Source organism: Miniopterus natalensis, chromosome 11 (genome assembly GCF_054644295.1).
Source record: "Miniopterus natalensis isolate mMinNat1 chromosome 11, mMinNat1.hap1, whole genome shotgun sequence".
NCBI classification, from domain to species: Eukaryota; Metazoa; Chordata; class Mammalia; order Chiroptera; family Miniopteridae; genus Miniopterus; species Miniopterus natalensis.
Genome location: NC_142091.1, coordinates 75979260 through 76258251, shown reverse-complemented (window position 1 = coordinate 76258251; position 278992 = coordinate 75979260). Strand labels below are relative to the sequence as shown.

Sequence of the window (278992 nt, the reverse complement as noted above, 5' to 3'; positions counted from 1 at the left end):
TGATGCAGTCCCATCGGTTTATTTTTTGCTTTGTTTCTCTTGCCCTGGGAGATGTATCAGTAAACACATGGTTACGAGAGATGTCTGAGATTTTGCTGCCTACGTTTTCTAGGATTTTTATGGTTTCGCATCTTACATTTAAGTCTTGTATCCATATTGAATTTATTCTTGTGTATGGAGTAAGTGGGTGATTTGGTTTCATTTTTTTGCATGTACCTGTCCAATTTCCCAGCACCATTTATTGAAGAGACTGTCTTTACTGCATTGGATGCTCTTGCCTCCTTTGTCAAATATTAACTGACCATAATGGCGTGGGTCTATTTCCGGGGTCTCTGTTCTGTTCCATTGACCTATATGTCCATTCTTGTGCTGGTACCAGGCTGTTTTGGTTACAGTGGCTTTGTAGTGTAACTTGATGTCTGGTATTGTGATCCCTCCAACTTGTTCTTCCTTCTCAAGATTACTGAGGCTATTTGGGGTCTTTTTGGTTCCATTTAAATTTTTGGAGTATTTGTTCTGGATCTATGACATATGCTGCTGTTATTTTAATAGGGATTGTGTTGAATCTGTAGATTGCTTTGGGTAGTATGGACATTTTAATGATGTTAATTCTTCCAATCCATGAACATGGTATATTCTTCCGCTTGTTTATATCTTCCGCTATGTCTTTTTTCAACATTCTGTAGTTTTCCGAGTACAGGTCTTTTACACCCTTGATTAAATTTATTCTTAAGTACCTTATTTTTTGTTGCAATGGTAAATGGGATTGTTTTCTTAGTTTCTCTTTCTGAGAGTTCATTATTGGTGCATAAAAATGCTGTTGATTTCTGGGTGCTGCTGGTGGGAATGCAGACTGGAGCAGCCACTATGGAAAAAGTGTGGAGGTTCCTCAAAAAATTAAAAATGGAGCTGCCTTTTGACCCAGTGATTCCATTCCTAGGAATGCATCCTAAGAATCCTGAAGCACTAATCATAAGAATATATGCTCCCCTGTGTTCATAGTGCAGTTTACAGCAGCTGAGATCTGGAAGCAGCCCAAGTGCCCATCAGGAGATGAGTGGATAAAAAGCTGTGGGACATTCACACCCTGGATACTACACAGCTGTAAAGAAGAAGGATCTCGTACCCTTTGGGACAGTATGGAGGGACCTGGACAGTATTATGCTAAGTGAAATAAGCCAGGCAGAGAAAGACAAGGATCACATGATCTCAATTATATGTGGAATCTAATGAACAAAATAAACTGATGAACAAAACAGATCCAGAGACATGGGAGCATGGATCAGACTCACAGCTGTCAGAGGGAAGGCGGGGGTGTGGGGTGTGGGGGAGATTAACCTAAGAACTTACCTGCATATATGCAGAACCCATGGACAGACAATAGTGAGGTGAAGGCCTGGGGAGGGGGTGGGAGCGGGGAGGAGGGGGGATCAGTGGAGGAAAAAAGGGGGATATCTTTCAACAATAAAGATAAAATTTTTTTAAAAAAGAAACATGTTCAGACTAAGTTTATGTTTTAAAGAGAGAGGAGAACTTGCTGATGTGGAATAAAGGTGGTGAGAGGAGAGGACACGCAGAGAACTCAGGATGCTGGGGTTCTGACCTGAGCGACGGGGTGGACAGTCTCCTGAAGGGCAAAGACTGGAGGCGGGCGGGTGGGTGACCAGGGGTGGGGCCGGGGCTGGGAAAGATGGGTCGCTTTTCTGTGGCCATGGACAGCTGGAGTGGGCCTCGGGCCCGTTCTGAATGTCCCTGGTGCTGCTTGTAGCAGTGGCTGGGTCCATGTTGGAAAGTCCTTTGGGTAACTTTGCAGGAAGCGCAGTGGGGACTCGGTCTTGGAACGACCCCCTGTCTATTTTATGACAGATTCTCAGAAACCAGCGTCACAGAGCCCAGTGGGCAGTCGCAGGGACTAACCGGGATCCCGCTTGAGGACGGCCCCTCGGCGTCCGCACCCCCTGACAGGCTGCTGTGCTCCCTCCCCAGCAGCAGGAGGCACAGGATGCTCCCCCGGGACGAGGAAGGAGACACAGAGTCCTTGCAGGTCCACACGCAGGTGTCTAACGTCACGGGCAGGAACCTTATTTGCGTCCCCGTGGTCTCAGGAGGAAGCACCAGGTGGGGGAGGTGGGGAGTCTGACTCAGCCTGGCCTCGGTTCTCCCTCGGGTCCAGGTTGCCCACGTGGCCGCCCCCGGGCTCTGCCCCTAGGTGCAGGCTGTGTCCTGGCCGTGCACCGGGAAGCGGCGCCCTCTGCTCTCTCGGGGGGTGCGTTGGGTCTAAGGGGAAGCTCCCGTGTCCTCTGGGGGAGACCAGGATGAGAGCCTCCGCAAGCCCGCGCGGCTCCGCTCTGGAAAACCTGCTCCCGGCAGCGGCCTGTGTGGGCAGAGAGCACGCAATGGGCCGGGCTGAGCGGGGCTGCGAGGGCTGGGCCGGGAGGATCAGAGGCACCGAGGGCCGGGCTCTTTGGAAGCGGAAAATGAGCCATAATGACCCAGAAAGGAGCTGCTGCTTCATGTGGACCCCAGTGGCGAGAGCATGAGAGCGCGTGCAATTTTGTCATCAGGACGCCGCGGAGCCCGGCGCTCGGCTGTGCGCCTCTCTGCCGCGAGCGTGGCTGGTCCTAATGAGTGCGGGGCAGAGGCAGCAGGCTTGCGGGGACACAGTGTACAAAAGCCACTCGGCTGTCCCAGGCGCAGGCTATGACTCGGGGGAGGGACCCAGAGGAGGGCGAGGTGCAGGCGGCAGCCAGACCGCAGGACGCCCAGGTCCCCGCGCGCTCGGAGAAACAGCCAGTCCTTCGTGTGAGTGCGTCGTGAACACTGCACGGGACACACGCTTTTAAAAACGGCTTTTAAGCTCTGGCTGGCTTGGCTCCGTGTTTCGACTGTCGGCCGGTGCACAGAAGGGTTGTGGGTTCAATTCCCAGTCAAGGGCCAGCACCTTGGTAGCAGGTCCCCCCACTCGGGACGCATGTGGGAGTCAGCCAGTTGATGTGTCTCTCACATGGATGTTTCTCCCCCTCCCACCCCGAATCAGTGGAAAAAATATCCTTGAGTGAAGATTAACAAAATGAAATAAAATGAAGTGAAATAAAAATGGCTATTTAATGGAGATTCCAGTGTAACCAGTGTTCTGTCTTTCACGTGGCCACCCTACCCGGGGGCACAGCTCTTCCTGGGGACTCTTACATGGGTTCGACATGCTGTCTCTGAAGGTTGGCCTCTTGTTTCTGAAACCTGTAACCTCTTGGCAGAAAGGAGGGGGTTGGTTTTATAAGGAGCCCAACACGCTGCGGCTTAGGCGGTAATTTTGGGTCTCTCTGCGACTGCACCGCTGCGGGCACAGCTCCGCCAGGGCCGCGTGGGCAGGCCACAGGCCACAGGCCACACCTGAAGCACAGTCTTAACCTAACCCGCAGGCTGCCGCTTCCTGTCCCATTGCAAAGGTGACCCCGTGAGGCTCAGGGAAGGGCAAGGCTTCCCCGGCTCGCAGCACGTCAGACAAGCTCCTTTTGCTGTGGGCAAGAGCACAGCGGGCTCTGGCTACTAGAAGCAGGACAGAAATTTACTAGAAAAATGAAGGACAACCCACCGTGTGGGGAACTGCTCCAAACTGGACAGCGGGGCTGCAGACCCGACCAGGTGAGGGGCCCAGACGGGACACCTGCAGGCCCCTTATCAGGACAGTCGCACCTGCTTGGCCAACTAATTCAGGGCCGGCAACCTGGTTGGCTGGGTCAGGCCACAGTCCCACGCCCGGCTCCCACGGAGGCGGGACAGCCAAGGCGCTGGTGCCCCGGCCCCTGCAGGGGAGGGCAGGTTCCTCTCACCAGGACGCAGGGCAGGACTAGAAACAAAAATCGCATCACCCGCCGGCATCTCCTGTGGAGCCAAAGTGAGCCCAGGCTGGCGCAGGACTGAAGCCCCTTCCCTCCCTCCGTGAACCTGGCTCCTGGGTGGGCCTGCGAGCCGTGGCTCTGTGACCCCCCCGCCCCAGGGCCACACGGCCAGAGCTCCAGTTGCACAGCGTGTCTCGAGGACGGTGCCTGTGGGAGGGGGTGTCATCCCCGTGAGGGCACCGTCAGTCTCACAAGGCGGGGGTGCCCAGGCACCGGCACGTTTCCTGTCCTCCCTGCGATCGGTGGTCGCCGGGTACTGGCGGCAGCCTCAAGCGCTGCGTTAGGGCCAGCACCAGCCCCGCTGGACACCCGGTGCCCCGTCCTCATGGGTAGCACCCCCTTGTCCTCAATCCCCCCAGTCTGGACGAGATGCAGACACTGCTTGGGGCCTTTTTCGCGCGTGGCGCTGGGGCGCCGGGCGAACCTGGACGGTCCCTTGCTAATTATTATTTTTGCCCACTGTATATCCAGCACGTTCTCTGTTATTTTCCCCCGAAGCACAAGTTGAGATTAACACGAAGGACGCTTTGGCGTCTGGGTCACATTCTCACATCTTGGGCTCACTTGTCACTTAGCGCGAGCCCGGCTTTCTCCGCGGGTTTCTCCCCGGCGATGCCCTCCTGCCCCCCTGCGTTAGGGGAAGCTCTGGATGCGGCTAAGTCTTTGGAATGGCCGGTGACCGCTTTTCTCTCATGCCGCCCCGACTGCCCGGGGTGGTCCCAGAGCAGGAGGCCCCTGTCCTCTAGCATCTGGGCTCTGTTTTGGGCCTGGAACAGCGGGTTTTGCAACCTCCACCCTTAAAGCCATCGCCTCTCCCTCCCGGGGGCCTCGTAATTCTCGTAGCCACCCGAGAGGCAGGAAGGAAGCAAACGTCAAAACTGCCCATTTTACAGATCAGGGTGCCGAGGCCCCGAGAGGAAAATCAAGCCAGAGTCCCTTGTGGCCCTAAGACCACTCGCCCTGCTCGTAACTCCAGCAAGAGAGGGTGCAGAGCCAAGTAAAGGGGCCGTGCCGGCCTGGGACCCTGCAGCCCCGCATCCCAAGCTGTCTCCTTCCCAAAGGGGCTTTGGCTGCAGCTCCCGGTCTGGTCATCGGCGTGACCCTGTGAGCTGCCAGGTAATGGGATTCACGTCACTTGGAGGAAAATTAAAAATACAGCAAGACAAAAACCCTATTGTTGCGAGTCGATTGTGCAATTTACAAACCATTGTAATGGATGCAAATGATACGCAGATTTATGCACGAGCTTCCGAATGCGAAACCACGCATGGCCCGGCCCTCACCTCCTAAACCTCTTTGGCAAAACGCAGTGTTTGCAGCTGGTATGTTTGGACACCAGACTGAGCTCGGATAAGAAGATTACAGGCAAGGGAACCGCTGGCGCCTCTTTCCCATCTTGTTTCAGCTGCAATTTCGCATCTATCTTCTAGATCAAGCCGCAGTGCTTTTAATGTGCTTAATGCAGGATAAGAGTCCAGAGGAGCTCTGGGTGGCCCCATTTGCTGCTGTGCCACAGCAGGGGCTCGGTGACCCAGGGTCAGGGTGCCCATCAGGCCTGACCTGTGCAGGGCCCCACAGGGCAGTGAGCCCCTGGAAGGGGGAGCCTCTTTTGGCTTCAGCGGGCTCCTGATGGGGGGTGAGGCGCAGGACAGGGATGCCTGGCATTAGGGTGGCAGGGAGCCCTCCAGAATCCAGTGCCTGCCGGGTACGCCAAGGCCATTTGATAAGTGAGATGTGGAAGCAGCCCTGGGGTCCTCCGTGAAGCTCTGGGAGGCCTCACCTGCCTCAGGTGGAAAGGGGGGGTCTCAGGGTCACTGGGAGCTTCCCACCTGCACCTGCTCAGTCTGGCAGCTGAGGCCAACCCAGCTGCCCAGAGGCAGGGGACCGCGGACTCGATGTGCCAAGCTTGGCGGTCAGAGGCCGAAAAACACACCAAACCCATTTGATAGAGGGAACCTCAGCTCTTTTCTGTTTCCCTGTGTGACAGACCAGCAGCAGAAGATCTGGGCCCCCTGCCCTCAGGCCCTGGCCCCCGAAGTAGACCTCCTACCCGGCCCCCGAGTGCCAGAGCTGTGATGGGAGCAGCATGCCCTCCATGGCATGTGTGTGTCCACTCGTCCACACCCACGTCCCCCCGTGGACTCCCAGTGTTGCACGAGTCCGGAGGGGTCACCACACCTGCAACCTTGAGTTTTCCAAGCCGCCATGCTCGCATGCCTCCTGCGCCGGGAAGCTCACTACTTAAAGGGCCTCACTGATGTCACCAGGCTGTAACTAGAAAGGGCCCTGGAGCAGGTCCCCACCCAGGGTGCTCCATGCACCCGCAGGCCCTCCCCTTTCGTAGCCTCTCAGGCCACACATCTGTCAGCAACAGACACAGAGAAAGGCCGGACAAAAGAGCTGCGTGTCTGCTGGGCACCCTGGGAGGACACACACGGGCTTTAACGTCCCAACAAACAAGTCACCAGGAAGTCACAGGCCACCTTCTCCCAGAGATGGCGGTTCGTGGAGGAGTGGGCGGTGCTGCCGACACATCCTTGGCACCCCTCTGGCCAGCAGTCACCTCCACTTTGTAATTTAATGGTGCTGACACTCGGACACCCTCGAGCTCAGCAGGAGACACTCCTCCCTGGCCTTTCCGAGTGTGAACGTTGGCGCAGCTGCCTGGCATCTCCCGGGAGCGGCCGGCGGCCGGCGTGGCTTCCTGGGGGAGCCGGACCTGGCGACAGCCTGTGGGATACGGGACGGATGGCTCCGGAGGATGAGGTCCCGATTCCGGGGGCGCCTGGCTCAGGTGCTTAGGAAAATGGGTGCCTAGGGACACCCAGGCTGTGCCACCAGCCACATGTGGCTCCCAGCACCTGAAATGTGGCTGTGCCACACGTGGGCACAATACTATTTTAAATACACGGGGTTAAATATGCTATTAAAACATGTCGCGCCTGTTTCTTTTTGCCCTTTTTAATGTGGCTGCCAGACATGTTTGAATGTTAGGAGCGGCTGGCGCTGTTTTCGCCGGGCTGGCGGGGCAGAGGGGCGGCAGAGAAGCGGAGGGAGAGCGGCGGTGCCTCTCGCCGCAGCACCTATTGCGGGGGATGTGGGCGGGTCAGAGAAAACCCACGGAGGGACAGCGGCCCTGCTCGGACCCAGCTCCCCACACAGCCTGGGCGTCGGGAAGGGCCACCGTGCCCTGGGCGCCGTCTGACTCCATCCCTGCCTCCGCCGCACGTCAAGGGCGGTGCTGGGCTCCTGGGGGCTCAGAAAGGAGCCTGGTTCTGCCCGGCGCCTGCTGACCGTTTGGCGCATCGGACCCAGGGCCCTAAACCAGCCGCGATGGTGTTTATTGCCCGCTGGAGGTCCGCACCCCCGTGCTCGGCTTGTCTGCACTTGGCTCTGCAAACCTCTCCCTGCAGGGTCATTCAGGGCTCGGGTAGATCGATCCCGCAGGCCGGCTGAGCCCCTCTTCCTCCAGGCTGTTCTTTTTATATTGATCTGTTTCTTTTTTTTTAGAGAGAGAGGAGGGGCGAGGGGAAGAGAGAAACATCAGGGTGAGAGTGAACGTCGATCCGCCGCCTGCACGGCCCCCCACCCCGCCACCGGGGATCGAGCCCACAATCCGGCCTGTGCCCCGGCTGGGAATCGAACCGCCAACCCTCAGTGCAGGGGGACGGCACCCAGCCAGCTGAGCACACCGGCTGGGGCCCCCCATCTTCTCAGACCCCCCCCGCCTCCCGCTCCGCCCGCCTGCAGCCTGGGGCAGCGGCAGCCCTGGCCTTGGCCCTGCAGATGCAGCCTCCCGGGGCGGGGTTACTGCCGGGCAGGCCCAGGCCCAGCCCGTGACCTCCCCGGACTGGCCTCCCTGGCTCCCAGGCCTTGTTCTCGGCTCTGGTGCCCCCGGCACCCACCTCCCTCGGCCTGGCCTCCAGCCACACACGTCTCTCTGGCCTCGGGCACTGGGGCTTCTGCGTGGGGCCAGCTGGTACGTGCCAAGGGGGTGGGGCAGGGACAGGGGCCAGACTCCAAGAACAGCCCCTGGTCAGGCTTCCAGCCCAGCAACCCCTCCAGGAGGCGAGCTGAGCAAAGTAGCTAATTACTCTCAGGAGTGAACACACCGTCCAAATCAATTGTTCCAGAACCCGATTCTACAGCAGTCGCATCGGCAGACGTGTCCAGTACATGTGGCCTGGCTCCGTGACAGCCGATTAACAGCTCGGTGACCTTGAGGTCACTGCGCAGCTTTCAGCCCCGTGGCCCCGACGCGTTTGCACGCGAGACGTGTAATGTCTTGCGGAGCAGCCGCGATGGGCTGCGGCGGCCGGGACACGCACGGGGAGGGAGAGACCGTCTTCTGCAGGACCCCGGGCCCCGGGAAAAGACCACACACGGTGTGATTCCAGCCGCACGACCCTCTGGAAGAGGCAGAGCTGGGGAGCAGCGAACAGCTCCGCGGTGGAGGGGGGACGGGAGGGGATGGGCAGCCCTGAGGGTCTTTAGGGCACGGAAGCTGCTCCGTGAGACCAGAACGATGGATACAGGTCACTCTACGTCTGTCCAGCCTCGCAGAACGTGTGACACCCAGAGTGACCCTCACGGCGACTACGGACTCTGGGAGGTGGTGACGTGTTCGTGCAGCTTCCTCCCTGGCAGAGAAAAAACCGTGTGCCTTCTGGTCCCTCCACTACCCACGAAGCACTGCAGCGCGTTCGGAGGGGACCTTAGGGGCATTTAAAACAAGTGTTATAAACTCTAGGGCAACCCCTGAAAAACTTATGGAAAAGGAATACTCGAAATGCCAGGAAATGCAGAGAGGAGAGGAGAGAACCAGAAACGGTGCCACGAGTGGAAAACATGCAGACAGACAGACATGAACCCCCCACGTCCGCGGCCACTCGGAGGGGATGGTCCGAGCCGCCCGTGGAAGGACAGAGGCGGTCAGAGTGGATGGAAGCAGGCTCGGCGCTGTGTGGTCCGCGGGAGACGCAGTTCGAGCCTGAAGCCTCAGGCGGGAAGATGTAAAGGGGTGAAGACAGAGACCCCCCCCCGAGGCCAGGGAGGGAGCCCGGCCAGCTCCGTGGATTTCTGACGCCGCAGGTTCGGAGCTCGAGCCCTGATCCGGGGTAAAGAGGTGGTGTTGCCGCCCGGCCAGCGTGGCTCAGTGGTCGAGCGTCCACCCGAGCACCAAGAGGTCACCCGTTCCATCCCCGGTCGGGGCCGTGCCCGGGTGGTGGGCTCGCCCCCCAGTAGGAGGCGTGCAGGAGGCAGCCGATCCACGGTCCTCTCATCGATGTCTCTCTCTCCCCCGCTCCCTTCCTCTCTCCCTAAAATCAATAAAAACATAAAAAAAGAGGGGTGTTACCGAATGACAAGGGGATCAGTTCCCAAGGAGGCACAGCAGCCCTCAGTGTGTACCTACCGACAAAAGACCTGAAATAAGGCAAACACAACTCACACCGGGAAGGAAATGGATCTGCCATTGAAGTCGGGACCTTGACGCCCCGGGGAGGCGAGGGGGACCCAGCAGGCAGGGAATCAGCGAGGGGACCGAGGGCCTGAGCAGCCCGCCCGTCAGCTTGACCAGACCGAGGCTTACGGGGTGCGCCTCCCAGCAGCAGCGGGACACACGTGTGCCCCGCGCTCGCAGGGGCCGCTCACCGACACAGGCCGCCTTCTGGGCCCCACGGCGTTTATAACAACAGGAACCACCCCAGGCCGGCTTTCCGACCCCAGTGGCCTGAACCCAGCAGCTGCCAGAGACAAGTGCGGGCGAGGGCGTGGAAAGATTGGCGCCCCGAGCGAGCGCCGCTGGTGGGAATGTGAGACGGGGCAGCCCCTGGGGCGCTTCCTCCAGGAATTAAAACTAAAACTACCCCGCGACTCAGCCCTCCGCCTTCTGGGTGTTTATCCGAAAGAATTACATTTGGCCTCGTGAAGAGACGCGGGCACCTGCGCACCGGGGGCAGCGTTCCTCCCGCGGCGGGGCCGGGCGGGGAAGCCGGGCCGGGCGGGGAAGCCGCTGCGCCCCCGGGAAGGCGAGCCCGTCCGCACGCACACGCAGCGCCGCTCGCCGGGAGCAAGGCCTCGTGAGCTCGTGGCAGGACAAGCGCGGCTTTGTACTTACACGGAGCATCTAAAAATAGCAAACTCGCGGGGACAGCAGGGGGTCACCGGGAGCCGGGAGGGGGGCGGGGGCTGCGGGTCGGGCGGTGTGAAGTTTCACCGTAGGCGCTGGGCAGCAGCCCAGCGTCCTGCCCGCGGTTAAGGACACTGTGTCGTGCACTTAAAATCCCGGCAGGAAGACAGATTTCACGCTCTCTGTTCAAGATAAAAAATAAAAATAATAAAAAACCCACGATCCTGTATCGATGCAGTGGATTTATTATTTTTTTAAGGAATCCTGAAATGCGCTGCAGTTTTCTCTCCCGTCCTGACTCGGCCGCAGAGTGAACAGCTGGGGACACAGGGCTCGGCGTCCCCTGTTCCTGGAGTGGCGAGAGGACATTCAAGACGAGGGTGGCTCCCATCCAGCCGCATCCTGAATGGCCTGGGCGTCTGCCCACCCGGGTGCTGCTGGGCAGAGGCCAGTTCCCAGGACGACTCCGGCGATTTGCGCTGGGAGGGTGGTGCCCAGCCAGCCCCAGACATTCCAGAAGCTTCTTCTCAAAGTGCAAACGGAAGGACAGTTGAGGGAGGCGCCCCAGCCCCCTCGGCCCATCTGAGGCCTGAGCGGCCCCGGGGCAGCGGGAAAGGACTTCGCACGTCCCAGCGCTGGAGGCGGAGCGAGGGACTGGCCTCTAAGGCTGGGACCCTCGAGTCCGGGTCACCTCTCAATGCAAGGACGGTGGGCCCGGGTGACAGGGCCCCGCGAGCCCGGCCCCGTGCCCGGCGCTGTTTGAGGCGTGGGGCACAGGACGCCGGCCCGGGCACGTCCTGCTTTGGGGACACACGCAGTCTCTGTGTAACGCCGTTTGCTGAGAGCCCCCTTCCCGCGTGACGGCCTCTTACACGCAGTGCCCGTGACAGTCACCACAGCCATCGAGCATTCGCATCCCCGTTAGGAAAACCCAGGCGGGGAACGCTCTGGACAGGGGCCCGGGACTCAGGCTGGTTCTGCCAGGTTCTGCCCCTGTCCCGGGACACTGGGCAATATCTGGAGACTTTTTTTTTTTTTTAAATTCTCACCCGAGGACATTTTTTCCATTGCTTTTCAGAGAGAGTGGACGGGACAGAGAGAGAGACACGGACATGAGAGACACATTGATGGGCTGCCTCCCACACGCGCCCCCGCCAGGGCTGGGGAACGAGCCTGCAACCCAGGTACATGCCCTTGGCCAGAGTCGGACCTGGGACCCTTCAGTGCTCAGGCCGACGCTCTCACCCCTGAGCCACACTGGCCAGGGAGGGAGGCAGATGTGATGGTCACGGTGGGTGTGCTCCGGGTGTCGAGTGGGTCAAGGCCAGGGGTGCTGCTGAGCACCCCACAGTGCACAGGACGCCACCCCCGAGAATGACCCCAAATGCCGGTAGTGCCGAGATGGGAACCAGCTGGCAGATTCCCCTCTGCTTGGCGGTCACCCCGAGGGCCTCAGGGCTGCAGCAGCATTTAAAAGGGAAAAAGGGAGAAATTTAGATAAGGGGGTGCAGGGGTCTCAGGAAGCCACGTACCCACAGCGTCTGGTCGGAGAGACCCGCACAGCACTCCCTGACATCGCCGGGAGGCCCCGAGCACCCGGCACGGCTTGGCCGGCACCAGCTGCTGGGCCGCGGCGGGTTCGGGGCGTGGAGCTGAGTCCCCCCGTCAGGCTTCTGTGAGGACAGCCCAGGATGAGCTTCCAGAGACGACTCTAGGCCGCGAGCGGAAGGGCCGGTCGAATGACGTCCCCCCAAAGACCCGTCGGCATCCCAATCCCCAGAACCTGTGAGCGTGGGCGCACGCGGGGACAGGGCGAGCGTGGCCTCACGCGGGGACGGGGCGAGCGTGCCGCACGCGGGGACGGGGCGAGCGTGCCGCACGCGGGGACGGGGCGAGCGTGGGCGCACGCGGGGACGGGGCGAGCGTGGGCGCACGCGGGGACAGGGCCTTTGGAGATGGGCTTCAGGGAAGCGTCTCTGGAGGCGAGATTATCTGCATCACCTGGGTGGCCCGAGTCCACGGCCAGTGTCCTCACAAGAGTCGGAGGGAAACAGACACGGAGGAGGAGCCGCGTGAGGACGGAAGCAGGGGCTGGAGGGGTGTGGCCACGGCCCAGGACGCCCGGAGCCCCGGGAAGCTGCAGAGGAGAGGTCGCCTCCCTGGGGTCCCCGAGGGACCGCGGGCCCAGTCGCCTAGAGCTCAGGCGTCTGGCTCCAGACCGTGGAAGACAAACCCGGTTACGTTAAGTACCCGTCTGTGGCGAGTTGTCACGACAGCCCCAGAAAACGAATAAAATGGGCTCTGCCTTTTGGCTTTGTGTCCTTGAAAGGCTACTGCCCAGGGGAGTGTGAACTCAGCAGGTTAATGAGAGTTTTAACCTCGGCTCAGGTCCCGAATTCCCCGTGCCCGGTGCCCTTCGCGTCGGCAGGAGCCGGAATGAGTGGCAGCGTCTCCCTGTGGGGCTGGAACAGGTGATCTCGGTGTGAGAGGGGCTGTCACCCGGGGCCCAGGTCATTTCGACAGTGGTCGTCGTGATGACCTGTGGAGACCGACCCGGCGTCCCTGCTCCACCGACGGGAGATGAGGCTGGGGACCAGCTCCGGCCTCTGGGACGTGTCAGGCCGTCAGGAGCAGGAGACCCAACTCGATGCGCTTCCGTGGAAGGGGCTGTCGTGGCTGGAAGGTCAGAGCAGAGGGCTCGCCACCATGGGCCGGTGGTGGAGTGGCTCTCAAGGGGGTTGGGGGGCTCCGCTCGGCCCCGCTTTTCTCGTAGGATTCATTTGCGTGCCAGTCCTCCACGGGGGGGGGGGGCATTGGCTTCTGTGGCTCGGCGTGGAGGGCTCGGGCTCTGACCTCCCCTGGCAGGTGCTCGGGCCTCTGACGGCTGACTCATGGCTGAGAGGTACCCTGGAGCTGTTGACCATAACAGACCAATGCATCGGACAAGCACGGAATCATTAAGCCTGAGGACAGCGTTGCTTTAGAAATTAGGCCGTAATGACTGAAAACCACTCACTGGACGGCTAATGGACCAGCACTTGTGGGGCGGGAGCTGGTTCCCGGAACACTACTCATTAACCAGCAGTGGGGGGGGCCCCCTCGGTCCCCGGCACCTTCCTGTCAGCTGCTTATCCCAGGCACAGGGTTAGGGCTCGGACATGTATTTAGGCGGGCACCACTTAACCCAGGGGTGGGGAACATCTAGCCCACGGGCCGTGTACACCCACAAAATCACTGGGTCCGGCCCTGCCAAGGCAACCGCAGGCGGGACTCGAAATTCAATAAATCTAGGAGCTTTTTTCATAGCTGATTTTTAAGGTGATAATTTCGTATGGCCTGCGAATGATGTTATAAATATCCAGATGGCCCCTGGCAGAGAAAAGGTCCCCTGCCGCTGATTTAACACACTACAGTGTGCTTCGTGCCTTCACATGATCCCGCCTTTTCCTTTTTGGCTCCCCTTTTTGGCAGATAATTTATGAATTCATTCGCACCAGGGTATGAATTCACGACCGTTGCTTAACGAAAGGGGTGTTCACATCCCAACTGCTTATCAAGGACATGGAGCAGGGCTGAGAGCCACGTATTCACTGTGGACACGCGGGTTTCTGGGCACACAGGTGTGATCGTGCTCGGATGTGACGGGCCGGACCCTGGGCGACGTACATGCCGCGGTGGTTCTCCAGGTGCATGTGATTCTTGGGGGGGGGGGGCGGACCACGCGCAGCCCCGTCTGTGAGAATCCGCCGCCCCGTCTTTACCGGGCATCCTGCCACGTGAGTCGGGCTCTGGACGAGACCCTGGGGATTCACAAAAGCAGAAGAGAGAACAGGGCACCGTTTCTGGCTTTAAAGGAGGAGGGAGGGCCCAGGCGCCGGGAAGTGGGGCTGCCTCGGAAGCTGGAGAAGGCTGGGAAGTTAATTCCCCCGGAGCCTCCAGAAGGAGCGGGCCTGCCGACCTCAGCCCAGCACGACCTCAGCCAGCACGACCTCAGCCAGCACGACCTCAGCCAGCACGACCTTGGGTGACCTCTGAGCTCCAAATGGCCAGACACAGATCTGTGTTGTTCAAAACCACTGCGTTCGTGGCCGAGTGTTCAGTGGCCACAGGGACCGTGGCTGGATTTGAGAGACATTTGGCGCAGCCCCGAGGCGGAGCACGACCCCCTCCTGGGCGGACGCGTGGCTGTGGGCTCTGCAGCCCCTCGTTTGGGGAGCAGTGGACAAGTCCTCACGTGTGTGAATAGTAATGTATGAAGCTTGTTAGGTAGAAACACAAAGTCGTTTTCGTAGGAAGTTCAGGTCAGAGCACAGGGTGTGTGGATGCCGAGCAGCCGACGGAGAGGGCCGTGCGGTTACGAATGCGGGCTCAGCCCAGACCTCCCACGCTGGGCTACGTGAAGCTGGGCCGGGGCTCCGCAAGCACACGGCTGCTGCCTGCGGGCACCGCGCACGGGGACTCGCGGAGGCTGCAGGTGCTGGCTGGTGGAGGGGGAGAGGCACAGACTTGGACAGACCTTCAGAAAGGCTGAGAAATATTCCTCACGTTCCTGAAGAAAATGCAGTTTCCGCCTGGCCAGGCCTGGCTCAGCGCCTGAGCATCGACCGAGGATCCAGGCGATTGGGGTTCGATTCCCGGTCAGGGCACAGGCCCCTGTGGGCTCGATCCCCAGCAGGGGGCATGCGGGAGGCAGCCGGTCAATGACTCTCATCACTGATGTTTCTCTCTCTCTCCCTCTCCCTTCCTCTCTCTGAAATCAATAAAGATATATTTTTAAAAAGTAAAAGAAAATGCCTGTGTGCAGTGTTTCCTGGTGGCGGCTGTGCCTGCCCCTCCCACCCCTGCCCTCCTGCCCCTCCCACCCCTCCCTCCCCTGCCCTCCTGCCCCCAGGCCAGATGGCTCTGAAGTTTCCCCGATCTCTGGGAAGCTGGGGCCGCTCCCTTTGCTGACCAGGGAGAGCTTTTGACCATGTTTTTCTGCCTTTTCCTGGTCCCTGGAAACCTGAGCTGATGAATCATGGTCTTTTTGGGTGGAAAAAAGAAAAAAAGAGAAAGAAGAAAGAAGAAATCTTCATCGATCCCTGAGTCTGGGGCAGAACAGGCAGGACTGTGAAGCAAAACATCTTTCATGTTCCCGGCTGTGCCTGGGGCCCCCCTCCCCGCTCCCAGGGCTCCCGTGGTGGCACCCTGCCCCCCTAGCCCTCTGCCAGCCCTCCGGGGATGGTTCGGGGTTCTCTGCGTCACGGCCCCGCGGTGCCCACACTTCCCGTGCTCGCCATTCACCTGCCACAGCCGGTCCTGGTTTCCTGCAGCTGCTGTCACAGCTGGACACGGGTGTCAGAGGGTGTCAGTGATGAACAAGACGTGGCCCGTGCACACGATGGACTATTACTCAGCCTCAAAAAGGAGGCATGTCCTGCCCCCTGGCGCCGCGTGGACGGACCTTGAAGACACTACGCTGAGTGAGTGAGCCGGACACAGAAGGACACAGGCTGTGTGGCCCCACTCACAGGAGGCCCCCAGAGGAGTCGGACCCATAGAGACAGAATGTAGGCGGTGGGGCCAGGGCCCGGGGGTTAGTGTTCAATGGGACCGAGCGTCAGTTTGGGAAGATGGAAGCGTCTTCTCACCTGATCGGGTGAGTCCCACCCACTTGGGGAGGACAATCAGCTTGACTGGGTTCATCAGTTCAAATGTCACTCCCACTGGAGACACCCCCACCGACACCCAGCATCACGATGAACCACGTCTGGGCCCCCAGTGGCCCTGTGAAGGTGACACATAAAACCGACCGTCACACACGGTGCCATTGTGACCAGGCGCTGGGAAGAAATGTGCTGAGCTGGCTCTCGAGCCGGTGCCAGGGCGCCCTGTGTCCACACCCGGTGCTGCCCTCTGCTTCCCAGGCTCCACGCATTCCTGAACGGACCTCGCAGTCCAGTGGGGTCTCTCTCACGGGCGCCGAACAAAGCCGCCCTGTTTTATTGTTTGTTGGATAAACAAGCGGATTATGAACAACGTCCTCCCTCCCCGAGTCTGGCCCCACACAACCCACCCGACCAGCCTGGCTTGTTCTGCACCCGACAGCTGGCGCCCTGCAGCTTCCCTGGCTCCTCTCGTCCAAGAGGGGCCTGTGGGGCCAGGAGACAGGCGAGCTGGGCTCTGGGAAGCCGCTGTGTCCCCTCTCTGCACGTGGGGACCGTCCGCCAGCTGCCCCTCTTTCTGCTTCATACTTGAGACCACAGTTTCCCATAAAAAAGCCAGTTTTCCACCCTCACCAAGTGCACGCCTTCAACACAGCGAGTGAGTGCCCTGTGCCCGGCCCCGAGGAGGCAGAGGCCGCCAAGACCTGGCCCCTCGCCATCCAGCTGGAGAGACGGGCCCTGCAGTCAGGGCTGTGCTGGGAGGGACGGGGGCCCGGGGATGTCACCCAGCCCCTCCGCCCGGAGAGGACACTGTCCTCGGAGAGCCCTGAGGACTCCACAGGCCGGTACTGCCCAGGAGAAGCCGGGCGAGCCATCTCCGCAGAGCAACACGGACGGGCTGTGAGCCCCAGAGGCCGGGCCAGGCTGGGGCCTTCTCGCCACCCTGGGGCTCTCGATTCATTCTGCAGACGGCGGAGGCTCCGGGGCAGGCCCTGGACCAGTGGCCTCCGTGTCCCGAGGACCCCTTTCAGCAGGTGGGGGGATCCTGGAGCTCCCTGGAGCCACGCCCGTCCCCCTGCCTCCTCTGGCCTGCGCTCAGATGCTCCCGCCTGGCGTGGGGAAGGCGAGTGCGTCAGGGAGACCAGCCGCCCGTGTCCCGCTCCCAGAGGACGGCGGGCTCTCAGCTCGCTGGAACCCCGGGGCCTGAGGAAGACGCCAGGCTGTCACCGCGGGAGGCGGCCCTGGCCTCACCTGCGGCCGGATTCCGGAAGGTCCCGGCCCTGTGCGGAGACAAAGGTGTTTGTCCCGGCTGCCAAGCCGCCTCGTGCTCCCCAGGCCTTCCTCCCGGGTGAACAAAGAGCCGATTGAGGGCCGCCATCCCCGCTCCCAAGCCCGTCTCCTATTATCTCCCTCAAGGTGCGGGCGTGGGGCATCGCGGGCAGCGCCGTGATTACCTGCTCTCAGCTAAATTGCAAAAATGGGCACGTTTACCCTCCAACAGCCTCTCCGGCGCGGAGCCCGGAGCGGGGCCGGGAGCGCCGGGCTTGGCTCCAGCCTTCGAGCCCCTTCAATTTTCTTGAGTGTTCCTGTGGCTGACGCCCAGCGAATGATAACCTTAGCCAAAGACGAAATGCATGTATTTTTACATAAATCACATCCAAGTCATATTTCCTGTTGGGGTCGGACTGAAAGCCAGGCCTCAAAGTCATCCCAAGGCCCTTGCGTGACCCACAGGGGGCGTGACTTCCGGGACCTTGGGGGGGCTCTCCCTCCCCCGCTCTCCACCTCCGGGCCCCACAGGCCCGGGACCCTCGGTTGAAAATTCAGAGCCCGTGTCGCCGGGTCCATCGGGTTCTCTAAGGCGGGGAGTCCAGCTCGGGCGTCTTCTCCAAGGACGCGTGATCGAGCTCCTTCCCCGGGAGCTGGGGTCAGCACCACGGAGCCGAGACACGGACCCGAGCCCACGTCCCAGGGTCCGGTTTCTTGCTAAACAGCCCTAGGAAATAAACGCAGCTACTCCCATCGTTCAGAGCAAGAACAGGCTGAGCGAGGCGGCGGGAAGCACCCCGCATGGCGCAGCCAGCGAGGGGCTGGGCCGGGCTCCCCTGTCTAACTTCATCGACGCCTAATCCACGGACAGGACGCCGCCCGCGGTTCCAGCGCAGGGCTCGTCGGCTTTGACAGGCCCACGCGCCAAGGCTTTGGCCTCCGCCTTCGGACGTTGTTTGGGCTGCAGAGCCCTTTGCTGCTGGGGCGGGGCCGCCGCCCTGCGAGTTACAGGATGTTTAGCCGCGACCCTGGTGGCCGCTGCCCGCTAGGTACCAGCAGGGACGGCCGGAGGGGCAAAATCGGTCCCAGGCCCAGGACGAGGCTGAGCCGGCGGGTGCGGGCGGCCAGGACCCCAGCCCTCAGGCCGCCTTCCGGGGAGCTGGGGCCTCTCCAGACCCTGCGGGGGCCTCGTCAGCCGATTTCGATGACCTGACTCCTTCGACCGGAGGGACAGACGCTGCACCAGGAAGGGCGCCCGCGTCCTCCGGGGGCCCCCCTCCCAGGTGAGTTTTCACGCGGCCGTTTCTGAGCTGGTTTCCTGCCCGTCTCCTTTTCTTTCCACTCACGTGGTTTCAGATCTTGCCTCAAATTCCACGAAAATGGAAGAATTTTTAATTACGGGGTCGGCCCAGACGTGGCCGGGAGGACTGACCGGATCTGTACGAAATGTTTTTCTTTCTTTAAAACCCTTTAATGAAGGCTCAGGAGTTGATCTCCCGACACAACAGGTAACCCCGAATTCTTGCATGAAATGAGGTTTCTTTTTTTCAAAGCTCAATACAGGCCTTTCGACGAGGTAAGTAAATCACGGCACAAAGGCTTTTTCTTCTTGTTTCTAGAAACGCAGGGATTAAAATGTAATCCGCGATCTTAATGAGAAACAGATTAGCCCGTGTCGGACGTTAGGAACCGGTCCTGGGTATGATATTATTTTAGGTCATGACGACAGCTCGCGCCGGCGCCGGCTGAACTCCCGGCTGTTGGCGAACGGGAGCCATTTGAAAATATGGGCGCCGGGGACACATGTAGACTGACGCCGCCAAGAAACCGCTGCCTCCCGGGCAGGACCGAGGGCCAGAGCGGGAGACAGGCGTTTCTCACAGGACAGACAAATGTTTCATTTCTTTTAACACCCGTGGGGTGATTTTGTCATTTTAAAGGAGCGCAAGCCCGGCCGAGGGCTCGGTGGGTTGGAGGCCTGTCCCCTGCACCACAAGGTCGCAGGTCCGATCCCGGGTCCGGGAACATACCCAGGTTGTGGGTTTAACCCCGGCTGGGGCGTGTGCAGGAGGCAGCCACTCCACGTGTCTCTCCCACATCCATGTTTCTCTCTCTCCTCCTCCCGCCCCCTTTGAAATCAATAAAAAGCGTTTCCTCGGGTGAGATTTATTTATTTATTTAAGTATATCTTTATTGATTTCAGAGAGGAAAGGAGAGGGAGAGAGAGAGAAACATCAATGATGAGAGAGTCATTGATCGAGCCCGCAACCCGGGCATGTGCCCTGACCGGGAATCGAACCCCGTTCGCCTGGATTCTAGGTCGACGCTCAACCGCTGAGCCAGGCCCGGCTGGGCTCGGGTGAGATTTAAAAAAAAAGACAGTCTTTGCCCCTGATCTCAGACCAGCGCAGCCCTGGTGCAGGCTGGGGTCTCCCGGGAAGGGACCCAGCGGGACCCCTCGATAACTCTGCTGTCCCCCGACCGGGCCCAGCAGGCGCTCGGTCCCGCCCTCGGCCACCGTGTCCTGGACTCACGTTTCTGCCGTGTTGGTGTGATGACACCCGGCGTCAGTGGGCCACCCTCGGGCACGTCTGTCAAGACCCGGCTGTCCCCGTGCAGACAATATCTCAGCCCTGACCACAAGTGGCCACATGGGCCCCTCGCCTCCACGGCCACGCGCGGCCCGGCTCCAGCCACGCCGCTGGGCTCCGCTCTTCCCCACGGCGCGGCGGGGAGAGCCTTCGACGGAGGAGGGGCCCACCCTGTCCAGCTGCTTTTGTTTTTTAACGGCGCTGCCTCCTGTTAAATCCGCTATTTTTAACAACACATGTGGCAACAAAAACTAACTCCCTATGAAGGTGCCTGAGCTCTCATGACAGAAGCAAAAATAAAATAAAAATATTCAGGTGCGAAGCAGTCCAGGCTTCGCTGTTATTGACATAATCGGTCTCGCCCTGGCCGGTGTGGCTCCGTGTTTGGAGCCTTGGCCTCAGCCCCGGAGGGTCTTGGGTTCGATTCCAGCCAAGGGCACGTGCCTGGGTTGCAGGTCTGACCCCCGGGCCTAGTTGGGGATCGACGTGTCTCTCACGTCACTGCTCTCTCCCCCTCTCTCTCCCCCTTCCGCCCCCTCTAAACATCAACGGAAAAAATATCCTCGGGGGAGCATTAACAAAACATAAATAAATGAAAAATAACTTAAAGCAATTGGCCGCGTGTTGCATCAGTGTCGTTGCATCTTTGCGGCATCGGCCTCGCGGGGCCAGCCGCCCTTCCCTCCGGCCCCCGGCTCTTGGTGAACGCTCTGGGGCAGCGGCCTGGACCGGCGCTCGGACGCCTGGGGAAGCCGCGGAGGAGCCGTGAGGAGGGACGCTGGTCGTAAGGCTCTGCGACGTGCCTTCCGTAATGAAGTTATTACCGGGCCCATTAGCCTTCGATGCCAAGGCCCGTAGCAAAGACTTTCTTAGTAAGATTGATGGTTGCTCATGCAGAGGGTAGAGAGCCTCTGCGGGGGAAGAAGGGCCGAGTGGGCCCCCTTTCCTGTTCTCAGGCACCCACCCCGTAGGGCCAGGAAGGCCCCCCCATCACCCCTGTAGCCCACGCAGGGTCCCACCGCGGCCTCCACGCCGGCCCGTTGCGCCTCCGCCCGAACACACCCTGCGGCGCGAGCCTGACTCGGGCGCGGAATTACCGGCGCTCTCAGAACCTCGAAGGAGGGGGTCGGCCCGCGGGGAAGGGGCCCAGCGGTTCCTGGACCCTGAAAATGGGGGCGTCCTGAGCGTACAGGACATGGGTCAGGGCAGAGGCAGCGAGAGGCGAAGGGGAAGATTCACTATCATTAAAAAAATCGATTTTAATTGAAAATTTAATTTAAAAAATCAATAGGTTTTACTGTCGTTAAAAAAAAAAAATCTGTCTTCTCAGAATCCCAAGACTTCTGTAAAATCGGCCCTCAGTGTTTTCACGTGCGCCCCCCACACTTTCATGCTTGAAAGTGGGTCCCGGCGAGGACAGGTGACGCCGTGTCATCGAGCCCAGGCCGCCCCCGAGGGTCCTCTTGCGACGGGAGCCCGACCAGGCCTAACCCAGCGTCCCTGTGCCTCCCCTCAGGGGCGTCCCGGCAGCCGGGCGTCTCCAGCTTCCGTTCCGATGAAGCGCCGGATGAAGCGCCCCCAGTTCCCGCCGCGTCGCCACAGCGACCACAGCTGACGTTTCCTCTCACTGTGTGGCCAGCTCCGCGCCCAGCCGCGCTCACTCTCTGTGCGGTTTTATTTACTCGTCAACCCACTGGAATTCGTGCTATCATCGCCCCATTTGACAGACAAGGGACCCGGGGCTCAGATGTTGTTGGGTCAGCCCCCCAACATCATACGGATGGGATGGAACCGGGGCTCCGAGGGCCGGGGCCCAGGGCGTCCCTGCTCGGCCCAGCCCACAGGCGGCTTCACTCTCCCTCAGGCGGCTTCACTCTCCGCGTCCCAGACCTCGGCAGGCGTTCGTCCCTGCCCCACCGGCCCCACCTGCCCCACCGGCCCCACCTGCCCCAATACACAGCACCGCAGCTTCATGCTTGTGTTGTTGAGGGTCATGGGGGGGTTCTGACGTCCAGGAAGCTGCAGGGGCCCAACTGGCGCGAGCCGACGTCGTCCGTCATACTAACGGGAAACTCTGGAACCCAGGGAACTGCTCGGCCTCCCCCCTCCTCCCAAACTCAGCCCCCAGGTGTGCCTGGAATAAAAGGGGGCCCTGGGTGGGGGCGCGCACCCACAAGGGACATGTACTTCTCCCCGAGGGGGTCCTTGTGTGATTTTTTAAGATCTTCACTCGAGGATGTTTTTTCCATTGCTTTTCAGAGAGAGTGGAAGGGAGAGAGGGGGAGAGACATCGATGTGAGAGAGACGCGTCCATCGGTTGCCTCCCGCGCCCGCCCGGCCCTGGCCGGGGACCGAGCCTGCAACCGCAGTGCACGCCCTTGACCGGAATCGACCACTCTAACCACTGAGGGCCCGGCCAGGGTGGGCCGTCCTGCTTTTTATCCTCAGCGTCGGCCTTGACAAAAATTTGTTACCCCGTGAGTATTATTTTGACAATTAACAATGATGATAACAGTAACGCAACAATGTTGACAGCCGTGCAACAATCATGTAACAGTCACAATAAGTAATAATGTAACTGTAACAATAATGTCTCCATCCTTAATGAAAACCAGCCTGAGGCTGTGGCATCGTGTCCGGGGCCCTGTTCCGTTCCCGACGGTCCCGCTCCCCCGCAGTGGGGCCGTGAAGGGGACACCCGGTGACGGGGGGGGGGTCCCGCTCACATCCCCTCCTGTCTAGAAGCTTCTGCTGCGGATGCAACGACTCACGGCGGTTCCCGTCTTGCAGCTCAGCTTGCTGAACACATCTGACCACGAAGAAACGGTCTCGGCAGGAGCAGCCTCCCCACCCCGGACACCCGGACGCCCCAGGGTGGGGCCGGGCCCCCAGGGGCGGCGGCCGTCGGGTGGACACCGCCTCGCAGTCTGCCAGCTGGTGAGTGGGCCTGTCTCCCTGCGCTCGACTCCGGAGTTTATCCAGCACAGCGGGGCCCCCAGCACCGCGAGTGCCCTGCGTGGGGTGGGGGGTTACAGTCCCTGGGACAGGGCGGCAGGAGGGGCTAGACCCCCGGCCGGATCCCAGGGCTCCCCAGCCCCTGCCCCCAGCCCTGGACTGGCCTCCTGTCCTAGGGCCGCACCCCGGGCCCCGGCCGGCCCCAGGGGTGGGACGTGGGGAGGGAGACAGGGGCCCAGCTCAGGGCAGACGCAGCGCGGAGTGAAAGCGCTCAGCCCCCACCCCGGCTGTCAGCAGAAAGGCCTCCAGGGTCTTGCTGGAGAAAGTCCGATAACTTACCATTTGACATTTTTCTTTTGACTTTTAAATTACCTGCTCCCTCTAGAATTCATTTCCTTGACTGCGCCGTGGGAAGAGGCCTTGTTAGAAGCGGGAAGCCTACCGAGGCTCCACTCACCCCTCAGCTGGGCGGCGGCCGGGCCCATCGCGCTGGCCCTCACGGCGCGTCCAACATGAGCAACCCTGCGCTCTCACAGTCGGCCGCGGGCAGAGGCCGGGTGCCCAGCAGCCGCTCCTCCTGACAAACCCAGCTCCCCGCGCCTGCGAGGTGGCTCCCAGACGCCTCCGCTGCCCCTCGGACCCGAGCACACGTGGCCGAGAACAGCCCGATTCGCCGCCGGGCCGGGCGCCCCGTGGCTCAGGCAGCCCCGTCCTCTTCGTCTGGGAGTTTCCCGTTTCCAGCCTGACTGCGCTGTTCAGCCGGAGCCTGAGTGACCCAACCCGCCGCCGTGTCCGCCTTGTGCCCCGCACACAGTAGGCCCCTCTGCAGCTCGACCGCGTTTCTTACGTTAAATTAACTCAGAGACCCGGAGTTGGAGGAGGTCACCCCGCGGACGTCACCATCGACTGACCTTCCAAGTGGCTGGAGAGCCGCTGTCCCCCTGCAGTCAGGGGCCCCTCCCCCACCCCGTCCCTGGACCCTGCGCTCGGCCCACCCGCCCGCGGGGGGCACTGCTCCACGGCCACAGACTAGGGTGGGTGTGCTGAGGGCGCCGGGATGGTGACGTGACGGAGATGGAACCCGGTTTGGGCCTCTGTGTGCGCTTCAAGGTTTGGCGGCCGGGTGGGGGGCAGACGCCTCCTTGTCTCGCCCGGGAGGTTCCCCTGCTTCTTAAACCTGCACCTCTCACTTGGAGCGGCTGCGTCTTTCCTCGCCGCCTCCCGCCATTCAGGCCCCGTCCGCAAAGCCTCACCCGGACGCGGGGGCCGCAGCCTCCCTGACCACACGGCGGCCCGAGGGTGGGGGCTGCGGGGCCCAGCCCGGTGTCGGGGAGCAAGGGTCTCCATGGAGCCGAGGGGACGTCCTGCCTGGGGTGGAGGAGCAGAGGCGGGAACCCGAGCCCCAGGGGCAGGTTGTCTGAAGGGCGGGCACGTGGGAGCCACTCTGGGGAGGGTCTGAGGACAAAGGGGGGGTGAGAAGGCAGGGACCCCCCCCCCAGGACCTCAGGAGAAGCTTAGACCTGACCCGGGAGGGGTGGGAGCCCAGTGACGCGGGAGGAACTCGACCGGGGGCCGGCCCAGCCGTCTGGGAGCCGGGGGACAGGCCTGCAGGACATTCGAAACTGGCACCAGCTGGAAATGGGGGGACACGTGGACCACAAGACACTGGAAGGAAGAAAGGTGGGAGGCCGGGGAGGGGGGCAGGCGTCCTGGACCCCCCGGGTCCCTGGCCGAGGGCACCAAAGCCGCTCAAACGTTCACAGCAGGTTTGACTTGTGAACATAAGCTCTTTGTTTCTTTTGGATAAATGCCTGGGTTCGTAATATTCTTAACTGAACACTAAATTTCGTGAGGGATTAGCTGCCACGCTGTTTTCCAGGGACAGCCACCTGCTAGCTCTTCCGCGTCACCGAGACCTGGGGGCGCCCCGGGGGCTCCCCGGCCTCCCCGGCACTGTCTCCCTCGGTCACTCCCAGAGGCGTGAGGCCCAAGGCGCTTCTCTTCTTCCCGACGGCTGGAGAGCGCCGCCTGGGCCGCCTGCCGTCCGTGGCTCTCGGGGCCGGGCCGCCCCACCTTTGCCAGTGTTTCCACCGGCTGGGTTTTTTTTCACGGCTGCTGGGTTTCGACGGCTCCGGTCACGCTGGACCCGGCTCCGGTCACGCTGGACCCGGCTCCTCCATCAGGAGCGTGATTTGCAGGAAGCTTCTCCCCGCTGGTGTCCATCCAGGGGCTGCTGCCGCCGACCCTGATGAGGGACAATTTGCCCATTTTCTGTGCTTTCAGGGATCCTGCTTTGTTGTCGTAATGAAGAGCTCGGCCTCCGAGACCAAAAAGCCTTTCTGCTGTGTTTTCCTCTAAAAGCTGCGACTGTGTATCTTTTAAATTACTCTCGGCTCCATCGCGAGGAGATTTGTGATGGTCATTCCCCCCCCCCCCCCCCCCAGGATGGTCCGTTAATCACTACCTTTTGTTGAAACGATTTACGGCTTTTTAATATTTTAAAAGAACTTTTCCTCTCCTGTCATTTACCCATTTTTTTTTTCATTCGGGTTTTTGTTACTTTCTAAAGAGATATTTACTTAGACAGGATCCTTTATACACCGAGACCGCGTAAGAACGTTTTCATGTGCAGGTTTAACGCGTCCCCCGGCCCCGCGTCCGTTTTCCCGATTCCCTTTCCGGCCGTTGTCACCTGAGAGGCGCCCAAGGCTCTGAGGGTCATGGTCTCCGACCTTCTATCATTTTTCATTTAGTGGTTAAATCTTTATTCCCCCGCCCTGGCCGGGCGGCTCGGCTGGTCGGAGCCCCGTCCTGGGCACCAGAGGGTGGCGGGTTCGATTCCCGGTTGGGGCGAGTACAGGAGGCAACCTGTCTCCCTCCCTCCCTCCCTCCCCTGTCCATCCGTCCATCCGTCCCTGGAAGCAGCCTGAGCACCTGCCACAGGCCGGGTCTGCGGAGGAGCCCAGGCCTGGCAGAGCCCGGGGAGAGGGGCAGGGGCCTTGGAGGGAGAAGGTGGGGAAGCCCGGCATTGGTGCCCGGATCCCGCCGCAGCTCCGACGTGGGCGATGGACCCCGGGAGTCACCGTGGCGTGTCCGGAGAAGGCCGTGCGGGAGGGAGAGAGCCGGCCGTGCCGGGCGCCCCGAGGACGGTCCTGTGGTTGGCGCAGGGCGCAGGCCGTGGCTGGGGTGGCTCCACGTCCGCGTGGGCCTGCTCCTGTGCCCGTCGCCCTCTCGGTCACCACTGCGGCTCTGCGCTGTATTTAATTTCAGGCCCGTTCCTCGGCCTCGTTGCCGAAGGCTCCCTTTGCTCTTCGAAAGGCCGTTTTTATTGAAGACGAGCCCATCTATGGAAAACGCGTAAGTCACGAGTGCAGAGCTCAGTGACCTTTCCCAAAGTGACCCCGCCCCCGTGAGCAGCACCCCGACCCAGAGACCACGTCCCCAGTGCCCGGAGGTTCCGTGTCCCCTCCAAGCCCCAGCTTCCAGCCCCGCAGACCACGCTGGCCGCGGTTCAGCCGTGTAGTAACGGAACCACACAGCCCGTGGCCGCCACCCAGCGCGGTAACCGCGGCGAGGTGAATTCACACCTTTTTGCGTGGCCGTGTCCATCCATTTTCATTTCCTCGCGGGCACGGGCGTGTTTACTCGCGCCCGCCTCGATGGGCCCTCGGCTGGCCGGCTTCCAGGTCTGGACGGCGCTGTGCTGTGGGCATCCGGGCACCCCCCCCGCGGGGCTCAGACGCCTTAAGAGCCAGAAGCCGAGCGGCCCGCCTGGGGGACGCTGCTGAAGGGTGTCCCCAGGCGGGGTGTCCATTCGCTGAAGGGTTTCCCCAGGCGGGGTGTCCATTCGCTGAAGGGTTTCCCCAGGCGGGGTGTCCATTCGCCCTCCGGGCGGCGAGCGCAGTGGTTGGCTTCCCGTTCCAGCCGGTGGGGTGCGATCTCACCGGGGGTTTGTTTTGCTCGTCTCCACTGACTAATAAAACTGAGCCGCGTCTCATACGCTTACGGGACACTTTGGCCGCCTGTCTGTGAGGCCTGTCCAAGTCCTTTCCCTTTTCTTGTTATTGGTTTGCCTTTTTTTTTTAAAATCGTCACCTGAGGATATTTGTTCCATTGCTTTTCAGAGAGAGTGGCAGGGGGAGAGGGAGAGAAACATGGGTGTGAGGGGGACACAGTGACCGGCTGCCTCCCGCACGCACCCCAGCCGGGGCAGATGGAGCCTGCACCCGCGGTGCCCTCGGTGGGAACTGAACCCGGGACCCTTCTGTCGGCGGGCTGACACCCTGACCACTGAGCAAACCCGCCAGGGCTGGCGTGTCTCTTTCACCGAGTCTTTTCTATGTCCTTAGTGTAAGTCTCTGCGCTGCTGTTCCGCGTGTTTATTCTTCATATAAACGACATGCCCAGTTTAAAAAAAAAAAAAAATCCTGCCCGGGTTTGGTTCAGGATTGCGTGGAACTTAGTGATCTTTCGAGGGGGAACCGCGTCTTAGGGTATCGGGGTCCTGCCAAGGACAGCAGAGGCGACGGTGCCTGTGGAAGGAAGGGCCCGCGCCCGCCGCCTGCCAGGTGTGCGCCCGCACAGGTGACGCAGGTCCGCTCACTCTCCCCTCTCAGCCGCCCCGTGTGGCCTCCACCCCCCGTTTTACAGACGGGACAGCGAGCTCGCCAGGTGAGGACGGGCGGAGCTGGGACTCGAGCCCATCAGGCTGAACCTGACCTTTATTTATCCTGCCTTCTCCTTCTGTCAGTAGCATTTTCAGGGCCATTTTTCTCCCTCTAAGCCTAGCGCGGTTCTCGGTATATTTGCTCGGCCCTTGTTCCCTTTCGCTCTGCCGGCACCGGGAAGGTCTCTGATTTCCTTCAGACGCCCCACCGGCCGTCGCTCACAGATGGACAAGGTGCTGGTTTTACAGAGTCCTGCATGAGCTGCGAGTCTGTTTCCTTCCATTTCTCATCTGGAAAAGCACAGCACCTCCCCCAAATGGTAAGTTAGCTTTCTCTTTTCAATACGTACATTTCTCGTTGCATTTTCTTAGTCGATTGCATTGGCTAGCACTTCCGGGGAAATTTAAGTCGGTCGTGGGAGCGGGGCCTACGAGAGTGACTGAGTGTTTCATATGAAACACAACGCTGGCTTTGGTTTCATGTTTGAAGCGGATGCTATGAAAACAGTCTCAAACGGCCCCTTCTTCATGAAAAAGTTTCATTTGGTGAAGCGCGTCTCCCGATAGATCTGCTAATATCGAAACGTCCCGGTGCTGTTGGGGTAATTCTCGCTTGGTCATGGCGTGCTGTGTTTTCAAAGCCCCGCTGCGTCCCGTCTGCCACAGGTTTTAAAGGTTTTGGTTATCTGTTCGCTTGCTGAGCAAACACCAGGAGTCTCTGAGTTGCTTATGTCCAACGGACTCAGAGAGAGTCTGCGGGCTTCGCTAGTAGTAAGTAAATGGGGTTTAGCCAAGGATCTGGGGGTCTGCAAACCGGAGCATACTAGGCAAAAACTCAGAAGTGTTCCAAAGAAGAAAGGAAAGCTAAGGTCCTCATAGTAAAAGGCGCGTTCTTGAGAAGTATCGGTCCCGCATCATCAGCCTGGGGTGGTCCAGGATGGTGATCCGCCAGATGTCGGGAGGTCAGGATGCTGGTTGACAGGTGGCCAGAAGACGGGTGCCAGGAGGTCTCGTCACCTCCCGGTCACACCTGGATAATGGGTGTCAGGCGGATGTACCTGTGGGTCCCTCAGGGGGTCCCTGGAGGCCCACCTGTATACCCAGGCATTGACCAAGCTCTGGCCTCATGTCCTTGGGCCGGTCCCATCCCTCTTTGCACCTGCGTTTCTCACCTGTAAGCTGATGGGATGGGCTAGGTCATTCCAAGTAGACAGCCTGAGAACTCTTCTCCAAAAAAGTGCTGGCCTGCAAGGTCCCCAACCCCGGAGAGTCTCCTGGGGAGGGACAGACAGGGCTGGCCGCCGAATGGAGCGAGCATCTGGGTTAGTGAAAGCCACACAATATTTATAATGTTTTTCCCAGGACAGGGGAGTCGGTTCTGTTTCACATCCCTTAATGGCACGATGTCCCAGTTTCTAGTTTTCTGTGGAACAGTTCCCCTTTCTGGGAAGTCCCACCCGGGTGCTCTGTGCTCAGTGGGCAGCCCATAAGTGTTGTGACCGACGCCTGAATGCACCGGGTTTCCCAGGGGGAAGGAAAGCTCACCGGAGGGAAACGGTCCACCCTTCTGCAAGCTCACTCAGGCCTCCTCGGGCTCGTCGCGGTCCCCGGACAAGGTGGCGCAGAATCCGACCAGGGGAGTCCTGAAATCGCAAAGCGAAAGGGAGCAGTTCCCTCTTTCTGAGCTGAAACTAACACAGGTGCCTGGGACACGGGCCGCCCTGGGCCCCCAGAAACGGGGCTGCTGAGAGAAGCCCTGGGATGAGCAGTGCCCATCGGAGGCCACACCGCCAGCAGGGTTAGGCCTCGGGGGCGAAGGCGCTCCCGGGAACCCGCGTGCCTTCTCAGGGCTCTAGGAGTGAGCAGGGGCGGGCTGCCTGGTCTCCGGTCCCCTGGCTTGCAGGTTTTTAAAGACTTGCCTCACCGTCCCAGGGCTGAACTGGATCTCTCCACACGGACACAGAGAAACTGGGACGTAAGCGGGGCACGTCCTTAAAATGCCAGGAGATGGGGCCCTCACAGAGCACTGTTGTTGGGCCTCAGCAGATCTGCGGGCTGGAGGGCTGGAGGAGGGGCGGCCACTGGCCGGCCAGGCTGCCAGAGGCCTGGGCCCCCAGGGAAGGAGTCTTTCTAGAAAACAGCAGTGCAGCTTTGGTGTTCGAGCCCCCTGTGGGACAGGAGAAATAGGCTCTGGGCTGGGTTCTGGCCACCTGCCTCACTTGCTGTCCGCAGAGATGTTTCTAGAAACCTGGGAAGGAGTGTTTGTGTGTGGGGGGGTGGTTAGGCATCCGGGTGGAGGCGGGGATACCTGGGGGACTTGTCTTTGAGTTGGGGTTGTAGGACAAACACCCTACTTTGGTTCAGATGACACGATTTACTTGGGGTCACGGGGAGGGACTGATGGGAGTCATGGAAAGTGACCCCCCCCCAAGCAACTGACAAACCCAGAGAACATGAGGTGGGTCTGCTGACCCTGCCCAGGGAATGAAGCCTGCACCATCCTGCCAGGCCTTCCTGTTTCTTGTTTTAAGGATTATTATTACTTGACTGGTTGCCTCCTTTATCCACTCAACAAATATTTTACTAAGCCTCCTGCGTGAGGGCACCGGGGCGAGGGAGAGGCGTTTGCCTCTGGAAGCTGCCCTCGGGAGTTGGGGTGCCTTACGCTCCGTGCGCGTCCTGAAATATTCAGGCCCCAAACACAACTTTTTTTTTTTTTTTTTAAACCTAAGTGCTTTTAAAGACTTTGAAATATGGGACAATTATGCAAGCAGGAAAAAAAAAAGTATCTAGAGCAAATATTTAACTTTGCCTTTGGTATGTCGAAGTCACTGGCCCATGCAGCTCTCCCAGGCATGTCCTGTAAGACTGACTTAAAAATATTGGTAAAATACATATTAAAATTTTGTCTATAATATACACAAAGCACTTTATACCATATGCTGTACATGTATAGCTTCTTCCTGGGGAGACGCCCGGGGTTTGGGGTCAGGGAGGGCTCCCTGCACACGGAGCAGCTGTTGGCCTGGCAGCCTGGACGCTGGCGCCCCTCCCGGCTTTAGGCCCGGGTCTCGGGGCAGGAAACACTGTCCCCTTCAGAACGTGGGAAACTCAGGGCCAGAAACCTCGGGGGCTCACCCGGAGACACACAGCACATGCAGGGGGCAGTTCCCAGCGGATTATATTATTGGGGCCTTGAGGAGAGTTATCAGCATAACTGGGAGGGGTGGATGCACAGAGTCTCAGCCCGGGACTGGGGGCGCTGGGGGGGCTGGGGGAGCTGGGGGTACTGGGGGAGCTGGGGTGCTGGGGGAGCTGGGGTGCTGGGGGAGCTGGGGGTACTGGGGGAGCTGGGGTACTGGGGGAGCTGGGGTGCTGGGGGAGCTGGGGGAGCTGGGGTGCTGGGGTGCTGGGGGGGCTGGGGGAGCTGGGGTACTGGGGGAGCTGGGGGAGCTGGGGTGCTGGGGGAGCTGGGGGAGCTGGGGTGCTGGGGGATCTGGGGGAGCTGGGCGCCGGGGCTCAGGACAAGCCCCTTTGGGAAAACTTGCGATCGCGGAGCCCTGGGTGGGACAGGGCTCCCGGGCGTCCTGGGGGGGGGGGTGCTTTCCCCTCTTGAATTCACTGGAGCGCTTGGCTCAAGCTTATTGCCCCCGCCCGGCCCCGATCCCGCACCCTGCTCGGCCGGGAGGGCGGCGGGCGGAGACCCGGCTCCGCGCGCCTCTGGGTGGGGGGCGCGCGGGGGGCGCAGGCCGGGCACGAAGTTTCCCCGCCGGCGAGCCCCCCGGGCGCGCCCCCGCCTCTGCGTTTCCGAACCCTATTAGCGTAAAACCCTCGGGGGCGCGGGCGGGCCGCCTCCTGGATCGGCGCACAAAGCCGGGAGCCGGGCCGGGCAGAATCTGGGACTTTCTGGTCCGCTGGGCTTCCTGGGCGGGGCGGCGCGGGGGGCGGGGCGGGGCCGGCGTTGCCACAACACACCCGCCGCCTGGCCGCAGCCGCCGGGGCAGGAGCAGGTGGAGCAGGTGGGGCGGGTCCGCGGTCCCGCGGGGGTGGCGGCGGCGGGAGATCCGCGAGGGTCTGGGCCGCGCGCTTCCTGGGCGGCGAGGAGACCCCTCCCCCACGCTCTCCGGGGCCGGGCCGCGCGGGGCGAGCGGAGGCACCGCGGAGCCGGGCACCGGGGGCGGCGCGGGGCGGGGCCGCGGGCTCCCCTCCCCCACCCGACACCTGAGCGGCCGCGGCTCCCGCGCTCCGGCCGGCTGGGCGCGGCGCCGCTGGGGTCCCCGCGGCCGGGCCAGGTGCGCGCGGACACCGCCCCCCGGGCTCCCACCCGCCGACTCCCCGGGAACTGGCAGCGCCGGGCGCCAGGTAAGGCGGCGGCCGGGCACGCGGGGTGGGGCGGCTGGGGCGCCCGGGGACCCGCGCGGGCTGGGGAGGACCGTAGGTGGCCCGCGGGCGCCGGCCCCTGCTCGCCGGCGGCATTTGGGGTGCGCCTGGACTCCGGGAGCGCCAACGACCGGGTAAGCGGAGTCCTGGACCCGCGGAGTCTGGGGCTGGGGGTGGGGGGAGAGGACCCCGCGCGCCGCGTGGAGGTGCCTCTCTGTGGGGACCCCCCCCCCCCGCTTCCTTCTGGATCAGGGGCTGGTTCAAAATGCTTTACAAGTGGCGTGGGCGCCTCGCGCAGGACCGCCCCCTTTGTCTGCCTGGCCCGTGGACCCCGCGCCCCCCCCCCCCGGGGAACGCATCGGGATCTGTCCCCCCCCCCCCCCCCGGGGCCTCTTGGCCTTAGGTCGCCGCGCGCCGACCGGGTGACCTGGGCCCGCGAGCCCCGCCGAGGAGCCGCGCGGGGCCGCCAGGGGGCGCGCGGGGGGCGGGGACCCACGCCAGGGCGCCAGGTCCCCGGGGACCCTGCTGCGCGCCGCCGGCCGGGCACCAGCGCCCTGAGCCCCCGCGGCCCAGGTGCGCGCGGCAGGCGCGGGGGGTCCCGGAAGGCCCGGGCCGGCGGACCTTCTGGGGTCACAGAGGGGTCCCCGGGTCCCCGAGGTCACGCAGAGTCCCCGCCAAGGGCTCGGCTTTGCCCGCCGTGCGCCCCAGCCGGGCTGGCGGGGCGGCCCCGGCCGGTGCAGGCGGACGGCCCCCGCGCCCCGCCGCCGCCCGTGAATTATGCAGGAGGCTGGCACCGGCGCGCCCGAGTCGCTCAAGTTTCCCCGGCAACTTTCGCCGGGATCCCTCCTCCCCGCGCCCGCAGCTCCGCCCGGCGGCCCGGCCCGGGCTCCTCCTCGGGGCGCGCGCCCCGAGGCACCGACGGCGCGCTCGCCACCTGGGCGGGGGGCGCTGGGTCGCGGGAGCGGGGGACCCCCGCGGGTTCGGAGGGTGCGGGGCCCTGTGGACCTCGCCGCCCCGGTTCGGAGGGTGCGGGCTGCCCTGCGGGTGGGTCTGCGGCACCGGACGGGAGGGCGAGGTTCGTGTTTCCGTGGGGCCGGGGCCTGCGGAGGTGGAGGGGAGGCGGGTGCTCGTGGCCGTGGGCTTTCCCGGCACAGCTTTTAAAGCAACGAGGGCGAGGGACCCGAGAAGACGCCTGGGCCCCTCAGGTGGGACCTCAGACGGCAGCCGTGGGCGCGGGCCTGGGGGTCCTCGGAGGCCACCCAGAAATAAAGCGGCTTCCACTGGAAATTCGAGGTGGTAAATTGCATAGTTCCCTGACCTCTTTTTGTTTGAAACTCAAGTTGGAATTAATGAGGTCGCTTGCTAATTAGAGGAAGCTCTAAGAGCAGAGAGGAGATTTCGGGGTTTGAGCACTACCCGGGCCCTGTCCCTGGACCCCTGCAGGAAGAGCCCCCCAGGTTCAGCCTTGATCCTAGTGTGGGTGTCCACATTGAACAGGAATCGGTGAGACCGGCTGCCCCTAGCAGAGCCTGGTGCCCTTCAGCTTGGGGGTGTCACAGCAGACCCTGGGGGCAGCTGTCCTGGGAGACAAGAGTTTTCACACCACTGCCAGTGATAACCCGGCTGCGTTCCCTTGTCTGCCCGGAGCTTCGTGCCCACTGGGGTTCTCCCATGGCCACTGTAGGAGGGTCCCTAAGTGGACCGGAAGTCGGCACCCTCAGGAGGCCCGACGGGAACCCTTGTCTTCCTAGGAACTAGGTGTCTTCAAGGTGGCCGGATGGAGAAGTGCCTGGGAGCTGTGTTCTTAAGGACACCGGTCCCATTACTGTGCCGAGGGATTCCTGGTTTTCCTAGAAGGAATTGGGTGGAAGGGTGGTTCTTTTGGGCCCCTTGGAAGGAGGCTGTAACTCCCCAACTATCCAACGGCCCACTTTATGAACAAGGCGATTTTACCTAAGAAGGCGGGTCCCACGTTGGTGGGAGTGGGGTGGGGGGATCTTTGAGCCTTGGGGCTCCAAGTACAGTTTGCTGCAGAAAGCCCGGTTCATACGCAGGCGAGTTTCCAAGAGGTGTTCATTTGTTCGTTTATTTATTTGGCAAGTGCTTGGGGTTTTGTTCAGCACCCCCACCGGCATCTAGGGGTCACCCTGGGAAGGTGACTTAGTCCAGGCCTGGCGGGGGCCCTACCTGGGAGGAGCCTGGGCCCTGGAGAGAGGGGTCAGGTGTGAGGAGTGCCGACGGGAGGGAGGTAAAGGAGTTCCCAGGCAGCCTTGCGTTTTTAGTGTTTCATCGGCGATGGGGAAACGTGGCCGTGAAGGCTGGAAACTAAGAGAAAGGCCAGGAGTTGACCAATACACAGGAGACACTAAGCAAAACCCAGTTTTTATAGAGAAACCATTTGTTATCTTACTTGCTTTATTTCCAAATATGTCACAGAGTCCGGTGTGCTTTCATACTGAGCAATGGGGACTTTTTCAGAGTGGGGTTCGGTGCGGGAGTTCTGAGGGGCTGAGTGTCTCCTGCCCCCGAGGATCTGGAGGAGGCTCCTGTCTGGGTCCCGGGCCCTGAGCCCTGAACTCTCTCCCCCCAAAGGCCCAGCCTCTGGCTCCGGCTCTGTAACCTGAAGGCCCGGCTTCCCCTGAGGCTGTGGGCCAGGAGCCGGCAGCCCCCAGCCAGAGAAGCTGGCGGGAATGGACCTCGTCCGGAGCCCCAGGGAGGGGACAGTTAGGATCTTGTCGTCCCAGAGACCTTGGGCTAATCTACTGGATCATCTTTTTGACTGAGGGAAGTTTGCAGGGGGTGGGGAGGAGAGCACCCCAAACAAAGGCCAACCTTTCTCATGCTCGGAGCCCCCACCCCTTCGCCTGGGCAGTTGCTGAAAGACCAGGAGTGAGTGGGTGGGGGGCTTGGAGCCTGGAGCCCTAGAAGTGACCTCGGGGGCATCAGGTTTTCTCTTCCTGTTGCATAAAAATGACCTCAGCAGACAGTCACCCAAGGGCCTGCTGCTGGTGCCAGGCCGGGAGGTTGCCGCAGGTGCTGGAAACTCCCAGGCCAGTGGGGAGGAGAGAGGGGACTGGCCAGTTATCGTGCAGGGGACGGGCTGTGTAGATGTGACCGCTGGGTGCCGTAGGGCACAGAGAGGGTCCCCAGGCCAGCCTGGGAGGAGGGGGTGGGGGTATAGAACGCCTGGTAGACGTCAGGCTGTCTGATCGGCCTTCGCTGGCATTCCCCTGGGACCGAGCAGGGATGGTCTGTTTCCTCTTCTGAGGCTGGGCCATCGCAGCCATGACAGGTGACCGGTGACCGAAGCTACCTGGTGGTGGACGGACTCTATTGCCCCCCAGGCACTCTGGCTGTAGGTGACCTGGTTTAGCTCTCACAGCCCCCAGGGAGAGAGGTCGTTAGGATTCCCACCTTACAGGTGAGGAGACTGAGGCTCAGAGGAGTTGAGCCGCTTGCCCCGGGCCACACAGCTAGTGAGAGGGGGGCACTGGGGCAGCCTGGGGGACAGCCCAGCCCTCAGGCCCCCCTACCCCCTGAAAAAGAGCTACCTATAGTCAGGGAATGAAAACCAAAGTTTCTGATAAGACTTCTTGATGGAAACTCCGGGTTTTTTCTTTGAAAGCAAATAAGACCTATGGAAGCAGCTAATGAGTATTAACACCACTGGCTGCCGCGGTATTGAGGTCGGTCTTTGGGGGACAAAGACGTATGTGACATGAGCCTTCCAGCCCCTCCGCGGGGTTCCAGTCCTAACAGAGCCCAGAGCCTGCCCAGGGCTGGGGGACAACTGCCTGCATGGCTCTCGATGGGTGGCCGGGCCGGGCCAGCGCAGGCACTACTCCCCGCGAGACTGGGGCCCTAAACGCCCGCGCTGCTGGATGTGAGCGCGGGGACAGCAGGGCCCGTGCCCTCCGCGGACCAGGGCAGCGTTTGGAAGCTGCCCTTGCGGGGTTGCCCAGGGCGCCAGGGCGGCTCATCGGATTAGCCCCGAGCTCCTAGTGGCAAAGCTGCCTATTTCGAATGACGGGCCTCGGGTGGGGGCTCCTGGCCACCCCCAATTCTGACGGAGGCAAGACAAGCTCCTCAGAGGGACCCCACCGCTGGAGATCTAGGGGCGCCCTGAGAGGTGCTCGGGGTTCGGTGGGAAGGGCGGCCGGCCAGGGCGCCTGCCCACCCAGCCTGTGGCTCGATCCCCCCGGGTGATGTGGGAGGCAGCCAATCGATGTTCCTCACGTCGATGCTTCTCTCTCCCTTCCTCTCTCTTTTTTTTTTTTTTTTTTTAAAAAAAAAAAAAAATCAATACAGCATCCTTGGGTGAGGGTAAAAAAAATCTTTAAAAAAAAAATAGAAGGGTTCCTTTGGAGACCCCCAGAGGCTTCCAGCGGGCGCAGAATCACTGCCACCTCCTGCGGTGGGGGCCTGGCCAGGGCAAGTGTCTTCAAAATAATTATTTTTCTTGCCTCTCAGCTCCCTAAAAGGGTTGTTTCTCAAAAACGATGTGTCCTCACAGGTTTCTTGCACCGTTCCGCAGGAAAATGGAAACATCCGCCGGGTTCTGCAGCCGCCTTCCTGTGCATTTTTAAGTTCAACGTTTAAAATTGTTCTTCATAGGTTTAAATATTTGCAAAGGATGCAGAACCTCATCTGTGAGTAAATATTGACATTTTAAAGCAACTGTTGCCTAAGATGAATGTATCCACCGCGGTACAAACTGGGCGGCGACCGGCACCCCCTCTCCACCCCGACAGACACCCAAGGGCCCTGGCGGCTGCTCACCGCCCCCCCCGCGGGCTATACTCCCGCTGCCCCAGAGAACTGACCCGAACGACAGACCTTCGTGCTCCTACGATGCTTATTGATCCGCCCAACATACTTCTCTGCAAGGAAGCTGCACATATATTAACCTAAAAACATTCCTGTGACCTCAGGGTGCTGAGTGTTTAAAAAACATGACGTGTGCATTGAGAGAGCAGAAAGCTCAAGCCCCATAAATCCGTTAGGGAGTTTTAATTAAAGCCAGAGATGATTTACCCCCGTGTTTGGTATCTGGGAACCAGTCCCGGGGCTCATCCCTCCCCCCAAGGCTCCGGGAGGGCCTTTGGTATGTAAAGCTCAGGAGGGGCTGCCAGGAAAGGGGACACCCCAGGCCTTTCTCACTGAGCTATTGCAGGCAAGGAGGGGCCCTTTGGGAGTCCTTTATTTTATTTATTTATTTTAAAATATGTTTTTATTGATTTCAGAGAGAGGAAGGGAGAAGGAGAGAGAGAAACATCAATGATGAGAGAGTCATTGATCGGCTGCCTCCTGCACGTGCCCTGCTGGGGATCGAGCCCACAACCCGGGCCTGTGCCCTGACCGGGAATCGAACCGTGACCTCCTGGTTCATGGGTCGACACTCAACTGCTGAGCCACACTGGCTGGGCGAGACCGAGTCCCTTTGGACTGTGTCCTTTGGAAAGGGTCAGGCCCAGTTTGAAGCGCTCAGCGATGGAGGAGGGAGAGATAGGCGACTGCGGTGCCCTCAAGGTTCCCTGGGGGCCTGCGGCCCTGTGGACAGGGTGTCCCTTCCCCAACTGTCCTCACTCAGGCTCTGGCCGTCGAGTCCCCACTTCCTCTCCCAGCGTCACAGGACAAATCAGAACCTGGGGGGATTCCTGGGCAGGGCCGGTGGGGCCTGCAGCCTGGACAGTGGGGCCGGCCCGAGGCTCTCCGGGGGCCTTGATGGCCCTGAGGGGCAGCTGCAGCCTCAAGGTGCAGTCGGAGCCCAAGGGAGGGCAGGACGGGGCAGTGGGGACTGTGGGAGGCCTGGGGCCCTGGGAGAGGGTCACACCTGCTGTGAAGGCCGGCCTGGGGGTGGGAAATGAGTCTTTGAACCTTCCTGAAAATTCAGCTTGGGACCCTTTCCCTGAGGAGAGGAACTGTGAGGGGTGCAGGGGCCTTTTGGGTGTCTCAGTTGCTCCCTAAGAGCACAGGGCACAGCCCCTCCTGTCCGAGGTTTTCCCTGCCCCCCCCAGTCTTCCTGACCTCCAGGAATTGTTCTGTGTCCCCATGGGCCTGTGCCAGGGCCTTGCCAACCCCTGGCCAACTGCCGGTGTGGCCCGAGTCCTGGGGGACCCAGACCAACCCATCTCTGCACCAGCAGACGGTTCCCCAGGAAAGGATGGGTCCTGCTTCTCTCTGTATCTCGGGGTCCTCAGGGCACCTGGTCGGAGGTGGCCCCGGGGGATGTTTGGCTGGAGAGCGTCCCAGGGCTGTTGCAGAAGGAGCCAGACTCTGGGTGACTTTCCCTCCCGTGTGCACTCCTGCCCCGAAGTCACAGAACCAGTTGGGCCACCGGCCTCTTCTTTCTGGGCCTCACTGAGGTTTCAGGTGTGGGCCGGCCCAAGGGCTGCACTGGGCCCTGCAGCTCTGTCAGTGGCCTCAGGTGACGTGGGGACTTCCGTCCACCCAGACGGCACAGGGTTGTTTGCTGGAGCCGGGCACCTGGGGACTGGGGGGGACCCGCGGCCGAGGTCAAGCAGTGGTTTTCCTGTGGAACTGGGAGCCCTGAGGACGGCTCCGAGGGCGCTGTCCCTGCTGCACCCCAGCACGTGGTGGGTGGGAGCTCACGGGCCCCGGCTCCCATCGGCCCCCCTAGAGCAGCTCCGAGGTCCAGCGTGGAGATGCCGCCTGCCTTCGGCCAGAGCAGCGGTTTTCGGTCTTTTTCATCTCATGGCACGTAAGCTACTCAAATTCTGTGGCAGGATAAAAAATGTGTTTTTTGCTGATCTGACCAGAAAAAGGCAGGATCATGATTCAGTCACACAGGGCGGCTGTGTGTTGGCCGCTGTGTTCTTATTTGACAGTCGAAGGGGCAGGGGGTCAGTGCCCCGAGTAAACGTTTGGGGCACCCAGGCTGAAAGTTGCTGCCCCAAGGGACCAAAAGGCCCGCCTGTCCCTGGCTGCCTAGTTTTCACAGGTGCCGATTCATTTTTTTTTTTTAAACCCTCACCTGAGGATATTTTTTCCATTGCTTTTCAGAGAGAGTGGAAGGGAGAGAGAGAAACATCGAGAGAGACACACTGATGGGCTGCCTCCTGCCCGCACCCGGTGGGGGCCGGGGATTGATTGAACCTGCAGCCGAGGCAACGTGCCTTCGGCTGGAATCAAACCCGGGACCCTTCAGTCCGCAGCCCGGTGCTCTGACCGCTGGGCAAGACCAGCCAGGGCTGCTCTGATTCTTTGGGCTCCCTCCAGGGGCGTCCCCGGCCAGGTGAGCGGCTCAGGCCTGGGGACTGGCGGGGTGCCTGTCTGAGTCTGGCAGGGTTCCCCCCAACACTGTGCTGGTTCCTGGCCCTGCGGTCGGGTGGATTTTCCAACAGCACGTGTGCCTCGTCACCGAGGAGGCATCGTTGAGGGTTGATGGGGTTTGCAGAGGGTCACCGGGAGGTGCCGGCTCCGAGGGACAGGGCTGCTGCTGGCGGGGATATGGGCTCAGGGATGCTGGCAGCCGGTGGGACCCAGGGCTGGGGTTTGATGGGGGGGGGCACTTCACTATCGAAGGTGTAACTTGTGTATCTGGTGTCACCGGAGGCTAATTTCCACGGCGAGGACAGTTGGGGACGAGCAGCTCCCTTGAAGCATTGGAAAGGCAAGAAGGGTGTTTTCAGATGCCATGAGGGGGTCCATGTGAGGACTGGTGAGGGGGGCGGGGGGACGGCCACCAGGAAGGCAGCAAAGCTACCCAGTGGAGGAGAGAGCCCTCTAGGGCTCCTGACGCGGTGGCCCGGTGGGTGTCCCTGCGGAGACAGGGCTGTGGGTGGGCAGAGGGGCCGTGGACAGGTGTGCGACCTCCGGGCCATGGACGGTGAGCACGCGGCCTGCCTGTCATTAGCCACTTGCCGCCTCAGCCTGCTGGCTTGGCTCTCAGTGTCCCTGCGTGTGGTGCTGGGTCGGGCTGAGCCGGTCCTGACAGTTGTTTGGGGGGGTGAAGGTTGTTCGGGGAGCTGGGGGAGAGGACTGTGGGGAAAGGGCCTGAAGCCCAGAAAGCCCCAGACCAGTCCCTGTCCCCAAGCCACTCGCGTCACCCCCTGCCGTGGGAGGAGCAGCCTGTGCTGGCCGGGCCTCTCCTTCCCCACGCTCCCCCGGGGACCTCGTGGAGGAGGAGCTGGGGTGCTCCGCAGGTGGTCCTCAGAAGTCCCGTGTGCCCCGGGGGGCCACCGGAGGGTTGGGAACCTCAGAAAGAGGTGAAGCGCGTGTAAGTGCTCGAGGTTTGCGGGGAGACCCGGGCCTGGGAGCAGAGCGCACGCCGGTCACTGGCTGATACGGGCGTTTTCTCCGGGGCCCAGGGAAGGGCTCGATGTTGGCCGCCCCCCTGGGCTCGGTCGGTCTCGGCGGCGTGGGGTTGAGCAGCCAGGGTGACTTTAAAAAAATTTTATTTTTATTGATTGTAGAGAGACAGGAAGGGAGAGGGGGAGAGAGAAACACTGATGGGCCGCCTCCTGCTGGGGTGGAGCCCGCAGCCTGGCCTCGGGCCCTGGCCGGGAATCAAACCGGCACCTTTGGGTTCGCGGGACGACCCCCAGCCAGCTGAGCCTCTCTGGCTGGGGCCAGGGTGACTTTTTAAGTTGAGACTGGACACTTTGCAGACAGGCCCTGCTGGTTCCTGCCCCCTGAAGCCCGGCCAGTGTGGGGTGAATGAGCTCGTCACCCAGTGGGCAGCCGCCACCGAGCGCGTGACCGAGCACGTGCCCCGTGCGTTTTGTCCCGTCGCCTCGGGCCGGGCGTCTGGGTGCCCTGCCCTGGTCGCGACCTCGGAGGCGGCAGGACGCGCGGCTCCGTGGGAGGGGGCCTGTTGGGGTTACGTGTGGTTCGGGTTTGGTTTGTTCTGGGTGAGACCCTGGTTGCTGATCGGTCCTTGGCCGAGCCAGGATTTCAGGGCCTCAGAACTTCTTTTCGAACTTCAGCGACGGCTCATCCCATCTCTGAGCGACGGGGAGACCCGCTTGGCGGGACTTGGAACGGCCTGGGGGCGTCTCAGCTGTCCAGGGGGGAGCTGGACCCGCTTCTCGCGGAGGGCCTGGGCTGTGGGCTGTTTCCTGTTGACTTCCCGCCCCCCCGCCCCGCCCCCAGGGAATGCACGGTCCCCAGCCTGGCGCGGGCTCCCCGGGCCCATCCTCACCAGGACAGGGCTGCCGGTTTGTCCCAGCCCCACGGGCGGGCAAAGCTCTCTTGTTTGGACTCGAGTTTTCTCTGATCAGAGGGAGCACCTTCCGGTTCGCCGGCCTCTCAGCTTCCCGCTTCCTGGGTTCCCCGGGCCCCGTTTTCTTTCCGAGGGGCCGTTCGCTTCTTGCTGATCCGTAGGCGCTCTTTATATATGCTGGATCCAGCCTCGACCTGGTCTGTCTCGTCTCTCCGCCTTTGCTGACCGCGCGGAGCTTTCTGTCCGAAGGAAGTTTTACGTTTGGAGGTGGTCACATCACCCGTCCTTGCCCCTGTGGGTGTTTGTTTTCCAGATCACCCCTTCCCCGTCGCCATGGGACGTTCCTGAACTCTCTTCTTATCATTTTAATGTGCTGCTTTTCATTAGTTTTTAAAAATTCATCCTACCCAGGTCTAGTAGGCGGTAGGATCTGTCTCTTGCCCGCACAAGGACCTGCCCCAGCCCCTGATGTTTTGTGTCTCTCCCCCCCCCCCCGCCAACCGTCATGGGCCCAGCTCCCAGTTCACCTGGGGATCGGTTATCGGCTGGGCTGTCCTTCTGCCCCGTTGGCCTCTGGATCCCAGCGCTAAGTCCACACTGTGTTTACTGTCCCTTAAACATAAGCTTTGACCTGGGCCGCGTTGTCTCCGTCAGACTACACACAGCCACGTTGCAAATCCCTCCATCCGTGGCCGAGAACAGGAACCAGTTCAGGGGGGCTGGTTGGCCCAGGGCGCCCACGTGGCACATGGCAGGGCGGATCTGACTCAGACGCGGGCCCCCCTGCTCAGTCCCGGGTGGCACCGAAGGGCTCAGCGGGGGGTCTCATGTGCAGCGTCTGGGATAGATGTCCCCTGATGAGGGACCCCAGGCCAGCGCCGAGCCGTTCATTCTGTCTGTGATTGTGCCGTGTGGCGTGGCAGCCACCAGCCACACGTGGCTATCGAGCCCTGGAAACGTGGCTGCGAACTGCTCGTGTCCTTGCTGGCGATTCGCGCCTGATCTGCTGGGAGCTTGCCTGTGCCTCCTGCAGCTGTTTGAGTTTGTCACCTCCCCCCCTCTGTCCTGTCGGGACCCCAGGGTCAGGTCCAGGCCCCTGTGACTTCCTGCCCCCGCCTGTTCTCTGCAGAGCCTCGGGCTTGGGCTCTGGGAATGCGCCGAGTTCACGTGGGGGCCAAGGTGATGGGACACCTGGCAGCCCCCTCTCAGGTCACCGTTGTGGGGACAGTGCCAGCTTTGGGGGCTACTAGAGCTCCTTCCTCACTCCATGGGCACAGGGAGCAGGGATAGAGGCGCCAGACTGTGCGTCACCCCGGGGGTCCCTTGGGGGCTCCCAGCGGATGGACTCCCTCCCCCAGCTCCATCCCCAGGGGCTCCAGATGGCAGCTGGGGGCAGTGGGGTGTGCGATGCTGTGGGGCCCCTGGGCCCTCAGATGGGTTTTGATGACAGGGGTGCTTTAGTTCATTTGAAATGCTATCCTGCCATCTTTTATTGAAGAGGAGGAGGGGAGGGCCCCGGAGGAGAGGGAATGTTCATTCAGTGATCCGGTTGGGAGCCCTGGGGGGGCCTGCGGCGTAGGACCCGCCGGGGTAAAACCCGATGCACCTGTGTGCCACCTGGCGACCTTGGGCGCCGCTGGATCCTTAGCTGCTCTGACCCCCGCTTCCTGATCTGGGGAGTAGAGATGACACCCACCTCACAGTAACTATTAAATCGAGGGTCGTGTCCCTTAATCTTTTCTGCTAACAACCCACCGGGAGCTGAGGGCCTTTTCAGGGCCAGATAGTGACTATTTCAGGCCCACGTGCCACACAGTCTGCCTTCAGCTTCGCCTCTGCATTGCGAAAGCAGCGTGGGAACAGGTACGTGAGTGGCTGTGGCTGTGTTCCAATAAAACTTTATTGACAAAAACAAGTTGTGGGCCGGACAATAAGTCACCGCCCCCGATTTAGTCATCTCAGGATTCTGCAAGCTGACCGCGTGGGAGGGGCTCCGCCAGATGGTCCCTGTGGTCTTCTGAGTTCACCTGAGGTTGGCCGGTGGGCAGGCCTCACCCGGGTGTCTGCGGTTGGCTCGCTGTTGGCCAGAGCGGTGGGGGAACTGTCCCATCCGTCTCCCGTCACCCGGCAGGCCAGCCCAGCGTGGTCACTCGTTGGTCGCAGGGTTCCCAAGAACAGCAAGAGAGAGGAGGCTCCCGTGTCCAGGCTCTTTTTAAGTCTCCTTAAATTACCAAGTCCGGGAGCACTGGGAGAGGACTTCCCCAGATGGAAGGTCCAGCAGGCATGGACTGATGGGGACATTCCCATGACACGCACCAGGGCTGTACCCAAGAGAGGACACCCGTGGCTTCCCTCCCAGCGGCCCCCTAGAGCTCACCGCCCGTGGGCCACACATGTGTGACCCACCTGGACGTGCCAGCTTGGGTTTCCGTCTTTCACCTGTCACAGGGCTCTGGGTCGGCCGGCAGGCGTCATTAATATTTTAACTTTGTTGCTGAATAATTTTCACGGTAACTGCCACTCGGCCGTCTCCAGCCTGTACTGTGGCCGACTCCCCTGGGCGGTCGCTGAGCCGGGAGCAGGGGCACCAGGCGTTTTGTGGCTGCCGAGGAGCCCACTCACCTTGGGGGAGACAGGTCCACGGTCTCCCCTGCTTTGCGGACAAGCGGTTTCCCACAGAGGGAGCAAGGATGCAGGTGGGAGAGGCGGGAGTGGGCGTCCGGGCCCTCGCTGCGGTCCCAGCCGTGCCGCTCAGCACCTGCGGGACCTCGGGCCTCGCTTATCCCATCGGGAGAATGGACGGGTCAGATAAAGCCACACTGCCCCAGCGCGGACTCCAGCCTGGGAGGTGGTGTCCGCCCCCTGGCCACCCTGCAGGCTGCGTGAACCCGGCATTAGGACGTCACCTGTGAGATGTCCTCCCTCCTCCCCAGCCCTGAAAACGTTGGCATTCTGCCCTGTTTTTAGTGTTTTGTTCTTTCTCTCTCCTCACTCCGTGGAGTGGATGCTGCACCTTCGTCAGCTGTTTAGAATCAGTTCTTTTTATTATTATTAAGGTGACATTCACTTAACATAACTGTTGTAAAGTGGACAATTCAGTGGCATTTAGAGCATGCACTGTGCTGTGCGGCCACCACCTGTATCTAGTTCCAAAAATTCCAGTTGTCATCACCCTGAAAAGAAATCCCACACCCGTTAGGTGCTGCCAGTGTGCCCTCCTTCCAGACCCAGGCAGCCACCAGGCTTCCCGTGGGTTCCCGATGCTGCTCGTTTCATAGAGGTTGTCGGACAACCTGTGGTCACAGTGTCTGGCTCTTTCATTCAGCGGAATGTCTTCATGGTTTATCCACAGAGTGTGTCAGGGCTGCATTCCTTTTTCTTGGCCGAGTAATATTCTAGCGCATGGAAGGACCACATCTGTGCAGCCACCATCTGGGGACGGACCTTCGCTGTCTCCGCGGTTTGACCATTTGGCAGTGCTGCCGGGGACATTCGGGTACAGCCTTCCGTCTGAACACCTGTCTCCGCTCTAGGGAGAAGCAGGTCCCGAGCTTTCGGCAGGGCCCACGGGATCCTGCGATCCCAGCTGCCTCCCTGGGTGAGAGGAGGGTGATGGCGTTTCTTCCTCCGTGTGTGGGGGGCCCACCTGTGCACAGCATTGGGTCCCCAGGACTCCAGGGGCACGAAATCCTTCATTCCCGCTTCACAGAATTAACTGGAAGGCAGACAGCGGAGGGCGGGGCGGGAGCCAGGCAGTGTCTCCAGAGCTGAGCTCTGACCTTGCAGCACCTTCCAGAAAAGGCCCCGGCTGGGTCTGTCCAGGGTCACCCTCCGGGGACGGCCTCCGGGGACCTGGCTCCCAGCCCAGGACTCAAGGCCACTCTGTGCCCAGGGCGTTTCCTGAGGGTGACAGAGCCGCTTCAGAACCTTCACAATTACGATCTCGGTCTCCTGGGAGTGATGAACGCTTCCCAAAATAGAGACAGGCAAGAGGCCAGCCTTCTGAATAGTTCAGTGGTTTCCGTGTTCTCTGTGGGGGACTGTGAGCTTCACTCCAAATAAAAACTGTAACATTTCCTAGAACCCAGGCCCTGCTTTCACTTATTTCCACTTACTCAGATGGATCTCACATTCCTACGATTCACGCATTTAAAGTGTTGAATGTGGTGTTTTTTCTTTTTTTCTTTTTTAGCATATTCACAGGGTTGCTCAGCCATCACCACAATCAGTTTCGGATCATATGCGTCCCCCTAAATCAAACCCCTGCTCATGAGCTGTTGCTCCCCATTTGTGCCCCCCTCCCAGCCCCGGGCCACCAGCTCGTCCACTCTCTGCCCCTGTGGATTTACCTTTTTAAAAAAATAAGCTTTATGGATTTCAGAGAGAGGAAGGGAGAGGGAGAGAGAGAGAAACATCAATGATGAGAGTCATTGATCCGCTGCCTCCTGCTCGCCGCCCACTGGGGATCGAGCCCGCATCCCGGGCATGTGCCCTCACCCGGAATTGAACCGCGACCTCCTGGTTCATGGGACAGGGCTCAACCACTGAGCCACATGGGCTGGGCAGTTACCTTTTTGCTCGTCTCGTGCAAGTGGAACCACTCGGTATGAAGCCCGAGTGAACGGCTTCCTTCACGAGCTGAGTGTTTTATTAAATTTGTTGGGGTCACGTTGCTTAATAAGATTATATAGGTTTCAAATGTGCATTTCTATGATCGATCTTCACACTGCACTGTGTTCCTACCACCCAAACACACGGTCTTGCTCACTGTCTTGAACTGGCAGGCCGATTCCTCTCACTTTATTCTTTTGCAAAATTGTCTGAGTTGTCCTAGCTCTGTTCCATGCACCTTTTAGAATAATCTTATTTATATCTACAAAAAATCCTGCTGGGATTTTGTTTGGAATTGTGTTCGGCTTGTGTATATCAGTTTGAGAAGAGCTGGCGTTTTGACTGCGTTGAGTCATCTAGTCAACAAAACAGGGTTATGTCTCTCCATTTATTTAGATCTTTGATTTCTGTCTCCAGCGTTGCTTGGATGCCAGCATACAAGTTTTGTACACGTTTGGCTAGATTTACTCAGATTTATTTTTTTTTTAGAGCGATCAGAAATGACAGTGTATTTTCAGCTTCGGGGTCTGAGAGTTCACTGCCAGGATGTGGCAATACAGTTAGCTTTTATACGTTGCTCTTGTGACTTTGCTCAACTTATTATTTCTAGGAGGGTTGTGTGTGTGTGTGTGTGTGTGTGTGTTCTTTGAGATTTTTCTAAAATCACATTATTTGCAAATCAAATTATTTCTTCCTTTCTGATCTGTATGCCTTTTATTTCCTTTTCTTGTCTTATTGCATTGGCTAGAATGTCTAGTACTGTGTTGACTGAGAGCGATGAGAGCAGACACCCTTGCCTTGCTCCCAATCCTGGAGGGAAGGCACTTAGTCCTGCCTTATTTGGAATGATGTTGGCTGGTGCTTTTTTGTAGATGTTCTTTATCAAATTGAAGAAACTCTCCGCTTTCTATTTTTGGGAGAGTTTTTGTCCTAGATGGAATGTTGCCAAATGCTTTCCCTGCATTGATTAATATGGTGGTGTGATTTCCTCCTTTTAGCCTGTTGATATAGTGTATAACATTGATTGATTTTTATTATTTTATTAATTTTTTTTTTTTTATTGACCAGGGATCGAATCCACAACGTTGGCATATCAAGACAATGTGCTAACTAACTGAGCTACCTGGCCAGGGCCTACATCGATTGATTTTGTTGGGGGAAAAAAAATATATCGAACCAGCTTTGCATCCTTGGAATATTTCCCACTTGGTCATGGTGTATAATTCTTTCCATATATTGCTTAATTCTATTTACTACTATTTTGTACTCTGTTTATCTGGTTTTAGTATTAGGGTTATACTTGTTGCATAAAATGGATAAGGAAGTATTCCCTCCTGTTCTGTTTTTTGGAAGATATTGTATAGAATTGGCATTCATTCTTCCTTTAAACATTTTATGGAATTCTCCAGTGAAACTGTTTGGGCCTGGAGATCACTTTCTTAGCAAGCTCTGAGTTTCAAAATATGAACTCAGTTTCTTTCATAGTTATAGGGCTGTTCAAATGACCTATTTGTTATTGGATGAGTTGTGATAGTTTGTATTTCTTGAAGAATTGGTTTATTTAATCTATATTGTCAAATCTGTGTGTGTACAGCTGTTTGTAGTACTTCTTTATTACCCCTTTCAGTGCCAGCAGGGTCTGTAATGACCTCCTCAGTTTCATTCCTGCTATTGTTAATTTGACGGCCTCTCATTTTTCTTTGCCAGCTTTGCTAGAGTTTTGTCAATTGTATTTTACAAAGAACCAGCTCATCGTTTCATTGATTTCTCTCTGTAGTTCTTCTGTTTTCAGTGTCATTTCTTTCCACTCTTACGCCTACTATACCCCTCCTTCCACTTGCTCTGGGTTTATTGTCCTCTCCTTCTGCTCGCTGCATCCATAGAAACTTAGAATGTGAGATCATCCCTTTTTCCTAACGTATGCAGTCAGTGCTATACATTTCTATTTTCAGCACTTCTTTAGCTGTGCCCCACAAAGTTTGATGTGTTTTATTTTGGTTTTCACTCAGTACCATGTATTTATTTATTTTAATTTTTAAAATTTATTTTAAATATCTCTTTATTGATTTCAGAGAAAAGAAGGGAGAGGGAGAGAGAGAGTTGAAACATCAATGATGAGAGAGTCATTGATCCGCTGCCTCCTGCACAACCCCAACTGGGGATCGAGCCCGCAACCTGGGCATGTGCCCTGACTGGGAATCAAACCGCGATCTCCTGGATCCTCGGTCGATGCTCAACCACTGAGTCACGCCTGGCCGGACTGTTTTTTTTTTTTTTAAGTGTCCTTTGAAATGTCTTCCTCGACCCATGTATTATTTAGAAGTGTGTTGTTTTAGCTTCAAAATATTTGGAGAGTTCTGTTACCTCTCGGTTATGGATTTCTGTTCTGCTCCCGTTGTGGTAAGAGAACATACTCTGTACGATTTCACTTCTTTTAAATTTGTTGACATTTTAGGGCCCTGGATGTGGTCTGTCTTGGTGTATGTTTCGTGAACCCTTGGAAAGAATGTGTATTCTGCTATTGGGTGGACTGTTCTATAAATATTGCTCCGAGCCGGTTGGTTGAGGGTATGGTTGAGTTCGTCCACATTCTGGCTGGTTTTTCTGTGTAGTTACTCTTTCAGTTGTTGGGATAGGCCTGTTGAAGTCTCCCATGGTAATTTTGGATTTGTCTTTTTTTCCTTTCAGTTCTATCAGGTTTTGCTTCACCGACTTACCTCCTCTGTTGTTTGGTGCATGTATGTTTAGTATTGCAATGTCTTCTTGGTGGATTTTTACTCGATTTTTTTTTTTTTTTTATTTAGGTTTGTATAGCTTTCTTAGTGATTGCTTCTATGCATTATATTGTGTACACACAACTATCACCATCCATTGTGATACCAGTTTGAATAAAATGATACAAACTTTATCTCCTTCTATGTCTCTTTACCCTCCCCATGGATAATATAAATACCTTAAACATTTCCTATAAAAACATTTGGAACCAAATCAGATTGCATTACAATTTTTCCTCCAACTATTAAACATAATTTGGAAAACTTGAGAGGAGAAGGAACATTTGCTGTATTTACCTATATTTTTGCTTACTCTGTCCCCTTTCCTTCTTGATGGTCGAGGATACCTTCTTTTGTGGTTTTCTTTCTGTTTAGAGAGTTTTCCTTAGTTTCCCTTCATTTGAGAATGTCTTGATTTCCCCTCATTCTCATAGGATAGTTTTGCTGGGGATAGAATTGTAGATTGATGACTCTTTTCTTTCATCATTTGAATAATCTTGTGCCACTTCCTTTTGGCCTCCATGGTTCCTCATGGGAAATACACTGTCACTCTAGTTGTTTTCTCCTGAATGTGAGCTATTGTTTTTCTCTGTCTGCTTTTAAGATTTTTCTTTGTTGTTAGTTTTCAGAAGTTTCATTATGATGCATCTTGGTGTAAATTTCCTTCAGTTTATCCTGTTTGGGGGTTTGTCCAGCTTCTTGAATCTGTAGATTATGTTTCTTGCCAAATTTGGGAAGTTTTCAATGATTTTGTTTTTTTGCATACTTTTTCAGACTCCCTGGCCCCCCATGTCACTTTTTTCTTTCTGGGACTCTGATTTCTGGTACTCTGATGAGTCGCTCATTGGAGTTTTTTTGTTATAGTCTCGAAGATCTCTGAGGCTCTTTATTTTTTATTTTTAGTCTATTTTCTTTCTGTTCAGTTTGGGTAATTTCTGTTGTTCTAGGTTCTGATTCAGTGAGTATCTCCTCTATCCCCTCCCTTCTGCCACTGAGTCCATCCACGGAGCCTCTTACCTCAGTCATTGTATTTTTCAGTCCTAACATTATCACTTGGTTCTTCATTGTATCTCCTAATTCTTTGCCAACATTTCTGTTTCTTTGTAAGGTTTTCTGTTTTTTGATGTTCCCAGCGTGTTCATAATTGCTTGTCGACGCATTTTTACCTCGACTGCTTTAAACTTTCACTGAGATACTTCTAAGCTCTCTGTCACCTCGGTGTTGGCACCTGCTGGTTGTCTTTTTTCCATTCGAGACTGTCCTAGTTGGGGGATGATGAATGATTTCCAATGGAAATGTGTACTTTTTCATATTATGTTATGAAACTGTGGGTCCTATTTAAACCTTTCATTTTAGCTGGCTTATTTTGGCACCCTTCTCACAAGGGAAGGGGGGACGCCCGGTGGAGGGAGAGGAACGGAGGGGGTCACCTGGGTGGGCGGTCCTGGCCCCTGTTACTCTCCTTTTCTCTGTGTTCAGTCATGCCTCCTGGGCAAAAGATGCCTGCATTTCCACAAAGCACCGAAAGTACATTAGAAACTCACTCATTTCATCTTTTCTTGGAGAGAACAAGGGAGAAATCAGAGGATGAAATTGTAACCCTCTGACACAGGAAGTTTGAGTGTCTCAGACCGCTGGAAGTAAGTCAGGGCGTGTGCTTGAATCTGAATGTCTCGTTTTCTGTCCTCCCTCCCTCCCTTCCTTCCTTTTTTCCTTTTGATGTTTTCATTATATCACAACTTATTGCCTATGCCCAGGTCGTGAGCTGCTCTTTGGAAGCATAGGGAGAAATGCTCTGTAATTCTGCTGTCTGTGGCTGTGGAGGTGATGATAGTGTCCCTTCCCCATGGGTCAAGTGCAGGCGGGGCTGCTGGCTCCGCTTCTTCACGCATCTTTGCCTGTGTTTCTTTTTCACGCTTTCTCCTTCCACCCGGATGGTGCTAAGGCTCCCCGGATGCTCTCAGAGGAAGCAGCCCAGCTAACAAGAGCCCTTTAACTATCGTGAAATAGACTCCGAGTCGTATTTAATTAGAGGCACACCAGGAATGCCCGCCACCACGAATGCGGATACCGTGAATGATGTTCCCATTGGGTGTTTTCTTGTGAGCAGTGATGTCCTACGAAGATGCCAGCAGCGACGGGGAGGAACATCTAATGAACCCCCCAGGGTGTCGAGGCAAACAGACACATTGCACCTGCAGCCCCTCTGTGTTCAGTACCAGGAACACCTGGCGGTGCAGGTGGTACAAGCTGATCTGCAGAGGATGTGTGTTCATTTCTCCCTCTTGTGTTCACTTCAGGGGACACTGAGGTTCCCGCACAGGCTGGCTCAGGACACACAAACAGAAAACAGACATGGGTCCCCTGGGATGGGGATATGGGGCTGGCGAGACCCTGCTGCAGCCTGGGGGGCACAGCTCTTGCTGGTCTTGTCTCCCCTCACCCAAATCTCAGCAGCCACTTAAAATGCCTCTGGATGTGGCCCCGTGGACACCCCTGCCCCCGTGTGACCTGCAGAGTCTGCCGCTCCCCTGCCTCCCGCAGGCTGGCAGACAGCACATCCCTGGCCCACAATCCCAGGTTTGCTCTAGGTGGCCCGGTGGTGCATGGGACTTACCTCGTGATTGCAGCTCAGTGTGTGCGCAGACGGTGTCTGATGCAGCCGTCGCGACTGTCTCCTGAGATTTAAAGCTCCTTGTGACAGGAGAAGGGACAAGAGTTCAGAGAGGTCTAGGGACTTTCTCAAAGTCACACAGCAAGTGGCAGTGCTGGGACTGGAATGTGGTCCCCATGAGGGGCGTGGGCCCTGTGTTAGTGGTGGGACATCAGGTGGTGGAGCAGTGAGGATGGAGCTGAGGACGGGGCGTGGGCTCACTTGTCAACACTGGGGCTACGCCGAGCCCCACGGGACGAGCCTGTCCCAGGCAACGCATCGAAACCAAGGCCCTGACCGCAGGCTGCAGGTCCCCTCTGCCTCAGGAAAGCCCGGCTCCTCCAGACCTCACTTCAGTGCCACACAAGGTCACCTGCTGGAGGGTCTGGTCTTGGCCTTGGACTCAGGCTCGAAGTGAGCCGTGGTCAGGCCCTGGGTGGGGGTGGACTGAGCCAGTGCCCGCCAGGGTCCTGTTCTTCTCCAAGCTCCCAGGCTGACAGGGACAAATTCCTAAGGAAGCCGAGCCTGTTTTCCACGGCTCTGTGTAACCGACACAGGGACCGCACTTCTAATGTCACAGCGCCGCCCTCTGCCGGTGGCTGGCTGGGAGGATGGGGTGTTTTAGCCGAGAGCTGCAGGCTCCCTGCCGGGGTGGGATCCAGACTGGGGTCCTGTCGGGAAGGGTGCACGGCCGAAGCCCCAGGGTCCATTTTTCTCGGATCATCCACAAAACTCATAACGCAGAAGAGCAGAAATGTGAGCTCAGCGTCCTGGAGGGCTGTGCCGAGGCTGGTGACTCAGTCGACATCACAGGCAGTTACTGTCCCCGTGTGTGAACAGGGGCGGCTCTGACAGTCTGAGCTCACAGCAGGGCTTGGTGGCCAGTCCCTTAGCTTTTCTTAAATCCCCACCAAGGATATTTTTTCCATTGCTTTTAGAGAGAGAGAGGAAGGGGTGAGAGAGAGACAGAGAGAGAAACACCCATGTGAGAGAGACACATTGATTGGCTGCCTCCCACATGCGCCCTAACCAGGGCCGGGGGTGGAGCCTGCAACTGAGATACATGCCCTTGGCCGGAATCGAACCTCAGTCCTTTCAGTCCACAGGCCAACTCTCTGAGCAAAACCGGCCAGGGCCAGTCCCTTCCCTCTAAAGCCCTTCCCTGGGGCTGAGCGTGGGCGGGTGCTGTGGCTGGGAAATCTTCCCGTTAATCAAAGTTATTTATAAAACGTGGACCAGGGTGCCCTTTCGGGGGTGGAGGCCACGTCCAGGACGGACAGGGTCCCTGGCCAGGGGGTTTGCTGTGGGACTGAGCAAGGAGGGTTTCCCCAGATGCAGAGACAGCCAGCAGGTCTGTGACCGCTGGGCACCCGGACCTGCCCACGCAGCCTGATCAGGGCCGGGTCCCGCCCGGGCTGGCGTGGGCGCCCCCGTGGCCCAGGCCTGGGACCGGCCCCGCCTCAGCCAATGCGATGCTCCCAGGGCTCCAGCACGCGGCCCTGGGCCCACGACACTGATCCTGCTACTGGGAAGCTGCTCTCCCTGCCACTGTCATCGTTCCCGTAGGGTGGGCGCCCTCGGCAGGCTGAGCGCCTTGGTTTTGTTCCGCTGGGTCCCCAGGGCGAGAGGCTCCCGCCAGGAGGTTTGGTTGGTCCTTGAGCCCCAAAGGGGGCGGGTGTCCCCTTTGCATCGTGGCTGGAGAGTCGGCAGGGGCGTCGGCCGGCTGCCCGGTGGCCGCGCCACGTTGGGGCTTCAGGCTCCCCTGGGGCACCTCAGCGGCAGCGCACGGAGTCTGCTAAACCGCGTCCCTGCCATCAGGGACCTTGGCAGGCGCGGCGAGACCAAACCCGTCCTGAGCCACTGAGCCGTGCGGCCTGTGTCTGTATAAGGCCCGAGGGTCTCTCTGAGGCGCGTTTGCCCGCAGGCGTTGCCGCCCTTCCCTCCCCGAGCTGGCGCTGCCTCCCGGGAAGCCGGGTTTTCCAGGTTGTACGTTTCGTCCCTCCCGGCTCTGCGCAGCCTGCCCACCCCCGTGACAGTGGGGGGACGGGGGCAGAGAGCCAGCAGCGCCCGTGTCCCCCACGGCGTTGCCCGATGGGCTGCAGGGAAATGTCCCGAGTCAGACGGACTTGCTGCTTATCTGAGGTGCAGGGGTGGCCGGGCGTCCCCGCGGTCCCCGCAGTCCCCGCGGTCCCTGCGGTCCTGCCCGGGAGTTAATAAGCAAAGGTTTTCCCAGGTATTTGCTTTTCCCAGGGACCTGCTGACCCAGGTACTCAGGCGGCTCGGTAAGGTCAGGACCTCTGTTCAGTCTCAGGCCTTGTGGTCCCAGGAAGGTTCTGGAATGAACCGGGGTGTAGGCAGTGGCCTCTCTGCCCCGGACGCAGTCCCGGCACCTCGGCCCCGTCCAACAGGGCCTCTGCACCCCACCTTTGGTAGCAGATGGGCCCTTTTGTGACCGTCGCCCCCAAGCCAATGCGAGTGGCAGGGGCGGGTGTCCTCGTGGTGGGTCCCTTGCCAGAGGAGGCCTGAGGGTCGCAGGAGGGGTGAGGGACCCAGAGCCCTGCCTCCCGTTGTCAGCTTCGTTTCTGGAGTTGAGTCTGATTTTAGCCTAAACGTCCTCCGATCTCCCCGCCTCTTGTGTTTCTCTACAAAGGAGACCCTCAGGGTGGCACACGCCTCACTCTCAGACCGCAGGCCACAGCTGTAGACGTGCTATACGTGGCCCGCAAAGTGAACGTTAAAACAGCCAGTTCCCCGCATTGGTGCCGTCCAGGCGTGTGCCCCGGATCTGACTGGCCTCAGCCCTGCCTGCAGGACCCGTCGGGGGGCCAGGCCTTCGCAGGGCTGGTCATGGGGCCTGTGGTTCGGCCCCTTTGGCCTCAACCCCAAGACGTGACTCAGCCCCAGGTCATGACCCACACCCCAGGTCATGACCCTCGACCCCAGGTCGTGACCCTCGACGCCAGGTCATGACCCTCGACCCCAGGCGAGGCTGGTTGCACTTTTGTGTCCCTCCCTTGCCAAGTTCTTCAAAGTTGCAGCCACACACTCGGCTTGAGTGCGCCCGGTGCTGCGACTCATCGCAGTCGCCCGGGAGCTTTTAACGACGTTATGGGCACGGGGCCTCGCCCGGGCCGCTAGCTCCGCGTCCCGACCCTTGTGTGTGTTTGAAGCTCCCAGTCACTTGCCCGAGCGCCAGGCGGGAACCACGGCCCTTGCTTCCTGGGAGCCGGGACATGGTTGGAAATAATCATACAGATGTAATGGCGTAACATCTGTAATTCACGTGTATGTCCCGTGTTATAATGCACTGTAACTGCTCACACAGACCCACACGCGCCGCACTGTAAAGCCCTAATAGCACACGGTCGCTTCTGCGCTGTAATTACGCCCGCGGGTGCAGCCCGCGCACCGTGTGGTTACGCCCGGCTCCGCCTGGGCCTGTGCTGTCCGAGCGTGTGGCCAGCTGGCTGGGACTCGCTCGGGGGAGCCCGGGACTGGCCGGGCCCAGCCACCCCTCTCTGCTCGCCGGGCGGGTTTCCCACTTTCGTGGCGGGGAGGACATTAAGCCTTTGGCCCGTGGATGCCAGATTCCCCCCTTTGCTCTGACATTTCAGGTCAGACCCACGCTGGGGTGAAGTTTGGAATTTCTATTTCAGAAAGAAAAGCTGCTGTTTGAGGCAGTTAACTGGCCGGTGACCCCCCACCGGTGCTGGTCTGAAGGGGAGTTTGGGGAAGGACAGAAGGACGCAGCCTGAGGGATGGATGAGTCTGTGATCCGGCGCCGGGCGGGAGGGTCCTGCCCGCGACAGTGCCGGGGACACTGGGTCGGGGCGGCCCCAGGGACACCTGCAGAGGGCGGCCAGGCCGGAGGCTGCCGCAGTGGTCTCTCGCCCCCATGTGCCACGTGGCAGTCCCCAGCATCGCCACACCCAGTGGTCAGGATAACCCAGGAATCTGGGTTTCCACGCAGAGCCCCCAGACTAGGAAACATTGAGAACCCCGTGCAGGCCAAACAGAGCAGGGTCTGTGCCGCCATCCCGGCCCCTTCCCCGTGCGCAGCCGGGTCCCCTGGGCAGAAAAAGAGGCGACCCCGTGCCGGTCTCCATGCCCTCGGGGAGGGCGAGGCTCTGGGGTGGCTCCTCTGTGTCTCCCGTGGTGGGTGCGGCTTGTGTCTGTCTGGTGAGTCCCTGGGAAAGTCGGGGGGGTGGGTGGGTCTGAAGCACACCTGGGGGCTGTACACCTGGCGGCTCTGCCCCAGGACCCACCCGGCAGGCTGAGCGGCGGAGCCTCCCTGGGGTGTCTGCTTCCATGCCCCTGGCGGCCGTCGGTTTCCCCAGACTGAGCAGTCCGCGGGGTAAGCTGCCCAGCTGGGCGGCTCCGAGGCTCCCGGACGGGACCAGGGGCAGAGCCTCTTCCCTGCCCCCCATCCCTCCCTCCCTTCCCCTGTGACGCGTTCCCAGCGCGGAGAGAAAAGGCGGGGAGATGACGGACGCGGCTCACCTCCCCCAGCCTCAGCCTCAGCCTCAGCCTCAGCCTCAGCCTCAGGAGCCGGACTTTCCGTGGCCGCTGCCGGACCTGCTTGAAGGAAACGAATGTTGCAGGTGGTGCTGCAGGCCCTGCAGGGAGGCGGCCCTGCCCGAGTGCGGCGTTTGTCTCGCCGGATGCCTCGGCCCTGCTCCCCCACCCACGCCCTCCGGCCTGCGGACTGCGCTGCCCCCCAGCCGGTGCCACGTGCGGCCTCCCCCTGCAGACGCTCTCCTTTCCCTCGGGGGTGTCACCTGGGGGCTGTTCCCTCCCAGGCCTGTGCCATCCGCGGGGGAGACCACACCTACCCAGGCAGGCCCTGGGCGGCAGGGTGGCCCACGTTTGCCCTTTATCAAGGGGACCACCGTGCACATCTTTCCTTGTGCGTGGCCTTGACCCCTCTACAGTCCACGCGGAAGAGGAGTCCCTGGTGTGCCCCCCCTCTCTCCGGCAGCCCCGGCTCTCGCGGGCTGTGATCCTCACCTTCCTGGACCCCTGCCCAGAGCTGGGGTGTCTCCATGTCCTTTGCGTGCTTGCAGACAGGGTGCTGAGGGGAGTTGGTGCCCGACCTGGGCCTTGGCTGGGGAGCGTTTATTGCCCACGATCGGGAGGAGGCTGCTCCCCAGCTCCGCGGACGCTCGGGGACCCCAAGGCCCTGGCTGCAGCCTGCTGAGGACTTGGCTCGGCTCAGCCCTGGGCCCTCAGACGGTCTCACTCCTGAGCCCGGCCCGGCTTTTGGTTCTGCTGTTGCGCGATTCCCTGCCCCTGCTCTGTGCCTGGAGCCGAGCGGGTTATCGTCGCGTGAACTCGGTACCGTCGGGACCTAAAGCTGCGTTTCCTCCCTGCCTCGGCTCCGTCCTCAGACAGACAGAGGGAGCTTTCTCTCTTATCTCGGGAAGTTTCAAACCGCCCCAGCGGCCCTTCCGTCAGCCGCTGCAAGCTGGGGTCATGGCCACGGCTAGTGGGCGCTCCTTCCAAATGCCGGCTCCCAGCAGGGACAGAGCTTGCAGGGCGCCCACCTGGGTCCCGGCTGTGCCTGGCTCGGGCCTGGGCTCGGGAGGCCATGGGCGGGGCGGGGGAAGGGAGCTGCGTTCTCACCGCCTTTAGGGTCTGTGATGGCTCACGGGGCTCTGCCGGCGGCCACACCCGCGGGTGCCCAGGTGAAACCGAGCGCCCTCACTCCAGCCGGCGCCCCCACCCCGGGCTTTCTCCGTTTAACGCTCCCCTCCCCCCCCACGCAGGGCACCATGCCACGCAGCCCCACGTCCAGCGAGGACGAGATGGCCCAGAGCTTCTCCGACTACTCCATGGGCTCGGAGTCGGACAGCTCCAAGGAAGAGACCATCTATGACACCATCCGGGCCACGGCGGCCAAACCTGGCGGCCCCAGGATGGAGGAGAGCCGGGGCAACACGCTGGTCATCCGCATTCTCATCTGGGACCTGCAGCAGACGGTGAGCCTGGCGCTCGTTCCCGCCGTAGCGAGTGCGACGTGAGCCGGGGGTGCCTGTCGCTTCCGCAGGGCACGTCCTTCCCTCCCCACCAGGCTCCCCGCCCGCCCCTCCGTCCTCCCTGCTGGTGCCCGGTCCACGCCGGCCCCCGAGCACCTGCCCTGTGCCCGGATGGAGGCCGGGCCTGCAGCGCGGAGCCCGCCTCCCGGAGCAGACGCCCACGGGGAGCCACGCCCGTGGCCCCGCGTCTTCCCCCGCTCTGCTCGGCTGTGCACGGAGCCCCATGTCCCCTGCTCTGTCCCACGTCCCGGGTGTGGGAGCTTTGTGTGGCCTGTCCCTCCGCACTGCCCACTGGCCGGCTCCCGGGACTCCCGGTTGTCCCTCCAGGCCTGGGCCCGACGCCGTGTCCTGCGTCACCCCCTCTGCACATTCGCCGGGTGCCTGTGAGTCTCGATGTCCAGGTCTCGCTGGGTGAACGGCGGAGCCTGAGGCGCTCGGGAGGCCGGGATGGGCCCAGGGTCCCCACGGAGCCCCGCCAGGCTGGGCGGTCTGCGGTCTCTGATGATGGAAACCTCAGTTCTCCCGGTCCGGGGGACCCGGTCTCAGGGGACAGCACTTTCTCCTGCAGCCTGTGGCCTTTGGGGTGAGCCTCTGGGCCGCTTCCACCTGCGCTTACGTCTCTGTCTGTCGTGGGTGCTGGCGGGCACCCTCGCCCCTTCAGAGTCGAGTCACAGGAAGTGGGGGAGACGGGGCTGGACCTGTGACGGGCTGTGTGTGGGGCGGTGTGCACAGGAGGGTGCGGGTGGGGTGCTGTAGACACCTGGTGGCGCTCTGGCGGGCGGGCTGGGCACCGGGCGCCGCAAAGTCCCTCCCAGAGGCAACCAACAGGGAAGGCGGCCGCCGGCTCCGGCGGAGAAAACGGAGGCGCGTCCCGCTGCGCCACCTACTGGCCGTGCCGTGCTGGTGCCATCAGGTGGCTGCCGCCTGCTGGGGCATCTCCAGGCCTCATGTCCGGCACTGAGGGGGCCTGCTGGGTGGCCCGGTACCTCCAGGGCCGGGTCCCTCCGGGTGTGACAGCTCCGGGAGGGAACTGTGCCAGCTCAGGGCCACCCGATGGATGCCCCAGAACTCAGCCGGCGGCCCTGCAGGCGGCGCAGGTGCGGCCTCTCGGGAGGCGGCGTGGCGTTCCAGGTGTTTCCCCTCCCGTGTCCTGACGCGTCTCTTATGAAAAGTTGTGTGAGCCCAGCCGGTGTGGCTCAGTGGTGAGCGTCCGCCCATGAACCCGGAGATCGAGGTTCAGTTCCAGGTAATGGCACCCGCCCGGGTTGGGGGCTCAGTCCCCAGCAGGAGGCAGCCGATCGATGTCTCCCCCCCCCCCTTCCCCTCTCTCTAAAATGCGGACGTGGGGGCAGCCAGCAGCGCAGGCCCCGTAAACCCACAGCAGGGGACTGCCTCGGAACGTGAACATGGGCATGAGGGGAAACAGGGTGGGGGAGAGGCCGAACGTAGACAGTTTTGCCACGAGACAGACCCTTCCCCATAAACCCGCAAAGTTAAACAATTACGAAACCCTGGCAGGCGGGAGTCCTTGTTTTCGTGTGAGACTCGCTTCCTCCCTCCTGTCTCACGGTGACGATGCAGGAGCTCAGCCCTCTCTCCCTGTATCCCTTGGGGTAAGCTGAGTTCGTTGCTGCAATAAACAGGCCTCCAGACCTCAGGCACTTAGCACAGAGATGTCCTGTGTCTTTTCTTGGCCCCCGGGAAGCGCAGGGATGAGAGTGGAGGTTCTGCTCCACACGGACACCCAGGGACCCAGGCTCTTCCATCCCGGAGCCGGGCCACCCCGGTGTCTGCCCAGCAGGGGAGGGAGGCGGAGAGACCCTCTGGGCCACATCACTGCCCCTACTCCCCAACTTCCCTGGAGGCGACACCTGCTGCTGCAGGGAGGCAGCAAACACCAAAACCACCAACGGAAAGCCCGGGAGGGCCCGGGGCCCCCTTTTTATAGTTTGGGTGGAAACCGAAGGCCGGGAGCCGCCTCATTCGGTCTCAGAGTCATCATGTCTGGCCTGGTTTCTTTTCTTTTAAAAACTGGTGTTGCTCAGTGGTTAGAGCGTCGGCCTGCGGACTGAAGGGTCCCGGGTTCGATTCCAGTCAAAGGCACATACTTCGGTTGCAGGTTCAATTCCCGGCCCTGGTTGGGGCACATGCGGGAGGCAACCAATCAACGTGTCTCTCATATCGATGTTTCTCTCTCTCTCCCCCCGCCTCCACTCTCTAAAAAAAAAAAGGCAATAGAAAAAATATCCTCAGGCCTCAGGTGAGGTAAAAAAACAGCAACATTGAGAGAATCACCTGCCGTGCGTCTTCCCCACTGAAAATGCACAAATCACTGGTTTTCAATAAATTCCCAGGTGTCTGTACCATCACCACAGTCAACCTTAGGACATCTCCATCACCCCCTAAGGAAGCCCCGTACCCCTCAGCAGCCAGTCCCACCCCTCTGCCCCCCTGCCTGCTCTCTGTCCCCTGTCTGCCTGTGCTGGACACTCGTGTCCATGGATTCTGACGACATGCGGACGGGAGGCCGGGCCTCGTATCCTCTGTTATCCGTCTCCCCTGGCGGAGACAAGCCCATGGCCTCAGGTCTGCCCCCAAGACCACTCCCTACCCCATCGACACCTTAAATGTCACCATTAAATGTCACCACGTGTCATTCAGTGACCCAGGCGCCATAGAGATGAAAAAAATACTTGTATCAAAAAGTGTGCTCGTTCTTGGGGCTGCCGCTCTGTTTTAGGGTTTTCCTGCCCCAGGATGTCCTCTCTCTCTCGCCTGCTGGTTTGCTGACCGAAAGGAAACCTGTTTGGGGTTTAAACTTAACTATAAAATGAGTTCTCCTGATCCTGGCTTGAGCACATGATTTGCCTAAAAAAAAAGTCATCAAAGGGGACTCAGTGGGCAGCAGGAGATGACGTCGGTAGTGCTCCTGGCTCAAGAGCCTTGAGTCTGTGAGGCAGGGCCCAGGGCTGACCCCAGTCCATCCAGGGACCCCCCCCCCCCCCAGAGGCCGAGGAATGCGGCAGGTCTCGGTTTGATGATTTTTTTTGTGTTTTTTTAAAACTTTAGACAAAATTTAAAATACAGAAAAATACAAACAATAATTTCTTAACTACCAGTGTATCTATTACACACAATTGATGGTGGTTAACATTTTATCATTTTTCAATCATAAGATTAAAACATTACTGATAAAGTCAGAGCCTTCCTCGTGCCCTGCCCGGTCCCTCTGCTCCCCGCACACACTGTCATGAAGTCACTGTGGCCCCTTGTCTATTGTTCTCTCTGTATATGTCAGTGACCACTACAGTATGTTGTGTTGCTGTGTCCACAGAACGTATGGACCTCATATCATACTGGGCTTGTCATTTATAACTTACTTTTCCCACCTGGCATTAGATTTTTGAGATTTGTCTTTATTGATACTGTCCATCTATCAGTCATCCATTCATCCATTGATCGATCCATTTTTCCACCCTCCTTCCCTCCCTGCATCCATCCATCTACCCTTCTATCCTTCTGTCTATCCATTGATCATCCACCCATCCATCTCTCCATCCATCCACCCATCCATCCACATGTCCATCCATCTCTCCATCTATCCACCCATCCATCCACATGTCTATCCATCCATCCATCCACCCATCCATCCATCCATCCATCCACATGTCCATCCATTCATCCATCCATTATCCATCCATCCATTATCCATCCATTCATCCACCCACCCATCCATCCACCTGTCCATCCATCCATCCATCCATCCATCCATCCATCCATCCATCCATCCACATGTCCATCCATCTCTCCATCCATCCATCCATCCATCCATCATCCACCCATCTTTCCACCTCTCCTTCCATCCATCTCTCCATCCATCCATCTCTCCATCCATCCATCTCTCCATCCATCCATCCATCTCTCCATCCATCCATCCATCCATCCATCCATCCATCCATCCATCCATCCACATGTCCATCTATCATCCACCTATCTCTCCACCTCTCCATCCATCCACCTCTCCATCCATTCACCTCTCCATCCATCCATCCATCCATCCATCCATCCATCCATCCATCCATCCATCCATCCATCTCTCCATCCATCTCTCCAGCCAGCCAGCCAGCCAGCCAGCCAGCACCCTTTTGCATTATAGAACAACATGGTTTGGGTCTTTAATCTCTACTTTAAGTCACTCTGCTATGTTCTTCATAGTATGCATTTGGATCACCTTTTGGGGGTAGGGGAAGAAGGCCTGGAATCTGGTTTTTCTTTGTGGTTTTATTAACTGGTTGCTAAAGCCAAAGAGAGCTACCCTTCCCCCAGCTCCCACCTTCCCTCTGCCTTTATTTTTACCTTTGATGGGGTGATGATAGTCAACGTCACTGTCCTTCAGTGGACATCGGTGAGTCACAAATTGTTTATGACAAAGGGGAAGGCTCAGGGGCCCCCCAGCAGAAGGAACCACAGACAGTTGGGTCTTGACCACGTTGGTTGTCATTCGTCTCACGTGGCAGCTTGCTAAAGGTTGAGAGAGGCTTTATTTTCATATGAATAATTACAAAAAAATTTATCCAGCATCAGTTTTGTGTGTTGTAAGGCTTCTATGCTGGACCGTCCTGGTAGCTGTTAGAATAACTTTTTCTGTGTGAAGGAGAGGGACCCGGCTCACCGGGCTCTTCAGAGCCCACAGGACAGACGCCTGACTCCGTGTGCTCTTTTGCTTCTGCTGAGCTAATACCCACTTAAATCTCTCTGAGAAAATGATGTTTGGGGAGAGTGCTTTGTTCTAGAATTATTGCATTCTGTAGAAAATCTCTGTAAATCCCCCAGGGTGGCTCAGAGGCCATGCTGGCGAGAGCAGACAGCTCCTGTTCCCCTGCTGTCCCAAGCTGATAAGAATTATCCAGAAGGTGCCAGCATCATGCCCCCGAATCATCAATATTTAATTTTCTACCTTAGATCCAAGAGCGAGGCCCTTTCCCAGCACCTCTGCTCTGAAGTGAGGTTTCTGAGAGTTTCAGGGTTGAAAGTGTTATTGCATTTGGACAGTGACATTTGGAAATTACCGAGCTGTGGTGTGGGTTGCCTTTGGTGCTGGCTGTCCCTCAGAGGTGTGCAAGTATGTGCACTACCACCATCCTTGTCATCACTATCATTGTCACGATCACCACCACTGTCACCACCACCGTCATCATCATCACCACTGTCACCATCACCATCATCATCACCACTGTCACCATCACCATCACCATCATCACCACCACTGTCACCACCACCGTCATCATCATCACCACCACTGTCACCATCATCACCACCATCATCACCACTGTCATCATCACCATCACCATCATCACCACCATCATCACCCTCATCACCCTCATCACCAGCATCACCATCATCATCATCACCACCATCATCACCACCATCACCACCATCATCACCATCACCAGCATCATCACCATCATCACCACCATCACCATCATCACCATCATCACCACCATCACCACCATCACCATCACCACCATCACCACCACCACCATCACCATCACCACCACCACCACCACCACCACCACCACCACCACCATCACCACCATCACCACCACCATCATCACCATCATCACCATCATCACCATCACCATCATCACCACCATCACCATCACCATCATCACCACCATCACCACCATCACCATCACCATCACCACCATCACCATCATCACCACCATCACCACCACCATCACCATCATCACCACCATCATCACCATCATCATCACCATCACCATCATCACCACCATCATCACCACCATCACCACCATCACCATCACCACCACCATCACCATATCTCCGCTAGGCTTTGAGCTCCTTAAGGGACAAGATCCCTGATCAGGTATCCCCTGCCCCCTGCCACACCCACTCGGTGCTGGTACCTTGCAGAGGACAGAAGCTCCAGGGGGGAGGTTTCCTCAAGCAGCCTGTTAATGGCCGTGGCCGAGGGCTGGGTTCCTGGCGCCTGGGCTGTCTTTGCAGCACTCCCGTTACTCCCCGTGAGTCTTCCCGGACATCTCTCGCCCTGAAAACGCCTGAAACAAATGATAGATCCCCGTCCCACAGGCCGGAGGGAGACCGGACGCAGACCCAAGCCTACCTGACCTTTGACCTCCTGCTCCTTCTAGAAGTTTCTCCAGGGAGCCCTCCTGGCGTTTTTTTGGAGCATGATGCCTCTTCGTTACCTAGGGCTGGCCTGTGAGCCACCCAGGCTCAGTTTCCCCGGCCCTCCTGGCTTGTGGCGTGGACACCAGCCCCTCCGATCACCTGCAGTGCCCACATTTCCCTGGGCGCTGCCCCAGCCTGTGCCCCGCGCAGCACTCACTGCTGGGAGGAGCCTCAGGCCCCCGGACACTGGTTTCTAAGTGAACTTGGCTTCGGTGTCCGTGTCGTGGACCCGGGGGCCGCCGGGAACTGGGAGTCTCCTGTGGCCCCACGCGGTCACAGCTGACAGGCCTCCCTGTTGCGCTGGTGTTTCCCGGCACTCCCCTTCCTCAGGCGAGGGCAGACGGCGAGGCGGGAAGTCAGCGAATTAAACCGGCCGCCACCCGCCCGAGTGTCACCCTGGAATTCAGGCCTTGACATTGGAGAGGGACCGAGGGAGTGTTCGGGCCAAAGGGGTCACGTTCCTGGGCGGCGGGCCTCCTGGCCGCCTGCTGAACCAAGCTCCTTGTTGAGGGCCTGTGATCGCCTTACCGAGCTGGGGGGGCCCCCCCCGAGCCCCGAGGGCAGCGGCGGGCCTCTGCCCCTGGCGCACGCGGACTCGCCCTGCGGGAAGTTGGCTCCGGCCTCATGGCCAGTCCAACCTCGTTTATTTCTGATGCTTTCCCAGCGATAAAGCACGTTCCTGCGCCCCAGCTTTCATTTCATCCAGGTTTGGAGGCGCAGCGAGCAGCGGGTTTGGCTGGCGCTTGCTCTCCTGGCCTGTGGGGGAGTCTCAGGGGAGGGACCTGGGAGCGCGACCATGTTGAGTGGCCCTTTTTCTCAGTGGCACTGTTGTTTTTGGACAGTGCTCTTGGTTGGCTTGTAGGCACTCGGTCGACACTATTTAACTCCCTGTAAGTCTAGCTTTTGTGGCAGACGATGCGGTTTTGCCGTGACTGTCCCCTTGATGGTCTGGGAACCGTGTGTCCGCGTGTTTGAAGCTGTGTGCGCAGTCAGCGTGGGTGGCACACAGACGCTCGCGCCCCTGACTTGCCCACCGGCGAGGGGACCCCGCGGGATGTCCGTCTGCATCTGAAATAGCAAAGAGCAGCGGATGTGAAAATGAAGTCACACTCCGGTTCACTTGAGCCATGGTCCCCCAGGTGTGTTCCCCGAACAGTGGCCGCAGCCTCACTGAGAGACCTGGAGACGCACAGGTCCTGGGGCCCCACCCGGACCCACCGAGTCGGGCTCTGGGTGGGGAGGGGCGACGGCCTGTCCTGAGGAGCGCTGGGGTCTGAGAGGCCCCAGGACGGTGAGAGAGGCGCCCGGTGCTGGGTGGTCACTGACCACCAGAGATTTGAGTCCCTGGGGAGAGTCAAGGCCTCGGAGACCAGTGTCTCTGTCTCAGCGTTTCCCCCTTTCCGGTGACCTGACATCTCCACCCCGCGACGAGAGGATCTGGTTTCCACCCAGAGCAGCTGTGGGGTCCCGGACGGAAACTCCTTTGCCACCTCCCGCCCCGCGCCGAGGAGGGCCGCCCGGGGGGCACCTGGTCCCTGACCGCACGCCTTTGTCCCCACAGAAGTGCATCCGCTTTGACCCCGATGCCACGGTGTGGGTCGCCAAGCAGCGGATCCTGTGCTCGCTGAACCAGAGCCTGAAGGACGTGCTGAACTACGGGCTGTTCCAGCCGGCGAGCAACGGGCGCGACGGCAAGTTCCTGGACGAGGAGCGGCTGCTGCGGGAGTACCCCCAGCCCGCGGGCAAGGGCGTCCCCTCCCTGGAGGTACGGACTGAGATGCCCCGTGTTAAAGCATCGTGCGGGTCCTGGGGGTGACCTGGTTTTGTGGGAATTCCCAGGGGTCGGGCAGTTCTTAGGCTCCTGTTTTCTGACGGATGTGACCGGTCTGTGGGACAGAAGCCGTGGTGTGAGCACACCGTGGGCTTGTGAGCCCCGGGGTGCAGAACAGGCTGGCCTCTGCCCCCCGGATCCGCCTCCCTGCGCCTGGGTGTGGGGTGGCTGGGGGCCTCCCGTGGCACCCGCAGCATGACTTCCCTTCTGGGATGACTTGGGGCTCTCTGAGCCTCCCTGCGCCTCCGTGGTGACGCGGCAGAGACACAAGTGGGGCAGCCTTATCCATGTCCACATGAAGTGGGACCCAGCCCTGCCTGTGAGCCCTGGCGGCTGCGCCCCAAGGGGACAGGTGGTTCCCACGGGTGTCAGGACAGTCGCTCGCGTCGCCAGCACTGGCGTCATTTATCTTCCTGCGAAGCAGGTCGCCCGTCTTTAGGGGCCGCAGTCATTTCAGCTTAAGTGTGGGTCGCAGCCAGCGTGGCCGTCGCAGGGGTTCTGCAACCTTCCCAGCCACGGGAGACGGCTGTGTCGTCAGAGGTGTCGTGGACACAAGGTCAAAGCCAAGGTCACGCCTCCTCCGCCCGTTTTGGGGTCTGACGGTGACTTTGAAGCTGAGATTTTTGGGGATCCCTGCTTCAGTGGGGCCTGTGTGGGACCAGGGAGAGGGTTCTGTGGGAGAGAGAGACGGGTGCCACTTGGGAGCCGTGCGGTGCAGCCGCTCTGATCTCAGTTTGTTCATCTGTGAAATGGGCGTCCTTCGGAAGGTCCTCGATACAGGACTGCCGAGCGCCAGACACTTTCTTGGCACGTCCGGCGTTCACGAGACAGTCACTGTTCTGGTCAGTGGAGGTTATGCCCCAGTGGGAGGTGTCAATAGAGGAACATCTGTTTTGGGGGCTGACAGTTTCTATAATGACAGTAAAATTGTGAGAAGACCAGGAGGGCCCGGCACCTGCTATTGATCCGAAGCCTGGACCTGACCAAGGCCCCTCACTGCCTGCACCCACTTCCCGGGGCAGCACGTGGAACCTGGGCCGGGCTGTGTGTGGGGTTAGAGGAGCGGCCTCCTGTGACCCCCCTTCAGCGTCCTGCCCCGGTGCTCATGGGAGCCGAGGCTGAGCGGTCGGCATGCGAGAGTCCAGCCCGGGGTGCTCACCCCCCTCGTGGGCACGTGGGCTGCACCGGATGGACGTGGTCCAGGCCTGGCCGCTGTGCCACCTTGGGCGCGCCACCCAGCCTCTCTGAGACTCAGGCCCGGCTGTGAAATTGGGGAGCACGAGCGCTGCCTTCTCGGGAGGCTGTGAGGTGCACAGGAAGTTTTCCATGTGAGGGTTTCCACGGAGCAGTGCCCTCTGCGCTCGGCGAGCACCTGGCTGGGTGTCGTGGCCGGGCTCTGTCATTCGCTCTGGCTGCCACGAAGGGGTCGTTCATCCTTACGTCTCACCTTCATGGGGGGTCGTCACCCCCTGTTCTTGTTTCAGCTCCTGGGACCGTGATGGGGTCCGGGGAAGTGGGGCAGGGATGCACAGCATCTGTCCATCATCAGTTCTGTGCCCGGTGCTCTCGAGCCGCCTCGGCCACCCTGAGGTTCTGTGTTGTCGTCTCCATGACACAGATCAGGAGACGGAGTCTGAGGTGGGGAACGTGTCCAGCCAAAGGCACTCGGCCGACAGGACCGTGTGGGGCTGGACTTGGAGCCGAGGTCTCAGCTCAGGAGCTTAGTCACCCCCAGACTGTCGGTGTCCTCCAAAACCTCCTGGAGCGTCCCCAGCAGGTTTTACTGCAAAAGGGGTCAGGGCGCGGGGAGAGGCAGCCGGGAAGGGTGCTGGGGAATTAGGGAGCCGCCGTGACACGCGCCTCCGCTCTGGGCACTGTTACCACGTCTCCGCAGCACGGGCTCCTCGGCTCCTAGGATGTAGCTTCCAGTTCAGAGGAGACGCAGCTGCTTGAGGGAATGAACTGGGGCTCCGAAGTCCCAGGTGGGGGCTGCAGGTGCGGAGGAAGGGGCTGCAGGGGCGGGAGGAGGGGGCTGCAGGTGCGGGAGGAGGGGGCTGCAGGTGCGGAGGAGGGGCTGCAGGTGTGGAGGAGGGGCCTGCAGGTGCGGGAGGAGGGGGCTGCAGGTGCGGAGGAGGGGGCTGCAGGGGCGGGAGGAGGGGGCTGCAGGTGCGGAGGAGGGGGCTGCAGGTGCGGAGGAGGGGGCTGCAGGGGCGGGAGGAGGGGGCTGCAGGTGCGGGAGGAGGGGCTGCAGGTGCGGGAGGAGGGGCTGCAGGTCTGGGAGGGGGCTGCAGGTGCGGGAGGAGGGGCTGCAGGTGCGGAGGAGGGGCTTCAGGTGCGGGAGGAGGGGCTGCAGGTGCGGGAGGAGGGGCTGCAGGTGCGGGAGGAGGGGCTGCAGGTGCGGGAGGAGGGGCTGCAGGTGCGGGAGGAGGGGCTGCAGGTCTGGGAGGGGCTGCAGGTGCGGGAGGAGGGGCTGCAGGTGCGGAGGAGGGGCTTCAGGTGCGGGAGGAGGGGCTGCAGGTGCGGGAGGAGGGGCTGCAGGTGTGGAGGAGGGGCTGCAGGTGTGGAGGAGGGGCTGCAGGTGCGGGAGGAGGGGCTGCAGGTGCCGAGGAGGGGCTGCAGGTTCAGAGGGGGGGCTTCAGGTGCCGAGGAGGGGCTGCAGGTTCAGAGGGGGGCTGCAGGTGCGGAGGAGCTGGCTCCCCCAGGCCGGGACTTCTCAGGGAGCTTTGGTAAAGGTGGCCTATGTAGAAGCCTCGGTGTGAGAAGCGGCCCCATGATTACTGACAAGGCCACCCCAACGGCAGGCGGACTGCCACCGAGGGTCCGAGAGCCCCGATAATGCTGAGGACAGCCGACGGGGCAGGGGGCCCTGCTCCTCAGTGGAGGATCTTGGCTCCTTTGTTCTTTGGGTTGCTTTCGTGTCTTTCCCTCGCTTTTCAGCCCAGGCTGCAGGATCTCGGCAGCGGTTGCCCATCGCGTGTCCCGGGCCCTGTGGCGCCGACACAGCCATTTCTGTACCTGGGAGGGTCTGCTGCGGAGCCCTCGCCTCGGCGAACTAGCTGAGGAGGTTGGTCTTCCTCCGAGGACCCGTGTGAAATGCTCACTTGTCCTTTTCTCCTGTTTCTGTGCCAGTTCCGATACAAGAAGCGGGTGTACAAACAGGCCCACCCGGACGAGAAGCAGCTGGCCAAGCTTCACACCAAGGTACGGCCCGGTCGCCACCCGCGCTCCCGGCGCCCTGTCCGCGCCGTCGTCTGGGATCGCGGCGGCTCTTCGGGCCGCGGGCTCTTCTTCCAGCCTGACCTCACCACGCACACGGTGCCCGCCGGAGCCCCCTCGATACCCCGGCGTCGCCTCCTGTGTAGACACCTCTCGTAGACACATGCTCGTTTATTTTCCTCTTTAGACCAACCTGAAAAAATGCATGGACTGCATTCAGCATCGCTCGGTGGAGAAAATCGTGAAGATGCTGGACCGAGGCCTGGACCCGAACTTCCATGACCTGGAGACTGGAGGTGAGCGCGGCCCCGGGGCCCTCGGGGGGCTCACCGAGGTGCAGGGACCCTGCGTCCCGAGCGCACGCGGGTGCGGCAGCCGAGCTCGGCGGGGTGAAGGGGCTCTCGCTGCGCCGCGAGTCCCGGGTGAGCCTGTGTTTGCTCCCATGTGGCTCCAGCCGCCTGAGTCGCTCGGCAGCTGCTCTATGCGCCCCCGCTGACTAGAGAACGAACGAACGAGGGGGTCATGACACGCGTGGGGCTGCGGCGCGCCCGCCTGGGGAGACGGGCACGCACATGCCAAGGCCTTGCCCCCCCTGCTGGAAACCGAGTCCCCCCAACCGTGTGGGGTGAAATGGCCTGGGTTTCTCAGTGTCCCCATTAGTGACATTTGGGGCTGGTGTTTCTTTTTCTTTCCTTTCTTTGTTTCTTGTAACAATTCCACATGAGTGCTAACTTTTATTTAATCTCTTCCTCTCAGCTGTATTGAGATACAGTTGCTTTGTAACATTGTATCAGTGTCAGGTATACAATGTAACAATTTGTTATTTTTGTATATTGTGAAGGGACCACCACAGAAAGTCTGCTTGTCACCCCTCCCCCCACGTGGCTACAGTTTCTTTCCCTGGGATGAGGCCTTTTAAGATCTCTCCTAGCAACTTTCCCGTACACGCTGTAGTCACCGTGCTGCCCGTTACGCCCCTGGACTTACTCATCTTATAACTGGAATCGGGCACTTTTGACCACTTGACCTGCCCCCACCCCCACCCCGCCTCTGCCCACCACCAGCCCCTTCTCTGGGTCTGCGAGTCCTGTATTTCCGCCCCCCGTTGGTCTTACCTCACTTAGTGTAATGCCCTCCGGGGCCATCCATGTGCCACACTGGCAGGGTTTTCTGTTGATGTCTGATTGATGCTCCATTGTGGGGAACGCAATACTCCAGGGGTCCCTTGGAGACTCGGCTCAGTGAGCCCCAGACTTGGCCGCTCTCCCCAAGTGTTCGCGCTAAAGCGTGTGCGCTTGGGCCCCTCAGAGACGCCCCTGACCCTGGCGGCCCAGCTGGAGGACCCCGTGGAGGTGATCAAGGCCCTCAGGAACGGCGGGGCGCACCTGGACTTCCGCGCCAAGGACGGGATGACGGCTCTGCACAAGGCCGCCCGGACCAGGAACCAGGTGGCCCTGAAGGTACCCTGAGCCCGCCTCGCACGCAGAACGCCCCCTCCCCGTGTGATCCCCGCGTCTCCCCCGCCCCCTGCCCTTCCCCAAATCACAGCAGCCACCCTGGGCGACCCAAACGGTTCCAGCCGGAGCTCGGGAGCGGACCTGGTGATCTCGCTGTTAGAATCTGCCGCTCCCAGTCCTCCTCCCCGTTCCCGTCACGGGCGGGTGTCCGCGGGGCGGCCGGAGCTGACCCCCCCCCGTGGTGTTTCTTCTAGACCCTCCTGGAGCTGGGCGCCTCCCCCGACTACAAGGACAGCTACGGCCTGACGCCGCTGTACCACACGGCCATCGTGGGGGGCGACCCCCACTGCTGCGAGCTGCTCCTGCACGAGCACGCGGCCGTGTGCTGCCAGGACGAGAACGGCTGGCACGAGATCCACCAGGTGCGCGGCGCTGCGGACACGGCCCCTGGTCCCTCTGCCCCCGGGTGGGCGGGGCCCCACAGGTTGGATCCCGGGGCTTTGTTTTCCTAAAACATTTGAGTCAGTCCCTGGCGTTAGGTATCTGGGGTGTATTTACGCAGAAATGCACATTTCGGACTCCCCTGGAGGGACTAGAAGGTGGGCAAGCCCGTTGCATTTCTGCAGGAGGCCGGCTGCCCTGGAGGAATCAGTGCCCCCTTCGTGGGAGCCGTGAGCCCGAGCGTCTCTCGGCCTGTCCACCCCCCCAGCCCCTTCGGTACATCTCAGACCCGCCTCTAGCTGGCTTTCCTAAGACGGACTCTGTCCTGCCCTCCGTGGCTCCGGAGCCCGTGGCTCACTCGTGCCCAGGCCTCAGCCTCCGAGTCTGTCCTCATGATTTTCGTGGTCAGACAAACTGGACCCCCTCCTGTTTTCTGACGGGCCTGGCTCCCCTGCTGTGGTCTGTGGTCTGAAGCTGTTGCTTCTCCTGGGAATGTCACATCGTTGGCCCCTGGGGCTCTCCCGGCACGGCTGTGCCCTCGAAATGGGTCATGCCGGGGTTTGCAAGGTCCGTCCAGGATGAGGCAGCGCTGCCCGCGGTGGTGCTGGGCCCCGGCCGCCGTGAGCGCTGCTCCCGACGGCAGCTTCCGGGCCAGGGAGGAGCCGCTCCAGGGACCAAGGGGCCGCAGGGCCCAGACCTGGGCAGCGGCCACAGCTCCGGGTCTTCAGGGCTTCCTGAGGACGGTGCTGGAAGGAGTCGCCCTTGTCTCAGAGGGGCTGTCACCTGGCCGCCGGGCTGGGGGCAGGGCGGTGGAAGCCCCGGCAGGCGCTGCCAGCCTGGACGTCGGCCTGGCCACAGGGGCTGGCGCTGGGCTCCCGCGGCCGCGTGAAGGACACGCGAAGGGGCCCGGCTCTGCGCTCGGAGGGCTTCGCCGAGGGTTTCCCGGGCCTGCTCCAGCCTCGCTCGTCGCGATCTGTCCACCGCCCTCTAGCGGTCGGCCCCTTTTCCACACAAGTCCGGGAAAGCCCCCTCTAAGCGACCACAGGAAAGTCACTGCCCCTGAGTCCTGCTGTCCCCATCTGCCGGCTGCGGTGACAGTCAGTGAACAGAGGGAGGCCAGGTGCTTGCAAAGAGCGGTGGGCTGCGCTGTCCTGAATTTGTTTCCTCCGTTAGCCACCCAGACACGGTATTTGCACCGGCTCTTGTGCCCGGGAGCAGCCCTGGCTGCACCGTCTCCTTTACCCGGGAGCAGCCCTGGCAGACACGTGCTTGTCTCCACTTCTCAGACGAGTTAACGGGGCCCAGAGAGGGTGAGTGACCCGCCCAAGGCCACAGGGCCCTCGGCTGCCTGAGCCCGACTCCCCCAGCTCCTCCCACGCTGAAGTCTGGCTCTTCAGCCTCTGGGCTTTCAGACAGAAGCTGCCCCAGGAAGACACAGGCGGGAGCAAAGGGCCTGCGGCCTGGGCCGGGCTGGTCCTGGCTCCGCCCTTTTGGGGCGAAGCACCTCGGAGTTCTGGGGTTTTTTGGTTCTGCAATTAAAGTCTGTCCATCTGTCCAGCACCCTGGGGCGTGGCCAGCCTCCACCCAGCGGTCTGGCTCCCCTTCCTTTCCGGGGATCGCGGGTGCCCGCCCCAGGCCTGCCCGCAGGGATGGGGGGGCTGCTCAACTCTCGGGGCGCTGCAGGCCAGGTGTTTCGTTGCGGAGGAGCCTTTCCCATCTGGCTCCTCCAGGCGACGGCCCTGCAGGCTGACCCCGGGAGGGCGCTGCTATTGAGCTCATGTCTGCAAAGGATCTTAAAAGTTGCTCCAGTCACCCTTGTACTTTCTCCTGATTGCAAAAGAAATACCTGTTCAACATGGAGATCTTTCAAATCAAAGTATAGAGTATAAAATACCCAAATGCTTCCCTACCACCCAAGAACTTTGAGGGGTCACCTGTAGTTTTAATTGCTAAGTAGCCTCAGACCCACCGGCACCTTCCCTGCCCCCAGCTCCCAACTCGGGACTGCAGGGGCCCGGCTGCGAGAGATCAGCTGCTCAGCCAAGGAGCCGGGCCCCCGTTTCCACGCACCCCCGTGTGTGGCCGGCACATGTGCCTGCCCTCGGGAGGAGGCTCGCTCCCCGCCTCCCTCTCTGAGTTTGTTTGACTGTTTTGGGATAAGCGAAGGTGTGTCCCGGCCTGGATGCTGTGCAGCCCGAGTCGAAACTGCCCTTTAGCGTGGCCGGGTCACCTGAGCGGGTGACTTACCCTCTCTGAGGTCGTTGGCTAATCTCTGAAGTTGGTTCAGTTGCGATTCATTGAGCTCTCAACACCCTTCAGTGAAAAAACTCATGTGAAGCCCTTGGCGTCTAGTGGCCACGCCCGTCACTGTCGTAATCGCCCGCAGGCTACGCCCCCATCCCTGTCATCCTTACCCTCCTGGTGGCCTTTCCTAAGGGGCCCAGGAAGTACGGGGGTGGATGGGGCCGGGGGTCGGTTGGATACACCCTGCTCCCCAGGCCCACAAGTTGCGCTGGACTCTCTGCCAAGCCGGACAGCAGCCCTGTCGCCGCTGGGGCCCCCTTGCGCCCTGCAAGCAGGGCTGGGGCGGGCTGGTCCGGCGCTCAAGCCCTTTGGGGCCCCATCCCACGATTCTCGCAAGAACCCTTCGAGGAGCAGGGTTTCCTCTTACACGTGAGAATAGAGGCTCACAGTGAAGGTTCTGGAAAATGGGTCCAGATCCGATTGCCCCAGTTGGTTCATAAATCGCACACGTCTCCCCTAGAAGGGCTCCGAGAGGGCGAGTCACACTGGGGGGTGCCCCTTGCCCAGAGGAGGACAGGTGGGGCTCCCTTTTCCTGGACACCGCAGGGGTGCTCACCCTTCCTGGCTGGTTCACCCCCCCCACCCCGGGGTGCGGGTCAGGGAGGGGGAGCTTGGACAAGCCGGGCCAGGGATGGAGCGTCCTGGTTTGCATTTTGAGGGGCCGGCCGCCGAGACTGGGGAGGGATGGGCCGTACCTCTGGGCTCTGGGTGGACTGGAAGGAACGTGGGGGCCCCTCCACAGGCCCCCGTGCGGTGTCGCGGCCGCAGCCTGGACTGTTGCCGTTTCAGGCCTGCAGATACGGGCACGTGCAGCACCTGGAGCACCTGCTCTTCTACGGGGCCGACATGGGCGCCCAGAACGCCTCGGGGAACACGGCCCTGCACATCTGCGCCCTCTACAACCAGGTCAGTGGGAGCGCCCGCCGGGCACCCGGCCCCACGCCTTCTCCAGCCTCGCGGGCGACAGTTTCCTCGGCGCTCGGGGTCAAGGCCGTTCTTCCTTCCCAGATTCCTGCTCTTCCTCAGATTTCAAGGAACTCGGGTCTGGAGGGTAGTGAGGTGTGGAGGTTACACTGAGCAGAATGGGGGTGGGGGGCTCCACCACCTGGAGGAACAGAGGGCGGGTTAGAGGGCTGCTGGGGCCCCCGAGGTTTGTGCCCGTTGCTTGTCCTCTCTGCCATCAGCATTATCTCCCCCGTCCGAAGCAATGCTTCCATCTTTTTGGGTGACATCTCCACCCTTTGCCTAAACCCAGGCCCTTTCCCCACCCAGTCCCTGGCCACCCCCAGCCCAGGCTCCTCCAGCCACTTTGAAATTCCACTTTGCTTCTACCTATTCAACCCTGGAAAACTCCTACGCACCCTTCAAGACCCAATTCAGATAGCTCACCCTCAGTTAAGCCTTCCCCTGATGAGCCCCTCGCAGAGTTAGTTGTATTTTTCGCTGGACAGTGCTTTGCAAGACCGCCAGGGTGGACTGCCCGGGAGCAGGCCATTATCACTTACCTGTTTCTCCTGCCAGCATCCCCTCTGCCTTGAGCCCCTCTCCTCAGGGGCATAAACAGCCATTGCTCATGTGCCACCTTCTGCTTGGCACAGGAGAGTGGCTCAGCCTGCTGGCGTTGGGGTAGCACTTCAGCTGAGCTGCAGGAAGTGTTTGTAGAGCAGGGGCCTGGCTTCCCTCTTATGGAGGTGGACCCCCCAGTGGGGGGGTGCTCACTGGTGGACCCTGGGCATCTGCATGCAGCTGGGTGCTCACTGGGGGACCCTGGGCATCTGCGTGCAGCTGGGTGCTCACTGGTGGACCCTGGGCATCTGCGTGCAGCTGGGTGCTCACTGGTGGACCCTGGGCATCTGCATGCAGCTGGGTGCTCACTGGTGGACCCTGGGCATCTGTGCCTGAGTAGCTCTGTGAGCCTCCAGATACCGTGCCCAGCTGCACCAGGAAAATGCCCATCCTGAGGCCTGGCCCTGGCTGGTGGAACATCTGTGCCCACACGTGCCTCTTAACTAAAGCCTGAGAGAGGAAACATCTCTTAATCACCCCCAGGAGATTTCAGGCATATTTATCATGAAAAAACCCTGCCCTGAATAAACATGTTTTCTGTCACTTGAAATAATTGTGGACAGGATGGTCTCTGAAAGTGCGGGTGGCTTTTATTAGAAGAGGTGACACATTTTGGTCGTCTGCATTCTGAGTTACTGATGGGACTGAGTTTGGCTGATGTCACTGTACCTGCTCCAGGTCTGTCCCCACCCCTGGCCAATGGCTGCAGGAAGACCCAGAGCTGGCTGGGCTCTCAGGAAAACGCCTGAGCCACGTGCCTTAGGTTAGAAGAGAGGTCGGCGAATTCTTTCTGTAAAGGGTCACGGGGACTCGGTCACGGCCCCTCCTCTCTGCTGTTTAGGATGAGCGTAGCCACAGACAATGCTAGATGAATGTGTGGCTGTGTGCCAATAAAACTTTATTTGCAAAACAGGCCGCAGGCCAATTAGCCTGTGGGCCATAATTCGCTCAGTCTGGGCACAGAGGCTGCATCTACCCCTCCTCCTGGCCTGAGGTCCGGGCCGACTCCCAGCATGTCAGGGAGGCCTCTGCGGGTGCCTGAGAGCTGTTCCCTCTCCAGGGTCCTGGGACCAGGGGACAGCTTGCTGTTGGTGACGATGGTGATGATGGTGATGATGAAGATGATGGGGATGAGGATGGTGATGATGGTAATGATGAAGATGATGGAGATGATGATGGTGATGGTGGTGATGATAGTGATGATGGTGATGATGGTGATGTTGGTGATGATGGTGGTGATGATGGTGATGTTGGTGATGGTGGTGATGGTGGTGATAGTGATGATGGTGATGATAGTGATGATGATGGTGATAGTGATGATGGTGATGTTGGTGATGGTGGTGATGATGGTGATGGTGGTGATGGTGGTGATGATGGTGGTGATGATGATGGTGATGGTGATGATGATGGTGATCATGGTGATGGTGATGATGGTGGTGATGGTGATGATGGTGGTGATGGTGATGATGGTGGTGATGGTGGTGATGGTGGTGATGGTGATGATGGTGATGATGGTGATGATGATGGTGATGATGATGGTGATGGTGATGGTGATGGTGATGGTGATGATGAAGATGATGGAGATGGGGATGTGATGAATGTGATGATGGTGATGATGGTGATGGTGATGATGGTGATGGTGATGGTGATGGTGTAGATGATGGTGGTGATGATGGTTATGATGGTGACGATGATGGTAATGATGGTGATGATGAAGGTGATGGAGATGGGGATAGTGATGAGGATGGTGGTGACGGTGATGAATGTGATGATGCTGTTGCTGATGGTACTGCTGCTGCTGCTAATTTGCCTCATCAGACTTCTCCTTATTAAATCTGAAAGCATCCAGGTTTATGGCTCTGTGAGTTTCATCAATTTTAGGCAGGCCTCATCTGCACACTTCTAATAAAACACTCTGTGATCAGAATATTCTTCATCTTCTCCTATCAAATCAACTAATTAGGGCTCGGATTGTAAGCAGCAAACTGTGTCTAAGATGCCACCTCCCTCAGCTTCCTGCTGGCTTTGCAGGAGCCCCAGCGGGATGCACGGGTGCTGGTGTTTGTTTTCCTGGGCTGGATAATGAAGGGAGGGAGGGAGTTCTGAATATCAGAGCTTCCCAGGCCAGTCTGTCTGGGCAATAAAAAATATGCCCTGCCTTTCTGCAGCCGATAAGAAGAGATGGGCTGCGATCTGTCTCGGTCTCAGTGTCCTCCGAGGTGTCCCACAGAGCCCTGGTCAGCTTGGTGGCTGCCTCCAGGGGGCCATCACGGGGTTATAATCCCTGGAGCACTGAAGGTGTGCACCTCACTGAATAGTAGGTGGCCTCAGGCCTTTCCCCTGACAACCCCCAGCAGGGGTTTTCTTTGGTGGCCGTCATTGGTTGTCATTCCTCACGTAGGTCAGGAGGTCAAGGCTTGTTCCCGAGGGGCCCGGCAGGAAAGTGGGAAGTGGAGCTGGGCTTCCAGCCTCGTGCTCTGTATCTCCTCCCCGTCCGTGGGACACATTCCCGGGACCCCTCATCGGGGTGGGGGTGGCTCCACTGGGCACGTCAGGCAAAGGCACTGTACGACCCTGCACGGGTGGGCCCTGGTCTTCGGGGTGCAGCTCTTCAAGGGAGGGTCGGTCCCTGGGGCCGGGTTCCAACCCCTCACGGGTGACATCAGCTCTGCTCTTGTCCATTTTTTCTAATCCTAAGCATCTTAGCTCTTAGATTTAGATGTACCTGGACAACCTTGCTTCAAAGGATAATTTAAACTGGAGATGAATTCCCGATTTATTATTCAGGGTATTTAGTCATTCATGTCTGTGACATTTAAGCAAAGACGGCCTCGTGCAGCAGAAATGAAAGCACTTGGAAGTCGATTACAGTCCTACTGAGGCACTGACGGGGGGTCGGGGGGCACACAGCAGCCAGCACCTGTCCCCTTCAGCCCCTCAGTGGCATCCTCGCTTGGTGTCCATGGCCCACACTCCTGCTGTCAGACTGTCCCCTAGAAAACATTGGTGGCCCCCAGTCAGCAAGTGACTAATTCACCCCCTGCCCGCCAAGCTCTGGCTGTGATGCCCGAGCCTGGCTCTTCCCCACGGCACAGAGGGACCCTTCTCTCCGTGGCCCCAGCCTGAAACCTGGGTCACCCACCTGTTCCTCGTAACCCCTCTCATCCCAGGCCTTGTCTTCCCCCTTCTGTCCCCTCCACCACTCCCATCCTTGCCCAGGCTCCTGGCACGGCCCCCTCCCACCCGCCCCCGCCCTGGACAGCTGTATTCACTGCCCAGCGGTCTCCCTCCTCCCAGCCTTTGTTCCCTCTAATCTACTCCCCGATACACACATCAGTTTGCGTCTCCTATAGTGAAAACCCTCTTCACACGAGCCCGGAGGCCCTTGTCCCCCATCCAGCTTGTTTTCTGCCCTCCAGCCCAAGCCCAGCTTCCTGCAGCCCAGCCCCAGGGCCTTTGCACTTGCTCCCCCTGCTGGGAAGGCTTCCCTGGATTGTCACGGGGCTCTTTTCTGGTTGCTGGGGGCACCTCCTCGGGGAGGCCTTCCCCGACCACCTCCCCTCACTGTCTCCATGGCATGGCCCTCTTGTACTTGTTTGCCTGTGTCTCCCGGGGCTAGGACGGTACCTGGCGTGGCCGGTGCTCAGTACTGACTTCACGCACGCACTTTCTGGCTCTGTCTTCATGTAGAAGATGAAAACGAGACTTGCGTTTTCTACCTGGAAGTTCTCGGATATGTCTCTTGTCCGTTTTTGTCAATCGGCCTTGTTTTTCCCTACTACCGCCTGGGTGAAGAATGCTCCAGAAGGCATTTCCGTTTCCCTTAGAACATGACTCCATGTCCCGCTTTTCCCTTCCTTTTTGGGGGAGGGGTTACTTGTGGTATTTCACTTGATATATTTTATGCACAAGTGCAAGACGAGCACATAACCTCAACAAGTGCAGCTGTCTGGCCACGGGGAGTGTACCTTTTAAATTTTTGTAGGTTCTGTCAAGTTGTCTCAAGCGTTTAGAGCATTAAACGTCACCGGATAGCATGGCAGGCGGGGGGGGGGGGGGGGGGGGGGGCACCCTGACCCCGGCCACGCGGAGGAAGGAGCGTCGCGCCCCGTTAGCTCTGCGTGGCGTCCCCCTGCCCTCCCGCGGCGCGGACTGCGGGCGGCTCTGCTGGGTCCCCGCCCTGGTGACCAGCGGCTCTCGTTTGTGTCCTGCAGGACAGCTGTGCGCGGGTGCTGCTGTTTCGGGGCGGGAACAAGGAGCTGAAGAACTACAACAGCCAGACCCCGTTCCAGGTAACGCTGCTCCCGAGAGACGGGCGCCGAGCGCGGGCCGGGCGCGACCGCGGGTTTCTGCGCGTCCCCGTGGGCGTCCCACACGAGGTCCGCTCGTGCCGGGGGGCCGTGGTCCGTGTTCGGAGCCCTGCTCACGGGGCTCCTGCTGCCGGAGAAACGGCGCCAGTGACCGCCCGACGCGCGGCGACTCGGCGGACGGGCGGGGCCGCCGGGAGGTGCTGGCCTCCCGCCGGCCTCCCGATGGGGACGGAGTCCTGAGCCTGTCCTGGGGAGGTGGCTGGTCACCCCGCCGCCTCCCGCTGGGGCTGCAGTCCCGCAGCGATCCCGGTGGAGCGCACGAGCCAGGGCCCAACGTATTTTTAATGGTGCTAAAGTGTGTTTAACGTCAAACGTACCATTTTAACCTGTTCAGAGCGCACAGTCCGGCGGCCGTGAGTGCATTCGCGATGTCGCGGCTGCCTCACCGCCGCGTGGTTGAGAACCTCTTCATCTCCCCGGAGAAAGCCCCCCACTCGGCAGCCACTCCGCCCCCCCCGGCAGCCACGGAGCCCCTTCCTGCCGTGGGTTCGCCGTTGCTGGATATTTCGTGCAAACGGAGCCGCGCGCTGTGTGGTCTTCCCCCTATCTCCGGCTTCCCCTGTGGAGCGGAGTGTTCCCGCGGCCCAGCCGTGTCCTAACGTGCCGGCGTGGCCCTCCCTCTGACGGCCGAGGGCTGTCCCCTTGCACTGGCGTGGGGCCCCTCACTGCGCAGCTCACCGGCTGGGTCAGGGTGAAAGCACGTGTCAGCCGAGCGCTCCCGGCCACAGACACGCGGCGGATCCTAAACACGGTCGGGCCCTGCCCTGGAACTGAGCATCGAAGTCGCCGAGGTCCCTGCTCGGAAACCGTTTTACTCCTGTCGGGTCGAAAGGGGCCTTTAGAACCGGCTCCCGTGCCTGCCCCACCCACGCCCGCCTTGGCCGTTACTGATTTATACAGCGTGTTATTTCGTGTTCTGTAGTTTACGTTTACATGTGGGCTTGGTGGCCTGAAAATGAACCAGTTCGATCCACACTCTGGGCTGGGCGTTAATAACCCCCGCGGGGGCGTTTGCTTGGCGGTCACCGCGGGGCCTGGGCTGTGGCCTTGAACCTTGCGGTTTGCAGATGTTTCACGGGGATGTGGGCCCCCGGTTTGCTGCCGGGTCTATAGAGGCGACAGTTAGTTACCCTCCCTCCGGGTGGCGATGGTGAGGGAGCTGTGGCCCCCAGGCTTTATCCATTAATAATGTATTTCAGTAGCCCCTTTTTTTAAAGTTAAAATGTCGCTTAAACTGCTTAGAGCCAGCAGCCGGTGCCCTTTGGTTTAAGGTCAGTTCTCGGATTTAAGAAAGAGCCGTTTCCGGCTCCCTGGGCAGCGGCTCGTCACCGCCACGCTGCTCCCGGGACGGGAGTGTGCCTGGCGGGCGCCCAGGACGCAAGGTCCCGGCGGGTGGCCCCCCTGTGAGCCCCGGCTCCTGTGTCACACCACGGGGACCGGACGCCCCTTCTCTCGGGACACCTGGCGACGTGCTTTGCAGTTCACCCCGCGGCAGCTATAACCCGGGGCGGCCTGTCTCTGTTTCTCTAACGATAGTCGGTCAGGTGCCACCAGTGGTTGTGGACGACAGTTGTGTAAAACACGCTTGAACCGTGGGACGCGGTGTCCTGCAGACGCTGCTCATGGAACCGGTGGGATCGAAGCCGGGATGGGCTCCAGCTGCGCTCCGGGGCTGGTTTCCTCCCCCGGGCTCCCCGCCTCGCCGGGCTTGAGCGACATGAAGAAACTGGACTCGGCCTGTGGCCCTTTGCCTGTCCCCCGCCCCAGGTCCCATCCTCACGCACAGCTCCCCCCCCCCCCCCCCCCGGCTCTGACCAACGAACCACTTGCCCTTGGTTTGTGGGCGGTGCCGGCTCGGCCCCCTGGACGGGATGGGCCGCGGTCACCTGGAAACGCTGTGCGGCTCAGCGGCCGTCGCGAGCGTGGCCTTTCTGAGGAATCTTGGCACATTTAACGCATTTATCTGGCCGTGGTTTTGCTGAGTGACTCAACGTGAAGGCTGAGCCGGCGGCATCAGCAGGAGGCAGGAACCCGGGGGGTGCAGGGTCTCGGCGCCCCCAGTCCCACCGAGCCGGGGGCTCCGGGGACAGGGCGGCTGCTCCGCCTTCTAGCGAGCCGTCTGGATTCCCTGGCTCAGCGGCGAGAGTCTGAAGAGTGACAGAGGTGAGGTTTCCTAAGGAGTTTTTAAAAAATTAAATTATTTGCCAACATTTAAATATCCATGAGTCTCTTACCAGAGTTCAGCTCTCCAGCTCCTGTTGAAAAATTGGGAAAGGTGGCCACCCCGGCAGCCTCTGTGTGTTGGTGTCCGGCCGGGCGAGGAGCTCTGCCCCTTGGGAAAGATGTGCCCTTGCTAGTTTGCCGCAGTCCCCACCGCGCCCTCCTGCCACCCCGCCTGCCGCTTCCACGCTGCAGCCTGGCTGGTCCCCTAAGCAGTTCAGCCTGCGTTCCCCGCCCCAGGCAGGCCCTCGGGGCGCCATTTGTTTTTAAGTAGTTTCTTTTAAAGGTTCTGTAAGTCTCGTTTGGGATTCTGTCTCCGTTCCCATAGAAACGGGAAGTGGAAGGTGAATTTCTGGACCTGGGCATAGGCGCCTGGGGAACCGGCTTGCTGGGGCCCCTACGCCGAGCATCTCCGTGAGGCAGAGTAACGGTTTTGGGTTTGTTTTTCCAACCGGCGCGTAGAGGCCCAGCGAGAGCCTCACTCTCTCCCGGGCGCCGGGGAAATACGTCGGCGAACACACGACACCCCTGCTCTCGTGGAGGGCCCGTTAGTCACACTGGTAATCAATAAGGGAACAGATCTGTGTGAAAGACGCCAGAGTTGGTTCACAGCATGAAGGAAAACACAGCAGGTTCGGGGGGCTGCTGCGGATGGAGGGTCTTTACCGATGGGAGCCCAGCACGACCTCGGACGTGAGAGCGGCCGTGCAGGCATCTGGGGGGAAGCATTCCGGGGAAAGGAACTGGCATGTGCAAAGGGCCTGTGGTCAGCGTGTGCCTGGTGTGTTTGAGGAGCAGTGAGGGGGCAGCCAGCCGGGGGACGGGGTGGGGAAGCCAACACCAGTGGTGGGAAGTGAGGCCGACCAGGGGCCACGTGACACGGTGAGGACCTAGATGTGAAGCACCCACAGGACAGGAGGAAATTCTAAAGTGGAAACTAACCCGTCCCTGCGACCATCAGGCACGGCCCCGTATGAAAAGCCGCGGGTGCCGGGGGGCGGGTAACGCGGCTGGAAACCCGCGGGGGGTATGAACGCGGCTCTGGATTCCGCCCAGTGTTCTCGGGCTGCGGGCGCCCTCACGGTGGCCACAGGACGCGCGGGGCTGTCTAAGCTACTTATCACTAAGTAAAGCTTAAAGTCCAGTTCCCCGGTCACATCACCTGCGCGCAGGGGCTCGGTTCCCACCGTATGGACCTCGCTGCCCGGAAGCAGCCGGGCCGCCCCGTCCCCCGCGCCACGGCTCAGGTGGTGGAGCAGTTTAACGAGTGTAACGTTACTCAGTCTGTCCCCCTAAGCAGACAGTGTCCAGCCACCCTTGAGACTGGCCCCCACCAGGGCACGTGGGCAAGGCCGGGGCTGGTGCCACGGAGGTCTGCTTGCAGGAGCCACGGTCCCTGAGCTCAGGAAAGCAAGCTCCCAGGGGCGCTCGCTCCGCCAGGCTGTGGACAGGCCGCGGACGGGCCCGGGCACCTTCCCGTCGTGTGCAGAGAAAGAAGGAAGAAGGCGAGGGAATTAGGGGGCCGGCCGGCAGGAGGGCGCAGGGTGACTGCCCTGTTGCCCTCCTGGGCAGTGCACGGTGCCAGAGGATGTCGCCCACGAGTTGTATTGCAGGCAAAGGGGAAAGCAGATTTTAAAACGTGGCTCGGTTCTCTCAGAGGATATACAGTCGTAGTTGACGGTGCTCTTGGCGTGGACAGGACACAAAGCTTCACAGGAGAAACGGGGGGCCGATGATGTAACCCGAGCCTGAGACGCGGCTGAATCGGCCGTGTGACAAATGAGCCAACCCTTGTCCTCCCCGGCGGGACGTCAGTAACTAATAAACAAACGGAAAGAGATCAGGACAGACCCCGGGATTGCGCTGTTTAGAAACAGGAGGTAAATCCCTGAGAAGCCGCTAAGCGTGGACCGTGGTCGGGGTGCGGACGGGGGCCGGATGGAGCGGCAGCTACAACCCATGGGGAAGGGTTTGGCTCTTCGACCCGTCTGTCCAGATGCACGGCATTCGGAAAAGTAAAATTTGACTTCATCTTTTTAAAGAAAATCTTTAATAGCACCCCGCCCCCCTTACCATGATCCCACCTTTGCCCGGGGAACTCCTATTCACCCTTCAAAACCCAAGCTCTTCCTCTGCAGGAGGCGTTGCTGCAGCCTTCTGGTTCCCCGTCACTTGATCTGTGCATTTCACGTGTTGTGTCGGAACGAACAGCTTCTGCGTCAGTGTCCCCGGTTCTTTGTGGAGAGGCTGCACCCATCTTTGTGTCCCGGTCACGGACCGCTGCGGACGGAGGAGCTGAAAGGCGCCGAGGCTGGGCAGAGGCCTTGCACACGCAGTTCCCTGTAATTTCTCGCTCCGGCCGCTAAGCGGCGGCGTCAGCGCGGGCCAGCCGGGTGCCGGGGGCTGGCGCCCGGGCGCTGACGTGGGTGTAAGATGCTTACAGACCAGCCGTTTCTGTCCCAGGAAAACATCTGCTCCTGAGTTTAAGCCCCCGAATTGCTCATCAATCAGAAATGAAGGCGAAACGCCCCTGCGCCCGTCGACGGGGTGTCCTGACGGCAGGCACTTGTTATCACAGCGCCAGGGCTGGGGGAGGTGAGGCGCCAGCCAGCTCCGCCTCTCCGAGGACAGTTTTCTCCAGGTGCTGGCACGTGGCTGTCACCTCCCCGGGTCCTCACCTGTGTGTGCTTGGAGGGAGACACAGAGACGGGAGACAGAGACGGGAGACGACAGAGACGGGAGAGAGAGACAGGAGAGAGAGAGAGACGGGAGAGAGAGACGGGAGAGAGAGAGAGACGGGAGAGAGAGACGGGAGACAGAGAGAGACGGGAGACAGAGACGGGAGACAGACAGAGACGGGAGACAGACAGAGACGGGAGACAGAGATGGGAGACAGAGACGGGAGACAGAGAGAGATGGGAGAGAGACGGGAGACAGAGAGAGACGGGAGACAGAGACGGGAGACAGACAGAGACGGGAGACAGACAGAGACGGGAGACAGAGACGGGAGACAGACAGACGGGAGACAGAGACGGGAGACAGACAGAGACGGGAGAGAGAGACGGGAGAGAGACGGGAGACAGAGACGGGAGACAGAGACGGGAGACAGAGACGGGAGACAGACAGAGACGGGAGACAGAGACGGGAGACAGACAGAGATGGGAGACAGACAGAGACGGGAGACAGAGACGGGAGACAGAGACGGGAGAGAGAGACGGGAGACAGACAGAGACGGGAGACAGACACGAGAGACAGACAGAGACGGGAGAGAGAGACGGGAGACATGGGAGACAGACAGAGACGGGAGACAGAGACGGGAGACAGAGACGGGAGACAGAGACGGGAGACAGACAGAGACGGGAGAGAGAGACGGGAGACAGACAGAGACGGGAGAGAGAGACGGGAGACAGACAGAGACGGGAGAGAGAGACGGGAGACAGAAAGAGACGGGAGAGAGAGACGGGAGACAGACAGAGACGGGAGAGAGAGACGGGAGACAGACAGAGACGGGAGACAGACACGGGAGACAGACAGAGACGGGAGACAGACAGAGCCGGCACTGCCACACGGCTTTGGGACTTCCGTAAGGTTTCTGTGCTCTCATCAGTGGTTCTGTTATGGGACATTTCTTCCATCTCATCTCGGTTCTGAAGGGTCCGTTACTTTACTAAAAACCCAGGGTCCCTCCGCGAGCCGTCCTGGCCTGTCCCGGGCTGGCCGGTGTCCTGGGAGGACCAGCAGAGAGCCTGGGCCTGGGCAGGAGAGAAGAGCCCCCAGGGACAGTTCAGAGAAGGTCACGCCAGCCCGGCCGGCGCGGCTCCGTGGTTGAGCGTCAGCCCGTGACCCGGGAGGTCCTGGTTCGATTCCCGGTCGGGGCACATGCCCGGGTGTCAGGCTCCATCCCCAGCAGGGGGCCTGCAGGAGGCAGCCGATCAGTGACTCTCCCTCGTCACTGATGTTTCTCTCTCTCCCTTCCTCTCTCTGAAATCAATAAAAACATATTTTTATTTTTGTTTTTTTAAAAAAGGCCAGTCTGAGTCCCAGGGAAGGGGTGGGACAGTGAAGGGTCAGGCCCAGCGAGGAAGGACGTTTCCATCGGGAGGCTCAGGGCTGACTCCACCACGCTGAGGACCGACCTGTGCGACAGTGTCACTCACCCACCCCTGGGGGTGCTTGCTGTGTCTTCACCTGCCCACAGCTCCGCCCGCGCCTTCGCCCGGGTCCCGGCCGCCCGCAGCTCACCTGGCCAGCACCCCCCTCGCCGAGCCGGCTCCCTCGGTGCCTCTCGGGTGCTAACGTGGTCGTCAGAAACCAGAAAGATTGCCAACCAGCAGAGAAATAAATAGGCGAGCAGGTGGTCTCCCTTCCTCTGCCGTCGCCTTGCAGGTATTTATAGGCTCCCAGGTGGGTCTTAGTCCGCAATTCTCCTGAATCATTTATTTTTTTTAATGTTTGGAGAACAAGCTCCAGAGAGCCGGCATTTAAGGGGGGATATTTATTGAAGACGCAGCTCCCGGCCGGCGGTGCCACCGATGCAGCCAGATCGGTGTGTTTCGTGGGACCCGAGCCTCCGCACCCGGGCTGTCCCCCAGACAACCCCTCTTTCCCCCAAGAATATCACGGTTTCCCCTCGGAAAAACAAACACCGTTTCCGGCGGCAGATCCGGTGTCGCGGAGATGGCGGTCGTGTTGAGAGGCCGCCCGTGGGCTCGCGGAGGGGGGGGGGCAAACGCCGCACGTAGGTCCCTCCAGAGGTTCTAGACACAGCATTTGTGGGGCCAATGCTGAGCTGCCGGGGTTTCCGCAGCCGACCCCGGGTGACGTCCCTCCTCCTGCCCTAACGGCCGTAGGAGGAGGGCGATCGCTCTGGGAAGATGACCAGGGTGGTTGAGAGGGCGGATCTGCGCCAGAGAGGCGCCCGCCCCGCCCGCGGGCGGCTTTCAAAACACAGGCCGTGGCCGCGGGGACAGACCCGCAGCGCCCAGCTCTCGCTGCCCCGGGGGCCGGCCAGCGGCCTGTCGCTCGGAGGCCCGTCTTTTGCCGCAGGACGGCTTCCCCTCCTGCTGTGGCCGGTCCCCGTCCACCCGTCTGTCCTGAGCAGGCAGGAGGGGGACCAGAGGACGAGGGAGCACGTGAGGCCGGAGGTGTCCTTTCCTAGAAGGGGCCCCCCGGGGGACCGTGGGCTCCTCTGTGCCGTCCAGAGGAGCGCAGACTCTGTATTTGCAGATTCGCCTGTTCCCTCAAATTCACGCGTGACCCCAAATAAAGAAACACTTGCCAAGGTTTCCACCTTTCTGTGCTTTTTCCTGGTGATCTTGCTGCTTAGAGGAGCCCCGGCGCGGGGCGTGTTCCTAAGCGAGGGGCCCTGTCCGTGCCTCGCAGAGCTCACCGGGCCCGCGTGGGCGCGCTGTTGGCCGAGGGGTCGATGTTGACAAATCCCCTGCACCGAGTAAGGCCTCTTTATACGGAAACACAGAAAAAGCCGGGCTGTCTTTATCAGCCGACGACGTGTGAGCAGAGGCTCTCGGGGCCCCTGCCCCGTGTCCCCCGAGAGCCCGGTTGGTTCATGTTCGTAGCGGGGTCATCGGGACACAACCGCCGCGAATCGTGAGAATTAGGCGCGTGCGTGCCAGGCCGGTAGGAAGCCAGCCTGCGCCTGTCGCAGGGCAAGCAGGGGGCGGACACCACGTTCATGCTGACGTCACTCCCAGTAGGTCCCCCTGGGACAGTCCAGCCCCCTGCCCGCTCGGCCAGACCCCAGCCACGCGGCGGAGGGGAGGGTTTGCTCCCGTACTGAAACCCGAAAGCAGGCATGTGGCTGTCCGGCAGGGCGCGGGCACCCAGGTGACTTTCCTGCCAGGTCGTAAGTGTCTGGCCGCTCTCCAGGTTTTTCGGCTGTGTTGGTGGCAGGTGCACACGGTGGGCACAGGTGATGGGACAGACTCAAGGACGTGCCCTGGGTCATGCCGTTTGCTTACCATGCGGCTCGGAGGGGGCTGCCAGGCGCCCCAGCTCTCAGGCCCCTCACCTGCGAGCAGGGCAGGGTTTCCTGCCCTCCGGCGGGAGGCCGTCCACAGTCACCCGGAGCCCGGGGACCGGGACGCCTTTGAAGTAGTCACTCCACGGGCCTCAGCCAGGGCCACGTGCCTGACCCTTGCCGTCTTAGACGTACGGAGCAGCTGGAGGCTGCCGATTCGTGGAGACAGAAACAGTGGCCACGGTGGGCTCCACGCACCTGCCTCTGTGTCGCCGGCGTCCCGTTGCAGCCGGCTCTGTGCCTCGCCGTGGAGGACGGAGCTGAGAGACAGTCTGGGGTGGGCCGGGGTGTCACATCCGTTTGCTGGGCGGCTGCCCTCTGAACCCCGAAGGTAGGGGGGGGAGGGTTGGGCTGACCTTGCAGGGCGGCGGCCGGAGAACCCGAACCCAGGAGGACACTGTCTGTGTCCTCAAAGTGTTGGCTGTTTGGGGAGATGTAAGCTGGACTCGGGAGCGGCCTGTTTTGGGGGCTGTTTGCGCGGGGTGGTCGTGCACGAAGTCTTAAACCCGGAGGAGAGGAAGAGCTGGACGTGGACGGCGACGCGTGACCTGCTCGGGCCAGACTCCCCGGCGAGGGTCACGGACTCTGTACTGGCATGGGCCTGGACGCAGCCCTCGGGCTTTGCCACCACAGAAGCCATTGGATGGGTAGAAATGCTTCCAGGGTGAAGCCCGGGGGTCGCCCCACCCTGTCCCAGGACCGAGTGCGACGGGTGCTGACCCCAGTGTATTAGGAGAGCGACATTTCCCCGCGGCACCCCGAGCCTGGCGTCTGGTGACGCTGACACTGGGGAACCAACCAGCCTTGGGCTCCGGCTCCAGATGCAAGACCGGCTGCTGCTGCTGCGTCGCGGGCCACGTGGGGGAGGGTCACCCGGCGGCGCCAGTCGTCTCAGACGCAGGATCAGCCGCTTCCCCTTGCTGAGTGGGCGCTCTTGATGGCAGGCGAGCGGGCGCCTGTGTTCAGCAGCTGCTTCTCCTTCCCGGTTCCCACCGTGAAACAATGTAGCACGTGGGTCGGCTCCAGACGCCCACCTGGCAGCTGTTGGACACCCAGGTGCAACCTTGACCAACTCACTCATGTGACACAGGCTGAGACACTGGGCCGTCTGCAGGGACAGAGAGAGGGCCAGGGCCCACCCCCCTTCACCCCCCTTCACCCCCCTTCACCCCCCTTCACCCCCCTTCACCCCCCTTCACCCCCCTTCACCCCCCTTCACCCCCTGCTTGGCGGCTCTACTGGTCACTTTCCCTCCTGTCACCTTGCTCTGCCATTGTCTGTTTCCTAATGAAAATTAAGCAAAGGAATGGCCCGGCCGGTGTCCTGAGCTCCCCCCGTCCCCCACACCTTGCCGCGGGACCTCAGTTCTTAGAAGTGAAGTGTGTACGCTCACACGGAGGGCGGAGATGTGTGCACCACAGCACGGAGCCGGCTGTGCCTCAGTTTCTCCCGGGCTCCACTGGGTCCCGGCTCGCCTTTGCCCGGGCCGCAGGCCCTGGACACGCACACACGACGCTCGGAGGAGAGGGACCTGCCGTCAGACTCGCGCTGATAAAGTCCCCATTCAGGCTGCGGGAGACGCGGGTGGTGTGCGGGCGCGTGGCGGGCGGGGACTCTGCGGATGAAAGGACGCCGGTGGGTCATCACATCCCCGCCCTCCCGCCGTGAGTCAGGCTCCAGCAGGATTCTGGGGGTGACTCCTGTGCTGGCTGTGTTGCCCCACGGGAGCTGGCGGGCAGGGGCGTGCGTGTGGTGTGTGTGTGCGCGCGTGTCCCTGCTTTAGCTGTGGTCACGTGGTCCTCAGTTCCGTGGGGGAGCAGTTAAGGCTTCAGAAGGGTCACTCGAGAGCGTTGTACCCAGGGTTTGAACTCGGTTCCGGTTCCTGTTCGAAACGGGGTTGGGCCGGTGGAGCCGTGTCCGCAGCCACAGCCCCGGCGTGGCACCCGGCCTCCCGTGGCTGGGACTCGGCTGCCTACCAGCTATTCTGGGGTTATTGTCTCACCATCTGCCCGCAGACGGCACCGTGAATCATAACTGAAAGGACTGAGTGCTGGCACCGGGTGCGGTTGCTAAGGGATTTGGGCGGGGGGGGCAGTCTACTCGCACGTGCCGGCCGATTCGGTAACTGCAGCCGCCACATCTGGGGTTTCAGTGGCAGCGACGCATCTCGCAGGGACCGGAGTCTGTGTTTGGAGGGAGATGTCGTTGTGTTAGTTCGTAGCATCAAGACTAAGGGTGAGCTTGCGGCGTAAGCAGGAAACCCCCAGAAACCCCCGGAGGTAGCCGTGGTCCCAAGGCGATAGCAGAGGGGTCGGCATCCCACACGGTGGGAGGTGACAGAGTGCAGCCTGTGGCACACACGGGCACTCGGAGGTGAGCGCTGTGCCCCCCGCAGCTTCCCGATGGTGCAGTCGGATGCCCCGACCCCCGGGCTTCCTCCCTTCCACATACTGGCCTCTCGTTTGCCCACGAGATCATTTTTTTTTTTTTTGCAAGGCTTTTCCGTGCTGGCTCCGGGTTTCCTGCCTTCCTCTGGGCTCTCCTGGGGGTGCTGGCTGGGCAGGTGGGGCGGGTGGCTTTCCTCTCCCCAGCGGCTTGGGGTGCCAGGCTGCCAGGAGCCCAGGGCTGCTCTTTTCCCCGGCGGCAGGTGGGCTGTGTCTCAGAGCCAAGGAGAACGGTGTCTCCGTGGAGGGCATCAGCGCCGGGTTCGTGTGGCTGTGTGACGGCCCCGGGCCTGAGGTCGGGCACGGCTGCTGAGTGCCCGTCAAGGTCCCGGAGCGTCAGTGCGGCCCGTGGGCTCTGCCAGCCCCCGACGGTCCTGTGCGGCCGGGGGTTCCTCTGGCGGGCGCTCTGGTGTGAGCGTGCGGTTCACACGGGGCGTCCGCCTCGGAGCACCCAGCCCGTGCCGGCTGCTTCCCTAACGCAGTGTTACCTGAGCAATTAGACGACGTCTGTGTCGTTAAAGGGAGCCGCGTTTTCAGAGTGGGGAGGGAGAGCGCGGCTCCGACGGAACCGCGAACACAGCAGGGCCGGGCCAGCGGCGAGAAGGCCGGCGGGGCCCAGGCGCAGGTTCCGGGGACGGGGCCTTTCCCGGCGTGTTTTGGTGTGAGCTCGGGGGGCCTGGTTTTTAAAGGAGCCGTCACCCGAACACAGACGCGTCTCTGAGCCCCCAGGCCCCAGAGTCGGGATTTTTGAGTCCTTGGTGTATGTTTTCGGTGGTTTAAATTATTTACGATGACGTTAGAAGCTCATTTAGGGAAACTGCCCCTTTTCTTGTCTGTCTCCCGCCCCCTTCTCGCTCCCAAACTTCACCTGCCGGGCGTGAGGAACCGAACTCCTAATAAAGTAAATGCCTTCTGATTTTCTTCATTCCCAAAGGCACTAAAAGGCAATTTTAGGTTAATTTAATCGTGGCGCGTGTAACGCGTGTCCCCCGCACACATTATAGCGGGTGGGATCCGCCGGGTGTCGGATGCGCCCCGCGTGGCCCACGCGATCGCAACCGGCCGCCATCCCGCACCAAGGAAACGGAGGGAGAAAACCCTTTCGTGACAAGCGTCTCCTGGGGCCCTGGGATGGGTTACAGGCTGGATGTTTGTTTTTTCTAAAGGACGTGACCCGGCCTGAGTTTATTTACAAAACACAGGAGGAGGCTGGTGAGAGGATGGGGGTGGGACGTGTGTTTTCTTTTTCTCTATATATATATGTGTGTGTGTGTGTGTGTATATATATATATATTTTTTTTTTTTTTAGAGATTTTTAATTGATTTTTGGAGAGAGAGGGGAACGTGGCTCGGCTGCCTCCTGCCCGCCCTCTCCTGGGCACGGAGCCTGCAACCTGGGCATGTGCCCGACCAGGAACCGAACCGGTGGCCTTTGGGAGCCCCGACGACGCTCGACGGGCTGAGCCACACCGGCCGGGGCTGTGCTTTCCTTTCCTTTCCTTCGCTGGGAGGTGGGCCGACGGTGAACCGCGTCCAGGGCTTGCCTCGGACATGGGCACTTCTGTTCCCCGCGGCTGTGACGGGACGGGACCGCGGCCGCTGGGGGCGGAACAGAAACAAGCGGATGGTTCCCACAGAGGGTCCTTGTTTTGATATCTGAGACCTCTGTCCCCGTCGTGACACGTGACAGTGATTTTAATGAAACTGTGAACCTGGTTTCCTGTAGAAGCTGCTCAAATAAAATACCGTACAAACGCCAGATTGGTGCACTTTTTCTACACAGTTTCACGACTCCAGGCAGGCGTGATTTTAGCGTTTATCATTTAACTTGTTACGTTTCCTCCGCGTCGTTGGATAAAGTGAAACGTTTCGTGCGGATGTCAGCCGGGTCCGTAAGGGGTCACACGCCCTCCTCGCGGTGGTCACTTTGGGGCAAGAAGTGCTGTTTCCGGGTAACTCACGGCGCTGCGTCGTCGCGGACACAATGCGTTTAGAAGTTCCCCACAGTCCGTGCCGTGCCGACGGTCCCCGTTGGGAAGGACAAGTGACATCAGTCCTTGTCGAAACGCGCCACGCGAGAGACATCGGACAGCGAAACACGCACAGCATGAGCGGACTCAAAGGTGGACGCCGAAAAAACCCAAACTCGTAGAAAAAGAAATGAGCCTTGTACCTGGCGGCAGGGCTGTCGGCGGGGAAATGGGGGGGACGAGCTCCGGTGTGAGGTAATAGGCCCCGGGAGGCGGCGTGCAGACGGTGACCGTAGCCAAGGCTGCCGTGTGGTGTTTGGGGAAGTTGGTCAAAGAGTAGATTCCAAGGGTTCTCATCACAAGGAAACGTACTTTCGTGTAACCGCTAACGAAACCGCGATCCTTTCACGGTGCACCTAAGTCAGGCCGTGCCGTGGCCCCGAAACGGGCTCGTCCACGGCGTCTCAGTGAAGCTGACCGTCTGTCTCCTGCTTTCTAAACAAAGGCCACGATTGGGCTCGCCTCGCTGTCACGGCGAGGGAGGTGCCGGCCCGCGGTGGCCGCCGTAACCCCGTGTCCTCTCTTGCAGGTGGCGATCATCGCGGGCAACTTCGAGCTGGCGGAGTACATCAAGAGCCACAAGGAGACGGACATCGGTAGGTGGGCGCGGGCGCGGGCGCGGGCGGGCGCTGCCAGGCCCGGGCTGGCTGAGCAGGCGCCCAGCCCCCTGTCATCGCCTTAGATGGGTTCCGAGTCCGCGTTCAGCAAAACTCAACTGAAAGCGTAGCTGTGACGTCTTTCCCGCCCCTGTTCTTGGGTTTTTTAAACTCGTGGCCGGGTTGGGGCTTAGGAATAGGTTAGGGAAGGAAGCGGGCAAAGGGGCCTCGGGGGTGCAGGGCATGGCTGGGCAGCCGGTGGGCCCGTTAACTTGGGACAGACCTAAACGGGTTCACTGGAAGGTTCCATAGCATGCGTGCCCCCATTTAACAAAGACAGGGCGACCCAGCGAGGCAAGGCAGGGCCAGTGCCCCCCCCCGCACCTGCCCCGTCCCGGCGGTGGCACTGACGACTGCTCCCCTTTCCAGTACCCCTTGTGCCAACTGGGAGGAAGGCCTCTGGGGCTCCTCCCCCCTCCTACCGCCCGGCCAGCGGCTGGGCCCCGTCTTGCATCTTGGAAGAGCCCGTCGGCCTGCTTCCTCCGGCCCCAGCCCTGCACAGGAGCTGCAGCGGGGAGCAGGCCCACTGGACCGGCAGCGGTGAGCTCTGGCCGACGGCGCCATCCCGTCGAGGGGGGCGGGGCTCCACAGCGTGCGGAGCGGTAGCCGGTGGCGTCTGTGTCTTCCTGCCTGCGCCCCTCGCCCTGCGTGCGGTGTCCAGGGGAGCGAGACTCTGTCTGGCCGCCGAGCCTGTGGAGTCTGTGCCGTGTGGACGTGAGGCCGGTTCCCACCCCGCCGCCGGGAGCCACAAGGCGGCCGAGCGAGATGCTGCGCTGGCCTCGCCGGCTCCCTGTGCTGAGCCTCGGCCATCCCGGGCTGCGTGGTGCTGGCGCGGACCCCTCCCGCGAGCCGGGGCAAATCGCTTGATCGCTCTGAGACCCGGGCCTGCGCCGCGCTGCGTCAGCACCTCCATGAGCACATTAGAGAGACGGATGAGCTCATGTCTGCAGAGCGGTTTAGGAAATGAAATGTGCCCCGGAGGCCCCGCCGCCTCCCTGATCTGAGACGCGGCTGCCCAGAGGCCTGGAGACGCCGCAGCTGTGCAGGGAACGGGGCTCCGTTAAGCAGGCCCCCGGCCCCGGAGAGGTGAAGGGGGGTCCCAGGGGGGTCCCACCCACGGCCGTGGGAGTGTTAATGGCCCCACGAGCTCCATGGATCTCCGGGTTGTCTGACGGTAACAAGCTCAGGGCCACCCTCATTATAGCTTATTGAGCATCGTGAGATCCTTAATTATATCTGCAAAGACCCTGTTTCCAATTAATGTCACAACGATTGGACCCAAGGAGTAGGACTCGGACATGGCTCTGGGGCCACCATCAGCCGGCCACAGGGCACACGTTGCCGGGTGATGTGTCCCCGGGCTGTTCCCTCTGGGCGGTGCGCGCCTTCCCCACAGGGCCTGGTGCATAGTAGGGCCTCAGGAAATGCTGAATGAACGGCTCCCCCCCCCCCCCGCCAAGGCCAGCCCCTCCCTCACCCTTGTGTCTTCTCTTCTTGACATAAAAACCCGGTTTCCCCAACACCCGGCCTTGGGTGTCAGGAGCGGAGCCCTGGTGACGGGCAGATCGTTTCCTGGGTGGGTGTGTTTTCTGGGGTGTGGCCCCTCCCCAGCGCGGCCCGAGTCCAGGGGCAGAGCTCACGGGGCTCTGAGAGCAGGGGCAGGGGCAGGGGGCATGTTGGGGGCAGTGCTCTCTGTGCTCTCACCAGGGGGGTCTGGGGCCATATCCCCTGCGGGCCTCCAGCCTAAGTGCGTGAGGCTCCGTGGCTCCGTGGCTCCGCGGCGTTCTGATTCCAGCTCCTGTGGCTTGACCCCTCGGCCCTGCATCCTCTATGACCTTTGAGGGCATTGTCACGACCTGTCTTGGTCAAGGCTAAGGGCTCTCCTGTCTGCTCCTGGCCTCTTGGGCTGGGGGCGTCTGGCGTGATTCCCGGAGGACCTCAGCGTGTCTTCCACGTGTCGTTTGTCTGTTGCTGGAGCCTGGAGAGTGATGGGGGGGGGGTGCTGTGCTGCTGGAGAGGGCGGGGCTGTGTTTCCATTTTATGATCATCAGCAAGTCTCGACCTATAAGCTGTCACAGCAGAGAGGAGATGGGGACGATTGGGGACCGTGTCCTCAGCAGAGGCTGCTGGCCTTGCCTGTGTCAGGACTGTTAACGTCAGAAACGCTCCCACCCGCGAAGGATTTTTGTGAGTTTATTTGACCCAAACTGTCGATGCCTTGCCTGGAAGCAAAACTTTCTCAACGGACTGAGAAAATGCCCCGGAGAAGGGCAGTTCTGCACCTTGTTTGATGCGTTACAATCAAGAGGAGACGCAAGTGGGTTCCGTGAAATCCACGGGTGACAGGTTGGGAGGCGGGAGAAAGCAAAGCGGGGAAACCTCTGGGGCCGGAGAGAAAGTGAAACGATGGACACGCACTTTTACTCAGGTGGGTGCAGGAGAGTTAAGTCAACAATTAATAACAACGAGGGGATCTGTGGTCTCTGCAGAGCAGAGCCTGCGCCCTGAGGGGTCCGGAAAAAGGAAAATTACTTTGACTTTCCAGGAATATGTTATCGTAGATGCAAAAGACAACAGACAGGCTCAGTTCAGGTGAAGATGGACCTTTGTCAGGGAAGATCCCAGCCTAGCACAGGACGACCCACCATAAACTGCTTTTAGGGAAACAGTTTTCATTTCAGACCATCCCGTGCGGTGACGGCAGGCCTGAGTTTGCGAGGCCGCCCGCAGGCCTCCCCTGAGCTCGTCGGGTGAGCACGGGGCCCCTTTTTGTCCGTGGGACGCACTCGCTCTGAGTTTATTTGTCAGCACTCCGTGGGGCCGGGACGCCCCTGGAGCCCCCACCTCAGGTGCCAGGGTCTGAACTCGAAGAGGAGGAAGGTCGGGTCCACCGAGATCGTGTTGGGCCCTATTTCCGAGTACAGCCACGGTGCTCAGATCCCGACGTCCAGGTGGGGACTCGGGGGCGATTCCGATGCCTCGAAGCGAGTGAGTTAAATAGCACACATCTCGCTGACCTCCCACATGCAGCCCGGTCAGTGGGGCGCCTTCCTGAAAACGTCCGTTTCAAAGATCCCACGGCCTCTGCCTGGGAGGGACGGGCCCTTTATTGTCCCACCCGGAGGCGGATGGCCGGGAAATCGGGGGCCCCCAGGACGCTGCGAGGCGGCCTGGGGGGGGGGGAGATAGCAAACCTGCAGGAGCCTAGCGAGGTGAGTGGCGGACGGCACCCCGGGGTCTGCGGGATGGGGAGCGGGCCCAGATCGCCCGCCCCGAGGGGGCAGCTCTGTCTCCTTAACGGGGAGATCGCCTCTCGTCCTGAAACTCGCCACCCGCGGCCCGGCCGGCGTGCGTGTGGCTGCTGCTGCCCGGGGCTGAGGGTCCCCCGTTCACTTTCCGGCCCCTCCCTCTTTAAAACATGAAACGTGGCCTCCGCCGGGGGGTTTGTCTGCCGACTCGGAGACAGTGAGGGTCTAATGGCGACGGTGGATGCCCCGTCAGTCCCCGCTGGCCACCCGCTGGCGCTTCCCCTGGCCGCGGGCACGGGCCCCGCGGGCCTTAGGCGCTTTGCCACGGAGCCCGCACGGTGGCTCCTGCGGGACCGAGGCCCCCATCGCCCGGCCGCGGGGCAGCTGGGGAGCCCGCGCCCCTGACGGCCGTGCCAGCGTGAAGCGTGCGGCGAGCGGCTCAGCCCGGCCCCGGGGAGACCCACCCTGCGCGGTCTCTGCTGCTCCTGGGCTCGCTCGGCGCTCGGGGACACGCGCAGGCGGACGGACGGAGTGACATGGGCTGTTCCTCTTCCGCCAAACGAGGTTTGTCCTGCGCGTCCGTCCTCCTGCGGCCGCGGAGACGGAGCGAGCGGGGTCCCTCTCCGGGCGCCGGGCGGGTGCGAGCCGGGGCCGCTTGGTTACTGTTGCTAGGCTGCGGCCGAGCCGTGACGACGCTTCGGGGACGGAGGAGGGACGGATCCCGAGACCCCGGGGTGTTTTCAAACGGATTTCTCGGTGCGATATCGGGAGGGAGGCGCCCGCGCGCGGCGTGTGCGCGCGTGTGTAAGATCCACGCCGTGCCGAGCGGCGATTTCATCTTAACCCCCCGCTGGGCAGGTGGATGTCGCCGGCTGAGAGTAGAATAGACCTGACTGGAGGCAGCACCCAGTCCCGGCACTGCCTGGACCGCAGCCCACGGTGCGAGGAGACACCGCGTCCTGTCGTGTTGGCAGGGACAGCGCCGGTCCGGGAGCCGGTCCTAGATCGGGGGCCTTCGGGTCGGCACCGTCCAGTCCCCTTTGTGAGCGTTAAGGGCGAACCTCCCCTGGACCGGCCGGGCTGGGCTCCGGCGGGAGGGAGGCAGCGGCCGCCCCGCTGTTGCCTGGGCTCCGGGAGACGGTTTGGAAAGCGGGCGCAGAGGAGGGAGGCGGGGTGCAGCCCCGGGGGGCACAGCGGCCTGAGGGGATGCGGGCCACCCCTCCACGGGACCTTCACGGCCCATTCGCTCTGCCTCGCCGCCGGCTCGGGGCTGAGGCTCCCTCCTGCGAGGCCCCGCGGTGCTCGCGTGGCCCCCCCGTACTCGCGTGGCCCCTCCGTGCGCGGGGCGCTCGCTGTCCCTGTGCCGCCAGCCCGGCTCCGAGCCTGGACGGCCCCCCTTCGCGTGGCTGCTGCCGTCCCCTCCCCCGTCTGCATCCGTCTAGAAGTTTCATGCCCAAACCGTAGGACGCAGCTGACCTGCTGTGGCGGAGCTAAGGTGACGTCCTATTTGTGGCAGCCACGGGGCGCACGTGTGTTCTGTGGGGTCGGTGTTTTCACATGTGGCCAACCCCCAGCACCAGCGCTGGGTGAGTGTGGACGTGGAGGTCCGCCGTGGCCCGTGGTCTGTCCCAGACGCTGGGCTCACTGTGTCCCAGGGACGCGTCCTTGTCGCGATGGGGCGCGGAGCGACCGTGAGGCCTCGCCCTCCCGCCGCACGTGTTTGCAGGGGCTCTGTCTTCGTCGCCCAGGTCCTATCTTGGGCTCACCCACACCCATCCCGCCCTGCACCCCGAGTGGCCTCCTCCCTGGCTCACACATGCCACGTGGCCTCCGCCCGAAGGAGGGCCCAGGCGGGTGACGTGTCCTGCTGCGCCGGCTTCTCTCAGAATCCTGGCCACGTGTCCCCAGCACCCACAGCACCCGGTTCCTGGGACCTCTCTTTGCCTGAAAGCTGCACAGCAAGTAATTACTGAGTGAACCGTAGGGCAGCTGGAACGGGTGCCAGGCTGCAAAACTCGGGCGGCAGCCTCGCTGTCACCGGGCTGCCCTCAGGTCCGGAGGTTCCTTGCTGTTCCGGGCGGGGGGGCGGTGCTAGGACCCGTGTGGCTCTGCCGTGCCCTGACCCCCACCTGCGGGCAGGCCCTGTGGTGTCTCAGACTCCCCAGCGGGACCCCAGACAAGGCCTGGATCACCCAGTGTCCCAATGCCAGGAGAGGCCTCCCCCCGGTGCCCCCTGCCAGGCCCCAGCATCCCTCAGCGAGCCTGGCAGAGCCCCCGTGGCCTTTGGGAAATGCACTCACCCCGGGATGCCTGCGTTTTGCTCACTGGCTCAGGAAGTGCTCTCAGGAATCTTAATTTTCATTAAGGTGGGAAGGCAGCTGGGTCACGGGAGCTAGGAAAGAGCATGAGGCCAAGTGCAGGGAGGTTGTGGGTCCCAGTCGGAACCTTCCTCGTGCTCCCGGGCGGCCCCAGCGTCTCTTGGGGCATCTTGGCCACTGGACACGAGCATGGGCTCCACCGCCACGGCCACGGCCACCCTGCAGCTCCTTGCTGACCTGGGCCGAGGAGCGGCGTCCGTCCGTCCCTGAGGTTCCTCCTGGGGCTGCTGGTCCCCCAGCCTCTTCCGAGGGGCCGGGGCCGGGAAGACCGAGGCGTGGACGATGACTGAACGCAGAGGTTTCTGTTCTGGTTTTAACGAGCATCGGTGCAGAGATTTTCAGAAGGTTTGGGAGACAGGAATCCACACACGTGCGCACGTGCGTGGTGCCAAATTTAGCGGAGCCGGAGGGGCAGGCTGAGGAGCGAGCGAGTCGGCAGCAGTTGTCAGGAACGAGGCGGCGGGAGAGAAAACCGCCCCGTGTTGGCGCCTGGGGGGTGAGCCTCAGGTTCCCTGTCGTCTGGTCCAGGCTCAGGACGCAGACGTCAATATGTCCTCTCGTCCCCGAGGCTGTTGGCCGCGGGGGATCCCTGACCAACGAGGCCACCTGACGGGGTATCTCCAGGAAAAGGGCAGTAAGAAGCCCCAGATAACGTTTTCCTTCCCCCCGGACCAGACCTTGGGAGGGTCATCGGGGTCTTCATCTGGGAAGGTGACCCGAGAGCCGGGCTGAGGGCGGGAACCGGGGCCCTCCCCTTGAATCCTGCCTTCGTCCAGCCATGGCTGGTGGCTGGTGGCTGGTTCTAGGTCCCGTGGCCATCCTGTGGCCGGCGGGACCGGGAAGGGGGCTCTGTCACAGGAAGGACCAGAAGAAGGGCAGGTGACAGGTGCCGGGGAACACGGTAGACGGTTCCTGCGGAAATTCGGCTCCGAAAGCTGGGCGACTCACCCAGGGCCCCGCACTGCTGGCTGGCGTGAGGTTGGGGTCTCGCCAGGGCCTCCTGGCTCTGCCCGTCTTGCCCTCTGACCAGCCCGTGGGAGACAAACTCCGCGTGGCTGTGCCCGGAGGGGAGAGAGCCGGGAGCACCGTGTGTCGCGCCTTCCGTGAGGGGCATCCGTGCTCCTTTTTGGTGCCCAGGACAGAAATGAAAGTATTGATGAGGAAGAGAGAAGACAGTCGTGTGGCCAGGGGCCAGGCCGTGGTATTTGTTCACCCCTCACCCGGGCCGTGCTCGTGTCCCAGCTGCCGGTCTCCCCGAGTCTCGCCGGCTGCGCGGCTCCCAGGCACCGGCCTCCCTCCCGCACGGGGGCTGCTCTGCGGGGTCTGAGTCCTGCTGGGACGGTCCCGGACCCGGTGGCGAGGGCCTCGGCCCGTGCGCCGATGGGCCAGGCTGAGGGGCGTCAGGGCTCCAGGAGAGGACGTCCCGCCTGCTGGGCTGGCTCGTCTCAGCTGGAATGTCCCCGCTGTGGCTGGAAATGAGGCGGTGGGTGGGGAGTGTCCGGCGGCTCCTGGCGTAGAGCGGGCGCCCGGTGGATGGCGGGGGAGACACCCAGGTGGGCGTGTTCTTCCTCCAGGAAAAGCGCGCTCCGTAGGAACCCGCCGCCCACCCGAGGCCCGGACCACGTTGTCTGTGCTCACACGAGCTGTCACTGACCACCCAGTGTCGCTGGGGATCGTTGCCCGGCGTGCGGGCGGCAGGTGCCGGGAACGAGCCCAGCTCAGTCTCCTCGTTGGGATCACCCTTTGGTGTCCTCCTGTGACAGTCAGACAACAGCGAGGTGCCCGCGAACCGGAAAGAGCTGGGGAGACGCCGAGAGCCCTGGGCGAGCGTGGGCACGTCGGGCACTTGGTTTTCCCCATCCCAGGAAGCGAGGAGGTTGGCTTAGGTGGCACCCGTGGGCACTGCCCTCCGTCGAGGGCTTAGCAATGGCTCTGAGGAACAGGACAGTCTGCCCAGCGTCTGTCTCGTGAGAGCCCCGGACGGTGGCCGTGCCTCCACCTGCCCGAGCGGTCGGCTGGAGGGTCACGGATCCCGTCCGCTTCCGGCCTGATTTTGCCCATTAAGTGTCTCCAGCCACAGTGTCCTCAGTCTCGGGAGCGGTGGCTCCCGGGAGCTTCGTAAGCGTCGGCGTGGGGACCGCCCCTCCTCCTGGTGCCCGCCGGGTTCGTCAGAGGGCGCCAACCTTTTCAAAGCTCCCTGCATGGGATGCGTCTAAAAGTAAAGTTCACGCTTCGCGTCTGAGAATAGTCCCTGAGTTCTGGGACGCCACAGTTGTCATGGCGATAGTCCTTTGTTTAGGGAACCACTGGCATTATCCCGTGAACGACATCGTCGGTGCAAAATGCAGGTCCCGCCTGCCCCGGGGCCCCCGTCCGGCGAGGCCGAGGTGCCGGGTGGACTCGGGGACTGATTCCATCCCGTCCCTTCCTGTGGGCACCTGTGACTGCCCCCGGCCGAGCGGGGGATGCGGAGTTCACGGGTGTGCAGGGGGGTGAACAGAAGACGCGTGCTGACCCTGCCCTGAGGAACTGGCTTCTCGGGGCGTCACGGGCGTCCTGCCTTTGAAAAAAGCCAAGGGACCCCACACTCCAGAGTGACCGCAGATTACAGCGCCTGGCCCAGGAGCCCACGACCTTTAAGATAACAGAAGAGAGAGAGAGAGAGAGAGAGAGAGACACGGGGGGGGGAGGGAGGTAACAAATAATTTTCAGTTGGCCAAACTGGGAAAGAAAAGGGACTTGTGGGCATCACCATGGAGGAGCCACATGAGAGGGTTGGTGTGAACATGGCCCAGGCACAGATCAGCCGTTCCACGTGGCTCGTGGCCCCTTGCACCACAACCGTGGTTGGTGGAGGCACCTCCGTGGGCAGGTGCCGCTCTCCTCTTCATCTGGCATCTGCACCATTTTCACCTGCCATGCCCGTGCCCTGGTCCGCCGTGCCCTTGGCCCGCCGTGCCCTTCCGAATGGCCTGTGTCGGTTTCTACTCCCCCCCCCCAAGCCCCACCTCACAGCCCCTCCTGCTTCTCTGTGCTCTTGGTGCTGGTGTCCCCCCACCCCCCGCGCCCCACCCACATTGAGCACATTGGCCAGCAGGGGCCATCAGATGCCCGGGGATCCAAACCCTTTATTCCCAAAAACATCTCCCAGTGAGAGCTTTTCGTACCCCTGGCAGTCAGCCTTGACCCCGGCCGACCTGAGGCTGTTTATAGCCTTTATTTGTCCTGCGAGCTGTGATTACTCAGCCACCCCCGCAGGGGCCCCGCGACTGAGTCCCGCGCTCTGCCGCCCACCGGCCTGCGGGCCACGTGGCCGCCCCAGAGCCCTCCAGCCCCACTGTGCGCGGAGTCCGCGCTCTGCGGCTGCGGTTGTTGAATGAACGAAGGAGCCCTTCATCCAAAAATAGCCCCGGGTCCACCTCCTGGGGGAGTCACAGGGTCCCTCGGGGAGGGCGTGTGTTGCCGCAGAGGGTGAGCAGCATCCTGCTTCAGTATTGATGGGAATCCCGCGTGGGGCCCGCATGCCCAGAGAGCCTCTGAGTCAGGTCGCAACAAGACTTCACCCTCCGCTGAGCACTCCCAGGCCCCCCACCCGCCGCGGCCCGCTTCCCGGGAACCCCGCAGGGCCGCTGGAGGGCCACGTGCGTGCCCCTTTGCCGTCTCCGGGCCTCTTCCGTTCTGATGGGGCACTGTCATTTTTACTCGTCCGGGTCCTTCAGTTCTTTCTCCTCTCTCTTGGCTTGCTCAGCAATGTGATGGGGGGTCGTAGGGCCCAGGCACAGGGGCCAGGGGCTCCCAGTCTCCATAGGAGACACACGTGGACGCAGTGCGAGGAGGGGACATCTCAGCAAGGGGTGGGGTGGCTCCGAGGTCACAGGGTCCTCACTCTGTTCTCTCTCCTGCCCCCTCCTTGGCTCCCCGGCACCATGACCCTCTGTGCTGGTGGCTCTCAGAGCTCTCCCTGACCTCTGTCCGGAGCCTCAGGCCCACCCCCTGCAGGATCCACCCTCCCAGGTAGCCCAGACCCCTCCATCCCAGGGTCCCATCTGTTATGGGCTGAATCGTGTCCCCAGAATTTATATGTGGTGTTCTTGTCTCCAGCACCTCAGAATGTGATCTTATTTGGAAATAGGGTCATTATAGAGGTAACCAGTTTCGGTGATTAGGTGGGTCCTGGTCCCACCCTAGCCTTCACCAGGAGGACACGTTCCGTTTCCCGCGTTCAGCCCGTCAGCCAGTCCTGTCCTGTCTCATCTCCAGAACCCAACTGACACATCCCGTTTCTCTTCATTTCCACTGTCTCCGCTCAGGCCCACATTCCCTCGTGCTGTACACGGACCAGTGCAGTAGCCTCCCAGCTGGGCTCCTTGCTTCCGCTCCTCCCACGTAGAACTCAGTCTCCAGCCCCGCAGCTGGAAGAGAGAGCTTCCCGAAAAACACCCTAAATCAGATTGTGTCACCGCCCCCCCCCCAATCCCAGCTTCAACCCCAATAGAAACACTTCATTGCCCTCACAGTGCGTTTACTCCAGACTCCTCCCGGCCTGGGAGGCCGTGTGTGACCAGCTCCTTCCCAGCTCCCTGCCTCCTCTCTGCATTTTGGCTGCACCTTGTCCCTGCTGCTCCTGGACCGCTTTGTCCAGATTGGGTTCTGCCCTGTTCGTCACGATCCCAGCCGCCCGCTGACCTCAAACTTTTCTCCAGGATCAGATCCCTCATTTATTCATGGGCTGTTTGTTATCTGATCTTACGGACAGGGACCTTGCTGGCTCCTTCCCTGCCATGACCCCCGGGCCTGGCCGTTAGGTGAGTTCCTGAGCTGCCACTTGCTGACCCTTTGGCCTGGGGTTTGCACCTGCCGGGTCGTCACGGGCTGGGCCCTGCAGTGCAGCCGTGACCGTGGGGTGCTGTGTTTGTACCCGGCTGGAGGAGCCGGAGGCCTGGACCCTCTGCTCTGAGCTACAGAGAGGTGCCTGGTGTGGAAGAGGCCGGCTCCGTGCAGCTCCGTCTGGGATGGGCATGGCACATGTGTTTCTTTTTTTACACCAATTTTAATCTAAAAAACTTGCTTTACAACAAATAAGGTTTTTGATGAGAATTTGATTGAAATCATGTTTTGATGGGGGTCAGGTGCGGGTCGGGCTGGGCTTTTCTCCCGTCAGATGGCACGGAGGCCCTGCCCCTCCTTCCAGAGCCTGTGTTAATGCCGCGTGATGCCGGCTGCTAATGCTCCGCGATGTAGGACAACTCGAATTTCCATCTTAATAACGTTCCAGGCGTCGGAGCCCTCCCCGCCGCTCCTTTGTTTTAGAAGCATTAGTCCTTCACGGCCTGTTTTTAAAGGACAGTTGGGGGAGTGAATCCGTGAGTGGATTTTGGACCTATTTGCTTTTAAGTGTGAGGAGAGGCACAGTGGGCGGGCTCCTCTCAGATACGACATTTCAGCGCGGGGTTAACACGCAGTGAGCAGCAGGATTTACCAACCGGGGCCTCCTGAGAGTGCCCGCGGCATCGGGCCCCTCCGGCGCCCAGTTTGCGGTCTCAGCATGGCAGCGCTCCCCGAAGGCGCAGCGGGGCCCCCGGGGCGGCACTGCCCGCGGCGCGGCGGGCAGCTGGGGGGACCTGGTAGGCCTCTCCCCGAGCTGTGGGGAGAGAGCCACCTCCGAGCCGCGCTTGGGCTCCTGGGGAAACGGGAGTTTTGAATGAAGAGAGGTTATGGAATGACTCACACACCCATTTTCTTTATTAGCTTTCACCTCTCCCACTAGAATATATAAATAAGCTCCTTAAAGGCTGTTTTGTTCATGACTTTATCCCAAGTGGCTGGCACACAGTAGATGCTCATGTTTGTTGCATGAATGAAGGACGGGGTGGGTGGGTGGAGGGGTGGATGCAAACATGGATGGGGGATGGATGGGTGGGTGGGTGGAGGGGTGGGTGGTAGGAGGTTGACCAGCAAACCAGAGGAGATGGGGGGTTGGCAAGATAGAAGAGACTAAAGGTCGACCAGCAAACCCACCTCTCCACCCGCCCACCTACCCTCCTCTCCATCTACCCCTCCAGCCATCTGTTCATCCGTCTACCCCTCCAGCCATCTATTCATCCATCTACCCCTCCAGCCACCTATTCATCCGTCTACCCCTCCAGCCACCTATTCATCCGTCTACCCCTCCAGCCACCTATTCATCCATCTACCCCTCCAGCCACCTATTCATCCATCTACCCCTCCAGCCACCTATTCATCCGTCTACCCCTCCAGCCACCTATTCATCTACCCCTCCAGCCATCTATTCATCCGTCTACCCCTCCAGCCACCTATTCATCCGTCTACCCCTCCAGCCACCTATTCATCTACCCCTCCAGCCATCTATTCATCCGTCTACCCCTCCAGCCACCTATTCATCCATCTACCCCTCCAGCCATCTATTCATCTACCCCTTCAGCCATCTATTCATCTACCCCTCCAGCCATCTATTCATCTACCCCTCCAGCCATCTGTTCATCCGTCTACCCCTCCAGCCATCTATTTATCCGTCTACCCCTCCAGCCATCTATTCATCCGTCTACCCCTCCAGCCATCTATTCATCCGTCTACCCCTCCAGCCATCTATTCATCCGTCTACCCCTCCAGCCATCTATTCATCTACCCCTCCAGCCATCTGTTCATCCGTCTACCCCTCCAGCCATCTATTCATCCGTCTGTCCACCAGAGCATACACACGAAGCTCTTTCGGACCCTGTGCTGTGCGCTAGTGCAACAGTGGGAGAAAGGACAGCTGAAGTCATGGGGTAGATGGACTGCCTCCCCCCCTAAAAATTCTCAGGGATGATTTACTGAGGGTGACGTTTGGCCGAAAACCGTGGTGGGAGGAGCCAGCCGGCAGAGCCGTGCAGGTAGCACCTTCCTGAAAACAGCTTTTGCCAACGCCCGGTGGTGGGGGAAAGGCTGCTCGGAGATACCCTGAGCCCTTGGGGTAGCCAGGCCTGGTGGCGCGGTGAGGATGGGGCCTTCCTAGACCCCGAGAAGAGCTGGAAGTGTTAGGCTGGGCCCCCAGGGCCTCGGGGTCCGAAATCAGTGTTCTGGGTTTTGTTCCAAACGTAACAAAATCTTGGAAGGGTTTTACAAAGAAGTCACCAGGGTTTGTGTTTTCAGAGAGGATCCATTGACTGCTCTGTGGACAGTTGCCTTCAGACAGGCGAGGAAAGCTGGGCGCTGCCGGCTGTGTCCGGGGGCGGTGGCCGTGGGTGTGGAGATGGGAGCTGTGGGCAGGTCGGGCGTTCACCCCGCTGCCAGGGATAGGAGGTGCAGGGGGGCACCTTGTGTCTGGCTTGACCGCTGGGGTGCATGGCGAGGAACAGGGGAGGCAATAGGCCTTGCTGTGTGCCTGTGGTTTCAGACACCAGTCTCGGGTGCCTCCGCCCCCCTGGCACGGCCGGTTCTGGATTAAATGCAGCCCCACCACAGCGCTATGCAGGTGTCGTGGCCGTGGCTGCTGCTGCGTCACAGGAACGTGGCAGGGAGTTTGATGGCTCTCTTTAAAGCACATTACGAGCCGGGGATGGGAAGCAGATGCTCCGGGGGGCGTCTGAGCAGCTCTCAACGCTTCCTCCACAGAGCACAGGCTGGGAACCAGGCTCCCCTAATTTTAGCTGCCAGCGCGTTGGGGCTGGGATGAAAGCTGAGAAGCACAGGCCTCAGCTGCGCCGTGATTTCGGTAATTCCCTCTCTGCCTGTTGTCTTGCGACCTGCCAAGGCCCTGAGTGCCGCCCCGCCCAGTGGAGATTCCATGTGGGCGCGGGGACTGCAGGTCAATGGGGCCTGTTTGCGAGTCACTTAGCGCCTGGCCCACACAAGCGCTCAGTCGCTGTCACCAGCTGTCGCCTTTCATCAGGGTTAGCGGGACCTGGAGCTCTCCCTGAAATTAACGTCCTGCTGACTTTTTGGGAGGAGTCCCTCTCGTGCGCTGAGGCTGCTGTGCCACCTGAGTGGCAGGTGCGGGGCCCCAGCCTGAACTGGGGGCAGGAATGGCGGGTGCACCCTAGGACCCCCTAGTCAATTGCTAATGAGGTGAGGGGTGCCCAGAGGTGCCTGTGGTGCTGGGGGCAGTGGCCAGGAGGAGCAGGCAGAGTGGTGCCAGGTCAGGGCTCTGGGCATAGACAGATAGACAGACAGATAGACGTAGCTGTTTGAGTCCCAGGTCTACCAGCTTACTGGGTGGGATTTCATAGGCTCCTAGAAACTCTGATTTAACAATGGAGGAACCAGCTCCTCCTCGTAGGCCTGTTTTGAATGAAATGACTCCTCGAGTGATGCTGCAGACTCAGGCTGGGTGGGGCCACGCAGAGGGTAGTGTGGTCTCCACACAGCTGGTCTTGGAAATAAAGAATCCCACCCCCTTTCCTAACCCTACAAGCTGGGGGCAGGGGCTGTGAGGACCCTGGAGCTCACCTTTTCAGGGGAAATGGGCTGGGCTCTGGCCCGCAGGTGCCAGGCAGGAGTGTGAGCAGGGTGCCCCCAAGTCTCTGTTACACAAGTGTGACCCAGGGCACAGGCTGTGTCTGTGAAACAGCTCAACTTGTTTATGTCAGTGACATTAAAATAAACCTGTTTCATTTGGTCTCAGACCGCCCATTGGCAGCCTCTCTGAAAGACACTAGCACATAGCCGGACATAGAGAGAGCCCTGTAATTTCAAAGTACTCATTCACCCAGCCACCCACCATCTACCCTTCCATTAATCTGTCTTCTCACCACCCACTCACTCATCTGCCCACCCCACCCATCCACCCATCCTTTCATCCACCCATCCACCCGTCCATCAACCAACCACCCACCCATCCATCCATCCTTCCATCTGTCCATCCATCCATCCATCCATCCACCCACCTATCCATTTGTCCATCTGTCTGTCCATTCATCCATCCTTCCATTCATCCATCTGTCCATCCAACCATCCTTTCATCCACCCATCCACCCATCCATCAATCACTCATCCATCCATCCATCCATCCATCCATCCATCCATCCGTCCATCATCCATATGTCCATCCATCCATCCATCCATCCATCCATCCATCCGTCCATCCATATGTCCATCCATCCATCCATCCATCCATCCATTTGTCCATCTGTCTGTCCATTCATCCATCCATCCATCCATCCATCCATCCATCCATCCATCCATCCATCCATCCACATGTCCATCCATCCATCCATCCATCCATCCATCCATCCATCCATCCATCCATCCATCTGTCCATCATCCATATGTCCATCCATCCATCCATCCATCCATCCATCCATCCATCCATCCACATGTCCATCCATCCATCCATCCATCCATCCATCCATCCATCCATCCATCCACATGTCCATCCATCCATATGTCCATTCATCCATCCATCCATCCATCCATCATCCATCCATCCATCCACATGTATATCCATCCATCCATCATCCATCCATCCATCTATCCATCTACCCACCCATCCATCCATCCATTCACCCATCCACCCATCTGCCCCTCTTCTCCCTCCCTTCCTTCCTTCCTTCCTTCCTTCCTTCCTTCCTTCCTTCCTTCCTTCCTTCCTTCCTTCCTTCCACCCATCCACCCACCTGCCCCTCTCCTCCTTTCCTTCCTTCCTTCCTCCATCTTGCTCTTACACACCCATCATCGCTTTCTCCAGCCACCCACCAGGAATTCTGCACCCTGCTTTTCATTCCATGGAGTGTATACCCAGGGGCGGGACACAGTGAGCCCTGGGCTCTGTGGCTGGTTGGAGGCTCCCAGCCCTGCTCTGCGTGCAGCTGAGCCCTCACCTCCTTCCAGCAAACCAGGTGTTGGCACATGATTCCCAAGCCCCATCTAGCTGCTGAAACATCAGTCACCTGCTGCCACCAGTGCCACCTCTAGCTCCAGATCCACGTCCTTCTGATCACTGAAGGTTCTGGTGATCAGAACCTTCTCCTCCTGCCGATAAGTCAGTGTGACGCACCTGTGACCTGCTTGGCCCTTCAGGGAGACAGAAGAGGAGCCACAGGATAAGGGCACTCAGGGTCTGAGCGGTCAGTCCCACGGAACTGCATGTTCTGAGGACCACTGAGGGTTGGGCACTGTGTCCACACAGACGTGGTCCTGTCCTGTCTTCTTAGGGGTGCCAGGCTGAGCCTCTGTACATGGGGGACATAGGTAGTGGGGAATTCTGCTCCGACAGGTACTGAGGACTGGGGACTGCCTGGCAGACAGAGCACAGGGGTGGGAGTCACAGCCTCACAGTCCCCAGGCCCGTGTCCGTGCAGCTGCTGGAACGAGCCTGGCCCCTTGTGCTGTGCGTGTGACTGTTCTCAGGCCCATCATCTCGGACGTGAGCCTGGAGCTAGAGGAGGGGAGGACTGGCTTGCACACTGGCGCTGGTGGCAGCGGGTGACTGTCTTGGCTTGGGGACCTGTGCGGATGGGCGGCACATGGGGCCAGGCTCGGGGCCTGGGAGTCCCTCCAGGCAGTGTGGCCGTGGGAGGTCTCCCAGGCAGATGCCCCGGCGGGAGCTGCATCGAAGGCTCTATCCAGCTTCAGTGTGACCGGGAAGGAGAGGGTGGCCGGAGGGTGACCTGTCCGGAGGCTGTGGGTTGAGGACAAGACCCAAGGGAGGGGCCGAGGGACACAGAGGGGAGGGCCCCACGATCCCCTGTAACTGTGAGGCCGGAGCGTCGGGGACATGCCCAGAGCCGGCCGCTGTCTGAGCCCTGCACCCGGCAGCATCCTCCTCGGCAGCCGCAGCGCGTCCCAGGGGCTCAGCCCGTCTGTTTCCTCTCAGCTCCCTTCATGGATTCGGGAGGAGGGAGCTCGGGGCAAACGGTTTTCAATTACCCCTCGTAATGAAGTCAGTGACAAGCAGGGGAGCCCGCCGTGCGAACAGCCAGGGCCACGGGGCCCCTGTCGGCATCTGGCCAAGGGGCTGCTCTTTCTCTGTGGCAGGTCACCCGAAGTGTGCGGGTTTCTGGGGACAGCAGGGCCAGCCCCAGACCGCTTGGCTGGACGGGTTGGACAAGAAGGTGCCTGGAGGGGGGTCTGAGAGCCCAGAGCATCCACATTCCTGCCAGAACAAAACCGGGCATGGCCTGTGCTGCCCCCAGGGCACCAGGCGGGGAGGGGATCACGGGCGGCAGACACGAGTCTGGTCCCTTCTCGGGGAGGGTGGTCCAGGGGCTTTGCTGTCCATGGAACCCCTCGCGGCCATGGCTCCCCGGCTCCCACGCTCCCGGGCTCCCGGGCTCCCAGGGCTCCCGCCCGCGGCAGTCGCTCTCGCTGTCCCCTCGAGGAGGAGTGGGCTTTCCAGCCTGACTTTCTGGGTGACAGCATGTGGCAGGCCTCTGGGGGTGCGCGTCAGTCTGCGTTCCACCCAGCGCCTTCGGAAGCCCCCTTTTCCAGAGGGGCCTTTCCTTGCCCTGGGGTACGAGCTCAAAGGCAGGACTGGGGCCCCCGAGCACTGACCCTGTGCAAGCCCTCTCCCCGAGCCCCATGCTGTGCGTGCTGGGTCCTGCCTGGCTGGCAGTGGTGACCACCGTGACAGGCGAGCTGTCACCTTCTCCCGGGTGGCTTCACTGGGATCCGCGCCAGTATTCCTGGGTGTGGCAACTCCCCTTCTCTCCACGGTTAACAAGTACCTTTGGGACTTTAAGTCGTTTTGCTTTTTAACAAAAATATTTACCTATTTATTGTTTATTTGTTTTTTCTTAATGGAGAGGTAGTATTTGGTCTTCCTGGAAATGGCACAGAGCATTTGTAAATATATATATTTACGTAGGAGCATCGCCCCCACCCCTCCCTCTGGGGTCCTCCAGGTTCACTCCAAGATGTCCCCTTCCCTGGCTGAGTAGTCGCCACCCCCCGCCAGAATCCACGTTTACACGGACGGACTGTGACCTTATTTGGAACTGAGCAAGCTGCAGAGTTAATTAGTTCAGTTAAAATTAGCTCGCACTGGATGAGATGGGCCCTGAACCCCGGGGCTGGCGTCTCGGCGAGAGAGGCCAGGGCCTCGGACACAGGGACCCCCCAGGCGCGTGCAGGGAGGAGGCCGAGGGAGACTCGGGCACCGTGGGAGGGATGCGGCCACCAGCCAAGGGACACTGGAGCCCCCTGAGCTGGGAGCGTGGCCTCCACTGTCCCCAGACCTGGGAGGGGAACATTCCCTTCACCTGAAGCCGCTTGGTGTGTGGGCATTTGTCCTGGCAGCCCCGGGACACCGGTTCAGAGGTCGCACCCATGTTTAACGTCACCTCCCTCCATTACCCGGGAGTGGACACCGACGCCCAGGTGTCACCCACACGCGGCACACTCCAGGTTGACCGGCCGCTGCTCCGGTCAGCTGGCGTCACCGCGGTCACCCCCATCGTGCGTACTAATCCCGACGACCGGAGGCAGCGGGGACTCAGCCGCCGGGGAGCCCGCAGCGGGCGGTGCGCTCGATTCTGCCCAGGAGCTGGACGCGCCCCATCCCTTCCGACCGTGCGGCTGCGACTCCCGAGGCCACACCCTGCCCCCCACTCTCCCGCCCTCTCCCCGAAAGACAGGACACCCGGTTCTGCCAGAAGGTTGCTGCACCCAGAGGGCGTCCGGAGCCCCTGCCCTTGGCCACGCTTTTCCGGGGGAGGCGGGCGACTGGCGCTTCCCGGCCCGCCTGTTTCTGCCCCGCGGGCGGCCCTGTCTCGCCGCGGGAAGCGGAGCCAGCTCCGTGGGTGCCGTCCCGCCCCACCCCGCCGTCTATTTTGGGCTGTGCGGAGCCGTTTGGCAGGGTGCTGTCTCTCCCTTTGTTTTCCTCTCTCCCGTCTCGTCTCTGTAATTACGGGGCGGCTGAGCCGGTCACGAGGGCCTCGTGAGGTGCCGGTTCACTGGCTTCTCTCTCTCCCTCCCTGAAACCCTGTTTCTTCTGGGGAGCAGGTTCCCCCACTGCCAGCCTCGGGTCTCTGGGAGCCATCTTTGCAGGGGGCTCTGGGGCCTCCCCACGTCCTCGGGGTCCAGGACAGCTCTGGGCACCCACCCAGCTGCACGGCCCGTGCCACCGGCTTCCACGGCCAGGTCCCTTCCGCGGTGCCGGCCGCCTGGCTGACCGGCACACCCCGCTGGAGTTCGCGAAACCTCGTGGGAGAGGCTCGCGGGCTGACGGGCAGACCGGGCGGAGCTGGGGTGTCCCAGCCCGGTTCCGGGAGCCCGGGAGCGGGCCCCGCTCTCTAACAGGCCTCGTTCGCACGCGCAGTCCTGCTCTCCTCGGTGTGGCGGTGCTTGGCTGGAACACGTGTTCTTTATTTCTCACGCCAGGGAAGAACGGCTTTCGTTTCAGAGAAAACGTGGCTGCTGTCGCCCGGTCGTCCCGCTAAACTGGGAAAACGCACGGCCTGGTGGCGACTCTGAGCAGCTGAGCTTTATTCAGGGTGCGCCCCGCTGACCCCATTAGGAAAATGGGGCGTTGGTTGGATTTTTTTAAAGCAGAGGATTAATGAGTTGAACTAGTGCCGTGGAGGCACCTTCAGCCGGCGACGGTGCTGGCAGATGCTCGTCCGGCGACAGGAGTGCCGGCGGGCAGGGTGCGGGGCACGCCGCGGGCACCGGGCGGCTCAGGGCCTCTCCTGCAGCGCAGACAGTGTTGGGGGGGGTGCTTGGATCGGGGCGCCTCCCAGGAGGGCCGGGGGCCTCTGGGGAAGGGTTCTCGGAGGCCGAGTCTCCCAGCCAGGGAGGAAGGGAGGGTGGTACAGACGTTCATCCGGGTCCTGCTGTTTCTGAGCAGGTTTCAGTCCGTGACCTCAGAGCCACCTGGTCCTCTCCCGTCACGGGAGGCGTGTGCTGACATGGCCAGGCCAGCGTGGCTCCTGAACATGTCGCATGGGAGGGAGGAGCATTGTCCAGGTGTGCTGTCCCTCCTCCCGGCTCCCCTGCCCTTTGGGGTTGGGCTCTCCGTGGATTTGGGGTATACCCGATGGCGTGTCTAATAAAAACTACGCTGCCAGCTCGTCCCTGGAAGGAATTCATTTGAAGGTTAAATCGGTCACCGAGGCTTAATTAGTTCCCAAAATATGAGCCTGTGTTAGGATCTGCTAACGAGGCGAGGAGCCGAGGTGGGCCCAGCTGGAGGAGCTCATTTTCCAGGCGTCCTGGCGCCTGCCCAGGTTTCCGCCGGCTAACACCTTGACCTGAGAGGTGGGGGCATCGCTTGCACCTGCCCTCGCTCCCAGCCTCCTGGGGGCGCTGGGAATTTTCAAAGCTTGGATCCTCGGGTTGAAATTAACCTCCGCGGCGTCTGCGATCCTTCCCAGCGGGGCTGCAAGGACACCGCGGGGCTGGGAGTAACTGCCCCCGGCCTCTTGGCTTGCGTGGCCAGCAGTCCAGGCACACCCAGGCCCCTCGCTCCCGCCTCTCTCTGCTTTGACACACACGCCGTCTCCACGCCGGGCGCACCTGCTCTCCCTAGGCCTGGAGATTGGGAGCTCCGGTTAGATACCGTGCGTGTGCAGGTGTGCGATTGGCGGAGGGGGCACCGCTTTGCCTAACATATGTTTATGTGCCTGTGACTTTAGCTTTCACAGTAATAGCTGAGCAGCTCATGCCAGATGAACCCAACCCTCCTACTGATAATAGTAACAAAATCTGGACAAAATATATAAAAATAGCAATAGTAACTGCTTAAAGGCACAGTCAGGCAGCCAAAGGCAGACAGAACTGGAGGGTGGGACCCGTCGATGGGAAGGGAGCCCACCAGGTGAGACCCACATCAATGAGGGGTTCCCCTGACAGAGAGTGAGTTTCACTGGATTGAGGATTCAGCAATTGGAGGTCAGGGCAGCCTGGGTGGTTGGAAATAGACATGGGAAATCCTGAAAAGGGAGAACCCTGAAATCTGTACATAAATTCCTCTGACATCCTTGACTGACTTCTGAACTGTCACGTGCAGAGTAAGAGTCCAAGGGCCCCAGTGGAACACAGCAGCTTAAAGCTCAAAGGGCCGAGGGGAGAGTTCAGTGTCAAGTTTAGTCCCGCTGTGTTAGAGGAGGTTGGCAAACACTGGGTTTCCTGCCAGCGATCCAGAAGGGCCCCAGAAGTCAGGACCTCATCCCAGAACCAAACCAACAGAGGTCTCCCCCCGCCCCAAAAGGCCTAAAAACCACACCTTCCCAGGATGGGGTGTTTTACTGGTAATTTTATTCCCTGCTAGGAAAGCTCAACACTCTTCAGGGGAAGATAACACAATCCAGCGTCTCTACAATACATCAAAGATAATGACTGAAATAGAATGAAAAATTACCAAACATGCAAAGAGGCAGGGAAATGGGACGTGTAATCTTAGGAAACCACAATTCACAGAAGCCACCCCACGGAAACCCCAGATGTTGAAACGGGCAGACAAGGACCTATGGTAACCAGAACTCGGGTTCATAAGCTCCGGCTCTGTGCCAGGTCTCGTGTTGCAGATGGAAAGGTGTGTGAACCCCTCTCCTGCCCCATGCCTTCCGGAACATTCCATTTATGGGGAAGGGGTGTTCGTGGTGGGGAGAGTTATAGAAATAGATGTTTTATGTAGTAAGGCAAACACAGTGAATGACACAATGAGTAACCCCAGGGGGAAGTGGGAGAACGCTGTCCTTAACTTATTCATTTATTGACTGGAGGTAGGAAACGAGGGATCTCGTGAAGGGCTGGACTCAGTTCTGTCGATGAACAAGACAGACTCAAACCCTGAAATCATGTTATTGGGGGGAAAGACAATGTAAGCAAACTCATAAATTGTGTGACATCAATTTTCGATAAATGCAATGAAGGAAAAATAACAAGGGGATAAGCTGGAGCATAGGGTGGCCTATTTAGAAAGGATGTCCCAGGAGCACCTCTTTGATGAGGTGGCCTTCACAGTGAGTGCCGAAGGGCTGGAGTTAGAAGGAAGCCAGATGGGGACACAGCAGGGGCCAAGGCCCAGATGGGTACTCAGGGAATTGAGGGGAGCTGGCAGGGGCCAGGGTGGATGGGGGGCCATGGGAGGGGCGATGGCATGAGGTCTCCTGCAGGCCTATTAGGGGTGAGTGGCCCGATCTGCCGTGTGTGGTGTCCTGTCTGCTCAGGTGGTGACAATAAGATACCAGAGACTGGGCAGCTTAACCAACAGACGGGCGTTTCTCACAGCCCTGGAGACTGGCGATCAGAGCGCCACCAGTGTGATTCTTAGTGAGTGTCGTCTTGGTTTTTTTTTTGTGATTTTTAAAAAAAATATGTATTTATTGATTTCAGAGAGAGGAAGGGAGAGGGAGAGAGAGAGATAGAAATATCAATGATGAGAGAGTCATTGATTGAGCCCACAACCCGGGCATGTGCCCTGACCGGGAATCGAACCCCGATCGCCTGGATCCTAGGTCGACACTCAACCGCTGAGCCACGCCCGGCCAGGCAGTGTCGTCTTCTTGATTGCAGACAGATGCCTTCTCTCTGTGTCCTCACGTGGCAGAGAGACAGAGACCAGCTCTCCAGGGCTCTTCTTATAAGGGCACTAATCCCATCGTGAGGGCCTCACCCTCATGACCTAATCACCCCAAAGGCACCACCTCCTAATACCATCCCATTGGGGTTAGGGCTTCAACATATGAATTTGGGGGGGGACACAGACATTCAGTCCATGGCACGTGGTCACTCTGGTTACCCTCTGACCGTCTCTGGCTACCTTTAAACAAATCACTCTGCAAGAAGCTGCTGTGTGTGGTTAGCTTTTCAGAGTGTCCTGGGATATGTGGGTGTTCTGTGGCTGACATGGTTCTCTGTGTGTGATCCTGGCATCTATTTGCAGGGGAGTCTCAGATGTCCAGGTAGTGTCCAGACTAGGGTCCCATGAGAACAGAGCAAGGTGGGGGGTGGGGTGGAGGCAGGGTTCTCACTCCAGTGGCTCATGGGGAACCCGCAAGTACAGTAGAAGTGCCCGGACCTCCGTCTCCCACCACAGGTCGCTCCCACTGGGTCCTCCAAGGGAACTGCCTTCCACTCTGCCCAGAGCTCCTTGGGCCTTCACGTGTGTGGACAGTGTAGTCCACGGGTCTAACTCCCTTCTGGTGGATGCATTACTGTCCCCTTTCAAATATGCAAACTTGGGTTCAGAGAGGCAAGGCAGTGAGGGACAGACGTGGCAGGATCCTGACCCCCAAACCCTGGCTTTGCTTCTCTGCACTGCTGTGGCCGCGGTGAGCTGGGCTGAGAATTGGAGCCTCCTGATGGCCCTAGAGCCGGTGGCCCGTCCCCTGACTCCCCTGAGGACTGAGAGCCGTGTCTCTGGTGGAACCACGAGGGGCGTGCAGCCATGGTGTCGGGGGCCGGCTTGCGCCATCCAGGGCTCGCCTACAGGGCTACTGGCACACAGGCGCCCACTCTATGGTGGGAAACCAAGCAGAGCTCCTACCTGAATTTGGATGGTCCCTCCTCCACCTTGCTGGGGCCCCCTGTATAGGAGGGAAGTTGACAGGCAGCCCCCAGCTATGAGCTCAAGGCCACCTGAAAACCCGGGGGGGTCAGGAAGAGGTGTAGGGGCCACTCAGCCTCCAGTAAGGCCTGAAAGCAGACCCAGTGTGCCTCTGGGTCAGACAGCTGCCTCCCAGGTCTCCCGAGCCTCTGGGACCCTCTCTGAGAGGGTCTCACAGACCAGGGGTCGGGGAGCTGCTCCCAAGGACTCAGAGGCGTGCCTGGAGCCCCAGTGCAGGGGTGCTGACCGGGTCCTGAGACTGTGGCCCACTGCACGTGAGGGCAGGGCATGTGACGCTGAGCCAAGGAAGAGGTGTCCCGTCCTGGCCTGTGGGCAGAGTGGGAATCTGTCGAGCAGTCAGGGCTGGGTGGGCACTCTGATCCTCAGTGTCCCCTGTGGGAGGTCCAGGTGGCCTCCGTCTCTTGGCTCTCAGAAGGACCACTGCAGGGGTGACTCATGCTGTCCTTAAGCCACAGCACCGCCACACACAGGCCATGCCTCCTGGTCAAACAGTTTGCCGGGCACTCAGGGTCCCCGGAGGCCCCTGGGCTAAGGCTGAAGCTGGTCGAGGGGGAGGGGAGGGCAGGGCAGGGCTTGGAGTCTGGGTCCTTCCAGAACGCTCCCCGAGGCTCTCATCCGATTTGTGATAAGCCCCAGCTCCACCCTCCAAAGCCGCTCTCCCTGCCCCCACTCTGACCTTGGCCTTGGAGCTAAAGCCCAACCAGGGCGTCGGGAACCTGGTGACTGGCACCCGAGGGAGCCCCGACCCGACCGCCAGCAGCACTCCATCGGCCGCCCACCCTGCCCTGCCAGGTCCGCGGCTCCCACCTCCAGGTCCCCGCCCCGATCCTCCACCCGCCCCAGTGGCTCCTCCACGGGCCCCAGCGGATCCTCTGGGAGCACAGCTGCCCCGCGTGGCCCGCCGCCGGGACGCGGCACGCGCCCCCGACACCCACAGCTTTGCGGATAACCCCGCATCGCTGCCGAGATGCCTTTTTATATCGCGTGTTATTTATAAAACCGTGATTCATCTAACAATTACCGTGAGATGGAGAGATGGTGCCTGCTAATACTTACATCGCAGTTACCCGCCGCCAGGCGGAAAGGCAGCGGGCGGGTGCGGGCAGGAGGACCCTGGGGGGCCGCACGTGCCCGGCCGCTGCCCCCTGCCCCGGGCTGGCGGGGCTGGGACAGGCCCGCCCTCGCTCGCTCTGCCCCGGGCGTTTAGTTTTCAGTTCTGTAGGATGACAGGCGGGGGGTGGCTGGTGGCCACGGAGGCCCTCCGGAGTTTTGCTTCCCCACGGGCCTCCTGTTGGACAAGCTAGAGCCACCCCCTGAACTTAAGAAAGAAATAGCCTCAGGCCCTCCCCTGCTTGTCCAGCAGCCCCCCCCCCCAGGAGGAGGTGGGGCCTGAGTTAATCCCCAGGCTTCTTGCAAAAAAGAAGGAAACACCCACCATCTGGGATGTCAGGGTCCCTGAGACACTCCTGCCCGAGCCCCAGCCTCGCCGTCAGCCGGGGTCTCGGTGGCAGCGAGGGTCCACTCCGTCCGGTCGACGCAGGAAAGGAGGTCCTGAGGGATTTGGGTGGTTTGCTGTGCCCCGGGGAAGGGCCCGGGGAGCCGGGCCTGGGAACTGCGCGGCCAGCCCGGTGTCCTGCCACACGCGGCTGCTCCTTGCAGCTGGCACTGCCCTGCCTTGAGGTGCCAGGGCCGGCAGGGCAGCTTGGCCTCTGGGGGGCAGGCAGGTCCCTGGGTGGAAGTGGGGGGAGGTGGCAGTAATAGGGCAGAGAAGCGGGGTGGCCTCAGGCACCGGGCGACTCCAGGACAGGGAGACCAGCCTGCCGTACCTGGAATAGCACCTTGACCACTCGGAGCAATAGAAACGGGGGCTCACGGCCTCTCTTCACAGGTTCATTCATTCATTCGTTCGTTCGTTCACGCCAGAGCCGTAGGGAGCACCCCCAGTTTGCAGGGTGATGCGGGGGAGAGGCTGCTGGGCATCAAACCTGCCTGCAAGGAGCTAGAAGTCTCCTGGAGCCAGGAAATGCCCCAAGGCCAGAGCGCGGCCGCGGGAGCCCTGAGAAGGGGCCTCTTGCAGGACTGGATCAGTCAGGGAGACTTCCTGGAGGAGGCGACACGGGAGAAGATAATGTGAATGCATTCTGAGGGGCCTGGGACGGCTGATTGCAGACATGGGTCAGGGTGGGGCGGGGAGAGCGCCTTGCTGCCGCTCACAGGTATTTTTAAATTAAATTATGTATTTAGTGTTCGCTAACAGCTCTTAAGTAAAGTCCACACAGTGTTACAAGTATCGAGGGACTCGATGCTCACGACCCTCCTACGAGGCGGCACCACCCTATCCCCAAATGAGGAAACGGAGACACAGAGAGATGTCGTGATTCCCGGGGGAGGGAGCCACCCAGCTGGGACCTGGCGGGGCTGGGACCCCACCCAGAAGTTCAGCACCCCACCCCTCTGTGCTTCAAACAGGAGCTCAGGTGACCCCACAACCGGCGCTGGGGGTGAGCTGGGGAAATCCCACCTTCCAGATGGGGAAACTGAGGGCTGGGGAGCCTAACCAGCCCCCAGCCACCCAGGAGGTAAGACCCAGAGCCCTCCCCCGAGCCCGCTGGGCTCCCGCGTCCAGCAAGGGGAGGCGGGTTCACCGTCGAGTGTCCCCTGATGTTCCCGAGACCCGCAGCGTGCCCGCCTCTCCCCAGGCGGCTGCGTGGCACCTGGTGCTTCCTCCCTGCGAGGACTTCAGCGCCTGGAAGCGTCCTGATGTGCAAGGAGCCTTTTTTTGTAGGAGAGATGAAATTATTTTCAGCCTGTTGTCAGGCAGTTGTCAGAGACGCGGCAAACAAAAGGCTGAGAGAGGGAGGGTTTGGGAGGGAAGATCGGGGTTCGAGCGGCTTCCACGGGGCGCTGATGTGAAGCCGCGCAGGTCCCGTGGGCTGGGAGGCCGACCGGCTCATACATGTTTAATTTTTATTATTTATTTATGTTTTTATTATTCATTATTTCTTTTTTTAAATCCTTACCAGAAGATATTGTTTCCCCTGCTTTTCAGAGAGAGTGGAAGGGGGAGAGAGAGAGACGCTGATGTGAGAGAGACACCGACCGCTTGCCCCCCGCACGCGCCCCGCCCTTCAGCCCAGGGCCGACGCTCTAACCACTGAGCCACACCAGCCAGGGCGATAATTCAGTATTTCTTACCAAGGGGCTGGCGCTGGGCTTGGGCATGGGGGTCGCGGTGGTGGCTAAAGGGCCGGGCTAGGAGGCTGACCGTGTGGGGTTGATTTGGGGTGACCCCCTTCCTCCCTGGGCAAGTAGCTCATTTGGGGGCCTCCATCTCATGATTCCTCCTGCTTCTTGGCCTTTCGAACAGCCCCCAACTCAAAAGACGCTCGCGTGTCCTTTGGGATGGGTGGTGGGAGACGTAGGTGAGAGAGCAGGTAGATGGGTTCCCCGCGCGGCGTCCGATTCCCGCTCCCCGCTCCCCGCCACCCGCCTCACCCCGCCCAGCTCGGGCCCAGGTCCTCTCCCCACCTCTCCTCTGGAATGAAACCCATTTGAGAGGGGACCGGCCACCTCCAACCTCCCGGAAGGGCCCCTGCGGGAACAGAGGGCCTCCGAGCTGACGGAAGGAAGGCTCAGCCGTCTCTGGGCACCTGGGCCTCGGGCGTCTCCAAACACACGGCCATGGGCCCGTCACGTCCACATGGACCTGCCGCAGGCCTCGGGGGCTCAGTGGGGACTCCACGGGAATGTCCTGGCCGCCTGAGACCCGTCCTGGGTGAACCACTCAGAGAACAAGACGTCCGGGGGCCTGAGGGAGACAGTTTTGTCTTTCCTCTTTGTCTTAATTTTCACTGTGGGCCTCCAGCTCTGTTGCTCCAATCTTCTCGTCTTGAGTATGGACATAGTGTTAGGTACTTCCCGGGGCTCAGCAGGAGGCTGGGGTAGGGGAGGGACCAAGAGCAGGTCCCCCTCCACCTGCCGCCCCACTTTCCAAAGGCACTCGGTCAAAGCTGGGACTCCGTGGTTTGAGCATGACGGGCTCGGAGTGAAGTCTGGGCTTTTAATGCTGTGGCTTTTCCACTGGTGCAGGCATGTTCTCTGTGTGAAGGGAAGGAGGCTGGTACCCGAGGGCCCGGAGCCAGCATTCTTAGCCCCTGTCTAATAGCAAGAACCACTGCACACAGGTAGTGAGCTCCGCGTCGCTGGAAGTATTCAAGGAGAGCATGCCTGCCAGTGGCGAGGAAGCCTTCAATTGGCGAGGTGGGTGGGGCTGGGAATGGCCCGTCTCCCGTGGCAGGATTTCTGTGGGGCAGAGCCTGAGCACGTGGTGGGCCCGCACATGTGTCCCCAGAGCTACTGCTCCTAATTTCTGGAAAGTTTTTACCCAGATTCCTGGAAGCCAGGTTGGGAGAGCTGAAGGTGTCTGGGACAGGACTCCTTCTGTGAGGGGTGTTTCCTGGTTTCCCCAGATCCTACTGTGCCCACAAGCCTCACTCCCCACCGTGCCGTCCGAGTGGGGGGCCAGGGACCTCTTCTGTCCTTCACTGCTGGGTCTCCTGGGCTCACCCAGCGCCCGCCGCCCACAGATGCGGCGGGATGTGGGATGTGGGGTGGGGTGGGGTGGGGTGGGGTAGAGGGCCGAGCCTTCCCCCCATCCCGGCCTGGTTCTGGCTGTGGGGCCTCCTCTAGGAAAGACCCTCGTTTCCGACTCTGCTCCTTCCTGGGACACATGCCGTTTGGGGGGCTCTGTTCTGTTCCCTCAGGTGGGGGTGGAGAGGTGAGACTTTCACAGCGGCGCCCAGTGAAGCCGCCTCTTCCCGTGTCTTCCACCCAAGGCCAGCATCAGGGCTGCCCTTGACCCTGGGGCCCGCTGGCCTTTGGCGAGGTCCCCGCCGGCTAAAGCACACACGCCAGCTCCCCCGCCCTCAGCAGAGGCCGCGGCCTGGAGCGGAGGCTGGCGGGGAAGTCCGAGGAGCGCGGCTCCGGGATTTTGGGGGGGTGTCCACCGCCGACAGATGGAGGCAGGGCTGAGCATCGCCGCGCCTCCCACTCCCCCGGAGGGTTCCCTGAGCTTTGGCACATTCTTGGGGCTCACGGGGCAGGGCCCCAGCCTCGGGAGAGGAGCTCCCTGGGCTCGCCACAGCTGTGATGTCATCCCAGCCAGGCGGGTGGCCGGGCCTGTGGCCAGCACAGGCCGATGAGACTCTGCCGGGGTCACGGCTTCCATCCCCCGCAGTGGGCGCAGCCGAGTCCTGGCTGGTGACGCTCCCAGCACATGAGGCAGATGCTTCTGGAAGCTACACTGCCTTGTCCCTGCCGTGCAAGGTCGCTGACCTCTGCCAGCCCACCCGTCCCCAAGGAGCTGAATGGAGCCGGACAGGCCATGGGGCCTTTGGTGACGAACCCACGGGCGGCAGATGCGTTTTGCAGGGCACGTCTCAGAACTGGCTGGGGCTCCATCCGGCCTGGGGCGCGGTGGGTGAGGGAGTCACCCGGGCAGAGTGCCGCCAGGCCGGCCGTGCCATTGGGGGCGCATGGGACTTAGAGAGGTGGCGATGAACTGTGCCGCTAGCGCAGGCGCCTGCGGGATGCGTCCCGGGCGGGCTGTCCTGCCAGCCCGGCCTCCCATCCCTGCCCAAGCCGCCATTCTTGCTGTCACAAGTGTGTCAACCATACGGACCTCAACTCACGTGTTCCGTTGCTGTTTTTGCCTCAATCTCTCTCCCTCTCTCTCTCTCTCTCTCTAATTTGGGAAGCAGTTCTCTTAGCAACGGAAAACCCGAGCACTTAACCGCAGCCCCAGGAGCACATGCGGCGGGTGACAGGCGGGCACCAGAGCCCGGCCCTCTCGGGCCCCTTTAGGGTTCAGGAGGTGGCCCTGCCCCCTGCCGGGAGCACCCGGCGTCCGGCCCCTGTGTGTGTGTTTTACGGGGAGAGCTCTCCCCGGCCCCTCTGCCGTGTCCCCTGGACTGTGCCCGGTGCCGATGCCAAAGACCTGTTTAAAGTGACCCGGGACGCTCCCTTCGCCGCCGCCTCCTGGAATCGGGGCGAGCCGACCCGTCTAATTGTCTCGTCTCCCTTTAAACGGGGGGGACTCTGGCTTCTCCAGGCAGCTGCCACGGGGGGGGGGGGGAGCCAGCGGGGGGCCGGGTGCCCGTGCCTGATTCCTTCTAACGGGAATCTGGGTCACGGGCAGAGATGCCGGGATGCCGGCTGCCGGCGAGGGATGCCCGGGGAGCGCGGGCTCCCGCTCCCGCGCGAGGCTCTCGGCACAGGGGCGTCGTAGCCGCCCGACTCCCTCGCTGCCTCCGCCAGCCGGCAAATAAGCAGCGTTAAAGGAAACTTGGCTTTTTCTTTAAAAATAAAATCAGGAAAGCGCAGCGCGTTATATTTAGACCTGGGCACGTTGGAGCAGAAGTGGCCCGCGCGGAGCGCCAGCCCGGCTTTCCTGGGATCTTCGGGCGCAGGCTGGCAGATGCCTCCCCCGTTTCCCGGCCACCGGCCCCAGGATGCCCGGCTCCCGCGCCCCCCGCCCCCCGCGAGGCTCCCCAAAGCAGAGTAGCCCCTCGCACACGACGGGCGCGGGGAGAGGCGGCGGGGCTTGAGCGCGGCCCCAGCCTGCGTGCATCGCTCCCAGCTGACAGGCAGACTATGGGGTGGGCTTTGTCGCCATCGCGCCGGGTCTGGCATGCCCAGCGATGCTCGGAGGCGCGCCGTGCCCGGATGCCCGCCGCCGCGCCCCGGGTCCACGCCGCTCCGGCGCCGAGGGGCCGGGCTGCAGCGCTCGCCGGTCCCCAGGCCGAGGAGGTTATATAATGAGCGGCGGCCGGCCGCCCCAGCCAGCGGGAAAATGAAGTCTTTGTTAACCGCCTTCACCAAGAAGGAAGGTAAGGAAGGGCTGGAGCGCCGCGCGGGGCTCAGCCCCCGCCCGCCCGCGGCTCTGCCGGCGCGGGGGCCTCGGGCTCCGCCGGAAACCGCTGCTGTTTCCTCTCGGGGCTGCGGGGGGGACTAACCGCCCCCTGGGGTGCAGGGGCTTTGTCCCAGCTGCCTGGCATTGTAACCCCCAAGGCGCCGCCCAATTTCGTTCCTGCCCCTCAGTCTCGGGTCCCTGGCGGACGGGCGTTCCGGAGCCCGCGTCCGCCGGGACCGCGCCGCGCGCCTTAGGAACTAAGTCCCGGGAAATAAGGGAAGTTTCGGCTCCGGTCTGTCCCCTGCCCGGGGGCTGCGGGGGCAGGAGGGATGGTCAGGACGCGGCCGCCGGCGGACGGCGTCCAAGCCGCGACCCAGCGCCCCCCGGCTGCCCCTGGGCCGCAAGGACGGGGGGGTGGGTGGGAAATGCCTCGTGGGGGACTCGGAAAGCGTAATTTTTATTGTCGAAAAAATGTCTAAACGGGCGCATGGAGGAAACCCACCCACTTCGAGTTTGCCGATTGCCTGAGAGGAGGAAGCGGTTGGGTGGAATATTAATCACTCCCAGACGGGAAACCAGTTATTTTTAACTCTTTTCACACACACTCACACACTCACACACACACAAAAAATCCTGGGAGGCCCCAGCGAGTGTGTCAGACGGAGGGCTTTCGGTTTCGTGCACGTTTAGGAAGACGCTACTTCGGGGGAACTGGGAAGGCGCCTCCCCCCCCAGCCGTGAAATAGGCATCAGGAGAAAATCTCCAATTATCCTGCACAGGAAGCTAATTTAATGGGAATCTGGCGATGCAGCGAGATGATCGTCATTAGGACGCTCGGGCTAATGTCACCTGTGTGATTCCGCAGCTCGCCGGTGCCCCGGGCAGAGCCCATCTGAACGGTCTCCGCCGCTTCCCCCCAGCCTCCCCGGGGGGCCGCCCCACGCGGGCTCCCGGCCCCCGGCTCCCGGCCCCACTGGGAGGCCCTGGGCCGCCTGCGTCTCCGGAGTTGACAGAAAAGCAGCCCGAGCCCGAGCCCTGCCCCTGCCCTTACGTGACTAACCCAGATCCACTTTCCGGGGCGCCCGTTGTAACCCGCGGGCGTGGAGGTTTTCCCGGGGGAGCGTGGCGTCAGGTCTTCCTGTGCCTGTCCCGCTTTCTCAAAGACGTTTCTTCCCTTCCGAGTTCATCTGAGCCGTGAGCGGGACGCCCCCAAACCCCACCACTTTCTGGGAAGGGCGTTAAAACCTTTCCCAGTTACGTGGGTCAGAAGACACACCCGACTGTCCCGCCCAGGAGACCGGGTGGCTGGGCGTCGCGGATGCGCGCGTTTCCCGGTCCGGGAGCGTCCCTGGAGCTGGGCGTCCCCTCCTCGGCGTTAGCGTGAGCCCTGGCCTCTCCTGGGTTGGGGGACGGTGAGGATGATTTGGAAGCTGGGGGTTCTGTGGCCACTTCCTCCCGGATGCGCCTGCCCGAGATGTCCCCTCTCTCGCTGTGACACAGGCTGCAGCCAGCAGTCCCTCAGTGCAGACGCCCACTAAGGTCACGAATCATCAGGCCTTGGCGAGGTCCTTCGGTCCCCAGCCCTGTGCCAGGCAGGTCCCGGTCACCCCAAAGCACCCACCAGGCGCATTTCCCACCCAATGAGCTCCCCGTCGTTCCGAAGTCTTTCTGGCCTGTCTGCTCTGAGAGGGTGACACCCACGGGGCTCTCCCCTGTAACCGGCCGAACACAAACTCGGGGACTTTTCCCCAAGATGAGGTTTTCCTAGCAGGCGGGGGAGGCCTTGGCTGGCTCCCCAGGCTGAGCCCCTGCAGAGGGCAGCCTCAGGCCCTGGGGATGCCCCGTGGAGGCCCCGGCAGCCTTTCCAGGCCCGTCCCCGCAGGCCAGCTGGTGTCTCAGCTCTCGTGCGCCCAGGAGCTGAGAGGACGGGGTCCCAGCCGGAGGGCCCGCCCGCTGGGCAGCTGTGTGTCCAGCTCCGGCAGGGAGGCTTCTCCGAGGAAGCGGCTGGGTGAGAGTGGGCTGCTGTCTCATTGGGAACGTTACCTCCCCGCGTGTCATTTCCAAATCTCACCGGCTGCGCCGAACCAGACCGGGAGCTCCTGTGTAGACGGCGTGTACACGGCCGTCTTTTCCCCGTGTCCCCACGGTCATCCAGGCGGCCTCCTGCCCGTCCTGTGCGGCTCCATCTCTGCTTCCCCAGGACCGCCCTGCACTGGGCGAGGCCTGTGCTGGGCACACCTGTGTCCCCCGTGAGCTCTGCCGGCACCACCTGTGTGCCCTGTGAGCTCTGCCGGCACCACCTGTGTCCCCCGTGAGCTCTGTCGGCACCACCTGTGTGCCCCGTGAGCTCTGCCGGCACCACCTGTGTCCCCCGTGAGCTCTGCCGGCATCACCTCTGTCCCCGTGAGCTCTGCCGGCATCACCTGTGTGCCCTGTGAGCTCTGCCGGCATCACCTCTGTCCCCGTGAGCTCTGCCGGCACCACCTCTGTCCCATGAGCTCTGCCGGCACCACCTCTGTCCCATGAGCTCTGCCAGCACCACCTGTGTCCACTATGAGCTCTTCTGGCACCACCTGTGTCCCCTGTGAGCTCTGCTGACACTACTTGTGTCCCGTGAGCTCTGCCAGCACCACCTCTGTCCCCTGTGAGCTCTGCCGACACTACTTGTGTCCCCTGTGAGCTCTGCTGGCACCACCTCTGTCCCCGTGAGCTCTGCCAGCACCACCTGTGTCCACTATGAGCTCTGGCACCACCTCTGTCCCCTGTGAGCTCTGCCAGCACCACCTGTGTCCACTATGAGCTCTGCCCGCACCACTTGTGTCCCCCGTGAGCTCTGCCGGCACCACCTGTGTCCCCCGTGAGCTCTGCCGGCATCACCTCTGTCCCCGTGAGCTCTGCCGGCACCACCTCTGTCCCATGAGCTCTGGCATCCTTGCAGCGGGCAGGGCTGGCAGTAGGGCCGATGTCCCCCGCAGGCTCTGTGAAGGGTGCCTCTGTCCTTCGTTTCCGTGGAGTGCTCCCCGCAGCCTTGGACTTGGGCCGCCGGGCAGGCGGTTGTCCAGGACTCTGTCCTAAGCTCCCCGGGCTGTCCTCCCACGAGATGGCCAGATTCCCATGTCTCACCTGTGGAGGACAGCCCTGGCCTCAGCGTGCAGGTCGCGTGGCGGAAAGCTGCCCGGGTGTTGAGCGCGAGGGAAGCCCGTGTCCTTGGCAGCCAGGGTCGCTGGCATCTTACTTGTCCCCCGGCCTGGACGGCTACTCACCTTAGACCCCTTCTCTTGGAAAGGACACTTTCTGTTTCCCCTCCTGCCCTGGGAGCAACCCGGCGGCTGCAGGGCCGGCCCTCGCCGCCCCGGGGGCCGTGTCCCTGTTCTGAGTCCCTGGGCAGCCAGGGCCTGGCGTCTAGACTGGAACTTAGTAAGAAGCGGGTGAGGCCAGCCCGGCCTCCCGCTCACGCTGCTGGGCCCCGGTGTGATGGGGAAGGAGCCTGCTTGGGGTGGAAGCCGACTGATTCCACCCAGGAGACGTCAGGGCTGTGTCAGTGTCCTGGGGCCACTGTATTAAAGTCCCAGAGATGATCAGCTTAGGTCACAGACACTTACTGTCCCCGTCTTGGAGGCTGGAGTCCGAGATCCAGGCGTGGGCAGGGCCGGCTCCTCCGGAGGCCTCTCTCCCGGGCGTGTAGACGGCCGTCTTCTCCCCGTGTCCCCACATGGTCACCCCTCTGCGTGTCTGTCCCAATCTCCTCTTACGGGGACACCAGTCACATTGGATTGGGCCACCCTGGTGACCTCATTTCACCCGAATCCCCTCCGTAAGGAGCCCATCTCCACATACAGTCACGTTCTGAGCGATCGGGGGCTTCAGCACGTGAGTATCGGGGATGCCGCCAGCCCACCCCCGGGCCGAGCTCAGGCCTGCGAGGAGGGGCCCGGCTGCCTCAGCACCCTGACCGCGTGGTGAGGCGGGTGGCCGTCCTCACGCGTGTCTCCAGCCGCTCCCGAGAGGGCGCTGGCCGGATGGAAGTCAGACCCGCACCCCTTCCATCTTGAGCGTGAGCTTGACCCTCGTGACATGCAGACGTCCTCGGTCCCCCCTCCCCGCCTGCGCTTCTGTGTCTGATGAGTTCTGTGCCCAGGGGTCCTGAGGGGCCTCAGCCCAGAACTCCCGCACCCGCTGCTCGGCCCGCATGTGCCCGCAGATGCCAACCACGCCGCGCGCACTCACCCGCCTCTCCCGCTCTCTCCGACCCAGTGCCCTTCCGAGAGGCCCCGGCGTACTCCAATCGGAGGCGGCGGCCCCCCAGCACGCTGGCTGCCCCCCGGGTCCTGCTGCGCTCCAACAGCGATAACAACCTCGCCTCCAACGCGCCGGACTGGGCCGTCTGCGCGGCCGCCTCGCACCGCAGCCTCTCGCCCCAGCTGGTTCAGCAGGTGCCCGGCAAGGCCGATGGGGCCCTGAGGACCATCGGCAGCTACGTGCCCGGGCCCCGCAGCCGGTCCCCGTCGCTCAACAGGCTCGGCGGCGCCTGCGAAGATGGCAAGAGGCCCCCGCAGCCCTGGCACGTGGGGTAAGGAGCGGCCGGGCGGGGCGGGGCGGGGACTGGCGTGGGGTCAGGGGAGCTCTGTGGGGACCGGCGAGGGGAGACCCTCGTGCACCACGGGGCTGGTTCTGGAAGGTGGGACTTGCCTGGGGGTGAGCACCGTGTGCATTTCAGCCCATCCCAGGGGTGAGAACACTTTAAAACCCGAGTTCTGCCCACTGCCCCGGCTCAGACTGTCTCGAGGGCAGGGAGGGTCCAGGGGCGTTTCCCGGGCACCGTGCCCAGGATGGATGGATGGCTGCCCCGGGCGAGTGGGAGGCCGGGCGCTCAGAGCTGGCTGAGGGGCTTGGGGCCTTGTTTGCTTTTCTGGGCAGGTGTACTGGTCCTAACAGCGACGTGTGAACAGAGGCCGCTAAGGGTTCTTCAGGTGCCCCATTTGCAAAGGCGCTTGCCCAGATCAATGCCCACCTGGTGCAGATGAGAGAACAGGCCCAGCGGGCCCGGCAGGCACCGGAGACACAGAGCCCGGCGGCCACAGTGCCGGGCTCGGCTGGTCCTACTGTGCCTGTCTCTGCAGCAGCCCAGGTGGCCGGAGTCCCATTCCTACCCCTTCTCTAGACCGGGACACAAGGCCAGTGCAGGTCAGGCTGAGCCGTGTCCCTGCGCCCAGGGGAGCTGCACCCGCACTCAGAGCCCCAACTCCCAGCTCGCTCTCCACCTCGTCACGCACGTGCCAGTGTGTCTCGGGCGAGGACGGAGCTCCCGGAGGAGGCTTGCTCATGGCCAGGGCCTGGGGGCATGAACATCAGAGCAGCGACCTTTCCAGCCCTGTTAACCCCGCCGCACAATCTTGCGGGCCCAGGCCGTGCACTTAGGTCACCCGCCCCTTCCCTGTACTGTGCTTGTGAGGGGCCCTGCATCCCCCCGTTTCTCAGTGGGCAGGCCTGAGCCCGGGGTCACACAGCCAGCGTGTAGCCAGGGCAGGGCTCTGACCCAGGCCCCTGAGTGTGCGACTGGGGCTCGTAAGGGTGTCTCCCGCCTGGAACCCTGGCCTCCCCCGTGGTGCCCAGGGAGGGCCTGTGGTTTCCCAGCTGGCACAGCATTCGTGGTCTGCCACTCAGTGTCCAGTCACGCGACCCCCCACCCGCCTTCCACGTTTCCTCCCCGGCCTCCGAAGGCGCTGGGCCCTCCAACCCCATCTGTGGTGCCCCAGCTAAGGTCGGGGATGTGGAAGGGGGCTCGGGGGAGGCTGGGTGGAGGGCCCGGTGCTTCATGTGGTTGGGGACAGGGTGACCGCTGTGACCCTGAGCAGCAGGCCAGGGCTCCTGCTGCAGTTACAGAGGTCGTGGAGAGGATGTGCCCATGGGAGCCCGTCCCCTGCCCTCCGAGGGGGCTGCGGGCTGGTCCTCTCCATGCTGGCCCAGCCCCAGCCCCCAGCCCCCAGCCCCCAGCCCCCAGCCCCCAGCCCCCAGCCCCCAGCCCCCAGCCCCCAGCCCACATCGGTGCTTTAGCCCAGCGACACTTCCCACCGAGTCTCATTTTCCACACGGTGAGATCCAGTTGCTGGCTCTGGTCTAGATTCGCTCTTTGAGTCACCCCGAGGGAGACGTCCCAGGTGCTAAGAACAGTTTAAAGCTAAATTAAAGGATTCCCCCGAGGCAGAAAATTCCACTTCACACTATCCGCTAGAATTATGACTATAATTTTAGGGAGAGTGTGTCCCCTTCCTCCACTGCGAAATCTAATACAATTCCAAAGGCAGAGTGGCCAGGGACTTGCAAAAGCTGCAAAGAAGATATTGCCCGTGGGAGAGAATAGCCACTGGGCTCATGACAGGGACCCTGTCTGGTTGTCCCTGGCTTCCTGTGCAGGTGTGCCTGCGGGTGTGAGCCGGTGGTGTGAGCGTGTGTATGTGTCTGTGTTTCTATGTGTGCGTTTCTGTATGCACGGGTGCACATTTGTGTGTGCGCACTATGTTGCATGCATGCGTGTGTTCATGCACTGTGTGTGCATGTGTGTGCATGTACTTGTGTGCATGCGCTTGTGTTGCATGGATGTGTGCGTTCACGCGTTATGTGTGTGCATTTGCATTGCCACGCATGTATGTTTTCATGCACTCTGTGTTCACATGCATATGCATTGTGTGTACTTGTGTGTATGTTTGCATGCGTTTGTGTTGTATGCATGTGTGTGCATGTGTGCATGCATTGTGTGTGTGTGCACTTGTGTGTATGTGCAAGCGTGCATTTGTGTTGATGCAGGTGTCTTTGTGCATATGTGTGCATGCATTGTGTGTGTGCATGCATGTGCTTGTGTTGCATGCGTGCTCATGTGTGTCTGTGTGCGTGCACTGTGTGTCTGTGATAATCACAGCAGCCAGCCTGTCCTGAGTGCTGCTGCCAGGGCCCCCAGCGCATGTTCTGGACTCCACGGGGGCAGGTACTTAACCCTTTGGGCCTCACCTGTGGCGCCTGTAAGGTGAGGGTTATGAAACCGCCAGCTTCCCGGGCTGCTCCCCAGACCGAGCGAGTGAATTCAGGACAGGGCCTTGCGACAGGAAGCGCTTGGTCCACGTGGGCCCCACCTGAAGCTCAATCCACGTCCAGCCCAAGGCCAGGCGTTTGTTCCCTTTGTAACAGCTGGGGGCGGTCAGCCAGCCAGCCGGGGTGCAGGGCTACAGTGCTGGCCCCGGGCGGCCAGTGCCCTGCCCGCTGCCCACCGCCTGTCCCAGACAGGCTCCCGGAGCACCTGCCCCGCCCCCTGCCCCAGGTGCAAGGCTTGCCTGCGACGCGCCCTCTGGTGGCGCCCACTGGCGTAGCTGCTCTGGGTCCCCGAGAACCGGCCATTGACTGGGTTCCGGGGCACCCACCTGCCCCATCCCTCATCTCCCAGTGCGGCGAAGGCGAGTGGGATCCTCCCAGGACCCCTCCCAGCTACCAGGGGCCCACTGGCTCTCGCCGTGTTCAGGACAGCCCTTGATCTACTTTAGCAAAGTCTGGGCAGCAGGCCCCCCTTGCACCCAACAAGCATTTCTTGGGTGGGGTTGGCTCGGTGACGGGGAGGCTCATGCTCTTGTGTTCAGGCGGAGTCTCAGTGTGCCTGTGGCTCACTGGCTGCGTCCCTGAGGCTCCTGCTTCTCCCCGGACAGGGGACAGCAGCACCCACCATCCCCACAGGCCGGGGCCCAGTTGGGAAGTCTCCTGTCCCCAGAGACTTGGCAGGGGCTCGGGAGGGTCTGTCTTTTAAACCAGGCTGCTTTGGTTGCTTGAACTCGGCCAAGGGAAGCTGAGGCCAGGTGGGCATTTGAGTTTCGGATGGATAAGACTGGCAGAGGGGTCAGCCCACTGCCCGGGGCTAGGCCATCCCAGGATCGGGACGTTGGCGTGTGCAGGGCCGGCCCGGAGCCTGGGCCCCCAGCCCCCTGGAGGTAGGTGACGCCAGTGTCACCAGTATTTCCACGAGGAGGGGCTGTGCCTCCTGAGCCCCGCAAGGGATTCTAGACTGAGACAGGCGCCTCCAGTTCAGGTGCAGGTTTGCATGGAGAACAGGGCCTTCCAGGTGGAGCCTGGGCCCTCAGAAGTCACCCCCCCCCCCCGCGAGCCTCCCCTGCCCCCCTGGGAGCATGGGGCCAGGATGCCAGAGCACTGCTGCCCTGGGGACCGGGGACCTGGTTTCCTTTGGCAGCGGTGGCTGCTGCTCCCTCCCCTGGTCCCATTCTGACCCAGAAAGAGGGGGATGGGCCCACTGGCAGGGCAGGGACAGGGTGGGGGCGAGGTGGGCACGGGGCAGGAGCCAGGCGGAGGTTGGCTGGGCCAGGTGTGGAGTTAGACTGTCGCACTGCCCTGCCTGCCCCCAGCCCAGCGTAGCCCATCTCTGGGGGGCCCACAGTAGGCGATCGATGAGGAGCCGGGCTCCCAGGTTTCTGTCGGTCACCTGGGAGGAGGCGCCAGGTGGAGGGGGCTCACCCTGGGGGAGCAGTGCATCTGGGTTGCTGAGGAGTTGGGGTCCTGGCACTACACGGGCCACCCCTCACCTGCCACATTTTGTCTTTCTGTGTTTGGGGACAGCGTTTGCTCTGCTGGTTGGTCTCACGAATGTGCGAATGACCCGCCTCCTCCACGCTGGGTGCTCACGGCGTGAATTCCGCATCGCAGCGCCCGAAGGGAGGGCAGGGCAGTGTCAGCCCCAGGGGTTGATGTAGTTCAAGACACGGAGCCACAGATGCCCCTGGCAGAGGCCCCGGAGTCAGAGCTCACACAAGCCAGGGTGCAGACCTCCGTGGGGGAGCAAGGGCTCCCCGGAGGAGGGGAGGCCCTAAGACAGACAGAGGGGCTGGCTGGGCGTCAGGGAGGGGCGGGGGGGCCGGTGAGGCCGGAGCAGACAGCGGGCAGGTGCGAGGCCGGAGGCCCCTTCAGAACTGTCCACATCGCAGGGGCTCATGGCTCCCACTTTTCCCAGAAGGGGTGTGCAGGGCAAGGCAGACTCCCACCACCCCAGAACCTTCCGGAACCCCCGTTTCCGCCTCCAAGCCAGGGTGGCTTTGCTCTGTGAGTGGACTCACCCAGGATCTGTCCATCTGTGTCTGATTTATTCGCTCAGAACAGTGTCCTCAAGGTGCGTCCGTGCAGCAGGTGTCAGGGTGCCCTTCCTTTTCAGGGCTGCATAATATTCCGCTGTATGGCTGGACCATGCTCTGTGTGTCCATCCTCCGTCCTCGGGCACTCGGGTTGTTTCACGTCTTGACTACTGTGACTAATGCTGCTGTGCACGTGGGTGTGTGGACCCCGGTTTGGGTTCCTGCTCTCACTTATTTGGGGACGTGCCAAGGATGGGATTACTGGGCCTGCCCGAGTCTTCTACCCTCAAATGCTACCCCAGGGCCCTTTCCCGTCTTCAGCCCCGTCTAGAACCAGGAGCTCCGATGTGATTGCTCCCGACGCGGCGTTGTTGTTGGGAGTGGCCTGGCCGCAGGTCTGAAGTGCGGCCTTTTCTGCCTCGAGCCGTGACCCCCGCCCCTGCTCCCTCCCCTGCAGGCCGGCCTTCCCGCCAGGTGCCAACAAGGACGCGCGCTCTGCCTTCGAGTACCCCGGGCCCAAGCGGAAGCTGTACAGCGCGGTGCCCGGGAGGCTCTTCGTTGTCGTCAAGCCATACCAGCCCCAGGTCGACGGCGAGATCCCCCTTCACCGTGGCGACAGGGTCAAAGGTCAGTGTCCATGCATAGCCTCTGCCTCTGGGGCAAGGTCAGGGCAAGGTACCCCTGTGGGAAATACGGAGCCCCAGGGGCAGATGGGAGCAGAGTGATGCTCGCCAACCATTCCCGGGACGCAGCTTTGGTGTCCCTGTTGTGTGTCAGGGAAGACGGCACACACGTGGCATGAGATTCCATTGCGGGGTGCAGGGGAGGGGACCCCGAGGGCATCCATGGCAGGGCTCCTTTCTGCCCTGAAACCCCAAGGGCCTCACGAAGAAGCTGCGTTGGCACAAGTCCTAGCGTGGGGAGGATCCGAAGTGTCCTGCTGGGTGTCGGGAGGGGTGTCTAGGTGGACGGCCCAGCATGAGCCGCCTCCTGGGTCTGCGGTGATCAAGCAGGGAGTCCGCCGGGTTGGATGGAAGGATTCCCAGGGCAGAATCCCAGGAAACGTGGTTGAAAGGTGGTGTTCTGAGGGCCGCCACGGATGCCAGGCCACAGAGTGAGGCTGTTCCCAGGATGCTGGGGAGCCAGCGATGGCTGCTGAGCAGGGAAGTCAGAAATGTGAGGCCCTCATGGGGCATGTGCAGGACAGAGGGAGGGTGGCAGTGGCTGTGACTGGGGCCTGTGGTGCTGAAGGCCACGGGAGGGATGTGAGATGGGGCAGGTGTGGTGCTGAAGGTCACGTGGGGACAGCTGAGCTCACTGGGTAGAGCAAGAAAGGGCACACCACACACGGCAGCCATGCCCGCTTTCCACCATCGAGGGCCGGCTTTCAGAAGATGCCTGGCACGGATAGGAAGCTGGCCCCCTAGGGGGGGTAGGCCAGGGTCCAATCCTGCCTTTCCCATAGTCTCCGTCTGGACCTGAGCCCACAATGAACTCAGTCCCCGCCTTCCCCCAACACCGCACCTCATGTTCACCAGGCCAGCTCCGCAGGTTGACGGGTTCTGAAGGCAGGTGGAGCCCCTCTCTCTCTCCTTCTGCTGGTCCAGCTGCACGCAGACCTGACCACATCTGGGAGCATCAGCAAGTCTCAGGCCCTGCCTTTTATTTCCACCTTTTTCTTCGCCTCGGATCCTTTCTATTGATCTGTCTTCAAGTTCACTTACTCCCTCCTCTGAAATGTCTCATTGGCTGTCAGGTCCCTCTTGTGAATTTTTAAATGGCAGAAATGACATGTTTAAACCCTGGCGTCTCCATGCATCCGTTGTGCCACCAGGGTCAGCTCGGGGTTGGCTCACGTGGTTCTCTTTCCTCTTGAGAGTGGCCTCCCTCCTCCCGGGTCCTCACATCTCCGGGAATCGGTTGCGTTCTGGAGATGGAGAGAGGTCGGTTGTGAGATTCCGGCTCCGGTTAGTTTCTCTCTTTTGCTTTGGCTTGCATTCTGTCCCTGAGGGACAGGGGACCCGGGGACCGCAGTGCTAACACACAGCACTGTCCTCTCCAAGGGACTCTTTGCCCGGTCCCCACATCCACAGCCGAAGGAAGCCTGGTCAGCAGCAAATGGACCAGAGCTTGGCTGCCGAAAGGCTGACCCCAGGCCTGGCGGATGACATGCTGCCCCAGGCCCAACCTGCTGGCCTCACTCCCCTTGCCAGCCCTTGTCCCTCTGGTCCCCCCCAGGCCTTCCCAGCCCCTGCCGCTAACACTGTCTTTTCCTTGCCTCCAGTTCTCAGCATCGGCGAAGGGGGCTTCTGGGAAGGCAGTGCCCGCGGCCACATCGGGTGGTTCCCGGCCGAGTGTGTGGAGGAAGTCCAGTGCAAGCCCAGGGACAGCCAGGCAGGTAGGCGACCTCGCTGAGGCCTGGGCTGTGGCGGGGACTCATGATTTAAGGAATCGAGCCGTGCGGGAGCGTGCGGGAGCGTGTGGGAGCGTGCGGGAGCGTGCGGGAGGAGTCGGCTGGCACACTGTTCCGGAGAAGAGCCGAGCTGAGGACACGGACCCTCTAGCAGGTTGATACAGTTCCTCTGGGCTCTGTCCGGACCTGAAACGCGCGTGTGCACAGAGGGGCGGCTGCTCGGGACACGTTCCAGAAAGTGGTCTCAGCTCCCGCCAGCAGAAACAGGCTTTGCTGGCGGGTGAAATGCTCGAAGGCTCCTGGTTGAGCTCGTGTGCCCGTCTCAGACGCTGGCATCGGACGATCTGTAGAAACCGCTCAAAAGCGGTCGGTGCTCACGAAGGAAACGGTCCAGCGGCTCTAGAGCTCCCCACGGGCCTCGCTGAAAACTGTTCTAAAACTAGTCTCCAAAAGATTGAATGGGCTAAACGGAGACCACGTCCATGGGGTGGTGTTGAGCAAAGCCAGGAGATTTGGGGGATGTGGGGCAGCAAATGTCTTGTAGGAGGAGCCTGGCTTGCAGGTCGCTCCCTGGCTTTGCGGGGAGCCAGGCTCAGCACCTGCATTGGGAGTGATCACATCCACCTCGGGGCCGGTGGCTCTGCTGTGTGCCCTGTGCAGACTGCTGGCATCCTGGCCGGCTCCCCGGGCACAGGTCCCACGTGGGCTCAGAGCGGATCGTTCTCAGGAAATGCAGGGCTGTGATGAGGGGCCGGAGGTGATGCCTGCACAGGGTCTCGGACGAGGGGAGTCACTGGTATTTTCATTTCTTTGCATGAGAGGCAGGTCTGCCCCAATTTACAACTCACGTCTTTGCAGACCTCAGCCCAGGGGAGGACCCGGAGCTACTTGCCAAACTCTGCAGGGAATTGTGTTAGTCACGGGCCTGCTCCAGCCCCACGCTCCTGGTGTCCAGGCCCCTGGAGGGCAGGAGAGCCTCTCGGTCCCGCGTCCTGCACAGCTCCTGGCGCAGGACAAAGAGCCATGTTTGCGGAGAGGAGGTCACCGGTGTTGCACGGACCAGGAGGCCTTGTCCGACTGCGAAACACCGTAACCGTATTAGGGTGACGTCGCAGCTGTGTGTATTGGGGTGACGTCGCAGCTGTGTGTATCAGGGGTGACGTCGCAGCTGTGTGTATCAGGGGTGAGGTCGCAGCTGTGTGTATCAGGGGTGACGTCGCAGCTGTGTGTATCAGGGGTGACGTCGCAGCTGTGTGTATCAGGGGTGAGGTCTCAGCTGTGTGTATCGGGGTGAGGTCTCAGCTGTGTGTATCGGGGTGAGGTCTCAGCTGTGTGTATCAGGGGTGAGGTCTCAGCTGTGTGTATCAGGGGTGAGGTCTCAGCTGTGTGTATCAGGGGTGAGGTCTCAGCTGTGTGTATCAGGGGTGAGGTCTCAGCTGTGTGTATCAGGGGTGAGGTCTCAGCTGTGTGTATCAGGGGTGAGGTCTCAGCTGTGTGTATCGGGGTGAGGTCTCAGCTGTGTGTATCAGGGGTGAGGTCTCAGCTGTGTGTATCGGGGTGAGGTCTCAGCTGTGTGTATCAGGGGTGAGGTCTCAGCTGTGTGTATCGGGGTGAGGTCTCAGCTGTGTGTATCGGGGTGAGGTCTCAGCTGTGTGTATCGGGGTGAGGTCTCAGCTGTGTGTATCGGGGTGAGGTCTCAGCTGTGTGTATCGGGGTGAGGTCTCAGCTGTGTGTATCGGGGTGAGGTCTCAGCTGTGTGTATCGGGGTGAGGTCTCAGCTGTGTGTATCGGGGTGAGGTCTCAGCTGTGTGTATCGGGGTGAGGTCTCAGCTGTGTGTATCGGGGTGAGGTCTCAGCTGTGTGTATCGGGGTGAGGTCTCAGCTGTGTGTATCGGGGTGAGGTCTCAGCTGTGTGTATCGGGGTGAGGTCTCAGCTGTGTGTATCGGGGTGAGGTCTCAGCTGTGTGTATCGGGGTGAGGTCTCAGCTGTGTGTATCGGGGTGAGGTCTCAGCTGTGTGTATCGGGGTGAGGTCTCAGCTGTGTGTATCGGGGTGAGGTCTCAGCTGTGTGTATCGGGGTGAGGTCTCAGCTGTGTGTATCGGGGTGAGGTCTCAGCTGTGTGTATCGGGGTGAGGTCTCAGCTGTGTGTATCGGGGTGAGGTCTCAGCTGTGTGTATCGGGGTGAGGTCTCAGCTGTGTGTATCGGGGTGAGGTCTCAGCTGTGTGTATCGGGGTGAGGTCTCAGCTGTGTGTATCGGGGTGAGGTCTCAGCTGTGTGTATCGGGGTGAGGTCTCAGCTGTGTGTATCAGGGGTGAGGTCTCAGCTGTGTGTATCGGGGTGAGGTCTCAGCTGTGTGTATCGGGGTGAGGTCTCAGCTGTGTGTATTGGGGTGAGGTCCTAGCTGTGTGTATCAGGGGTGACGTCGCTGCTGTAACGGCCTCAGGGGTAACGCAGCCTGCGCTTCCTTCCCGCCAGGCACCTGTGTGGCGGGTTCTCCTGGTCAGCAGACAGGCCGCTTCTCTCCAGGGTGTGACCCAGGGTCCTGGTCACTGTTCTCGAGGCCGCCGGGGCCTCTGCCTCCAGTCGGCAGGCCCTGGAAGGGAGTGTGCAGGGGTTCTGCCCACTGAGAGGGGCTCCGGCTCGTAGTCCTCGCTGTCGGCGACCAGTCCTGTGACTGGGATGCCATAGGTGCTGGGCCACGTGGTCCCCAGCCAGCTGCCATCTCCTGGTCACTGACCAGCCAGGGGTTCTCCAGACTAGTAATATATAGACGTAGTCACAGGTGTCTGTGAACCTTGAGAGATTCACTTTAAGGAACGGCTCACGCGACCGGGGCCGGCGAGTGTGAAATCCAAAGGGCGGGCCCGCAGCCGGGAAGCCAGGCAGGCGCCAGGGCTGCAGGCTCGAGGCGGAATTTCCTGTCCTCGGGGAACTTCAGTTTTGCTCTTAAGCCTTTCAACTGACTAGACGAGGCCCACCCACATGGTCGAGGAAAAACCTTTACTTAGAGTCGGTTGGTCGGACATGTCAACCACTCTACTAAATATGTCCACGGCACCCCCACGTGAGCGGCCAGCTGAGTTCCTGGGCGCCACAGCCTGGTCCCCTCCTCGGCATGGGCTTCCCCAGTGACGGCGAGTGACTTGCTCAGAGGAGTGCGTTCAACAGGTGGCCCAGCCAGGACCCAAACACAGATCCGTCAGAGCTGACAGCCTGGAGTCTCTGGTGGACCCGCCACCCCCGAGATGTGAGGATTTCGTGGCTCTCTCCTGCCTGCTTAGCAAAAGTCCAGGGTCGGCCCTGAGAGGGGTGACTTCGGTCATGCATAGGCCCACCCAGGGCCCGTTGCTGCAGCTGAGGAATGGGTGTGCGTAAGAAATGTGCCTGGCCATGTCTTGGGGTGTGGGGGACGGTCCACCTCGGACCATCAGGATGCCTTGGCTGGCAGAGGGAGGGGTCAGCATCTGCGGACGTCCCTGCGGCAGCGAGGCCTGGCAGAGAAGGCCACTGCCCCAACCTGCCCTCACCCAGCTCGGAGCACTGCCCTGGGAGGCAGAGAAGGGGTGGGGGCTGTCACCCTGGTTTCCAGGCGGCCTGGTTGGCATCCTCCGGGCGGGGGCTCCCCGAGTCCTGAGGTTGAACCAAAGTCCCATTAGTCATAGGGGGTAGAAACCCTCTGCGAGACATCACCATGGGTGTGGTTGGTTCCCAAATAGCATGTTTTTGTTAACTTGGAGACATTTGAAAATATAGGCCAGTGCCTCTGTGAACACAATTGTAGTTTGAATATTAATGAGCAACCAAAGGGCCGGCTTCTGAAGGAGGGACTGGCTGTTCCCATGGAACAAAGTCCCCGAGGACTCCTTGTCCTGGCCGCAACGACTGTTTTTGTTAAACAGCCCTGGCAGGATCTCCCCCCCAACCTTTCTTTTACGCCACTTTATTAAAACGCACTTGGAACATCGCTTAGTGCTCACACCCGCATCTCTACACAGCTGCTTTGTGTTTTAAATACCACTTTCCCCGCCGGGCTGGCCCCCAAAATAGAGCTCTGCCGGTCCGTCTGTCATTTCCTGTTCCTTTGGGAGGATTCTGTCCTCGGTGACGCTTTGGGACCCAGGCCGTCCCCACCCCTCCCCTCCCAGCAGTTGGGTGGTCGGCCCCTGGTTACCATGGCAAACTGGGGATGCTGGCTCCAGCCTGCTCTCCTTCCCAAGGCCCCTCCTGCCTCTAGGGAATGTGCAGCTCCCTCCGGAGTCACCCTGCACAGCCAGCCGTCACCACAGGCCGTGGGTTCTGGAGGGAGGGAGTGGGGTGGCTCAGACTCACGGTTAGGGACATTCTCACTCTTACATGGGGCAGATGGCCGTGGACAGGAAAGAGTGTGACATTAGTCTGCCAAGGCTGCTGTGACCAAACATGACCGCCTGGGGGTTCAAACAACAGACACTGATTTCCCACCGTCCTGGAGGCTGCAGGTCCCAGATCCAGGCGTCAGCAGTATCACCTCCCAGTGAGGCCTCTCTTCCTGGCTGCAGACGGCCGTCTTCTCCCTGTGTCCTCGAGTGGCCGCCTCTGTGCACACCTCTGGCACCCCCTCCTCTTCTTACAAGGACACCAGTCCTGTAGGATTAGGCCCCACCCTTATAACCTCGCTTAACCCCAGTTACCTCCCTAAAGGCCCCATCTCCACACACAGTCGTACTGGGGGTTAGAGCTTCAACCTGTGAATCTGGGGGAATGCAGTTCAGTCCATAACCGTGGGGAGGAGGCGTGGCCATGACCTAAGCTCTGTTCCATGAGCTAGTTTCTGTGGGCACCTTCCCTTCATCTCCTTCCTGCCGTGCAGGCCCATCCCCAGGGGAGCCATTTGTTGTCTGAGCCGAGGGCAGTGACCGTCCACTGACGGTTACCTGATCAGGTGCAAGTTCACCTGTCAGGGATCGGATGCCTCTGGGTCAGCCTTGGGCCCGTCCTCTGTGCTGGAGAGAAGGTCCGCAGCTCAGGTCCACAGAATGCACAAACACTGGGGTCCACTAATCTGATTTAAGGTCACCTGGAAGCTGCTGGCTGGGCTGGGTTCAGGGCCATGTCCTCATGTCCAGCCTGCTCTCCACGGGTTCGTTCTGTATGTGCAGATCTAAAGCCAGAGCTTCACCCATTCCTTGCTGTGTGACCTTGGACAAGTTTCTCAGCCTCTCTGAGCCATTGGTTCCTGCTCTGTGAAATGGCAGCGGGGGTAGTGTGTTCATGGCAGGGCTGCTATGAGGGTGGGTGACCATCATGGAAAGCTCCCGGAGCAGGCTGGCTCCCCGACACGCTCACTGGATGTGAGCTGCCAGGTCCTCCTTGTCACCTAACATACCACATCTATACATACAGACTGAAGACGTGGAGAGCAGGCTGGACATGAGGACATGGCCCTGAACCCAGCCCAGCCACCAGCTTCCAGGTGGTGTGTTTGATGAGCTGGGATCTAGAAACTTGAGGTGGAGCAGATTTAATTGGTGCAAATGGTGCGAGTGAAGGTGGGGGCCTGTAAGTTTGCAAACAAATGTTGCTGAAGTGCATTGATCACCACGTATTGCTTCCCATGTGGGCAAAGAACCAGGAGAGTGGATAGGTATTGAGTGGGTAGGTGGACGGGTGGATACGTGTTGAGTGGGTAGATGGGTGGTTAAGTGGATGGATGGTTAAGTGGATGGATGGTTAAGTGGGTGGGTGAGTGGGTGATGACGGATGAGTGAATGGATTGGTGGATGGATGGATGGATGGATGGATGGATGGATGGATGGATGGATGGATGGACGGGTGCACAGATGGACCTTGCATGGGGGTGGTTGCAGGCCCCCACTCTTCCTCTCGTACACAGCTCACCCCAATTTCAACTGTGCAGCCCCTCCCACTTTAAACCCCTCCAACACCACTTGATGAGACTTCTTTAAAATCACAAAGTTTGTAAACAGTAGGGGAGGGAGTGGAGTATTACGAAATCTGAAAAATACGCATTGTTGGCCTCCCAGGCCGGGGTCTCTCTGGGTCTTCAGCCCCTGAGATTTTCAGGGAGCAGTTCCCTCCAGCCAGCCCAGATGCACAGTGGCCTCAGATTCTGCCTGCCCACCCTGCCATCCGAGTGCAGCAAATGGGCCTCTCCCTGCCCCTGAATAGCCCGAGGAATGCGCTGGGGCTGGGGCGTCCAGCTTGGAAAGCTGGCGGACCTGTCCTCCCCGCCCACCATGAGTGACCTGGGCTCCTGGGGGCCCTGGAAGACAGATGTGGTTGTTCCCTGAGAGGAGGCGTGGACGAGCGGTTCCCAACATGTGCAGGTGGCCACTGACCTGCCATCTGTCACGCCAGTGAGGATAGACTTGAGACCTCTTTCCTGGCACCTGGGCGCCCGTTTTGGGGTTAGGCAGGGCTGGGATGCCTCTCTAGCTGGGCCACAGGCCGCCCCCTGAGTGCGCCGGGGCTCGTTTGGAAGATGAAAGCCCTCAGCTGGTGCTTGGCTCCTGAGTGAAGATGTTCTTGGCGCCTCTGAAAGAGACGATAGGAAACAGCCGCGGGGTAATGAATAGACATCGGCCGCGGGGTGCGCCTGGGAAGGGTGAAGCCGCACGTTGGCAGGTTACGCGGAGGCATGAATGTGGGAAGTGGGCGTGGGAGGGCCGGGCTCCTGCGCCCGCAGCCTCGCAGCCGGGCACGGCGTTTCGGGGGCACTCTGTGCATCCTGCCCCAGCCAGCCAGGGCCTGTGGGCCGGGCTTCTCCAGGGACCCTGACAGGGCTCGGCTCTCTGCAGCCCCTAAAGGTAGCACCTGCCCCACCCCTGGGTCGGGCGACTTGGGGACATGGAATCAACTTCTGCCCAATCAGCAGGCGTTGTCTTTAGGGACCCGTGACCCACACAGTCACGAGGGGCCCCACTCTGCAGTCCCTGCCCTGAAATTCTCAATCATTGTTTAACAAGGGCCCGATTTCCATCTCATACTGGGCCCCGAGGCGTAAGCCGTGGCTCTGCAACTTGGAGCCGCCCGTGGCCCCCCCGGCCCAGGAGCTCGCATGGAGGTTGCTGGCGCATCTCCCGCTGGCACACAGAGCATTTGGTGGGTCACAGACCTCACTGTGGATCGGTGATAGCTGCACACACATGTGCACACGTATGCACACGCAGGTGCACACACATACGCGTACACTTGTACAGACAGGTGCACACACATACATGTACACTTGTACAGACACACGTGCACTAACCATGCACACGTGTGTGCGCACAGTTTCATGTACCCTCCCAGGAGGCTCAAGGAGCCCCGCGTGTGCCCTCGGCCTGCAGCGTGTGCCCCAGGTGGGCAGCATGTGCACTGAGCGCCCGGCCGGGTGAGCCTGGGCTCCCTCCTGCCCGGCCACGCCTGTCGAGCCCTGGCACAGGCACAGGCCCCGGTGACGATCTGACCCAGTTCCTGTTCCTGAAGCTCTTGGCTTCTCTCGCGGACGATCCTAGAAGGCATTTCATTGGCAGGGAAAGTACATCATTTATCATCCAAACGGGGACACGTCTGAGAGCAAAGCAGGGCGTCAGTGTCGCCAGCAGAGCTGAGAGAGGGCGGGGCCGCCCTGCCTCCGGAGGAGTGGCGCCTGGGGTCCCCGAGGCGCAGGAGGTGGAAAGCGCCCTCCGCCCAAGGAGCGGGCGCCGCGCTCTCACCTGCCGCCTCACACGCACCTCCCCCGACACCCACTTCCCGGCAGGCCCCTGGGGCCGGCCCTGGCTGCGTGGAGGGCCCGGCCCTGCGTCTCGGGTAGGGAAGGGGAGATGCCTCCTCTCGGCGTGACCAGCGCCCATGAGGCGAGCCCCGGGTGCCTGGGCGGCTCGGCCGCCCCGTGGGGCGCTTTGGGGAAAGTCAGGAGGCTGCTCCGCCTCCAGGGCGGACGCCCCGGCAGCACCTTGACCTGCTGGTGCCCCGCAAGGCGCCCTCAGCTCTGACACTGGCGGAGGCGGGGTACCCCTCGGAGACCCGCTGCGTCCGGTGGCCCAGCCGGTCTCTGGGCCCTGTGGTGTCCTGAGAAGTCCAGGGGTCTGGGCCCGGCTGGGCTGGGCGGGACCAGGCCGGAGGCATGTAGACTCACACCCGAGCTCCCCTCATGCCTGAGGGTCCACATCAAAACTCCTGTCCCCACCCCAGAGTCCTCTTGCAGGCGGCTCTTCCAGGGACAGAGCTGCTGAATGTCTGTGGCTCTGGACTGGGGGGGGGGTTTGGCTTGGCTGAGTAACCTGGGGGAAGTCACTTGCCCTCTCTGTGCTTGGCCACCTTACCCTCAGGCAGTCATTGTATCCCCAGCACTGGGCTCTGGCGAGAACTCACGTGGCATTTGCAGGACCTGGTGTCTCCTCGTGGAGCCGGTGAGTCAGGTCCAGCTTGTGTACAGACGCCCAGAGTCTAGCTGCGCGGAGTGGCCCTGATCCAGGGCGACCGCTGAGGGAAGGGGCCCTGCGTCACCCAGTGTGGCCAGGAGGGAGCGCGAGGAGCCCCCCGTGAGACCACGGCCGGCCTGCGGGCCAGGTCCACGTTCTGCTCGTCCTTGGGGCAAACTGTTCCTCCGTCCAGCCTTGGCCCCGGGGCCACCTCCTCCTGGAAGCTCTCCTGCCTCTCCCCCGGCCCACCAGAGGTGCCAGCGGGCCCGGTGCGCTTGGCCCTGCTCTCGGTGCTGCTTGTAGCCAGGCCCAGGCCCAGGCCCGGGCGCCCTGAGTCAGGTGACGAGTCAGAGAGCTCTCCGGCTCTGTGGACGCCCCTTTACGTTTGCTCCTGTAAGTGGGTCATATACGGTGCCGTCTGGTATCTGGTGTCTCTCGCTGAGCGTGTTTTCCAGGCTCGTCCATGTTGTAGCAGGTGTGAGGGCTCCATCCCTGTTACGGCCGAGGAGTAGCCATTGTGTGTGTCCCGTTGTCTGTCCTTTGACGCTTGGATGTGTCCGCGCTTGGCTGCTGTGGCTCCGGCTCTGTGGACGCGCCTGTGTGGTCTGATTGTGTCCCGTTTCACTTCATCTGGACGCTCACCTGGGAGCGGAATTGCTGGGTCCGGCGGTCACTCCCCATTCCACTTTTTGAGGAACTGCCACTCTCTCCACCTCCTGGCATCTTGACCCTGAGAGTGAGGGTGGTGTGGCCAGCGGGCTCCCGGCGCTGGGGCCGGAGCGGGGCTGGAGGTGGCGATGAGGGGCTCCCACCGCGTGGCCCGGATCCTCTCTGCGGCCGGCGTTTGATGCTCCCAGGCGGGATCCCAGGTGTGCAGCGGCCACAGCGTGGCCCCGTCCCTGCCTGGGCTCCCTGTGGCCCGGACGGCAGTGGGCCCGCCACGAACACCTGCTGGGCTGCAGCCGGCGGCGTGGACGTGGCCCAGAGACAGCTCGTTGCTCCCTGACCAGCGTTAACCGTCCCGAGACGGGTTTAGAATTCAGCGTGGTTAAAAATCACCCTTCTTCTGCCACTTAAAAATTGCTTGTCACCCTGTGTGCCAAGAGCTCCTTCAGCGGCCCACTTCTCCAAAATGATCGCTGATTGGAACAAAAACATTGCCACTAAAATTAGAGTGACAAACGCAGTTGTTACGAAACAAAAAGAAAATTGACACATACTCTTGGGAGGAGCGGCCCCCGCGGCAGGAACCGCCCGGTGCTCGGAGCCTCGGTCCCCGCGGCCCGCCCGCCCTGCCGCCCAGGAGGCCCCTGGGGTGCGCCCGGCTCAGAGAGGGTGGTGGCTCAGGTGGGGACTGTGGGACTGTCTCAGGGAAGCTTTGCTGCGAAACCCTAATAAACAGGGTGCTTTCAAATTAGCGCAGAAACCCAGACGTTCCTCTCTTGAGAGCAGATAGCCGACCCCCTCCCCCGGGCCCTTCCCCGCAGCTCAGTCACCCAGGACACACCGCTCCCTTCTCGGCGATGCCGCATCGGCCCAGATTCGGCGCGTGACAGGAAAGATGCAGGTGCGCCGTGGGGTACTTTCCGGCGTATTAAAGACAACGGAGGAGCCCTGGCCGGTTTGGCTCAGCGGTGAGATCCTCAGCCCGTGGACTGAAGCGTCCCGGGTTCGATTCCATTCAAGGGCATGTACGTCGATTGCGGGCTTGATCCCGGGCCCCAGTTGGGGCACGTGGGGGAAGCAACCAATTGATGTGTCTCTCTCACATCAGTGTTTCTCTCTGTGTCTCTCTCTGTGTGAAAAGCAACAGAAAAAATATCCTTGGGTGAAAATTAAAGAGAAAAAAAAAAAGAGAGAGACAGAGGAAGGCAGCCCAGGGCCGGAGTGGGGCTCTCGGCTCGCGGGGACCTGGCACGTCCAATCTTGCTGCTCCGCTTTCCCTAACAGGCTGCCTCATGGCTCAAGGCGGCTGCTTAGATCCACCCATCATATCCACATTCCAGTTCAGGAAAGGGGGGAGCAAACCACACTCTCTCATTTTAAGGGCGTGCAGTGTCCAACTGCAGATTATTGGCCATAACACAATCTCAAGGGAGGCTGACAGCCCTTATTCCGGATAAGCTGCCCTTTAAAGTAGAGAAGAGATGTTGGCGGGGGCGGGGGGAGGCAGCTGGCCGCTTCGCCCCGGTGTGTCCTAGGGAACAGCCTTCTCCCTGTTTCCACAGCGCCCGCCCCACCCGGACAACCTTCCCCCGTCACCCCAACTCACCCAGGGCAGCCCAGGACGCGCCCTGCAAGATGCCGGTGGGATCAGGGCCAGGATGTTTCGAGCAAGGAAACAGAATTTATGGGGAACTGACTCCTGTGGAGGGGGAGGGGCTGGCCCAAGGTCGTCTATTGCCTGCCGACTGTTGCGCCGGCCACCCTGGGGTCCCTGGCTGGGGGTCCCAGCACCCCATCAGAGTTCCCATCTTCTCCTGAGCTCCCAGACCTCTTTCCGGGTCAAAGCCCGGTCAGCAAGGAGTGTTACCTCTTGTCCCCGGCGGGCCTCTTGGTTGCAAAGGATAAAAAATCGAGCTTGACTTGGTTGCAGCCCCGAGGGGGCTTTTTCCTTTGGGTCCTTCCCTGGACCCTTCAGGAAGGGCCCCGCCTGTGATTCCTCCCTCGGCCACTAGATGGCAGCCGCTGGGCACAGAAGCCCAGAGAGGGGCACTTGGGCTGGACCCATACAAACCCCGAATCGCTCCACCGAGGAGCCTTGGGGACAACTGCCTCCCGGGAGTTGGGGGAGCAAGTTTTCAACGTCAACGCCCTGATCAGACCCTGACAGGCCTCGACAGCTGAGCCAGAGGCCTGTAATTAGGTCACAGCCTCTGCGGGGCCCGGGCGGGGCTCGGGGCCCCCCAGGAGAGAGCCCCCCGCTCTGCCCGGGGCCTTGCAGTGTGTCCAGGAGGCCAGCAGGTGGATGGACGGTCCCTGTGCAGTGAAGGGAGAGGGGACCCAGGGCGGCCCTCTGAACCCTCGGATCCTCAAGGGAGCAGGCGGGAGCCGACATCCCCGGGGGAAGGCTGCGGGCGGATTTCCCGTCTGTCCTGACTCCCCCGTGAGCTCCGGGCGGCGGGCGCAGCAAGGCCTCGGCCCATGGGGCGTGACTGACCCTGGGCTTTCCTCTTAGACCCTCCGCGCGGACGAGGGGTGGAGGCCCAGCGCTTGTGTCCGAGTCCCAGCTTCGGCTACAGGAGGTCACGTGGGCCAGTTATGTCCCCCCTCCGTGCCTCAGTTTCCTCACACGTGAGATAGGGAAGGTTATAGAACTTGCCACACTCAGTTGTTACAACCCACTGATTTAACGAAACGTAAGCCCGGCCGGGCGTGGCTCAGTGGTTGAGCGTCGACCTAGGATCCAGGCGATCAGGGTTCGATTCCCGGTCAGGGCACATGCCCGGGTTGTGGGCTGCAGATGATCAATGACTCTCTCATCATTGATGTTTCTGTCTCTCTCTCTCCCTCTCCTCTCCTCTCTCTGAAATCAATAAAGATATAGTTTAAAACAAAAACAAACAAAAAAACAAAACGTAAAACAGTAGCCCAGGGCCTGGCACGGCGCAGGCAGGTGACAGTGTCATTACCGGGTACACGTTATGTCACAGACTTATATTAATCCCTGGGCGTCGCGATTACTCATTTCTACGTAGGAGGGATTCGGTTCTGGGCTCGGACTTAGAAACGGGGTCTCACACCCAGGGGAGCCTTGCAGGACGTTTCGAAGCATGGCCGGCGTTTTGCTTTCATTCTTATTTCATAATAGTACCTGTGGTGGTGGTTATTGCCGGTGCTGGTATCTTCTTGGGGACCCAGCACCCCTGTAACTGAGCCTGTGTCCAGGGCCATCTTACATCTAAATATGTGAAGCAGTTGGTGCCGGCCCCTCAAGTCACCAGAAACCCTGCTGCGTCTCCTGGGTGTCCAGCGTCGCCTCTGGCACCTTGATTTTACTGATCTTTGTCTTCCCTCTTCCCCCCGCGAGGCACCTCCTCGGACCCTTGTAGGCCCATGCTGTTCGAGGAACAGCGAGGGCCCGGGGAGCCAGAAACCCCTCGTTTCCAGGTCCCGCTGCCCGAGTCACCCCTCGTTTCCAGGTCCCGCTGCCCCAGTCTGCCCCAGGATGCTTGGAGCCAACATGGGAGCGGGGACCTGGGTCCCAGGCCTCGAACTCACCACCCGACCTGCCGTACGGCGCACCCTTCTCGCTGTGGATATGTTGGATTTTGTCACAAGCTTGTCCTGCATCAGTGGATGGGATGATGGCTTCTCCTTTGGTTTGCTGATCAGGTCGCTGACATCTATTGACTTTTCGGGTATTGAACCGTCCTTGCATTCCCGGGCGAAACGGCAGGATGCCTCACCTGCCGCCGGATTCGGGTTCCTACGGCTCCCGTGGGGACGCTGTGAGGGGTCCGTCCCGCTTTCTGGTGCTGCTCTGTCCGGCGTGGGCCCCCGGGGGTGCTGCCCTCGTAAAGTAACCTGGGAAGTGTTCCCTCCGGTTCTCTTTTCTGGGGAAGATTGTGTAGAATTTTTATGGTTTCTTCTTGAAATGATGGGTCAGTTCCCCAGTGAAACCGTTTGAGTCTGAATATGTTTTTTTCGGATGTGTTTTTAAACTGCTAATTCAGTATCTATCGCAGACACAAGGTAATTTAGGGTATCGTTTATTGGGCGAGTTTGGGTAGTTTGTGGCTTTCAAAGACTTACTCCCCTTTAAATTGTTGAATGCATCCGAGGAGAGTTGTCCCCGAGCCCCTCACTGCCCTCCAAATGCCCGCCCTGGGGGCTGCCCCCTCTGCCATCCCTGGCACAGGCCATCTGGGTCTTCTGTCTTTTCTCCACTCACCAGTCTGGCTAGAACTTTATCAAATCTATGGATCTTTCCGAAGAACTAGGCTTTAGTTTCATTACTTTTTTCTATTCTTTCTTTGCTTTCCTACTCCACCGATCTCCCTCGTTTCTCTTTTTCATCCTTCTGTGTACTTTTTCTGTAACCAGGTGATTTAAAAAAAATCTTTTTTGTTGATAGTATTACAGATGTCCCCTTGTTCTCCCATTGCCTCCCTCCACCTGGTTCCTGCCCCACCCCAGGCCTATTGCCTGTGTCCCTGGGTCATGCATATATGCACATAAGTTCTTTGGTTAATCTCTTCCTGCCCCTGCTTCCCTCTGAGACCCCTCAGTCTGTTCCATGTTTCCCTGCCTCTGGCTCTATTTTATCCGTCAGTTTATTTTGTTCATTAGATTCCACATATAAGTGAGATCATGTGATCTTTTTTTTCTCTGGCTTATTTCACTCAGCATAATACTCTCCAGGTCCCTCCATGTTGTCCCAAAGGGTAAGAGACCCTTCTTTTTCATAGCTGCATAGTATTCCACGGTGTGAATGTCCCACAGCTTTTTTCTCCACTCATCTACTGATGGGCACTTGGGCTGTTTCCAGATCTTAGCTGTTGTAAATAACACTGCTTTGAACACAGGGGTGCATGTATTCTTTCTGGTTGGTGTTTCTGGCTTCTTCGTTCCAATGTGGACACATCAGTTAACCCGTAGTTCTGCTGAAGACAGAATGGCTGGTGGGCAAGTTGCTCTCCAGGTTACGTTCACCTCTGAGGGTCTGCACATGACTGTCTGTCTCCCTCCTCCCTCTGCTGTCTGCTGATAATTACTATGCACACGTGTGTGCACACATGTACCTACCTGAGTGCACGTGTGTTTGTGAGTGCATGTGTGTGCACATGTGTGCCCATGAGTGTGTGGTGCGGTCCATAGCACCTTCCACCAGCATCCTGCAGGTCCACGTCCCCGAGTTTGTGTCCCTGACCTGTGCTGTCATCAGTCACTCCAAGGCCCCCCCCCCCCCCCCCGCACACTGCAGGTCCAGAGGGTGCCCAGGCTTCCTTCTCCCTTTCTCAGGCTCTGATTTCCTTGCCGATCTGATCAGCTCCATGGCCGCTCGTGGGCATCCTGGCAAAATGTGCCTGAAGCTCCTGGGTACCGCAGGTGCCTGGAGTCCTGGGACCCTAAGAACCAATTTATAAAATGCATGCAAATCACCAGAGATGTGAATTTTCCACCTGCAGCCCGTGACAACCTTTCTTTCATTCCTCTTATCAGTGCTGATCACAGCTGTGCAGGAGGCTTCAGAGTGCGCTGGGTCCTGTCCCCGGCACAGAGTGGCCCGGAGCCGGTGTCCTCCTGTTCGCGCCTTATCTCTGGCAGCCAGCGAGCCGTGCTGCCAGGCGGGGTGGCCGTGGGGTGGCCGTGGCTAGGCCGCTCCAGGTTTCACCATCTGAGCCAGAACAGATTAGTGCTGACGATGGTCCCATGTGCCGTCCTGCCTGTCTGTCATGGGGGTGGGGGGGGGCTCTGGAATTCGGATGACAAAGCCTGGTGGTGGCCTGGGAGTGTGGTTTCTAAAATCAGGATCCCAGGCCTCCCTCATATTTGATCTCAGGTGGTTCCTCGTAAAAGTTCACCAAGAATGGGCTGGACCTGGGCAGAGAAACAGCGTTGCTCCCTCAGAAAAGCTACCAGTGGTTGAAAGTTGAGAGAATGTTTTAATTAATAAATAATTTAAAAATAATAAGAAAGTTGCTAGAATTTGCAGCTGCCCAGGTAGACGGTTGACATAACGGCAGGTGACCTTTGATCCTATAAGATGGGTGTCTTTGTCCATCTTTCAGAGGAGAGAACAGAGGCTTCAAGAGGTCCGATCCCTTAGCTGGGACAATGTGGAAACCAGCGTGGGAACCCGAGACTTTGCACAGCTGAGTCCGTCCTTGAGACACTTGAGAGTTCGCCACTATGAGGGCTGCTCCCCGTGAGGCCTCCAGGGGTGGTGGAAGGAGTCCTGGGCCAGAGTCCAGCGTGCATTCCGGTCCTTGTTCTGTGCCTGGCCAGCTGTCTGCTGGGAAGGGCAAGGGGGCACCTGGTGGGCTTTGACACCCAGGTAGTGAGCAAATAGCAGCGATGTGCCCAGCGTGGACCAGGTGTGCCGTTAGCATCCTTCCTTCTCTGAGCGGGAGCATCGGCCACTTCATTTATGATGAGGGGTGGGATGGAGAGGGCAGAACCCTGGCAAGGAACCCGCAAGGGGGTGGGAAGGGAACAGAGAACCCAGCAGCTGGGAGCAAAGAGTAGGCACCACCTCTTAGGAAGCAAGTGGGTTTAAAGGTAGGAGAAGGCGCCTGGTAAGTTCTCAGTGAGCAACAGATGACTGGATGGATGGATGGATGGATGGATGATGGATGGATGGATGGATGGATGGATGATGGATGGGTGGATGGATGGATGGATGGATGGATGATGGACGGGTGGATGGGTGGATGATGGATGGATGGATGGATGGATGATGGATGGATGGATGGATGGATGGATGGATGGATGGATGGATGATGGATGGATGGATGGATGGATGGATGGATGGATGATGGATGGATGATGGATGGATGATGGATGGATGGATGGATGGATGGATGGATGGATGGATGATGGATGGATGGATGGATGGATGATGGATGGATGATGGATGGATGGATGGATGGATGGGTGGATGGATGGATAGGTGGATGGATGGATGATGGATGGATGATGGATGGATGGATGGATGATGGATGGATGGATGGATGGATGGTGGATGGATGGGTGGATGGATGGATAGGTGGATGGATGGATGATGGATGGATGAATGGATGGTGGATGGATGGATGGATGGGTGGATGGATAGGTGGATGGATGGACGGGCGGACAGACGTGTGAGTGAGAGGATGAGCAGATAAGCAGGGGTAACAAGATAAACTTTATCGCCTTCACCTCACTGCCCAACAAAACCGTCTTTGGCTGTGACTTGTCTCCATGGCTGACACGGGTGAGCACCCCCTGCCCCAGGGCTGCAGGTCCCCGAGCAGCTTCCCTTCAGTGGAGGGACTCAGCTCTCCCCGATCTGCCTGACGGGGCCAGACTGGCTCTGGGTGCCGGGAGCACCCCGGGGACAAGCCCCCTCCATGTGCTGCTGCCAGGACGTGCCAGCTGACGTTTGCCTGCAGCAGCTCTGCCGTAGGAGGGCCGCAGCTCCCAATTAAACCGTTTAAGTGACAAAAGACCCCGGGTAATCGTGTGATTAAAAATAACTCGGGCCTGCTGCTGCTGCCCGAGCCTGTCAGCCCCGGCGGGGGTGAGGGGGAGAAGGAAGCCTCCCGCCCCAGGCCCGACGCCGTCGCCCAGGGAGGGCTGCTGCAGGACGTCTGAGACCCGGGACGGACCCCTTCAAACACCGAAGAGGGTTTCCTGAGGCTTTGGGGGCAGGAGGGTGGTCCTGGCATGTGGGGCTCTCAGGCCACAGCCACACGGAACATCGACTGAGCGCCTACTAAGCTCCCGTCCCCAGGTGGGCCTTTTCCCGTGTGTCCCGCACAGGAACCTACTGCGGGCGGCCGTTAGGATTTTCTTGTTTTATTTTTATTCTTCAAATAAATTTTTATTGATTTCGGAGAGAGGAAGGGAGAGAGATAGAAACATCAGTGAAAGAGAGAGTCATTGATCGGCTCTCTCAATAATATGTCCCTTATAGACTACGTAGAAAATATTGAAATAAAAATCACCTACAATCCCGCCATTAAGGAGCACACGTTGCTAACATTTTGGTATATTTCCTTCCCAACTCTGTCGACCAAAATCTCGCTGGTCTCTTTAGTAGCATCTCATCTAAAAGAGTGTCAAGACCACTCACCTCCTTGACCAGTGTCCCTTTGGCACATGCCAGCCGGTCCCCGACTGGGCGGAATGAAAGGGGAGTTTTTTTTCACTGACAAATAAAACTGCCACGGAAATGTGGTGATTCGATACATTGTATACATTGTGGAAGGTTCCCCACGGAGTTAGCACACCGGTGGCATCGCATCTCGGATTTACCGTGTGTGTGTGTGTGTACACGTGTGTGTGTACACGTGTGTGTGTGTGTCCGTGTGTGTACACGTGTGTATGTGTGTGTGTGTGCCTGTGTGTGCCTGTGTGCGCACTGAAAACATTTTACACTCTTAGCAACTTTCGTTAGAAACAATGTTGCCAGCTAGAGTCCGCAGGGACCCATTAGCTCCTCAGACCTCAGCCCCCACAGCTGAAAGTCCGGAACCTGTTGCTGCCCCTCCCTGCCCCCCGCCCCCAGCCCCCGCCCCCGGCAGGCAGTTTTCTACTCTCTCTGCGTTTGACTTGGGAGGGGAGGGATTCCACCGCTAAGGGGGACCACGCGGGGACTGGCTCCCTTCTCTCCGAGCGAGTAGCCGGCCCTGTGTGCACCCCCCACCCCGTCCCTCTCCCCACTCACCTGCCAGCAGGCACGCGGGTCGCGTCCACACCTGGAGAGTGAACGATGCTGAGGTGAACGTGGGGTGCAGAGGGCGCTTCGAGATTCTGTTTTCAGTTCCTTTGGATAAATACCCAGAGGTGGGATCCCCGGGTCATAGACGGTCCTGATTTAAATTTCTTGAGGAGCCGCCACGCTGTTCTCCATAGTGGCTGCGCACTTGACATGCCCACCCTCGGGGCGCGGGGTGGAAGCGGGACTTTCCTTGGGCGCCGGGGGAGTCGGTGGGAGGCTGGGAGGCCACAGGCTCTGTGATTCCACGGACCCGGGCGCCATCCCGGCACAGATGCGGGGGCCTTTCGTCACGGTGGGTGAGCCAGCGCTTGCCACGGAGCGTAACCGCCCTGCTCCCACTGGGGGTTCAGCCGCGGAGCCCTCGACCTTGGGCTCCGCTGGCCGCTGTGCTTCGAGCATTTTCCCTGCATTGCTCTCCCTCCAGACCCAAAGGGGAGGCACTTCCAGAAGGTTCCCTCCATGGGCTCCCACTGTCCACGAGCACCGGAATCGGGGTGCAGGGGACCTGGCCCCCCGGTGGCTTCCCTTCGGGTTGAGTTCCGACATACGCTGCTCCCGACCTACTTGCTCTACGCGTTATTCCAGGGAACCTCTAATGGGCGCAGGGAACTCACTGCCGGGCCCCCAAGGGTGCACGGTCTTTGCCCCACGCACGCGGCCACTGCGGAGCCTTGTAAACAAACGTTTTTTGTTTCTTCGTTTACGTGCCAACTTTTGTTACTGACGGGGAGCCAGTGGCAGGCCTTCTCGCCATCTGTGCGGGAAACCAGCCCCACGGAGCCTGCATTCTAGTCATCAGTGCCCGCAGCACGTGTGAGAGGTAGGCGTGTGTGGGTGGGCACGGCCACGCCTTCCTGGACACGGGAGCCCCCCGCGCCCCGGTGGGCTGCTCCGCACAGGCCTGGCCGGCCCGGCCGCCCTCCCTGTCATCACAGAGAGGCGTGTACAGTGGTCTCCTGGGAATATGTCCCTCTGTGCCCTGGCCGGTGTGGCTCAGTGGCTAGAGCGGCAGCCCACGAACTGAAGGGTCTCGGGTTCGATTCTGGTCTAAGGGCATGTACCTGGGTTGCAGGCTTGATCCCAGGCCCCAGTCAGGGGGCATGCGGGAGGCAATCCATCGATGTGTCTCCCTCATATCAATGTTTCTCTCTCACTCTCTCTCTCTCCTTTCCAATCTCGGAAAAGCAATGGAAAAAATATCCTTGGGTGTGAATTAAAAAAAAAAAAAAAAAAAAAGATGTCCCTCTGTGGTGGCCAACTCAGCTCTTCCCCACCCAGGCTGGCCAGAGTCACACCTTCGTCAGGGAGAGGAGGGCCACCTCGGGGAGGGTGGATGGCCATGCAGAATCCCTCCCCGTGCCCAGGGCTGGGGCTCACTCTCTGGTCCAGGAGCTGGCAGCCTGCGTGGACACCCCCTGGCTCGCTGCGGCTCCGTCCCCAGCGCATGGTCCCTGGGGCTGTGCCCCAGAGGTGTGGTTTGGGAAGTAAGGCTTCCATCCATCCAAGTCCCCAAGGTGCCCCTGTAGAAAGTGGGAGGGGTGACTCCTCCCGCAGGAGAGGGCCGGGGAGAGGGGGCTGTGGGCACCGCAGGCCGGGGACCCTGGGCCTTCCTGGTCACTTTCCGGGGAGCTCGTGGGCTCTGCCTTCCCAGCCCCAGGACAGGCTGAGCGTCGTCGTGAGGATGTCGGTGTTGAGTCCGTGGTGTGCCGGTGAGGGTGCGATGCCGGATCCACCCGGCCCCTGACTCTCTGCTTTCCCATGCTGGGCACTCGGGAGGCGGCACGGTCAGTTTCCCGTCTGTGAAATGGGCCAGTCCAGCCTCCCTCGTAGGGCTGCCGGGCAGTAGTGGAGCGGGTGCTGGGGGCAGAGCCGGCCACACCCCCGTCGCTGGCCGCCGTGTCTGGGGGCTTCGTCTCCCAGGTCCTCACGTGGCAGAGAGAGCTCTGGTCTCTTCATTCAAGGACGCTGGTCCCATCACGGGGCCACCTTTATGACCTCACCTAACCCTAACCACCTCCCCGAGGCCCCGCCTCCCCAGGGGCCCTGCCCCCCGAAGCCCCTCCACACTGGGGCAGGGCCGCAGCCTGGGACTCTGGGGGCAGGAACGTTCAGTCCATGGCAGGTGGCGACTGAGGGCGGGGCTGTGCCGGAGCCGGGGTGATGCTGAGGGGCCTGGTGATGGCCAGAGCTCAGGAGGACGGTGGCCGTCGTGGGTCTGGGCCCGGGGCCGCGGTCACGGGGACGCAGCCTTCACAGAGGCGCAGCCTCCGAGCGGAGCCCGAGGCGCACAGGGCTCAGCCTGAGGCGCTGAGGTCTGAGGGAGGCCGGCGTGAAATGCAACCGGTGAGGTTTCAGCCCCTCCCACGGTGCCCCAGCCTAGGGGTCCCTGCCCGGGGATGCCTGGGCCCGTCCCTGCTTCTGCCACACGCACCAGGCCGAACGGTCCACCGGTTGGGGACACCCGGCGCTCTGCTCTCTGCGCACAGGGTCTCACACCTGTCTCAGCGCCAAGCACACGCCTCGCCGCCAGTGGGCACGACTCCGAGTCACACTCCAGGTCCCCTTGTGCTAGGGGCGTGTCCCCGAGGACCCTGAGGCCTCGGTCATCCTCTGTGGCATGGGCTCGGTGGTGGGAGTGCCCGGGGCCACGCAGGGAGCCCGTCCCGCCTGGGAAGTGCTCAGAGCACCTGGAACCCTGGACGTTCTTTGTAAGCAGGCTGGACAAGTCCGCGTCCTGGGGCTTTGTGACAGGTGACCCCACGCTGAGCGGCTTAAAACAACAGGAATTTGTTCACTCCCAGTTCTCAAGGCCCAAAATCAATGTGTCGCAGGCCCTGCTCCCTCCACAGGCCCTGAGGGGTCCTTCCTGCCTCCTCCAGCCCTGGGGCTCTGGGTGGTCCTGGGCTTTGGGCCACATCGTCCCAACCTCTGCCTGTGTGATTGCGGCCTCCTCACGGTGTGTGTCTGAGTCCTGTCTTCTGCCTCTTACAAGGACACTTGTCATAGGTTTAGGGCCACCTGGGTAGCCCAGGATGATCTCATCTCAAGACCCTTCATTTAGTCACATCTGTAAAGAATCTTTTTTCAAATAAGGCCCGAACGTGAATGCAGGCGTGGGGGCTTCAGAGCCCAGCTGTCCTGCCCAAGGTCCTCAGTTGTTCCTCTGCCACTAGGGGCCCACTGGGTCGGTCTTACCCACAGACCTGGGCCAGGCTTGGGTCCAGCGTGGCCAGCCCTCCAGTGGGCTGCTGAGGAGAAGGTCACCATCTAAGGAAGGTGAAGGCTGCTGGTGACTGAGGGAGGGGAATGGCGTGGGCCAGGAGAAACTGGTGAGCAGCAGAGCCTGAGGCCACATCATAAGGAGCGTGTGCCCAGGGAAGGGAGGTGAGACTACGCCCCACCAGCACTCCCCCTGGAGTCTCCTGTCATGTTTGTCAAGGGCTGGCCTTGGGCCCCCCGGGTTCCCTGGGTGAAAGGGCTCCCTCGCAGAGCAGGGCAGGGGCTTGTCGAGCTGCCCATTCCAGGGGCAGCCAGGGCCACTTCTGGCTTCTCACTCCGACCCCCGCGATGGAGAGGTCCCCTTAGCGCCCTGTGCAGGCCCCTCGCTGAGCACAGATGTGCTGCGGCCGCCCGGGCCCGCATCCACCCGTCTCCAGGGTAACGCAGAATTCCCCCATGTGCTGCTTAAAATATCCTGCCATTCCCCGCCACCGGCTCTGTGCTCTGTTCCTGGCAGGCCCGGGGGTGGGGGTGAGGGGTGGAAGGAGGGCCGTCCCCTGGGGTCTGCCTCTCCCAGGCAGTCCCCGGAAGGCCCTGGGGCTGGCAGCCTTCTCCTTGGCTGGCTGACAGGGGCTGGTCCCCAGGCTGCCCTCTGGCCTCTAGAAGGTGCGGTTGGCCGCCGCCACCTTGGCCCCCGGGCCCCAGGCCCCAGCCTCTGGCGGCGGGAGCGTTGGCCCCAGCCCTCCCTCCGTGCCCGCAGCATCCTGCCCGCCCGCTCCTTGGCCCCGGTCTCTGGACCCTCAGCTGGGACTCTGCCCAGCCGAGTCCTGCCGACCCGGCCTCAGAGGTGGTTGCATCAGCCAAGGAGACCCGGCTGTTCCTTTTCCTCCCTGTCGCACGTCGCTACGTGGGCCTCTAGGCACCCTCTGAGTGTGACCTTCACACATGTTCCTGTAAGTTTCCCGGATTTTAACTGCTCCGATTGCTCAGCACCCGCTTAGAAGCGCCATCAAAATATTCCCACACAAGTCAGCTCAAGGACCACCAGGGTGCCCGGGATCGGGCCCCCCACCTTTGCCCTGGCTGTGCCCCCAACTTGCTCTGTTTCTCAGTCCCCCTTTGGCCAGGTGCAAACAAAGGCACTAAAGAGTGACAGTGCTGGGGGGCCACCCTCCCTGCCTGGGAGGGCCCGTGATTCTCCTCTGGCCTCAGCCCTGCCCCCCCCTTTCTGCACCCCCCAGTGCCCCCCAGGCCTCCTTCCTGGTGGAACACCACCTCCCCCACTTACCTGTTTCACCCCATCTCCATCCCGGCCAGGGCTCCACACACTGTGCCTTGAGCGGCCAGAGGGTAAGGGTTCGATCTGCGATCTGCGGGCGCACGCGCCCTGTTGTAGCCTCTCGGTCACAAACGCGGCCCCTCAGTCCAAGGGGAGTGGGGCGGCTGTGTCCTGTGAAACCTCACTGATGAAACAGCCTTCGTTTGAGGTCCCCTGTCCTGGGCCCACACCTGCCGCTCCCCAGGAGCCAGTGGTGGTTGAGGTCAGACCCCAGGCTCCAATCCCAGCTCTGCCGCAAATGGCTGTGAAGCTTCCAGAAAGGGACAGACCCTCTCTCAGCGTCTCAGTTCCCCCTTTAAAATGAAGACGGCACCGTTCCCACCCCCAGGGCCGAGTGAGCGTTGAACGAGACTGTCCGATGCAAGTGCTAATCGCTCATGAGAACTGTTACCGTCAACAGTTCCAGCCCTCGGCTCATAGCCTCTGAAAATACGCCGGTTTCCACACCCCTGCGCCTCTGCTTGTGGAACGCCCTTCCCTCACAGTCCACCTGCCGAACTCCTACTCAGCCTGCAAGACCCAGCCCAGAGAGCCCCTCCGCTCTGCACCTCCAGCGCAGCCCTGGCTGCTTTGCTCCCTGGTGCGTGACACCTCTCCCTGCTGCAAACGATCCCACTCTGTTGTGATCATCGGCTCCGCATCTGTGCCCTTGTGGCTGCTTAGTCATCTCTGCATCCTCAGCGGGTGACACAGAGCCGCTCCGCTTCATTCATTCAGCAGACACATGCTGGTGCAGGCTGCGTGTCAGACACTGTCCCAGGAGCTGGGTCACAGCAGCAAAAGGCAAAGTCCCTGCCCTCACCTGTGACCCTGGCAACTGCTCGGGGATGAAGCAGCATGTGGGGGCCTAGTGCTGGGGGTGGGGCCGGCTGCATACGACAGGCATGGCCAGATAGTCGCTCCCAGGCCGGGTATTTAGCTCGAAGGAAGTGAAGGGGTAAGCGACGTGGACCTGCAGCGAGGGCCTGTGTTCCCGGCAGGAGCAGCAGGTGCAAAGGCCCTGAGGCCGGAATGGACTGTTTCAGGACCAGCAGGGAGAGTGTCATGGCTGCAGCATGACGGGGAGGGAAGTGGGGGGCGGTCAGAGAGGCCTGGCCGGGCCCCTCGAGGCCTGTGGGCCGCAGAAAGGACTTCAGCTTTGTTCTGATGTGTGAGGCCATTCAAGGGTTCGAGCAGAGAAGCGCTGTGATGACCAGGCTTTCTGGGGATGGCTCTGGGGCCTCCTGTGGAGTGAGGGCAGAGGCTCCACGGCCACGCACTGGTGCGTGTTGGTGAGTGTCCAGAGGAAGAGGGAACAGGTCTGCAGACACTGCACGGCGTGGTCACCACTGGGCACCTTGCCACGAGCTAGCATGAAGTCTCTTGTTGAGGGTTCAGGGAAAAAGAGATCCGAGGAGGGTTTAAAGCGGGTGTTCAGCCCTGGCTGGTGGCTCAGTTGGTTGGAGTGTTGTCCTGAGCACCAAAAGGCTGTGGGTTCGATCGCCCTTGGAAAACTCGCCATCCGTGGCACCCAGGACTTCACAAAGTTATATGACCACCACCATCTAGTTCTGGATCCTTTTGGTCATCCCTAAAGGAAGCCCAGCGCCCGTCGCGGTCACCCCCCACACCCCTCCCCCGCCCCCCTGACCTCCTTCCTGCCTCTGTTTCTGGACTTTTCATGTAAATGGAACCACATGCCATGAAGTCATTGGTGAGGCCACTCTCGCTGGGCATCACGTGGCGGCTCGTCCACGTCGTGGCTTATCCACGTGGTGGCTCATCCACGTCACGGCTCATCCACAGCGTGGCTCATCCACATCGTGGCTCGCCCATGTCGCGGCTCATCCACCTGGCCGCGCACAGCAGCCCTTCGCTCCTCTCTACCCACCGACGCCCTGACCCACCTCCCGCCCCCAGGGTCGCCCTCCTGAGCCCCTGCGGGCACGTTTGGCTGCGGCCTTCCTTACACGATCGGATCGGAGGGGCACACCGGGCAGTGTGAGCGCAGCTAAAAGTGTTGGCAACTTGCTTTCTGTAAAGAAAGTCTGAGCAGCAGTGTCACCCCAACTCCAGGCAGATGTGTCGGCTGAGTAGAAATAAATTTTCCCTGCCCTTCCAGCCAAGGAGCCCAGCCTCGCTGCACCCGGATGGCCACAGGTGTGGTTTTCATTGTGGGGTCCGGGGAGCCCTGGAATTGGCCCTGCTTTTGCTAACAATGTGTCCCGAGTCTGATGTTGAATAAGCTTCCATTTTTTTCTTTTTTTTAAATAAGTTTTTATTGAGTTCAGAGAGAGGAAAGGAGAGGGGGAGAGAGAGAGAAACATCAATGATGAGAGCCATGGATCGGCCGCCTCCTGCACACCCCCTGCTAGGGGCCGAGCCCGCAACCCGGGCCTGTGCCCTGACCGGGACTCGAACCGCGACCTCCTGGATCCTAGGTCAACACTCAACCGCTGAGCCACGCCGGCCAGGCTGCCACGTTATGTTAAGAGCAGTAGGAAGGGGACACCTTCCACCAAATGAACTGGGCGATGCCCTGGGACCGCCATGCCTTGGACCAGCCCCCACGCGGGGAAGGACCTGCGTCCTGCCTCCCCGGTCGCAGACCAGGCCGTGTGAGGCCCCGTGGATCCCGCCGGGTCCCATCTGCTTCCACGGAGGCGCCAGCCGCTCCCGTCCTGGGCGAGCGGATGGCAGGCCCCGGGATCCGCTGGGTGCGGAGCAAGGGGCACGTTTCTGTGTTAGTCACCGGTCAGCCCACGGCCGCCGCGTCCATGGCGATGGTAAACGGAGCCCGCGAGGGCCGCTGGGCGCACCCCTGCGGTGCTGGCCTTCACGCAGAGGCCCGAGGGCCGTGTCCGCTCGTTCCCGGATGTCCGCGGACAGGAACGCCCTCACCCAGCCCTTAGAAAACTTCAGAAGCACGTCGGCCAGTGAAACCTCGGGAGACCGCGGCCGCCTTTCCACAGCCGCCGGGCGCTCCCAGGTTTCCTCTGTTACTGTAAATGCTCAGGGACAGGAGCGCGGACAGAGGCGCTCGGAGAGGAGCCTGTGTCTGCCGCGCCCCAGCCGATGTTGCAGGACCCGCGGGTCTTCCCGGCCTCGGGGCCTTCACCCGGAGCCGGAACTCGGCGCCCGCACTGGCCCGGGTCCCCTCGTTCCCTCCTGCCGCCCCCTCGGGTGTGGGGCTGACTGGGGGGGTGTTTCACAAACGGGGAATCAGCTCTTCGAGAGGATGGGAACCCGGCTCTAGAGGCAGGTCCCCAGCCCTGCTCTCCACCCCCAGCTCCTGGGGGCTCCCGGCCCCCCCAGGGTGCCTCCCGCGTCATAAAGCATGTGACCCGCACAGAAGTCAGTGGGCACCCAGCTTCCCGCAGTGAACCCCCGGGGGGCTCTGCCTCTCTGGAAAATTATGCCGCATGTAGCAGTTTACACCTGAAGCGCTGGCCAACCTCCCACCCCCGGTTTCCAGACCACGATTCTCAGGGCCACGCTCACCTTCCAGCCCAGGTGCCTTGAATTCACGACCCGTTTCCACGTAGTTGCCCACGTGGCTCTCACAGCTGCTCCGCGAAGGGGCCAAGGCTCAGCATTGAGCCGGGCTCCGTCCTGCGTCTCCAGCGGCCACTCGTGAACAGCCAGGGAGTTGGGGGGTGACCGGGCACACGGGTCTTGCTGTCCAGCAGGCTGGCCGGGCCTGTTGACGTGGCCGCTGTGTGGTGCTCAGAGCGAGAGACACGGGGGCCCCCTGAAGTCTGGACTCGGGACTGGCACTGCGTCGTGGACACTGTGTTCTGCTGGCCGGTGTCACGAGGCCGTGTACTTGCTCCTGCCTGTGGGTTCCCACCAGCGTTGTCCTGGTCCCAGGGGAGTCTAATTTTATCTGCCTCCGGAACCAGATGGGAGCTGCTTTGGGGCAACGAGCCTGTGTCTGGGGCCCCCTGCCTGGAGCCTGGCACACGGGACCCCGGGAAGCGCTGGCGGCCGGCCAGGGTGCAGCTTGACCTCAGGTGCCCGCGCCCTCCAGTAGGCCGACCTCTGCTCCCGCTGCCTCGAGATAGCCAAGGGTCCTTCACCCCCACCCCAGGGGGCCTGGGCCCTCCAGGATGCTGGTGGGAGGTGCGTGGTGGGGCGTCTGCGCGTGGCTGTGTCTGCGTTGGGGTCAGGGTCAGATTTCATCGAAAGGGAGGCCCCCATCACTGAGGGGGGGTTGGGGTGCAGAATAGTTTTAAACACCCTCTGAATACTTGAGACAAGTGCAGCTCTGAGGAGCTCGGCTGAGCGTGAAGAAAACGCGGGGGGTCGAGACCAGTGCTCCTGAGCGGGACCCCGGCCCTGCCTGGCCCTGTGACGTCACACCCACCCACGTGGGCATCGGCCTGGGAGGCGCCTCCTGGACCGTCTGCTGGGACTGGTCTGAAGGACAAGCCTGTCCGGGTGTTTATGGAGATGGGGGCGCACACTGCAGCTCGGCGGGGGCGCTGCTGTCCCCCCCCTCGCTGCCCGCAGAGGCACCTGGGGTCCTTAAAGACTGGAAATAAAATACACTGAGTTCGTACAGTGTGTTAGCAGGAAGCAAGCCGTCCGTGAGCGACGGCCCTCCGTGTCGCGTTGATGCTGACGTTTCTGCTCCGGGGTCGTCCTGCGTCCCCCTTCCCCACCCTCGCGGGCGGTGGCCTGCGTCGGCCGGTGGTGTGAGCGATGCCCGCTGGCCCTAGCGATCCGGCCCGCACTGAGCCTCCGTGGGCCCCAGGGCTCGCCGTGACCCGCTCGCCAGGTGGCAGCGGCAAAGGCCGCAGAGGACCGTCGCCCGGGCCCCTGCACCGGGCGCCCTGGCTCCCCGCGTTCCTGCCCCGGCACCCAGGAAACTCCTCCCGCCACACGCAGCTCGGAACAGTCCCCCAAATGCTGCGAAGTGATTCACTTTCAACATGACACAGAACCAGCTGCAAATAAGTTAAATGTGGCTGCTCTGGGGTGTTGGTGGCATTTATGAATATTGTAGGGAAACATTTACTCACTAAGACTCCACACGGCGGAGAACCCCTCCCTCCGGTCTCCGCGGCGCTTGTTTTTGCCGGTGCTGTTTAGGCTAATGACAGCCTTACGTGGTCTCAGCTTGAGGATTTTCCCCCCAAAGCATCAAGCTCGGAAGCGCCATTTTCCAAACGCATAATTTTTTTTGCACTTTCTGTGAAAGCTCGTGGCGTGGCGTCTGCGTTCAGCGCAGGTTGGGTTCCGCCCCTTTGGGCTGCAGCTTGGGTTGGGCTTTGACGGTCGCGAAGACTTTTCCTCGAACGTGCCCTCCCGGGGGGACATGGGCTTGGACGCGCGGCCGCCCCTCGGACGGGAGCCCCACCAGCGGGTAGGACCCTGAGAGAGGTGTCGGGTCCGGCACCGGGCGCCCTCGCCATGAACTCCTGCCGCTCGGGCTGGGGCTGGGACGCGGAGCCGCCCGGGTGTGACCCGGCCACAGCGGACCGGGCGCAGCTCTGCGCAGGATGCGGCTGTGGCCGCCTCCAGAGAAACCCCGGGCTCTGCGTCCTCTGACCCTCGGAGACCCTGCCGGGATCTGAGAGGGACGCACGGCCACGGGGATTCTTCCAGCAGCAAGGGGCCGTCCTTGGAAAATCTGTAGACGCATGACATCCGTGCTCTCACACGCACACACACGCACACCCCACCCGCTCCGTGGTGGCTCTGTCTTCACTGACCGAGGGTGATAACCGCCTCTGGGCCACCCGTCTACACGAGGAGCCCAGGGTTTGATGTGAACTTGGGCTTTTCCCGTTTGTCCGCCGATCAGGCCAGGGCTTGAGCCGCGAGAAGGCGCCGTGTCCTGCGCCCGTCCAGAGGCTCCCGGAGAAGGCCAGCCCGCCGTCCCTGCTGTCGCCGTCCGGAGACCCCGTCCTTTGCTTCTCCCTTAGGCTCGCTTCTCACGCTTTGTCTCTGTTTCCTCCGCACCCCTGAGTCCAGGAGAGAGTCTGGCCCGCGGGACGTGTGTGCCGCGTTCCACGGAGGAGGGACGCGTGGCCTGGCTCTGAATCTAAGCAGGATGCGTGGCGATCTCACCGCGGACTTACGGCTCCAGCAGGTGCCCCTGGTCCGTTTCTGTGGGAACCGCGTGGGCCGTGGGGCAGCTGGGTCCTCAGCACAGCCCTGGCTCCCTCCCCCTCTTACAAGGGCCCCCATCCCATCCGGGGCCCCCCATGACCTCATTTAACCCCAGCCCCCAGAGACCCTACCTGCAAACACCGTCGCAAAGGGGGGGATAGGGCCCCAACATAGGAACTGGGGCGCGGGCACCGTTCAGTCCATAGCACAGCACCAAGGAGTTTCAGTGACATTTCTAAATCCTGCCACCCATGGGTGTTGGAGGGGACGCAAACCCACGGTGCCCTGCCCGGTGCTGCGGGCTCTGGGGCAGAGGCTGTGCAGGGCTCACGGGCCACGGGCCGTGGGGTGAGATTTGCGGGGCTCATGTGCCGTGCCGAGCAAGCGCCGCTGTGGAAAACCCTCACTGTTTTTACCCCATCTCTCCGATGCGCCTCCTGGGACCTCTCCCCAGAGCGGCGGCATTCCCTGGGCTCCCGCGTGCCCGGCGTAGGCGGCCTTGGTGACCCGCATTTGCTCGGAGGTCAGTCAGACTGTGGGTGGAAGGAGGGGGCTCCAAGACCCACAAACCCACTGAGGTCCGAGGGCCTGTCCCAGGCCCTGCTCTGAGGGTCGGGATGGTTCTCCATGTGCGAGGGCCCCGCTTACAGACCCGCGTTTAATCCCAGCGGTCAGCTCAGTGCCCCCACGTAGCGCCAGGACTCCCTGCATCCCTGGCCTGTGAGGTGGGGAGCGGACGGGCACACGGCCGGGTCAGGAGGCCTGGGTTCCGGTCCCAGGTTCACTCTTAACCTGGCTGTGTGACCCCAGGTCAGTCACTTAACTTCTCTGAACCCAGTTTTCCCACTTTCAAATCCTCACGGGGCATTAACGCCAGGTTAACGGGCGGGTTAACAGGAGGCAAAAGCCGAGTTCTAACCCGGACTGTGCGTATCTCCTGGGCGACACAAAGCTTCCTTTTTTTAAAAAAAAAAACACCCTCACTGTAGGTTATTTTCTTCGTTGATTGTTTTAGAGAGTGTGGAAGGGAGGGAGGGAGAGAGAGAGAAACATGGATGTGAGACACACACATCGATTGGTCGCCTCCCACAGGAGCCCCAAGTGGGGCCGGGGATCGAACCTGCAACCCAGGTACATGCCCTTGATGGGGAATCGAACCCTGGGCCCCCCGGTGTGCAGGCCGACACTCCAACCACTGAGCCACCCTGGCCAGGGCCAGAGCTTCCTTCTTGAGGGCCAGTCACACGCCAGGCCCCCTCTTCATGCCCCATTTTGCAGATAATTCATTATTACTCCCGTCTGACCGATGGGACCCGGCCCGCCGCCCGCCTCTCGGGAGCGTGGAGACCGTTCATTGAGAATCACCAACCCTCCCCCCAGTTTTCTAACCGACAGGCAGCCCCCAGCTCAGAGGGTGAGGGGTCTCGCCTGAGGCCACACAGCGAGCTCACGCAAGGAAAGAACGTGCCACCCAGTGACAGAAAGGAAGGCGAGACCCCGCCCGGCCCTGCTGACATGCCCCTTCTCCAGCGGGACCGACTGGGGGGCGGGCTCACCCCCAGCCCCAGCCCGGGCCCGGCCCCCCTCCTCCCCACCTGCCTTCACACCGAATGCACCGAGTGCCCCAGACCCCCTGTGCCATCTGAAGTCCCAAGCCCCCCGCCTGCTCCCGGGGACGCGCCCAGGGCCCTGCAGAAGGCACCGCGGCACCTCAGCGCTGAGACGCGGCCCCTCCTGCGGCGTCCCCGTGGGGCTGGGCGGCCAACATGGACTCGGCCGTCCAGTCCGGGGGGGGAGGGGGGCCCTGAAGCTGCGGAGACGCAGAAACAGCTGCCTGGCGCGCAGCGGGCGAGGGTGAGGCAGCTCCCGTGTCACCCGGCCCCTGATAGCAGCCGGGTGGAGCCGTGTTCCGCTCCCGCTGATGCGTAATTGCTCCGGCTTCTCGGGCGTCCTTCACCCGCACTTATTTAGACTAGTGACTGATGCATCGCCATGGAAACCAGCGCCAGGGGGAAAAACTGTCCCTGCTACAGCGGGAAGGATACGGGCTCCAATCTGGAGCTTACAACTTGTGTTGAAAACCCAAATTTTGCGCCGTTTCCGATGTGCGGCCACCGGGCGTCGGACCTGTGAGCCTCCCCGGGGACTGAGGCCCCGGAGCCGCCTTTTCCCTTCCTCCGGCCTCCCCGCGCCTCCTGCAGCCCTGGCCCCGGGGGGCTGCGACTCCTCGGCCCTGGGCTCGGCAGACAATAGCAGATGAAGCCGGCCCTGGGCGCCCGGCTCCGCAGGGGCCCCGAGGGGGAGCCGCGCCGGCCCGAGTGAGATGGTCACGCCCAGGCTGGAGACTATGGCCGAGCAGTCCCGGTTCAAGAAGAAAGTTCATTTCGGAGGTAGGGGCCTTTGTTCTCCCGTGCGCGGGACCGCGGCCGCGTTGCGGGGAGGCGGGTGGTGCTGGCCCGCCCGGTGGGCCCGGCGGCCCTGCGCTCCCGGCGGCTAGAGCCGCTGTGTCCGGGGCGGTTGTGCTCCCCGGGAAAGGCTGCTGTTTGTATAAAGGCTCCGCGCTCCCGAGGGGGCAGGGAAAGCCGGGGTGGCCGCCGAACCCTGCAGGACCAGCGTCGCCGTCCCGCTAGGACCCCGTCGCCCGTCCTGGAAGGAAGCGCCCTTCGCGGGGCCAGCGGGCTCGTGGGGCCGCCTCCAGCACCTGTTCCTAGCGAGCACTGCTGCGGCCGGGGGGCGGGGCGCGTGCATCCCCGGGGGCTGTGACCCGAGCGGGCACGTCGTCCAGGGTGGCTGTGTGTCTGTCCGCCCGGCGCGCCGGAGCAGGGCCGTGAGCCTCCTACCGGGTCCAGCCGGCCCCCTTCAGAGGAGCGTGGCCAGCTTGGTTTTCAGTCCGAGGCTTTTTAATTCAAGCGGACCGTGTGCTCCCAGGCGCTGTAGCAGCCGTGCCGGGAAGCACCACGTGCGCTCTCAGACCGAGTGCCTTTATCCAACGCGCTGTAGTAGGTCCTTCCGGCCGCTCCCTCCTGCCCAGGGAGGCAGAGGGCAGGAGACGGCCAGCGTGCGGGGCCTGGGGGCTCGGGGCTTGGCCCCCTGGTTAGGCAAGAGGCCCCTCCTGAGGGAGCCCCCCCCCGATGTCGCTGGGAGGCGTGCGGTGAGAATCGGGCCATGCGCCGTGGAGACTCCAGTGACCCAGTCCCGCCTGAGGGTCCTCACCCGCCTGCCAACCCCGGTGTCTGTCAGCCACGTGGGGCGTCTTCGCGGGGAAGGGGGTGCCTGACCTCTTGCAGGGGCAACTCAGTGGTGGGTTGCAGAGAGTTAGTGCCCCAGGGGCTGACCACCCCTGTAAGGTCACGGGGGCGGGGGGCCATTAGTGCCACAGGGATCCACCTGCCCTGCCCCCACCCACCCTCGTCTTTCCAGGGTGCACCTCTGACCCTGCGCCGGGCTGTTAGCCGTAGACTCGAGTGCTGGTCCCAAGCCGCACAGGCTCCCCGAGTCTTCCCACACGGTCGGGGCGGTGTCCTTGAGCTCAACAAGTCCCTCTCCGCGTCCTATTTCCTAAGCCTCGGCTGCCGGCATCCTTTGAAAAGATCCTGGAACGCGGAGAAGAATCCTCCCGCCCTCAGTTCATTGCTGGGCTCGGATCCAGCTCTGCGGCTCCCGTGTGCGTGCCCTTGGGTGCTGCGCTTCACCTTGGGGCCAGTCCCAGGGGCTAACAGCTGCCTGCCGGCCGGGGCTTCCTGAAGGCCGAAGAGAGAGCTCGAGGGGCCGGCTCCGCAGCTGGGCTGCCATTCCCGTCGGCTTGTGCGAGGGAGCGCGGCCGGCCCTGCGGTGGACCTGAGACGGCGTCCTTGGGGTTCCGTCGCGGGTGTTGGTGGGAACCGGGCGAGGCATCCTGGTGTGGCCGAGAAGAGGGCCCGGCTGGCGGGGGGTCAGTGCCAGGAAAGCCTTTTCCAGATCCTCGCGGGCTTTCAAATGCCCCGCCCCTCCTGCACCGGGGCCACTCCCGCCCTGGGGTGCGGCCTCCCCAGCCACCCCAGCCACCGAGCGTCCCCTCTGGATGGAGGAGGGAGAGAGGCCATTCTGGGCAACGGGACCTGCTGGGCCTGGGTGCATCCCCCCAAGCTCAGCGGCCACAGGCGACCCAGGCTCGGATTCCTCGGCTGGCTGTAATCTCCGTGTCTGCTGCCAGGCTGGCTCCATGGATTGGCACAAACGCTTCCACTGAGCCACCTGGGCTGGTTTTTTTGAAAAAAAAAAATTCTAATTACTTATAGGGTAGAAACCGACTCATCAACAGCCAGCAGCTTTCATCGTTTGTCCAGCCAATTTGGGGGGGTGGGGATCAGGAAACGGTGCCAGGGCCCGAGCTTAATTAGCCCCCAAGCCTTGCTCAACCCGAGAGCAGCAAGTCCAAGGGAGTGGGGCAGACGGGGCCTCGGGCCCCCGCCGTCGGGGAGAGAGGAGCAAACTGGGCTGCAGACACCACCACGGGCGTCAGGTGCCCGGGGCAAGTGCCCGCTGGGGGAGGGGAGAGCGGCAGAGCAGGTGTGGAGAGCCGAGTGCCGGGTGGTGGGCCCTGGTGGCGACCTTGGGCGAGTCCTGCTTGTCCCAAATGGAGGGCCTTAACCCGGACGCCTGTCATCCCAGGCCTTTCCTGCGTCCCCTAAGAATTCCTGAGGGTCGCGTCACAGGTGCATCTGTAGGGAAGTACTCGTCTCTGAAATTTGCCCTTAAAAGATGCCCGGGGTGGGCGCAGTCACGTGCACGGATGACCTTGAGACTCAGAGCCAGGGTGTGGATTCCCAGCCACCCACGAGCTGGGTGACCTTAGGAATGATCCAGAGGCCCCTGGTTTCCTGCGGGGCAGGGAGGACTTACCTCATGGGGCCCCCCGTGGTGACACCAGAGGTGTTAAGAGAACAACTGGAAAACCGACCCCACCCCTTGCAAAGGTGGGACCGGGAAAGCCATGCAGCCTCTCCAGCCGGTTCCTCGTGTTGCGTGGTTACGTCGCAGGGCCCGCCTCCTGGGGCCTGTTGGTGACTGAGCCAGGTAGGAGTGGCTTTGAGGGGGGACCCCAACCTCTCCTGCCCCGAGTGCTCAGCGCTCCCTCGGTGGCCGTGTGCCAGCCCCATGTTCCGGATGGGAAAGGGGGACCTGCTCCAGGAGGGAGGCCGGGCTTTCGAGGGAAGCCCCTGCCCGCAAACGCCTGCTCCCGTCTCAGTGGCCACAACCCAGTCACGTGGCCACTCCCGGAGGGAGGCTGGGGACGTGGTGTTTCTCCCCGTGGGAGAGAAAGGAGCCGGTGCCTGGAGGTAGCTCCTGAGCGAGCCAACACGGAGAGTGTCGGCGGGAAGACCGCGCTGGGCACCGAGGCGCGCGAGGCTGGGGTGGGCAGTGGTTAGGGCCACCCGCTCCGGAGCCGGACCCCGTGGTTTGGCATCCCAGCTGCCACTGAGCCTCGGGGATCTGGGTTCCTTGTCTGCACAGTAGGGGGGTGACGCTGCTTATCCCATGGGATTGCTGGGAGCGTCACAGACGCCTGAGAATAGAGCGTGGTGGCCCCGGCGGGTGTGGCTCTGTGGTTAGAGCCTCAGCCCAAGGACTGAAGGGTCACAGGTTCGATTCCCGGTCAAGGGCACGTACCTGGGTTGCAGGCTTGATCCCTGCCCCAGTCTCCCCCCACCCCCAAGAAAAGTCAATGGAAAAAATATCCTCAGGTGGAGATTAACAACAAACAGAGTGTGGCTTGCTGACCGTTTGGCGAGCATCCTGGCTGAGCCACCACCACAGCCCACAGCCCTGGCGCCGGCGCCCGTGGCCGCCTGGTGTGAGCCCACCCTCCTGCGGCCGTGTGGACGGGGCCCAGACCCCGCTGCCCAGGGCCCTGTGAGGGGGCTGACCGGCGCTTCGAACAGTGACAGTCACGAAGGCAGCGTCCCGTGGACTCGGGGACACGAGTGATGTTCATTCTTGAGGTGCTCCGTCACGGCACCTACAACCAGCAGGTTACTGGGTGACCACGACCGCCGGGAGCGCCCGGCCCTCGGGACTGACTTCCCTTCGTCACGGGAGGAGCAGCCCTTGGTCTCTGGAGCGTTCGGGACCCGCTGACCTGAGCCCCGCAGGGCTGGCGACGGCTGACCTGTGCCAGCCAGTCCCTCGCCAGTGGGTCCTGACCCAGACATGATACCAATGGGGCAAGTGTCTCTCTTCAAATCCAAGTTTCATGCCCCTCGGTGACTTTCTCGGAGGGGCAGCCCCTGACCGCCACCTCCTGGCCCTGGGCCAGTGGCCCCGTGGGCGGGGGACAGTGGCTGTGCCGGTGGAGCTGGGCCTGGGATGCGCAGCGCAGGCTCCCTGCCTGTGGCCCCCACCAGCCCTGCTCGGCCCCAGAGAGCCCGTCACACCCTGGCTGGCCCCCTGTCTTGCCGGCTGGGGTCCCGGGGACCTCTGCCCGCCCCCACGGCCCTGCCCCCGGCCCCACAGGCCCGTGTCCCGAGCCCGTCTTCGCGCCCGCCGCCGGCGTCTCCCCGAGCTCTGCGTGTCCCCCCCTTTCGCACGGAGCCCATCCACCCGTATCCTTGGTTTTAAAAAAGAAAAGTTATTTCCGTCGTCCCCATCGGTAATTTCTCTCCGCCCCGCGGTTCCGATCCCGCGTTTGGCTTGCCAGCCGGGGTGTCGCCTGAGCGGCGTCCTGATCGAAAACCCACCGGAGATGGCAGGAGCGTGTGTGGGAGGGAGGCGTGCGGATGCCAAGGGCTGGGCCGGGGGGGCAGCCGCGAGCACAGCTGGGGGCCTCGGCCCCGTGACCGGGCAGGGGGCGGCCGCCTCGCGGGGCCGCTGGGTCACCTTCAGCTGGGGGCGGGCCCGGGGGGCGCTCAGTGACTGTGACTCCGCCGTGAGGGGCTCGGGGGGTCTCCCCACCCTGCCAGGGTCCCCTCGTGATTCCTGCCTCTTTGGGGTTAGGAGCCAAGAATGAAAGTCAAGAGAGGGCAAGGGAGGGACGGGGGACAGAGGGAGTCGAGGGGTGTTGGGGGCTTCAGTCCCCCCCCCGCTATCTCTCCGTCTGTCTGTCTTTCTCTCTGTGTGTCTCTCTCGCCTTCCTTTTGGCGGGATAAGAGCTAGATCTTCCAAAAACAGACAGAACCCTGAAGACACCTGTCGCCCCGGCTCCGTCCGTCATCACGGTGACCTCAGCTCAGCAGCCCTGACGCGGGGTCACGCAGCCGGCCAGGCCTTACGCCCCCGTTTGACTCGTCTGCACGCCGGCTGTGTGTCCTTCTGGTATCAGGGAGGTTGGGGTGTCCCCTTCCCCACTGAGTGCTGGGGGCGGAGCCCTTACGATAGCTCCAGGAAAGGGGTTTTCTGAGACCCGCACGAGATGCTGAGTGATTTTCATTTGCGTGGAATCGCAACCCTGGGTCCCCCAAGGTCCCATTCCCCTTAGTCCAGTCTTGGGGGGGCGGGGGGGACTGGGCTGCGGCAGAGCTGGAAACAAACGGGCGTCCAGCGCTTCCTCTCCGCGTTGCAGCCGGGTCCAGCTCAGCGTCGGGCTGGCCGCCGCCCGCCAGCCCACCGCGCGTGGGGGCCACTGCGCGTGGGCCACGTGGACGAATACAGAGAGCGGGGGCGGGAGGGAGCCAGGAGCGCCTCCGAGCGACAGGGCATCCCTCTGCTCACGGGATCCCATGGGCCGGGCCTTCCCGAGCTTGCGGTGGCCACGCCTGTCCTGGCCGGTGACCCGCTCCCAGGTGTGACGGGCAGGCAAGTGCCTTCCCAAGGTCACCCCGACTTCCCGGGACACGCGTCTCTCTCCCCCTTGTCCAGGCCCTTCCCCCAGCAATCGTCGGGGACTGGACGGACCGGTGGCTCCCAGGCACCTTGTGAGCGAGGGGACGGCCCCACGTGCACCCTGGCTCGGGGCACCGGGGGGCGTGTTCGCGGCGGCCTCGGCCCCGCGCCTGCCTTCTCAGCCCATCTCCTGGCCCTGCAGCCCCTCCTTCCGTCTTAATAAATTTCTTTGAGAAAATTCCTCTCCTTTTTCCCTTCTGGAAACAGTCACCGCGAGGATCAGAGGCCCTTCGGGTCTCCGGGCTGCTTGTCCCGGCTCCCTCGCCAGGCGGCGCAAGATCCCTCTCCCCGCGGCCCTGCGTCAAGGGCTATTTTAAATGCTGACAGCCTGAAGCCTGTCACTGCGATCTGTCACCTCCCTTCACATGTCGTAGGAGATACACGGGGAATTTCTAGGGTTTTTTCAATGTGGATTTTTCTAGGCCACGCTCAGAATAGAGCTCTCAGGACACATCAGCTTACACGCCGCCGGTGGGGGGGGCCCCCACGCACGGCCCTCTCGGGGGAAGGGGGTTCCCCCAGTTACACCCTTGGCAGAGCCGTCGGGGCCTCTGGGGCCACCCCATCCGCTGTCGGCGTCATCGCTGGGGAGCCGGGAGCCGGGAGAGGCCCCGTGAGGTCGCACATCGGCCGCGCCAAGGGCAGGACTCGAACGCGGGTCTCTCCGTTTGTAGGGAGGCTGCTTCCCGGCCGGCGGCCCCCAGGAGGAACTACATTCACACCCTGTGCTTTGTCCTCAGCTTGTCACAGTCGGAGCCAAGGAGGTGAAATCCCCAATGTTGAACAGCAGCGAAGGGCCCACGGGCGTGTGGGTTTTGCTTCTGTTTTTTAAAATACGTTTTTATTGATTTTAGAGAGAGGAAGGGAGAGGGAGAGAGACAAACATCAATGGGAGAGAGAAACACCGATCGGCTGCCTCCTGCACGCCCCCGACTGGGGATCGAGCCGGCAACCTGGGCATGTGCCCCGACTGGGAATCAAACCGGTGACCTCTTGGTTCCTGGGTGGACGCTCACCCACTGAGCCGCACTGGCTGGCAGGGTGTGTGGCTTTATCGCTTCTCTTGGTTATCCCGTAACTATTGAGCTCCTGCTACACCCCAGGCTGTGTTGTGGGTGCTGGATGTAGCCGTGAAATTTGAGCTGGAGGAAAAATGTTCCAGAAAGAGTCTAGCAAGTGCAAAGGCCCTGGGGTGCAAGTGAGCTCATTGTGGTCAAGGAAGAGAAGGGAGGCTAACGTGGAGAGAGGGGTGATGGAGGAGGGGGAGCGGTTGGAGTTGAGGGTGGAAAAACAGGCAGGGCCACCCAGTGTCAGGCTGGTGTCACTGGGGGGCGCTTGGATGTGGCCCTCATTGCACTGGGAAATGTGAGGCAGCAATGTGGCGTCACCCGATTTGTGTTGTTTAAAGCTCATTCTGGCTGCTCTGAAGAGGAGGTTGCTGAGGGAAGGGACACACATGGAAGCCGGAGACAGGAGGCTACTGCACCAGTCCAGGCAGGAGGTGAAGCTCACTCAGATTAGGGTGATGGTGACTGTTGGCCTCCACGCTGTGCGGGACGACACACGTTTCTGGTACCCGCTGTATGAAGCACGGAGCCTGGCCCTGGCCGAGGGGGTGGGGGGCTCGTTACAAACAGCTCATTTCTTGCCTTCTGGAAGGTTCTGTGGGTTAATGCAGAGGACAAGTAAATGGTTCCCTCCTGGTTGGTTTGTATCTGCCTCTTTTATCATAAGCAGAGGCCCCTCCGCTGAAACACAGAAGGACGCCTGCCGCTGCGCCGTGTGCCAGCCGTGCCCAGTGGGACGCGTTCCCGCATCTGTTGTGTGGTTTTCCGCTTTCTCCTGGAAGTATGGGCATCCTCCCAGACAGGGCCCGGCTCGGCCTTCGCCTCGGTGCTGGCTGGCCTTCCTTTCTGCGCTTGGCAGGAGCCCCTGGTTGCTGGTGCCAGGGAAGGCCGGGCACAGTCGGCATCAGTCAGCTGAGGTTGGCAACGCTGTGCGGACAAACGCCCCTACTCTCGGCGGCCTAAAGCCACGGGGTTTGTTTCTGGGGGAACCACATGTCCACGTGTCCGTCTTGCATCCCAGGAGCTTACTAGGGGACCCACCCCGATAGGACAGCCACCATCTCAAACTGGTCGCCATTCTGGCCGGGGGCTCGGTTGGGTGAGTGTCATCCTGGCCACCAAGAGGTTGCCAGTTCGATTCCCAGCTGGGGCACAAGCCCGGGGTGCAGGTTTGGGCTCCTTTCCTGGTGCGTACAGGAGGCGGGCAATCAGTGTTTCTCTCCCACATTAATGCTTCTTTCTCGCTCTTTCTCGGTCTCTTTCAAAAATCCATGAAAAGATATTTTTTTAAAAAAATATGTTGGTAGCCATGCCCAAGGGCAAAAAGAAAACAAGCACAAAATGGGGGTGTATAGGGGGTGTCACTGGGGTTTAAATGCTCCATCGTCCAGAAAGTGGCAAATCAAATCTCAGTCTCCAAAACTGAGATCCCTAATTAGGGACCCTAATTTCAAGGATCCCTCCACCACTAGGTAGCTCTCATGACCCCCGAGACCCAGGGATTTTCAGCATCAAGGCCTTTTGTACCTGCCTGTCCCCTGCCCCAGCTCCAGGCCCTGTCCCCCTCTGGGGGGGGGCTGCATTTGTAGGCTGGTTCCTTTGGGGGTGCGGTGTGACAGCCACCTGTTACCCATAGACCACGTGCGTGGACCTCATGCCCACCAGAAAGCCCAGATCACCATCCTCAGCACCCAGACCTCAGAAAAGGCCAGCAGCCCTGCGTGGGCCGTGGGTCCCTCAGCACTGATAGCAGGTGGGGTGCCTGGAGCTGCCTGGGCCACAGCGGTGCAGGTGGTGGGTGGTGCCAGGCCTCATGAGGGCAGCCCCTCCGGGCCCCCACGGGTGAAGGGAGCAAACCTTTCCCCGCAGAATGGACGCAGCACAAACCAGTGTGTGCCACGCCATGGTGGCCGTGTCCTGGTCATCAGCGTAACATGACAAACGATTAAGCCCCTGCTCTGTTCTGAGCTCGTTCAGCTGTAAACAACAGGAGCTAAATTGTCTTAAACCAAAACGGAAACGTCTTTGGTCATGTGATTGAAAAGTCGGGGGCCTGCAGTGTGCAGAACTTCCGACCATGCCATCGGGGCCGGTCGGGCATTGGGTTCCAAAGTCTGGGAACTGCGGGCTAACTGGCCGACCCTAGAGGCCGTCCCCTTTCGGAAACATTTCTTGTCTGGTAGATGTACATGTGTACACACACACACACACACACACACACGTTCGCTGCACACTCTCCCCACTCCTGGAACCCGGAACCTCTGGCCTCTGCCAGGACCTGCACCAATGAGCTCTCAGCGCCCAGCGGTTCCCTAGACAACCAGCTCCGAGCTGCCACATGGGGTTTCGGCAACAAAAGCAATTAAGAGTAATCATAACATTTAACAGCCAGTCCCCAGGGTCCTTCGGTGGCTTCCTGAGCTGCTCGCTTAAACCCACAAAGCGGTTCAAATCCCACTTGTCCCTCCAAGGCCTGGCACATCCGTGGCTGCACACAGATGCCATGGGCTCCGTCCTCATGGTTCCGTGGCTGCTGGGGCCCTCGCCCAGCCCAGGGAAGGTCGGCATCCTCAGATTCTGCCCTCTGCTCAGCCCCGGGGCTCTGAGCCCCATCTCCTCAGAGCCTCGCCTAATCCCTGCATTCGGGGCGCAGGGCCTGGCTCCAGGTGGGCTTGATAAATGAACGCTAGAACTGAACGTGTGTGTGACGCAGGGTGCCAGGGAGGCGGAGGAGGGCACGGAACATCTGGCCCATTTGATCCAGGTGCCAAGCATGGGGAGGTTGCCTCCCGGCTGGACCAGTGCCCGGCCTGGCGAGGGCCCGGTGCACGGAGCCCACGCTGTGGTGTGCGCTGTGCTTTCATGAGCTAATTGGCAATAGATAGTTTAGATTAGGTCAGTGAGCATCTGCACTGGGTGTGTACCAAGAGTTAGACCCCAGGGTTGAAAAGAGAAACTGGTCCGGTCCCCACCCTGGAGCACCACAGGGAGCCTGGGGGACTCGGAGCCTTTCTAGGGGTCAGACAGCGTGGCCCCGTGGTTCTGGCCTGGGCGAGGGAGCCACCTGCTGGCTGAGGTGCTCGTCCTGGCCCTGCTATTTAGTGGCTGTGACATTGCCTGGGTTGTCTCTACCTACCATTACCATCCGTCAGATGGGCCCAGTCGTCCCACTTCCGTCGCAGGGCTAGATGAGCCCAGGTGGCCCACAAATCATGGCACGGGGAATGTCAGTGAGGACGAAGGCTGTGGTGACCGGCAGAGCCACCGGGGCGGAGTGGCCAACTCCGTGGGGTTGAAGGATGGTGGGAAATGGAGCAGGAATCAGAGTGGCTGCCCGTGGCTGGACGTGGCCGAGCCTACAGACCCGTGTGTGTGCCCTCTCCCGGGTGTGCGGGGTGGGGGTCCTGAGGGTTAAATGAGTACAGAGGGGCCTGGAACAGGTGTGCGGTAAGCGCCCCGTCAGCGCCGGCGATGATGGCGATGCTGGCAGTGTCACTGCTCGTGGAATCCTGAGTTCCCCCCTGTCTGGGCCACAAGGGGAGCGGCGTGGGAAAGGCACGGAGAGGCAGGCGGGGGCCGCGTCACAGGGGACCCCGGCCCGCACACCTGGGCGGCGTTAGCTGCTGGGGCCGGCACATCCCTACGTAGGATATTCAACGGAAAGCCACGGAAGTTCAGTCTCTGCTCACTTCACCCCGCTGTTCAGTGCCCGGGGACCCAGGCAGCTTTCGGGGAGCCTAGAGGGTCCCGCCGTCCTCCGGGGCCTGGCGTCCCAGCTCTGAGCTGGGAGACGCCAAGGGGCAGAGAGGACAGGGGACCTTCCACGGGAGCCAAGCTCAGGAGAAAGTGCACCCCCACCGGAGAATGTTCTCGTGTCCCATTGGAGGGAAACGGTCACATGGCCATGCTTGGGCGCAAGGGGAGCTGGGAAATGTAGTCCTAGGGGGGGATGTCTATTCCACCCCAACCCGAAGGCACCCGCCCTGGGTGGAAAGGGAGCGTGTTTGTGCTGACCCAGCTGTTCTGGGCATAAAAGCAGCCAAAGGGCAGGTCGCCTTGGAAGGCGCATCAGAGACCAGGTCACAGGCGTTTCATGAGATTTCGAGCCATTTTCCTGAGGCCAATAACATAATTTCTCCACAATTTTTCCCCCCAGGGTTCAGGAGGGTATTGTCTGGTTGGTTTTATTAAGGGGGGGAAACAGCTAAACAGTAAATCATGAGCCGTTGTTTCTTGTATCTGTGTCCTTGTGGGTTTTTTGTTGTGTGTTTTTTTTTTTTTTTGCCTGCAGCCCTGAGCTATCTATTAAATCTAATTACATCGCTCATATCATTTCCCGGGAAATTTACGTCTGAATCCGCTGAGTAAGGGAAGCAAGCAGGGAACTTAATTAGGACCGTTAATCATGGCTGTTTGGTGGTGTGTTTTTGCGTTGTTGTTGTTTAGGAGAAAGCCACGATAACCAGGGAAATAACAATAAACATTTTTCCCCCAAGGGCAGTCGTCGCAGGCTCCCGAGCTGGCCGGGCCCCGCAGCACCGGGTGGGAGGACCGCTCTGGCGGCTCCTGCGTGCGGCGGGGCTGCCTCGCCCGCTCGGCCCGACCTCGCTCCGTCCCTCTCTGCACAGCGCTCCCTCTGGCGTCCCCCCAGGAGCCGAAGACCCTGGGGCTCTGCCTCCATCTGGGAACAGAGCTCCTGAGCCTTCAGCCTCGGGGTTCATATGCGTTCCCCGAGTTTTGCAAAGTTGGGCCCCAGAAGGAGGCCTCACCTTCCTCCCAGATCTGCCCCCTGGAGAGCTGGGCTCGGGCGTCGTAGGTCAGACAGATGAGAGGCCCGGCCAGCCTCACGTGGTCCCGGCGTGCAGGGACCGGGACTTCTCTAAGCGATGTTTCTCTTCCCTCTCTGTGCAGAGACGCGCGCAGACCGGAGCAAGAAGCTCTTCAGGCACTACACGGTCGGCTCCTACGACAGCTTCGACGCCGCCAGGTAAGATGCGCCTCTCGCCGCCAGCCCCTCGGTCAACGCGCGTGTGTGCCGCCAGGGCCCCGGACGCACTCGGGCTCCCGAGGCTGGTTCCCCCATGCGTCCCGCGTGCCCCCCTTAACGTGGGCTAGGATGAGGGCAGCCACCGTGTTCCGGAGAACCTACCCAGGAAGTGGTCTCCACGCACCTGTGCTTTGGGGTGCGGTGGGAGCGCCCTGTGGGGTGGCCCAGGGGCCATGTTTCCAGCAGGAGGAAGGCCTGGTCTCGTTTGGGGGAAGCAGGACAGGTGTCAGGAATGGTGGCACTTGGCCACAGGCACCGAGGTGGCCTCAAGGCACTGCACCCCCCGGGAATGTTTAGCGGCCGCAGCTCTGGGCTCCCACCTCGTTTGCGTTTCTCACTGACACCCCTGCCGCTGAGTTGACGGTTTTGTAGGAACAAGGAAGGCTCACCCCCCTTGGCGGATGTGACACTAGCAGGCAGAGCCTTTGAGCTCAGGGCGGGTTTGCTTTCTGGCTCCATCCAAAGGGGGGTGTTTGGTTCCTGCGGAGAACCCCCGCCTCCCGTGATGTGGCGTGAGGCGCGCGCGGGTTTGAATTTTCCCACAGATACCACCCTCATGGAGGAGGCGTCCTCGGGTCTCAGAGTGTCTTTTCCTTTTAAAGCGGGGGTGGTGGTGGTGGAGGCAGGCAGGGGTCCCCAGGGCGCGGGCAGTGCCCTGTTTCAGAGCAGTGGCTCCGGGAACAGCTGGGAAGTGAGCGGCATTTCTGGCCTTTGCTCCATGAGTGTCTGCGCCCGAGCGTGAGGCCCAGCCGGGTAGAATACAGAGACCTCGCCCTCAGGCGTGCCTCCCCCAAGGGGACAAGGTTACAGCCCAAGACTGGCCAGGGGTTGGCCTGGGACTGAGAGAAATCGGTGAGGCCGAGAGCCCAGGTTTTCTGCTGTGACAGTCATCACCTCGTGACGTGTGTGGGGAGGACTCGACCTCTGAGCTTTTCCATAGCAGGGGCAGGGGCCAGTCCGGGGACCCACTGCGTCCCAGACCGGACCTCATCCAGGCTGTGAACTTGGCAGGGGCGGCGGAGGGCAGGCAACGGGGTGGCCAGTGGGTCCCACGTGCCGTGGTCACCCGGGCGACAGGCGTGTGTGGCTCTGCGCAGGTGCTGGAGCCACAGGCTGCCCACTGGCCTCCCAGGCCCAGCAGGCGGAGCCTCTGAGGGGCGGCCAGCCGGCGGTTCATTAGTTCAGGCCCACAGTGGGCAGGCCGATGGGGAGAGAGGTCTGGGTGCCGTGCCAGCCCCAGCCGATTACCCATGTGGGCGGGCGGCTGGTGACTGAGGCTGCCCCACCTTTAATGCAAATGTGATGAACACAAGCAGGACTCAAGGAGGCAGCTTCTGACTCGTCAGGAGGTTTCTCCCGCCCCCCCCCCTCCACCTCGAAGCTTCACTCCGGGGCTCAGAGCCCGAGCGGAGGGTCAGACACACCCGTGCACTGTCGTGCGGGTCCAGCCGCTCCGGCCGCCTCCCTGCTCGGACTCCCGGCACCCGCCCAGCACCACAGGGTGGAGGGGCCGGGGAATGAGCCGTGATCAAGCTCAGGAAGCAGAGCACCTGGGGCCATGTCTGCACAGAACCTTACAGGTGTTCCAGTGTCATTCTAAAAACACTTCTCTACACAAGGAAAGGGGTCTCAGGCCTTCACTTCTTAAATCAGATCTCCAGCCCGCCTAGCATAGGGTTTCCAGGAGGAGTCTACCTGGGACAGCAGGGGAGACCTCGGGGTCTCACTCTAGGCTGAACAGACTCCCATTCACCCATCCACCTACCCCATTTATCCACCCAGCCACCCACCCACCGATCACCCATCCATCCATCCATCCATCCATCCATCCATCCATCCATCCACCCACCCACCCACCGATCCACCCACCCACCCACCCATCCATCCACCCACCCACCCACCCATCCATCCACCCACCCATCCCCCCATCCATCCACCCACCCACCCATCCCCCCATCCATGCATCCACCCACCCACCCATCCACCCATCCATCCCTCCACCCCCCCATCCCTCCCCCCCACCCCTCCGTCCGTCTGTCCATGCACTTATTTATCTGCCCATCCATCCACCAGAGCCTGGTGTTGTCTGGTAATCAGCACAGCAGCAGCTCTGACTCAGCCTCCACCAGGGAGCTTTGAGATTCAGATTTAACGGATAATCCTGCAGGGAGCCGAGCCCGGGCCTGGTACTTAGTGTGTGTCCTGGGCTGGTCCACTCTGGTTCTGAGCCCCTCAGGAGGCCAGAGAGGGGGGTTGGGGAGGTTGGGGGGGCTTGGCTGGGCCAGGCGAGGGCTCCTCCCCCTCCAGGACCCAGTGATTCCAGTCCCTGGACTCTGGCCTCCCACAGCCAGTGCCCCCTGCCGCTCTCTCCTGGGGCGAGGGCTGGTCTCTGGGGCTCATTCCTTCCTGGTGTTCCCAGGCCAAGGCGAGGGGCGTTCTTCTGGCTGGGGATCTGCTCAGACCCTCTGAATCAGCAGGTCTGTCTTCGTGACCCCCCAGGTACCGAGCTGAGACACGGCTCTGCCTGGGGGTGGGGAGCCCGCTGAGTTAGGGGAGGGGCTCAGGACCAGAGCTGCTGAGGCACCCAGGCCCCCGGCTCTAGGGCAGAGGAGTTGAGGTTCCCAGCGGCCTGGGACACTCGCCCTGGAGTCCGCCTCCTGGGTGGGCCAGGCAGGACACCCTGGCACTGTTTTTCTGGGTCCGTGGGCCCCTGCTTGGGGGCTGGGAGCTAAGTCCCTCACCACAGAGAGGCTCCTGGCTCAGGGCCCCCTCCGACCACATTTATACATTCCCAGGTGGCAAGTGGGTGTGTGGGTGGAGACGCTGAGAAGCCGTGGAGGAGGTGCTGGGGGGGCTGGGATCTGGGCTCACCTCCAGGCTGGGCCTGTTGGGCCACCGTGGCCCTCAGCACACACGGGCGCTGGCCGGAGCCGCTCGAATCTCCCCCACCCAGGGCGCCCAGCCTCTCAGGTGCCTCGGAGGGACGGCGGAGGACGCTGGTCCCCCCTGGTGTTCTCCGTGGTCACCGCCCCCAAAGCAGCTCTGGCTCTGCGCTCCCCCACACCGCCTGGCCTCTCTGTCTGTCTCAGCTCCGCCCTTGCCCACAGCCTGTGCCAGGGCCACAGTGTGACCGCCATTCCTCCCGAGGCCAGTTTCAAGCTGCCAGCATGAGGCCACTGACTGCACCTAAAGCACCCACTCAGTGCCCTGCGCACAGTGGGCCGGCGGGGCCTGGTTTCCTCTCGCCCCGGTGTCAGCGTCTCTACATACGGGGTTGATGTGACCATCTCTCAAGTCCTCCCACCCCCTGACCGGTCCCTGTGGCACATGGGCAGCTTCTGCCGGGGCCCCTCCCCCAACACTGGGGCCAATGCACTGACCACCTACTGCGTGCGACTTTCCATGTGCCCTGTCCCTGGTCCACCTGCCTGGGAGGTGGCTGCCATCCCATTTCTCAGATGCAGAAGCCGAGGCTTAGCCCTTCCCAGTGCTCACTCCCTCCCACCCACACCCTCTTCTCGGCACCTGTCCCTCACCCCAGCCCGGCCACGGGGTCGTGTTCACGCAGGGGCCACAGATGATGAAGCTGCGGGGAGCAGGGTGGGGCTGAGCCCAGGCCGGGTGCTGCCAGCCTCGGTCACACGAAGACTCAGGGACTGTTCTGACTTAGAACCGTATTGTGACCATTTTTGATGTTATGTTTGGGGCCCTGTTTTCCTTCCATGTCTTTAAGAATATTCCACGGGACCTGGCCGCTTCCCGAGGGCAGGGGTTCCTTGTGGGGCAATGAGCATGCCACAGAGCGAGGGACCGGCAGGGAGGCCACACTGAGCCCACCCGACGCCAGAGTGTTCACTTGCAAATGGTTCCTTTAGGTTATGTCAATTGCACCTGGATTTTTTTTAATTAAAAGGGTTCCACCTTTTTCTAAAGGTCGAGTTAGTCCGAGGAGCAGGCTGGCAGGCAGGACCCACCCCAGGCAGATGGAGAGGGAAGGCCGAGCTGGTTCCGTGGCACTGGGCAGAAGGAAGTGCCTGGCACCTGTCTTGGCCCCGAGAAGACCCAGGGGAGACCCCCTTCTGCTCACACCCACTGAGGGCCCGGGCCCAGGGTCACAGCCAGCCCCCTCCTCCAGGTGGGCAGCTCCGTGCCGTCCAGGGTGGCGATTGGAGTGTCCCCATCGCCGCGCCCGCCTCACGGTGCCCTTGAAGCTTCTTTCGCTGGGTCAGGTGCGCTCCCACCTGGTCACCTCCAACAGCTGTGGGCTCGCTCGCTGTCCCCCGGGGGGCGATGCCCCCTCCCTCTCACCTGGGTGGCCTGCCATGCCCCGGACCGGCTCCCCACCTAAGCTCGCCCGGGTCCTGTTTGTAGAACCCGAGGATGGTCAGCCACCGGCGACCTTGTCCCGTAGCCACATGTTGAAGGCAGAGGTGGGGTTCCTGTTGTAAAACCAAGAGCCTGGACTAGTCCCCAAGAAAGGACAGGGCCCCCTGCTTCCCACCCACCCCGGTCACCCTGTTAGGGGGACTGGGCTTGGACCGCTGCTTAAGCCAAGGGAGTGAGCAGGTAGGAAAGCGGATGATTTGGAAACCTCGCAGGCTCCAAACCTCCCTTCACTGCTCTCCATTCCGGTGGGGTGCGTGTCCCCCACGGAGGCAGGTCGGGGACCGCAGCAGGAGCCCGAGACACGACGGGGTCACCCAGGCAACACTGCGCATATCCCGCTCCCTGGCGTGGTCGGGGTGGGCGTGGTGGGAAGTGTCCCTCTCAGCTCGTGGAGAGGACTCTCCTGGGGGCCTGAGTTGCATCTTTGGCCAGTTAGTCTCTGCGCTGGAATCTCGGGGACTCCAGCCCTGCGAGAGGGGGTGGCCGCTGGCCCAGCTGGAATCCCTCAGCCTCACATCGGGTGTGGGTTGGGCCTTGCAAAGAGTTTCCTCCCGGATCCCACTCCACTGTGAGCCTGAAACACAGAGAAACACGTCTGTGCAGGAGTCGTTTGCTCGGTGATGTCCGCGCTGGGGCCTCGGGGACAGGGAGGGGACCCCAGGGTGAGGAGCCAGAGCACGGGGTGAAGGGCGTGGGGGAGCCAGCGCTGGCTCCTGCTTCAAGGGGCAGCACCCTTCCGGAGGACCACGGGTGTTGGTGGCTCCCAGGGAGAGACACCAAAATGTCCCCGAGCAGCTAATGTCCCCACTCAGCTGTCACTCTAGTCGGGGCGCCTGGGAGCAGAGCCACAGCACAGGCGCCAGCCAGTGGCCGTTCCCGTGGGTGAGCGCTCGGGTGTCGTTAGGGGCCTGGCCTTGTCCCTCCCAGCCGGGGGGCCGAGGCTGTGCCACGGAGAGACCCGCGTTTCCGCCGCCTCGCTGTCTGCTCCCGCGGCCCCCTCAGCGCCGCGGGCCCCGCAGGCTGGGATGAGTCAGCCCTGCCGATGGCACACCCCGGCCTGCACGCCACGCCACGCCCAGCCTGTCTCCCCGGCTCCGGGGAGGAGCGGCCGCTTGAGCGGGGTGCTGGGTCCCATGGTGCCCCCCAGAGATGCCCGTGCCCTGATCCCAGGACCTGCGAAGATGTCGCCCGGCCGCGGGAATTGAGGACACAGATGGGGAGGGGCAGGAATTGGCTGGCCTCCGCCTCGGGGGGTGGTCTGAGTATCGGGTGGGCCCCACGTGATCACGGGCGTCCTTGTTAGGGGGCGAAGGGGAGGTGCGGGAACCACAGAGGCTGGAGCAGGGAGAAGGGGCGTCAGCCGAGGAACGCGGGCGCCTCTGGAAGCTGGGAAAGGCCAGACCCGGGTCGCCTTCGCTCGGGCACACGGCGCGGGGACTGAGGCCCGCCTGCTGCCCCCTTCCCGCTCCGGCGGCCCGCTCTGGGCCTCTTGCTGTTATGAAGCTCTAACAGGGATTCCCCGGGGCCACAGATAGAGAGCCCCTGTGTGCCACGGAGCGTGGCCCCACTCCAGGCACCACGGAGCGTGGCCAGCAGGACGGACGTCACCCCGCCCCCCCCCCCCAGGCTCCCTCGCCACTGGGGCCTCCAGGAAGAGCTGGGAAACAAGGGAAGCTCTTTTGGATGGTCACCGATGCCGTGGCAGGAGCAGGACAGGCTCGTGGCGTGAGGCAGGAGGCATTCGGAGGAGGGGACAGAGGCTGGGCCTGCAGCGTGCCTGCGGGCCCGTCCCCTTCTCTGTTCCCTTGAGGTCCGGGCCCAGCCCCGACCGCCTCCAGGCCCAGCAGCCTGTTGTGCCAGCAGGTGGGCCCAGGCCTCCAAGTACTATCGGGCAGGGAGGAGCTGCCCGGGGGCAGCACAGGTCTCCAAAGAGGGTGCTGAAGGCCCGGGGGGGGGTGGTTCTGTGGCCTCCGTTTGTGTCTTCCCCCTGCCTGGCCTCTGCAGGACAGGCCCACCCCGTGCCCAGCTATGTGACCCCGGCCTGGGCACTGGACCTCTCTGCGTCACCACCTCCTATTTGCCTCCCCGGGGTTGGCTGCGACAGAAGATGGGCGTAGGGGCCTCGCACAGCGCCCGGCTGGTCGTGAACGCTGGCGGTTGTCGCCGGCGGTGCTGTTTGGTGCTGTTTGTGTTATTGGCATTCGCTTTGGTACGTCCGTGCTCTCTGCTGGTGGACTGTCACCTGTTCTCTGGGCATGTGGGGGGGCGGAGGGAGGGAGGGAGGTCAGCGAGCATATCAGAGCTGAAACTTGTGTTGATAAACTCAGACATCCGAAGATCCTCTGATTAACTGAGTGTTTTTGGAGTTCCGGGGGCAAGAGGAAATACACGGAGGCTGTCAGTGAGGCCGCTTATCTTTCTGAGATAAGAGATCTTTCCGAAGGCAGGCAGGAAGGAATAAATATAGTTGTAGACGAGTGACGGGCGCCCGGAACCGCACAGACGGCCGTTAGAAAAATGCCTGTCTGGGGACAGCTAGAAACGAGCCAGTGAGCACTGGAGCCGCACGGGGCAGGCCGCTGCCCGGCGCAGGGAAAGGCGAGGCCACGGCCTGGAGTGGCCGGCCGCGTGGTGGGACTCGGGCTTGAGTAAGGAATAAAGAGGGGAAGGGGAGAACTGGGGAAGCTCGGAGAGCAACCGGCCGGGGTTCAGCCCCAGGGAATCGAGACCGTCTGCGGCCTGGCGACCAGCTGACTTACATGATTGAAATGACCGTGATGACTCAGGTGGAGACGCAGAGAAGATGGGGCCGGACCTCCTGCTCAGGGGAAGGACACAGGGCAGGGGACAGTGCCTCCATCGTAAGACGGTGCCTTCCTTAGGGAGAAACAAGCAGCAGGCTGGCTTAGGGGGACTGTCAGGGCGCTTCCCTTCCAGGAGTCATGAGAGAGGGTGCGAGTGTCTCCCCAACTCAGAAGGAACCTGGCTGGCCTCTGGAGCCCTGTCTGTGCCAACCCTGAATGTCGGAGGGCACGCGGGGCTTGGTGTAAGCAAGGCGACTTCCACCGTCCAGGGTGGCGGTCAAGTGGGAAACTCCAGCCCCCGTGTCCTGGGACACGTGGAGGAGGGAGAAGGCTCGGCTCCAGGCTGATGCCGAGGGGAGAAAGGACGCCGCTCGTTTAACCAGAAGACTTGGCGTTTGGGACACTTTCGGGGGATGGAGACCCGCCTGGACGGAGGCAGCCGGGCGCATCGGAACATGGGAGCTGGCCGTCCAGACCTCCACCTCGCTTTCCCTCCGCACCACCGAGGGGCCGGCCCCACCGTGTCCAGGTCCCCACCGTCAGCAAAAGCCGCCAGCCCGAGGTGCGGAGAGAGGGGACACGGTGTCCAGGTGGACGTCTGGCAAACGGGAAACGCAGCCCCGGGGTGCAAACCAGGAGCGCGCCCGGCCAGGACAACCAGGGGCCCCCTTTTATAGAGCAGGTGCCCGCCCCATCCCTGACTGGTCCATTTCTATGCAAATGAGGAATCCAAGGCACAGAGATCTGATTGGGCCAAATAGCCGTCCTGATGGGTCGGAGTCGTCATTCCGATTGGTGGTTGTGGAGCAGCTCTGATTGGTCAGTGTGTATGCAAATGAGGACACAGCTGCACAGCCCCACGGGCAGGTCTCAGCTGATTGGTGGAAAGGCAATGCCGGGGGCTCCCTTATAAGGGTTGACTGGGCCCCGGCTTAGTCTGTGGCTCCCCCCGAAACTCAGCGGGACAGGTCTGTGCCAGCAAGGCCGCCAGGCTTGGAGTATGACCTGGGCCAGGTTACTCACGAGCAGTCCTTCAATCTGTCCTTCTTTACTTCAATGGGCATTTTATTTTATTTTATTTTATTTCATTTCATTTCATTTCATTTCGTTTCGTTTCGTTTCATTTCTATTTTATTTTATTTTATATTTTATTTTATTATTTTATTTTATTTTTTTCTAATTTTCACCCGAGGATATTTTTTCCATTGCTTCCATTTTTTCCAGAGAGAGTGGAAGGGAGAGACAGACAGAGAGAAACATCGACGTGAGAGAGGCACAGCGATGGGTTGCCTCCCACCCATGCCCCAGGGACTGGGGACAGGAGCCTGCAACCGAGGTCCGTGCCCTTGGCTGGAATCGAACCCGGGACCCTTCGGTCCACTGGGCGACGCTCTAACCGCTGAGCCAGACTGGCCAGGGCTTCAGTGGGCTTTTTAGCCACTCCCTGGCTGTGGTGTGTCTTTTTGCCCCAACCACGTAACGTACTGGTCACGGGCCACTGTGCCCGTTACGGCCACTGTGCTCTGGATTCCCGGGGGCCGAGCCGGGTGCCTAGGGAGGCGGCGTCATGGTTAGCAGGAGATCAGTCCTGGCCGAGACCAAGGAAACCACTCCTGCCTCTCTCTGCTTTCTGAACTGGATCGACTAGAGACGAGGGGCTGCAACCGAATCTCTCCTGGAAAATTGAAGGCCGTGCGAGACCTGGGGTCTGCGTCACCAGGGCGTCTGGGTCCTCACTGCCAGCGAGAAACCTTCGGAAGAACAAAGGCCCGGGTGAGCCTCGCCCGACCCACACAGAGCCGGGCGGCGGCTTGATCTGTCAGGAAGTCTTAGCGTCCCAACCTCTGGCCACTTTCCAGGATCTTCTGATTTGTAATCCCCCTGCCCACCTGCCCTGCCACAGTCTCCAAATGCTCACCAGGAAGCTTTAGTCCGGGGTGGGGAGGTTGGGGACCACTGAGGGACCGCTCCCCATCTGGCCAGCAACCGCCAGGTCCCAGGGCTCAGCTGCCAGCCGCAGACAGCCCGGCTTTGCCACCAGCTGTGTGCTCCTACGACAGTCACTCAGCCGCTCTGTGCCTTGCTCGGTCCCCTCCTTCGTCAAGTGGGAGAGAGAACAGGACCTACCTCCTGCGGTCACCACAAGGACTCAATTATATGTGACCAGCACTCAGAGCTGGGCCTGGCGCATCCAAGGCACCGTAATAATGAAAATATTTACTCTTGTTCCTAATTAAGCCAGAATTCAGCTCCGCCCTCACCCGGAGCCAGCTCAGCACGAACACCTAGACACAGCGATGGGAGGGGGGCGGTCTTTGTCTTCCTGAAGTGTTCTCCATACGATCCTTCTGAATCTTTCTGGGGCATCTCACAGGTGACCCCGTTTCTAAAATGCGTTTTCCCTGGGTCTTTTCTGAAGCTCCGACGTTGTGTCAAGCCGGGCCCCTGGGTACAATAACCCGTGGCATGCGTGGGAGCATTAAGACTTTTCTTAGCTCGTAGCCTATGTACCTGCACATGGTTTATTTTGAGACGCTCACATAGATGTATTATCTGTGTCGATTCAAGTGTCTTTAGCACATTTAGAACACGTCTTAAAAGAAACTGAGGCCACAGGCCCCATTGCCTCCCCCCCCCCCGCCTGCTTTTGTAAATAAAGTTTTATTGGGACACAGCCATGCCCGTTCATTTACGGAGGGTCGAGGCTGCCTTTGAGCGACAGTTTAGCAGAGTGAGAGGTTGCAGCCGGCACCTCGGGGGACCACAGAGCCTGAAATATTTACAGGCCCTTTAAGAGAGAGTTTGACGAGCCCCTGCTGGAGACTTAGGAGGAGACGGGGCACGGGTCAGATCACAAAGGGTCTTAGCCACGGTGGGGAATTTGCGTTTTTATACCCAATTCTGATGGGAAGCCGTTGGAGTATTTTTAAGAAGGAGGATGTATAGGATATATTATATTTTATATTTAAAATAATATAATTTTTCACCTGGGCCAGGTGGCTCAGTTAGTTGGAGCATCGTTCCATACACCGAAAGGTTGCGGGTTCAGTCCCCAGTCGGGGTGCATATGAGAGGCACCCGACCAATGTTTCTCTCTCACATCAGTGCTTCTCTCCCCTCGCCCTCTAAAATCAATAAACATATCCTCAGGTAAGGATTAAAAACTATAATAATAATAATATAAAATATCATGTTTATTACAAAAATCTGATATTTTGAGGTGAGGATGTTGGCGCCGAGGTCCCGGAGCTGTCTGGGTGCGGCGGGGCCCCCTCCCAGCCTTTTGGGTCCGCGACCGACCACGTCTCCCCCTCCCCACGGGGAGCCACGATCGCGGCCCCCATTGTCCCAGACACTCGCGCTGCGTCTCTGCTCCCCGACAGCCGCTCTTGGCAGGTAACACGCCTGCTCGTGTTTAGGAAACGCTTTGGGGTGATTTATTACCAAATAATGAGACAATTTAATTTCAATCAAGTCTTTGCCCGTTACGGCTTCCGTGAGGAGAGCCGCGCGTTGCCGGTGGAGTCGGCGGCGGGGAGGGAAGCGGGCGCGATGAACGCGGGGCAGGGCGCTGTCGGAAGGGCTCCCGGAAGGCCGCGGGCGTGCGGGCTCCGTGGGGACCGAGCCCCGCGTGACGCTGTGCCCTGCTCCCCGGGCACGGTGGGCCCCCGGCGCCGGAGCGTGTCGTTTGTGAATGAGTCGCCCACGTGCACCGTCTCCCCACGCGGCGCAGGAGCAGCCCGCGCAGGCTCGCGGAGCTCGGTGGCCCGGGCGGAGGCTTCACTTCCCCGGGGGCTGCGGCCGCCTCCTGCTTGGCCGGGGGGGGGGGGGCAAGAGGGCACCGCCAGGTGCTCATCTCATCTGGCCGGGAAGCGGGATGCAGGGAGCGGCGGCACGCGTGGCCAAGGGCCCAGAGGTGCCCTCCCGCAGCCGGGAGCGACAGAGGACTGGGGGAACCCCTCCGGCTTGCTCTCGGCCACCGGCCTTCCCAGGGACAACGGCTGGCCCTGGCCCTGCCGCCCGTGGAGCGGCCCTCTGTTCCGTTCTGCAGCCAGGGCTGCCGGGGTGACCGGGCCGCCTGCCCAGGCCTGGAACCTCTGCCCAGCGGGGCCACCCGTGGAGGCCCCGGCCCCCCTCAGAGCAGCTGACAGGCTCTGTGTGCGGCCGCAACGTCCTGACTGGCAGAGCCCGGAGATTTCTAGGACAGCTCTGCCGCTCCCCATTCCTGGAGCTCCGGCTTTCTAACAGTGTCCCCGTTCCCGCCTCCATCGGGCTGTCACCGCCAGGGGTTGACATGGGGAGCGATTCAGACGAGGCCCGTCTCGGGTTCCAGTTTCCCTGCCCTGGAGGTCAGCCCCCCCTTCCCCCCCCCCCCCCCCCCCCCCCGCCACGTAACCGCTGCGGGAAGGAGCGCTCCAGGGCGATGAATCCTCCAATCTCTCCCACGGGGGTCCTCCCGGGGTCTCCCCAGGTCCCAGCACCCCCGAATCCGCGGTTCCTACACCTGAGCTGCAGACCCAAGCAACCGTATTTAACACGCCCGCAGGCCCCATTCATGTTCCTTTCTTTGGCGGTAAAAAGCTCTGAGGTGATTTTGCGAGTTCTGCCCATGGGCCCATTTACCGGTAACTCGCTGCGCTAATTCCCCGTGGCCTCTGTGAATTCTTTGCCGTGGTCTGCGCGCCCAGGAATTCTCTCGTAGTGAGGAAACCCGGCTCGCGGGTGGGTTTCACGTGCCGTGATGTGTTTGCGGAGACAAAATGAGCTGTGACGCGGACCCCACGTCAGATTTCAGACGATTAAACGCAGGCTGGTTCCTGCCTTGTAGTTCGCTCTGTGGGCTTTGGAGCCCATGGGTTTCATTTTCCAGACGCAGACGTGTGTGTGGGTCCCCACACGGCTCCGAGGCTGCCGGGGGGCCGGCTTGTAGTCCTGCAGCCCCCCAAGCCCTAGGAGGGTCTGCTCGTTGGAGTCCGGGCACCGCGTCCTGCTGACCCGCGTCCGCACCGCGTCTGACTCCCGACCCCTGCCCTGGGACCCGGGGTCCTGACCGCCTGCAGGGAGGGTCACTGTAGCTTCGTGCCGATGGCTGGGGAAGGTTGTCACCATCCGGGATAGCACACCCTCATGTGTGAGCTGTTAGATGGAAGCAGGGCTGTTGGGCCCGGTCGGCACTGTGTGTGGTCAGCCCTGCGTCCCTCGGCCGGGGTCAGGCCTGGCGGAGGGAGGCTGGGGGAGATCGAAGCGGACGGTTGCTTTTGAATCGCTTTGCCTTTCCTGGGTGATACTGGGGAAAGCATGGGGGCCCCGGGCCTGGCGGAAGCTGCATTCCAGCCTCTTGTCACCCCGGACCTTGCCCCGGGTGTGCAGGCGCCGACATGCTCGGCCCGGTGGGACCGGCCCCTCCTGCCTCTCTGGTAGGCCTCAGCACCTTTCTCCAGGTGGGTCCACCTCTGTCCAAAACGTTCTCCTCTCCCTCTTCTCCTATCCAGCCTCCCAACCCGTTCATTCCTACTCAGGCATCGGTCTTCCTCCTACAGGAAGTCCTCCGGGCCCCTTCTAATTCTCTCGGCCCCGCTTCCTGCACTTGTGTGACTGTTGGATTAAGAGGGAAGCTAACAAATTACCGCGGACTGGGGTCTTCAAACCACAGAAATGGGTTCTCTCCCAGTCTGGAGGCCAGACGCCTGAGACCGAGGTGCCGCAGGGCCGGGCTCCTTCCGGAGGCCCTGGGGGAGGATTTTCCTCCCCTCTTCTGGCTCCTGGCTTTGGTGGTTGCCAGCCAGCAGTCCTTGGCGTTCCTTGCTCTGCGGCTGCAGGACTCCGGCGTCTGCCACAGTCTCTCTGCAGTGCCTCAGGGTCTCGAATCGCCCTGTTTCCTCTGACATGGGCCGGTCCTTGGGTTTAGGGCTCTCATTGAATCCAGGTTGATCTCATCTTAACTTGCAACTAATCCCACCTGTAAAGACCCAGTTTCCAAATGTAGTCAAACCCCAGTTCTCGGACCTCTTCCATCTCAAACAGCTCGCTTCTCAACCCGACACCCCTTTCATGCTGATGACACCTGTATGACCGTCACGTGTGTCTCAGGTGACAGCAGAGGAGAAAACATGCGAGTGTGAGTCAGTTGACCACGAAACCTCACGTTGTTAACATCTCAGGAAATTGTGCTGTGAATATTTTTGTGGTCTTTTTTTTTTTTTTCTGTTTATTATTGTTTTCATTTTTTACTATACATTTCATTTTCTTTTTGCTAAATTTTCATTTACATCTCGTGTCCCTTTTGTGTTGAAAGTGTTTACGTATAGATTAAACAGTGCGTTGGACATGCACCGTATATAAGAAAGGTTAAAACAATCATCTGGGGGTCTGGAATGGATTAATTCAATTTACACTAATTCTAATGGGGGAAAGTCAGTCTGTTTTTTAACAGTCTCCTTCAGTAACAAATTAAGTTCAAGAAATGGGGTTACACTGTAAGGTCACATTCACAGGTATGGGGGGTTAGGCCTTGAATATACCTTTTCGGGGCCACCATTCAACCCTCTACACTTGACATCTCCCTAATGATCAGATGGCCCTGGTTTGTTCCCTCTAAAATGCCTGGTACCCCGTCCATCACCTGGCGCTTAGTAGGTACTCAGGACGGGATGCCTGCGTTAATTCACTGGTTCATGTGGCAGCTTAGTCACTGGCCCCAACCCCTTGTGGACTTAAGTCCCAGACCAAATCCCGGCCCCAGCGCCACGGGGAGAGTGCAGCTGGCCAGGCAAAGCCACCTGCTGTGCCCCACACTCCCATGTGAAATGTCGTCTGCGGTCCTGCCCCAGTGGAGCAGGACAGACAGAACCGCCGGGGGCCCTGAGAGCTCCCAGGTTGCGGCCACCTCAGGCCTGGCTCCCTGCAGCTCTGCGTTCACACCTCCGCCAGGACCAGCCCTCGCTGCCAAGACAGCTTGTTCAGTGGCTGACAGATCCCGAGCGCCAGCTGTCATCACTGGCACCTGCCACCTCCTGGACCCATCCTGGGGCCCCGTCAGGACCACAGTTCAAGGCCACTTGATGCCTGGCCTCCCGTGGCCGCGTGAAGCGGACTCTGGGAGCATCTGCAGGCTGGCCAGCGGGTGGGACCCTCCTGCCCTCTCGGGTGTGTTCAGGGAGCTAGTGTGGCGCAGCGGGGGGTGAGTGAGACATGGGACCGTGAGTGGTCTCCACCATGCGGCCCCCTGAGAGTTTCAACATGGACTGTGTCTCCCGGTGTCGAGGAGGCTCTGTGGGGTCCCTCCTGCACCCCCCGCAGCTTGCCGACAAGATGAGACGTGAGCGCCTCTGTCAAGGGACGGACTCTTCCACTCGAGGTTCCCATCGCTTTCCTTAGGTTGCCGCGAAGAGAGTAAGTTTCTAGGCCCGGGCTCCTTTCCACTTTGTCCCGGGCTTCCTGGCCGAGCCAGCTGCGCGCAGTAGGCGCTCCGCAGGGGGCCCACTGGGAGTCGGGGTTCCCTGGAGCCTGCTTCTCCCTCCCGGCGGGTTCCTCCCACCGCCGCCCTGACACCTCGGCCCTCCCTGCTGGACCCCTGCTTGTGTTCACCTCACTGCATCCCACACACCTTGTGGGGCACGTGGCTCCCCACTGGGTGCTGTGGGCGTCGGGTGATCCGAAAGATGAGGGCACTGCCATTCAGGACCCCACGTCCCCTGGGGAGTTTGGCACAATGGGACACGTGGGGATGCTAATGAGGGCAGATTCCCTGTGTTGGGGACCCTGGCTCCCGTGGGCCTTGGGGGGAGGTCTTGTCTCACTTGCTCCTCAAAGTCCCTACACGGCAGGTGTAAGAATACGCTCCGTGGTAACGTCCTGTGCCCGCAGGGAAGCTGAGGCTCTAAGGAGTGAAGCTGGTGGATGGCTGGGTTGGGATTCACACCAGGTCAGTGAGCCGGGTCACGGTGGGCGGGGCGGGGGCTGTTCCGATCCCGGGATCACCAGGAAAGAGCAGGTGGGGACTGTCCTTTGCGGCGTTTTCTGAACATGCAGACGTGGCCACCGCGGCTCAGGGGCAGACAGTGGCAGCCACAGGGTGAGTGCGAACTCCCTTCCGTGAGTTGGGACTTGCTAAGAGGACCAGGACGGGGCTCAGGAGCGAGCGTCATCGTTGGCCCAGGAGGGGCTGGCACCTACAAGCACCCACCCTGCTCAGGTTGGCCGCTGCGCCCGGGCTCGAATGGGTTAGTGCATTAGCTCCTCCAGAGGTCACGGGCACGGTTGCTATTTTCCCACTGTGCAGAGCCGGACCCCGAGGCTCCAAAGGTCAGCGTGACCTTGGGGTCAGAGCGGAGCTGGGATTTGAGCTGATGCCATCCCTCGCCCACCGGCGCAGGTCTCCCCTGCCCTGTGTGGTCAGTAGGGAGGGAGCCAGCAAGCACCCAGCCGGCTGCATTGCCCCTAACACATCCCGGCGTCAGATGGGACAGCTGGTAGGAATGTGCAGGTCGTCCGTACGGCACCCGAAGCCCGAGGCAGGACCGGAGTTGGCCGCAGAAGGGCTGTGTGCCTGGAGCCCCGGACAGGTTCCCCTCTGTGCTGGGCAGGGGCGGGTGTTGGGAAATGTGTCGCCAGGGAGAACAGGGCCGTCTGAGTGGGATCCTATTTCCCAGGTCAGGGCTGCTTGCCGATGGCCACTCACGCAGAGAGTTTAGGAGTTAAAAGCCGTGGCTTTGGTGGCCGGGGCCCTTGGAGAGCCTTCCCCAGAGAAGGGGCAGGAGTGGGCTGTGGGGTCTGCACCTGCCCAGCCCGGAGTGAGCCATGGGGCCGGTGGCCCTTCCCCTGAGAAGTTCAGAGGCTGGTGGTGGAGGGAGGCTGTGGAGAGAGAAAGGGGGAGAGGCCTGGCGGAGGGTCTGCTGCAGAGCCCCCACCTGCCCTCAGCACCCCCCACTCCTGTGGTTCTGGCTGCGGTTCCCTGTGGTGGTCTGGGACGGCTCCCTGGGGCTCTCCCTTTCCGCTGCACCAGCCTCGGTATCGACCCGTCCAACCTCACGAGGATCCCAGGAGGCCTGTGGTTTTCCCCGCCTTGTAATATGAGGAGAAACTGAGGTTCAGCGAGCCCGTCACTTGCTAACTATTGGGCAGGCCGGCCATGGGACCCTGCCCGTGGGCTCCCACGGGGCTGGACTCCTGACCATGCTTCACACCCGTCTGGTGGGCTGCAGGGCCTTACGGTCACAACCAAGCTCCCAGAGCTGGGGCTCCCTGCCCTGAGCAGGCTGGCCCGGGGTGGAGGCCAAGTGGGAGCTCAGGGACTGAACCCCACCTCCGGAGCGTTTAGGCCGCCTTGGACGGCATGGTCTACCAGGTGTCAAGGTGTGTGTCTCCACTCTGCTGGTCCTTCCCTGGGAGACAGGGTCACCCCGGTGAATTTCTTTGCATGGGTGTCTGATGCAGGGGCAGGGGGCCTGGGAGTGGGTCAGGACACGTGTGCGTCTCCAGCCGTGTCCCCCAACCTCTCCGAAGCCCCCCTGCCTCACCTGTGGGGTGGGAAGTGCTCAGCTGCTGCCTGTCAGCTGGTCCAAGGACCCCTGTGCCCCCCTCCTCCAGGGGCCACCTGTCCGGCTTGGCTGCGCTGCTCCCAGGTGGCTGCATAGTGGGGCCACGTGCTTCCTGCAGGCGGCAGATCGAGTGCCGGGCAGAGCTGACCTTCAGTCGTCTGGACTTGAAACCCGTCAGCATGTGGCTCTCTGTGTCCCCAGCGCCCCCTCCGGGACGGGGGCCTCCTGGGTTCTTCTGGGCCCCCCGTAGCCTTTCTGCCAGGGGCCCCTGCGGGCGGGACCTTTGGGACCCTGGAGAGAGCCTCCCCTGGGTGCCTCTGTCCCCCCTGCACAGGACCCTGCTTCTGGCTTACTCCAGGCAGCAGCCAGCAGCCAGCAGCAGCGTCCTGGAGGATGCAGCCCCCCAAGGCGGGGGAGGCCCCCGGTTAGCCCAGGTCTTGCAGCCGGCCTGCCGGGAAGTCCACCCTGCCCTGCACCCGGTGCCTCTGGGGGTGGACCACGTGGCAGAGTGCCTTCCTGTAAAGCCTTTGACAGCTGAATTAAAGTTGTATCTTTGGGTTTCTTTCCTTTAAAAAAAAAAACACAAAAAACGCTGTGCCAAGAGGCGGGCCGTGTGGCTTTAGATTGTCTGTCAGAGGGAGAGCCCCCCTCTCCGGGCCCCAAAACTCATCCAGCCCCAGGGGAGGCTGTGTCGTCAGTGGCCCGGGCGGGAGGAGCGACCTGCCTCCCCAGCAGCCCCCGCCCGCCAGCCCGCGCAGAGCCGGCCGCCCCTTCCGCCAGCCTGCGGTTCCCCGCACGGGGTGACGCCGTTGATTGTGGGGGCACCGCGTCGCCGCGGACCGAGAGGGAGGGGTGCTGCGTCTCCCTGCCGGCTCACGCAGGGAGCAAATAGAATCTGATTTTTTTTTTTTTTTTTTTAAAAACCTTTCAAGAAGAAGGAAAGAAAAAAAGAGGAAAAAAAAAAACTGCTGCCTCATTTCTCATCCAGCCGATTTCATTTGCTCCCTGGAAGACGCGTCTGGCCGGGCTCCTGGGCGCAGCCGCCGGGCTCCTTCCTCCGGGCCACTTTCCGCCCCGCGCTCGCCTCCCCACCATGCCGGCCGCCCTGCCCGCGCCCGGCCCCCCCGCCCGGCCCGCCGCGCCCGCCCGCCTGCCCCCCGGCCCCCTCGCTCCTCCCGCGCCCTGCGCCGCCCAGCTCCCTCCCTGCTGCCTGGATCCCGAGCTGGGTGATTAATTGGCTGGGATCATGAGCGTGCCCGGCGGAGGAGCAGCCACGGTGATGACGGGCCACAGTAATGGTCGCTATCCCCGGAATTCTCTCCACAGCGACTGCCTCGTCGACGAGAAGGCCGTGGTCCTGCAGAAGAAAGACAATGAAGGCTTCGGGTTTGTCCTGCGCGGGGCCAAAGGTAAGAGCGGCGGCCGCCGGCCTGGCTGCATGCACATGTGTGTGCGCGCGTGTGTGCGCGCGTGTGTGCGTGTGTGTGTGTGCGGTGTGCACGCCTGGATGAAAGACATTCCCCAGCTCGGGGAAAGCAGCTTTTTTCCTGGGGGCACTCGGTTGCTAGACAACCGTGCGCTCTAGCGGGCTGCCTGGCCCCGAGAGCACCGGGGCTCCCTTTAGGAATACGTTTAATCCTCCGTACACGAGATCGCCCGGAACGAGCTCGCGCCCTCCCTCCCCCCACCCTTTCTTTAACGCCCCGGGTCTGATCTGCGGGTGGCTTGCTTCAGCCCCGGGGCGCCCGCACCCGGCGCTCCTGGTCTCGGGGCCCCGGGGCGACCCGGTGCCGAGTTCCGGGAACTGGAAACCGCCCCGTGCGGGGAGTGGGCTTGGGCTCCAGGCGGGGCCGGCGGCCGCGCGCCTGCCCCTGAGGTGACTTTGCTAAGGACGTGCGGGCGAGAGGGTCCCCGCGGCGCGCCCCGTGGCCCGCGGCGGGGGGCTCTGGGGGTGCGTTCCGCGGCGGAGCCCCCACCGCCAGCCCCCGGCTTGGGTCTCCTGAAAGGAAACAAAATGGCATCGGCTCCCGTGCGAGGAGACATCTGTCCGCCGCGTGTGTGGGTTAGCCATGTGGAAGTTTCCTCCCAGGGCCGCCCTGCCGGGCTGGAGCCCCGCACCTGCGCGGGGGGGGCCTCCTCCCGGGTGGCGCCCCACCTGCCGGGGCTCATGCAGCCCTGGCAGCCATCTGTCCAGAGAGCGAGAAAAGATGACCGTCCCCGTGGGTGTCCGTGCCCGTCCATGCCCGTCCGTGCGAGCATCTCCCCTCCCCCACCGGGGCAGCCTTCATCTTCCCGCCCCCACCCCCGGCCGCTCGGGACCACCCAGCAAGGTCCATCTCTTGCCCTAGAATTTCCCCGGGCAGCTGCTGGGGGGCCCGCCAGGGGCCCGGCCCTCCCATGACCGCTGGCCACAGAGTGGTCGCAGGGAGCCGGGCACCCACAGAGGCAGGTCAAGAGGGGGTCTGGCATCTGCAGCCTCCCACGGGGTGGGCGCCGCGTTGCGCCCGGGCTCCGGGGCGCGTTCCCCGGCTGCGGTCTACGCAGACGTAGACTTGGCAAGCGGCTCACCCGGGTGCTTCTGTAGCTCTGTGTGGTTATGGGGGAACTTTTCCATTTTTAGAACTGAAAATGTTTAGTCACCGATGCTTTTAAAGAAAATGACAGGCGTGCCCATGTAGACGTGCACCGCGGAGCACGCAGTCCGAGGCTCCAGCAGAGAGGCCCAGAGGTGTGGTGGCACCACGGTGCCCTCGGCTGCATTGCCCGAGCTGGTGCCGACCTGTGGCTGTGGGTGTCGAGCCCTTGGCAGAGGAGGGCTGGCCTGGACCACCCGCTGCCAGCGGGAGAACACGCGTCTTCCTCTCGGGGTCCTGGGGGGGCCGGGGCTGCCGCCTTGGAGACCTCTGCCAGGCTTGTGATGAGCTGCCCGTCTTTCCCTCCCCAGCGGATACGCCCATTGAGGAGTTCACGCCGACGCCGGCGTTCCCGGCCCTGCAGTACCTGGAGTCCGTGGATGAAGGCGGGGTGGCGTGGCAAGCCGGACTGAGGACCGGGGACTTCTTGATTGAGGTAGGGACACAGGTGTTGGTATCTTTTCGCTTGGGGAGAGCGCCGACTCTCTGACGTCGGGGCCCGGGGTCTGGACAGCAGGGCCACTGGGCCCGCGGTGGCTACTCGCGGTGGCTGGCGTGGACTCGCGCTCAGTTATTCCCGCCCACCGTGGACTTGTGAGTCTGGGTTGTCCTTGAGGCCTTGGCTGTAACTCCCTGGGGACGCGGAAATGCATGTGGAACTTGGCCGCCGCCGCTGAAGTAGACGGGAGAGAAGTGTGCTCGCCGTGACATTGGGACACGGGACGTGACCCACAGGCGATTTCTCTGTGACTGTGAGCGGCACCAAGAGGGGTCGTCGCCCACTCTCGGGCCCCAAGGGCATGTGGAAGGACAGTTTTGTGGCTCTGGCGTGCGTGAGGCCTGTGACGTTGGCGACGAAGAGCTGGCTGAGGTGTAAGTTGCAGTAACGAGCCCGTGGGTGGAAGGTGGCCTCGAAGGCCACGGCGCGTGGGCCAGGGGGCGTCTGAAGGTGACGGCACAGAAAGGGAACCCCCGACTCGGGTGCTTGGGAGAGCAGCGCTCGCTGGCAGGTAGGAGGAGGGGAGCGTTCTTCGCGTAAAGATCCCACGAGACGCGGGCGCCGTGCTCCTGCGGCGTCCCCCGGAGCCGCCAGTCTCGTGCGTCGGGGCCCACGTCGCCAGCACCTCTGGGCTCCAGGCCCTTTTGTGGGTTGAGGTGTCGCTTTCAGTCTGGTTGTGCAAACGGACGTGTTACTCTTTGGAACTATGAAGGACACCGGAATGTGTTGTCCTCGGAAAGATTATTTTTAGGCGGTTGGGTGAGCGCCCCCGGCCCTCGCTGGAGTTCGCGTTTCTGGGAACAGCGTTTCTCGGTGCTCCCCCCGAGCCCTGTCCCGTCCGCGTCGGAAACCCACGTGCAGGTAGAGGGAGTGGACGCGCGGCATCCGCCCGGCCACGTGGTGGTCCCGCCGTTGGGCCGCCAGACGCGCGGTCGTTCTCTAAAGGAGGCAGGCGGCCCAGGCCGCGGAGGGACGGTCGCTGGAGCCGCTGCTCTCTGCTCCGCCTGGGCTCCCGGGGGCGCTCGGCTCCTTGCTGTTCCTCAGGACACGGCGATGGGGACGCGGAGGAAGGGCCCTGGAGAGCGAGCCGGTGCCGTGGAGAAGGCGCTGCAACTTGCGTTGGTCTCGTTTTACTTGCTGAAACTGTATTTAAATTACGAGGGACCAGTCGGAGCCCGGCTGGGATGGAGAGAGAGACCCTCATCCAGTTAAACTGCGGGGGGGGGTCCTGAGTGACGGAGACGGGAGCCCACCGTGGTTTCACAGGTTAACTCGATTCGTGACCTCGTGGAGATGCAGAGACGCTGGGCTGAGTCAGCCTCTAGACGCAGGTGTGATGTGAGCCCTTCGGGTGTGTTCTCGTGCGTGAGGGAGGGGGCGAGGGGGCTCCAGTGGGTTGGCAGAGCTGCTGTTGGTCTTAAATAATTAATGAGGATCCCAGATGTACGCACAGCCCCTGTTGTTAAGCTCCTTGGGTTGTTTCCTTAATAAACTAATCAATAAAGAGGCGTGGGGCTGCCGCGGAGCGCATCGGGGCCGCCCTTGGCCGGGGAAGCAGAGCTGCCCGGGGTTTGGCGGGCCCGGGCCGGGCGGAGAAGGCCCCGCGGAAACGGGGGGCATTAGGAGTTTCTACAGCCCTGGCTGGTGGCCCGGTTGGCTGGAGCATCGTCCGCGCACCGAAGGGTCGCAGGGTCAGTCCCTGGCCAGGGCACATGCTCAGGTTGCAGATTGAACCCTCGGTCGGGGTGATGACGGGAGGCAGCCGATCGATGTTTCTCTCTCTCCCTCCCCCTTCCTCTGTCTCAAGTCAATGCAAACACATCCTCCGGTGAAGATAAAAAATGAAGACTTTCTACACTTCTGCCAGAGCTCCTCCTTCGACGTAGCTCTTCACTCGGCGGATACATCTGCCGCTCGGAACAGATTCTATACGCTGGGTGCCCTCCGAGCCCCGGGGCTCTAGGGCTGGGTGCCCTCCGAGCCCCGGGGCTCTAGGGCTGGGTGACCTCCGAGCCCCGGGGCTCTAGGGCTGGGTGACCTCCGAGCCCCGGGGCTCTAGGGCTGGGTGACCTCCGAGCCCCGGGGCTCTAGGGCTGGGTGACCTCCGAGCCCCGGGGCTCTAGGGCTGGGTGACCTCCGAGTCCCGGGGCTCTAGGGCTGGGTGACGGCCCGACCCTAAGAGGCAGTGGGGCCCTGTGGCATTATCACGTCACAAATGACGCGAGGAGGAGCGGGCCCCCCACAGCCACAGCCCCGCACCGGCTCTGGGACGGGGGTCTGGGCCCTGGGAGCCGGGCTCCTCCCAGCTCATTTCCAAGGCTGCCAGGAGGGCTCAGAAATTCTCCTTCAGGGGCCTGGAGGAAAAAGACTCAGACTCTTCGCCGAGCTGTCCCGGCTGCCGGGTTCTCTCTGGAATATTGACGTCTCCGGTGGCCTCACGGCTGTGTTTTTTTCCAATAGACCACTTTGTACATTTTTAGTGAAAAGCTTCAGCCTGGTCGGGATTGTTTTAAACGGACTCACGTGTCTCGGGGGGGCCTTCGTTTGGGCGAGGAGCCATCCTGGGTCCAGGGGGCCCTGGGCTCTTGCTGCAGTGCAGGGTGGGGGGTCCCGGGCGGGGGCCGTGGTCCCGTCCCTGTCGGGTTGCCCCACCCAGCCTCCCTTCTGTCTGCTCTTGGGAAGCACCCCTGGGTGCGCTGATGTTGCACTTTCTCTTTAAAAACGCCCGCTGGGCCCTGGCCACTTTGGCTCAGGGGTTAGAGCGGCGGCCCCCAGACCCTAGGGTCCCGGGTGCGATTCTTGGTTGCAGACTCGCTCCCCAGCCCCGGTCGGGGTGCATGCGGGAAGCAGCCAATCGATGTGACTTCCTCACACCCGTGTCTCTCTCCCTCTCTCTCTTCCACGCTCTCTGAAAAGCAATGGAAAAAAAATCCTTGCGTGAGGATTTTTTAAAAATAAAATAAAAACGCCTGCTGGAGTTTGAGCTCAGGGTCCAGGGGCCACGCTGGAAGTGACTCCTCTCTCTGCAGCATCTTCGGCGTCTGCAGAGCGTCACTCTGCCTTCTGGGCACGGTCCTGGCGCCCGCCTCCACCCCGCCGCGCGGGGTCCCGTGGCGCGTGCGTCTCCCGGGCGCCGACCCCCTGGCGTGCGTGTCTCCCCCGCCCGGGCAGCTGGGAGGAGTTTGTTGTTTCCTTTGCCGGCCTCCCCTCACCCCGCCACCAAGAAGCAAAAGCTTCGGGTGACGTTCCCTGCAAGAGGCCACCTTCCCCTCGGCGCTGGAGCGGAGACGATGCCCCACGAGGGTCGCTGAACGCGGCGGCCCCACGGGCCGTGAGCAGCTCCGTGTGCTGGAGCCCCCGGGGGCTGGTGCCACGGGGGTGTCCCCAGCGAGCTTTGGGACTGGGCGAGGCAGTGGGAGCCAAGTGTCCCCGTGGGGACCCGCGGGCAGAGCCGTGCTCGAGAGAAGATGGGCCGGGGGCAGGGTGAGCCCAGGGAGAGAGCAGGCGGCCGGGGCAGGGCGGGCGAGCTGGAAGGACGGGGACTGTACCAGCCAGGAGCGGCGAAGGCCCACGGCCGTCCCTCCCGGCGGCGACAGGACACCCAGCCCAGACCTGTTTGCTGACAGGAGCTGATTCTCCTTGGAGATCCTCCTGTTACGTCTCCTGACCCCCAGGAGCCGGGCGGGAAAGGGCACTATGGGGAGTCGTAGGGAGATCGTGGGGCCCGTGGGTGACAGCTTTCGAGCGATGAGGGGGACGTGGAGGCCGGAGCGTCGTGTGGATGTCTTTCGGGGTCTCGCCACACTGACGGCCCGTCGGCCTCTCCCAGGGACCCCCGGCTGGGCATCAGCGCACAGGGACCTGGTGGCCGGCCCACGCTCACGGGATGGGGACCACGGGCGCAGCTCGGGTGGCAGTGTTGGCAGACGCCTCGGGACGCCGCCCGGGGCGCCGACGGGCAGGCGGGAGGGCGACGGGCCGGCCTGGTGGCGTTGGCTTCTGAACCTCCTCGTGTGGCGTCCCGGCTAAAGAGCGGAGGCGGCCCCGGGCGGTGTGGCTCCGTGGTTAGAGCGCCGGCCCGTGGAATGAAGGGTCCCGGGTTCGATTCTGGTCAAGGGCACGTACCTCAGTTGCAGGCTCGATCCCCGGGCCCGGGCGGGGCGCCTTCAGGAGGCAGCGGATCGCCGTGTCGCACATCGATGTTTCTCTCTCGTATCGATGATTCTCTCGCGCTCCCTTCCGCTGTCTCTGAGAAGCAGTGAAAAAATATCCTCGGTGAGAATTAAAAAACAAACAGTTGAGGCAGGTGCCGCGTTAATCTCGTCGAGACCGGGACGGTCCTCCTTCCGCGAGCTCCCCGTTTGGAAACTAAGTCCTGCTCCTGGCATCCCTTCCCAAAGGAAAGCATCCTTCATTCAAGAACCGCTCGTAATACAAGCAAAGGGTGACCATCAAGAGGGCAAATACCATCGTGGGGCAATGGGCCCCGTGTCCCCATGGGCACCGCCCTGTCCCCACTGACCCTCACTGTATGACCAGCATCTCTTCTTACCCCGCTGTGTGCGTAAGGACCCCGAGGCCCGCGCAGGTTGCTGCCCGCGGGTAAGCAGCGGGTGGGTGGAGAAGCTGGGGTCCCCCCCCCCGGCCACGGCTCAGAGGTTCGTGAGCGAGGCCCCGATGGGCTGGGCGTACAAGTGGGCAAAGCGCAGGTACCGGAACGGACCGTAAGGGGCCCGTTTTCATTTTCAGATTGGCAGGCGCGTTGTTTTTATTACTGTCCCTGTCGCTGGGGACAGCACTCGCGGCGGCCGCGTGGGAGAATGGACACCCGCGTGACGGTGTGTGGCTCCGCCTCGGGGGACCCTCCTAGGAAATGACGCAGGAAACCGGCAGAGCGCCCGGCGTCGCCGAGAGCAAGGGGGTGGGTCGGGCCGCAGGGAGGTGGTCCAGGGACCTCGTGCCTCTGCCGGGGGTCACAGGGAAGCGTTAAAAACCGCGCGCGCGAGCCCGGCCGGCGCGGCTCCGTGCTTGGAGCGTCGGCCCGCGCGCTGGAGGGCCTCGGGTTCGATTCCTGTCAAGGGCACGTGCCCGGGTTGCAGGGTTAACCCCTGGCCCCGGTCAGGGGAGCGTGGGAGGCGGCCGGTCGGTGCGCCTCTCACATCAATGTTTCTCCCTCCCACTCTCTAAAAAAACAAAAATCAATGGAAAACATAGCCTCAGGTGAGAATTAACAAGAGAAGAAATTGTGCCTGCAAAGCGTCCTCGGTGCCGACGGGAAATGGTGCCTTTAAACTGGGTGGACAGGGCAGGGTCAGAATGACCGGCACAGTATCAGCTCAGTCACACCGGCCCCCCCGGAACAGGCACAGAAGAAAAGGAAAGGAAACGTTAACCCCCCGGGGAAGGGGGCCTGTGGGGTTATTTCTCTTTTTTCAGACTTTTCTGTTCCTTGGATCGTCTCCAGTGACAGTATTAATTTCCTTGACGGGTATTAATTTCATAAGCAGGAACTCGGGCCTTAGGAGGACCCTGTCTTGGCCTCCGCGCCCGGGCGACGCCCTTGGCTTCCGGGGGTCCCCCGTTTTCCCGGGGCCACGCTCACCCACCTGCCGCAGGGCCCGAGGCTCCTGCGGCTTCTGTGATTGTTTCCTTAGCCCTGAAGTGACCGGTGTGGTTTTCTGGTGTAATTTCTCTAAATCCGTTTTCCCCGGCAATTAACGCAGGCAGCGCTATCCTTCATCCCTGAAGTGATGCTCAAGCTGACTAATTACTTCCGCCTGGTACTAAATGCTCGCCCCGGAGACGGCCTGCCGCCGTCCGGCGGTCCCGGCTTGCGCTGAGTGAGGACGTTTGGGGGGAAGCCCTGGTGTCTCCCCCAGAGACTGTTGGAGTGTCTTACGCAACGTTCCTCAGGCTCCTCCTTGAGAACAGGCCTCGGGAAACGTGGGGTGCGTCTCCCGACACCCCGACTTCCAGCCGAGCTGGGGCCGCGGGCGGGTGGGGACCGGCCCGCCTCTCCCAGCTCCAGAATGAAATCGTTCTCGGAGGAGAGGAGCTTCCGGTGATTCCTGAACCAGCACCTGCTTCCCGGGCCTCGGTGTCCCCATCAGCAAACCGGGTGCTTGTGAGAATTAAGTCGCTCGAGGTGAATCGTGCGGCGCCCGAGCTCTGGGCACGTGGGCAGCTGTTAGCCTTGGTCCGAAGGGGGGGTGGGGGCCAGCAGCCCTGGGCGTGGAGTGGACACCCCATCAGCGTCTGTCTCTCATCATCATCACGAGGGATGCCTGACGCCGGAGACGAAACCAACGGCTGTGAGTTGGAGAAACACCAGCAACGTCATAATAAGTCGTAATAATGACGGGTGGTCGTTACCACTCTCGTTTCGAGCACGGGGCGGTTACGGGGCCCTCCCGCCACGTGCCCAGCGCGTGCACCTGGGCACCTCCGGCCGGCGGTGTCCTTGCTCCTTGACGCCCCTGGTGGAGCGGTGCCCGGCTGACGCAGGCGCCCGCCCCCCCGGGTGTCCTGGCAGGCGTGCCTCCGGGCTGGCTTGCACCTCTGCTCCCCGGGCACCCGCTGCCCGGCTCAATTACGTCTTGGCACGCGTCGGGCTTTGAGGTAATCTTGGAATTTCTATTTATGATTCCCACTTGCCCTCTAGCAACAAATCCCAGGGCTGAGGCCGGGCCCTCCCGAGGTTTCCCGGTGCCAGCCTCCTTCCGGGCCAGCTGTTCAGCCGCGCGGCTCGCGTTTCTCTACCCGCCTGCTCGCGGGAGGTCATCAGAGGCTTTGTCACGTGTCCTGCTGGTGGCCCACACGGCCAGCCTAGGAACTCTACCCCCTCCGTCCCCTTAGAAATGCTTAATGTTTTATTTACGTCATTTTAAATAGGTATTTCGGTCAATAACGGAGTTAAAGACCAAACGCCAGCTGGTGTGAGCTGGAAGGAAGGGCGACCGGCACCTTCTGCACCTTGAATCATGCTGATGGTTCGGTTGTCAAGTTTTGCTGGTTTCACGAGTCAAGGACCACGTGGCCCAGTGGCTCCCCGGGGTCCCTCCGCGTGGGGACCGTGCCTGTCCTGAAGCTCTGTAGCTTCTGGCTTTGCTGGTTTTGGAAACGGCCTGGGCTCCCTGGTCAGCTTCCCGCTCCAGCTCCTGCGCTTCCGGGCGGCCCGCGGCCGGGTCAGTGCGGGAGGAGAGGTGCGACCGCCTTGGCCCGCCTGCCTCTCTGTCCCCCTGCCCAGCCTTTGCAGAGGTCGGAGCTTCCAGCCGAATTCTCCTCGGAGATGGTAGAAAAACATCCCTTTAGCAGCAAATGAAAGTCGGCACGGAGGAGCTCAGCTCTTCTGCTGTTTGCCTGTAGATAATGCCAGCGCTGAGGGCAAGCTGCTGCGCTTACGGCCTGCGCTCCCCGAGACTCTGAAGCGGCCACTGCTCTGCGGGGAGCCCCCGGAGCTGGTCGGCTGGGCCCCTGCCCTGCGCGAAGCCGGCGCCCCTCCCGAGCCCGGGGGATGGCTCACTGCGGCCTCCGCATGGTCCAGGCCGCCAGGGTCCTGCTGAGACACGGATGCAGGCGGCTTCACCGCCACAGATCCGAAGCCTTGGCTTGCTCCTTTTGGGGGTCTCATTTGAGGCATCGGTGGTTTCGGTCTCAGGCTGAAGCAGAGATTCCGAGTCGCCTCGGAGGCCGTGGCTGCTGTGCTCAGGGCCGCTCCGAGGGGCTGGCAGATGGCAGGCCCCGGGCTGGAGGGAGATGGGAAGGAGCCTCGGTCAAGGGCAGCGTGATCTGGGTTTGAATCCAGGCCCTGCCACTTGTTAACTGCGTGAACTCGGGGGGAAAATCCTCCCACTCTTGGCCTCAGTTTCTTTAAACTGTAAATGAAAATGTGTGTGGCACACGTAACATGGTTCCTGGCAGAGGGAACCCTTGACGACCGGTAGCAATTGTACATGTCGTTTCTGCAGCTTCATTCACGTCAGAGCCGCACGTTTGGGCTGGTGTGTGCCGTGGGGGGAAAGAAGCATGAATCAGACAGCTTCCTTGGGGAGCTCGCGGCCTGGGAGGGGCGCGAACGGCAGAACCATGGCGAAGGCCCCGAGACAGGTCAGAAAAGGGGCTCCATGAAAGAGGCGGCGCTGGCATTCTTGGCGAGTACAGTAAGTCGGGTTTCTCTAGGCAGGACTGAGGCGGGGGGGGCGCCGGGGAAAGTCACGTGGGTCGGGAATGTTCCAGGTGGATTTGGGGAGTGGTCAGGACACGCTGTGGAGCTGGGGCGACTGGGGCTGGTCCGGGGGGGGGCCTGGAATGTCCGTCTAAGTGGATGAGCCTTTCGTGCTGGTCCGGGGCAGGAGCAATACAAAGCAGGCTGCGTGGGGCCGGCCCCCTGCTGACCCCCCGGGAGTTTGACTCTCCGCTGTGCTGAGTCCCCCCAGGACGTTTGCTTTTCTGTGTCCGTGGTGCCGAATCTGGCTCGTTTGCTGGAGCTCTCCTTGGCGCTGGCCTTTTTTTTTGGGGGGGGGACCCTGTATTGGGTCTGTCTGTGGGGTTGAACCCGGCTGCTATGCGAGCTCCCCGTGGCGCTGACCTTTTCTGGGGGGACCCTGTCTGTGGGGCTGAGCCCAGCTTCTCTGGCGCTCTCCTTGGCACTGACCTTTTTTGGGAGGGACACTGTTTTCATCTGTCTGTGGGGCTGAACCCGGCTTCTATGCGAGCTCCCCGTGGCGCTGACCTTTTTTGGGGGGGACCCTGTTTTGGTCTGAGCCCGGCTTCTGCGGCGCTCTCCGTGGTGCTGAATCGGGCCCTGTGTCCAGAGCTCTCCCTGGTGCTCGCCTGGTGAGGGTTCTGGCCTCCAGGATGCTGGACCTGAGCTGGGAGATAGAAGGAGCCTGATCGGAGGCCTCAGCGCTCTTCCCCTCCCGTTACCCTCACCTTCCCCTCCCGTTACCCTCACCTCCCAGCCCTGGGTCCTGGGTCTTTGGCCTTCCCCGGGCACAGCAGCTTGTTAGTCAGTGCGTGTCTGTTCGGTGGAGGAATCTCTGCCGTGAAGAGGGCCCTTGCTCGGGGCCCCCCCTTGGCTTCGTCACTGAGGTCTCAGCTCGTGTCACCGTCTCAGACCTCGCAAGGCCCCGTCCCCCGACCCTCACACCCCGCTTCCTTCCCCACCCGGGTCATCTCGTGTGTTGGGCGGTGGGCCTCCTGTTTGTCTCCCTCGCAAGAACGCCCGTCCCCAACGTGCCGGAGAGTTTGTGGATCGGATCCCTGCTGTGTATTCAGCGCCCAGTACGGTGCCTGGTGCCTCACAGGCCCCGGAACGTGTGCTCAGTGATGGGCAGTCCTGGTAGTAGGTGTTTCATGCCCATTTTTCAGGCGCGGAAACAGAGGTTGGGCAGCCTGCCAGGGCCGTCCAGGGAGATTGAATCTAGCTGGACTCCAAAGATCGGGTCCGGATAACGCCCTGGGGAAGTCCTGAGTCACTGAGATGTAATCTTACCGCCGCCTTCAACCCGAGCGGCCGTCGCAGACCAGCCCCAGTTTGCACAGGGTGAGGTCTGCAGGCAGCGCCCTGAGCTGAGAGCCCCACGTTGGTCCCGAGAGCCCTGGGACGCCTCTCGATCCCCCTGAAAGGGGCCCCCCGGGTCCCCTCCACCGGCCCCCCCCCACTCGCCCGTCTCCCAGTGCTCCCAGCAGGCCCTCGTTAGCATTGATTTGTCTCCGTCTGCAGTGCCCTTTTGTGGGGAGTTTCATGATACAAGCGGTTAGGTTGGCAAATGAACTGAAGGAAGGCTTTGTGCTAAATGCCCTGTAGGATCCTTTAATTGATGGAGCTTGTCAGTCCCGGGAACGGGGGCGTGTGCCTGCCAGCCTTACGTGGAATTGCAATGGGAAGGGGTAGGGAGGGGCGGGGAAGGCCACGCACTGTCTGCTGCGGCACTGTTTTGAGAACAAACAGCCCCCAGCAAGTTTCCCATCTCTCTTTACCCAGAACCTTCGGTTTTATTTAAGAAACTTTTGCTGCACCTCCTCTGGGCTCAGCCCTCGGCGGGTGGGGCTGGGGATCGTGGAAACGAACAGAGGCCCCTAAACCTCAGTGGGGGCTCCGGGCGGGGCACAGAGGGGGGAATAGGTTATTTGGGCTGGACAGGAGACAGCTGGGCTTCCCGGGGCCCCTCTCCCTGGTCCCCTGAAGGTGCCGCACCTCCTCCTACCCCTGGGACTTGCCCCCAGTGCTCTTGCTCCCTCTCTGTGTCTCTCTCCCACTCGGTGGCCCCTCTACCAATAACCGCTCGCAGTGCCTGTCACTGTCCCCGCCTTTCCTGAAAGCTCCGAGAGATAAGGGGCCAGCGGGACCAAGGGTGTGACAGGCACTCTGTAAGCGACGGGAGGGACCGTGGGCGCAGGGCACAGCCCAGCTAAAGGCTCCGGGGCAGGAGCGTGTGGGGGACGCCAGGAGGCCCAGGGGGGAGGAAGAGCCTGGGGCCTTGGGGTCGGGGGGGCCTCGAATGCCAAGCTGAGTGATAGGGCCTCACCCTGTCGCGGGGGGCAAGCTACCTCGGGTGCTTGAGCAGGGACGTCCATGGCCGCCCATCACCAGGCTGGGACCTTGCTAGAGAAGGGAGGTGGAGGCAGAGACCCGACCGGGGCCACTGCCCTTGGGAAGCAGGGTAGAGCCGAGAGCAGAGCTTAAAAGCACAGCCCCAGGAGGCAGCCTGCCTGGGCCCAAACCCAGCCCCCTCCCTGCACGCTGCGTGGCCTTGGGTGAGTCACACCACCCCTCTGTGCCTCAGCTCCATTCGCCAGCAACGCGGGATTAGGAGGAGCTCCTACGTCGGAGAGTTTAGTGAGGGTTACGGGAGTTTACCCGTGTAAGGCACATAGGAAAACGCAGGCACGGGCTGAGCCGTGATGCAAGAGGAACCATTCCTGTTCCCGTTGCTGGTTTGTTAGCTCGCGGAGGGGTTGGAGAGCCTTCCCGGCCAGGCCAGACCGCCCCTCTCCCCCGAGCGAGGCCGGGCACCTCCGCCCCGGGACCCTCCATGGTGCCATCAGATGTGAGCCAGGAGCTGGAGCAGGAGCGGGGATGGCTTTGCTCACCGGAGCACCCCCAGCGCCCAGCACAGGCCTGGAGAGAGGGGGTTGGGTGAGAGGGGGAGTGAGGGAGTCGCGGTCTGCCCACGAGTGAACCAGAAAACAGCCGCCACCCGTGGCCGCCTCTCCCTGCAGGCCGTGGGGCCGGAGGGGCTCCCTGGGCCTGAGCAGGGCCGGGCCGGGGCCCAGACGAGCTTCTGAATTCCCCCCCACAGGACGTCACGCGGAGCACCCCCCTCCTGCTGTTTTCAGCAGGGTCCTCACCACAACCAAGCCCCGGTTGCCGAGCGTTCGGGGTACGAACTCACTTCAGCCTCATCGGAGCCCGGGGGGGGGGGGCGGGTCTACCACTGTCCACGTTGCTCAGGTGAGGAGACTGAGGCACAGAGAGGCCAAAATCGCAGGCTCCGGGGCACAGTCCCCCGTGGGGCCCGGCGCCCTGCTCTAAGCGCGCCCGCCTGCCTCCTGCCCTGTGCTCGCACCCCGATGATCCGGTCCCTGCCTCAGTAGAGCCCGGTCCGTGCCGTTGCCTGCGGGGCCCTGAGGCGCTGGCCTCCGTGCTGGCCCAGGCGGAGCTCTGCCCCAGCCCTGTGCATGCTCGTCCTTCCACCAGGGACACTCTCCCCCTGTGCGCACAGTGGCTCCCTAGGTCAGGCCTCTGCGCGCCTTTTCCGGAGCCTTCCCCGACTGCCTTCTCCGAAGGGCGTGAACCTCGCCAAGCACACGCCCTAAGGGGCCCTGCTCCCAGCATCGCCGCTTGCTGCGTTTCTAAGACAAGGATCTGTTGGCTGAGAATCTCCCTCCAGACCCAAGGCCCAGCGGAGGGAAGGGCCCTCCTCTCGTGCCCGAGGTCACCCAGCACCCAGAAGGACAGTCTGGCCCGGAGCAGGAGCCCGGCTCGTGTTTTACGACTGAACGGAGGAGCTGTGTTCACGGGCCAGGCCCAGAGGCCGGCGGGGGCCAGTGAGGACACCGAGAGGCCCCGAGAGCACACGCTGGAACCTTCCACATGGGGGAGGCGGCGCCTGTCTCCCAGGCCCTCCACCACCCCGTCGGGGCCAGGAAGCCGAGAAGGTCGGCCGCTTTACAGCGGCGAGAACCACGTTCTAGAATCCTCTCCCGACGCCCCCACGTCCCGAGGGGATGGGGCGTGTGTGCCCCTCGCGGGAACCTCGGGGGTTAGAGTAGCCTCTGGGCCCTCTGTGCCCGGTGGCTGGTTGTCGTCAGTGTTATGTCTTAATGGGGGGGGGTCGCGTCCCCTGGGTGTCGGCGGGAACTCAGGGAAGCCGGAGGGAAGTCGGGGTGCGGCCAGGAGACGGGCCGGTAACGAGGCCCGTCCTCTCGGGTTTTTCTTTCTTTACGTGGATCTGTTAGAGACGCATCGGGTCACGTGTGTGCACAGGTACTTCTACTGTGCAGCTTTTTCACTGTGGCAAAATATACCTGCTGTAAAACTTACCATTTAAATAAAATCGAACCAGAGGCATGGAGACAGGGAACTGGCTGACGAACCCGGGGGGCGGGGGAGATGAACCGAAGGACTTAGAGGCATGTGTGCGAAGGTCACGGACACAGGCGGCAGGGTGGTGACCCCTGAGGCGGGCAGGACCGGGCGGAGGGGGCATGGGGGGGCATCTGTAACACCCTCAACACTAAAGATTTTTTTTTTTTTAATTGACCATTAACCATTTTAAAGCGTTCGATCCAGCGGCATTTCACGTATCTATTCACAAGGTTGTGCCCCCCCCCCGTCCGGTTCCAGACCATTCCCGTCACCCCGGGAGGAAAGTCCACGCCCTGGATTTGCCTGTTCCGGGCGCTTCCTAGACACGGAGCCCACGCCATGTGGCCTTGGTGGCGGCCCCTTTCCCCACAACCCGCCGCAGGCCCGTCCGCGCGGGGCGGCGAGTGTGGGTCGAGGGCTGGGCCCCCTCCGCGGGGGGCTGACCCTCCCGTGTTCATCTGCCCTTCAGTGTCGGGGTTGCTCCTGGATTTGGGCGACTGTGGGTCCCGCTCTGAGCACTGGGTACAGGCATGTGTTCGCGTCCCTGCTCTGGGCTCTTTCGGGCCGATCGGCCCAGGAGCGCACTGGCTGGGTCGTAGGGTAATTCCATGTTTATCTAACCTGCCCGCCGAGCCCCGGGGCAGATCCACAGGTGCCCACGGAGCACTGAGCAGTGGGCACCTTCGCGCTCAGCCTGGCTTCGGGAGGGAGGGGAGCCAGCCCCGGGCGCGGAGGTGGAGCTCAAGCCCCGGCACCTCTGGGCTGCGGGCCCGGGGCAGGGGGGTGGCCCTGCGGACGGGCGGGGGCTGGCTGCCTGGCGCTGGCCCCAGCCCCCAGCCCTCCTCGCCCAGCTCCCCGAGGGCTCTGTGGCCTCTGGTGGGAGGAGAGACTGAGCCCTGTCGGTCACTGAGCGCGTGGTGACTCAGCCGGCCCGGCGGCAGGCGCACGAGTCCTGTTCTTGCCTCGAGGGCGGCAGTCGGCCCCGCGGCACCCATGCGGGGTCAGCCGTGGTTGGCGTCCAGTCCCGGGTGCAGCCCGGCCTCGTCTGTTCCCGGAAGAAGTTTTATTTGTTGTCGGCTAATTTTCCAGGAGCGATTTTAATGCGCCTCTGGGCGGAATAGCCCGGTTGGTTTTGGTTTGGGGGTTTTCCGGAGGACGGGCTGGGTGCCCAGCAGCCCCCCGTCTCGGCCATTCTCCCTACGCCCAGCCTTAGCCGCCCGGAGCCACAGCCCCGGGTCCCGCAGGACTGAGCTGGTCCTGCCCTGCAGGTGCCCCGAGACCTTGCGGTCCACCACGTGCTCGCCCATTGTCCCCCTGGGCTGGGGGCGCCTTCAGCAGAGCGTCACCCCCTCCCTCCCTGGGTTATGACGATACAGGCGCGGGGCTGCGGGGCTGTTGTCTGGTGGGTTATGCAGGACAAGGGACCGAGTGATGCTGGCGGATGGGCTCCCGGTGCTGTGTGAGGTGTGGCCAGCGGGCCTGGGCGTGGACTCTGGTGCCACCGGCTCCGGCTTTGGTTAGACGGAGCCTGTCGCTGGGCACACTCCCGAGGAGGGACATTCTCCTTCGAAGGCCAGCCTGCCCCCTTCCCCGCTTCCCCACAGCGGTGAGGGGACGTCGCCACCTCGCTCAGAGCAGGAACGGGCCTGGAGGAGGGGCCGCGAGCCCCGCCCTGGGCTCTCCCCCCGGCCCCTAGGCCTGCGTCCCGGCTGGGGAACAGAGGCAGAGGCGGGGACAGGTGCCAGGAGGTGCAAAGTTGGGGTAAGAGGGAAAGTGCTGCAGGATCCGCTCATGGGAGGTCCCCAGAGGAGTCAGATCCACAGACGCAGAAAGTAGATGGTGCTGCCGGGGCCGGGGGGGGGGGTTCGTGTTTCGTGGGGACAGAGTGTCCGTGTGCGTGTGATGTGATAGCAGTTACCTTTGGAATATAACTTTTAACTGGTGTCTGCTGCCTGATTAACACGGCACCAACCAGCGAGATGGAGGCTCCGCCGACCCGAGAGGCGGCCGCCGCCTCGTGCCTGCCTGAGGACCTCGGTCACTTGGCCACCTTTGGGAGACGGGTGCCCTGTCTGTGTGACTCGGTTTCCCAGCAGACGAGGGGAGGCGTGGGGAGGGAAGGCAGCCTCCGCCCCCCGTTTTCCGCTGGCGCGGGGACAAGGGGACACTTGGGCGTCACCTCAGTCGCAGTTAGAGGGACGGAGCTGCCGTCCCCACACATCTAATGGAACTGTGACTCTGCACAAACGCGGTTCACAGGTGACGATCCCGTGTGTCACCCTCGCTTGGGGTTGCCGCTTGGTGCGCCGTTCCCTCGCTCGGTGCCTTGTTCCTTTGCGGTCCCCCCGTTCCTGGGCAGCCCCCCAGCGCGGCGCCGAGGGGTGAAAATCCGAATCGAATGGGACATCAGTTTTTTCCAACTTATCTTTATTGTTGAGATATTACAATGCCCCCTTCGGGTCACCCCTCTCCCGCCCTCCCCAGGCCTCCCCCCACTATCGCCTGTCCGGGGTTATGCGCGTAAGTTCATTGGTTAATAACCCCCTTCCCTCTGCGACCCCTCAGTCTGCTCCGTGTTTCCCGTCTCTGGACCTATTTTGTCCATTAGATCCCACAGATGAGGGCGGTCACGTGATCCTTGTCTTTCTCTGGCTTATTCCACTCGGCGTAACCCTCTCCAGGTCCCTGCAGCTGTCTCCAGCGGGAGATCAGAGTTATAAGGCCCGCGGCATTTTCAGCCGGAGAACCTGCCGGAAGCCAGCCTGGCTGCCGGTGGCTCCTCGGGAGGGTTTGCGATCGGGAGCCCGGCAGGAAGGCCTGGGGTGGCTTGTCCGGTTTCTTGTAAGACAGACGCCTCCCCCCCCCAGGGCAAACCCTGTGAATCCTCCCGCTGGATCAGCCTGTGAAATGTGGCCTCCCGAGGAGTGCCCGCGACCCGCAGCAGCCCTGCCCCTGTCCTTCTGACCCTCCCCACCCTGGCGTCCAGTCCCCAAGACCTTCTCCCAGCGCCAGGCAATTCCAAGAAAGAGCCTGAGCTTAGTCACCCAGAAGAGTCACACCCGATGACACCCAGGGAGACCCGCCCTTTCAGCCAGGCAGGCTGCAGGCCACGCAGGAGCTGTACCCCCGCCTAGGTGCTCGAGTGCCAGGGCTCACGGTGCCCTTCATGGGGCTGCAGGCTCGTCCGACCTGCGTCAGCCGCGGTAGCACCAGACGCTGCGACAAACAGGCACAGCGGGGACTTAGCGAAGAACAAGAGAGCTGGGCTGGGGTGCCGTACGCAAGGGGAGCAGGTGCACGCACAAGCACGTGCATGCACACACTGACATGCACACATGCACACACCTAGATGCACCATGCATGCACACTTACATGCACACACTTACATGCACACACTTACATGCACACACTTACATGCACACATGCATGCACACACACACATGCACACACCTACATGCACCATGCATGCACACTTACATGCACACACACACATGCACACACTCACACACTTCTCTCACGCACGCACACAGGCTGTAGTAGGCCAGATAACAGCCACCTGAAGATCCTACTCCCTGGGACCCCTAAATGTCACCACCTAATGAAAAAGATCTTTGCAGATGTGATTAAGCAAAGGATCCTGGATTGCCTGGGTGAACCCTAAATGCCATCCCAAGGTCCTTCGTAGAGGGGGCACAGGGAGCTGGACACACACCAGAGACGTCCATGTGAAGTCAGAGGCAGAGGCTGGAGGGACGTGGCCACAAGCCCAGGGACTCCTGGAGCCCGAGGGGCCGGAGGAGGTGGGAGGGACCCTCCCCAGGGCCTTCAGAGGGAGCGAGGCCCCTCAATACCTCAGTTTCTGACTTCGGGCTGCGGCACTGAGGCTCCCAGTGGGCGGCGGTCTGTGGCAGCCGCCCAGGGGACTAATCCGTGACTCTCACGCGTGTGGGGCGGCACGTACACACCGCCGGGCCGCCCGGCGCAGAGCAGCGGGGCCATGTCGGCTGGGGGTCAGGGATGGGCGCAGGGCTGAAACCTGAGGGAGGAGGGCGGCCTCGGGACAGGGCAGCCAGGCGGGGCGGGTGCAGAGGCCCCGTGCGTCCTGGAGAGGAGGAGACGGGGGAGGTCCCACCGGAGGCTGCAGAGAGGCCCGGCCCCGGGAGCCGAGGGTTTGTGAGCGCCCTCGGGACGGGAGCGAGGGTCCAGGAAGACCCACGTGGGGAGCTGGCCTTAGACGAGCTGCTCTGTCTGTCCCCTCTATAGGCGTTGTTACAGTTTAAAATTATTTGTAAATGTGGCATAATGCACGTAATAGAATTTACCACCTTCACCTGCCTTAAGTGCACAGCTCAGCAGCCTTAAGGCATGAAGCACGTTCCCACTGCTGTGCAGCCGTCACCACTGTCTCTCCAGAACTTTCCGTCTCCCCCAACTAAGCTCGGTCCCCCTGGAACACTCACCCGGTCCCCTCCCCCAGCCCCGGCACCACCACCGACTCCGTCTCTGTGGGTCTGACTCCGTCGGAACCTCGTAGAAGTGGGTCACACAGCGAGTGTCCTTCTGCGTCCGGCTCATTCCCACGGCACAGCATCCCCCGGGGTCCGTCCCTGCGGCGGCAGGTGTCGGGGTTTCCTTCCTTTTAAGGCTGCGCGAGATGCCACCGAGCGGACGGACCCTCTGCGCATCTGTCCTCCGTCCGCGGACACTCGGGCAGCTTCCACGCTTTGGCCACCGCTGTGAACACGGGGGTGCACGGATCTGCTCACCTCCCTGCTTTGGGTCAGCTATTTGGGGTCTGTCCCCAGAAGTAGAATTGCTGGATCAGGTCATAATTCTGTGTTTAATTTTTTGAGGAACCTCCATGCTGGGTTTTCCATTCCCACCAGCGGCACACGGGGTTCCGATTTCTCAGCATCCTTGGCAGCCCTTGCTGTTTGCTGCCTTGTAAAACAATTTATCTTTATTGTTGAAAGTATTACAGATGCCCCCTTCCCCCAGCCCCTCCACTCCCCTCCGCCCTCCCCGGCCCGTGTCCACGGGTCCTGCGCGTCTGCCTGTAAGTTCCCTGCTCCATCTCCCCGCCCCCCCTTCCCTCCGAGATTTGCCGGCTGTTCACGCTTCCGCGTCTCGGGATCTATTTTGTTTGTCAGTTTATTTTCATGAGATAAGGGGTCAATTACCAAAATATATAAAGCACCCATACAACTCAACAAAAGACAAATAACCCAGTTAAAAGATGGGCAGAGGCCCTGAACAGACACTCCTCCGAAGGGGACCTGCAGACGCCAGGAGACGCGTGAAAAAGTGCTCGACGTCACCAATTATTTCCTGCTCTTTTGACGGCAGCCGTCCCAGCAGGTGTGAGACCGTCTCTCATTTCGGTGCCAACCTGCTTAAGGACTAGGGATGCTGAGCATCTTTTCGTGTGTTCGCCGGACATTTGCGTGTAACCTTCGGAGAAAGGTCCAGGCGAGTCCCTGGCCCGTTTTTAACGGAACTGCTTGTAGTGTCGTCGGCTTGTGGGGGTGCTTCATGTATTCCGGATGGGAACCCCTTATTAGATACAGACCTCGCCGATATTCCCTCCCGGGCCGTCGGTTCCCTCGTCACTGCTGACTGTGCCCTTCGATGCCCAGGAGTTCTGTATTTCGACGTGGTCCAGCTCGTCTGTTCCCCGTTGGTGCCTGTGTTTTCCCATAAATCGCTGCCAGCCAGCCAGCCATCCATCTCTGTTTCTTTTTCTCAGTAAATCCCAGGCAACGAATCTTCTCTGTATTATTTTTTTTAAATGTGTTTTTAAGTATTTTAGAGAGAGAGAGGGAGAGGGAGAATCATCCATTGGTTTCCTACCACAAGCACCCCAACCGGGGATCGAACCTGCAACCTGGGCATGTGTCCGGACCAAGAACCGGTGACCCTTTGGTGCACAGGACTGAGCCACCCGGCCAGGGCTCGAATCTCCTGCTTTGACACTTCAGGCCCAGCTTCTTGGGCGAGCGCCTCCCTCGCGCGCCCAGCGCCGCAGTCAGGCCTTGGCGCTCGGCGGGGTCCCGCGGTGGGGCCGGCACCCTGCCCTTCGGCGCATCCCCGACTGTCCCCGCAATGGCCTTTCACAGAAGTGGCTTAGACTCGGGACCCGACGCGGCGCTTGGTGGCTCTGTCCCCTGATTCTCTCTCACCCTGATCCGTCTCCCCTCCTTTTCCTGCCTGGCCGGCTGGCCGTGGCTGCCCCACACCCCGGGTGGGACCCTCCGCCTCCGCGTGGGCCATCGGCCGGCTCTTCCGGCTCTTGTAAATGGAGGTGAGCCCGGCAGCCTCGTCACACGGGTTCAGCAGCACAGGAGGTGCCGTGGGCCTCACGCCCTGTCTCATCGGGGGCTCGGAGGCCTGGTCCCCCTCCTGGGGTGATGGACGCTGGGCCTGCGGGATCTGGAGGCGACGGCTGATCCTCTGTCACCGAGCTCCCCACCGGCCTCTCACCCAGGGTGGGCTCTGCTGGCTTTGATGACGTCAACAATGGTGGTTTGACGACCTCATCGGTGACCTCATCAATGGCTGGCCAGTGGCGGTCCCCTAACCCTGATGTGTCTTCCACAGCTTCTCGCTGGGACTCGGCCGCCGGGGACTGTGTTCCCCTAGCGAATGAAACTGCCGGCCTCAGCTAAACTCGGGTTGTTCAGGAAGATGAAATAAATGCTTAATTCCTTCCTGGTCACTGTCCCGGTGATCCGCAAGGAGCTGGTGCCTCGCTGTCCCCACTGACGGACGGGGACTGGTTTTCTATTGCTTTCCCAGGGCGGGGATCTCTCTCTCTCTCTCTCTCTCTGTCTCTCAGTCTCACCTCTCATTACAGGCTCGTGGGATTTTATATATTCAATGTGTCTAAGTCCATCGCAGCCCTGTCCTGCCAATGCCTGGGCCTGGGGACCCGAGGGCCTCCCCTCAGCACCCCCCGGTGACCCTGCCCACGCCCCAGCCCCGCCTCGCTCGGGCGCTCTGAGCGGGGCCTCGCCAGGACTCCAGGGCCCAGGTAATGGCCTGTCTCTGAGACCCGGCTTCCGGGACCCCGTTTGGCCGGACAGTGTATTTTCCCCTTTGTTCCCTCTTTGGTCGTATCTGTCCCTCCCAGTTGCCTTTCAAATCAGCATGACCTTATTTCAAAAAATGAAAAAATTAGTATTTTTTTCTGAAGCTTTTTTTTCTTATAGAATCGTCATCGGTCACCGTGTGTGTTGAGTGGGCACCGCGGGCTGGGGGGTGCCAGGCCCTGGGCACGCGCTTGCCACGTTCCTGGGAGACGAGCGTCTTCAGGCAGCTGGTGTACAGGGGTCCGGGGGGCGATTTGTTGTAAAGGAGGTTCTCCAGATAATCAACATTTAGACTTTTATCCAGTGAAGGAAGGAACCCCTGGGTCTGCCTTGGAGCACTTCCCCACCCGCCCCTCACCCGGGGGACTGTCCGGGCCGGCGAGGACCAGGGCGCGGCATGGGGCATGGCGGCCACCCTGGGAACCTGTACCGTCCCGTCGTCCCGTCGGCTCAGATGGAGGGCAAATCCCATTAGCGTCCAAATGCAGCGCTTCCCGGAACAGAGCGAGCAGTCGCTCTTCAAAGTCATACCATTTTTTTCTTCTCAAAGCTCAGGGGAAATCTAATTAGTCAACTTCCATATGTGCGTCTGAGAAACGCAATGTAGAAAATCACCTCTGGAAGCTGCGCCCTTCTCCGAGGCTGGCGTTTTCACGTTGCCCCCCGCGATCCGATGAGCCTGGGCAGGATCCAGTTGCACCCAAGGTTTCCGCCCCCACCCCTGGGATGCGACGTGGGGGGCCTGGCCGTGAGGATGCAGGAGAGCGGCTGATGGGGTCCGAGGGCACCGCCCGCCCTGCACGGGACCTGTGTGCCTACAACCCTGCCTGCTCGCTCAGGAAGTGCCCCCCACTTCCTGCCCCACACCCCCAGCCCACACCACGCTTCCTGCCCCAATCCCCCAGCCCACACCCCACTTCCTGCCCCATGCCCCCAGCCCACACCCCACTTCCCGCCCCACGCCCCCAGCCCACACCCCACTTCCTGCCCCATGCCCCCAGCCCACACCCCACTTCCTGCCCCAATCCCCCAGCCCACACCCCGCTTCCTGCCCCAATCCCCCAGCCCACACCCCGCTTCCTGCCCCATGCCCCCAGCCCACACCCCACTTCCTGCCCCATGCCCCCAGCCCACACCCCACTTCCTGCCCCACACCCCCAGCCCACACCCCGCTTCCTGCCCCAATCCCCCAGCCCACACCCCACTTCCTGCCCCATGCCCCCAGCCCACACCCCACTTCCCGCCCCACGCCCCCAGCCCACACCCCACTTCCTGCCCCATGCCCCCAGCCCACACCCCGCTTCCTGCCCCAATCCCCCAGCCCACACCCCGCTTCCTGCCCCATGCTCCCAGCCTACACCCCACTTCCTGCCCCACGGCCCCAGCCTATACCCCGCTTCCTGCCCCAATCCCCCAGCCCACACCCCGCTTCCTGCTCCAATCCCCCAGCCCACACCCCGTTTCCTGCTCCAATCCCCCAGCCCACACCCCGTTTCCTGCTCCAATCCCCCAGCCCACACCCCGCTTCCCGCCCCATGCCCCCAGCCCACACCCCGCTTCCTGCCCCACGCCCCCAGCCCACACCCCAACCCCTGCCCCACGCCCCCAGCTCGTACCCACTGCGGGGCACCCACACTGCCCTTTCCTGGCAGCCTTTACATCGCCTGCTGGGCCACCCACCCTCTGTGCCCGGCTCCCAGCGTCCATGGGCCTGTGCCCACCCGGCAACTTCACTAAGTTGATGAGTGTAACTTGCTCCCAGTTCTGGAGCCCAAACGCCCCAAGTCAAAGTTTCAAGGGGCCGTGCTCCCCCCGAAGGCTCCAGGGGAGGGTGCTTCCTGCCGCGTCGGCTCCTGGGGCTCCAGGCGCCCCTGGCTTGTGGCCACATTGCTCCGGCCCCGCGGCCGCCTTCCCGCGGCCTCTCCTCTGTGTCTCCTCCCGTCCCACGCGGACACCCGTCCGTGGACTAGACCCGCCGGCCTCCACGGCGGCGGCATCGTCGCCACCCACCTCTGCAAGGACCCTGCTTCCAAATCAGGTCCCCTCTTGAGGTTCGGGTGGACCTGAGCTTTAGGGGACACCATTCAACACACTGTCCCCTCTTTGCTTAAACATGCAAATGTCAGTGTTTTATTTCCTGAGGAACGGGCGACGTTCCCATTAAATCACAGAAGCAAGAACCATATCGTGAAGGCCTGGGGTTTGGGAGCCGGGTCCCTGGGGTCAGGGGTGAAATGACGGGGCAGGGAGCAGGCTGCCGAGGAGCCTCGAGGCGCTGGCCTGGCACTCAGGTCCCTCGCTGTCCCCTCCACCTGTGTGCAGCCCTGGATGCGCCCCTTCCATCCGCTGCCCACACCAGCCTTGGCCGTGGCCCCGGGTGCTGTCCAGGGCCAGCCGGCCCTCTGGGGCCTGGGGCCTGGGGCCTGGGGGCCGCCTGTCGTCTGACCCGAGGGCACCTGTGTGGTCAGGGCAGCCCAGGGGGCGGCTTCTCTTCCTCTCCCTTCACAGGGTTTTCCTGGCAGGTCCCCCATGGCACACGCCGGTAACTGTTGGGATGTTCTGTCACCAGCATGCAAGGAATGGGCAGCCTGAGCGAAGCAGGGCCACCTGGGTGCAGCCTGGCGTCCCGCAGAGCAGACGCGTCCCTGCCTCCTGCGCGCCCGGCCCGCTCGGTTTGGTAAAAAGGAGGCGGGGCCGGGGAGCGGAGTCAGGGTGACTGGCCGCAGTGAAGGGCAGGCTGGGTGTCAGTGGCCGGTCTGCCACGGCGCTGACCACTGGGCCCCTCATCTTACAGCTGGGGAGACTGAGGCCCAGAGGCAGGTGGGGCTTACGGGTCAGGTGCGGGCACTGGGGAGGCTGCTTATCGCCGCAGGATGGGCGGTGTGGAGGGTGACGGTGACGCAGGGGGGTGGGGGGCCATCCGGCCGCCTCTGCCCCAGACAGCGGCCTCCTGCGGGCAGCGGCCGTCTCCTCGCTTTGAGCTGGTGGCTGGAGCAGTGGGGCACCTGGGGGGGGGGAGGCAGAAGGGGCCTGGAGTTGGCGGGGGCCAGAGGACAGAGCCCCAGGGCCCCGCACCGCACAGTGTGAGTGATCAGCTGGGCAGGAGGGGACCGAGGAGCCCCACACGGCACCGGCTCAGCCCCTTGCCGTCCCCGCCAGTGTGGCCCTCGGGGCTGCGGTCACCCGCAGCTTGTCAGGAAGGAGGCTGGAGGGAAACTCGCCCAGCGGCCAAGGGAGCCGTGGGCACTGGCGTGTGGGCTCGCCAGGCTTGGCCGCCAGGGACACACACCACCTCTGCTCCCCTCTCACTGGCCACACCCAGCCGTGGGTGGAGGGGAACCCTGCGTATTGCCCGGAGGAGGGGAATTGGGACTCTGGGGACCAGCCCAAAAGTAAGAGCAGAACCCCAAAGTGCTGGAATTCCTGACCCCAGGGGGCTGTGAGAGCCTGCCCACCGCCCAGCCCGCAGCCTCACTTGCAGGCACGTGCACCGCCAAAGCCCAAGAAAGGAAATGTGGGTGGGCCGAAGAGCTAGTGATGGGCAGCTTGTCCTGGCTGACCCAGCACAGCCCTCTTCCTGCTGGCCACTGTGGCCTCGGGGTGTCACGACACGGCTTGGGGTCTGGTGTTTCTCCATCTCAGCAGCAGAGACCCCCTCCTCGCTCAGGGGTTCCAGGCAGGAGCCGTTGGCCCCTCCTGCTCCTCCGTGAACCTGTGGGGCATGGGGCTTGGTGGCGTGAGGCCGGCCGCCTGTGGTTTGAGGGGTTTGACTAGAGGAGACAGGGTCCTGAGTCAGCCCAGAGCAGGGCTGGCCTGTGCCAGGAGGCGGGTCTCCTCGCCCCTTGGCCGCAGGCTTCGTGCCACGCTGAGTGTGGAGCCCAGTGCGTTTCGTAGCCTCCCGAGTGGAGAGCGCACGCTGGGCGATCCCGAGACCATGGGAAAGAAAGCGCCCGAAACATTTGCAAAGAGCCGAGGCAGCGCGTGGACCGAAAACATGGAAATGGGCTGGCAAACTGCTGCTGGGGGTGTTTTCCGTTGCCATATGAGTTGTGACTCTTGGCAACGGTCTCCTAGCAACCGTGCTAGGGGGTGCGGGGTACCAAGCTCCCTGGGATGGGAGGCTGGGCCCAGGCTGCTGGGGAGCAGATCCAGGCAGAGCTGGAGGGAGGGGAGGCCCGGAGCCGGACGCCCTGGGCTGGGGGGGCCGGGACCCCAGGCTCCGCACTGGCCCGGTGGTCTCCCGGGGGTGAGTGAGTGAGGACCCCCCTCCTCCATCGCTCACCCCTCTCTGTGTGCGTTTATAAAGAGCATGTCCTACTTTTCCATTTTTATACAAAGGTCTTTTATTCCATTCCCTGGTTTTGTTGGCAAGCAGCTGGGCTGGGCGACTCCCAGCGGAGGGAGGCGGGAGCCACCTCTGGAAGGTGTGGGGTGCGGGGAGCTGAGGGTCCTGGGGTGAGAGAACAGGGGCCCTGAGCCATCAGAGCCCACTTCCCTGGGCCCCAGGCAGGTCCCCTGACTGCGGGCCTCAGTTTCCCGACCTGTAAACCGGGGTGGGTCTGCGCAGGGAAGAAGGAACCTGACCTGGAGAGTCCGGCCGCTCCTCTGGTTCTGGCCCATCCGCCTGAGAGCAGTGTCTTTGTTTGCCTGGGGCTTCGGCCACCCGACGGGCTCCCAGTGTGTCTGGGCCACTCTGTCCGCTTTGACCCTGGAGGAGAGTGAACCGATCAGCGGACGTCTGCAGGGGGCTGGACGCGGGGCGGCCGGGGCAGCGTGGGTCGAGCCCCAGCAGGGCTCCGAGGCCAGAGGCTGGGCGCTTCCCTGGTTGGGGCGCCGTGTGTATCGTCACCCACGGATGAGTGTGTGACGGGAGGGGAGGGGACGCGCCCTGATGCCACGGAGACGGGATCCTCTGCGTTTGAGCCCCTGGAATCTGCCCCGCGTTTCTCCGCCGCCGGCTGGTGTCCACCGTGTCCTTTCCTGGAACATGCAGGGCCCCTGGGCGTGAGAGCCCTCCGTCTTCTTGCAAATCATCGACCTGAGGCTGCTGTGTCGACACTGGCAGCACTGTCAGAAGTGGGGACTGTTCTTAGTTGGCCGAACCCCTTGTGAGGACCGACCCCTCGGAGCGCCTCTCATCAGCCGCCTGCAGGCCCGTGGTCAGCGCCACTCTCAGCCCCACCTCCCCTGCCCCCTCACGCTGGCACTCGGCCAGGCTCTGGCCACAGTGAGGTCGGGACCCCCGGGCAGCGGGCAGCAGGCAGTAGAGACCGCATTCCGGGTGTTGCTGTCGGCCTGGACGGAGCCCCCGAGTGTGAGCGCGAGGACCAGGGCCCGCGTGGGTCTCTCCAGGAAGGGAGGGGGCAGCCCCTCCAGGCCAGGGAACGTGCCCCAGGCAGAGGGAACAGCCAGGGCAAAGGCCCAAGGCACAGAAGGCAGGCCCTGGGCATGTTCTGGGAGCTCAGAGGACCCCGGGAGGGGTGGGCGACACAGGTGAAGGAGTGGTGGCTTCTTTCGAGGAGCATGGGAAGCCTGGGACCTGCTTACATTTGGAGGCCATCGAGCAGGGAGGCGAGGACAAGGACACGGTGACAGGGAGAGGGCCGGTGGAAAGGTGGTTTGTGGGGGGAGCGGCAGGCTTGTGGATGACTGACTGAGTGGCAGGGACGAGAGAGGACTCAGCTGGCCCCTCGGGTTTGGGTGGCTCGCTTGCTGGGGCAGGAAGGCCTGGCCAGGGCAGATGGGGCATCGGAACCGGGGCTGGCTCTCCGGCAGTGTGGTCTGCGGCGCTTCCTCTGCTCCTGTCTGGTCTGGAGCAGCCCTTCCTGGAGAACTTTCTGGAAATGTTCCATTCGCTCATGTGGTGCCACTGGCTACACATGGCTGTTGGCTGCTTACAGTGCTGTCGGTGTGATCGGATTTTTAATTTTAGTTAATTTACTGTGCTGGACCCTCCATGAGTGAGGTCGCCCGGCACCTAGAAAATGGAGTTGAGCGGGATTTCCAGTCGCCTCTTCCTTCCCTCCTGTCTGCCCACCCATCTCCCAGCACCTGTCACCTGCCGCATCCACACCTGGGCTGGGGGGTGGCCTGGGCACCAACGTGCCTCCTGGCAGTGATGCCCGGCCGTCACACTTTATCTGGTTCTGTCCCAAAGCCATAAATTGTGTTTCTTGGGTGTTTCATGGGTGTCCCCGAGGAAGAATCCCAACAACGGTCCAGATCCATCTCCACCCTGCCTCTTCCATCCTCCTGCCCCACAGTCTCCTCCGTCTGTGATGGTCATCAGCCTGGGATGTTCGGGGACATTGAGCTCCAAGCTGACCCGGGTTAGAGCCGGGTCTCTGGAGCCGGAAGGCCTGGGTTTGAATCCCACCCCTCCATGTATCCGACTGGAAACTTGGGCAAGTCCGTGGCAGCTCCTGCCTCAGTTTCCTCCTCTGTAGAATGGGAGGATCGGGACAGAAGGGTGTTGTGAAGGTCGATGGTGTAAGTAAAGCACCTGGGACTCCTGCTGGACACACGGAGCCCGTCCTGGGAGGTCACGGACAGACGGGGCATAAGCTCCCCACCAACCATTGTATCAGGACATCTGATCCCCTCGCAGCCTTGGGGACAGCGCTATGGCCACACCCCTTTAAAGATGGGGAAACTGAGGCCTGGTGGGTGTCACACCTGCTCCCACAAATGCCTCCATCAGCACCGGCGCCATAACAGAATACCAGCTCTGGAGGCTGGGCGTCCAAGGCCGAGGCGCCTGCTGACAGGGTCCTGGCGAGAGCCCCCCTCCTGGTCTGCAGCCGCCACCTTCCCGCTGCTCCCCTGCCCCTTCCAGCGAGGGCGCCGACCCGCCAGGTCAGGGCCGCACCCTCATGAGCTCATCTAACCTTAGTCACCTCCATAACGGTTCCGTCTCCAAATATAGTCACACTGGGGGTTGGCGCTTCCACAGAGGAATTTGGGGCACACAAACATTCGGTCCCCACAACAAACTCTGCCCTTGGCCCCGGGGCAGGACGAGCGTGAATGAAGCAGCCCAGGGAGTCCTTCAGAGCAGCGGGGAGGGGTTCCCGATGGAGCCTCCGCGCGAGGAGGTGAGGGGCAGGAACGCGGCACCCCAGCATGTCCGCGGGCTGCAGCTTGGCCACAGGAAACGCGGCTCCAGGTGCCTGTAGTGCTGAGGGGGTGCCCTGTTCTGCTTGGTTAAGTACTTCGTGGACAGCCGCCCAAATCTGCATCTCCCCCAGCCCAGCCGAGGCTCCTTAAGGGCAGGGCACTTGTGTTCTCATTCCGATGGGGCCACGGCAGGGTGATGACGCTTCTGCCGAGGGAGAGAGGAGCCAGCGAGGCTGCGGAGAGGCCTGCCCCGTGTTTCCATGAGGCCGGTGGGACCCATGAGGTTGCTGGACTCGGCTTCTAAGGCATCGGCCACTGTGGGAGGAGCTGCAGTGCATTCTCATCTTGAAACCTCACAACTACCCTGTTTCACCTGTGGGGAAACTGAGGCACAGAGAGGCGAGCATGGGCTGGGTGCACCCAGAGCTGTGGCCTGCTCCCACCAAGCGTGGAGACCGGAGCACAGGCAGTGATGCCAGAAGTATGTCCAGGAGCACCCCGGGAAGGTCCCATACCCAGTCAGGGTGTCCCCCCAAAAGCCCCTGTGGTCCAGAGGGTCTTCGACACTTTCCCCTGCCACGTGGGGGAGGGGGTGACGATGGGGAGGGGGCAGGGCTTCCCTGGAGCCCACACCCCATTCTGACTGTGCTGGAGGGGCCCCGGTCCCTGGGCAGGTGGGCCCTAAAGACCTACACTGTCCGTCAGGGGCGCCTGCCAGCGAGCCCCTCTCTGCACTGTCCCAGTGCCGGCCGGGAGGGGGACTTCTGCTCGGAGAACCTCTGGGCTCTTCTCTAGAGGACTCGGCTTCCACCAAATTCCTCAGCCTGGGTGCTTGTGGAAAAGCAGGTTTGGGGTGTGAAAAGCAGGCTAGGGATCCTAAAAACCCTGGGTTTCCCTATGAATCAGTAGGGTGACAAGTGCCCTAAGGTGCATTTGGACGCAATGTTTGTCCTCAGAGGACCATTCGCTTTTCAAATGGGAGAGCTTTACGTTGGGAAAGACCTCAGTAATTCTTGGCTTGCGTCCTGTGGGTCCCCCGGGTCCTGGGCCCCTGCGTGTTGTCCCTGGGATCTGAGAGCGACCCCAAATATGCAGAAAGCCTAGAGGAGCTGAGGGGTTGCCGTGGGGCCGCACAGGCCACGGTGTCCCCAGGCCCTGGGCTCGAATCGCATCCGCTGACTCGGGGTTCTCCGGACCCGTTCCGTCCGCTGCAGCCGACCAGCAGCTCTCGGGCAGTTACATTTGTATTAATTATACTTAATTAATATAAAGTGGGAAGTGACTTACTACTTCACGAAGGCAGCTTGCTTGAAAAACCGCCATCCTCGGGTTCGGGGACAGGAAGACAAAGGGAACGGGGTGGGGTGGGGGGGCATTTGAAGCTTCTGCATCTGCATCTGAGAAGCCTGAGGCTCCCCACCCCGCAGGGACGGCCTGAGGTCACAGGGATGACTCCTGCCGCCTGACAGGCCAGGGCCTTGGGCAGAGAGTCGCCGTAAAGTCGGCTTGGACATGGATTCATTCTTTGGCAGGAGGGGCAGGAGGGCCTTAAAGCTGGGGAGCAAGGCCGTCCCAATAAGAAGAGCCTTGGCCACCATGTCCCGATCTCAGAACGGGCCTGCCGGCCAATTTGCAGGGGTGCCACCGCTCCCCCTAAGGCCCTGTTGGTCCCACAAGTGCTTTTTGAAAGTGGGCCTTTCAGTAACATTAGGTGCTTTCTCCTGAGCAGTGCTGTGCGACCATCAGCACTTGTTAGCTCCAGAATAAGTTCATCACCCAGAAGGAAACCCCGGACCCATCCGCGGTCACTCCCGCCCAGCCCCTGAGCCGCTGGTCTGCTTTGCCTACGGATTTACCTGTTCTGGACAGTTCACGTCACACCGTGTGGGGCCTTTTGTGTCTGGCTTCTGTCACCGAGCAGGAGGTTTTCGAGGTTCCCCCACGCGATGGCAGGAGCCTGTGCTTCGGTCTTTTTCGGGGCCGCGTACTGTTCCGCCGTCTCCACGCTGGGTGTAGCCGCTCAGCCCCGGGCGGGCACCTGGGCTGTGTCTGCCTTCTGGCGAACGGTGCAGCCGTGGGCGTGTGTGGATGTGCAGTTGGACACTTATTTCCAGTTCTTTGGAGCACAGACCCCGGGAGTGCAGTGACCGTGCCGTGTGGTGACTCTGTGACTGACTGACCGGCGACTACCACCCTGTTCCCATGGCCCACGGCTGGGTTTTCGCACCCTCAGTCACACCTCTCTCAGGGACTCGGCACGAAAAGACGCGGCCGCCTCTGGGACTCGGCCCCAGCCCAGGGGCGCCCCAGATTCCCCTTGGCTGGGAAATACCTGCCGTGCCAGGTGGCCGGGGGCCCTGCATTTCCTTTCCTCTTGTTTGTAAACGCTCTGGGCCGGCCTCCGCCAGGATCCGGCAGCCAGGCCCTTGGGAGGCTCCGTGTCGTGGGCCTGGCCAGGCCCGCGAGCAGCCGACCCCGCTAAGCAGCAGGAGCTCCCGTTTCCAGCCTCTCCTCCTTCCAGAGAGTTCCTGGGGACTGCTTTGGGGGGTAATTGATGGCTGTGGGGCTGCTTCCTGCATCCTAGAGCTGAGAGGTTTGTAACTGGAGGTGACGCTCCGTCGCCTGCTGTAAACAGACCAGATTCGACAGGATCGACTCTCAGATGTGAATGGGTGTCCGGGAGCCCTGGCCCGGCCCCGCGGGGTCCTGTGGGCGCTGAGTCCTGCAGAGAAGGGCTGGGGAACAGCCATCCCTGTGACTGGCCGAGGGGACATGTGGCCAAGAGTCAGGGAGGAGGCGGCCCTCACAGGCTCCCTGCCGTTTGTGCAGGCTGTGCGGGCACCTGGCCATCCCCAGGGCCCCCATTCTACAGATGGGGAAACTAAGGTCAGAGAAAGGCTGGATGACTTGCCCAAGCTCCCGGGCTCAGAGACACAGAGGTGTGATGGAGAGGCGCCTCCCAGCTCTGTGGAGCCCTCCCCAGGCGCCGAGGCTGTTGGAGAGTCAGCCACTGTCCCCAGACGGCCGAGACCCCCACCTGCCCCACCAAGCAGCCCAGTCAGCGTCTGCAGAAGTTGCTCTTTCACAGAGACGCGAGGAAAAGCCCCTCGCTCCACTCGTTAGGGTGACATCCCAGAAAAGGCGTCTGGAGAAATCACCTGCGTCTCTGCGGACAGTGAGGTGGGAAGCGGTCAGGGGGCCTGGCACTGCCTGTCCTGTGTGACCCTGGGAGAGTCACTCAGCCTCTCTGGTCGGAGTCAAGGGGAGAACTGGTAGTGCCTGGTCGCAGGCGGCGGTGCCAGCTGCGCGGGCCCCGAGGCAGGGAGGCAGCGGTTGCCGTCCTCTGCTTGGACAGGCCAGGAGCAGGCAGGGACCCCCGCCCGCCCTCGGGCCGATCCACGCCGTCCCCTGGCGGCTGTAGGCTTTCCTGAGAGGTCCTTGGACTGGAGGGCCCAGCCGGCGGGTGCTGGCCCCCAGAGCCTTGCGGGGGGCAGACATCAGTGGGAGCACGGCAGGGGGGGCGTCCCACGGTGACCAGGTCCTCGGGCCCTGAGCACCTGCCCAGTGGTCACCTCTGACCCTCCGGGGAGGCCTGACCCAGAGTTTAGCCCAGACACCCGTTCATCTGATAAACCGTCCCGGGGCGGTGGCAGCCGGTGGCATGTGACCTGGGCAAGCTGCCAGCACCCGAGCCCGGGTTACTCCTCGGGTTTGAGGAATCGTGCCCTGTTGGTGCCAGGGGGTGACGCTGGTATGTCCCGCAGGTGTCCTCCCTCTGAGGGGCCTCAGGCCTCGTGTGGACTTGGGGTTCCCAGTGACTCCAAGAACAAAGTCGCTGCCTGACACTGCCCATCTTCCCTCCTCCCGGCATCTTCCGGCTGCTGCCTGACCCAGAGGTGTCTGCTCCACCTCTGCACTTGGGCACCTCCTAGCCCTAAGCTGGACCCCGGGGTCAGAGAGATGGTCAGGACTCGGGCCCGGCCCTGAAGGACACGTCAGTGCTCGGGGCAGATCCGGGTGTTGTGGGCAGTTGTGGTGCAGGGTGTGGTCTCTGACACAGTTGTTTGCAGGCAGGTCAGTGGAAGAAGGGAGCAGCCGGGGCTCTAGAACCTCTGAGTCCAAGCATGGCCCCCACCAGCAGCCTCGGCAAGCTCAGGAGGGAGCCTGTCAGCCACGCAGGGCCCGCCCAGCTCCTGCTGCATCCAACACTGAATTCTAACCAGGTCCTGGCGAGTTGCCTGCACATTAAGGTTGTAAATGCAAGCCAGGGTTTCAAGAGAGTGGGCAGAAACCTCTTAGATGGAAAAGGTGGGAGGATAGAGGAGTCGGCACAGCACGTGCAAAGGCCCTGAGGCAGGAAGTAGCTGCACTTCCAAGGCCTCGCTGCTTCCTGGCGGTGGGGCTCCCAGAAGCAGTTCCATGTGGCTGTGGTCTGTGTGGTGACCCCTGCCCCTCTGCTGGTTTTCCTCCCAGTTCTTGAATGATGGCCCCAGGCAGGGAGAAAGCAGTAGATTGCTTCGGAGGGATGGTTTAAATGCTTTTACTCCCGGTGGCTGTGTGTTTCTTGCAGAGGAAGTGGGGGAGGTAAAGTCAGGGCAGCAACGGCTGCGTTTGTCTCAAATCCGGTCCCAACTAGGAGCGTGGCTTTGGTGCCAGGCGTCCAGCGCAACTGCCTGGTGGCGTGGGCCGGTCCGGCCTGCCTGCCGTCCTGGGGCTGATGCCATCCAGGTTCCCCAGGTCCCCTTTGCTCTGGCTCCAGGAGGAAAACGTGAGGAAATGGGCTGGCAGTTTGCATCTGTAGCTTGATTTTGTGCAGTGAATCCAGGGGACCCCTGAGGCCGCTTTTGTATCCCTCGCCTCCATCCGCCCCTGGGGGAGAACGTATGATATGAAAAAGTCCCCGATATGCCTGTGCTTTCACTGAGCAGTAATTGGAGTGGAAATTGCTAAAAATAAGGTCAGTGTAGGCCGAGGGCCATTAAGAAGTCGGCAGGAGCTCGCACCAGGCAGGCCTCTTTGGTCCCAATGTGCTCATCGCTGAGGGTGGGGGACCAGCTGCATTAGGAAAACTCAAGCACTGAGCGTTTGACCTAAGAGTAAGCAGTGATCCCGGGGCCCCTCCTGGCCCCCTAGCTCGTGGCAGGGCACAGACACGTCCCTGGGCTCTGCTGAGCTCTGTGCGCCCCGAGCTTGGCTGCTCCTGAGGCTCCGCTTCTCGCTGTGGCCTGTGTGCCCACCCCCAAGGCACACGGCCGTGTGACAGGCCAGCGGAGCAAGAACATCTCTGAGAGTCGTTCTTGCCCTGATCTGGAGCAGCCGGAACGGCACTTTTATGTACCTGGAAATGTGGCGTGTGCGCCAGCGAAGCCAGAATGCCGTTCTTGTTTTAGTGGATTTCTGAGTGCCCTGCCTTGGTGAGCCCATGCATGCCCTGCCCCTGGCTGCCCTGCCCCACAGGCAGGTCACCCCCAAGCCCCCAAGCCTGCCCTGAAGCCCTCGTGGCTCCCACACTCACGTGCACACATGCACTTTCCCAGGTCCCCCGGCCGTGTCCTGCAGTGTAGACAGGGAGTAGATGAGGGGCCGAGCGAGACCTCCGGGCCTGCGCCGGAGCCAGCACGTCCTGCAGCTTCTCTGGGCCTCCATTTTGTTATCTGCACAGCGGGGACCGTGGTGACATGACCCATGGCGGGGGCTGTCCTGAGAACTCAGGGGTCAGTTTACAGGGCACGTGGACCCGCTTTGCATGTGTTGTCACCTTGTTTCGTGTCCATGCACATGCACATGCATGACAGTTAACACGTCCTGTGCAGCGTAGTCACCGTCACCTTCCTTACCCAGTGACCATGCCCACCACATCCACAAAGCGGGCACTGTCACGTTGCCCACCCCAGCCCAGAGCGCCAGCACCACCTCCCCTGGCCGCCCGTCAGCCCAGGGCCCTCCTGACCCACTGGCCGTTTCACTAACCCTTGGCTCACCTTCTCAACTCTTTTTGTGACAAGTTGCTCTTCATTTAACGTAGATGAATTCATCAGACTTTCAGGGTTTATGCAATTTGGGGTCTTATTTAAGAAGCTGTCTTCTACCACGAGGTCACAAAGCACTTTTCCAGTCTTCCTTCTAGGAATTTAATGCATCTGCTTTCCGTGTGTAAGTCCTTAGGTCAGGAACGCATCTGTCCTGAACGTGTATGGTGTGAGGTAGGGATCCAGTTGCATTTTTCCCCCCATGTGGATAACCCATCCTTCCGGCATCACGGGTGGAGTGAGGTGTATTTCTCCAAGGCCCGCGGTGCTGGCTCAGTCGTCAACCAAGTATCCGCGTGGACGCAGGTCCGCTCCGGGCTGGCCACTGAGGTTTGCCTCTCTCTGCACTGTCTCGGTTGTGTCTGAGCGAGGCTCCCCTCCCCACCTACTCACCTGCTCCCCTTCAGGATGATTTTAGTTATTCTTGGCTCTTTACCCTTCCACGTGCACTTTAAAATCAGCTTATCAAGTTACACACACACGCCCCACCCTGTTGGGATTTTTATTAGAATTTCATCAACCCGTTGGGAGAGAATCGACGCACTGCAGTGTTGCCTCCCCACCCAAAACATGACCTGCTTCTCCGTTCATTTCCGTCTCCTTTCACAGATTTCGTAATCGCCTCCATCCCGAGTTTCTGCAGCGCCTTTCGATGAATTCCGAGGTAGTTCAGGTTCTGTTGCTTCGTGGGATATTTCCCAGGATCCCGTGTGCTGATTGTTGCTGGAATGCAGAAATCCGCCGACTTCCACACATTGACTTTTCTTATCCAGCCGCCTTGCGAAATCCTCTTACGAACTCTTATCTTTTATGTGTCGATTATGCTTTTTACTCTTTTCTCTCTGCTGGCTAGGACTCGCCCTTAACAAAATGATAAATAGCCCGGCCGGGCGTGGCTCAGCGGTTGAGCGTTGACGTAGGATCCAGGCGATGGGGGTTCGATTCCCGGTCAGGGCACATGCCCAGTTGTGGGCTTGATCAATGACTCTCTCATCATTGATGTTTCTGCCTCTCTCTCTCCCCCTCCTTTCCTCTCTCTGAAATCAATAAAGATATATTTTAAAAGCAAACAAACAAACAAACAAAATGATAAATAAAGTGGTGATGCCCAGCCGGTGTGGCTCAGTGGTTGAACATCGACCTATGAACCAGGAGATCGGGGTTCGATTCCCGGTCAGGGCACCTGCCCCGGGTTGCGGCTCAATCCCCAGTCGGGGGCGTGCAGGAGGCAGCTGGTCAGTGACTCTCTCTCGTCGTTGATATTTCTCTCTCTCTCCCCCTCTCCCTTCCTCTCTCTGGAATCAATAAAAACATATTTAAAAAGTGCTGATAACATGCATACTTGTCTTGTCCCTGATCTTAAAAGAAATGCCTTTGACGTTCCTTTCGAGTCCAGTTTTTTCCCCTGCCTTGCACTTTATCAGGTGAAAGTACTTCAGTATCGGGGAGCACCCAGCGGTTTCGGCTTAATTGCTCCCGGATGTGAAATTTTATCAAGGGCTTTTGTGCAGCACTTGAGAAAATCACACGGCCTTTCTCCTTTGCTAATTAATTATGTTAATCGATTTCCTCGTAGGCCGGCATTAGGTTCCTGGGGTAGCTGAACTTACCATGATGCGATCCTCTCTTGAAAACATTGCCGGACTCCACTCGCTAGTATTTCATTTAGGGCTTTTGCATCCAAGCTCATGAACGGGGTTTGCCTGTAGCTGTCCTTTCCTAGACCCCCCCTTCTCTCACCTGTGCCCCCCTCCTGATGCACCATCCCCAGTTCCCTCCCAGCTCTGAGGGTGCAGCCGGGACGCCCCTTCCTCCTCCGAGAAGCCTCTGTGATGCCCAGCTCTGCCCGCCCGCCCCCGCAGTGCCCTAGGTGGGCCGAGGACCAGTGATCCCGGGCGAAGCCAGCTGCCTGTGTCCGGGTGGCACCCCTGCCTCTGTTTGCTGCTGCCCGGTGCCGGAGGCGCTCAGTACCTGCCTACTGAGGGAATGGGGGATGGAGAAGCCCAGCGGGCAGGCGGCACCTGGCCCCTCTGACACACCGGCCCTGGCATCCTGGGCCCCGGCTGCCGGACCCCTGTGCCCACCGGCAGTTCCGCTCTGGCCGTTTTTCATTTGTTAAGACAGGCTGCATCTATGGGTCAGGGTGCTTCTCCCGGACCCAGAACCTTAAAACCCTGGGGGCAGGGCCTTGGAGACCCTTCCCTTGCCCTGCCCAACCCCAGCCCACCACTCAGAAGCCCATGACAGTGCCCCCCATGTGGCCTGAGGATCTGCTGGAACCACCTGCAGATGTGCCCCTTCCCTTTGGTTCCCAGAGACCAGGCCGGAGGAAATGCAGTGGGGGGAGGCCCATGGGACGCTGAGTTGGTTATCAGACCCGCGCCCACAGACACCCACCCTCAGGCCGTCCACAGATCCGTGGCCAGAGCCTGCTCTGTGTGGGTGCTTCTTGGAGCTCCTGCGGGTTAGAGCCCTGGGGCTGCTCTGACACAGGACACACGGCCAACGGCTGAAAGCAACACAGATTTATCTCCTCATGGTCTAGAGGCTGGGATTCCAAAATCAAGATGTCAGGAGCTTGGTTCCTCTGGAGGCTCCGGGAGGGGCCTTCCTGCCTCTTCCAGGTCCTGGGGCTCCTGGTGATCCTTGGACTGTGACTGTGTCACCCCCCAGCCTCTGCCTCGATCATCACAGGGCCTCCTCCCTGCATGTCTGTGTGTTCTCCCTTCAATAGGGACGCCAGTCATTCGATTGCAACCCAGCCTACTCCAGCTTAATGGCATCTGCAGAGACCCTGTTTCCAAATAAGGTCACATTCTAAGGTTCAGGGTGGACTGGCTTTTGGGGGAGACACCCCTAATTAGAGAGAGGGCCTGTGGCCAGGGATGGGCCTGTGGTTCCCATCTTCCCCCCACCTCTCTCTCTCGAGGGGTGGAGGCTGAGGGGTCCCAGAGGCGTGGTTCAGGGCCACGGGTTCACAGAGCAGGTGGCCCGGGCGGGCGGAGCTCCCGCCAGGCTGGAGCTTCCCCGGGTGCGCCCGCTCCCCTGGGCCTCCGGAGCCTCGTCTCAGAGACAAACACTCGCCTTAGCACAAGCCTCAGTCGCATTATAAATACTCGGATTGAATTGCATGTTGCCGCAGATGGTGCTGAGTATTTTTAACAGACGCGAGCAGACTCAGTTGGGAGCGTGGGGAGGGTGGAGCCGGCTTCGGGCGTCAGGGGCTCCCGGCCGCAGCCCTCCACCCGCCCACAGGTGCCCGGAAGGTCGCCTGCTCTGTGCCGGGGCCACGTGAGGACCGGCTGGGTTGTGCCGTGGCAAAGAGCAAGCGTCTGAGCCCCTTGGCAGCGGGCGGGGCTGTGGCGCGGGGACCCTCCTCGCTCAGCCTCTGTCCTGAGCACACGGCTCATCCCGGGGCTGCGGCCCCTTCCCCAGCCGCAGGGGGCAGAAAGTGGCAAATGCGTGTGGCCGTGTGGCGGGCGTGGCGTCCACGGGAAAGGGGCGCCGTGAAGAGAACCCCCCTCGGTCTCAAAGCCCTTCTCACTCATTTGTTCAAGTTCACTTTTTAAAATTTTCATCAAAATTTAACCGTTTCCAGTCTACAATTCAGCGGCGTTTGGTGGATCCACGGTGTTGCGCAGCCGTCACCCGTCTAGTTCCAGAACGTTCTATCGCCCCAAACTGAAACCTGTGCCTGTCAGCAGCCTCCCCCGTTCCCCCCGCCCTGCCCGGCAGCCACCAGTGGACCTTCCATCCCTGTGGAGCTGCCTGCTCCGGGGTTCACACCCGTGGCATCACGTGGCATGTGGTCCTTTCAGTGGACCCTGTGGTCACTGGGCAGGTTGTGGGGTGTCGTCTACGTTGTGGTGGGTGTCAGCGCTTCAGGCCTTTTTATGGTGACAGTGGGGAGGCCTCCCGTCCACGTCTCAGCAGGTGTTCACTGCTGTCCCACGTCCGGGCCCTTGTGCGGGGGTGACGCTCACCCCCGGCAGGGGGACAGAGGGACGAGCCATGAGCACAGGGCAGTGTCTTGGGGAGAGCAAGTGGGATGTGACAGAGGGAGGTGGGCTTTGAAGTCTGTGATGGACTAATTGCGTCCCCTAAATTCCCATGTGGAAGCCCCAGCCCCCCCCAATGTGAGGGTACCCGGAGGTGGGGCTTCAGGGAGGTGGTCAGGGTGAGATGAGGTCATGAGGGTGGGCCCCCCGATGGGGTTAGTGCCCTTATAAGAAGAGGGAGGGACCAGCGCTCTGTCTCTGCCACGCGAGGACAGCGAGAAGCCGCCGTCACGGGCAGGGGGCTCTCTGGGGAACTGGCCGGCTGGCCCCCGGGTCTCGGGCTTCCTGCCTGCAGCCTGGCCCACGCGGGCGTGTTCTCAAGCCCCTGGTTTGTGGCGTTTTGTCACTGTGGCCTCCAGGTGGCTGATCCTGACACAGACCCCAGCTCCGCCGCGTCCTCGTTGAACGCTCGGGGCTGCGCCTGGCCCAAGGCTGCCGCTGGGGCGCAGAGGAAGCAAAGGGTGGCACAGGTGCCGAGGCCTAGAGTTTAAGAAAAAGCAAAACAAACGTGGCGTCTCCAGAGTGAAGGGCCTGCCGAGTCCAGGACAGTGAGCTGCTGCTCTACCTGCAGCTCACCTGTGCTTCACCTGCGGTTTACCTGCGACTTACCTGCGGTTTACCTGCGGTTTACTTGTGACTTACTTGTGACTTACCTGCGGTTTACCTACGGTTTACTTGTGACTTACCTGCGGTTTACCTGCAGTTTACTTGTGACTTACCTGTGACTTACCTGCGGTTTACTTGTGACTTACCTGTGGTTCATCTGCAGTTTACCTGTGGTTTACCTGTGATTTACTTGCGGTTTACCTGCGACTTACCTGCGACTTACCTACAGTGTACCTGCGGTTGGCCTGCCGTTTACCTGCGGCCTACCTGTGCCTTACCTGCGGTTTACCTGCGCCAGCTTGCTCTGTGGGCTGGGTCCCATTTTCCATCTTTGCTTCTTCTAGCTCCCTTTTCCTTCCCACCCAAGTTCTAGACCTTTCTTTCCCTCCTCCTTGTCTTTCTCAGAGCCTCACATCTTGGGGCAGAGGCAGAGACACCCTCAGAGGGCAAAGGTCTTGCTGCCAAGAGGAGCCCCGCAGCCCCCGGGTGCCCCCCACGCCCGCTCTCATTTCCGTAGGTCTCCACAAACACCTTTCTCTCTGAAAACTGGCCTGGTGTCACCCGCTCTTTTCCTGATCAGCTCAGGAGAGCACCTCGCACAGAGCAGGTCCTGCCGTCCGCGGTCCTGTTGGCTGCACAAATTCCCCAGCCCGCTCCCCTCTCCGTGCTCCGCCGGCGGGAGCATCCCTGCCACGGTGCCGGGCGGACGGCCCTGCCCTGGCACCGCCTGTGTCCCCGGCTTGGCCGCCGCCTCACTGGGCTCTGTTGGCCCGTCTGCCTTGAGAGGCTTCCGAGGAGGGGCCGGGAAGGCACAGCTCTATTTTCTGGGCGATCTGTGTGGCCAGCGTCCGGCCCCGAGAGCGTTGCCTTCGTGAGCCCGCACGGCTCCTCTGCGCACCGCGTGGCCGTGAACCACGACGCCAGGAACCTGTTGTCCCGGCCGAGACATCCTAGGTGACGGGAGCAGGTTGCTTCTGTGTCCATACAAATGTCCAAAGATGCAGCGAGGGCGTCGGGGTGGTAGCCTGCGTGCGGTCGCCCCTGGGAACGGGGGGCCCCAAAGGGGGGGCTTTCACTCCCCCACATCATTCACGTGGTCGGCAGCGATGTTCCGGGACCGTGTCCTGTCAGCGCTGCCCACTCCGGGCGGTGGGACGGCCACCCGCCCCAGGCCGCGGCCACCTGCAGGACACCCGCCCACGATCCGCGCTGGCCGCCAGCTGTGCTTCCCTTGCCCGGCGCCCGGGAGAAGGGTCCAGAGAAATGAAGCAGGGGAAGGAAATGCCTTTTGCAAATGTTCAGCTGTCACGTGACTAGTCCTGCCAGTTGGTTTCCATGGAGATGTTGCTACAGCCCAGCAATAGATGCTAACAGCGCACGCACACCCCCGCCACGTGCCACTTGCCTGGCCACATAGGTGCCTCCACCCAGATCCCTGGACATCCGTGGGCCCGCACGGCCCACGCTGAGCGGCCAGCGGCCCCGGGGCCCCCTGTGCGGCCGGTTCCGGCTCCGCCTTGAGAAGCAAAACCGGTGGACGAACACAGCCCTCCACCCGCATCCCACCCCAGGCCCGTCCTCACATCCACCCATCACCCCACTCCCGCAGGAACCCCCTTAAGATGCATAGTCCATTGTACCCCAGCTTCAGAAATATCCCCAATGTTCCCACTGAGAACAGGCTCCCCCACATCTTCCTGGCTGACCTGGGCACTGGCCAGGCCTGATGCTCTGAGAAGCCTCCCCTGAGCCCCCGGGTTAGAACAGACCCCCCTGAAAAGTCGTGGGGAACGCGGGGCCGGGGAGAGGGAACGCCGGCTTGGAGTCCAGCGTGGAACCTACGTCTTCAGTCGTGTGACAAGCAGGGTCTATGTCCCTGGAACCACACTGATAGCTCCGCCAAGAGAACGACATTGGACGCCCTGGTGGGTGTGGGGACACTGGTTTCCGGGGCGTCTTGGCAGCCCTGCGCCCCGCTCCAGGACTCCCTGTGTCCCCCAGCCCTTGGCTAAGGGAGGCCCCCTGGTGCTCCCTCTGGAGGAGGTGCCCCAGCTGAAGGGATGTGGGAAGGAGACAGTGGTGTCTGGACCTGCTCCGGGCCCTCCGCTGAGCAGGCCAGGAGCCAGCCCTGCCCCGGAGAAGTGCAGGGCACAGGCCGTTCGGGGCTCCTTCCAGGGTAGAGCCTCCTTGCGGAGCCTGGTGATGGGACAGGGGTCCTGCACCCCAGGAGTGGATGCGAGGTGCCCTCGGCCACAGCTCCCAATGAGAGCCAGACAGCACCCTCCTAGGGGCAGGGCCGCCTAGAGAGCACTCCCCAGGGAGGCGGGGGCCTGAACTTCTACCATTAGGAATTCAAAATAAAATTGTTCAAACACTCATCATCAAGGACAGGAGCACCCTGGGCCCCTCGTGAACCATCTCCGATCTAGAAGAGAGAAGGGCTTCGAAGGGCTTGGCAGGGCGCTCGGCTCGGCCCGGCGTGGCAACCACCCGAATCCGTCTTACCGGGGCTCCTCCAACTGCCCGACGGAAGTCCCCTCTCCCCGTTCACTGGACCCTATGACACTATCATTGTTATAGGTCAGAAAATAGTCACAGAGCCGCAGCTGCTAAGGTCCAACCGCAGAGCTGAAGTTTAACTGGCAGCTAATGGGCCGGTGACAACAATTGGGTGCCCATCCCCAGTGCCCGGCTGGATGCAGAGGGCACAGGGCTGCTGCTCGGCTCCCATGGACGGGGCTCAGCGACCTCACAGGGAAGCTGCAGAAGGAAAAGGCTGTGGTTACCAGCAGGTGGGGGCCGCTGGACACTCAGCACAAGGGCCCCCGTCGCTGCCGTCACCACCGCCCGGGTCCCTTCTCCCTCCTGGGTCTCACCCCGCTTTCCGCCCACCGCCTACCCCAAGCTGTAGCTCTGGGGTCAGTCCGACCGAATTCCCTGCCACCCTGCCTGGAACCGGGGAAGAGGCCCCCCCCCGCCCCCGCCTGGGGACCAGCCGAGGAAAACGCAGAGGCCGCCTCAGAGCCGCGCCCCCGGGAGCCCTGCGCCGTTCACCGTGGGAGCCGCATGGCTCGGCCCCGCCCCTCGCTGGGCACGGAGCCTCCGAGTGCAGGGATGCCAGGGCTGGCCTTGCCTTCCCCGGTGCCACCGCTCCAGGTGGAGGGGAGGGAATGGAGCCCGTGCCCTGTGTGCCCCAAGCTGGTGCAAGGGCAGGTGGGTGGCTTAGAGCTTCCTCAGGGAACAGGAGCCGTCGCCGGCTGTAGCTCCCGGTCGCTTGTCACCCAGCTACACCCTCAGCACGGGGCTGGGCTCCCCAGATGGCTCCGTAACCAGCCGGTGCCAGGGGCTGGAGTCCCCGCGGGCAGGAGGGAGGGGCTCCCAGTGCGGTGCGGGGAGGAAAGCCGGGCGCCCACCCCGCGCCCGCGGCCCTGCGCCCTGTGTTTTACCCGCCTCCAGAGCCTGCGCCCCACCCGACGCCCCCCCGCTCCGCCCAGGGCCCACTCCCCGGGAGCTGTGGCCGGCAGCAGCCACGTGCTGCTCACGCGGCCCACGCGGGGAGGCGCCGGGGCTCCCCCTGGGAGGAGAGTGGCTGTCTTCACAGCAGCCGGCCCTGGGGACCGCAAGCGCTTCTCTCCACGGGAGGTCCTCCGGCTCCTTGGGCGCAGGGAGCTCTGCGGGCGTCGGCCGCCTCCAGGGACCCACCGCAGGCGCTCTCGGAACCCGGTCTAGTGTTTTTCTAGGCGATTACACGCAGAGCTCCCCTCGAGGAGCGTCCGGGGAGCCGAGGGGGAGGCGAGGGCTCCGGGTGGGCCGTCCTCGCGGCCTGCTTTCCTGAGCTTGCTCCTGAGGCGCTGGCCAGGGGCGGTTTGCAGAGGAAGCCGGGGCCACCTGGGGCCTCCAAGAGGACGGCTCCATGCCGGTGGCAGCAGCCGCGGTGCCGAGGGAGCTGACTGCTAGGCTCCTCCTGTAAACAGGCCTCCTCCGCGTCCTAACAGAAGCCCTCCCAGCCAGGATGGGTGTCGTAGTCCAGCCCACCCCACCCAGCCTCCCCGCCCTTCAGGGACGCACCCAGCCTGAGGTGGGCCGACCGCCTGCACCCGCCATCACTCCCGGCCTGTCCCCTGCTGTGTCCAGAGGGAACTGCCCCGTCCCCGTCAAGCTGCTTGGGCTGGGAAATGCATGCCCAGAGCCAGCAGCTTCCCGCCGTCCCCACAGCTGGCGCTGGGCTCCGCGCCCGCCGGGGTCTGCTCGGACTGCCCAGCAGAGCCCACAGCCGGGCGGCTTACACGGCACACGCGGTTCCCACAGCGCTGGAGGCCAGAAGGGCCGTCGCCCTCCGAGGCTCCTCCCCTGCGTTTGCAGACGCGCCGACTTCACGTAGCCACCGTCTGGGCACGTGCACCCCCGGCATCTCTGCGCGTGCCCAAATTTCCTCTCCTTGTGAGGACACTTGTTGGATTGGTGGAGGGACCCCGTAACAGTCCCATTTGTAACCCAATCAGCTCTTTATTATTTTATTTTATATTTTATTTTATTTTATTTTAAATCCTCACTGAAGGTATGTTTATTGATTTGGGAGAGAGAGGGAAAGAGGAACACAGATGTGAGGGAGAAACATCAATATGTGCCCTGACCAGGGACTGAACCTGCATCTGAGGGATGTGCCCTGACCTGCACAAACTTTTTGGTGTACAGGACGATGCTTCAGCCTCTGAGCCTCCTGGCCGGGGCGATCACCTCTTTAAAAGCCCTATTTCTACATCCAGTTTCTGAGGTTCTGGGGGTCAGAACTCTAGCGTGAATTTTGGGGACACAATTCAGCCCATAAGCACCCAATAGAAGATGCTTGCGCACCAGCTTCTCCTCAGTTGTAAGCCGGTGTGTGTGACGGGGGGGGGCAGCACCCCTTGGGAGGTGGTGCACCCAGCAGCCACTCAGAGCGTCCCAGAGGCACCCTGCCACCCATGAGGGCAAACGGCACACCCGGCCCACCGAGGAGCCGGCTGAGGCCAGGCGGGATTCTCCGGCTGTGTTCAGCAGACACGTGGCTGAGTGGAGCTTTCTGGCCGGGTAATTAACGGGGGACTTGAAAGGCTTGAGGCTTTCCTGTTCAAATCAATTATTCAGACGGGTGCGCCGGGAGGCCTCCAGAGAGGCAGCGGAGAGGCAGGGCTGCCGGTGGCTGTGATGGAGGTTAAGCGAATTCCTTGTTAGCCGCCCGCATCTGTGTCAGCCGGGGTAGCTGCCGGGCGTGCGCTGCCTGGGAACGGGCGGGGGGGGGGGGGGGGCCCGGGTTAGGCTCGGCCTCTGGGAACGCCAGGCACTCCTTCCTTTTTCAAGATCAGTGGTCGCCCGTGTCTTTGTCACTTGTGGTGATGGGCCTCAGCATGAGTCTAAGAGGACATTCATTCTGGCATGTGGGCTGTGGGAGCCGCCTCTCGCCTGGTGAGCCTGCGGGGGGGGGTCTCAGGCTTGGGCCGGGGGCAGGGGGTGACCAGTCCCCATCCTGACGTTGCTCCACTTGGGGTCAACTACTAACAGCACCAGGGGAAACAAGGTCGTGTGTCCGGATTAAAGGCCGGGAAATGGAAAATAAAGTAATACAGCAAGACACGTGGCTTTTCGGTTGCCCAGGACCAGGGATAAAGATGAAAATCATAAAAGTCTCCCGAGGGAGAGGAACGACGCATCCCATCCAGAGAACAGAGACGAGATTGACAGCAAACAATTGTCAGAAGCAGAGCACGTGGGAAGGTGGGAGGAGTGTCTTTAAAGCATGAAATGGGGGAAAAAAACAGACCATTTCAAAAACGAAGGTGAAATAGAAGCTTCTCCAACCTGCCGAGACTGTAATACTCTGTCAGCAGCAGCCACACTGTGGGAAATGGTAAAGGGTGTCTGCCAGGGCAAAGGCAGATGACACGAGATGGAAACGGTCAAAGGAAGGAATCGGAACTGCGTGAATATGTAAAGACCGCTTCTTACTGTTAGATCCCTGTAAAAGCCACTGGCTTCAAACAGAAATAACCACAGTGCAGTTCAGGGATTATAACATGGGAAGGCGGCACGTGTGCTAGAAAGAGCAAAAGGCTGGGAGGAGAGGGGCGGGAGCGTAGTATTGTAAGGTTCCTACACGGCATCGCACAGTCACAAGGAAGGGAGAATACGGCAGCTGCTCAAATAAAAAAGATTAGAGGTAATTAGCTGGCGAGATAAAATGGAATCATGAATATACTCAACCAAATGAAGAATAAAGGGAAGGAAGAACAAAACGCTCACAGGACAAATAAAAAATGGAGAAACAGTTAAAGCTAACCCTGGCAATAATCACATTAAACGTAAATGGCATAAACACCCCCAATTAGAAGGCAGAATTATTGCCCTGGCTGGTTTGGCTCAGTGGTTAGAGTGTGGCCTGAAGACTGAAGGGTCCTGGGCTCATTTCCAGCCAAGGGCACGTACCTCGGTCGCAGGCTCAATCCCTGGCCCCGGTCGGGGTGCTCGTGGGAGGCAACCAATTGATGAGTGTCTCTCACGTTGATGTTTCTCTCTGTCTCTGCCCCTTCCTTCCACTCTATAAAATCAATGGAAAAAATACTTTTGGGTGAGGAATAGAAAATAAAATAAATTAATAAAGTAAATTAAAAAGTAGAATAAAATAGTAAAATAATAAAGTATATAAAATAAAATGCAGAATTATCAAGTTGGATGAAAAAACAAGATACGTGCCTCCAAGGAACACAAAGACACAAATGTATTGAAAGAGAGTGGAAAGGACAGACCACATTAATGGTAATCAAAAGAAAAACAGAATGACTATATTAGTATCAAAATAGACTTTAGAAGAAAAAAAGGTAGAGTGAAAGAAGGTTATTTCATAATGACAAATGGGTCAGTTCTGTAGAACCCCAAGCACGTATACACCTAATAACAGAGCTTCAAACTACAAAAGCAAGACCTGATAGACCTGCAAGGAGAAATAGACAAATTCACAATCACGATCAGGTATGTCAACACCCTCTTTTAATAACTGTCAGAACAAACAGACAGAAAATCAGTCAGGATGTAGAAAATCTGAACGATGCCATCAACCACCTTGACCTAATTAACGTTTACAGAACTCTCTGTGCTTTCTTTTGAGGTGCACTGGGAACAGTCATCAAGATTAACCCTATTCTGGTTCATAAAACACGTCTCAATAAACTTGAAATTATTCAGGTCATACAAATGTTTTCTCTAACCGCAACAGAATCATATTAGAAACCAAAAAGAGAAAGGTCTTTGGAAAGTTCTCTATATTTGGAAACTAAATAATATTGTTCTAAACAATGGTCAAAGTAGAAACCAAATGGGAAATGATAAAGTATTTGAGCTGAATGAAAATGAAAGCTCAACATATCAAAATGTGTAGGGTGCCACCAAAGCTGTCCTTGAGGGAAATTCATAGCACTAAGTGCCTCTGTTATAAAGGAAGGAAGTGCTCAAACCAGTGCCTTCAGCTTCCACTCTTAGAAGCTAACAGAACCATAAGTTAAACCCAAAGAAAGCAAAAGAAAGGAAATAATGAGCATCGCAGCAATCGATGAAATAAGAGAATGGAAAAATCATGAGGAAAGGTGATGACACCCAAGGGTGGGTCTTTGAGAACATGAATGAAACGGATAAACCTGTCATCAGGCTTATCCAGAAAAAACAAAAGGCACAACCTATGAGAGTGGGGACATCGCCACAAATCCTTTCTCCATGAAACGGCCTTTGGGCTTTGTTCACAGAGCAGACATGGGTCTGGTTTTGAGATCTCTTGGGTCTGTTATCGACTCGTCCACCTTGGCCCCGCTGTCTTGATTCCTTCATCTCCATAGTGAGTCCTGACATCGGGTTGAGTTTGTTCTCCAACCCAGCTCTCCTTTCCGGTCGTTTCTCGCTGATTCTAGGTATTTCGCCTCTTCCAGCTGAACTTACCACTCGACTCATCATTTTCTGTGAAGCATGGTTGGGATGCTCTGACCCACGTCGGGAAGGAGATCTGATATCTCGGCCAGACAGCGCTGGGTCTGCCGCGGGAGCCTGGGACCCTCTGTACTGGGTTAGGGCTCTCGCACGCTCAGCAGCGTTTTTAGTCTTGCAAACCTTTTGCCACATTTCTCCCGAACTATTTTGTATTTTTGAAGACATTGCACAGGTGTTTTTAAGTGTGTGGTTGTGTGTTGTGATTACCCAGAATTACAGCTGATGTGGGGCCTGTGGTCTCCACAGGATCTGGTTCATCCCAGACCACTGAGCGTGCAACCCCCGGGCAGGGTGGCCGGAGGCGGGGAGAGAGGGCCGTTCTGTGTCCGCCTCTGGCTGTTTGACGTCGGGTTATCCAGCGTTGGGGCAGGAGTGGGCTGGCCAGCAGGCGCCCTCTTACACCTGGGGAGAGGGGACGTTGGCATATCTTCGAAGGACAACTCATAAAGTCCTATTAAAACTTTAAATGCAGCCCTGGCCAGTGTGCTCAGTGGTTAGAGCATCAGCCTTCACACGGAAGGGTGGCAGGTTCGATTGCTGGCCCCGGTCGGAGCATGTACAGGAGGCGACCAATCGATGTGTCTCTCTCACATCAATGTTTCTCTCCCCTCCCCCCTAAAAATCAATGGAGCCCGGCCGGGCGTGGCTCAGCGATTGAGTGTCGACCTAGGATCCAGGTGATCGGGGTTCGATTCCCGGTCGGGGCACATGCCCGGGTTGCGGGCTCGGTCAGTGACTCTCTCATCATCGATGTTTCTGTCTCTCTCTCTGCCTCTCCTTTCCTCTCTCTGAAATCAATAAAGATATGTTTTTAAAAAATAAAAAATTAAATAAATAAATAAATAAAAATCAATGGAAAAAATAACCTCTGGTGGGAATTAACCACCACCAAAAAAAAAAAGCGGGGGGAAAAACCTTAACTGCGGACCCCCTTTGACGGCTGGGACTTGGTCCCACAGCCTGGCGTGAGCAGGCGAGGGCGGAGGCCACGTAACCCGTGGAGGACGGTGCAGGCGCAGGTCCCGCTGCTGGGCGACGTCCCGGGTAAATGATTTTTAGTGAGAAAAGCAAGGAGCAGAGCGGCAGGTCGAGGGGGCTCCCCCTCCCGGGTAGGAAACGCCGTGTGGCGCATGGAACTCTGGACTTTCTGCACCGTTTCTCTGTAAACTTAAAACTGATCTAAAAAACAGTCTGTTATATTTAAGGAAGACCCCGGGCTGCGTGTGTGCTCGTGAGCTCGTCTGTGCTGAGGTGCGCGGACGCCTCCCAGGGCAGCTGTGTGCCCGCTTCTCGTCAAGTCCACCAGGAGCCCGGGAGTCTCCGGGGTGTCACTGTGTCTCTCTGTCCATCTCCTGCTCAGGGCAGCAGTGGGGCGTTGGTGTCCAGTTCAGCTCGCCCCCCCCCCCGTGTCTCCCCCAGAGCCTTGCTCGCTCTGAACTCCAGGGTCTCCAGGAGGGAGGCTGGGGCCCGGAGCGCCCTGAGTGGCCAGGCCTGGGCTACACACCTTCTGGAAGGTTTTCATGGACCCACCTCCTCTCCCTGTGAGGGGCACTGGTGCTGTTGTTCACCTGTTACAGGTGAGGGAACCAGGGCACAGAGAGGGTGAGTCACTTGTCCCAGGTTGCCCAGCTGAGGGTGCAAAGCTCGGATTTGAACCCAGGCAGGCAGTTCACGCCCAAGCTCTGAATCTGTCCATGCAGCACCTTTACGACAGTGACAGGCATCCGCTGGGACGCGCTCGGCACATGTACAGGGCGAGCCCGAGGCGCCTGCCAGCTCGGAGCCCCGGGGCCTTGCCCAGAGGGCAGGAATGAGCGCCCCGCCCCCATGATGCTGAGCCAGCAGGGCCAGGCCTGCCGTGAGCAGCCACCCCTGAGCCTCGGGGGGGCCCAGGCTGCTCCACAGCATGTCTGGATGGAAACGCCTCTCCACGAACCCAGAGCCCCAGGCCTGTGGGCAGCATCAAGCCCCTGCTGTGTGAGGGCCAGAGAGGGCGGCCTGGGTCCCCTCGCCTCGGTTTCGCCTCGTTTCCCGGCTGCACGTGGCAGTTCTCTGTCTAAAAGATGAAAGATGACCGGAGTTCCCGGCGCATTTACTCTCAATCGCTGTTGAACACGTTTGCCGAGACTGTCGGTGTGACGGGGGGGCGTGTTCAAATCATAGCAGCGACTTAGCGCCCGGCTGGTGCCCTTGTCTGCTGGCCCCGCCTCGGGGCTGCTGGGGATGTGTGCCCGGGACTCGTGCCCCAGCCTAGGGGCACTGGCGGCAGGACCCGGCGCCGGGTCCAGGGTGGGCGCGGCTTCCCTCGCAGTCCTGGGCAGCTGGCGGGCGCGGAGAACGCACTGCTTGCCCACCCAGCGCCCTCCACCCAGCGCCCTCCGAGCTCAGGGACCGCAGCCCAGGTGGCCCTGCTGGGGGGAGTCGGCGGGGCAGAGGGGAGCTCTCTGCTTGTCTCAGGCTACGGTGAGTGGGTGGCCGAGCACGTGGGATCTCAGGGGACCCGGCCGTGAAAGCAGGGCCCCCTCGTTGCCCCCTTGCCCTGTCCCATAGCCCCCCACCCCTGCCCCTCAGAGCTGCTGGCCTGGCCTGTCCTCATGGAGAGCTCACAGCACCAAGCCCCAAGCCTCCGGGCACATCGGGCTCGAACCCAGAGCTGATGGCTCAGTCCAGGGCTCTCACCCACTGCTCTTCCAGAAGCTTCCCCGTCAGTCCTCGCTTAGTGCAGGGACTTAGGGTGAGCGGGCCTGGGTCCAGCCCTTATCCGGGCCCCACTGCATGTTAGTGGGTTTGCTTGTCTGCGATTCGGGCCGGTCTGAGGCCGTGGCTGCTCTGTGCCGGCCCCTCAGGTGCCCGGCCGCGGGCGCTCAGCAGGTGCGCGGGAGGAGGAAAGCCCTTGGCGCATGCCCGGTGCGCAGCGAGCGCTTGAAACACGGGAGCCGCGGGGTTCGGGTGAGTCCCGGCAGCCGCGCCGAGCCGCTCACAGCCATGGTTTATAAAAACATCATCGGGTTCCACGCGAGTGTTTATGGAGCTTTAGCCACAGTTGCCAAAACCTGGAGGCAACCACGACGTCCTACAGCAGGTGATGGGTAAACTGCGGCCCATCCAGACGGGGTGTTATCCGGCGATGAAGGGGAACGCGCTAGGGCGCCACGGAGAGGCGCGGAAGAAACATGAGTGCGTGTCACCGAGGGAGAGGAGCCGCCCGAAAAGGCCGCGCGCTGTGATTCCCACTGCCCGACGCTGCAAAAGGCAGAGCTGGGCGGACAGAGAGCAGATCCGGGGTTCTCGGGGGGCGGTCGAGGAACAGGCGGAGCTCAGAGGGTTTCGGGGCAAGAAACTACTCCGTACGCGACTGTGATGTTGGATACAGGACATTATACATCTGTGCAAACCCACAGGACGTTCAGCACCAGGTGTGAGCCCCGGTGTAAACTGTGGGCTTAATGACAATGTATCAGTACTGCTTCATGAGTTGTAACAATGTAGCATCGATGTGAGGTGTTTATAACAGGGGAATGGGGGGGCTGTCGCTCTGCTCAGTTCTCCTGTAAACCTAAATATGTTCCACAGTATCAAATCTTGATTAAAGTGTGACCAGGTTCACCCCTCAAGTTCTTTTTTTTTTAAAATATATCTTTATTGATTTCAGAGAGAGGAAAGGAGAGGGAGAGAGAGAGAGAGAGAGAAACATCAGTGATGAGAGAGTCATTGATCGGCTGCAGCCCGCAACCCGGGCATGTGCCCTGACCGGGAACCAAACCCTGATCGCCTGGATCCTAGGTCGACGCTCAACCGCTGAGCCACGCCCGGCCGGGCACCCCTCAAGTTCTTACTGCAGAGAGCGGGATTCCTAGGGAGCCCGTCACCCCAAGAGCGCAGAGAAGGGAAGCCGTTCTGGAACCTTCGGCGGAGCTCCCCGGGGGTCAGTGTCAGTGCATCGCTGACCTTCGCGTCCGGTCGAGGGAGGACACCCGCTGGAGCCCGTCGGCGCCGAGGTCCCGGGAGGAGAGCGGGACGTCTCAGAGGAGGCCGGGAGGTCGGGTGCGTGTGACTTCTCATGATGAGGACCCCGTGGCGGGTGGCACGCGTGGCGTTTCCTTGCCTGCTGCAGCTCTGGGAGGCGCCGTGGACCCCGGAGTTCCTGGCACACAGCACAGGCTGCTAATGCGTCCACCCCGTCCCAGGGAGAGACCACTTCGAGGCTGTCACCCACATTGGGGACGTCCTGCAGCCAGCAGTCCCCATCCCCTTAGCTTCTCTTTGACAAATTTATTCAGATTGCACCTTCCCTGCCACACGTGGGCCTGCTGTCCCCTCAGCCCACACGGCTCGACACTGCCGCCCAGGTGCCGTGCCCTGCGGGTGGGCTCGCCCGGTGCCCGAGCTCCGGCCTCCACGAGCCGTCCCCACACCCCCCATCCGTGCTCCACCTGGATGCCGACTGGCCCCAAGCCCGGAAGCTCTGTGACGTTGGCAGCCCCTGGGGCCCTGAGTCGCCCCTTGGAATGGAGCTGCCACCTCTCGAGGCCTCGCCTGGGTGGGAAACGCCGTCCAATGTGGCTGCGCTCATGTTGGCCGGGGCGTCGGCTTTAGCATGGGCGTTACCTAATACCGAGGCACAGTACATCCTGACTTTGAGTCCCCGTGTCACCAGGGTAACCCCCTGAACCCCAAGAGTGTGGAGGCAGAAGGGACCTTGCGTGTCGTCGAGTTCAGCCCAGCCGTTTCCCCGGAGAGGGGCCGCGTTTTGCCCAAGATCACGAAACCGTCCGTAAAAGGGCCGGGACTCCGGGGGTCCTGACCCGGTTCACTGCCCCTCCCGCGAGAGAGGAGCTGGGGTGAGCAGTCAGGCTGAGGGACGGAATTCCTGAGGTTACCATCGGCTGAACCGCGTCTCCCCCAACCCCCCAAATTCATACTGAAGCTGCACCGCCGGTTCCTCAGAAGCGACCGTGTTTGCAGACAGGGCCTTTAAAGACACGAGTTAAAGTGAGGTCACTAGGGTGGGTCCAGTCCCGTAAGGCCGGTGTCCCTATAGGAAGAGGAGGCCGGGACACAGGCACGCCGAGGGACGACTGCGGGGACAGGGGGAGAAGACGGCCGTCTACACGCCCAGGACAGGCCTCAGGGGGAGCCAGCCCTGCCACACCGGGACCTGGGACTCCAGCCTCTGGGGCAGGGACAGGGAGTGTCTGTGGTTTCGGGACCGGGTCCAGATAGAGGTCAGGCGGACCCCGGATGGCCCAGCTGGACTTGGCTGGCCCCTTGTGAGCACTGCCCGCCCTTGGGCTGCACGTCCCGGGAAGAGCCTCTGGTCCACGTGGTGACGAGCCCTGGCTGCCGTCCGGGGCCACCCCCCGCCTGCTCTGTCCCGCGGCCCCCTCAGCCCTGGCGGGAAGTGACAAATCGCCTTCCGGACGCGCCAGGGACCAGTGCCTCGGAAATGTGGCGTCTCATCCCCTCCGAGTTAATCATCGACTTTGGGGATTAATTTCTCAGTCGCTGCCTTTGAGCTGAAGCACTTGATAAATTGCTCGTCGTGACGTGGGACATGCGGGAGCTAAATCGAGCGATAAATCTCCCGAGCTTGGCGTTAGAGCCGCCTCGGCCCACGTTCACTCGGGGGGGGGGGGGGGGGGGGGGGGGCGGGGCTCACGCACGCTCTCGGTGGGGAGGCCTGAGGATGGATGCCGCCTCCCGGGGCTCGGCTGGGCCGGAACCCGCAGGGCCCGTGGGTCTGAGAGCCCCCTTCTCCCAGGAAAGGCAGCCACTGTCCCCGGTGGGGACGGCTGCACCCCGGAGATGCCTCCCACCCCCACCCGCCCGCTCATCCAGGCCCTGCTACTTCAAAGCCAACACCGGGGCCGCCCTTCCCCTAAGCACCCCGTCATCAGCTTCTTTCTCTCCCGCCCGGGCTGAGAAATTGGGGTACTAGGACCTGGCTGGAGGGAGCCCTGGGGCAGGAGAGGGGAGCCCTGTGCTCACTCCCCAGAACCAGGAGGGGCAGTGCCCACCTGCCCGGGCCTGCAGGTCCCCGCCAGCCTGGCCCAGGAAGGGGCTGGGACAGGGCGGCCCGTGCGGGAACCTAAGCGTGGACTGCAGGGAGCTGGGGCAGGTGCCTGGGCGGGTGGCAGCCGTGAGGTGATGCGAAATAAAATAAAAGTTCCTGACACAGAGCTCCCAAGCCCTTGATGTTTTGCTGACTTTTGGGTGCTCATGAGATGATCCTAGGGCGCCCTGGACAGCCTCGGGATGGGGGCTGGTCACCAAAAGAGACAATTTTTGGACTCATTTCCCACCTCCCCCTGGACACGGTGGGGAGGGGAGCCAGAGGTTCAGTTCACTCACCATTGGCCAGTGGCTCGGTCAATCAGTCGTGCCTACGGGACGCAAAATCCTCTAAAACTGAGACAGCGAGGCCAGGGGAGCTGCGGGTGCCGGGAAGCTCCCCGGTCCTGTGCCCCGCGCATCTCTTTCGTTTGCTGTTCCTGAGTCAAAACCTTTATTTTTAATCCCTACCCGAGGATATTTTTTCCATTGCTCTTTAGAGAGTGGAAGGGCGGGGCTGAGAGAGAGGCCCCCATGTGAGACGCGCATCCATTGGTTGCCTCCTGCACACGCCCCGACCGGGGCCCGGGATCGAGCCTGCAACGGAGGTAGGTGCCCTTGGCTGGAATCGAACCCCGGACCCTTCAGCCCGCAGGCCGACGCTCTAACCACCGGGCCACACCAGCCAGGACCTGAGTTAAAACCTTTCAAATAAACCCATAATCATTAAGGGAAGCACTTTCTTGAATTGCAGACGATTGAACCCGGGCAGGGGGTCGTGGGAGCCCCATTCGCAGCAGGCCCCCTGCTGGAGCGGGAGAGGCTGGTGTTGGCAGGACATGTTTGGTGTCTGACCCCGCCCATGGGCTGCTGACCCGGCGCTTTGTGTGCAGTGTGCTCATCCCCCACGGGCCCACCGCAGCCCTGAGGGGGGCACAGCCTCGAAGCCATGCTCGCGGGGGAGCTGAGGCTCAGAGGTCGGGACTGTCACCTCTGCCGCCGGCTTCCAGGCAGACCCACCACAGTGGGCAGGGCGGGGGCTCCCAGGTGCATCTGTGCGGGGCCACCTGTGTCCCACCGTCCGCAGGGCCAGCGAAGGCTGCGGGTGCGCGGAGGCAGAGCCCGCGGGTCAGGAGAAGTGGGGGAGCGGCCAGCTCCTTAGGTGACGAGATGCACATGAAAAGGCTGATTGACCCCGAGAGGGGTCACTAGACAGACCGATGAGCCCTTCAGACAGCGCCTGCTCCGGAGCCCAGGGAGCCACTTCCGTCGCCGGCTCGGCACAGAGAGGAGAGCCCAGGGCTGGGGCTGGTCGCTGACCCTAAACGAAAGCACCATGGGCCGGGTGGGCTATTGGGGGGGTTGGGGGAGTGGGTGTGCTGGCTGTGGACAGTGGCACTGATCACCCGCAGGCTCTGCCCCCCGTCTGTGGCTGCACTGGGCACCTGCCGGCTGGAGAAGGAACCCAGGCCCTGGGCCGCCTTCCCCCTGGACCCACCCCGCCCCAGTTGATGGGCAGCTCTGCACCCGAGCAGGCCCACAGCCTGGACGCTGTGACTCCTCCCTCTCCTCTGCACTGCTCAGAAGGACGCAGTCCCTGCGGGGTCCCCGGGCAAGGACATTGCCATCGGAGGCGACAGGGCCCTAGCTGGGGCCTTGCCCATGCACCCACCACAGGCTCCCCGACCTGGTACCTCTGGGGTTGCTTTCTGGACTCGGAAGCTGGGTGGGGGCTCCTGCTCCAGGGAACACCCAGGGCTGCTGGTTAGAGCGGACGGACTTGCTGGAGAGGATTGTCGAGGACCCTGGCCGAGTACAGAGGGTCAGGAGCCCTGCTGGCCTGGGGAGTCTGAGTGAGCATCCTGGGTCGGCTGTAACAAAGCGTCACCCACCGGGTGACTCACACAACAGAAATGTAGTCTCTCCCGTGCAGGAGGCCAGAGTCTGAAATCAGTGTCAGCGGGCCACCCTCCCTTGGAAGGCTCTAGGGGGCGATTGCTGCAGGATGAATTGTGTCCCCCCAAATGCATGTGTCAAAGTCCCAACCCCCCAGAGCCTCAGGAGGTGGCCTTATTTGGAAACAGGGCCATCGCAGATGTGACCAGTTAGGGTGAGGTCATAGGGGAGTAAGCTGGGTCCCTAACGCATATGGCTGTGTCCTTGTAAGAAGGGGACACAGGGACACACGGGGAGAGCACCATGTGGACGCGAAGGCAGAGGTGGGGTGATGCTCCCACAAGCCAAGGAGTGGCGAGGATCCCAGCCAGAGCCCAGGCCGGACCTTCCCTCAGCCCCAGGAGCCAGCCCTGGACGGGCACAGTCCTGTTTAGCCGCCTCTGAGCGCTTTGTTCTGACCGCCCCAGAAAACTCACGCGGGCTGGAAGCCGGCCCACTGGGTCGGCTCGATTCCTGGAGCCAGAGCCCGCAGGCAGGCGCCGGGTGGGCGAGCCCCTGTCCCCTCGCCTTCCTGCTCCATCCTCTGGTGACTCGCCTTGGGGGGGTCCTGAAACGGCACCAGGGTGCCCCCCATGCTCAGATGGATGGTTGTTGCCACCGTAAGCTCCGTAAGCTCCGTCTTTCTGTGCCCGCTGGAGTTGCACTTTCCCCAGGAGGCTGGCCCTGCCCCCAGGGCTGTTCTGATGGGGGACGGTTGGGTCTCACCCCCATGGGCCCCTCCATGGCTTCCCGCTCTCCCCATGGGCCCCTCCATGGCTTCCCGCTCTCCCATTCGTTTCCTGCCCCCTCCTCCTGTTCCAGCTGAATGCTGACCGGGGCCAGGACACTGTCGTTTTCTGGGACATTAGTTAGGGGAACCACCTCCTCAGCGTCAGCTCAGGGCCAGGACGGCCCCCCCAGGTCCCGTGTGAGCTGTCCCCTGTGACCTCGCCCCATCTGGAGCCCGGCACACGGGCCTCACCTGTTCTCCAGGACAGGCCTGTGCAGACGACTCTGCTCCACCGGCTGCCCTGCACCCAGCCCCCCGGGACAGAGACTGTGGCCGCAGATGCCCTGACGGTTCACGTCACAGCTGAGCAGACCCTGGGAAGGACTGGTGAGGGCATTTGGAGGACAGGCGTTCCCAGGGTCCCTGTGGGCCCTGTTGGCTGTGTCCCCAGGCGGAGCCGCCAGATCCCGTGGGGCTGGAGTGACGCTGGACCCAGCCCCTCGCTGGCCTCAGCCCCGTGGATAGGACAGGGACACACTGATCCCCACTCTCCGCCACCTCCGTGCTCTGTGCTCTCCTGGCCGTGGGCGTGTGGGACCCGGGACCAGATGGCTGAGCGCACAGGACTGGAGCATTGATCCAAGTGAGTCAGCCGCAGTAAACCGTCTTTCAGGAGCTGAGGGGCCCTCCACTCGCCCTCTAAACTTACGTCCAACCGGGCGGGTGACTGACCCCAGGCCCACGGGCAAGTGCCCACAGGGGGCTCCCGGACACAGGCTGAGGTGCTGCACCAGCCCCACCCCATTCCTGCCACCAAGGGAGCCTCCTGGGCCCGCGCCACCCTGAGACGCGTCAGCAGGCCTGCCCCCCAAGCGGCCACGGGGGGAATGAGTACCGGCCGGGGTCTCTGTGTCCGCCAGACACAGCCTCCGGGCTCAGGACCGGCTTCTCTGACCTCTGGCTCCCAGGAGGTGGCAGCTGGGCTCCTGGGGACAGCTCAGGCCTGGGCGGTGCGGCCCGGGCCCACGGCAGCACCTCGCCCCCAGCCCGCCCGCGGCAGAGCGGCCTCCAGCCCGCGGAGCCAGCCCACACGCTGACGCAGCTCCGCGCTTATTTTAGACCGAGCCTCATGCTCCGCGTCCAACAGACTGAACTTTAACCAAAAAAGAAGCAGCAGGAGGGGCCCGGCCCCACCTGCCACTCACAGCTGCCCCCTCCCCCCTCCTGCCACGTGGGCTGCTCAGCACCCAGCGGGGGGCCGGAGGTCTCCTGGGACAGTGCCCCCAGCAGGCTTGGTGGGCTTCTGCCCAAGGGACTAGCGGAAGGAGGGACGGGCGTGGTGACCTCTGGTGGCCTGCTCCTGGGGGGGGGGTCACGTCCTTCTGTCCCCAGGGGGGTGGGTGTCTGCAGAGTCAGGCCCAACCTTCCCTGAGCCCACCTTGGTCACGTGGCCCATTCTGGCCCGAGCCCCTTCCCTGGGGTCCCCAGCCAGTCCCTGAGGAAGTTCACGAGAACCCACACAGTGGAATATTACTCGGCCGCAAAGAGGGATGGGGCTCTGACCCTCCCCGACGATGCCGGGGGCAGAGGCCGCGGGCTCGCGGTGGCATTGCCGCGGAGTGTGCAGCACACCGACGGCACCGGGTCGGGGGGCGGGGAGAAGGCAGGGGTGGCCCACGCACACGTCTCCCTTTGCGAGGAGGCGCTGGAGCCGGGTGGGCGGTTGCACCGGACGCCCCCGGCCTGCGGTGAAAGGGCGAGTTTCGGGCGCTGTGGGCTTCGCCCCGGCTTCCAGACAGCGTGCGTCCGGGCGCCCCTCGCCGCGCTGCGCCCCGTGGGCCTGCGCTTCTTACAGATTTCAGGCAACACCCTCCGCCAGCAAAGTGACAGTGACAGTCGAAGGCTCAGCCGGTGCTAGCATTTTTTAGCAATAAAGTTGTTGTTTTTAAACCCTCACCTGAGGATATTTTTCCGTTGCTTTTCAGAGAGAGCGGAAGGGGGAGCGAGACATCAGTGTGGGGGACACAGCAGTTGGTTGCCTCCCGCATGCACCGCAACCAGGGCCAGGGGTCGCGCCTGCAACCGAGGCACATGCCTTTCAGCCAGAATCGAACCCAGGACCCTTCAGTCCGCAGGCCGACGCACTCAGCACTGAGCCAGGCCAGCTAGGGCACAATAGAATCATTTTAATTAAAATATGTACATTTTTGCCCCAGCCGGGTTTGTCAGTGGTTAGCGAGTCGGCCCATAGACTGAAGGGTCCCGGGTTCGGTTCTGGCCAAGGGCACGTGCCTCAGTCGCAGGCTCGATCCCCGGGCCCCGTCGAGGCACTCTCTGAGAAGCAATGGAAAAAATATCCTCAGGTGAAGATTAATAAAAAAAAGATGTACCTTTTTTAGACATATTAGACATAATCCTGGCGCACACTCAACAGGCCACAGCACAGTGTGAACAGTCACGTGCGCTGGGAAACCAAGGACCCGCGTGACTCGCTGCGTTGCCATATGGGCTTTCTTGCAGGGCCTGGACCCAAACCCGCAGTGCCCCTTAAACTCTGACTCCCGCCCCCTCCCCAGCCCCTGGCACCACCATCTACTTGCTCTCTCTGTGGATCCGACTCCTCTAGGGACCTCCTGTGAGTGGGTCACACAGGATGTGTCCTTGTGTGTCTGGGTCACTCACTCAGCAGGATGTCCTCGAGGTCCATCCACATAACAGGTGTCGGGATTTCCTTCCTCTTCAGGCCCAACGCTGGGTGGTGGAGCCGGTCAGCACTGGGTGCCCGGGGCCCCGCAGCCCCGGTTCTTGTGCGGAAGGGGTCTCGTCCAGCTTGAGGGTGTTGTGAAACCACCGTCCAAGCCCAGAGCCAAGGCGCGTGCCGGCGGGGGGGGGAGGGGGCTGAGGGATGACCACGCTCCTTGGTGACAAGGGCAGACTGAGGGCTTCTGGGAAAGCACAGAGGGTGAGCAGGTGGCCGCCGGCCTGTCCGAGGCTGGGCAAGGCCGGGGGCTGGAGCAGGGGCGGGGCCCGCCGGCAGAGACCCGCGTCCACAGGGACCTGTCCTGGGGAGGAGGGGCCGGCGCAGGCAGGGTCAGAGGGTTTCCCAACCAGGAGGCAAGGTCGGGGCCTATCGACTGTGGCTGGAGACGAGCTGAGAATGAACACGACCCGTCCTCCTGTGTGTGTCCCGAGGACGCACCAGAAAGCGCAGCAGCTGCTGTGGGCTCGAGCAGCAGTGCCCGGACCGCACCTTCTTTGTTTTTCTCTTGTTTGGGTTACAGTCTGCAGTCCCTATGATTTCACACTGGTTTCGGGTCCCCTTGGCAGCTTTGCGTCACGCTCCATGTGCACCTTTTCCGTAATAAGTGGGCTTTTAGACGACGTCAGTCCGTGTCCAGGAAGACAGCAGTCCGAGGCCATGCGTTGCGTCCGGGGCCTTTCTCCCGGAGCCCTTGCGCAGCGGAGAGCCCCGGTCGGAGGGGCAGCCACAGTGCGGGAGCTCGAGGGCACGGGGACCCGGAGGCCTGGGGGTCGGATCCTTGGCTGCAGCGGGGGAAGCAAGAAGGGCAGGACCGCCTGGAGGGCCCCAGAGGTCTGGCCTGGAAGCAGCAGCTTCCTCCAGAGGTGGGGGTGACCTGGGGACAGCACAGGGCTGATTGAACACCCAGATAAGAAGCCTGAGACCCACACCCAGTCACAGGAAGGTACCCAAAGGACACACTGAGAAGATGGGACAGGCACATGGCCCTTCATGCTGTTCCATCTGCAATAGCAGAAGACTGGAAGCTCCCCCCAGTCTGCAGGAGGCAATGGCTGAGCACACCCGGGGCTCCGCACACCCGGGGCTCCGCACACCCGGGGCTCCGCACACCCGGGGCTCAGCACACCCGGGGCTCCGCACACCCGGGGCTCCGCACACCTGGGAGCCTCTGGTGCAGGACTAGGGCTGGAGTCAGGAGGGAGGGACTCTCACCCCAGGGTGCATTGTTAAGTGGAAAAGGCAGGGGTGAGAAAGTGTGATCAGCACACTACCAACTACGCACTTTCACACACAAACACACATAGGTACACCCTCATGCATACATATGCACACTCATGCACGCAGACACACACACACGTACACACTCATACACACATATACGCACACATGCACATGCCTATCCACAGAAATCCACATATACAGTACACTCACACGCATGCATACATGCACAGGCATACACATGTACGTACACACATGTACATGCAGATACACATATGTACACACTCATACGCACATGCACACACAGGTATGTGCTCATTTCTTCTTTTTAAAGGAAGGGTAATCTGCACACACACATTTTAATTTACTGTAGTGTTGAGCACAGGGCACAGAAAGAGATGTAGGCTTTTCTGAGTACAAAGTGTTTTGTAGGTTAGATTTTAAAACTGGGTGAATGTTTCACATAATTTCAAAGCACAATTAAACCAGCACGTTTTTAAATCTCTAAACATCAAAAGCTAAGTGATGTAAGTGACCATAACCACAGATTCAGGTGATGGCATTAACAGAGGAATTCCTTCGAATGGGAATCTGTGTGTCACCAGGAACATGAAGGAAATCTTAGGTTCCTCTCGGTAATTTCCTGTCAGTAATGACGCTGATGTTGTTGGCCTGAGACTGTCTAATGGCTGTGATGACAGACGATGATTGATTAACAGATGGCAGGCAGATTAATAAGACTGGCAAATAAGCCGTTGCCTTCATGTGAGCCGTAGGTGTCATTTTACCTCTTTTGCCCATTTTTAATGTTTTCTTTTGAGGCCCGTGCTTTTGGTGCTGTCCCTGAGAGCTCGTTGCCAAGCTCAAGGTCACCTAGACTTTCTCTCGCACTGTCTTCCAGGAGCTGACAGTGTCACAGTCTACGTTTAGGTCTGTCATCCGTTCGGGGTTAGTTTTGGGAAAGGTGTAAGGCCTGCGTATCCATCCACCCACTTTTAACCCTTTGCGGTCGTATTAAATTTGGACATGGGTGTCGTACTGGTCGGAATTAATTTCCACTGAAAGAGCAGTGATACATAACATGCAAGATTATGAAGGATAAACAAGAGAAATTATGAACTGATATGTGAATGAATAGAGTTAAGATTCGTACGGTTCCTTGCTGTGGTGGCTGAGAGCAGGCATATGACCGGAACAGTAAAAAAGCTTTGGTGGCTGAGAGTAGACAAACGACCCCAAAGGGTTAATTTTATTTTTGCATGTGGGTGTCCCGTTTTCCGAGCAGTTTGTTGGAAACCTGTCTTTTCTCCCCTGAATTCCCTTTGCTCTTTGTCAGAGGGCAGTGTCCTGGGTTTGCGGCGGGTCTATTTCCGGGCCGCATCCTGCTCCAATCCCGGGTTCTGCCCAGCGTCTGATTCCCGCAGCTTCCGAGCGCGCCCGGCCTCGGACAGCCCGCTCGTCGGGCTTTGTTCCTCTCCTCCCTCCCCATCGCGTTGGCTATTTTGGGTTTCTGGCCTCCCTCTAAAGCTTAGGATGTGTCTAAAGTTTTCACACAATAACGGGCTGGGACAGACCTCCGGTTTTTAGGGGTGCTCCTGACATTCGTGAAAGACAGAGTCCAACGCAAACACGCTGTGAAAAGTGCAGGGAACCGATGGCGCGGGGAGGAGAGGTTGTGAAAAATAGTGTGGACACGCTCAGGGAGACAGGAGGCGCCCGCATCCTTGCAGGAGAACAGGGTGGCTTGTTTTGTAAAGTCACGGAGCAGAATAAGAACACTGCGACCCAAAACACAAGGCAGCAGCCTGGCCGGTGGCCCAGTGGTTAGAGCATCGCCCGCAGACCAAAGGGTCTCGGGTTCGATTCCTGGTCCAGGGCACGTACCTGGGTTGCAGGTTCAATCCCAGCCCCGGTCAGGGTGTGTGTAGGAGGCAGCCAGTCGATGTGTCTCTCTCACATCGATATTTTTCTCTGTCTCTCACTGTCTCTGTCTCTGTCTCTCTCTCTCCCCCCCCCCCTTCCACTCTAAAAAACCAATGGAAAAAATATCCTCGGGTGAGGATTTTTATATATATGGTAGCAGATGTGAAGATTTTGAAAGATGGATTGAAAGATAGAACTGAAGAGAATCTCCCCGGAAGGAAAGATGTGGTCATTTATAGGAAAGAAGATTAAATTAGAGGCCAGGTCCAGAAGGTCCCCTGAGGACGCCACCCAGAGAAAACGAGAGTGGAAACGTGCCAGGCGTGGCTGAGGGACACTTTCTTGAACAGAGGGCGTCAGTTTTCTGATGGAGAAGATTCCAAACCACGTTGGCAACTTTCCGAAAACCTGGAACAAAGAGAATATTTTACAAGGCGGTCCATTTGTGGGGGATGGTGGGCAGCGGGGAGGGGAGGGAGCTTCGATACAAAGTATCAAGACGTGAGTGGAACCAGATCCCTCCCTAAGGAACCCAGAGACTAAAAGACATGAAGCTCCACCCCTCGTGTTTCCTGGCGGGCAAGCGGTTCGTTTTGGTGACTGTGCCCCGGCCCGTGGAGAGGAGGGTGCCCCGCGCCTGTTGCCTGAGGGTGGTGTTCTGCAGCATCGGCCAGCCCAAGGTGTTTGCTCGGACCATCTAGGTCTCCACTGATCTTTGTCCAGCAGCTTGAGGAAGGGCTGTTGAAGCTTTCCACTCGGGACTGGGCAAAAAAAAAAAAAAAGGTTCCCGGACACAGACAGCAGTGTGGTGATTCCCAGAGGGAAGGGGGTGGGGCAGGTAGAACAGGTAAAGGGGGGATACTGGTGATGGCAGGAGCTTGGCTTGGGGTGGGGGCCCACAACACAGTACGCAGGTGATGTATTACGGACTTGTGCACTTGAAACATATAATTTAATTAGCCAGTGTCACCTCAACAAACTCAATAGAAAGTAAATTGCACTCTCTGCTAAGTTGGCATAGCCCCCTGCTTCTCTCTTTAATTCCAGCGAGCTCTGCTGTCTGATGCTGAGGCTCTGCTGTTAGGCCCGTAAGTGTGGGTGGCGGGTGGCTCCTTAAGAATTACCTCTCGTGTCATTAGGAAATGTCCCTCTTTAGTTCTGGTAAGGCCCGTTTCCTGACGTCTATTTTTTTTTTAAAAACCGGCTTTACTGAGACATAATTCACACACCGTAAAATCAACCTTTGAAGGTGCACAATCCAGAGGATTTTAGTACGTCTGCGTCGCGTGGCTGTCAGCACAGCCGGGGGGAGAACCTGTTGCTCCGGGAGGAAACCGCGTGCCCGCAGCCACGCCCCGTCCTCCAGCCAGAGCCACGCCCCATCCGCAGCCACGCCCCTCGGCCCGCGGCCACGCCCCACCCACAGCCACGCCCCTCAGTCCGGAGCCACGCCCCACCCGCAGCCACGCCCCTCGGTCCGGGGCCACGCACATCCGCAGCCACGCCCCTCAGCCCGAGGCCACGCCCTCTTGTAGCAGCCACGCCCTCGGCCCGCGGCCACGCCCACCCACCGCCACGGGCCTCCCGTAGAAGCCACGCCCCTCAGCCCACGGCCACGCCCCCTCCCGTAGCAGCCGAGCCCCTTCTCGCGGCCGCGGGTCTGCAGGCGCCATCCCGAAGGCGGCGTGGGGAGGCCGCGGAGGCGCCTTTCTCCCCACGTTTGCGCTCCCCCCCTTCCTCTCTACAAATCCACAGGAGCATGTCCTGGGGCGCGGGTCAGAAAGGAGCTGAGTGGTCGGAGCACCAGCCCGCAGACCAGAGGCCTGGGCTGGACTCTGGCCGCCGCGCGAGCCTCGGCCGCGGGCCCGGCCCAGCCCCGGGGTGCGCGAGGAGCCCGGGGGTGTGTCTCGCTCACATCCAGGGGTCTCTCCCTCCCCCTCTCTCTGAAAAGCAACGGGAAAAATATCCTCAGGTGTGGATTAAAAAAATACTAATAATAAAAGGAGACGACAAAATACCCAACGCATTTAAAGAATTTGAAAGGAGATTTACATAATTAGGAAGTGTTTGGATGTGAATTAGTTAAGTGCATAGAAAATTAAACCAATAAACAAATTATTTCCCTCCAGGGAAAGCAAAAAATGTACAAGAAGAGGCAGGGTAACCGCATATTCTGCGTCCTTAAGCTACGAGTAGACATGACCAGCCGTGTCGTGGTCCTGAATGTGGATCTCGTTAAAATCGCCTCTGTAACCGGGAGAGAGAAGCGTTGGAAAGTGGGGGGGATCAAGGGAAAAAAGCAAACTTAGTGGTTCTCGACCGAGGGCGACTTTGACCTTCCAGAGGACATCCTGGGGTGGCAGCTCGTGGGCAGGACCCCGGATGCTGCCCGACACCCTGCGGCTGAGCCGCAGCGGGGGGCCCCTGGTCCAGGCTGCAGCAGAGCCGCTGACCAGAGGCCCGGGCCAGTCGCTTCGTCGGGCAGCACACGGCCCCTGAGCCCCAAGCACCCCGTGGCAGCAGGGCGGGCGCGAGGAGAGGCGGCCCCAGGCTCGGGGGAAGGCGCTGAGGCTTCGGAAGGGCCGGGGGGGCCGGGGGGGCCTGTCGTTTCGCCGCCAGCCCGCTGCCTCTTTCATCCACAGGCGCGCACACATTCGCTGTTTTGAATAAAGATTTAAGTGGGAGAAGGGAGTCGTTTAGCAGGTGCAGACCTGCGAGGGGAAGGCCGCAGACGCTCCCTGAGCCGGGTGGGCCCTGGCCTGGGGTCTTGCCCCTCCCAGAGGTGGCCGCGTTTCCTCTCTGCAGTCGCCCCCGCCTGCCCTAAGGACGGGGTCAGAGCCCACTGCGAACTGCACCCGTGACCTGCGCCAGCTTCTCTCTACTGCAAGGCGGGAGCCGGGAGCCTGGGTGCCTGGCTCCACCTCCCATAAACGTGGCAGGTGACCGAGCCACGCGCCTCCCCCTGGCGACAGGGTGCCGGGACTGCAGGCCCAGAACCCCACAGTGACCAAGACGCCAACCCGGCGCCTGAGGAAGCAGCAAGCCTTTTATTGAGTCGGCCTCGAGTTTCCATCGCCACGCGAGCAATTCCGAGCGTCTGTTTCAAGGACAGTTGTTGGTCCCGAGGTCCCGAGGGCAGGCTAAAGCGCGGGTTAGGTTTGCGCGAAGGCCGAGCAGCTGAGAGCGCGGCCCTGCCCTGCGCGGCCCTGTCCCCGGGCTGGGAGGACTCAGCCGGGCGTTCCCACCCCCGCCCGCCGGTCTCGTCTGTGGTGTGGCGCCTTGTCACCTGACGCCGCGGGCTCTTCTCCCCAGAGGCTTCGCTGCGCCAGCCAGCTGGCCTCTGCCCTCCGGCCACGCGGTCCCTGCCTGCGGCCGCTGACCGCGAGCCCACGCCCGAGGCTCTGAGCCTGGCACTCCACGCTCCTCGCTTTGGGGGGACTCCTCCTCGCTCCTCACTTTGGGAGGACTCCTTCTCACTCCTCGCTTTGGGGGGCTCCGCCAGAAGCATATTGACAGGCGAGCCCGATGAGGATTTAGGGCGGGTGTGGTCGAGCGGTGCGGAGGAGAGCGAGGGCCCAGGGTCAGAGCGGGCTCTGTGGCGGGGCTGCTGCCCCGTGCGGGCCAGAGAAGCAGGTCCTTCTGCGGGAACAGGGGTCGCACTTGTCTTCAGGGGCAGGGGTGGCACCTGGAGGGCTCCCTAGTGCGGGTGCCCAGCCCGGGAGGTGCGCGGGCCAGAGGAAGCCCGGCCTCCCGCCCCATGGCCACCTGGCCACCCGACGGCACTGTCCCCTGGGTGTCCCCCGAGCACCTTTGGCTCCAAGAGCACCTTTGGTTCCAAAACCACAGCTGCGCCTGTGTCGGCCTGCCTTTGCCCCTTGCGTGGGCGGCCCTGTCCCGCCCCGGGTGACTCCTCTCACCGCCTCCCCTGTCCCCGCAGGTTAACAACGAGAATGTGGTGAAGGTCGGCCACCGGCAGGTGGTGAACATGATCCGCCAGGGAGGGAATCACCTCGTCCTCAAGGTGGTCACCGTCACCAGGAATCTCGACCCCGACGACACCGCCAGGAAGAAAGGTGGGTGCCCCGCGGTGCCCCACCCCCGTTGCCCCTCAGCGAGCCCAGCCAGGGGAGGGGTGGGCACTTTCAGCTATGTCCCCACCTCCTCCAAGGACAGGCAGAGAGGCCGGAAGGGAGGTTAGGGGGTGGCTCTGGAGCTTGCCCAGGGGGCAGTGGTGGCCTCCGGCAAGGGCTGTGCTCAGCCTGGGCTTCGGAGAACAAGCAGCACAGCCAGGAGGGCCGCCTGGAGGAGGCAGCCGTGAGCTATGTGCGCAGAGCCCGCGGCCCGCGGGTATGAGGGGGGACGGCCTTCACTTGTCAGCCTTTCAGGCAGAAAACTGAAGGCTTCTGGCAGCCTGCCTCCCGCCTGGCTGGTCCAGAAGGTGGGGTGGGGCGGGCAGCCTTGCAGCCAAGGTGGGGGGTCTCATGCCTCAGTCTCTCCTGTCTGCCCCTCCAGCACCCCCGCCTCCCAAGCGAGCCCCAACCACGGCCCTCACGCTGCGCTCCAAGTCCATGACCTCGGAGCTGGAGGAGCTCGGTAAGCGCCGCGCGGGGCCGCCCCAGCCGCGCCTCCGGGACCCCGCCTCGCATGGCCCTGTGCTTGCTGGCTCCCGGCCCCTCGGCATCGCCATCAGCGCCAGCTGCCTCGGGTGGGGTTACTGGGTTTGCTTTTTTCTCTTCTTGGCTCATCTAATATTGTTTTGTTTTAAATTTCTGGGCCTCTCACTAGTGGATAAAGGTAAGCTGCCCCACTGTGTCCCCCCACCGCCCCCCCTGCTGGCTCGGGCGCCCCCTGAAGCCCTCCTGCCGGCCTCTGCGCAGCTCAGACCAGCAGGCTCGGCCCTGGGGGCCACATAGATAATGGTGGGGTTGGCTGGCTGGTGGGCTGCTCAGCAGGTTTAGGGAGCTCCTGGCGCCTTCTCGAAAGGTCTGCAAGGAGCAGAGAGGCTCTGGCCGTCGGGCCCTGTCCTGTGGGCGCCAGGAAGATGCACAGAGCAGCATGGCCCTGGGTCCAGTGGACCATGGTGGCCACTGAAAAGCGGGTGGCCCTGGAGCTGGCGGCATGGGCTGGTTAGGTGTCAGTCATACTGGGCACCGCCATGCAGCCCGGGGACACCTTCTCGAGGACAGTGACCGACCCACACAGAGGTGGCTCCGCTGTGTGAGGAGGCTGGTTGGGAAGGAAGGGCAGGCACCCTGAGCCCAGCACCCAACACAGGCCCGGTGCAGGGGGGTTGAAGTCCGAGCACCCCAAGTTGGCATTTGCCTGTCCACAGCTCCCACCTGGTCCTGGCTTTCCCTGGGAGGGGTCTCATCCACTCTGTCCATGGGGAGCACAGTGGAAAGGGCAGACTGTCCTCCCCGGCCCAGGCCGCCCCCAGGCCAGTGCCCCTCAGGGCCACTGTGTGCCAGGTCTTCCAGGAAAGAGCGACCCTACTGGGATGCCACCCACCCCACCCAGAACCAGTAGCTCCCCAAAAGCCCCTCTCCTCATGGCCTCCCCCTCAACCTACCTGTCCATCCTGACAAGACTCGCCGGGGAAAACCCGCTGTCCCCCTGTGCCTGGTGTGGCACCTGGTGGGGCTGACAATGTGAATGCCTGCTTGTCCCCTTCTAAAACCAGACGTCTCTGCCACGCCAGCTCCTCGGAGGGCCTGTGGTGGGTGTCCCCCGAGAGGGACTGGCAGGCAGCTCACCTTTAAAGGGGATCCAGCGGGGGTGGCGTGGACCAGGGAGTGCCGCCGGGTCCCGGAGCCCTCCGCTGCCCTCGGGCCCTCTCCCCGTGCGGACCTCGGGGGCCCTGCATAGCGGGAACCACCCTCCTGCTCGCACTGGCCCTGGTGGAACTCGGTTTCTCTGGGGCGGGTGCTGGGAGGGTGGGGCTGAGCAGGATGGAAGCCCGGGGAGCAGGGTACCAGCCGGGCCGGGTGGCCTGGCTCCAGGGAGGCGTAGACGCGGGTCCGCTCTCCCGATGCCCGAGTCTGGGGCCCTGGGAGCTGCAGGTGGGGTCCGGTCAGGTGCCGTCCGGTGGGTCGTCGGGTTGGATGGGTCCGGTTAGGTTGAGTGCAGTTGGGTCTGGCCTGGTCAGGTCTGGCTGGGTCAGGTCAGTTCAGGTCAGGTCGGGTCTGGCCAGGTCGGGTCCGGTCAGGTCCGGTTTGGTTGGGTCCAGTCCGCGGGCCCGGGTGAGCACTGCGGCCGTGGGACTCATGCTCCCTTTCTGTTTACAAGCCTCCGTCCGGAAGAAGAAGGGTAAGGGGACAGCCCCTGTCTGTTTTCGGCCCCGCCCACCCCGTGGAAGGAAACCTCTGTGGTGTTGGCGTGGCGTTGCGTGGCGTTGGCGTTGCGTGGTGTTGGCGTTGCGTGGCGTTGGCATCTAGAGTGTGCGGTGACCTTGTACTGTGTCTCCCTGTGCCGGCTCCTGCAGGGCCCCAGCGCCAGGACACGTCCCGTTCCCGTCTGTCCCGTCTGTGGTCCCCGACGTGTTCCCTGTTCCCCCAGCTGTTCCCTTGTCCTCACCACTGTGACGCTGAGGGGCCTCACTCGGCTGCCACCGCTGGGCCTGCCCTGCCGTTCAGGGTGCAGGACTCAGAGCCTGGTCCATGGAAGGAGGGTGGAGCCCTGACCCCCGGCCCCTGGGCTGTGAGTGGGGGCAGCCTCCCTCGAACCCCCAGAAAGCCCCTCTCTCTCCTGCAGGCCTGCTCTCACCTCCGGGAAAATGTCCTGGAGCTGGGGGTCCAGGCAGGGGGCTATAAGGCCCAGCCTGTCCCTGCCCCTCCTGGGGCCGCGTGGGGTGGGAGCACCAGCAGCCACATGCTGTGAGCAGCAAAGACATGAGCCCCATGCGCGCCCCAACAGCAGGCCCCTCGCTGCGCAGCACCCCCATTTGGGGTTTTCTCACCTGGCTGCTAGAGGCAGAACCCCAACAACAAAAAGTAGCAGCAGCAAGTCCAAACTGCCTTTACCTGGGGGGGGCTATGCTACGACCTTGGGCACTGAGCCGAGGCTCGGCTCGGGCAGAGTCAAGACGTCAAAACCAGCGAGGCCGTCCTGGGGCAGGTCCTGGGTCTGGTATCGCCGAGGTGGGACTCCCCAGGTGCCGGCCAGTCCTGGGCCTCCAACCCTGGGGACTGTGGGGCACAGTGAGGGGCTCAGGTGCCCCCCAGCACGTAGTAGGTGTGCAGTGAGCTCTCGGCCGTCTCACTGCTTCCCCGTGTCTCCTGGAGGAGCGGCCTGACCTCCTGAGAAGCATCTGCCACCCTCCAGAAAGGCCGAGTGGGACGGGAGGAGATCAGGCTAAATGGATGTCCTGGTTGAGTAGTGTCCCCAAAATTCACATCCACCGGGAACCTGTGAAAGGGACATTGCTTGGAAGCAAGGTCTCTGCAGATGGAATCGGGACGAGGTCATGCTGGATTAGGGTGGGTCCTGAGGCAATGGCGGGCGTCCTCACACGGGAAAGAGGGAGAAACAACCGCCCAGAGGAGGGACACAGAGGCCACGTGAAGACGGGGCAGAGACTGAGAGCTGTGGCCACAGCCCAGGGTCTCCGATAGCCTGGAGCCCCAGAGCTGGACAGGGCAGGAGGGACTGTCCCCGGAGCCCCCAGCGGGGCAGCCTCCTGACACCGGGTCTCGGCGTCCGCTCCAGGCTGCGAGAACACACTCCGTGGCTTGTCGCCAGCTGTGAGCGATGCTCTGTCGCAGCAGATCTGGGAAACTGACCCGTCCCCGCAGCAGCTGCCCGCTGAGCGACTGCGGCCGGTGACCAAGATCGCTGGCGCTTCATTTCCTCCCCTTCGTCTCCAAAACCCACCTCCTGAGGCCGGCTCTAGGCCCTGACCTGTGCTCTCCCGCCTGAAGGTGACCAGGACACCGCGAGAGCCACGCTGGCGCAGGGCAGCTCGGGTGGCGGGACCGGCTTCCCTGTGGCCTTCAGGCCACCAGCACCTCTGGCCCCACCCACAGACCCATCCCTGGGAAAGCGTGAGACTCAGCGCGGAGCCCAGGCTCGCACCCCTCCGCTGCCCCGGGAGGCGGCCAGCGGGCGACAGCGGGGGCCCGCAGCCTGCGGCTCCTCTGACACCTGGTGCTTGGCGACCCTGCGCGGTGCTCTCACCCCGTCCCACTCGCTGAGCGCAAATTTCTCCCGCGGGAGGGCCCGGGCATGCACGCTGGGTGACTCACGTTGAGTCCACCTGCGGGCCAGGGCGAGCCCCGGCTGCGGGACTCCAGCGACAGGCAGGACACCCGCCCTGCTCGGGTTCCCAGCTGCGTGCAGCTCAGCCGCACTGGACAAACCTGCCCCTCCCCCAGAGGACGCTCAGCCCTGCGCCTGGAAGTGGGCGATTGGTGGGCAGGGGCGTCCCGTCTGTCTCCCAGGGGTGGGGTGACTCCTGGAGCAGTCATGAGTGCGCTGCTGGGTCGTTTCTAAGGTCGGCAGTTTGAAGTCTGTCTGTGGGGCTGTTTTCAATCACATCTCACTAGGGCCGTGGGGGGCTGGGCCCTAATCCCCTCCGTCCAGTCCCTGAACAGATCGAGCCCCAGGCTTTCGTAAATTAATAACAATCCTTGCACCCCAGAATGAGCAGCAGGACCCACAGGTGGGCAGGAATTGGCCCTCGGGCCACAGGTGGCTGGCCCCCTGGGCGGCACCCAGCCTGAGCCCGGCTCCTGTTAGGGATGAAGCAGGAACTCGCCTCCAAGACGTCACAGCCCTGCCTTCAGCCCGGTGAGGCTGGGGTGGCTGTGATGGGTGCCTGCCTGACCCCCTCATTCGGGCTCCCCCTTCCTTCCGAGGTACCTCTGGTTGGGGCCTCTGGTTTGGGAACTCGGGCATCTCCGGGGGTGACAGGCGGCTGTCACGTCCTCAAAGAACTTGGTGCCCGGAGCTCCATTCTACACTCTGCCTCTGGCCGGCCTCACAGCGGGGGGTCTGAGCTTCCTGGGGGGTCACCAGACCCCGGAACAGGTCAGGGCTGCCTAGAAGAAGTCCTTGGGCTTGAGGGTGGGACATTCTGGTGACCACGGGGGGTGCTGTGCCTGGAGGGGCCTAACTGGGTCACTCCTGCCAGGCCCCCGACTGAAGGGGGAACCCGCTCTGTCTCCGAGAGCTGGCTCCTGTGTGTAACAGCCCCGATCGGGCCTGGGGTCTGTGCTCGGACGCGCGACACACGGCGAGGGCCTGGGCAGTGCTAGGACACCCTTCGCTTCCAGATACGTTTCATGTGTGAAATTTCAGTTTTTTAAAATTTTCCTTAATTTACAAGGGTCGTTAACAACTAGCCCTTGGCTTTCTGTTTCACAAACAAATGAGAATACCCCACTGTTGGGGGGAAACGGGGACTCACCCATGCAGGGCAGGCTGGGGCATCTGACGGGCTCCCGGCTGCCCCGGCCGCCGGCTTCCTCACGCCCGCGCTGCTCGGGGGCCCGGCCGGTGCGGGGCCGGCGGCCCTGGCGGCTGCACTGGGCCACGAAGGAGCCACACCGCTGGGCTCTTGCCCGAAACACTCCAAGCCCTGGCTCGGCAGCACCGAGGGTCAGTGCGACTGGGGTGAAGTCTCGACTGCGGCGGGACGGGGCTCTCGGGGCGCCCGGACCTCAGTGCCTGGGGCCGGGCTGTCGAGGGCCTTCCTCCTGTCCTGTCCGCCCTGTCCTGTCCGTGCATCCTCCGGGTGAGGGCCTGGGGGACGGGGTCCTGTCGCCGGGATGCATGTGGAGAGGAGCACTGCCCGCCCCGGGCCGGGTGACGCCCCCCCCGGCGCCATGTCGGAGGCCGGGCAGTTAGACGCCGTGTTAAGATGCAGGAGGCCCTTGGTCGTTTTGAGCCCCGCCCCCCAGGCTGTGTTTCGGGGGCTCCAGCCGCTGACGCCTGTGCCGACCGTCGTGTTCCCTGCAGATAAGCCCGAGGAGATAGTCCCCGCCTCCAAGCCGTCCCGCGCCGCGGAGAGCGTGGCCGTGGAGTCCAGGGTGGCCACCATCAAGCAGCGGCCCACCAGCCGGTGCTTCCCGGCCGTCTCCGTCTCCGACATGAACGTGAGTGGCGGCCCCGGGCGGGAAGCGGGGGGGCTGCCGGGCCCCACCCCCGCAGCAGGGCTGGGCGTGCGTGAGGCGCCGTCCTCGCGGCTCCAGGCCACATTCCCCACGCTGTCCCGACACGGAGCCCGTATCCGGGCCCCCAGGAAGGTGATGGTCCTGTCCGGGGTCTCAGGCCACAGCTGTTCCCCAGGGCTCGGGCCCCAGATGGACACAGGTGGCCCGAAGCCATGTGGCAGGCGCCCGCTGCCCGGGGTTTCCGTGTCACCCTCTGGGCTTGGTCACTGTGGCGGGGCTGGTCCGGGCGCACCTCACCCGGCCTCTGGTTTGCAGTCCGTGTACGAGCGCCAGGGGATTGCTGTGATGACGCCCACGGTTCCCGGGAGCCCGAAAGGCCCGTTTCTGGGCCTCCCTCGAGGTACGATGCGAAGGCAGAAGTCAATAGGTAAGAAGCACGGCCACACCCGCAGAGGTTGCCCTGGGCTCTCAGAGCCCCTCAGCAGTGCCCTCGGACCCCCAGGCCCGCCCACGAGGGGGCACCCGGTCTCACCCGCTGCGCACAAAGTCCAGGGTGGTTTCTCCGAACCAGTCTGTCTGTGAGGCCAGCAGGGTGAGCGCCTGGCGGGAGGGAGCAGAGGGTCAGGGCGGGCAGGTGCGGTGGGTCCTGTGTCGTGTCCCCGCCTTGCCGGCCACGTTTTGTGGGGTGAGCTCAGTGGACACAGTCCTGAGGGTGGCTGGGTCAGGTTCCGGACTTCTAAGAGAACTGTCCTTACTGTGTGTCATAGCCACTTGCCTCTCTTGTTAATGTCACACTGACTCCCACTGACTGTTCTGGGCAGGGTGACCGTGACCCTCAGACAGTCCCTTTGTGAGCTGTCCCAGCAGTGTCTTTACCACGTAGATTGTCAGAGAGGCCGGGGCCGCCGCCGGACACCGTGGACCCCAGGCATGTAGAGACGGGTGTGAGCGGCGGGGCAGCCCGGCGGCTTGGGGACCCTGCTGTGTGCTGTGGCCACGCCTCCAGGCGGCGCTTCCTTGTCACTAGTGTGAGGCCTAGAGCCTCGCCGCCCTTTCTAAGACTCGCCCTCCTGGGGGCTCGGGCCGGAGCAGCCTCGGCTCCCCGCGTGCCCGGCTCTGACTGCTTAATAACAGCTGGTTTCCTCCCGTCAGACAGCAGACTCTTTCTCTCAGGTCAGTGACCTCGCCGCTTGGCATCTGTAACTTGAATGTCACCCGGTTGCTCCATAAGGTGTATTCTGAAATTATTACTCCTTGGGAACGTGAGTGCAGGCAGCCCACGCGTAGCGAGCGGCCCGCGAGGCCTTCGGCGCCCTTCTCTGCGGGGCCGAACGCCCCCCGCAAGGAGTATGTGGAATTTGGAATACCCTTATCGAACGGGGCCCCATCCGAATACGCCTGCAGTTTGCTCTGGGAGTTGTTTTATTTGAAGTGATCCATCTGTTACCTCTTTGAAAACCTGCATGCCCCTGACGTGATACGCGACTCCACGTCTGTCAGCGTCCGCGAGTGTGGCATCTGTGCCCTGGAGTGCGTTCTGTTGATGTCTTTATAGCTCAGATTGTGGGAAACAGGGTCTGAAGTCTCACCGGGTCAACACACACACACACACAGCCGTCGGGGCCCACCAGGCAGGGATGCCCCGTCGTTTCGCACGCCCGCAGCCCAGTCTCACATCCAACAGCCACGTTTCATTAGGTCAAGTCCTGGAACCCGAGCTTAGTGCCATGTCGGCCAAGCTCTGCCCTGGCTGATCATGGTTGTGGGTACCACGGCCCCCTCAGTGCAGCCCCCAGGGCCCCCACGCCCTCAAGCCCTCCCGGCCTAGAGAAGTCGACAAATTGGGCAACAAATCAGGCTCCTGCCACATGGGTGAGACCATCAGGCTGAAGAGGGCAGCCTCCCTGCACACCTGAGCAGGTGACGACGCTAATGCTCCCTGCACACCTGAGCAGGTGACACTAATGCTCCCTGCACACCTGAGCAGGTGACGCTAATGCTCCCTGCACACCTGAGCAGGTGACGACGCTAATGCTCCCTGCACACCTGAGCAGGTGACGCTAATGCTCCCTGCACACCTGAGCAGGTGACGACGCTAATGCTCCCTGCACACCTGAGCAGGTGACGACGCTAATGCTCCCTGCACACCTGAGCAGGTGACGACGCTAATGCTCCCTGCACACCTGAGCAGGTGACGACGCTAATGCTCCCTGCACACCTGAGCAGGTGATGCTGATGCTCCCTGCACACCTGAGCAGGTGACGCTGATGCTCCCTGCACACCTGAGCAGGACATTGTCCCTCTAGGCTCCGCCTCTTACTAGTTCTGCCACCTGAAAGGATGGACGCCTCCCGATCCAGCCCAGCCCCGCCCCCCCCACACACTGACACACATGCACATGCACCCACGTGATGTGCCAACGCGCACGAGGCCCCGAGGATGCCAGGTGCCCCGCCCTGGGCAGCGAGAGCAGAGCCTCTCAGCAGCACGCACTCGGAGCGGCCCCTCCCTCTTCTCTCTCTCTCTATGTCTTTTCTTTCGGCTCGGAATGGGCCGTCACCTCCTGGCATTGTGCGTTGTGGCTTGTCTGTGTTCTGTGGACTAGTGTGCACCGTGGCTGCCGGTGAGCGTGCAGACCTACTGGGCAGCCCTGGGAGCTTAGTGGGCGCCTGCTGGCGTGACTTCAGACTAACCCTGTCCTCCGCCCCCAGGGATAACGGAGGAAGAGCGGCAGTTCCTGGCCCCTCCGATGCTGAAGTTCACCAGGAGCCTGTCCATGCCAGACACGTCCGAGGACATCCCCCCCCCGCCACAGTCCGTGCCCCCGTCCCCGCCGCCACCCTCCCCCACCACCTACAACTGCCCCAAGTCCCCAGCTCCGAGGGTCTACGGGACGATTAAGCCCGCGTTCAGTCAGAACCCCGCCGCCAAGGTGTCGCCGGCCGCGCGCTCGGACACGGTGGCCACGGTGACGCGGGACAAGGGGCTCTACTACCGCCGAGAGCTGGACCGCTACTCGCTGGACTCCGACGACCTCTACGGCCGCGCCACCGCCGTCCAGGCCAGCATCCGCAGCAAGAGGGGCCAGATGCCCGAGAACCCGTACTCGGAGGTGGGGAGGATCGCCAGCAAGGCCGTGTACGTGCCCGCCAAGCCCGCGCGGCGCAAGGGCATGCTGGTGAAGCAGCCCAACGTGGAGGACAGCCCCGAGAAGACGTGCTCCATCCCCGTCCCCACCATCATCGTCAAGGAGCCGTCCACCAGCAGCAGCGGCAAGAGCAGCCAGGGCAGCAGCGTGGAGACCGACCCCCAGGCCTGCGAGCAGCCGGGCCAGCTGCGGCCCGAGGACGGCCTGGGCACCAGCAGCCCCTTCGCCGCCGCCATCGCCGGGGCCGTGCGCGACCGGGAGAAGCGGCTGGAAGCCAGGAGGAACTCGCCGGCCTTCCTGTCCACGGACCTGGGGGACGAAGACCTGGGCCTGGGGCCGCCCGCCCCCCGGGGGCAGCCCCCCGCGTTCCCCGAGGAGGGCGGCTTTGGCGAGGAGGGCGCCGAGCAGCTGGTGTCGCCCACAACGCTAGGGGCGGTGCCCAGGGAGCCCGAGAGCCACTATGTGGGTGGTGGCGAGGCTGGAGCTCAGGGCGAGGCCAGCAGGCCGCCGAATTCCACGTCCAAACCCAAGGGGCCCGAGAGCAGCCCCATGGTGCCCCCCAAGAGCAGCGGCCCAGCTGGCCCCGAGAACTACGTGCACCCGCTCACAGGAAGGCTGCTGGACCCCAGCTCCCCGCTGGCCCTGGCACTTTCCGCGAGGGACCGAGCCATGAAGGAGTCCCAGCAGGGCCCCAAGGGGGAGGCCCCCAAGGCCGACCTCAACAAACCTCTTTACATCGATACCAAAATGCGGCCCAGCGCGGAGGCGGGCTTCCCCACAGTCACCCGGCAGAACACGCGGGGGCCCCTGAGGCGGCAGGAGACAGAGAACAAATACGAGAGCGACCTGGGCCGGGACCGGAAGGGCGACGACAGGAAGAACATGCTCATCAACATCATGGACACGTCCCAGCAGAAGTCGGCCGGCCTGCTGATGGTCCACACGGTGGATGCTGCCAAGCCGGAGGACTTCCTGGAGGAGGAGGGGGAGGAGGGAGCCGTGGAAACCAAGCCGGACGGCGCGCTGCCCGAGGTGCCAGAAGGCGTTCCCGAAACCGAAGGTGCTTTACAGATCTCCGCGGGCCCCGAGCCCTCCGCCAGCGCGGCCGGCAGGACCATGGTGGCGGCGGGCTCCGTGGAGGAGGCGGTGATCTTGCCATTCCGTATCCCTCCCCCCCCTCTGGCGTCTGTGGACCTGGACGAGGAATTTGTTTTCACAGAGCCATTGCCCCCTCCCCTGGAGTTTGCAAACAGCTTCGACATCCCGGACGACCGCATCGCCTCTGTCCCCGCGCTCACGGACTCGGGCAAGCAGAAAACAAGTGACGCCTCTCCACCCCCTTCGTTGAACTCCAGCCAACCAACCAACTCGGCAGACGGCAAGAAGCCGGCCAGCCTCTCAAACTGCCTGCCCGCCTCCTTCCTGCCGCCCCCGGAGAGCTTCGACACGGTCGCGGACTCGGGCATCGAGGAGGCGGACAGCCGGAGCAGCAGCGACCACCACCTCGAGACGACCAGCACCGTCTCCACGGTGTCCAGCATCTCCACCCTGTCCTCTGAAGGGGGCGAGAGCATGGACACCTGCACCGTCTACGCGGACGGCCAGGCATTCGTGGTGGACAAGCCCCCTGTGCCTCCGAAGCCAAAAATAAAGCCCGTCATTCACAAAAGCAACGCGCTTTATCAGGACGCGCTGCTGGAGGAAGACACCGACGGCTTTGTTACCCCCCCGCCCGCACCCCCGCCACCGCCGGGTGGGGTCCAGCCCGGGACCTTGAAGGGGATCCAGCCAAGGACCTCCAAGTTGTGGGGCGACGCCCCGGAGGTCAGAAGCCCGATCCTCTCGGGCCCAAAGGCAAACGTGATCAGCGAGTTGAACTCAATCCTTCAGCAAATGAACCGAGAGAAATCGGCTAAGCCCGGGGAAGGCGTGGACTCTCCCACGGGGACCAAGCCAGCCGGCCTCGCTCCCAGGTAAGTCCACAGGCAGCTCGGACTCAGCTCTCCACGCCGGGCTTTCCACGCGGCCGAGAAGAGGGGCCCACGAAGCCTCCGAGGGCGCTTCTCTCTCCTGGACTCCGCCCCTGCCGGCAGGACGGGCACTCCCGGGGCAGACTCGTCCAGTGCGCCGAGCAGAGCCAGCCCCGGGCTTCCGGGGGGGCGAGGCTCCATCCGGGTCCACGTCAGGACCACCCCAAGGCCGTTCGGGAGCCTTGCAGCAGCCGAGACCGAGCCCCGCCGAGCTGGTTGGGGGTGGCCGGGCAAGCGCTCGGGTGGGGGCACAGTGGGTGTGTGTGAACACGTGTGCGTGGCCCTCCCTCCTCCCGTTGCTCGCTGGTTGAGGGCTGGGGAGGGGCTGGGTGTGGCTTTACCAGTGAGTTGAGAGTGAAAGGCCTCCCGCCCCCGCCTCTGCCCACAGGCCCTCACCCCAGCAGGCAGACCTCGTGGAAGAAAGCGTCCGCTCGTCCCCGGGTCAGCCGTTCACAGAACCGCGCGGGTTAAAGTTACTCCACTGGAACTGGGGGTGGAGCACGAGGGCTCCTTTCTGACCTGCCCAGCAGGCTCTGCCGAGGTGCGAGGTGCTGCAGGCAGGCCGTGGACCGCCTGCACCTCCTGCACCGGAGCCAGGCGCTCCGGTCCTCCTGGTTCCCGGCCGTCTCCCCTCGGCACGCGCCGTCTCGCTGTCCCTGGGCGCCGGTGTCCTCTGGTCTCTCCCACTGATGTCTGAGCTCAGGGTTCACCACTCGAATAAAGTCCCTCTTCGTACCCCTGCTGGGCGGCGTTCCGGGCCACGTTGAAGGCCATTAATCAGTGGCATCGAGGGCTGAGGTGGGGGTGAGTGCCACGGTCTCCCTGTGCTCTCAGTGTGCAGGTAAATAAATTACTCGGGCGGCCCCCATTACTCCTCAGAGAGGCATTGATTGGCCGGCCTCGGCAGAGAGCAGCACACTCACACTGCCACCTTCTAATGGGTCGCCTACCGCTAATTGTGACTATCCCGTAGTGCCTCCGGTTGAAGAGAAAGTCTTTAAAACCCCGTTTCTGGTGGAGGCGCACCATCCCTACTGATACCATGTACTCAGAAGGCCGAAGGAAACCTTAAACACCTGCTGGCTCAGCTGGTCCTTCCTCGTGTGTAACAATTAACAGTACAGTTCTCTCGTTGCTACAGTGTGAAAGTACGATTGAGATGCTTTAAGTGTTTCAAGTTTTACAAAAGCTCTCGCGCCGGTGACTAATCTTTATGACACCGGGAGCAGGTGAGAGCTGTGTACATGGTCGTCATGCAGAGCGGGGGTCCGAGAGGCCTCAGTGTGTTGCTTGCTGATTCCACAGAACTAACCTGGAGGACTGGCTGCAAAAGACATAAGTTTATTAGGACTTAGGTGGCACCGGGGTGGCCGGCCAGTGGAGTCTCGCCCATGCAGGCTTTCGTAGGACAGGGTTATGCAGAGCACAGAAAGCGAAGCAAAGGGGGCGTGCAGGGTGGACGTGCTCAGGCAGAGGCTGTGTGAGATCGAAACTCCAGCTGTTTACAATCTGGGCTCACATCCGTCAAGTTTCTTTCTGGCCAGTGCTTGACCCCTCGAGGAGCTGGCCGGGCTCCCGAGGTCCCACAGCACACTCACAGATGGCCTTCCGTGTACTCCCACGGGGAGAAGGGGAGCTGAAGTCCAGGAGGGGGCCCATGGTCTCATACCACACACCCAATTTTCAGGAGTGAGCCACTGAGGCCAAGTGGCTTGTCCACGTGCACGGCCAGCAGGAGGCAGAGCCAGGACTCGCAGTTGCCAGCCGTGTTTGAATGTGCAGATGCGGAAGGGATGGCCCAGGGCTGATCCCTGCTCCCCTGGGTGCTCCGCAGGGGCCCAGCGCCCATGCGGCAACATCTGGTTTTCCTCCATCCCTGCTCCTTCCACAAACAGATGGCTCCAGGGGCCCATCAAGAGTGTGTCTCCAAGCTGCTGTGAGTCCTCGGCTTCCTGCCCTGTGGTCCCCAGGTGGGAGGGCCTCAGCAGATGTCACCTGGCAGAGTCCTGTTTGATTTCTGAGAGCAGCGGCAGGACCACCTCTGGTCTGTCCTCTCATTTACAGCCCAGCTCCCTCACAGTAAAAACACCGGCTGAGTGCTCACCAGACACTGGGCGTCGTGGTCCCTGAGCTCCACTGGGTAGGCCCGTCATCCCTGCGAGCAAACAGAAGGTCAGAGGGCGGGAGCCCTTGGCCGAGCGGCTCGGCTGGAAGGCACAGCACCCACCTCCAACCCAGGGAGCTCTTGCTGGAACTGGGGGTCAGCCTGGAGGGGACATATCAGCGAGGGTGGGGCTGCTCTCAGGCCTGCAGGACTCACCCTAAGCGCAGCCGAATGCCCAGACATCTCCTCTTTGGTTACTTGGTGGCTGATCGGGAGCAAGGTTGGTCACCAGGTGGTCACCAGCGCTGCTGAGCACCAGGGCTACGTCCCTTCTCTCCAGCTCTTAGCCAATGCTCCGAGTTGGACTAGGAATAGGGTGGCTGGGAGGCCCCAGGACAAGAAGGAAGGTCACTGACTTAGGTGCTCAACTGGGCACTTGATGGGAGACCTCACCAGGCAGCCCCAAGTGGACATGGGCTGCAGGCAGGAGCCTACTGACCACGATACGCTGGGGTGGGGCTATTGGGCAGAGCTCCCGAGGGTGAGGCACAGCTCGCCCTCCCCTGGGCGCTTGGGCCCCACAGGAACACCGCGGGGACAAGCCTCCCGTAGCTGCCTCTTGCCTTGCTGACAGGTTGCCAGGTGGGTATTTACAAGACCGAATACTCGGCCTGGGGTCACCTGCCCAGCGGCTCCTGCTGCTTTTAAATGCATCAGCATCAAGCGCTGTCAACAGCCACAGGCAAAATGAGGCTTGGAAACCGGATGCAGGGAACCTGTGCTGGGGAGACATGGGCTTTCCCAGGGAAAACTGAAAACTGCCTCTGCTCTTGGAAATGACACACAAGCAATAGAGCCAAGCCCCCATTTCAGTGAAAAGAAGCTTCGCGAGGCGGGAAAGGGGGTGGTCAGAGCTGCTCACAACTGCCCACTAAAGGGGCAGAAGCCACAGCGGAACTGGCCCCTCAGAAAGTTCCTTCCGCCCTCGGGTTCTGTCTTAGCGACGCTCAGAGACTGTTTCCCCGTGTGGCACCGGGTAGGACGGCAGGAGTGAGTGACCCGGTCCTTGCTTACGGAACGTCTGCTTGAACCGGCCCCGAAACTCCTGCTGGGACTGGAGCCCCAGGCAGCCTTGGGGAAGGGGCTCCTGGTCCTGGCCTGACGCTCCCGGGAAGTCATCTCCCCTTTCAGGACCGCGTCAGCCACGGCCAGGTGAAGGAAGCTGGTTTACGGGAGCGCCAGTCTCTGCGGCGAGCTGGCTGGTTCTGCTACTCGGCAAACCCCAGAGCGAACCCCCAGGGCTCCCTGCCCGGCAGGGGACGGCGTGCAGCGCGTGAGAACAGCCACAGAACGCCCTGCGGCTGCCAGGGCTCTTTCCGTGCAAAGCCCTCGGGTGGGTAATCTGCACGCGTGGGACTCTCACAGCCTTGGGGTGTCGGCTCGAGTGGCCTCCCCTTGGAGCACCGGATGTTTTCCTTAAAGTCGCAGAGCTGGGAAGCCGAGTGGACACCTAGGCTCGGGCCTGGCACCAGCGCCCAGCCGTGGCGGGCTTCAGTCGGGAGTTCCTCGGGGGCTGCCTGCGGGGGCCCAGTGCCCGCAGGAGGAAGGGCAGTACCAGGATGCACAGGGAGGAGGCCTGGGCCCTGGGGGGCTGGGGCCAGTTTTAGTCACTAGTCACTCATTTGACCGTTACTGGTCGCCTCTTACGTGCCAGCACCGTGCTGAGTCCCAGGATTCGTCGCTGAACAGGGAAACCTGCGCCCTCTCCTCCCGTGACAGACTGCGTGCTCGAGGGGGGGCAGGAACAATACACGGCAAGGCGAACCCTCAGTGTACCAAGTGCTACAAAGGAACAAGGACAGTTGGGCTGACCACGCGCGGGAAGGAGGAGGGTCCTTAATGACATCTGACCACGCGGGAAGGAAGTGACACTCTTTAAGTGACATCTAAGCAAGTGCAGGAAGGTGACACTCCTTGTCACACCTGTGCAGACCTGGAACACGAGGGAGCACTGTGCAGAAAACCAGGCACAGAGCGCGGAGCCCGGAGGGCAGGACAGGATTCCGTGCGAGGGAGGGAGGCTGGCGGGGCTGGTCCGGAGGGCTCGCAGCTGCGGGAAGGGTGGGCACAGGCTGAGCGCCGGCAGCCGTCCAGGGGTCAGCAAAGGCCTGGCACGGAGCTCACTCAGCAGCTGCTCGGCCACACGGCAGTGGGCCGCCTCGGGGTCCAGGCGCAAGACAGGCCAGGAACCCACAGAACACGGCAGCTGCCCAGCCTACACATTCTGACACAAACCAAAGGGGCCACGGCCCAGGACGCCGGCCATCGTTCCTAAAGCAAGATAATCCCGTCCTTCGTCAGCACCTGCGTGGAACGGGAAGGCAGCTTCTCTCTCTGGCGCAAGGAACAGAGCGGTGACTAGAAGCGGTGGGCTCCTCCTCTGCTTCCACCCAGAGGGTGTGGCTCTGCTGGACCCCAGGGGCTCCTATGGGTCACCTCACGGTTTATGGTGAGTCCAGAGGCGACCTGAGACTGGCCTTCACCTCCCAGAGGCACACATGGGCTCGGGGGGGAGAGTCATCCACGGATCCCCAGGTCCCGGAGGCCGCTGGGGGTTCAGGTCGCCTGGAGGTCCGAGCACAGGCCGGTTCTCAGGAGAGCCGCTCTGGCCTCTCGAGGCCCCTCACCTGGCCGGTGCCTCCAGGTGCTCAGCTGTCTCACAGTATAATCCCAAGAGCCTCTCCATTTTAAAACAAGCCAACTTGGGTTGTTTAAAAAATGGGCTCTGCCCAGCTGGTCCCAGAGCAGACTTCAAACCGGCCCAGTAATAGAAGCTGCTTAACCGCGTCTTCCGAACCTCAGGCATCACTGATTCATCGCTTCATGGCTGGTTGAAATGTCCAGGTTGAGATGACCAGCTGTAGATAATCCGGCGAACACCGGGTCCGGGGCCCGTGGGAGCGGCCTCCACTGCGTCCTTGTGGACTGGCGTTCGGGAGGCCCCCCGCCGGCCGCGGCGTTTCCCTCTTGCTGGCAGGCGGCCGACGCCCCGCCTGCCTCTCACCTTCTCCGTCACCGTCTGGGTGTCAAAGCCACTCGGCTAGTGCATGGGGTGAGCCCCCTCCCTGGAAGCGGGCGCCTTCTTGCTCTGCTTGGATGTGAATGTCCCAGCAAGGGTCCCACACCCGTGGCACCCCCAGTTTTGGCTCCCAGTCAGGGCACAACCCCCTGATCAGGGAAATGAGCTCAACAGTCTCCACCCACTGTTCACTCAGTTCCTTACCGCAGGGGGCCGAGCCCCGGGGACTGTGGACAGGCCTCGCCCCTCAGGGAACTCGGCCGTGGGCAGAGGCCTGCGTCAGTATAGGGAACACTGACTCACCCACGTGGAGCTCCAGGCGTGGACTCAGGTGCCTACACGCAGGCCCTGGCCGCCCTGCAGACGGTTAGTGCCCCACCCGTCAGAAGCTGTGCAGTGTGGGGACACGTGCCCCTCCACGTGTAGGGGGACTGCAGCGTGGGCTGGGTGCCGAGGGAGCCTGTGCGGAGGGGCACATGAGGGGCGGTGAGGGGCGCTGGGCAGGCTCGCGGGGTAACCCAGCGGCCCGGCCCACACCCTACGGCTCACAGCCAAGCTGGACCTGTAAACCCTGTGAACAGGCCGCTGGAGCCGTCACCCCCGCCCGTTACCGCGCACTGACAGGCGGCGCATCCTGAGTGTCCATTAGCTCGGTTTCTGCTTTAATTCCCGTGTCTCCACACGGACTTGATTTAAAAGGCAGGATGGAGGGTGAAGGCCCGAGAGCGGTGCGTGCCTGAGCCCGGCGTCTGCTCTAAATCAGGGCTGCGGGTTCCCGTGTGCTCCACCCAGGAACCGGGGTTGCCCAGCAACATGAGGATCCCGGCAACCAGAGGACCCCATGGGGAACAGCAGCACGAGGAACCCCGTAAATCGAGTGGCTGAGGGGGCGCGTGGGCCCGGGGCAGCCTCCCTGGGCTCTGCAGACCGTAGGGATCCTGTGCCCCGGCGACACTGCAGGGGCTGGGCAGGCCGGGCACGTGGCCAGGCCAGTGGCCCCAGCACTGGGCGCGGGGTCTCGTCTCGGCGTAGACGTGAAGGGAGCCATGGGACCCTCCCGGAGAGGCTGGCTCGCCCTCAGCAGTGCAGCCCTGAGGGTGTTGGCTGGGTCTCCGGCCTTGGGCAGGGACTCGCTCCAGGGCTGCTCTTTTATCCGCAGGGCTTCCCAGCGTGACTACTATTGTGCATCCACATGACCCCCACCGAGAGGGCAGGGCTGTCGCCTCCCCACTCTGCCTAGGAAGCCAGGCCAGGCTGGCTTCCCGCCTGCGCAGCGGCCTGGACGCCCCGTCCGCCTCCCTCCTGGCTGGAGACGGAGGGGCCCCGACGGCTTCTCGCCAGTGTCTGTGCCGCTGCTTCCATCTCATCCATCGAAACACCTTTTTATTTCATTTTAATTGATTTTGCAGTGTTGTCTCAAGCATTCCGTTTTGTCATTTTCATTTGCTCCCATGATGGGTGTTGGCAGAAGAGGGTCGTGCTGAACGGAAGTAAGTGCCCTGCAGACCTCCCGTGCCCCTGGTGTGTGCTGTCCCTCCTCCCGGCCTCCACGTGTTTGGGGAGCCTTTTCTGCTGACAACAAACACGGCGCCCCTGGAACCTTCCTTTAAGAAATGCCCCCCTGGGGACAGCTGGGGTGTTCCAACAGGGGGGTGGCGCTGACGCCCGTCCTGGGGCTGAGACACCCAGGGTAAGTGCCACCCGGGTTTCAGCAGTCGCTGTCCCTCTGGGGTCATGTGCAGGGTCCCCAGGAGTCACACACAGTCACCGTGAGAGCACACGGAGTATCACACTTGAGCAGATGTTCTCGTAGGCTGTCACCCACTCTGCACCAACACCTGTCTTCCCCAGAGGTCCCTGGCCCCCGTTAGCAACTCAGGTCTCCTTGGGACACTGGCTTTGCACTGGCTCCTGACTTTCTCTCAGCTGGCCGAGCTCACCTGTGTCAGGGTGGAACCACGAGCCTCCCCCATACGGTGTCCCAGAGCTGAGGGGACAGGGCGGGGCCATCAAGAAGGCTGCCCTGCAGCACTGCCCCCCGGCTGAGCTTTTGTCCAGGCTGGAACTGGACGGTCTTAAGCACAGAACGGGCAGGCTTCTCAATCACGCTGTGTCCACGGCCCGCCGCTCTCAGGAACCGGGATCTCGATACTGGAGGAGCGGCCCTCTCCCTCCTGCAGAAGCCCTGGAGCCCAGCAGGGCCTGTTTCTTGGTTCTGAGTAGCCCCCCGGGCAGTCGTGGGGCTGTCACCCTTGGAGTCTCACCGGGGCGGCCTTCACCTGCAGGTGTAACCACTGCTCCAGGACAGGCGAGAGCGAACGCTACCCCTGGGTTCTGCACGGGGTCTCGCACTTGAAACCATCCTGCCCTGGCCCCTGGCCCTCCAGAACACTGCAAATGCACCTTGTGTGGGCGATGGGCATCCCTGCCAGGGTAGCACCTGTCCTGGGAGGCCTCTCCTATGACGGGACCAAAGCTTGTCCTCCTGGCACAGTCCGGCTCCAGGTCGGCTGCCTCCTCACATGGGATGTTCATACTCGATGACAGTGACCATCAGGTGGGGGACTGTCACAGGCTCAGAGGCTCCTGGGGCACAGGTGGGTGATTTCTCACGCACACATATATATATATGGCACAGGAAACTCTCAGCAGCAGACAGGCTGGGGAGCAGGCAGATGGCCCGTGTCCAGCTTGCTCCCGTCAGTCCCTACAGCCCTCCTCTCGCCCTTGACCCTGTCCCTCAGACGCTGTGGCCACATTCTCGCTGCCAGTCATGGTGTTGGCACCTGTGCAGCTCTCCCTGCCTCCAGAACACAGCACCCCCATCCCACCATTTAAGAGGGAGCGAAGCATCGCCACGTGGGGACACGAGATGCTAAGATCGTGCCTGAGCGGCCCTGTGGCGGAGCCAGGACTCAAACATGCGCCTCCAG

At 61.4% G+C, this 278992-nt stretch overlaps 1 protein-coding gene across 1 annotated transcript; it reads left to right on the top strand.

Moving 5' to 3' along the window:
• Positions 1 to 56528: 56528 nt before the first annotated feature.
• Positions 56529 to 270877, top strand: LOC107540356 (SH3 and multiple ankyrin repeat domains protein 2). The gene is made up of 20 exons (XM_087822068.1): positions 56529 to 56735; positions 64567 to 64770; positions 67966 to 68037; positions 68240 to 68348; positions 69361 to 69512; positions 69764 to 69931; positions 73044 to 73160; positions 78035 to 78112; positions 91451 to 91517; positions 125875 to 126190; positions 131197 to 131366; positions 133024 to 133137; positions 175476 to 175551; positions 193667 to 193749; positions 195285 to 195409; positions 259527 to 259662; positions 260102 to 260182; positions 265544 to 265680; positions 266014 to 266125; positions 268410 to 270877. The coding sequence occupies exons 1-20, from the start codon at positions 56529 to 56531 to the stop codon at positions 270821 to 270823; spliced, it is 4938 nt and encodes a 1645-aa protein (XP_087678194.1). The 3' UTR covers positions 270824 to 270877.
• Positions 270878 to 278992: the final 8115 nt, after the last annotated feature.

Excerpts from the sequence above, each read along its gene's own strand:
- LOC107540356 (XM_087822068.1), top strand. The coding sequence starts at position 56,529 with ATGCCACGCAGCCCCACGTCCAGCGAGGACGAGATGGCCCAGAGCTTC. Across the intron at positions 56,736-64,566 it reads TCTGGGACCTGCAGCAGACG|AAGTGCATCCGCTTTGACCC; the intron begins GTGAGCCTGGCG and ends TTGTCCCCACAG. Across the intron at positions 91,518-125,874 it reads CCACAAGGAGACGGACATCG|TGCCCTTCCGAGAGGCCCCG; the intron begins GTAGGTGGGCGC and ends TCTCCGACCCAG.